We start from the raw sequence: 268,169 nt of genomic DNA, 5'->3' as shown, positions 1-268,169 counted from the left end.
ATACAAGTGGTTATTTTCCATATAAAATGGCTGCTGCTGCTAAGTTGCTTCAGTCGTGTCCGACTCTGTGCAACCCCATAGATGGCAGCCCACCAGGCTACCCCGTCCCTGGGATTCTCCAGGCAAGAACAGTGGAATGGGTTGCCATTTCCTTCTTCAATGCGTGAAAGTGAAGTCACTCAGTCGTGTCCGACCCTCAGCGACCCCATGGACTGCAGCCTTCCAGGCCTCTCCATCCATGGGATTTTCCAGGCAAGAGTACTGGAGTGGGGTGCCATTGCCTTCTCCGATAGAAAGTGGCTGCTGCTGCTGCTGCTACTGCTACTTCTAAGTCACTTCAGTCGTGTCTGACTCTCTGACCCCATAGACAGCAACCCACCAGGCTCCCCTGTCCCTGGGATTCTCCAGGCAAGAACACAAGTGGGTATAAAGTGGCTACAGTAGGTCAAAAACCGGTTCAGACTTCGAGCCAGTAAAAGGAAAGCAACATCACTCTTCGGCTTCAGTCCTGCCGTTTCTCTTCCAGACAAGTGTAGTGATGGTGTGTTATAACTTAGACAGTTTTACAAAGCACATTTCAAATGTATTATTGTCACAACTACTCTTTAAGCAATAGCAATGGAGCAGATCAAAAAATGTTTGAAATAGAAGAAAGTATATCTCGGGTAAGTTCTCTGTTAAAGATTAAGTGGTAAGTATAATGGAACGTGAAGGAAGAAACCATTGGGGGAATTGGGTAGGCTTCACTGAAGAGGTGACATTTTAGCTCAGCCTTGAAGATGGAAGGGTGTGGGGAAGGTGTGAAGGAAAGGAAAGGCTTTTGAGGGCAATAGTGTTGGAGAGTTGAAAGTGATAAGAGGCTGAAGAAAATCCGTTTAATTCAAGTTGCAAATGGCTTTGTATGCCAAGGTAAGGAATTCAGGTCTTGGGACTTCCCTGGTGGTCCAGTGGCTAAAACTGTAAGCCTAGTGCAGGGAACTCTGGTTCCATCCTTGATCAGGGAACTTGATTCCACATGCTGCAACTAAGAGTTCCCAGGCCACACCTAAAGATCCTGCATACCACACACACAAAAAGTCCCGAATGTTTCAACAAAGACCGAGTGCAGTCAAGTAAATAAGGATTTTTTTTAGTAAGAGCTATTTTTTTTCTAATTTTTATTTTTACTTTATTTTACTTTACAATACTGTATTGGTTTTGCCGTACATTGACATGTATCCACCACGGGTGTACCTGCGTTCCCAAACATGAACCCCCCTCCCACCTCCGTCCCCATAACATCTCTCTGGGTCAGTCTATGTCCGATGCAGGATACAGCATGCTTGGGGCTGGTGCACGGGGAAGAGCTATTGTTTAAAATTCAGACCTTAACCATTAGGTGTGGGTGAATCTTGGAGAAAATTTTAAGCATAAATTGTTTTTGTGAGGGAATTACAGTTGGTTGGCTTGTAGATAAAAAGTCCAGCCAATTAGAAATGCCAAAACCTTCATAAGACTTTGGAACAATCCAGACTGGAAAACTAGGTCCAAATTAAGTGGAATTCTGATAAGTAGGAAGATACGAGATGAAGTCTTACAAGGAATGAAGGACTTAACAGGAGATTTCACCAAAGGTAGCTCTCAGTTTCAAGTCCAGCTAACATCTGATATACTTGATCCTTGGAGTCCTTTCAAATTGAACTTTGGCAGCTGTTCAGGCCTACCATGTCCCCACCTTCCCATTGTGGAAAATGATAGCAGCTACTCGTAACTGAGAGCCGTGATAAACCAGCACTGTGCCAAGCACCTTTAGAAAAGGCTTTGATGTCAAGTAATTTACTCCAGTAAGTGGCAAGGCTTACCCTAGACTGCTAAACTCCAGTAGCCACTTAGGTAGGATACTGGTGAAATTGAAAGCTTTTATTCCCCAGCCCAGGCTTTTCTTGCCCAGTTTTTCCTTTACCCTGTAAGTCATTCCTGCCTCCAGTTTTCCACTGTGTGCTACTTTTAAGGCAAATCACATTATGGGATTAGTCTGCTTAGCAGGGCCCATTAGCCTGGAAGGCTACAGAATGTCATAGCATAGGGAAAGCATGCCGTGCCCCAGAAGAATGAGTTTCTCCTGGAAAAAAGCATAAAAATCAATAGTCTAGTTTACTTTGGACTTAAGCTACAAAATGAGTAGGATACCTTGTGTTGCCTGCTTCAATCTGAAAAAACAAGATTGCTTAAACATCCATAACAGAAAGGTAACCCACTCATCCAGGCTGAGGGTTTAATCCAGAAAGTGATTTCCTATTGGTGCATATGTCATCTGGAGCCACAGTGGCCCTTGGATGGAAAGCTGCCCGTTTTAAACTTAGGTTTGCTGTTTCCAGTGTCAGAACTTGCATGGGATTCCTCAGTGCATTACCTCTGCCCTTTCCCAGTTTAGCTTCTTCAAGACTCAGCTGTTCTCCCAGTTCCTGAGGCCAGGGGAGTCTTAGTTATTTTCAGCTCTTTAATTATCCAGAGCTGGAGCAGTTCCTAGAACTTGGTTCAGAGATGATCAGACTTGGTTTGTAGGCCATATCCTCGATTGGGTATGTATTTAAGTCACAGAGAAGACTTTGGAAACTAACCGCAGAGTCCGGTTTTCATAAGTCTTTCCCAGAACCCCTAATATGACAAACATGGAATTAATTATACCTCTTGAGGTGGAGCCAGAGGTCCGGGTGTTCCCATTTCCCCTAACAATACAGCTTGAAAAACCTATACCCTCTCTGGCCACCTAGTAACCTGCTGTGTTTTTTGGGATGGATAACAGAAGTAGGCTGAAGGGAATTCCCTGGCGGCCTAGTGGTTAAATCTTGGCACTCACTGCTGTGGGCCCAGTTGTGATCGCTGGTCAGGGAACTGAGATCCCATAAGCCCTATGTGTGACCAAAAAATAAAAATTATCTTTAAAAGTAGACTGAAGCATGAGGTAAAACTGGCTTAATCTTTAAATTTTACTCATCTGTAGTCATAGAAATAAATAGCAAGATGGTATTTAGCAAGACTCAAACCCACCCTCTTGTTCAGTCGCTAATGTTGTCTGACTCTGTGACCCCATGGATGGTAGCCCGCCCGGATCCTCTGTCCATGGAATTCTCCAGGCAAGAATACTGGAGTGGGTTGCCATTCCCTTCTGCAGTGGATCTTCCCTACCGAGGGATAGAACCCAGGTCTCCTGAATTGCAGGCAGATTTTTACCATCTGAGCCACCTGAAAAGCCCAGCACGCACCTTAGCAATTAAAACAGACTGAACACTCTAAAAGATAAAGACTGTCAGATTGGATTGAAAAACAAGACTCAACTATACACTAGTTGCAATTACAGAAATGTCTATACCTCACTGGATTTGCCCTTCCCTCATGTCAAATACTGGAGAAGGCAATGGCAACCCACTCCAGTACTCTTGCCTGGAAAATCTCCATAGACTGAGGAGTCTGCTAGGCTGCAGTCCATGGGGTCACAAAGAGTCAGACACGACTGAGCAACTTCACTTTCACTTTTCACTTTCATGGATTGGAGAAGGAAATGGCAATCCACTCCAGTGTGCTTGCCTGGAGAATCCCAGGGACGGGGGAGCCTGGTGGGGTGCTGTCTATAGGGTCACACAGAGTTGGACACAACTGAAGCAACTTAGCAGCAGCAGCAGCACCAGCATGTCAAATTCAGTTTCACTAGGTGTTAGAATTCACAGACCTCCATTACGCAAATGTATAGCTTTCTGGTTCAAGTATCTGAGTGGTGAACTGAATAGTGAAAAGGAAATGACAAGATCACTGACCATTAATGTCCATTTTTTGATTACAAAAGTATTATTTTTTAAGGTTTAAGGTTTGAATAGTACTGATATAAATAAAATAGAAAATGTTTCTGTATCCTTACCCCAAGTCTCATTCTCTTGAGGTAGTGCTTAGTGCATTTTCTCCAAGATATTTTTTCCATGCACTTAAAATTATTTTTCTAGCCTACAGAGATTTTTCTAGCAAAGAAACACCTGTGAACACATTTATACCCTTTAAGATAAACCCTGACCGGGGGGCTTATCTCCTTAGACAATCCACTCATGGTCCCCTTCATGTAAGCAAAATTTTGTGAATTTTGGTCTTCCTCATTAGTGTGCTACTTCTGGTACCCAGTTATCCATAAGAACAGGCTATGTCTGGCCTGAATACCAAAATTCCTTGGAATTTTACTTGTACAATCAGATTGTCACCCAAGACCTGCAGATGTAAGAAGCAGGAAAAAAAAGGAGTGCTCTATCAGGCCCTTCCAGGATGGACTGCCGCCTCAGCAGTGGCAGACACATGGCATAGCAGCCATTGCAGCCCAGGCTTTGAACCTACGCTGCTGGACTCAAGTCCCAGCTGCGAAGCTCACTAGCTATGTGACTTGATCTGTGCGCCAGTTTCTTCTTCATCTGTTGAGTGAGTGTTATAGCAGCACTTTCTGCCATAAGGATGGTATCATCTGCATATCTGAGGTTATTGATATTTCTCCCAGCAATCTTGATTCCAGCTTGTGTTTCTTCCAGCCCAGCATTTCTCATGATGTACTCTGCATAGAAGTTAAATAAGCAGGGTAACAATATACAGCCTTGACGTACCTCTTTTCCTATTTAGAACCAGTCTGTTGTTCCATGTCCAGTTCTAACTGTTGCTTCCTGACCTGCATATAGGTTTCTCAAGAGGCAGGTCAGGTGGTCTGGTATTCCCATCTCTCTCAGAATTTTCCACAGTTTATTGTGATCCACGCAGTCAAAGGCTTTGGCATAGTCAATAAAGCAGAAATAGATGTTTCTCTGGAACTTTCTTGCTTTTCTGATAATCCAGTGGATGTTGGCAATTTGATCTCTGGTTCCTCTGCCTTTTCTAAAACCAGCTTGACCATCTGGAAGTTCACGGTTCACATATTGCTGAAGCCTGGTTTGAAGAATTTTGAACATTACTTTACTAGCATGTGAGATGAATGTAATTGTGCAATAGTTTGAGCATTCTTTTGCATTGCCTTTCTTTGGAATTGGAATGAAAACTGACGTTTTCCAGTCCTGTGGCCCCTGCTGAGTTTTCCAAATTTGCTGGCATATTGAGTGCAGCACTTTCACAGCATCATCTTTCAGGATTTGAAACAGCTCAACTGGAATTCCATCACCTCCACTAGCTTTGTTCATAGTGATGCTTTTTTTTAATATAAATTTATTTATTTTAACTGGAGGTTAATTACTTTACAATATTGTATTGGTTTTGCCATACATCAACATGAATCCGCCACAGGTATGCACGTGTTCCCCATCCTGAACCCTCCTCCTTCCTCCCTACTCGTACCACATAGTGATGCTTTCTAAGGCCCACTTGATTTCACATTCCAGGATATCTGATCATCTGGGTCGTGAAGATCTTTTTTGTACAGCTCTTCTGTATATTCTTGCCACCTCTTCTTAATATCTTCTGCTTCTGTTAGGTCCATACCATTTCTGTCCTTTATCAAGCCCATCTTGGCATGAAATGTTCCCTTGGTATCTCTCATTTTCTTGCAGAGATCTCTAGTCTTTCCCATTCTGTTCTTTTCCTCTATTTCTTTGCACTGATCGCTGAAGAAGGCTTTCTTATCTCTTCTTGCTATTCTTTGGAACTCTGCATTCAAATGGGAATATCTTTCCTTTTCTCCTTTGCTTTTTGCTTCTCTTCTTTTTACAGCTATTTGTAAGGCCTCCTTAAACAGCCATTTTGCTTTTTTGCATTTCTTTTCCATGGAAACGATCTTGATCCCTGTCTCCTGCACAATGTCACGAACCTCCCTCCATAGTTCATCAAGTTCATCATATTTCATCATAGTTCATCAGAAAGTAAAGAGGAACTAAGAAGCCTGTACAATGCATTTTTGCATTTCTTTTCCTTGGAAATAATCTTGATCCCTGTCTCCTGTACAATGGCACGAACCTCCATCCATAGTTCATCAGGTTCATCATATTTCATCATAGTTCTTCAGAAAGTGAAGAAGAACTAAAAAGCCTCTTGATGAAAGTGAAAGAGGAGAGTGAAAAAGGTGGCTTAAAGCTCAACATTCAGAAAACTAAGATCATGGCATCTGGTCCCATCACTTCATGGGAAATAGATGGGGAAACAGTGGAAACAGTGTCAGACTTTATTTTGGGGGGCTCCAAAATCACTGCAGATGGTGATTGCAGCCTTGAAATTAAAACATGCTTACTCCTTGGAAGGAAAGTTATGACCAACCTAGATAGCATATTCAAAAGCAGAGACATTCCTTTGCCGACTGAGGTCCATCTAATCAAGGCTATGGTTTTCCCAGTAGTCATGTATGGATGTGAGAGTTGGACTGTGAAGAAAGCTGAGCGCTGAAGAATTGATGCTTTTGAACTGTGGTATTGGAGAAGACTCTTGAGAGTCCCTTGGACTGTAAGGAGATCCAACCAGTCCATCCTAAAGGAGATCAGTCCTGGGTGTTCGTTGGAAGGACTGATGCTGAGGTTGAAACTCCAATACTTTGGCCACGTCATGTGAAGAGTTGACTCATTGGAAAAGACCCTGATGCTGGGAGGGATTGGGGGCAGGAGGAGAAGGGGACGACAGAGGATAAGATGGCTGGATGGCATCACCGACTCGATGCACATGAGTTTGGGTGGACTCTGGGAGTTGGTGATGGACAGGGAGGCCTGGCATACTGCGATTTATGGGATCACAAGGAGTCGGACACGACTGGGCAGCTGATCTAAACTGATAGTAGCACTTAGCTGGTAGGGTTACCGCAAGGATAACAGAGTATACAGGGCACTTGGGACAGAGTCCAACACTTGATATGTGTCAGGTGAGTGTCTGCTGACACAGGTTTTCACTGAGCCATACAGTAAAAGGCAACATCTTCCTAAGTTCCTTGTTGAGAAACCCGAATGGAAGAAAATTCCCTCAATGAACAGTAAAGGTGCCTAGTTTTGTACTCTTACCCCACCCAAAACTGCCCCCCAAAGCTAATTTTCATGGCTTATCTTTAATAGACTTATTAATAGTCACTTCTTAGTGGTGCCCTGCATTCTCCAAATTACCTATATGAAATTACCTATATGAAATTACCTATATGAAATTGCTTATAACTAATTGCACACTTCAGTTGCAGTATTTATGAAATAAACTCTTTCCACTCTTTTGAGAACCTGAAGAGAATGTTTCTATATTCTTCCCTGGGATGTAAAATGTAAAATATAGATTAAAGGACAACTGTAAGTTAAAAGAAACTATAAATTAGTATCCAAAATTTGTTTGAAATGAATGTTCATTTCATAACTTGTGTTTCATATTTAGGGAAGAATACTTTCCCTTTTTTATTAGTGGGAATGGGAAAAGAAGCACATCTTATTATATTTTAACTACTTGCTAAGATTTTTTCTTAAAGACAGAAGTTGGAATCTACGTAGAAAACAAACTTATGGTTACCAGGGGGTAAGCAGGAGGAGGGATTAATGGGTGGTTGGTGTTGACATATACACACTACTATATATAAGATAGATAACTAATAAGGACCTACTGTATAGCATAGGGGACTCTGCTCGATACTCCAGAATGACCAATGTGATAAAAGAATCTGAAAGAGTGGGTATATGTACATGTATAACTGATCCACTTTGCTATACACGTGAAACTAACACAACATTGTAAATCAGCTATATTTCACTGAAAAAATTTTTGAAAAAGGAGGTTGGGGGCTTCCCTGGTGGCTCAGTGGTAAAGAACTGGCCTACCAATGCAGGAAACACAGGTTCGATCCCTGAGGGGAAAGATCCCGTATGCCACAGAACAACTAAGCCCCACGCATCACAATTACTGAGCCAGCACTCTAGAGCTGCGCTCTGCAAAAAGAGAAGCCACTGCAAGGAGAAGCCCTCAAACCGCAACCAGAGAGTAGCCTCCGCCCTCCACAACTAGACCCAGCACAGCCAAAAATAAATAAGTAAATGAAATTATTTTTTTTAAAAGACGTTGGGATCAAAGAATAAGAAGATATGCCGAGTAGCAAGAGAGCAACCCCGAAGCTTGATAAAATAGGTGAATGGGTTTCTCTTCAAAACAAGGTCACTAACAGGCTTCAGTGAACATATCCCCAGACCCAAAAGTGGTGACTTTGTTGTCTGGACAGTAGCATATCACAAGTATTGCTTTGGCAAGAAGGAATTTCCTGAAAAACCTGATAGTGATCCATTTTCTGGGTTACATGAATAGGTTGTTAACAATCTAGTAAATGAGTAAGTGCTTAAGCTCTAAAGCTGAGCTGCCTGTGTTCAAATCCTAGTCCACCACTTACTAGCTATGCCATTCAGTTCAGTTCAGATGCTCGGTCATGTCTGACCCTTTGCGACCCCATGAACTGCAGCACGCCAGGCTTCCCTGTCCTTCACCAACTCCCAGAGCTTGCTCAAACTCATGTGCGTTGAGTCGGTGATGCCATCCAACCATCTCACCCTATGTTGTCCCCTTCTCCTCCTGCCTTCAATGTTTCCCAGCATCAGGGGCTTTTCAAATGAGTCAGCTCTTTGCATCAGGTGGCCAAAGTATTGGAGTTTCAGCTTCAGCATCAGTTCTTCCATAGAATATTCAGGATGGATCTCCTTTAGGACATCTCCTGGTTTGATCTCCTTGCAGTCCAAGGGACTCTCACGAGTCTTCTCCAACACCACCGTTCAAAAGCATTGATTCTTCCACACTCAGCCTTCACTGCTTATGCCTCAGCATCCTCACTTGTAAAGTGGGCATAATAAGAGTTCTTAGGGAGTGAAAATTGAATAAGCTAATATAAGCTTGCAAGGCACAAATTAAGGACTCAATAATTGTTCTTTGTACCATTTATTATTATTTACCTCTATCAGACTTCAGCTCAAAGCTGATTGATATCAACATTGATAGGGAACTGAGGCAGAAAGTAAGAGAGGAAAAAAAAATTAATGTTTATTTGATCTATTTACCAAACATTTGCCGTGCTATATGTACATTCTTACTTAATCCTTATGATTCACTCAGTTATTCTTTTTCCAGTTTTCCAATTAGAGGATTATTACTTGACAATATTCTGGTGGTTTTTGCCACACATCAACATGAATCAGCATTAGGAGTACACGTCCTGTCCCTCTTGAGCCCCCACTTCCACCTGCCTCCCCATCCCACCCCTCTAGGTTGTCACAGAGCACTGGCTTTGGGTTCGCTGAGTCATATATCAAACTCACCAGCTATCGACTTTACATGTGGTAATAAATACATTTCAATGTGTTCTCTCACATCTTCCCACCCTCTTCTTCCAGCACTGTGTCCAAAATGTCTGTGTCTCCTTCACCACCCTGCAAGTAGGATCATCAGTACTATCTTTCTAGATTCCATATGTATGCATTAATATACGATATGTCTTTCTCTTTCTGACTTACCTCATTCTGTCTAACGGACTCTAGGTTCATCCACCTCATTAGAACTGACTCAAATGTGTTCCTCTTTATAGTTAAGGATTCACTCAATTATTTGTCAAGCTCCTACTATGCATCAGTCTACAGCCCCCACTATATAAAGTCTCCGGTCAGGAAAAGACGATGGTTATAATAGACTGTGCCCTCATGGAACTTAATAAACTGAGGATTGGAGGGGTGAAATAACTTACCTAAAGACCCTGATTCCTATTTGAGAGGGGAGAGCTAAGATTCAGGCTCTGCTCCTTAAAGCAAATTATGCAGCTGCGAACTATTGACCTCTCTCCCTAATCGCCTTATTTTCTCCCCACCCTGCTATCAGGCCACACACACTGTCAAGCACAGATGGCTTCATTTTCCTGAAGGGCAGTGACAGATTCTTGGGGACCTGAAGCTCTAAGGGAGAGCCACGTAGGGTTCAACTCTGCTGTTGGTACCTAAGCAACCATTATGCACTAGGTCCTCCGAAGAATTCAAAGAGTTTTCACTGTCCTGTTTTCTCCTGACATTTTACTTTTTTTAAATTAAATTTTTTGCAAATTTATACGTGCTCATAATTTAAAAAATCAAAAGCATAAAGGGTACATAGCACAACATCATGTCCATCAACTTCCCTCTTCACAGAATTCATCACTTTCAACTCCTTTAGCTTATATTATACCATTCCCAGTTTATCAATTTTGTTATTCACTACTATCACGGCAGTTAAGGATTTGGCGTTCTTATACCATTATTCCCATTTCCCTTTCTCCAGCTTCCCACTATAGTTATTTCACAGGTTTTCTGGTACTCAGCAGTCAGTTTTCACATTTTGATGATGTAAATATTGTTTGGTGCTTCAAGCCAGAGTCGTGGCAGGAAATGAATGGCACCCTCAAACTGGGTAATCTGAAGAGATCAATAAAGGAACGGTTTCCCAAGGTGCAGGCAGAGTACAGAGAAACCATTAGTTGCAGTGTGGTATCCTAGTTACCAGTCCTAGGCCTGATGGGGCAACAGAAAGAAGTGGTCACCAGGAAAGACAGGAGTTCACAGACACAGACAGCTCAGTCCCACATAGAGGGCTCCATCTCACTCGCCCTCTCCCCCAGTCTCCAGGGATGGCAGAGGGATGGGGGTACCGCTACTGTGTGTTTCCTTCAGGTCAGCCCCTCAGAGCCCAAAGCATGATGGAGAAGAGGACAGTGAACCTGCAGGCCAAATAGATGTCAAAAAAAAAAAAAAGATGTCCTGCACCACAGCCAACCAGGGTACCTTTCTTGACCAACTGTTTGTCCTTCACCACAGGTTTCATTGGGCTTTCCAGGTGACGCTAGTGGTTAAAAAAAAAAAAAAGAAAACAACCACCCCGCCTGCCAATGAAGGAGACATGAGAGAAGCAGGTTTGGTCCCTGGGTCAGGAAGATCCCCTGGAGGAGGGCACGGCAACCCACTCCAGTTCCAGTATTCTTGCCTGGGGAATCCCCATGGACAGAAGAGCCTGGCGGGCTACAGTCCACAGGGCCACAAGCGTCGGATACGACTGAAGTGGTGTAGCGTGCATGCAGTTTTCAGCTGGCTCCGTCTTCTAACATTCCTATGGCTACTTTACTCCAAACTGTGGACAGACTGTGAAACTCCAGCTGGCACTTATATTTGAGCAAGTTGCTTTAAAGCGGGTTAGAAGCTCGATGTGCACAGGCAGGTCTGTCAAAGGGCTTCCATGAGGGTAACAGGGGAGGCAGCTTTGCCACCCTAGTCTCTCAAAAGTCGGTGTTTGGGGAACTTTTCGAGGCCGTTCATCTCTCCAGAGAAGGAGCTCCATGTCTCTACCTGGGGGTATAAGCTTCATGCTAACTCTCTGGGAACTGCCTCAAGAAGGGGCTTCTCTGTATGTAAACATGCTCTTATGCCCCTGTCTTTAACCAGTACCTCTCACCACTGTACTTCATCCTGATTGCATTTCCCCAGAAAATAGACCCCCTATTTTCAGTGAGGGTGGAGGCAGGAGGCAGTCATTTTGTTGCACATATAGGGATAGGAATCTGGGTGCCTAGTCTCATAACCATTGTTTCAGCCCCACACTGCACTCCTTCCAGTTCCCAAGCCCATCTAAGTGCTTTGCAGGGCAAATCAGCTTCCATCTCTTCCCCACGCCCTGCTGTGAGCACCTGAGTTTCATCTGGTGCTGGTCACGCTAATTTCGACCTTCTAAACAATTGTCAGCAGACCTTGTCTGCGGTTGTCTCCTCTTCCGGTCTCTGGGTCTTTGTATGATTACACTTTTGTATGTTCTTTTCCCCTTACTTTAGTGGGATCTAGGGAAGGACCTAAGATAAACATGTGAGTTCAACCCACCATGTTTAACCAGAGTCATTACTGAATTTTGGTGGTTTGGTTTTAGAATCAAGATGAATGTTCACCATTTCACGACTAGAGGTCCCATAAGATGATTGCTTTAAACTGGAGAAAAAAGCACAACCAAAAAGCTTGAGAATTACATTTTATTCAGCAGACATACTAAGGACTTAAGCCCAAGAGACAGACTCTCAGCTCTGAAGGATTGTCCTGAAGAGGCCAGGGAAGAGGCAGGATATATAGCAGTGTTGTGAAAAACAAACCACGTAGTTGAATAGGAAAAGATTTCTGCTAATTAAAGAAAAAAACAAATATCTAAAAGTTAATGAATTTAGCACTTTGTATGGGAAGATTCGTTTTGTCTGGGCTTAATGAAATTATTCCTTTGGCATGCACCTCAGCTGTCTGGTGTCAGCATCCTATTCTTTTCCATCTGCTCAGGGTGCACTGTTGGAAGTGGCTACAGTGGCTGATGACTTGATGGCCACGCCATCAAGTTCACCGATTTGGCCACTGGAATTCTTTGTCCACAAACCAAACCCCTAGTAGCTATCTTCAGGCCCTTGTGATAGAGCAGCAAAGTTACTGAACTCCTGCTTTTAGCCCTGATGTGTGTGTGAGCTTGTCACATGATCCCACTGCTAGGTTGTTCACTAGCCCAGTGTTTTCTACGGTGTGGTTAGCACCCCTCCAGGGGGTTGAGTAAGGATCAAAGAACTGAGCATTTCAAAATTCTGACTGTATAGTGATATCAGTTTAGTTCAGTTGAGTCACTCAGTCATGTCCAACTCTTTGTGACCCCATGAACCACAGCACACCAGGCCTCCCTGTCCATCACCAACTCCCAGAGTTCACCCAAACCCATGTCCATTGAGTCAGTGATGCCACCCAACCCTCTCATCCTCTGTCCTCCCCTTCTCCTCCCAGCTTCAATCTTTCCCAGCATCAGGGACTTTTCAAATGAGTCAGTTCTTTGCATCAGGTGGCCAAAGTATTGGAGTTTCAGCTTCAACATCAGTCCTCCCAATGAACACCCAGGGCTGATCTCCTTTAGGATGGACTGGTTGGATCTCCTGGCAGTCCAAGGGACTCTCAAGAGTCTTCTCCAACACCACACTTCAAGAACATCAATTCTTCAGCACTCAGCTTTCTTTATAGTCTAACTCTCACATCCATACATGACTACTGGAAAAACCATAGCCTTGACTAGACAGACTTTTGTTGACAAAGTAATGGCTCTGCTTTGTAATATGCTGTCTAGGTTGGTCATAACTTTCCTTCCAAGGAGTAAGCATGTTTTAATTTCATGGCTGCAGTCACCATCTGTAGTGATTTTGGAGCCCAGAAAAATAGTCAGCCACCATTTCCACTGTTTCCCCATCTATTTCCCATGAAGTGATGGGACCAGACGCCATGATCTTCGTTTTCTGAATGTTGAGCTTTAAGCCAACTTTTTCACTCTCCTCTTTCACTTTCATCAAGAGGCTTTTTAGTTCCTCTTCACTTTCTGCCATAAGGTTGGTGTCATCTGCATATCTGAGGTTCTTGATATTTCTCCTGGCAATCTTGATTCCAGCTTGTGCTTCCTCCAGCCCAGTGTTTCTCATGATGTACTCTGCATATAAGTTAAATAAGCAGGGTGACAATATACAGCCTTGACCTACTCCTTTTCCTATTTGGAACCAGTCTGTTGTTCCATGTCCAGCTCTAACTATTGCTTCCTGACCTGCATACAGATTTCTCAAAAGACAGGTCAGATGGTCTGGTATTCCCATCTGTTTCAGAAGTTTCCATAGTTTACTGTGATCCATACAGTCAAAGGCTTTGGCATAGTCAATAAAGCAGAAATAGATGTTTTTCTGGAACTCTCTTGCTTTCTTTGATGATCTAGCGGATGTTGTCAATTTGATCTCTGGTTCCTCTGCCTTTTCTAAAACCAGTGATATACTTTTTTATAAATTAAATGAAACTGGTTTATCAGGCACATATTTGTTAAGGATGAGACTGTAAAATACAGTGGGTTTAGAGAAGTGCATTGAGTAGAGTAGTATAAGTGCTATTTGCGAATGGCAAACATTGTGACAATGATATTTGCTGAACCCTAGTGCTGCTCAGTTGCAGCTGGCTAGTGCTACATGATTCAGAAAGAAGACTTAAGAAACACAATTCTTTCCCAAAAAAGCCCTAGGGCCTGTGCTCTTCCTTCAGCTGGAATGGAAACTAAGGATTGTCCGGTGTGGGCATCTCTCTCTTGTAGAATGGGTGCAGAAATCCTTCCAGCCTGACTGGAGTTGGTCAGTTGTGCGTTGCAAGAGGGTGTCTGCAGACTGTGGGAACTAGAATAGCAGAGCAGGCCTGTGGAGCTGGCCTTCCTCTTAGCTGTGTTTCTGTCCCCAGAGACCTCCCCTCCTCGGCACCTTTGCTTCCGTAGCTCTGCGACATAGGCTGAGCACATGGAGGGGCTGGTACCTGACAGTTGGCTGGAGTGTCTGGTTCTTAGCCTCAGGGAGGCTGCTCACTTGTCTCAGAACGGCCCTGGCCTAGCTCCTGCTCAGAGGAGGCAGCGCAGGCAGGGAGGCAGGTGGTATCAGCGGTCTCCCCTGGCTCCTGGCGGCCTTCCTCTTCTTAGCCGGGGCTTTCGAGAGCTTCCTAGTGTTAGTCCCTCAGTGATGTCTGACTCTTTGCCACCCCATGGACTGTAGCCCGCCAGGCTCCTCTGTCCCTGGGACTTCCCAGGGAAGAAACCTGGAGTGAGTTGCCTTTTCCTTTCTCTGGGGGATCTTCCCAACCCAGGGATCGAACCCGGGTCTCCTGCACTGCAGGCAGAGTCATTGCCATCTGATCTGCCAGGGAAACCCCTAGAAAGTGTCTTCAGTTCAACATTCCTGATTGCCCCACAGGAACTGAAAAGGGAGCTAATATTTATTGGAGACCTACTGGGTGCTGGGAGCTTTACATTTAAACCTCACAACCTATGAAAACAAGGTTTTTACATTTTACAGAGGCTCCATAAGAGGAGGTAATTTGCTCAAGTTCTCACAGTGAGTGGCAGAGCCAGGAATCAAACCCAGGGCAATGTGAGGACAAAGCAAAGAGCCTCCCTGAGGGAGAGACACCAACAGGACTGTCCCTTGGAGACAAGGGCCTTACACTGCTGCTCTGTCTGGACATTGCATGGCTGCGTGCCTTACCAAACTGTGAGAAAAGCACCAGTGAGGGAGGCCAGGGTCTCATGGGCAGGGGCTGCCTTTCTGGATCCATGCAAAGGGCAGAAACCAGCCGGTGTGTGGCAATGACAAGGCAGCATGGCCAGGGGTGGCCAGAAACAGCCACATGCTTTGCATCATGAGCTAAGGATTATGCACAGAAAAATTAGGAAAACTGTAGCCCCTCCCTGACCAGCCCAGACTTGTATATGCAACCAACTGTAGTACTAGGTAATAAGGCATATTAAAAAAAAAAGGAAAAGAAAAAGGTTGGTAAGGCAGATATGCACAGGTTCTGGAAGAGCTTCACTGAGAAAAGGGTCAAGCTGTGCCTGGGTGCAGGGCCAAGAAGAATGCTCAGAACCAATTAGAGTCCAAAGCAGATATAACACACTGTCAGACCAGTGACCACAAACTCGACTCTCTCCTCAGCTCCTTTCCTGAGATCAGAATATGGCCTATTGAGCAACTTCCTTGTGCCAAGTCATTTTGTTGGCCTTAAACCTACTATGTGGGTACTACTGTTTTTCCTATTTCACCCAGGCATGAAGTTTAGAAAGTGACTTGTCCAAATGTCAGAGCTTCCAGTGGGAAGGGTGGTTCGAACCCACTGATTCCCAAACCTGAGGTTCCCACAGAGACCCCCTTCCTGAGGGACAGTAAGTCTGGCGCCACAGAGGAAGGCAGTACAGAGGCTCAGCCATCTGCCCCTCCCTGTCCTGCAGGACCCTCCAAGTGCTGGGAGCTCTCGGGGGGACGTTTGCGTTCTGAAACGCCTCGGCAGAAAGGTCGACAGGGCGCTCCTCAGCGGGGGTTAATCTGGGCCGTGTGTCCCCCCACACATCAGTCCCAGGACTCACAAGATGGCAGGGGAACAAACAGGCTGACAGGAGGTGTCCTAGATGATCACCTCAGCTCCTGGCACATTCCTGACGCTCAGAGCTGAGGAGGGGCAGCCTCCACGGAGCCGGGCCTCGTATCAGCTTGATTTTCTGCTCTGCTGGGTCAGTGAGAGGCTGCGGCTTCCACAGAGAACCCTCTTCAGCGCGGCCTAGCAATTTCCAGAAAGGAGCTCCCCATCGTGCTTGCTGCACTTGGCCTCCCTGCAGAAAACTTGCCTGGACACCACCTGGATTTCTTGCCTTCCAGGCCAGGTGACAGCACATCTGACTTTGGGCAAGTGTCGTTACCTCCTGTGACTCAGTTCTGTTTCTGGAAAATAGGAATAATGATGTTCCCTTCTCCACAGGGCAGTTGGGAAGATTAAATCAAACGATGCCTTCAAAGGTTTTAGTAGGAGTGCTGGGAGGCTTCCCTAAGTGGCACAGACGGTAAAGGAGACGCAGGTTCGATCCCTGGGTCCAGAAGATCCCCTGGAGGAGGGCATGGCAACCCACTCCAGTATTCTTGCCTGGAGAATCCCCACGGACAGAAGAGCCTGGAGGGCTACAGTCCATGGGGTCGCAGAAAAGTCAGGCACGACTGAGCGGCTGACCAACAGCAAGAAAAAGGACTGCTGGCTACATACATATTAAGTATTCCGTAAACATGAGAGTGATTATTGTTACAAGTCTCACAAAGTCTGGATCCACAAGGTTTGGTGTCCGAGCACTGACTAGGAAGTGCCCTTCAGCAGTCACAAGTAACTTCCAAATAGCTCAAGCCTGAGACTTGCCCTTTGGCAAAGTGAGAGGGGAGATGATGGTGATGTCCACAGCAGCACTGGGCATGAATTCTTGGTCCTGTCAAATCTCCTCTCATCAGTCAGCAGAAGTTAGGGCAACTCTCTTCCAATCTCCCACCTCCACTGCCTCCAAAATTTCCTTTAGATATTTTCTATTTCTCTTTATTATATAGACTAATATCCTGTAGACCCAAATCCTTCTTTCCATTGCCAGTCCAACCACAGAATCTTCACGAACTGGGTATTGATTCTACATAATGAAAGCCCAACAAACAAGATGAGCAAAACCAAACTCCCCTCCCCTGAGACTGGGGAAAGAAGTTGATGAGAAGGAATCCCCCAGGGAGCAGAGAAGGCTGTGAACCACCGTGCCTGTACAGTATCCACACAACTGAATTTCAGGTTCCCTCCTGGAGATTCGCAGAGGGCAGAGAGGAGAACCAGGTCGAACTAGGTACAGTTCTACTTTGCATTCTGATTTGGTTTTCTCCTGGAGATGGAATCTCTAGGAAGAGGCCTCCCCAGTTCTTGACATTGTGGTGGTGAGTTTCAGCTCCATCTATGCTCCCAGGGTGCCCACCCTGCCATCCCTTTCACTCTGGAGTCTTTGACTCCACATGGATAAACACCCACCTGGTTAAGATCCTGCCGGGTCCTCAAATGTCTCAGAGGTCATTTATCGGGTGGGGGTAGCAAGGATCTGGGATTATTGCCTAATCCATTGCAAACTGTCTCCAGTCCCACCACCACCACCCCCTCTGCCAGGGAGAACAAAGTCTAAAGCCAGCTAGCACACTGTAAAATTGTCAGCTTTCACCCATTACCCTAAAGAAGGTTTCCCACCAGAAGCCCCACACTCTGCCCTGAGAAATCAATGGGAGGGGGAGGATGGATTCCAGTGAACAGCCTTCCCAGCCTGCCCCGTTCCAGGACTTTTCTCAGAAAACTCCCAATGGGTCTGAAGTCTTCCAGGGAAACTCAGCTGGGGTTCCTCCCTAGGCTGTTTCTAAGTTCCAGGAATGACAGCAGGGTGTGACGGGCCCGCAGCAACAGTCAGCCCCACCGGGGTCTGCAAGGGAGCCCTCCATGGGTGTTGGCTCTGGATCATCGCCCAAGGCAGGAAACAGGGGCCTCTGGTTGCCATGGAGATCTTGGCACAGCCTGTGCCCATCTGTGGCTGACAGGCAGCCTCCCTTAAGAAATGAGGAGGAGAAATTTGGTTGCTTGAGAACCAGCTCAGCTGAGGCTGCCGCTGAGGGAGCTGCAGAGGAGGCTGAGGCTGGGAGCGCTAAGAGAACCGTGCTCCACTGAGATGGCCTCCTGCCAATCCTCTGACTTTAATGGCCGGGGTGTGGCCTCCCGCAGAGTGAGGTCTCTCTGTCAAGCTGCCAATCCCAAGCCAGGGCTGTTGGAAGAGGCTCTGGTACAGTGGAAAAACCCCAGAAGTCGAGCTGGGAGTGGAGCCACACCCACAGTGCTGGGAAAGAGCCCAGGCTGGTGGAGAAGGCTGTGGTGTCTGGTGCAGTGGAGAGAGCGCTAGACTGGTTGGGAGGTTCCTGTTTCTTAGTCAACACCCTGAAACACTAAGGTAGGGTCAAGAGCATGTCACTGCCCTCCCCTTCTCCCAGCCCTACTTCCCCAACACGTAATGATGGCTTGCCTGTAAGCCGATCCTATTGAGAGTGTAAGCAAAGAGTGTGTGCGTGTGAGGGGCTGGCCTCCCTCTGATTCAGGGGGTAAAGGAGGGCCAAGGCTGTGAGGGCCTCTCCTAAGCTTTCATCCCTTCTGTGGCTAAAACTGGTAGATGAGCTCAGTTAACATGTCCTTTAAGATACCTGACGCTGCAAGTGTGTTTGTGTAAAGGGCACGGCTTGACCCTACACACACGTGGACTGTGCAAGGCTAATGGAGCCCCAGGAAGAGGGAGGCTTTATTAGAAAGGGCCCTGAAGCAGCCCTGGGGGCAGGTGAGCCATCTGGACCTTCTGGCAGCCCTGGATGAGGATTTATCACAGTCACCCCTTGATATTCAGGGAACAAAGGGTCAACTGCTCTCCAGTCCATGAGCCACTCCAGGAAAGACTGAGGCACAGAGTAGTGGAGGAGAAGGAAGATTAGGGCAGGAGTTTGAAATCCACCTGCCTGCCTTCCATCTATGAGGCCTGAAGTGGTTACACTTTTGAGGCTGGGCAGTGTCACCAGTAAGAGAGAGGTAAAAATTCTTGTTCTGCTTTCCTCTCTTGGTTGAGGTGAAAACCTTGAGAGAATGGATACGAAAGCCTGCTCCCTTCCCACAAGCTACACAGAAAAGAAGGACCCAACGAGCTTTATCCAGCTGCAGGGAGGCCTTCTCCACATCTGGACTCATTGTGGCCTCTGGTCCCTCCTGGGTTTCAAAGGAGCTCTCTTCTGTTCTTCTTAACACAAGTATGTGTGTTAGTCACTCAATTATGTCCGACTCTTTGCAACCCCACGGACTGGAGCCTGCCAGGCTCCTCTGTCCATGGGATTCTCCAGGCAAGAACACTGGGGTGGGTAGCTATTTCCTTCTTCAGGGGAATCTTCCTGACCCAGGGATCAAACCTGGGTCTCCTGCATTGCAGGTGGATTCTTTACCATCTGAGCCTTCAACACAAACCCAGGCTCCCTTCTTGTACCCTTGAAAAATGAGGTGGGTCTACCTTTTCAGCTCAGGGTCCTCTGAGCAGGCTCAAATGACAGGGCAGAGGGGCTCCTTCTCCAGCAGACCCTGCTTTGTGAGGTGTAGCTAGATGAGTGCCTAAGCAAAATCCTAGGACCGAAATTTCAGTGAAGGTGCTCTGCAGTCAGCAGCTGCACAGACAAGAAGACCTCCATGCATTTCCCACACCCTGCCCCAGGAAATTACCAATAAACTTCCCTGGCTGTATTCCGATTTACAATTGGCTTGATCCTCTTGGAATTTTAGAGGAAATTGTTCTTCTTCTTTGAGGTAGGCTTTGGAATGTAATTCTCCATTTGGTAAGGTTTAAAGGTTTGAAACATCTATTCAGGAATCAAAGAGAGATGGGCTCCTGTTATCAGTGATTCACTTTCGAAGCCCCGTGAGACTGTTTTTATTAACAAATCCAGTACCCACCAGAGCCTTAGGAATGTTGGACCCTATTTTGGAACTATTATGGGGACAAGAGAGTGCCAGGCATGGATTTCCTGTTACCACAAGTGGAGCCAGGAGCCTTGAATGTCTGCCTCTAGTCCCAGAGCAGCCCCAATCACTTTCCAAAATAGGAGGTGGCCTTGTTATTGAGTCCTGAACAAAACTGGAAAAATGAAGGTGTGTGTGGAGGCTCAATTCCCTAGCTCTGAGCCTCCCTGGATGTTTGAACTGAAGGAGACAGACCCTCTTCTGCTTACAGTCAGGGATGCTGGGACTACGGAGAGAATCTGATTGCCACGATATCTTCGTGAAAAGCTGGAGTGAGAACCCCAGGTCATTGTTGCCTTTCTATCAGGCTACTCACTCATCTTTGCTAAGCCATGATTGTCACTGTCCTTGCCACCCAACCTGTCAGAGGGAAAGGCTATCAAAGGTCCCCACAGTTCTCATCTGCTGTGATTAGATAAGGGGCACATTCCGTTACAATGAGAATTGTCTGGCTTGGAGAGGTCCTGGGACTCCCTCTGCAGCACCGAGTTCTGAAGGTCTCAGTTTGGAAGCCACTTACATTCTGGTGACAGTCTTTGCCTTGGAATCTGTCAATGGGATGGAAGACTTGAGGCCTAACTCCCTGCCTCTTCCTACTGTCCATGGGGTTCACCAGGCAAGAGGATGCAAAGGTTAAATAGCACCATCAACTCAACTGACATGAATTTGAACAAACTCTAGGAGATAGTGGAGAACAGAGGAACCTGGTGTGCTACAGTCCGTGGGGTTGAACAACAACAACAAATCCCTGCCAGGGGAGTATGAAGATGAAAGGGCGCAGGTCTAATCTCTTTCCTGGGGTAGAAAGTGGCTAGAAGGGTAATGCTTTAGTCTGTTCAGGCTGCTATAACAAAAGACCATAGACTGAATGGCTTATAAACAACAAACATTTCTCACGGTTCTGGAGGCTTGGAAGTTTAAGAGCAAGGTACTGGAAAGTTTCTAGGGAGGGTCTGTTTTCTAGTTTATAGTGGCAATCTTTTCGCTGTGTCTTCACATGGCAGAAGGGACAAGGAATCTCTCTAAGGTCTCCTTTATAAGGGCACTAACTCCATTCATGAAGTCTCTACCTGCATGACCTAATCAACTCCTAACAGCCCCACTTCTAAATACTAGTATCTTGGGAATTAGCTTTCAACATATGGCTTTTGGGGAGACACAGACGTTTTGTATACAGCAAAGGGAATTGGGAGTTTCTGAGGGGCTTCTGTTAGGGGGTCAAATGAGGAATGAACTCTGGAGGGAATGACAGTCTAATTCAAAAAGAGAAACAGAGGCAGCATCCAGTGCCTGAGGGTGAGGCCAGCTTGAAGGAGGGGAGAAGGAGTTGGGGGTAGGGAGCCATCAGTGTTCCAGAAGAGATGGCACCCAGGAGAACTTGAGGACTCAGGGCAGAGTCTTCAGCTGCCACTCCCATCATGAGAGAAGTAGACGGGGTTGGGAGGATGACATAAAGTGGTCTCCCACTTCATGAGCAGGGAGGCACCTGCTCTCTTCCCAGAGAGAGGAGCTTCCGCTGTGGCCCATATACAGCAGGCCCTGGCCTGTCAGGGATGGAGACCGATAAGGCAATCTGCATCTTGGATCCTGCAACTCTGGAAACTCAGCTTTGTAGCCATGGAAAAGGTGGGGAAAAAAAAAAGTCAGGCCGTCAGTGAGTCTTCAGAGGGGCTGTGGGGGCACGCATGGTGTGTCAGAGAAGCGGACATTTCGTCTAGAGCTGGTTGGAGCTGCGTATGTCCTATACTTTCTGTTGGGTACATGCCACATGGTCCTTACTCAGCCCTCAACCATCACCTCTCAACCATCTTGCTTTCACCCCATCTCTCCCATTCCCCCCAAACTTCAGTGACTTCCAGTGACCCCCAAAAACCAAAAAAGCAAACTGCCAAATCTTTTAGCCTGACGTTAAAAGCTAAAGATTCACCAGATGTACCTTGAATTTCCTGACTCCAGGCATTTGTTTTCCGCTTTCTCAACACCTGATCTTCATCGATTCAAGTCTCTATCTCTTTCTCTCTCTTTTTTTAAGGCTGAGTTCAGATCCTACCTCTTCCAGAAAGCCCTCACAGGTATCCCTGGCCAAAGGACCCATCTCTCATCTGAATGCTAGAGCATTACTTTCTACCTCTTTTGTGTCAATGCTACATTTTATCTTGCACTTTAATTACTGAGAGGGATGCTGTTGGTTTTCTCCATTAAATTTGTGGAGAAGCCTTCTAAATTTGTCTTATTCATTTTTGTATCCCCAGCACCTATAATGATACTCTTTACATAGCAGGCATGTAATTTGAAATATATTTATTAAACAAAATGTTGGTGATATGGAGATAGATGAGTGAGAAAGTTTCTGCCCATTAGGAGCTTACAGTCTAATCCGAGAAAGAGATGCACAGCAATAAGAATTTAATATAAAGCCAAAGGAACAGCACTTGACCTGTGGAGGTATGGGGTTAGGGTGGGCAGGGATGGTGGCAAGAGGAATCATGCAGGTTGAAGGAAATGCCTAGGTGGAAGTGAGTGGCATATTTGGTGAATGTGGTAAGTACTCTTGGGAATGGCATGCAGGAAAATAGGAGATAAGGCCAGAGTGGGGATGTGGGCTTTGGATCATAGAAAGTCTACTGAGCCTTTTCAAAGAATTTGGATTTTATTCGGGAGGCCATTGACTGAGGGGCCACTGAATGTTCTTGAGGAGGAAGATAATATATACTTACTGGATGAAGGAATGATATGTTTTGGGTAGACACCATTCTCTGGCCAAGGTCACTGTAGGAAAATCTTAGGCTGGATGCGGAACAGCACCCATTCTCTACTCAACAGCCAGCCTGTCCCCTGATCACATCACCTCTTTGTGAGATTTTCCCTTTTAAAGAACCTGCCCCCGCCTTCCCCAAAAAACCACTTTGTCAGGGTGAAAAGTCTTTTCTGCCTTCTGAAGCAGTTTCCTGCCCCACCCTCAGCTTTGACTTTAGTACAGAAGTTCTTGTGTTTGGATTGCATTAGTCAGGATTCTGTATTACTCAAGGTTCTCCAAAGAAAGAGAACATTTATATACAAAATGAGATGCATTATGAAGAATTGGCTTATGCGATTATGGAGGCTGCGAAGTCCCACGATCTGCTGTCGACAAGCTGGAGGTCCAGGAAAGCAGGTGGTGTGCATTCCAGCCCCAGCCAAAGGCCTGAGAAACCGGAGTGTCAGCGGTGTAAGTTCCATGAGGATCAGAGACCCATGTCTCGGCTCAAGCAGATGGGCAGAGACACCCACTGACGCCCACTGCCTCTCATTGGAAACTGAACTTTCTGAACCTGGGACTGGCTTGGGACCCCTACATAATTTCTGGGCCTTTGTGGAATTGGTCGGGGGTGAGGGGTAGGAACTCCAATACTTTGGCCACCTCATGCCAACAGTTGACTCATTGGAAAGGACTCTGATGCTGGGAGGGATTGGGGGCAGGAGAAGGGGACGACCGAGGATGAGATGGCTGGATGGCATCACTGACTCGATGGACGTGAGTCTGAGTGAACTCCGGGAGTTGGTGATGGACAGGGAGGCCTGGCGTGCTGCGATTCATGGGGTCACAAAGAGTCGGACACGACTGAGCGACTGAACTGAACTGAACTGAGAGGTAGGAGGGGGACAACATTCTATAGAGGAAAAACTCCTAGTTTGGAGTCCTCAGCCTGGATTAAAAAGTACCAGCTGAAATCAATGATTAGCTGTAGAACTTCAGCAAAACCAGTAATCTCTTTGTGCCTCAGTTTTCTCAACTGAAAAATGGGGATAATTATGCCTATTCCAAAGAATTAAAGTGAAGATGAGGATGGGGAATGTCTAGCTTGCTGCCTGACACACAGGAGGTGCTGAGTAAACAGTACTTGTTTGATTCATATTTGTAGAGTAAAATAGAAGCTCCAGTTCTACATAAACAGAGGGAAGCTGTGCTTGGAATGAACTGTTGTTAGGTGCCTTAGAGAACTGCAAACTCTCTGCCTAGATTATCTTCAGAGGTGGTCCCAAAGCCCAGCTGTTGAAGGTTCCTACCTGTCTCCCCAGCCTAACCTCTGCTCTCCCGGCTCTGCCCTCCTCCTACTGACAGCTGTGGTTGCACTGATAGGAAGGCAGGGGCCCAGCCCTGGCTGAATGAGGCCGCTGTTGCAAAGGTTGATGAACCACAGACACTGCTGCAATTCACCCTGCTCTGAGGAACCCTGGAGAACCTGCGGCTGGCCCTCAGTCCCTCCCAGCTATGTGTTTGGGGAGACAGACTAGATTTCTGAGCCTCCTGGAGTGGTGGGAAAACTGTTTTTTGTTGTTTAGGTGCTAAGTCAACTCTGACTCTTACAACCCCATATATTGTAGCTGGCCAGGCTCCTCTGTCCATGGGATTTCCCAGGCAAGACTACTGGAGTGGGTTGCCATTACCTTCTCCAGGGAATCTTCCTGACCGAAGGATCAAATTTGCATCTCCTGCACTGGCAGGTGTATTCTTTACCACTAAGCCACCTAGGAAGCCCGGGAAAACTGCTAGGATGTGCTAGAAAGCTGCCCTGTTTTCTGGAGCTGAGGTTAGAGTTTTCCCTTCAAAACCAAGGAACTCACCAGTAGGGATATTTTTCACAGCTGGCGGCTATTAATCGGTGCACCAGGTGCATGGAGGAAGTGGATTCACCTATACCCTTAAAACATTCATGGGCAGGTAGGACAGCTGAGTCGCACGCACACTTCTACTGCAAAGTGGTTGGCAGGATGTACAGACTGGTGTGGTGCAAGCATACAGGAGGAGGATACCAACTCTGCGGGTGTGTGGGGTTGGGGGGAGAGGGGAGGGTGAGAAGATGCGTACAGTTGAAAGAGACAGCGGAGGAAGGCCGGGCAGGAACCAGGGTGAGCCAAGGCTGGAGGTAAAAGATCATATGTTAAAAACATAAAACCTAGGCTGCTCTGGGGCGTGGCTGGGACACAGGAGCTTGACCGGTAGGGCAGCAGGGAGTGCAATCAAGAGGCTGAGGTTTTACTTTGAGTTGTGAGACTTGCAAGTTCCAGCCGTAGGGGGACAGGCAGGGTCACGTTTTGGAAATCACACGACTTGGGTTAAGTAGACTGACGCTGTGCTAAGAATTTTCTTTTTTTCAACAAATATTCTGTCGAGTGTCGGTTACGTGCTAGAAGTTGGGCAGTGGGGAACAGCGGCAAAAATTCAGGTTGAGCCTTCCTTGAAAGTAACTTCCAGATTTTACCGAAGAGGAAATGGAGGGTCGGCTTGATCCCGGCTTACGGCTCCGTGTTTTGTGCCAGAGATAGCATGCCTCTGCACAGTCCTTCTGAAGTCTAGGCGCACGTGGGTCGGCCCGCCTGCGGGTCCTCCGCCTGCGCGCGCCGCCGGGGCATCTTCACCGCCCCGCCCGGCGCACACGTGGGTTTTCGCACGTCCGCCCGGTTCCCCCTTGACGTCAGCCTCGCGGTTCCATTTAAGGCCCCTCCCGCGCCCCACTCCGAGTACCGGAGCCGCTGCAGCCAAGTCCGGGTCCCACGCCGCGCGCCTCCGACGCCCGCCGCCCGACGGCCACTCCCGGTACGTTCCGGCCCGGTGCTGTCTGCCCGAGGGCAAGGGCGATCGCTTTAGGCTTCACTGGCCCAGGCGCTGCCCATGGGGGTGGGGTCCCCGCTCTTGGGAGGTGTAGGCGCTGCTTCCAAAGGGCATAGTCCTAAGACCTGGGCGGTGGCCCCACCCTACCAAATGGTCTCGGGGGGCGGCCGAACGTTGCTGCTGCTCTAAGCGGGCACAATGGCCTCCGGACGGGCTGGGAAACCAAGGAGGTGGTCGCACCTAACCTGGGGTCGAAGGTCCGGGTAGATGCAGACGGAATAGGAGACGACTGGTTGGGGAGGGGGGATGGGGGGTGCAGTACACCTCCGGGCTTGAAATGAGCAAGCCGCACGGAGCTCGAAGTCAGGTTGCCAGAGTCCACGGAACCGAAAAAGCTTCAGCAGTCTGGGGCAGGTTCCCGGAAGCTGGAAAGCCGCTGGGTGCGCTCGGATCGCATTTTAATCCTGGCACTCTCGAGAGGTGGGCTCCTTGGGGCAGCCGCTGCCTGCAGATGAGAGGGAGCTCTTGGCGCAAGTTACTTTTGTTAAGCAGCTGCCGCTGTGTCCGTCGCTGAACTAGACGTGGTGCATGCAAATACGAAGGAGAAAGGGTACCAGCTCTCCCGGCTCTCGGTAGAATCAAAGGAGGATCATCTGGTACTTTCATCTCCTTTTAACAAACGGGGAACCCAAGGCCAATTAGGGCATCTCTAAGGTCACAGTGAGTGCCTGCCAGAGTTGGGGGGAGGTAGACAGACCCTCTTTCTCCAGGTCTCCGCTCCCATCCGTATCCCCACACTGAAGGGAGCGCTGGAGCCCAGAGCTTCGGTTTTGGTGAAACGAGGAGATGTCTGCAGAAAGCACTCCCTTCCCCCTGCCAGGCTGAAGAAACCTTTCAGGGCTGTCTAGAAATAGCAGTGATTTGTCAGGAGAGACTCGATTCCAGCTTGGTGACTCTGGGCTGCCTGCCTGTAAGTCCTCTCAGATATTTTTGCCCTTTGGAGCAGTGTCAAGATTAGACGTAGTGCTTTCGGGATGCAATCTATGAAAATCTCTCCAGTGAACGCAGAACCACCCCTACCCCACCCTACCCCCCACCATCCACCCCCACCTCCCCGGCTCTGGAAATCGAGGCTTCCACCAAGAGGAACTTTATTGATGAACTTTAGGGGTCTCTGCAGCTACTGCTACATTCCCTGTAGTAACAAAATTTCCTCATACCAGGCCTCACGCCTTTGCAACAAAGATCACGGCAGAAGCCACGCGAGGTGCCTCCACGTGAGTTGGCTAACACCCCCTGGTGCCTGGTATCAAGATTAAAACTCTGGTTCTGGCAGCGCGCCAGGCCGGGGAGGCAGCCAGCCGGGCTTCATGAACAAGTGTGCTTCAGAGCACGAGTTCAGTCTGAAAAAGTCTTGATTCCGAGCTCATTCAGACCCACAGAGCAGTAGACTTCCTCCTCATCAGGTCCGCTTACGGGTGGGGCTCCGCAAGCCAGCGCCGGGCTGTCGGGGATAGAGCTCACCTCTCAATAGCCAGCGGCGCCGAGGCACACGACTCTTGCCTCCCCCCAGCGCTGTGAACTGCGCTTGCGCACAAGATGAGCAGCGCGGTGTGTGGGCGGGGGAAGGGCGGCCGCTAATCTTCCGGGTCTGGGCGGGGCGTAAACTCCGCGGGCCCCTGGCCACTGGCTGGCCACTGCTGCTTCGGGGGCGGGGGTTGGGGACTGGGAGGCGAAAACTAGAGCTGCGCATGAGCACAGCTCCCACGGGTTCTGGCTAGTGCTGTGAAGACGGTTAGAGCCGCTTTACGCACGTATCTGTGGTCCTTGCAGGGCTTGGCAAGAGTCCTGGGGATTGGAGTAGAGCTGTACCTGTGGTCCTTAAGGGCTTGGCAGGAGCCCTGGTGACTGCCGAAGTGTTGGGCCGGCAGCTTATAGTTATCTTGTTTGAAGAAAGGCTAGCTCCGCTTGGAGTTAATAAGTCAAGATGAGTGAGCCTTCAGGAGGCTATACTTATACCCAAACTTCAATATTATTTTTCCACGCCAAGGTGAGGAACTTTACACCAAGACCCTAGTCAGACCAGAGCCCAGCATTAGGCCTTTCAGTTCTTGTTTGCCTGTTGGTAGGTTTCTTCCCTTCTCCCCTCTTTTAGTCATTTCTTGTGATTTTTAGGGGCAGGTATCCCAAAAGAAAGCAAAAGAATCTTCTTCAGAACAGTTTTCGGAAGGATCCAAGTGACAGTGCATGTTTTTTCCCCTATAGGTTCCTTTAGGTTCTAAGTCCAAGATGGCAACTCTCAAGGATCAACTGATTCAGAATCTTCTTAAGGAAGAACATGTCCCCCAGAATAAGATTACAGTTGTTGGGGTTGGTGCTGTTGGCATGGCCTGTGCCATCAGTATCTTAATGAAGGTAAGTGAGAGCCTTTCACTTTGCAAGTCCCTAAAGATACCTTGACTCAACCCATCTACCATTTGCTCTCTAAGAATTGCATTATCACATTGTATATACAAATATATAAGCTCATGCACTCATTGAAAGAACTTTATGTGAAACAAACTTTTTAAAACCTGATGCTATACCAAACGGGTTATCTAAACTACAAAAAGTTTCTAAGTTGGAGACCCAGTTCCTTAAATTCGCTGTGCTTTATTAACCTCGTTAGTTGCCTACAAAGAAAAAGTAGAGTCTATGCCTTTAAGCAAGCTAAAATTATTTAAAAGTAATTTTTGAATTGAAATTGACACATATACATGGTAAAATTAAACTGAATGTGGGAACTCTTTTGCCCATAGTAATCCCCTCTGCCCCGCTCCTTGGATAGCAGTTTTGGTATCAATAGTGGAGTTAACATTTAATTAGAAAAAATTTGTGAATGAATAAAAAACACTTTTTATAGCATTCAAGCCTGGTTTGTATTAAAAAGAAATTGAGAGAGCTTACAATATTAAAATATTTTTAAGTTCAGATTTGGAGTTACTAATAGGAAAGTGAAGTGATGAATTCTGGATTCCGCACAAAAAGGACTGAAATGAGAAGGGACTGAAGGTGAAAATGAGCTCTGCAAAGGTCTTGTAACCACACAGGTTGCTCTGTGTGTTCTTAAAAGAGGCCACATGTTATTCAAAGTCTTTATTCCTTCCCCACTGGATCAGACATTGATGCCATTTATTTCTCCCAAACCAGTGAACCACCTGTGGTCATTTTCTGTGATGCCCCCTAACTCAGGTATGGCTAAGAGTAACTGGCAGACCACTTATTACACTGTAAATGATTAGGGGTAGATGTGCACCTCAGCTCTTATAATCTCTTTGGTTATGATAGTCCACATTCCATTTGTATTAAAGCTATTATTGGTACTCCTGAGATGCACCTATGAACTTCTATAGGTTCACCTGAAAGGATATTTTTCACTAACATTTGTAATGCACAAATCTGTCTATAAGTAAAACTTTATGTTGGTTAACATATGGAAAACATGTAACCAGGGAATGATCTAGAATACCACTTTTTAGGCTTAATACTAGTTGGTATCATCTATTTAATGACTAACAACCTAAAATCAATGTGTAAAACTGAATTTGAGAGACTAAATCGAGCAGTTGTACATAACTGGGTGGTACTCCCTGCAAATTCAGTGTTCTGCTTCTGTGCAATGGTGGTGGAGCTCTTGCCGAGGGTGCTCCAATGAGAGAGGAGGTCAGTTCTTTTTCCTATGTATATGTCATCTGTGAGTGAGCTTTTAATGAGAGCCTACCTCTACTTTGAGGTACGTACTGATAATAAAGTAGCAGAATTCTCCTATACCAAAAAAATGGAAATTTTGCATGCTTGTCTAAAAATTTGGAAATGGCTATTTTCCATTGAACTAAAATTTTATGTCTTTCAGGACTTGGCAGATGAAATTGCTCTTGTTGATGTCATGGAAGATAAACTGAAGGGAGAGATGATGGATCTCCAACATGGCAGCCTTTTCCTTAGAACACCAAAAATTGTCTCTGGCAAAGGTTGATTTTGGCAAATTTATATTAGATTCTGTGTTAGGCTTAATTCTTAATCAGGCTTGAAAATCCTATCAGTTCTTCAAAGATTTCTTCTTTATACAGGATAAGAGAACCTTTTGAACAATTTTGCATTGTTATCTATAGATATCAATGTTTGAATTTCCAAAAGTGTTTTAAAATGAAAATCCAGTTTGTCCATGATGTGGAAAACATCTGAATTATAATATAAAACTAGCAAAGCTTCTTAGGTTCATAGTGTACTGCATTGCTTCAAATATTTAAATACACTTACTTCCATTACTTCCTTTCATACACTAACATAAGGTAGAGACTAGGGTAAATGAGCCTGGTCAGCAGATACTCTCGGCTTGACCCTGTCACACTTTACAAGCACCAGCCAGGAAACAGACTTGGGCCAAAATAGTCTGTTTTAACACTTGAAAATCATTGACCATTTATCTGATAGATTATTCGTTTCGTTGTCTTCAACCCAGGATTAACCATACTGTGCCACAGGATATATAGAAGTTAGACGTGCTTGATAAGTGTGAAATTGCCTCTGCTTAAAAAAAAAAAAAACCCATCCCTGAGCCGATATGACCAAATTAAGTAGAAACAGGAGTGTGGAAAAGTGTGAACATTAAGCTCAGGTGGCAAAAAATTTGGGTGTGTCTCATTTGATATGAGTGTAAAATAAATGTGATTCAGCTCCCCCCAGTCATAGTTATATAAAGCCACAACATAATTACATAATACAAGGGAGGTGTCGATGTAGTCTTCTTCCATGTAAGTGGCCACAGTGATAAAACTCCAAAAGTAAAGGAGGAGTCTGGGCATATATATGCCGCATACACAAAACACTGATAAAACTGTCCATTTAAAAAGTTAATGGAACAAATTTTTGCTGGAGTTTTCTTAAAAGCCTTAATCTAGTCATTGTTTCTCTTTTGTCTAGACTATAATGTAACAGCAAACTCCAGGCTGGTTATCATCACAGCTGGGGCACGTCAGCAAGAGGGAGAGAGCCGTCTGAATTTGGTCCAGCGTAACGTGAACATCTTTAAATTCATCATTCCTAATATTGTAAAATACAGCCCAAATTGCAAGTTGCTTGTTGTTTCCAATCCAGGTGAGACTTTTAATGGCATAAAAATAGATGAGCTAGAGTAAAACCTGATAGTATGTATCATAATCTATATATATTTCTCATATTTTTCATTTTCCTCCTGAGAGTGAATTTGTGCTTTTGTAAAATAGTTAAATTTAAAACATCAAGGGGAAACAAAGTCTTTAATGTAGTTGGCACTTCAAAATTTGTAACTTGCCTAGGAAGATTTTGGATAAGGAATAATTATGAATAATGTGTTATTGATGCACAAGTTATTTTCATTAAACTATACTTCTTGAATTCCTAATATATTTGTTATACACAATATAGAGGCTTAAAAAATTAACAGAAATATTGATTGGTCATGATAAATACCAAGATCTATACAGAGCCATGAATCTTGAGTAGTCAGCCATTAGCTCATGATTCACATAGTGAAAATGTTAGTCTCTCAATGGTGTCCACCTCTTTGTGACCCCATGGACTAGGGCCTGCCAGGTTCCTCTGTCCATGGAATTCTGCAGGTGAAAATACTGGAGCGGGTAGCCATTCTATTTTCCAGGGGATCTTCCCAACCCAGGGATCAAACCCGGGTCTCCTGCATTGCGGGCAGATTCTTTACCTTCTGAGCCACCAGGTAAGCCCAATTCACATAATACCTCTGTCTAAATATTTTCTCCACAGTCGATATTTTGACCTATGTGGCTTGGAAGATAAGCGGCTTTCCCAAAAACCGTGTTATTGGAAGTGGTTGCAATCTGGATTCAGCTCGGTTCCGTTATCTCATGGGGGAGAGGCTGGGAGTTCACCCATTAAGCTGCCATGGGTGGATCCTTGGAGAGCATGGTGACTCTAGTGGTAAGTGTGACTTCTTTTATTGTTTGCAAAAAGATTGTGTAAAAAAATTAACCAGAATATCGTTACTGAATCAGAGTCTAAATCAGATATCCATTAGGGTAGATGGTTTCCAGAAATCTTATTTCTTGGTGTAATTATATGCTAGAATTGTTAAGATTTTAGCCATTTTTGTGTGACATATTTTGGTATAAGGGATGAGGAATGAAATTTATTACAATGAACATATTAATATCACAGCTGTTTATAGGCAAACTGCTGATCCAAATGGAGTGTATGAGAAAAAATCCATTATCACAGTTGAAAGATGTTATAATTTGTGCAGAGTTCTTGGTTCCTTATGGCAAGAAAATTCCTCTTATCTCATAATATCCCGTCTCAATATTTCCCATTAGGAAAAAGCAGATTAGTATACAGTGAAAAATCTTAGCTTTACATAAATTAATCAGTAAAAACGAAGAGTATTGGTAGTCTTGACCACCTACCAAAAGGGGATAATCTTCCTCAAATAAGAAAGCAGTTTTTGGAGAATGGGTCAGAATTACTGGTCAGCTAGGTAGTGCTGGGGAGTAAATATATTCTGTACTATTTTGTTTAGTGCCTGTATGGAGTGGAGTGAATGTTGCTGGTGTCTCCCTGAAGAATTTACACCCTGAATTAGGCACTGATGCAGATAAGGAACAGTGGAAAGCAGTTCACAAACAAGTGGTTGACAGGTAATAGATCTCATAGTTTATAACACAGAAGGTTAAAATTTATTATTTTTATTTAAGAAATTAAAAGTTTTGGAAATCCCCTGGTTGTCTAGTGGTTAGGACTTGAGGTTTCACTGCTGAGCTTGTGAGTTCATCCCTGGTTGAGGAACTGAGATCTGGCAAGCCCCACACGTGGCCAGAAACATAAAAGATTAAAATTTAATAACTTTTGCATTTGGTAACTGTCAGAAAACTTGTTTTCTAAAGCTTGTTAAAACTCGTACTATAAAACAGGTAAAGGTATTAGATATTGCAGGCATGTATTAATGTTACAGTCTACTTTTATTTGCCATAATTCTCAATTTATAGTATGATAACTCTTCTGTGTTTGTAAACGAAGATATAAAACAAGTCTACCTGATTTAAGATTCAGTCTTTACTTCAAAAGCATGTATCATTGATTTAGTTAGGAATAAGAATTTTTTAATCTAAGATCTTATAATCATGAATAGAAACACAACTAGCTGCTGGTTTACTCATATGATTATAAAGTTTTAAGCAAGATACAAATTCATCATGGTACAAAAAATAATTAACTGTTACAAATTGTTCAAATAGGGAAACTTGCAGCTTACTAGCATTATTTACTTTAAATAAGGTAGCCATGTGTAGACCTCAGGTCTATGGAATTGAAGAATGAATCATGATTGGTCTCAGCAAGGCCCTCTGATTTGTATTTGTTAAAACCTGTGAACCCATCATCCAACCCAAGAAATGTTGACAGTTGCTGTTAACTAACTGTAGTGTTTGTTGAATTGGAATTATTAGTCTGCTGGTGCTTGGAAATGAGTGGATTCTGTGCTCTTCCCACTTACCCCTCTACCCCTAACCCCCCACCCCCACATACACACTCTTGAGATAATCCCACGTCAAGCATGCAATATGTAATCTTCTTGAGTCTGCTTTAAAATTTAGTATTGCATGTACAAGAATCATCTATTTTGTTGCCTGAGCCATAGTTGTTTGTTTTGACAGCTATGTATAATTTATCCATCCTCCTGTTGAAGAGCACTGGGGTTGTTGCCAGGTTCTTGCTATTACCAACAGTACTATTGCGAACATCCCCATACATAATATCCTGGCATACATGTGCAAGGGTTACACTTAGGTACATAATGCAAGTTTATTATTTATATAGTATTACTTATTATATCAGTGATTTCTTATAAAGCATGTGTTGAGTGAAAGCTTCTTCTTTGTTCCTCCTGCCCTACTTTTTCCTGTCCTTCGCTATCCTACAGTGCTTATGAGGTGATCAAACTGAAAGGCTACACATCCTGGGCCATTGGACTGTCAGTGGCCGATTTGGCAGAAAGTATAATGAAGAATCTTAGGCGGGTGCATCCGATTTCCACCATGATTAAGGTAGGTCTATGTAGTAAAATGTACTTGAATGCCATTATTTCCTGTTTTGTTTTGTTTTTTAAACTCATTTCAGAAAGCAGTTAGATTAAGGTAAGTCCTCAATCATTGATTTGAGTGAAATAAATTAGTGCACCTGCAGCTTTCTTTTTTGAAAAGACCTGGTTGAGCTTTAGGATTAATGTCTACTAGTATTCTGGTTATTAGCACATAGCTACTTCCTGTTGACTGAAAAACTTGATTCAATTTTGTTGAGATGAGCGGAAGACTATAAAACACAAATTTTTCTCCTTTGGGAAAAAATAGAAATCACACTCAAAGTTACTAAAGTGTCTGACAATAAAAATTGGAAAGTATGAGGGATAATAGCAGTAATGTAGATTTTCTTTTAGAATGGAAGTCTTGCTGCTATTTTAATGACTTCCTTTTACACTGTTCATTACATCCTAAGTGAAAATCTAGGAAGAGATTTTACTTGCCAAGTTGTATTAAGTAAGCTTCATGATTGTAGAGAATAGAAAGTCTTGGGAGATCCCAGAATGCATAGAAAAAACATAAAATATTTTTCATTTTATCCTCAGGGTCTCTATGGAATAAAAGAGGATGTCTTCCTTAGTGTTCCTTGCATCTTGGGACAGAATGGAATCTCAGACGTTGTGAAAGTGACTCTGACTCATGAGGAAGAGGCCTGTTTGAAGAAGAGTGCAGATACACTTTGGGGGATCCAGAAAGAACTGCAGTTTTAAAGTCTTCTAATGTTGTCACTTCACTGTCGAGGCTACACAGGATTTTAGTTGGAGGTTGTAACTCATATTGTCCTTTATATCTGATCTGTGATTAAAACAGTAATGTTAAGACAGCCTAGGAAAAAATCAATTTCCTAATGTTAGAAATAGGAATGGTTCATAAAACCCTGCTGGATGGCAAGGAATGCTTCATGAAACCTTGCAGCTGTATCCTGATGCTGCATGGCACTTACCTTGTGTGGTCCTAAATTGATTTATCAAATAATTCAACTTCCTCAAGAGGTTCCACTGCCCATGTTGCAGATGCTGCAGTTGCCCTTCAAACCAGATGTGTGTTTACTGTGTAACATAACCTCTGGTTCCTTTAGCCAAGGTGCCTAGTCCAACTTTTTTCCCTCCAGTTGATCACATCCTGGGATCCAATGTACAAATCCAGTATTGCATGCCATGTGCATAACTGTTCTAAAGAATCTTATGTACTGTATGTATCAGAATAGTGTACATTGCCTTGTAATGTAAAAAGGAAAAATTACATAAATAAGGCAGCCAACTAAGTTACACCAACTAAAACAATAAATAAAGCTTGAACAGTGACTACTCTGTTAAGATACAAAGTCATAAAGCTGTTATTTGTTCATTACATAAATGGGAGCCACTGGGTTATTGGCCTGCACAACAATGATTTTTTTTAAGGGGTACTGTTTACTAATGACCAGACTTAATTAATTAACATATTAAGGGTGTGATTAGATTGGCTAGACTTGTTACCATTTCCATTGTAATCATACTATACTAAGCCCTTAAATATTATGAGATAATTTGATTATGGTGCTAATCATAACTGATACTCTACAATTCACATACGTTCAGTTCACTTCAGTTGCCCAGTCGTGTCTGACTCTTTGCGACCCCATGAATCACAGCACCCCAGGCCTCCCTGTCCATCACCAACTCCCGAAGTTCACTCAGAGTCATGTCCATCGAGTCGGTGATGCCATCCAGCCATCTCATCCTATAGTCCCCTTCTCCTCCTGCCCCCAATCCCTCCCAGCATCAGGGTCTTTTCCAATGAGTCAACTCTTCGCATGAGGTGGCCAAAGTATTGGAGTATCAGCTTCAGCATCAGTCCTTCCAATGAACACCCAGGACAGATCTCTTCTAGGATGGACTGGTTGCATCTCCTTGCAGTCCAAGGGACTCTCAAGAGTCTTCTCCAACACCACACTTCAAAAGCATCAATTCTTCAGCACTCAGCCTTCTTCACAGTCCAATTCTCATATCCATACATGACTACTGGAAAAACCATAGCCTTGACTAGACGGACCTTTGTCGGCAAAGGAATATCTCTGCTTTTCAATATGCTATCTAGGTTGGTCATAACTTTCCTTCCAAGGAGTAAGTGTCTTTTAATTTCATGGCTGCAGTCACCATCTGTAGCGATTTTGGAGCCCCCCCCCAAAAAAAATAAAGTCTGATACTGTTTCCAGTTTCCCCATCTATTTCTCATGAAATGATGGGGCCAGATGCCATGATCTTCGAGCTTTAAGCCAACTTTTTCACTCTCCTTCACTTTCTTCAAGAGGCTTTTTAGTTCCTCTTCACTTTCTGCCATAAAGGTGGTATCATCTGCATATCTGAGGTTATTGATATTTCTCCCAGCAATCTTGATTCCAGCTTGTGCTTCTTCCAGCCCAGCATTTCTCATGATGTACTCTGCATAGAAGTTAAATAAGCAGGGTGACAATATACAGCCTTGACTCCTTTTCCTATTTGGAACCAGTCTGTTATTCCATGTCCAGTTCTAACTGTTGCTTCCTAACCTGCATATAGGTTTCTCAAGAGGCAGGTCAGGTGGTCTGGTATTCCCATCTCTTTCAGAATTTTCCAGTTTATTGTGATCTACACAGTCAAAGGCTTTGGCATAGTCAATAAAGCAGAAATAGATGTTTTTCTGGAACTCTTGCTCTTTTGATGATCCAGCGGATGTTGGCAATTTGATTTCTGGTTCCTCTGCCTTTTCTAAAACCAGCTTGAACATCTGGAAGTTCACAGTTCACATACTGCTAAAGCCTGGCTTGGAGAATTTTGAGCATTACTTTACTAGCTTGTGAGATGAGTGCAATTGTGCGGTAGTTTGACATTGTACAGGAGACAGGGATCAAGACCATCCCCATGGAAAAGAAATGCAAAAAAGCAAAATGGCTGTCTGAGGAGGCCTTATAAATAGCTGTGAAAAGAAGAGAGATGAAAAGCAAAGGAGAAAAGGAAAGATATAAGCATCTGAATGCAGAGTTCCCAAGAATAGCAAGGAGAGATAAGAAAGCCTTCTTCAGTGATCAATGCAAAGAAATAGAGGAAAACAACAGAATGGGAAAGACTAGAGATCTCTTCAAGAAAATTAGAGATACCAAGGGAACATTTCATGCAAAGATGGGCTCGATAAAGGACAGAAATGTTATGGACCTAACAAGCAGAAGATATTAAGAAGAGGTGGCAAGAATACACAGAATTGTACAAAAAAGATCTTCACGACCCACAATACTATGATGGTGTGATCACTCACCTAGAGCCAGCCAGACAATCTGGAATGCAAAGTCAAGTGAGCCTTAGAAAGCACCGCTACGAACAAAGCCAGTGGAGGTGATGGAATTCCAGTTGAGCTATTTCAAATCCTGAAAGATGATGCTGTGAAAGAGCTGCACTCAATATGCCAGCAAATTTGGAAAACTCAGCAGTGGCCACAGGACTGGTAAAGGTCAGTTTTCATTTTAATCTCAAAAAAAGGTAACAGCCTATACATAGATGTAAAAAACATTATTTGCCAACTGAACATAAGCAGTGGTTCTGTGCCACTACAGGGGGAGATTTTTAAGAACCTCTCTGGAGGCCAGTAACAATTGTTTTTCAGTCGCTATGTTGTGTCCAACTCTGTGACACCATGGTCTGCAACATACCAAACTTGCCTGTCCTTCACTATCTCTTGAGAGTTTGCTCAAACTCATGTTCCACTGAGTCAGTGATGCCATCCAACCATCTCATGGTACTTAATTTTAAACCAAATAGTCCTGGTGGTTATCTATTCAAAAATTTTCTTTAGATCTCCCTCAAAATATTTCTATAATTATGACCTTCTTGAGGCCTAAAAATCATACTTTCAGAGGTTAACTAGAACAACCTTATGGTCATCACTTCCAAACTTTCCTATTTGAGAGACAGTTAAGAGAACTATGTTTTTTAATGGGTCTCAAATGTAGAAGGATAAGACTAGCCTACATAGGCCTGATAATTAGCTGTTATAATAGGATTTGCCTTCCTATAGACTTCAATAGCCTTAAGATATGTTACATAGCGCAGAATTCACCCTTTTCAAGTGGATAGTTCTATGGATTCACATAGTTATGCAACTATTACCATTAAGAACTGTTAATTATCCCCCCAAAGAAATATGAAGTTATACCTATATCCTTTTGTAGATTCTGATGCAGTCTTTTAAAAAACATATTTACCCTTATTTCGTGTTTACACAATAAATTAGCTAATATCAACATGACAAAATGCTTAACTGATTAAATATTTCATGAAATTTCAGATTTAATCTCGTAAAGCTTCCTTACTTTCTGGCACATTATATGTTCCATGTTCACCATGTATCTTCCTGCCCTAGGCAAGGGTAGGCCAACTCTGCAAGGAGCCCTGATTGTTTTTAATGGAATATGCTCTCATTTTAATAACCCTGGGAAGTGGACAAAGCAGGCCTTCAGTTCAATTCAGTTCAGTCACTCAGTCGTGTCCGACTCTGCGACCCCATGAATCGCGGCACACCAGGCCTCCCTGTCCATCACCAACTCCCGGAGTTCACTCAGACTCACGTCCATCGAGTCAGTGATGCCATCCAGCCATCTCATCCTGTTGTCCCCTTCTCCTCCTGCCCCCAATCCCTCCCAGCATCAGAGTCTCTTCCAATGAGTCAACTCTTCGCATGAGGTAGCCAAAGTGCTGAGTTTCAGCTTCAGCATCATTCCCTCCAAAGAAATCCCAGGGCTGATCTCCTTCAGAATGGACTGGTTGGATCTCCTTGCAGTCCAAGGGACTCTCAAGAGTCTTCTCCAACACCACAGTTCAAAAGCATCAATTCGGCGGTCAGCCTTAGCCCCATCTTAAAACAAGTTGCCAGTTGGTGGGAGAAGCAAAGGGGATGTTCAGAATATGTGCCTTGGGCAGGTATGAAGAGCCTCTTTCTTCACCTACAGTAGGAGTTCGATCAGTATGAAAATGACATTTCTTTTGGCATGCAGGTGTAAAGCTTGGATCTGGGGGTCATCTAAGTCAGCACTAGCTCACACTCAGTCTCTAGTAAATGAGGTACAAGGGCCAGAAGATGTTGTGGAAGGAAGTAAACAAGCCAAGTGGTAGTACAGATTCAGTAGCCACTGCCACACCTGAGAAGCCCTTGCCTGGGGCTAGTAATAGGTTGTGAAAAGTGCCATAAGAGAAACAGGAGAGATGTTGGGAGGGGATGGTAGTTGATATATTTGTCAAGGAAAGTTAGAGGAACTGCCATTTTTGTTCAAAACTGAAAATGAGGAATCAACTTTTGACAAGGGCTGGTGATGGACAGGGAGGCCTGGCGTGCTGCGATTCATGGGGTCGCAAAGAGTCGGACACGACTGAGCAACTGAACTGAACTGGGAAAGAACTTTGCAGACATACGTAACAGGACAAAGTCCTGAAATGGGAAAAAGCTGTCCAAAAGCTGGAAGGAAGTGTGGTGTCTTGAGAAGAAGTTGGAGGGATGAAAGGAGGCCACGTACTGACCACTTCTTAGATTGTAGTAAAAATTAGTTAAGTGCATCGGAAAGCCATTGAAGGATTTTAAGCAGATTTATTGCATGATCTAAACTACATTAAAAAAAAAAACAACTACTGGCTTTTATACAGAAAATGGATTACGCTTTATATTTTGAAAAGGATTCAGATGCCAATGATGACAAAAGATGACAGGTGAGGTTGTGTCCCAACCTGTGAGTTATAAATTCCTCGCGTAAATTAAAATCACCTTAGAAAACTAACCATGCCCTTTTTTTTCATTACCACCTTGTTCTCTCAATTCAGCATTTCGAAGCATCGTCCTCAGGATGCTAGTTTTAGCTGGCCCACTGGTTAACAGGAGGTGAGAGTTCTTTCCCACGAAGGCTCCAAGCTTACCCCCTGGCCCACCAGGTGGGTCTGGTCTCCTAAGTTTCGACTTTAAATCAGTCTGAGGCCTAGACCAGCCAAAAGAAATGAAACGACACACCAATATCCCTCTCTTGCACACTCTTCGAGACCAACTAAAATTCCTTACACGGAGATTACGACAACACAACAGCAGGTCCCCACGAAGCCACTCACACCAGACGACAAGCCCCGGCCACTGCGCCTGCGCCCGAGGCGGCCGTGGGGCGGAGCTTGTGTGCAGACGGAGGAGAGGCGTGCGTGCGTAGGAGCGTGCTTGCCTAACGGTTTGGAGAGTAACGGTCGCTGGGCTTCACATGTCTACTGACGTTGCTGTGTAGTTTTTGGTGGTGTAGCTTAAAAAGCAACTTAAAGGTCGTGCGTTGTGCATTCCGGCCTTGGGCCACACGATAAGCGTTTGTGAGTGACTGGGACTGGAGCGAAAGTGGTGGCTTGGGGCAGGGAGAAGTTTTAAAGACCTTTTGGTGCCCCAGTCTCTAATACTGATAGATACACTCGTCGGTTTTCTACCCCTCCACACCTGGCGAGCAGGCATTTTTTTCCTTAGGCTTCCCCCTTCTGACATTCTGCAAACTCGAGAGGTACTTCCATAGGTGTGAGAGTGATTAGTTCAGGGAGATTGCTTCCTCTGAAATTACATTATCTCTATCAGGTTCTCAAAATGTCATCTGTCAAGGAGCAGCTTATTGAGAATCTAATTGAGGAAGATAAAGTCTCCCAGAATAAGGTCACCATTGTTGGAACAGGTGCTGTAGGCATGGCGTGTGCGATCTGTATCTTGCTGAAGGTAAGTGATAAGTTTATACTGTGGCTGAAAATAAGTGAGCACTGATAGGTCTTGTAGATGTTGAGCGCGGGGTTGCAGGGTTAACCCCTTGACAGCAAAGAAGTATCACCTGATTTTTTACTTAAGAAACATTTATTTAGAGTTTACCATGTGTGAAGCATTGCCAGGCTGTTTAAATTTATTCATAGGAGACACATTGATTACATTATTTTGTTAAGATTAAAATGTAACCTTAGCAAAATAATTTTGCTAATATTATGGGCTTCCCCGATGGCTCAGCTGGTAAAGAATCCATCAGCAGGAGACACAGGAGACTGGGGTTTAATCCATGGATCAAAAAGATCCCCTGGAGGAGGAAATGGCAACCCATTCCACTATGCTTGCCTGGAAAAAGTCCATGAACAGAGAGGATCCTGGCAGGCTGCAGTCCAAACGGTGGCAAAGAATTGGACATAACTGAGTGACTAAGCACACATATGTGTTTAGTCAGACTATTTAAATTTATTCATAGAAACATTGATTACCTTATTTTGTTAATATTATATAACGTTTTCTCTTAAAGTGATTCATCGCTTTGCCTTTCTTGAAGAGTAAATGCGTGAAAATCATATTTCCCAATGGCTTAGACTTACATTTTTTAATTATATAAGCATTACCTGCTCATTATAAAACAAAAGCACCAAATTTGATAACAATGGAAGTCCTTTGATTTTCCTTACTATTTCCAGAATATCTTTCCATGTGCCTGTTGGCTATTTGTATAGCTTTGAAGAAGTGTCTGTTTCAAATCTTTTGCCCATTTTTAAATTGAGTTTGTTGTTGTAGGAGTACTTTTTATATTCTAAATATTAACTGCTTATTGTGAAGTCGCTCAGTCGTGTCCAACTCTTTGCAATCCCATGGACTGTAGTCTACCAGGCTCCTCTGTTCATGGGATTTTCCAGGCAAGAGTACTGGAGTGGGTTGCCATTTCCTTCTCCAGGGGATCTTCCTGACCCTGATCTTGATCGAACCCAGGTCTCCTGCTTTGCAGGCAGACGCTTTACCCTCTGAGCCACCAGGGAAGCCCGCTTATTAGGTAAACGATTTTCAATTATTGGGTTTCCCTTGTGGCTCAGCTGGCAAAGAATCCACCTGCAATGCTGGTGACCTGGGTTTGATCCCTGGGTTGGGGAGATTCCCTGGAGAAGGCAAAGGCTGCCCACTCCAGTATTCTGGCCTAGAGAATTCCATGGACTGTATAGTCCATGGGATTGCAAAGAGTCAGACATGACTGAGTGATTTTCATTTCACTTTGAAAAATTTTCACCCATTCCTTGGATTTCCTTTTTGTTCTGTTGGTTGTGTCCTTTGATACACACAAGTTTGAAATTAAAAAAATTATTGGAATATAGTTGCTTTACAATGTTGTGTTTCTGCTGTACAGTGGAGTGAATCAGCTACATGTATACATTTTGGTTGTTCAGTTGCTCAGTCGTGTCTGACTCTTTGCCACCCCTTGGATTACAGTACACCAGGCTTCCCTGTCCTTCACCATCTCCCAGAGCTTGCTCAGGCTCATGTCCATTGAATCAGTGATACCATCTAACCATCTCATCGTATGTTGTCCCCTTCTCCTCCTGCCTTCAATCTTTCACAGCATCAGGGTCTCTTTTAATGAGTCTGCTCTTCACATCAGGTGGCCAAAGTATTGGAGCTTCAGCTTCCAATGAATATTCAGGGCTGATTTCCTTTAGGATTGACTGGTTTGATCTCCTTGCAGTAAAAGGGACTCTCGAGAGTCTTCTCCAACATCACGGTTCTAAAGCATCAGTTCTTTGGTGATCAGCTCTTTTGGTCCAACTCTCACATCCATACATGACTGGATGTGAGAAAAACCATCCAGACCTTTGACTACTTTGTGGGCAAAGTAATGTCTTTGTTTTTTAATATGCTGTCTAGGTTTGTCATAACTTTTCTTCCAAGGAGCAAGTGTCTTTTAATTTCATGCCTGCAGTCACCATCTGCAGTGATTTTGGAGCCCAAGAAAATAGTCTGTCACTGTCTCCATTGTTTCCCCAACTATTTGCTATGAAGTGATGGGACTGGATGCCATGGCCATGATCTTAGTTTTTTGAATGTTGAGATTTAAGCCAGCTTTTTCACTCTCTTCTTTCACCTTCATCAAGAGGTTCTTTAGTTCCTCTTTGCTTTCCACCATAAGGATGGTGTCATGTGCATATCTAAGTTATTGCTATTTCTCCTGGCAGTCTTGATTCCAGCTTGAGCTTCTAGCCCAGCATTTCCCATGATGTATTCTGTATATAAGTTAAGCAGGGTGACAACATACAGCCTTGACGTATTCCTTTTCCAGTTTTGAATCAGTTCATATTGTTCCATGTCCCATTCTAACTGTTGCATCTTGACCTGCATACAGATTTCTCAGGAGGCAGGTAAGGTGGTCTGATATTCCCATTTCTTTTAAGAATTTTCCAGTTTGTTGTGATTCATACAGACAAAGGCTTTAGCATAGTCAATGAAGCAGAAGATGTTTTTCTAGAATTCTCTTGCTCTTTTCTATGATCCAGTGGATGTTGGCAATTTGATCTCTGGTTCCTATGCCTTTTCTAAATCCAGCTTGAACATCTGGAAGTTCTCAGTTCACGTACTGTTGAAGCCTAGCTTGGAGAATTTTGAGCATTACTTTGCTAGCTTGTGAAATGAGTGCAATTGTGTGGTGGTTTGAACAGTCTTTGGCATTGCCTTTCTTTGGGATTGGAGTGAAAACTGACCTTTTCCAGTCCTGTGGCCCCTGCTGAGTTTTTCCAAATTTGCTGGCATAGTGAGTGCAGCACTTTTAACAGCATCATCTTTTAGGATTTGAAATAGCTCAACTGAAATTCCATCACCTCCACTAGCTTTGTTTGCAGTACTTCTTCCTAAGGCCCGTTTGACTTCTTGGGCAGAACCCATTTGAAGAAAGGCAGATTCCAAAGCAAATACATGGTTTCATTAACATAGCTTAAGAAAAACATTTCCATAAGAAAAACGCATTGGTTTGCTGAGCCATTTGCAGCTCAAAGTTAAGTTCAGTTATAACCAAGTGTCCCGACAACACAGGATTAGAAGAGAGAGAGAGAGAGAAACGTCTGCCACTTGCAGTTTATTTCCTCCTGCCCCTTAGGGATTCCTAGCCTTCCTACCTGACTGTCATTCCTGCTGCTGCTGCTAAGTCACTTCAGTCGTGTTCAACTCTGTGCGACCCCATAGATGGCAGCCCACCAGGCTCCCCCATCCCAGGGATTCTCCAGGCAAGAACACTGGAGTGGTTTGCCATTTCCTTCTATGCATGAAAGTGACAAGTGAAAGTGAAGTCGCTCAGTCCTGTCTGACTCCTGGCGACCCCATGGACTGCAGCCCACCAGGCTCCTCTGTCCATGGGATTTTCCAGGCAAGAGTACTGGAGTGGGGTGCCATTGCCTTCCCTACTGTCATTCCTAGCCCCTCATTTTTGGACTTCCTTCCATTTAGGTCACCACAGAGCACTGAGTATAGAGTTCCCTGTGCTATATAGTAGGTTCTCATCAGTTATCTATTTTATGCATAGTATCAATAGTGTATATACATCAATCTCAGTTTCCCAATTCATCCCACCTCCTTCTCCCCCTTGGTGTCCGTATGTTGTCTACATCTGTGTCTCTTATTCCTGCTTTGCAAATAAGTGTTCATATGTACCATTTTTCTAGATTCCATGTATATGCATTACCATGCCATATTTGTTTTTCTTTTTCTGACTTTGCAGTTCAATTTATCTTTTTACTTTTGTTATTGTGCTTTTGGTATTATATCCAAAAATCACTGCCAAACCTAATGTCATGAAGTTTTCCCTCTATCTTTTCTTCTAAGGGTTTTATAGTTTTGGGGCTTACATTTAGCTCTTTGATCCATTTTTGGTTAATTTTATCTGTGGTATGATGTGGGCTTCCCTGGTGGCTTAGAGGTTAAAGCATCTGCCTGGAATGTGGGAGACCCAGGTTCGATCCCTGGGTCAGGAAGATCCCTGGGGAAGGAAATGGCAACCCACTCTAGTACTCTTGCCTGGAGAATCCCATGGAGGGAGGAGCCTGGTAGGCTACAGTCCATGGGGTCGCAGAGAGTCAGACACGACTGAGTGACTTCACACACACACACACATATGGTATAATGTAAACAGTCCAACCTTATTCTTTTGCATGTAAGTGTCCAGTTATCCCAATACCATTTGTTGAAAATGCTATCCTTTGCCTACTGAATAATCCTGGCACTCTTGTCAAAAAATATCTGACAACATATGTGGGAATTTTCCCCCCTGGACTCTCTTCTGTTCCATTGATCTACATGTCTCTTTACGTCAGTACCACACTGTTTTGATTACTGTAGCTTTGTCATAAATATTGAAATCAGGAAGCTTAAGATCACCTTCTTTATTCCTTTTGAAGATTGTTTTGGTTATACAAAGTCTCTTGAGATTCCATAAGAATTGTAGAATGGAATTTTCTAATTCTTGAAACAAATGCCATTGGGATTTTTGTAGTGGTTGCATTATATCTGAAGATTGCTTGGAGTAGTATTGCCATCTTAATAAAACTTTATCTTCCAGTCGATGAACATAGGATGTCTGTTTACTTGTTTCTTCTTTAATTTGTTTCAGCAGTTTTGTAGTTTTCATTGTTAAGTTTTTCACCTCTCTAAATGTTTTAAAGGTATTTTTAATCTTTATAGCAACCTTAGGAGGCAGGTACTGTTATCATCTCCATTTATAGATGAAAATACTGAAGCATATATGTTAAAGAGCTTGCTCATGGTCAAATGTCTAAGAGGTAAAAGGGCCAGAATTCATTTCCATTTTCTAAGCTCACAGACACTGTGCTCATTTGTTATGCCTGGGCCATATGCCCATTTGTGAAGAAACTGCTGAGTCTAGAAGGAAGGATGAAACAGTTGGTTGGGTCTGGATGTATGGTTACTTACCCCTAAGTTGGAGGGCCAGCGTTAATTGTAATATACCAAGCCACATGAAGAGGTTTCCCAGAGGTGCCTACCTTTCATTTTTGGCCATAAGGATTCATACTAAAAACAGCTTCAACCAGTTCAGAAATTAGGCAAAAGGGTTAAATATAATAAAGTCCTTTGAAAGGATTTCATAAGTTTTCATTTGTTTTAAAGCTGTTATCTGAAGTGGGAAAAAAAACAATTCTGAAAAACTTAACAATTACTTGAAGGCAAAACAATTAATACTTTTTGCTACATTCTGTTGTTTACCTTAACTTCTGGTGTCTTTAGGTACATTCAGTTCAAATGCTCAGTCGTGTCCGACTCTTTGCGACCCCATGAACCGCAGCACGCCAGGCCTCCCTGTCCATCACCAACTCCCGAAGTTTACTCAAACTCATGTCCATTGATCGGTGGTGCCATCCAACCATCTCATCCTGTGTCGTCCCCTTCTCCTCCCGCCTTCAATCTTTCCCAGCATCAGGGTCTTTTCAAATGAGTCAGCTCTTCGCATCAGGTGGCCAAAGTATAGGCACATTAAAAGACTTATTTTCTTTCTGGCCAAGCCTTGCAGCTTGCAGGATCTCAGTTCCCTGACCAGGGATTGAGAGATTGAACCCAAGCCATGGCAGTGAAAGTCCAAAATCGTAACCACTAGGCCACCAAAGAACTCCTGTAAAGAATTATTATTTTTATACCACTTTTTCTACTAAAAATGTAGCACTTCTTTGCACATTCTTTACCATCTGAGCTATAGGGAAGTCCGATTATAAAATAACCACATAAAATTTTTTCTTTTTCTCTTAAAATTGAAATGGCAATATTTTATTCAGTCCTTTCATGTATTTTAGGATTTGGCTGATGAGCTTGCCCTTATTGATGTTGTAGCAGACAAACTGAAGGGAGAAACAATGGATCTTCAACATGGTAGTCTTTTCTTTAATACTCCAAAGATCATCTCTGGAAAAGGTTAGTTTTATAAAATTATTTTCAAAACTTAAAAAAAAATAGTGAAGTCTATCAAACTGTTGTCAATAAGTATAAGATTTAAAATAGCCCCTGTGTAATTAGGACATATAATTTAGAAGGTTAGTATTTTTTAAAAAGAACATTCCATTCTGATTGGAGAATATTTGATTAATACAAAAACAGTATTAAACTTTTAAAATCTCTCTTGTTAATGGTTTTGTGTATTTCTTTACTTTCTCTATTCGTTTTTTACACAACTGACGTATTATATAAATGCTTTTTAAGCTTGTCATTCAGTTGTATATATTTTCCCAAAGATATGCAGTCTCAAATAGTTTTTGTAATATTATTGATATATTTATCTATATTCTTGGTTTTTTTTGATGTGTGTATCTATATTTTTAACCTGTTTTTAGACAACCAGGTTTCAGGGTATAGTTTGAAGCTATAGAAGAGGAAATGGAGAGCTTAGCCCCATTAGCATTAACATTATGTTTTGGGCAACTAAGAATGCTTAGAGAATTAGGAAAAATAATTATTTAATCATAAAGCATTATATTTAGTGTGCTTTTTGGTAATGTGATTCAACAGATCTACTTGCTACTAGAAGCCCTCTTGTCTAACATGATTGGAACTGAAAGTGGTTACCTACTTTTAAAGTGCCTGTTAGAACCATAAAATTTTATATTGACCTGAAACATGTAAATGTACAAGAACTTCATTTGCTAATTTTCTGATTGGAGGGTAAGACCTTTGAGCATGGCTCAGCTGATTGGAGTTTTTGCAGTATTTTTTTTTTTAAATAGCCTACCAGTAATAATCATTTCTATTTCTTTAAAGTACTATAATTAGTTTAAAGCTACTCATGAAGCAGTCTAATCACAAAATGCTAATAAATTTTTATGGTTTTTCTTCATTTTTATTTCTCTTATAACTAAAAGGAAGATTTTTAAACAGCTTTTTTTAACATGCCTTTCTAAAACATTCAACTTAATTTTCATAGTAACAGTCATTAAAAAATTAACTATGAAATACTTGAGATGTAAAAAAGAGCTAGAGCTTAAATATAACAAACATCTCTTGACACATTCTGTGTGTTAAATCTATTCACATCTCAATCCTGAATGTCGTGTTTACTATGTATTTCTTTCACCCTCATATTTTAGTGGTTTACGTCATTATTATGTAATTAATATATCTGGCATAAATGTTTGGGTAGAAACATGACAAATTCTTGATATGCAGCAACTCATAAGCACAGAAGTATACAGACATATTAGAAGTCTACTATTAATAGGTGAGAGTGTTCAGTGTACCTTGGGTACCTTGTTTTATATCAGTTAATCTATTGAATTTGTTGAGCAGAGTCAAGTTAAAAAGCTACTCCTGTATTAAAATACTTTTAAAAATCATTCAGCTTTTAATTTCTAGTAATATGGCAGGATAAGTACCTGAATCAATCCTTTTGCTATAAATAACAAAGCTTCTGCAAAAAATATGAAAGAATAAATATCAATACTTAAAGAATTGATAAGCTCTTAATAAAGTTAAGAGATTTTCAGAACAGGCACTGAATGAAGGCAGGAAATGATAGAATTAAACAGCACTGTTGCTAGTTTTCAATAGCTAGCGTTAGCCAAACCTAATGAACTTGAATTTTGGTTTTCCCTGCCTCAGAGGACTTAGCAGACTGGAGACAGCCTAATTTGAGGAGGTGCGTAGGAAATAACCCCATAAAGCAAAGCCCCAGTGGACTACACCAGGGATCAGTAAACTTTTTTCTGTAAAGGGTCATATAGTAAGTATTTCAGGCTTTGTGAGCAACATAGTCTCTGTCAAAACTTGCAGCCCTCCTGTTACATTAAAGCATCCATTTACAATACATAAGCATGTGGGTATGGCTATGTTCTAATGAGACTTTATTTACAAAAACAGGTAGTAGAACAGATTTGGCTTGCTGGCCTTAATTTGCCAATTTCTTAATGTAAGAATGACCTGGAAATGATTCCCTTCTCTGTATCTCTGGGAACTGCAAGTAAAATTGACTGTCTCAGAAATGCTTTAGTAAAAGAAGGAAATGGCTGCTAAGGATTTGGAGCCACAAGTTGGCCCTTAATTAAATTCCAATAAAAGCTTAGCAATCTTAAGATAGTCTCTGGAGGAAATACATTTTATTTAAGGCTTCAAAGAACTTCCCCAAATAAAGTTTCATGGAAGGTAAACATCTCACAGTATGAATAATTATATCTACAACACAAATAAGCAGAAACCGACAGAGGCCACAGTAGATTTCTGATAAAGAAATTATAAAACAAATTATAATTTAACTGTGATTATTTAAAGAATAAAGTACAAGCTTGAAAATATCAGTATAAGATAGGAAACTATAAGAAAAAGAACAGATTTTTATAAATAACCAAATATTAATATAACTTCTGACTATGAAATGGAATGAAATAAAAAATTAATAGATTTCATAATAGATTTCAAATAGACATATTTGAAGAAACAAGTGGTGAATCTAAAGCAGTTACCCAGAAGATGGCAAGTAGAAAATATGACAGGTTAAGAATCATGGAGGATAGAGTGAGACAGTGTAAAATACTTCTACTTAGAAGAGTCGGTGAGGCAGAGGAAGTACTTGAAAAGATTTTGACTCAGCATTTTGGAGAACTGATGAAAAACAACCCATGGATTCAAGACAAATAATCTCAAGACGGATAAATAAAAATCCCCATTTAGACACAGTCTTGTGAAATTCAGTCAGTTCAGTTCAGTCGCTCAGTCGTGTCCGACTCTTTGCGACCCCATGAATCACAGCACCCCAGGCCTCCCTGTCCATCACCATCTCCTGGAGTTCACTCAGACTCACGTCCATCGAGTCCATGATGCCATCTAGCCATCTCATCCTCGGTCATCCCGTTCTCCTCCTGCCCCCAGTCTCTCCCAGCATCAGAATCTTTTCCAATGAGTCAACTCTTCGCATGAGGTAGCCAAAGTACTTGAGCTTCAGCTTTAGCATCATTCCTTCCAAAGAAATCCCAGGGCTGATCTCCTTCAGAATGGACTGGTTGGATCTCCTTGCAGTCCAAGGGACTCTCAAGAGTCTTCTCCAACACCACAGTTCAAAAGCATCAATTCTTCAGCGCTCAGCCTTCTTCACAGTCCAACTCTCACATCCATACATGACTACTGGAAAAACCATAGCCTTGACTAGACGGACCTTAGTCAGCAAAGTAATGTCTCTGCTTTTGAATATACTATCTAGGTTGGTCATAGCTTTTCTTCCAAGGAGCAAGTGTCTTTTAATTTCATGGCTGCAGTCACCATCTGCAGTGATTTTGGAGCCCCAAAAAATAAAGTCTGACACTGTTTCCACTGTTTCCCCATCTATTTCCCATGAAGTGATGGGACTGGATGTCATGATCTTCGTTTTCTGAATGTTGAGCTTTAAGCCAACTTTTTCACTCTCCTCTTTCACTTCCATCAAGCGGCTTTTTAGTTCCTCTTCACTTTCTTCCATAAGGGTGGTGTCATCTGCATATCTGAGGTTATTGATATTTCTCCTGGCAATCTTGATTCCAGCTTGTGTTTCTTCCAGTCCAGCATTTCTCATGATGTACTCTGCATATAAGTTAATAAGCAGGGTGACAATACACAGCCTTGACGTACTCCTTTTCCTATTTGGAAACAGTCTGTTGTTCCACGTCCAGCTCTAACTGCTGCTTCCTGGCCTGCATACAGATTTCTCAAGAGGCAGGTCAGGTGGTCTGGTATTCTCATCTCTTTCAGAATTTTCCACAGTTTATTGTGATCCACACAATCAAAGGCTTTGGCATAGTCAATAAAGCAGAAATAGGTGTTTTTCTGGAACTCTCTTGCTTCTTCGATGATCCAGCAGATGTTGGCAATTTGATCTCTGGTTCCTCTGCCTTTTCTAAAACCAGCTCGAACATCTGGAAGTTCACGGTTCACGTATTGCTGAAGCCTGGCTTGGAGAATTTTGAGCATTACTTTACTAGCATGTGAGATGAGTGCAATTGTGTGGTAGTTTGAGCATTCTTTGGCATTGGCTTTCTTTGGAATTGGAATGAAAACTGACGTTTTCCAATCCTGTGGCCCCTGCTGAGTTTTCCAAATTTGCTGGCATATTGAGTGCAGCACTTTCACAGCATCATCTTTCAGGATTTGAAACAGCTCAACTGGAATTCCATCACCTCCACTAGCTTTGTTCGTAGCGATGCTTTCCAAGGCCCACTTGACTTCACATTCCAGGATGTCTGGCTCTAGATGAGTGATCACACCATCATGATTATCTGGGTCATGAAGATCTTTTTTGTACAGTTCTTCTGTGTATTCTTGCCACCTCTTAATATCTTCTGCTTCTGTTAGGTCCATACCATTTCTGTCCTTTATCAAGCCCATCTTGGCATGAAATGTTCCCTTGGTATCTCTAATTTTCTTGAAGAGATCTCTAGTCTTTCCCATTCTGTTGTTTTCCTCTATTTCTTTGCATTGATCACTGAAGAAGGCTTTCTTATCTCTTCTTGCTATTCTTTGGAACTCTGCATTCAGATGCTTATATCTTTCCTTTTCTCCTTTGCTTTTTGCCTCTCTTCTTTTCACAGCTATTTGTAAGGCCTCCCCAGCCAGCCATTTTGCTTTTTTGCATTTCTTTTCCATGGGGATGGTCTTGATCCCTGTCTCCTGTACAGTGTCACAAACCTCATTCCATAGTTCATCAGGCACTCTATCTATCAGATCTAGGCCCTTAAATCTATTTCTCACTTCCACTGTATAATCATAAGGGATTTGATTTAGGTCATACCTGAATGGTCTAGCAGTATTCCCTGCTTTTTTCAATTTGAGTCTGAATATGGTAATAACGAGTTCATGATCTGAGCCACAGTCAGCTCCTGGTCTTGTTTTTGTTGACTGTATAGAGCTTCTCCATCTTTGGCTACAAAGAATATAATCAATCTGATTTTGGTGTTGACCATCTGGTGATGTCCATGTGTAGAGTCTTCTCTTGTGTTGTTGGAAGAGGGTGTTTGCTATGACCAGTGCACTTTCTTGGCAAAACTCCATTAGTCTTTGCCCTGCTTCATTCCACATTCCAAGGCCAAATTTGCCTGTTACTCCAGGTGTTTCTTGACTTCCTACTTTTGCATTCCAGTCCCCTATAATGAAAAGGACATCTTTTTTGGGTGTTAGTTCTAAAAAGTCTTGTAGGTCTTCAGAGAACCGTTCGAGTTCATCTTCTTCAGCATTGCTGGTTGGGGCATAGACTTGGATAACTGTGATATTGAATGGTTTGCCTTGGATACGAACAGAGATCATTCTGTCATTTTTGAGATTGCATCCAAGTACTGCATTTTGGACTCTTTTGTTGACCATGATGGCTACTCCATTTCTTCTGAGGGATTCCTGCCTGCAGTAGTAGATATAATGGTCATCTGAGTTAAATTCATCCATTCCAGTCCATTTTAGTTCACTGATTCCTAGAATGTCAACATTCACTCTTGCCGTCTCTTGTTTGACCACTTCCAATTTGCCTTGATTCATGGACCTGACATTTCAGGTTCCTATGCAATATTGCTCTTTACAGCATCAGACCTTGCTTCTATCACCAGTCACATCCACAGCTGGGTATTGTTTTTGCTTGGCTTCATCCCTTCATTCCAAGATAAGAGAAACCCAAGTAAGATGGTAGGTGTTGCAAGAGGGCATCAGAGGGCAGACACACTGAAACCATACTCACAGAAAACTAGTCAATATAATCACACTAGGACCACAGCCTTGTCTAACTCAATGAAACCAAGCCTCACCTGCAGGGCAACCCAAGACAGGCAGGTCATGGTGGAGAGGTCTGACAGAATGTGGTCCACTGGAGAAGGGAATGGCAAACCACTTCAGTATTCTTGCCTTTAGAACCCCATGAACAGTTTGAAAAGGCAAAATGATAGGATACTGAAAGAGGAACTCCCCAGGTCAGTAGGTGCCCAATATGCTACTGGAGGTCAGTGAAGATAACGTTACTGTGTGGAAAATCTGTTCATTCGGAAGTGCAAGCCATGGCAGTAGTAGAGTACTTTAATACCATCACCGTACAGTAGACTTTTAAAGAATTAAGGCACAGAGATCCTGGCAGTCTTGATCCAGATATTTTCTGTTTCCTTCTTTAGATTACAGTGTATCTGCAAATTCCAGATTAGTCATTATTACAGCAGGTGCACGGCAGCAAGAGGGAGAAAGTCGCCTTAACCTGGTCCAGCGTAATGTGGATATCATGAAGTCAGCCATTCCTGCCATAGTCCAAAATAGTCCTGACTGTAAGATGCTTATTGTTTCAAATCCAGGTGAGTCTTTTCTATTCCCTTTAACTGCATAAGGATGATATTTCCTTTCAGATCAGTTACTCAGTCATGTCCGACTCTTTGCGACCCCACCGACTGTAGCACGCCATGCCTCCCTGTCTGTCAGCAACTCCCAGAGCTTACTCAAACTCATGACCATCGCATTAGTGATAGTATCCAACCAAATCATCTTCTGTCATCCCCTTCTCCTCCTGCCTTCAATCTTTCCCAGCATCAAGGGTCTTTTCCAATGAGTCGGCTCTTCGCATCAGGTGGCCAAAGTATTGGAGGTTCAGCTTCAGCATCAGTCCTTCCAGTGAATATTCAGGACTGATTTCCTTTAGGATGGACTGGTTGGATCTCCTTGCATTCCAGAGGACTCTCAAGAGTTTTCTCCAACACCACAGTTCAAAAGCATCTGTTCTTTAGCACTCAGCTTTCTTTATAGTCCAACTTTCACATCCATACATAACTACATAGCTTTGACTAGACAGACCTTTGTTGGTAAAGTAATGTCCCTGCTTTTGATTATGCTATCTAGGTTGCTCATAACTTTTGTTCTAAGAAGCAAGTGTCTTTTAATTTCATGGGTGCAATCACCATCTGCAGTGATTTTGGAGCCCCCCAAAATAAAGTCTGACACTGTTTCCACTGTTTCCCCATCTATTTGCCATGAAGTGATGGGACCGGATGTCATGATCTTAGTTTTCCTAATGTTGAGTTTTAAGCCAACCTTTTTACTCTCCTCTTTCATTTTCATCAAGAGGCTCTTTAGTTCTTCACTTTCTGCCTTAAGGGTGATGTCATCTGTGTCACTGAGGTTATTGATATTTCTCCGGGCAATCTTGATTCCAGCTTGTGCTTCATCTAACCCAGCATTTCACATGATATACTCTGCATGTAAGTTAAATAAGCAGGGTGACAATATACAGCCTTGACGTACTCCTTTCCCATTTTGGAACCAGTCTTATTGTTCCATGTCCAGTTCTAATTGTTGCTTCTTGACCTGCATGCAGATTTCTCAGGAGGCAGGTCAGGTGGTCTGATAGTCCCATCTCTTTAAGAATTTTCCACAGTTTGTTGTGATCCACACAGTCAAAGGCTTTGGCGTAGTCAATAAATCAAAAGTAGATGTTTTTCTGGAACTCTCGATTTTTCAATGATCCAGTGGATTTTGGCAATTTGATCCCTGGTTCCTCTGCCTTTTCTGAATCCAACTTGAACATCTGGAAGTTTATGGCGCACATACTGTTGAAGCCTGGCTTGGAGAATTTTGAGTATTATTTTGCTAGCGTGTGAGATGAGTGCAATTGTGCAGTAGTATGAACATTCTTTGCCATTGCCTTTCTTTGAGATTGGAACGAAAACTGACCTTTCCATAGCATTTCCTTTTTTTTTTTCTTTTTACAACAATGTCATTTAGCAAATTTATGACGATAAACCACACCCATCCAAAGTACACAATACTTTTGTTTTTCCCAGCATTATTGATATATAATTGACATGTAAGTTTTATGTATTGTTGTTTAGTCACTAAGTTGTGTCCAACTCTTGTGTGACCTCTTGGACTGTCACCTGCCAGGCTTCTCTGTCCGTGGGATTTCCCAGGTAAGAATAAAGGAGTGGGTTGCTATTTCCTTCTCTAGGGGATCTTCCCAACCTAGGGATCAAACCCGTATCTCCTGCATTAGCAGCTGGATTCTTTACCACTGAGCCACCAGGGAAGCCTGTCCTATGCTGTTTATCATATTTATGTGTGGAATCAAAAAAAAAGGTACAGATGAACTTATTTACAAAACAAGTAGAGTCCCGGATGTAGAAAACAAACTTACGGTTCACCAGGGGAGGGGGAGGGAAGGATAAACTGGGAGATTGGAATTTACATATACACACTACTACACATAAAATAGACAACAATAGGCACTAGTGTATAGCACAGAGAGCTCTAATCAATACTCCATAATGGCCTACATAGGAAAAGAATCTAAAAAAGAGTGGATATATGTACATATATATATTGTTTTGTGACTTTTATGAGTTAATTTTGTCAAGTCTGTATTCTTTATTATACATGGACGCATAAGTCTGTTTCATCTGTTTAGTGATCTACCAAGAGTGGGTATATGTATAGCTGATTCACTTTGCTGTATACCGGAAACTGACACAACATTGTAAAGCAGCTATACTCCGAAAAGGGGCTTCCCAGGTAGTGGAGTGGTAAAGAATCTGCCTGCCAATGTAGGAGACACAAGAGACACAGATTCAATCCCTGGGTCAGAAAAATCCCCTAGAGAAGGGAATCGCAACCCACTCCAGTGTTATTGCCTGGGAAATTCCATGGACAAAAGGAGCCTGGTGTAGGCTATAGTCCATGGGCTTGCAAAGAGTTGGACAGGACTGAGCACACACACAGAATACTCTAATAAAAATTGAAAAAAATATTTTATTCAAAAGAGAATAAAAAGACACAGTAAAGTGAAAATAAAAAGATGGAAAAAGATATCGCATACAGATAGAAGCTAAAAGAAAGCTGGAGTTGCTATACTGATATCACGGAAATTAGACTTTAACACAAAAATTATTTTTGTAGACCAGAATATTATATAATGATAAAAGGCTAATAGATGCAGATAAGGCAGTAAACAATATTCCACACTGAATTACGATTTTAAAAAATAATTTACCAACCCATGAATGAAAGGAATTTTCTTCAACTTCATAAAAAAATATTTATTAAAAAACCCCAGCAAGCCTTATAGATGATATGGGGTGGGAGGGGGGAGGGGGATTCAGGATTGGAAGCTCGTATACACCCGTGGCTGATTCATGTCAATGTATGGCAAAACTAATACAGTATTGTAAAGTAAAATAAAGTAAAAATAAAATTAAAACAAAACAAAACCCCAGCTAGCCTTATACTTGATGGTACTAGACTGAATGATTTTACTTCTAAGACCAGGAATGAGGCAGTGAGACTTGCTTTTGCCACTTGTGTTTAGCATCATGCTAGAAATTCTAGGCAGAGTAACTGAATAGAGATTTATCAGATATTTTAAATGAACTATTTTAACTATGGTTAAAGAACTAAAATAAAGCATGTCTAAAGAACTAAAGGAAATAATGAGGCTGATCTCTCACCAAATGGTGATTATTACTAAATAGATAAATATTTTTTAGAAAAGAATAGAAATTCTGAAGTTAAAAAGTTAAATGAACATTAACTAGAGGGACTCAATAGCAGAGTGAGAAGGCAGAAAAAAGAATCAGTGGACTTGAAGACAGGGTAGTTGTTTAATGCCTGGGCTTTCTCAGGGAGTTTCTGTTGATGTTTTTCTCTCTTTGTAGGATATGTATTTGCTTATTTTGTTTCATGCCTCATAATTTGTTGAAACTTGAACATTAAAAAACTACAATAGGAAAACTCTGTAAATGAAATTCTTTCTTCTCAGTGTTTGCTCTACATCAGCTTGTTGTAGATTGTTTTGTGACTTTTATGAGTTAATTCTGTCAAGTCTGTATTTTTTATTATATGTAGACCCAGAAGTCTATGTTTCATCTGTTTAGTGATCTGCCATTGGTTGGACAAAACTTTCCTTAAATGCTTGGAACCAAAAGATACGGGGCTTTGTGTACAGTCTTTGGTGCAGGGCTCTGTGTACAAGTTGGGGCATGCCTTCAGTACTTAGCCAGGCAGTTAATAACTGTGCCTTAGCCTTTACTTCCTGCTTTCATAGAACCTCATGGTTCAGTTCAGTTCAGTTCAGTCGCTCAGTCGGGTCCGATTCTTTGCGACCCCATGAATCACAGCACCCCAGGCCTCCCTGTCCATCACCAACTCCCGGAGTTCACTCAGACTCGTGTCCATCGAGTCAGTGATGCCATCCAGCCATCTCATCCTCTGTCGTCCCCTTCTTCTCCTGCCCCCAATCCCTCCCAGCATCTAAGTCTTTTCCAATGAGTCAACTCTTCGCATGAGGTGGCCAAAGTACTGGAGTTTCAGCTTTAGCATCCTTCCATCCAAATAAATCCCAGGTTTGATCTCCTTCAGAATGGACTGGTTGGATCTCCTTGTAGTCCAAGGGACTCTCAAGAGTCTTCTCCAACACCACAGATCAAAAGCATCAATTCTTCGGCGCTCAGCCTTCTTCACAGTCCAACTCTCACATCCGTACATGACCACTGGAAAAACCATAGCCTTGACTAGACGGACCTTAGTCGGCAAAGTAATGTCTCTGCTTTTGAATATACTATCTAGGTTGGTCATAACTTTCCTTCCAAGGAGTAAGCGTCTTTTAATTTCATGGCTGCAGTCACCATCTGCAGTGATTTTGGAGCCCCCAAAAATAAAGTCTGACACTGTTTCCACTGTTTCCCCATCTATTTCCCATGAAGTGATGGGACCGGATGCCATGATCTTCGTTTTCTGAATATTGAGCTTTAAGCCAACTTTTTCACTCTCCTCTTTCACTTCCATCAAGAGGCTTTTTAGTTCCTCTTCACTTTCTTCCATAAGGGTGGTGTCATCTGCATATCTGAGGTTCTTGATATTTCTCCCGGCAATCTTGATTCCAGCTTGTGTTTCTTCCAGTCCAGTGTTTCTCATGATGTACTCTGCATAGAAGTTAAATAAGCAGGGTGACAATATACAGCCTTGACGTACTCCTTTTCCTATTTGGAAACAGTCTGTTGTTCCACGTGCAGTTCTAACTGCTGCTTCCTGGCCTGCATACAGATTTCTCAAGAGGCAGGTCAGGTGGTCTGGTATTCCCATCTCTTTCAGAATTTTCCACAGTTTACTGTGATCCACACAGTCAAAGGCTTTGGCATAGTCAATAAAGCAGAAATAGATGTTTTTCTGGAACTCTCTTGCTTCTTCGATGATCCAGCAGATGTTGGCAATTTGATCTCTGGTTCCTCTGCCTTTTCTAAAACCAGCTCGAACATCTGAAAGTTCACGGTTCACGTATTGCTGAAGCCTGGCTTGGAGAATTTTGAGCATTACTTTACTAGCATGTGAGATGAGTGCAATTGTGCGGTAGTTTGAGCATTCTTTGGCATTGGCTTTCTTTGGAATTGGAATGAAAACTGACGTTTTCCAGTCCTGTGGCCACTGCTGAGTTTTCCAAATTTGCTGGCATATTGAGTGCAGCACTTTCACAGCATCATCTTTTAGGATTTGAAATAGCTCAACTGGAATTCCATCACCTCCACTAGCTTTATTCGTAGCGATGCTTTCCAAGGCCCACTTGACTTCACATTCCAGGATGTCTGGCTCTAGATGAGTGATCACACCATCATGATTATTTGGGTCGTGAAGATCTTTTTTGTACAGTTCTTCTGTGTATTCTTGCCACCTCTTCTTAATATCTTCTGCTTCTGTTAGGTCCATACCATTTCTGTCCTTTATCAAGCCCATCTTGGCATGAAATGTTCCCTTGGTATCTCTAATTTTCTTGAAGAGATCTCTAGTCTTTCCCATTCTGTTGTTTTCCTCTATTTCTTTGCATTGATCACTGAAGAAGGCTTTCTTATCTCTTCTTGTTATTCTCTGGAACTCTGCTTTCAGATGCTTATATCTTTCCTTTTCTCCTTTGCTTTTTGCCTCTCTTTTCACAGCTTTTTGTAAGGCCTCCTCAGACAGCCATTTTGCTTTTTTGCATTTCTTTTCCATGGGGATAGTCTTGATCCCTGTCTCCTGTACAATGTCACAAACCTCATTCCATAGTTCATCAGGCACTCTATCTATCACATCTAGGCCCTTAAATCTATTTCTCAACAGAGCTAAAGTTTACAATCTTCTCATGTTTTTCCTGAGCATGCACGTGGCTTTATTCTAGGTAGGAGACTCTGATAGTTTACATGAGACCATGGTGATGGAGAGGAAAAATCTAAGTGATCTTAAAGAGGAAAAATCTAGATGATCTTAAAGAGGTATAATTCACCAATCGTTAAATATACAGAGGCACATATTTTATTTCAAAAAAGAATCTTTCATTTTAAAATTCTGATGGTGAATCATTTAATCTTTTAAAACCCATCTGAGAGATTATCTTTTTTTCTTTGTTGACTTGATTCATTTTGAACTCTAGTGAATCTATATTTGACTCCAAGTCAGTTCATCTGTCTATTCAGAAAATCAAATTGTAAGAAGAAGTTACTATGAATCTTTCTCTAACAAGAAATTTTTCTTCTTAGTGGATATTTTGACATACGTTGTCTGGAAGTTAAGTGGGTTACCTGCAACTCGTGTAATTGGAAGTGGTTGTAATCTAGACTCTGCCCGTTTCCGTTACCTAATTGGACAGAAGTTAGGTGTACATCCCTCCAGCTGCCATGGTTGGATTATTGGTGAACATGGTGATTCTAGTGGTAAGTGTAAACTCATTACCATTATATAATCACACTTCTTATCTTTAATAATGCTTATTTTCCTTAAAGTGTTGGCATTTTACTGTTGTTTTCCTTAACTTTCAGTCTTTTGTGTCATTGATTTAGCTACCTCACACAAAATAGTGCATAGAGAATATAGCTACTTTAAAATTCATTGAGTGTGTTTTTTTTTTGTTTTTTGTTTTGGTCTGGAGCACTTTCATTGTGGTTTTAAGGACAGAATTATTAAGATATAATACACATCCCATAAATTTTACCCATTTAAAGTGTGTAATTCACTGGACTTTTATTCACAAAGTTGTGCAACCATCACCACAGTCTAATAGTAGAAAATTTGCATCATCCCCAAGAACTCTCATTCCTGCACTGGTGCCCTAACCACAGGCAACCATTAATCTACTTCGTGACTCTTGAGATTTGTTTTCCCCTGACTTTTCACAGAAATAAAATTTTTTAATGTGTGATTTAAACTATTACTTAAGTCATATGTCTTGGCTCTTTTCCTAACTTAAACATTTAATCTCTGCTACACAATTAGAACTTCATGCTTATGATGCTCTCTAATTCTGTGATGTGCATCAGTCTTCTTTCCATAATGCCAGTAGATCCATTGAGAATAGGCACCATTTATTCCTTTATTCGATCACATTTGTTCAAAACATTTAATAAGTACTTCTCTTTTCTTCATACTTCAATGGTCATAGTATAATAAGTATTTTTATTTGATTCAAACAAATTTTTTTGACCAGTGCCTTAATTTGACCCTGTTGGCTGGTGTTATTGTCTTAGCTTAAAAGACAATAATCATTAAAAATAATTTTCCCAGATATGTTTTAATTTCTCCCATTTAATATTCCATGATTTTATTAAAAAAACTCTGTATGGTTTAATAGTGTGATATTAATTTATTGCTCTTTGCCCTCTTATTTTGTTATTTCTTATAGATTATTTTCTTTGTGGATTCTATATTTGTATCTTGCTTTAACATGCCTCCTTACCACAAATTACCAATAAATTCTACTGCATATTTTATATTTTATGATACTTTATAATTTTACATTTCTCACTTTTGTCTATTTGAAACTTATTTTTATATATGGTGTAAGGTAGTAACCTAACTTTATTCTTAAAAACCACACTAAACTTACCATATATGTATAAATTAATAAAATATGATAAAGCCAACACCTGGGTAAAAAAAATCCACTGCACTTAAACAACTGAAGTATTGGGCAGAAGGGTTCATTATGAGATTTATTTCTTTTAGTGCCTTTATGGAGTGGAGTAAATGTTGCTGGTGTTTCTCTGAAGAGTCTAGACCCTAAGTTAGGAACTGATTCAGACAAGGACTCCTGGAAAAATATCCATAAGGAAGTTGTTGGAAGGTAACATTAGTTATTCACTTTCTTAGTACCTTAATAATCAGTTGTAACAACATATTTTACAGAGAAAAAGTATAAAAGTTGATTTTTGCTTTTTGTGAGGTAAATAACATTCTGAAAATTCCCATTGGACTCACATAATGCATAGCTTTTTTGGGGGGGACATTTTTCAAACAGAAAAGAAGACAGTAAGGACTTTGTTTCTATGATTTTGACTAAGTATATCATACAGGTGGAATCATTCAGTATTTGTCTCTTTGTGACTATTTTGCTTAGCATAATGTCCTTAAGGTTCATCCATATTATAGTATATGTCCGAGTTTCCTTACATTTTAAGACTGAATAATATTCTGTTGTATATAAACATACCACATATTGCTTATTCATTCATCTCTAGATGGATTCTTGGTTCGCTTCCATGCTTTAGCTACTGTGAATAATGCTGCTATGAATATGCGTGTACAGATCTCTCTGAGACTCTGTTTTCAGTTCTTTGGGGTATATACCCGTAAGTGAAATTGCTGCTGTTGTTCAGTCGCCCAGTCGTGTCCAACTCTTTGCAACCCCATGAACTGCAGCACACCAGGCCTCCCTGTCCCTCACCATTTCCTGGAGTTTGCCCAAGTTCATGTCCATTGCATCAGGGATACCATCCAGCTGTCTCATCCTCTGATGCCCTCTTGTCCCTCTGCCCTTTGTTTTGAGGAAGCACACCATACTGTTTTCCACAGTGGCTATACCATTTCACATTCCCACCAGTACTGTAGAGAAGTTCCAATTTCTCCACATCCTCACCAACACTTGTTATTTTCTCTTTAACAGTGGCCATCCTAATGGATGTGAGGTGATATCTTATTGTAGTTTTGATTTGCATTTCCTTAATTAGTGATGCTGAACATTTTGTCCTGTGCTATTAGGCCATCTGTATATCTTATTTGGAGAAATGTCTATTCAAGTCTTTTGCCCAGATTTGAATTGGATTTTTTGTTGGTGGTTGAGTTTTAAGAGTCCTTACTATATTCTGTATATTAATCTCTCATCAGATAATTTACAAATATTTTCTTCCACTCCATGTGGAATTCCATTCCACATTTTCATAGTCTTTTGATGTACAAAACTTAGACATTTTCATAAAGTGCTTTTGTCTGTTTTTTATTTTGTTGCCTTTTGTGGTCTATTCCAAGAAATTATTGCCAGGTGCAATGTTGTGAAGTTTTGCCCTGTGTTTTCATGTAAGAGTATCATAGTTTTAGGTCTTACATTCAGATCTTTAATTCATCTTGAATTCGTTTTTATAAATGGTTTTAGGAAAGGGTCCAATTTTAATCTTTTGAATGTGGATATCCAGTTTCCCCAGAATCGTTGGTTGAAATGACTGCCCTTTTCCCATTTAGTGATGTTGGCACAATTTTTGAAAATCAGTTGAACAGATTTTCAGATATGGAGGTTTACTTCTGAGCTTTCTATTCTATCTCACTGGTCTATATGTTTATCTTGATGCCAGTACCATGCAATTTTGATTACTGTAGCTTTACAGTTAGTAAATTTTGAGGTCAGAAAGTATGAGTCCTTCAGCTTTCAAGATTGTTTTAGCTATTCTGAATCGCTTGAGATTCCATATGAATTTTAGGGTGAGTTTTTCAACTTCTGCAAAATCTATCCTTGGGAATTTTATGGAAATTTCATTAAATCTGTAGATGGTCTAGGGTAGTATTAGCCTCTTAATAATATTAAGTCTCCAATTCATAAACATAGGTTGTGTTTCTGTTTGTTTATGTCTTCTTTAATTTCTTTCATCAGTGTTGTGTGGTTTTCATTGTGCAAGTCTTTTACCTGCTTGGTTAATTCTGAAGTACTTTTTTTTTTTTTTGGTGCTATTGTAAATGGGATTCTTTTACTAATTTCCTTTTCAGATCGTTCATTGTCATTAAATAGGAATGCAGTATTTTAATGCTAACTTTCTACCTGCTAGTTTCCTGAATTCATTAATTAGTTAAACATTTTGTTGTTGTTGTTGTGTGTATGGAGTCTTCATGGTTTTCTGCATATAAGATCATGTCATCTATAAGTAGAGATACTTTTATTGCTTCCTTTCCAATTTGGATGCCTTTTATTTGTCTTTCTTATCTAATTGCTCTGGATAGAACTTTCAATGTTGTGATGAATGGAACTGGCAAAAGTGAGCATCTTTGCCTTATTCTTGATCTTAAAGGAAAAGCTTTTAGTTTGTAACCATTGGGTATGACCTTCACTATGGGCTTTTCATGTATGGCTTTTATTATGTTGAGGTAATTTTTTTCTACTCCTAGCTTCTAAGGTGTTTTTATCATGAAAAAGTGTTATAAATTTTATCAAATAATTTCTCTGGGTCAGTTGTAATGACAATGTGGTTTTCCTCTTTTATTCTCTTACTGTGATACATTACATTGGTGGATTTTGGTATGTTGAACTATCTTTGTTTCCTGGGACTGAATCATGGTGTATAATCCATTAAATACTGTTGAATTCAGTTTGCTAGTATTTTGTTTAGGATTTTTGCCTCAATGTTTGTAAGGGATAATGGTCTGTAGTTTTTCCTTTTCTCTCTTCCTTCCCCTCCCCTTTTATAATTATTTTAATTAAAAAAATAGTGACTTTGTCTTTCTTTGGTATCTGTGTAATGCTTAGAATTAATAATAATGTCTTCACTTTCATTTCTGATTTTAGTAATTTGAGTCTTCTCTCTTTCTTCTTAATTCATCTAGCTAAAAGTTGTCAATTTTGTTGACCTTTTCAAAAAACTGTTGATTTTTTTCCATTGTTTTTCCATTCTCTATTTTGTTATTTCCACTCTAATCTGTATTACTTACTTCCATCTGCTAGATTTGGATTTAATGTGTTCTTCTTTTCCTAGTTCCTTAAGTTGAATGTTAGATTGTTGATTTGACATCTTTCTTGCTTTTTAATGTAAGCATATATAGCTGGCTGGCTATAAGTTTCCCTTTAATACTGCTTTCTTTGTCTAATAAGTTTTATGTTTTCATTTCTATTCATCTCCTAAGTATTTCCTAATTTCTATTGTGATTTCTTTTTATCCATTGGGTTGTTATAGAGTGTGCTTTTTAATTTCCGCAGATTTGTGAATTGTTCAGTTTTACTTGTATTATTGATTTCTAAATTCCCCTTGTTGTGTCAGAGAATATGATGTATTCTCTGTATGATGCCTGTCTTATTAAATCTGTTGAGACTAGCGATTTCCCTAGTGGTCCAGTGTCTAAGACTCCATGCTCCCAGTGCAGGGCGCTCAGGTTTGGTCCCTGGTCAGGGAACTAGATCTCACATGCTGCAACTAAGAGTTCACATGCTGTAACTAAAGGGTCCTGCATGCCACAATGAAGATTGAAGATCCGCGTACCACAACTAAGACCCAGTACAGCCAAATAAATAAATATTTTTTAAAACTGAAAAGAACTAAATCTATTGAGACTTAATTTGTGGCGTAGCATTTAGTCTACTCTAGAAAATATCCCATGTATACGTGAGGAGAACATAGACACTGCTGTTGAGTAAAGTGTTCTGCTAGATCTAGTTGGTCTATTGTGTTGAATTCTCAGTTTCTTTCCTTACTTTCTGATTGAGAGTGGGGTATTGAAGTCTTCAGTTATTATTGTAGAACTGTCTACCTTTTCCTTCAATATTTCCAGTATTTGCTTCATGTGTTTTGATGGCCTGCTATTAGATGCACACATGTTTATATAATTATTGTTTTATTTTCTTGAACCTCTGGTTAGTATATAATGTCATTTGTCTATTGTCAACTCTGATTTAAAGTCTGTTTTGTCTGACATTAGTATAGCCACCCCTGCTCTCTTTTGGTTACTATTTGTATAAAATATCTTTTAATCTATTTGTGTCTTTGGCTTTACTTACTTTTAAGTAAGTTTCATGTGATAGCTTATACTTGGTTCATGTGTTTTTATCCATTCTGTCAATCTCTTTTGCTTGGAGAGTCTAATTCATTTGCATTTAAAGTCGTTACTGATAAGGAGTGGCTTCTTCATTGTGCTCTTTGTTTTCTATATGCTCTAGAGCTTTTTGTTCCTCATTTCCTATATTACTGTTTCATGTTTATTTTTCATAGTGGAATATTTAAATTTCTTTCTTATTTTCTTTTGTATATATCCTACAGCTATTTAGGACTTCCCTGGTGGCTCAGACAGTAAAGCGTCTGTCTACAATGCAGGAGACCCAGGTTTGATCCCTGGGTCGGGAAGATCCCCTGGAGAAGGAAATGGCAATCCACTCCAGCACTATTGCCTGGAAAATCCCAAGAACAGAGGAGCCTGGTGGACTACAGTCCATGGGCTCCCAAAGAGTCGGACACAACTGAGCGACTTCACTTACAGCTATTTATTATAGCTGTTTTTATTCTGGTTGCCATGGGGGATTACCTTTAGCACCCTAAAGTTATAATACTTTTAATTGAATTTCTACCAGCTTAACTTTAGTAATGTACAAAACCTCTGCTTCTTCATAGTTCTATCCTCACCCCTTTTGATTGTTGATGTCATAAAATTGCATCTTTATGCACTGTTTGCCCAAAAATATAAATTAATAATTCTTTTAAATGTAGTTGTTTCTTAAATTTTAAAATGAGAGTTACATACCCAAGTCACAGTGATACTACCTTTTTGACCAATTGTTCTTTTAAATGTATTAGTCTCTAAAATTATGCAGAAAACAAAAAGTGGAAGTAGAAACTATTGTTACCATATTACTAGCTTTTATAAATATCCATGCATTTACCTTTATTGAGATCTTTATTTTTTCACATGGCTTAAAATTACTGTTTATTTCACCCTGCAGGACTGCCTTGACTAATTCTTGCAGGGCAAGTTTAGTGGCGATGAACTCCCTTAGCTTTTGTTTCTTTCACAATGTCTTAATTTTTCCCTCACTTTAAAAAGATAGTTTTGCCAGATATAAGATTCTTGGTTGACATTTGTTTTATTTTTTATCAGTTTAAATATATCTGCCCACTACTTTCTGGCTTCCAAAGTTTCTGGTGATGATCATATTTTTAACTTCTTCAATCTTTTTTCTTTCTGTTTCTTAGGCTCAGTTATTTGCATTGTCCTATCTTTTAAGTTTAATGATTCTGTCTTCTGCCTGCTCAAATCTGTTGTTTAATCCATCTAGTGATTTTTCTTTTTCATTTCACTTATTGTTTTTTTCAGCTCTAGGAATTGGGGTCTGGGGTTTATTTTTAGGTTTTATGTTTCTTTATTGGTATTTCCATGTTGTTCACTCATCATTTTCTTGACTTTCACTATAGCTTCCTTTAGATTTTTGAGCATCTTTAAGACAGTTATTTTAAAGTCTTTGTCCAGTATATCTGCCATCAGTTTTTTTCCTCCAAGGACAGTTTCTGTTGGTTCATTTTTTCCTTTGAATGGGCTTTACTTTCATGTATTTTTGTATACCTTGTGATTTTTTTGTTGTTGTTGAAAACCAGATGTTTTAATCTAATAATGTGGCAACTTTAGAAATCAGAATCTATCCAGTCCCCAGGGTTTGCTGAGTTTTTGTTCTTGTTGGTATTGCTTTTGTGTTTTGATTGTTGAAAGCTCTTTCTGTGCCAAGACCAGCCTGAGTTGTAATCTTATGGTCTTTGATGTTGTTTCTAAGCCTGTGCACATAGGTGGTTACTTTCTAATTTCCTCAAAATATGCAGTTGCTTTTGTATATTCTGGTCTTCAGTGTCTGGCTCCCAAGAGGAAAAAAGAAATATTAAGGGAAGAGGAAAAGGGTACTTGGTCTTTACATTCCCTAGAGGCCACCTTAATAAAAAGGGGAGAAGCTTGCAATAGTTGTGGGGAGCTGAAACAATAATGGCTTTGCCCTCTTTGTCTCCACCTCTGTTATCAGAAGCAGTAATCATTCATTAGAAAACAGATCTCTGATATTTGAAGAAAAGAGTCCTTTTCACAGGCTGTGCACAAGCTGCTTTGGGTACATGTGAACAGCTGCTACTGTGCTAAGAGCTTAAATTAACCACAATTTAATATACAAGCCTTCCCTTGGAAGTTTTGAGCTTTCAGAAGACTCCAGAGTTTCCCCAAAAGTTATATCAAACAGAGTCTGGCATTGCATTTATTGTCTAGGTGGAGAGATAAATTCCTGGTGCTTCCTACTCTCCATCTTCCTAGAACCCTCCAGTACTTGAAGGTGAAAGTTGCTCAGCTGTGTCCAACTCGTTGTGACCCCATGGACTATAGCCCTCCAGGCTCCTCTGTCCATGGAATTCTCCAGGCAAGAATACTGGAGTGGGTAGCCATTCCCTTCTCCAGGGGATCTTCCCAACCCAGGGATCAAACCCAGGTCTCCCACACCGCAGGCAGATTCTTTACTGTCTGAGCCACCTAGGTTTTTAAACCTAGACAACTGTTTTGTGAAAAAGCATACTCAAAGTCATCTTTCCAAATATGCCTAGCTTTTTGGAAAAGATTCATACCTACAGTTAACCCTTTACCTTGATATCTCATCATGACCTGGGTGGTTATCTTTGTGTTATATATTGCTCATAATTCTTACGACAAACATGTCCTAATATTTTATACATAGAAAAAAACAAGCTTTGTATACCTATAATCACCAGAATATATAAAATTAAATAGGTAACCAAAATCCCTCACCAGATGTTTTGATAATTCTTAATTAATTATACTATCTTAGTTTTCCTTTTATTTACCATCATTTGTACCTTATTAAAGTTATTTGATAGCTGTATTTAATTAGGTGTTCAGTTTCTCTGAACCAAACATTTCCTCTTCTGGTCAAACTGTTCCCACATCAGTTGGAAATTTCAGGTTAATATCCAAAAATATCTTTTCTTTGATGGTTGTTAGTGGTATGTTTCATTTTCTTAAATCTTCTTAAGAGGACCTACAAATGTTTGTTATGCCATATAGCTTTGGATAAGAGATTAAATTAATGCCTACCAAATGAAACATGTTAATATTAAAGAATCACTTCATATCATTCTCAAAAAAATGTCCCTTTCCCCCATCTATTATATATTTCCCATTATAGGGGCTATTGGGAGCTGTTTCCCAGTAAATGCAGGAATCTATCTGATCTGGCAGGACAACTCTAACCTAGACACTAAGGAACATGTTTTAGCCAAGACTGCTTTGCAGACGTCATGGAGTAACCCATCTTTATAGGGATGTCACATTGTTGGACTTTTGTCTGCCCAGTCCCTGATAATTGTACTACAGGGACTGTTAGTTTCTTTTTCATTTGAAACACTGTTGCTATAAGGGAATAGTGATTAAGATCACATTTTCCACTGAAGTCCTGTGTGATTTGAATACCAAAAACTGCAACACATTACAGATGAGTACTCATTCCAGTTAGTCCTTAACAATGAAGTGTCCAAAATTAAAGTATTTACCCCTTTTTCATTTAGTAGAGGGTCTATAGTTATAAAGACTCCTCAGGATACTGCTAGTACTTTCCTTAAAACAACTCAACTCATATTATTCAACTCTAATTTTTCAGTGCCTAACTAACAATTGCAGGGGAGTGACAACATGATTCAATAGGATGTTGTTCCAGTTTCTGAATGAGCATTTACTTTACAATATGGGTCAGTTTTTGTCTTAAAATACCTGCCTTAAAACTGCTTTTCCTTGATTCTCCCTTTTATACCAGAAGTTTTAATTTCATAAGATTGGTTAACAACAACTAAAGGATTATGTTCTTAGCCATTTTCTTCTCAACCCTCTTCTCCAGATTCCACTATTAAGATTTGTTCTCAGTTACCTAATGCATAGCTTTATTCAGCTCTAAAGACCACCAGTCCGTCAGTCATTAGGCTAAACTTCCTTTCCTTTTTTAAATTAATAACCGCACAGTCTTAGTTATATTGAGAGTCTGAAAGTGAATCTTAATTTTGATACCAATCTTCATGGCCTCTAATAGTGCCCTGGTTTTGGATTGATAGTCAAATCACAGGACACCACAATAAATATAGTCCATGTTGAGCTGATCCATTTGCTACTGAGTGTGTTGTATGCAGCCCTGGAGCCTTGAAGCTGTGCCTAGGTGGTTGCAAGAACCCCTGATACAAATAGTGATGCTGTACATTCTGTGTTTCTTGTCCTGGATCCTTTTCTCAAAAATATATAAAATCTGAGCTAAGTTAAAACCCTCTTTGTCCTTTAAGTTTTAACTGTCAATCCAAACTCACATTGCTGTTGGTGGTAATGCAAAAATAAAATACATATTTATTACAGAAAATAAGAACATTCATAAGCATAAAGAAGAGGTCGCCTGTAAGCCTGTTACTCAAAAATAATCATGTAATAATTTGGTGGATTGATATAATTCTAAAGTTCCTATAAAAGTACATTATGTTTTTTACAAGCCTGAGATAAGAAATTACATAATATTTAGGATTATGCTATTTTCCTTTGAAAAAATATCAAAACATTTCCCCATGCTTTAATATATTATTAATAATATATCCTTAGGGAAAAGATATAACTTATCTTATAATTATACAAAGTTACATTGACACCTTAAAAATTTTATGTGGTCAGCAAGATATATATGCTTTCAATGTGATCAGATTCTATGTTTGGATATTTAAGCAAAAATACAAAAATTTGAAGCTAAGTTTCATTTCAAGTGGCACAAATGACCTAGTACTGTGCCTTTATGGTAAACAAAGGGTAAATTACTACTTACAGTGAATAATGACGTTTACGAGAATAATATAGAAATTTTTATTGCCTATTCAGAGATAATTTCAAGAAGAGATCTCTAAGAAAATTTTAAGAGTGTTATTGAAATGTAGGTTGCTTTAGAATAGATGCTTGAAAAATATGTTCTCTCTGAATCAATTCTCATGAATTCGATTTTCTTACTTTCCACAACTGTAGTGCCTATGAGATTATCAAGCTGAAGGGGTATACCTCTTGGGGTATTGGACTGTCTGTGACAGATCTGGTAAAATCAATTTTGAAAAATCTTAGGAGAGTGCATCCAGTATCCACTATGGTGAAGGTAGGCTTAAATAGAATCTTCACTTATCATTCTTTGAATAATGCTGAGTCCTTACTATGTGCCAGGCATTACACAAAATGTTGAGAATATATTGGTGAACAAAACAGTCAGAGACTCTGACCTTATAGAGTTTAATGAAAGATAGCAACTTAATAAAACAGTTACAAAAGCCAATAATAACACATTTTGTTAAGTGCCATGATGACAAACGATGAAGTTCTTAGAGTATACAAGAAAAGACTTTAACTGCTCTGGGGAGGGGCCATTCTTGGTACAGGCAGGCAGGATTTTCTAAGGAAGTAAAATGTGGCCTAATCTGAATAATGAGTAGGAGTTAATTTGGAAGGCTGGACTAATATTCCAAGCAGAGGGAGGAACACATGTGAAGGGGACCTGAGGTAGATATAAAAAGAGGGCACTTGAGAATCTGGAAGGAAAAAAAGGTCAGTTATTGAAATGCACAGAGCAAAGGGAGCATAGGGAGGTGCATGATAAGGCTGGGGGAAGTAGGCAGGTTGGGCCACTGAAAGTGGTATAAGTCTTAAAAGGTGTCTGGGTTCTTACCGTAAGAGCTATGGGAATCTACCGAAGAACTTAAGAAAAGGACTGGTCTCACAGTCTTTGCTTTTGTTGTTAAAAAGATTCCTGGGGTTGTGATGGACAGAACAGATTTGAAGGGGACAAGAGTATAGGTAGACAAACTTGGGAAGAGGCTGTGTATTACAGAAAAAAGTAGTAGTAGAGATGAAGAGATGGGGACAAATTTGAGATACATTGTATTTTAGAGGTAAAATTCATAGGTCTTGGTAATGGAGTGAGGTGGAAAATGAGGGAGACAAAGGTCATTCTTAGATTTCTGTTTTGCACAGTTAAATGGTAGTATAATCCACTGAGGGAAGGCATATTCAAAGAGAATCAGATTTGAAGATCATGTTTGCAATTAGCGAGAAATTGAATTTGAGGTGCCTTTGTAATGTCTGAGAGAAAATAGGCAGTTGGGTACAAGCTTCTGGAATTCATAAAAGAGTTTTGGGTTGCAGTTATAAATGTGAGCATCATCACCACGAAAGCAGTAAGCCACAGAAGCCAACTCAAACTAGCTTAGGCTAAAGAGCATATGCTGATTCATGTAACTGAAATGCCAAGGAGGCCTGAACCACATGCTCAAATTGTATCGTTAGAGCTATTTTTTCTCTCCACAATCTTTGCTCATCTTTTCTCTCTTGTTGGCATTAATATCCTGTGGACATTTTTCGTGGAGCAACAAAGATGGTTCCCATCAGCTGCATGCTTAGAGCCGACAGTATCAGTTCCCTGCCTCTCCATTACCCATACTAATTTCTTGATAATTGGCCTTTTGGGGATTACCTGTCCATTCCCATGATACTTGTCAGTTGGGGAGAGGAAGTTACTGAAAGGAAAGGAGAGGTTCTGTCAAAAAAAAAAAAAAAACACAGAGATACTTGACAGGCAAAGACAATAGCTATCCCTTACACATGATAACTGAAATCATGAATTTCAATGAGCTTGCCTAAGGAGAGAGTACAAAGTGACAAGACAGGTTGAGTCTTGAGGAATTTCAGTTTTGAAAGCTGAGTTTATAGTGTGAGTCCACGGAGGTGACTAAGTGGTGGCCGGAGCTAAAAGAGAAGCCAAGAGAACACAAAACCATGGTAACCAAGTGAGAGGAGGATGCCTTAAAGATGAAAGGATTGGCTTTCTGTTGTTGACTGATGTGAAGTCATGTAAAATGAAGGCTTGAAAATGCCAGGAAGATAAAGTGAAATATGTCATTGAGAGCCTTAGCAGGAGATGTTTAATAAAATAATAAGAATGAAAAAGTCTGATTGGAGAACACCAGGGTCTTCTTAACTTTGGCAGTGTTGACTTTCGGACCAGGTAATTCTTCATTGTTGGGAATGACTTTTGTGTTGTGGGATGTTAGCAGCATCCCTGGCCTCTACTCATTAGATGCCAGTACATACCAATTTTGACAATCAAAAATGTCTCCAGACATTACCTAATGTCCCTTGGGAGGCAAAATCATTTCCACCTGACATAACCTCTTAAGTAACTGGGGAAATTAAAGCCAGTGTGGAAGTCGCTCAGTCGTGTCCAACTCTTTGCGACCCTATGGACTGTAGCCCGCCAGGCTCCTCTGTCCATGAAATTCTCTAGGCAAGAATACTGGAGTGGGTAGCCATTCCTTTCTTCAGGGGATCTTCCTGACCCAGGGATTGAACCCAGACCTCCTGCATTGCAGGCAGATTCTTTACCATCTGAGCTACTAGGGAAGCCCAAAAGCCAGTGTAAACAGCTCTTTTGAGGTAAGTGACTGTGAAAATAGAGCAGTAATTGGGGAGGAAAATCAGGGCAGGGCAAGTTTTTTTTCTTTTAACAGATAAGATGTAAAGAAGATATTGGAGATAGAAATAATAAGCAGAGCATTCGGACTTCCCTGGTTGCACAGTGGTTAAGAATCTGCCTGCCAACACAGGGGACATGGGTTCGATCCCTGCTCCAGGAAGATTCCACATGCTGCAGACCAGCTAAGCCTGAGCACCGCAAGAACCGAGCCCATGCCCTAGAGCCCATGCTCAGCAATAAGAGAAGCCCATACATAGCAACAAAGACCCACCACATCTAACATAAATTAAAAATAAAAAATAAAATAAGCAGAGCATTCGTGAGGATATTAGCCCTAGGAAGGAGGAGGGACAGATATCTGTTTTAATAGGGGGTAACAAAGAATCACTGCAGATAGTGATTGCAGCCATGAAATTAAAAGACACTTACTCCTTGGAAGAAAAGTTATGACCAACCTAGATAGCATATTCAAAAGCAGAGATATTACTTTGCCAACTAAGGTCCGTCTAGTCAAGGCTATGGTTTTTCCAGTAGTCATGTATGGATGTGAGAGTTGGACTGTGAAGACGGCTGAGCGCTGAAGAATTGATGCTTTTGAAGTGTGGTGTTGGAGAAGGCTCTTGAGAGTCCCTTGGACTGCAAGGAGATCCAACCAGTCCATTCTGAAGGAGATCAACCCTGGGATTTCTTTGGAAGGAATGATGCTAAAGCTGAAACTCCAGTACTTTGGCCACCTCATGCGAAGAGTTGACTCATTGGAAAAGACTCTGATGCTGGGAGGGATTGGGGGCAGGAGGAAAAGGGGACAACAGAGGATGAAATGGCTGGATGGCATCACTGACTTGATGGATGTGAGTTTGAGTAAACTCCGGGAGATGGTGATGGACAGGGAGGCCTGGGGTGCTGCGATTCATGGGGTCGCAAAGAGTCGGACATGACTGAGCAACTGAACTGAACAAAGAAAACAGTGAATCATAGATTTGTAAGTTTGGCATTGGAAGCATCTGATGATGTCTATCTTTTTGGTGAAAGGAGACAAAATCATCTGCTGAAAGTCAAGGGAGATGGAGAAAAGTCGGATGTTTGAGAAGATTTGAAATCACCGTTGTAGATAATAAGAAATAGAATTTAACAGAATCAAGGCAGAATTTCTATCAAGTGGACTCATTTGAAATTGATAAGCATTAATTTTAACATATTAATGACTTTGTTGTCTCATTTTCTCTAGGGATCTGTGTGTAGGAATGGAGAAATAGATAGCTGAATTCATTGGGGTTTGGGTTTTATTTCGGGAGTGTTAAAAGGAGGAGAGAGAGGAAGACAGAGATAGATAGACAGGTGATTTTGGTTTCTACACATGTTAAAAATATGTTTGACCTTCTACTAAAGGGTCACAGTCAAATTCAAGACCTTTGCCCTTAAATGTTATATACATACAAATGAATAAATTACAAAAGAAAATGATTAGTAAAGATTTAAGAAATATTTATAAAAGCTAAAAATTAAAATACGCAAAGGGTCTTAGAATGGCAAAAGGGTTACAGAATGGACCCAAGAAATAAATCTTAAGTTGGAGGAATCTCATAACAAAGTTCAGAGTGGGATACTTGGGGTGGGAAGAGAAGGTCTCATGAACTAAAGAAAGAAGACAAGAAACTGGAAAGAAAGGGAATTGGTTGATTTATCCACATGGAGAATGACATCACCAAGGATAAGGGCAGAAACTGAGAGGGAAGATTATTAGGTGTTAGAGTCTTTTATGAATAACATGGAATACTCAATAGGTTTGGAGACGGTGATTAGAAAGAGAAGAGCTAAATAAGATGAGCCTCAAAAAATAGGGGGAATTTTTTTAAGAGAGCAAGGGATTAATAATTTGGACAAGACAGGAGTATACAGCGGATTCCACACACTGTTCCTCTTTTGAGGACGAGAGGGGCTCTGGGAGAATAAGCAATTACCTCCAGAGGGCTCCTGAAGAAGAGTTAGGTATCAAATGAAGGCTCCTCAAAAGAGATTGAGTAATATGGGAATTTCTTATCATTACTGAACAAATCAATAGATGAGCTGTATTTTATAGGAAATACTTAAACATTTGACATTAAGAGCAGAATCATTGTATGCTGTTATTCTTTTCTCCCAGTTCATTTTTATTCACATTTTCAGCAAATAAAGTTGGCAATAGTTTATTTAATATTACTATATTAACTTGATTTTTTTTTTTTTTGGTCAATAAATAGAGAATTCTCTTTAAATAACCATTTCCTCACTTCATGGCCAGTCTAGGAGAAAAGGAAGCAAATTTCAGTACATTCAGGGGTCATATTGCCAGCCAGGCATGATGCTTAAAGGGAAAGAGGGTAGGCTGAGGGGCTGGCAGCAGGTCGTGGTCAGCACATAGGGGTAGGGCCCTTATTTCCAGTCCACCCAGCAGCCCCTAAGTGGGATGGACATGCATTTCCAGTTTTAAGAAGCCCCTGCTAGTAGGAAGAGACACATTGAAAGTAGAGGGAACAAATTCCTGAATCACTAGCAGGGAAGGAGAATGGCTTCTGCTCCAGCCACACTAGCCTTTTTCCTGATGCCACCCAACCAACGCCTGCAGCTCATGTTCAAGCTCCAAAAGGCATTGTGCTACACAGAGGTAGCACCAGGACCACGGACAGGAAAGGGAAGTGGGAGGAGGTAAGTGTAACTGGAGCTGGAGTGTGACTGGGAAGGGAATGTGCGTTGGCAGTCTGGTGGGCCAGCGGCCTTCCATGGCTAGGCATAGACCAGAGTGAAGTGAATGTGAGTAGAGCCTGGTGGGGAACCCTGCCAGGAGAAGACATGTAACTAGTCTGAGGAAATCATGAGGTTGAGTATCAAGTGGCTACCAAAATGAGGGAGTTGGACCGCAGTGGAGGAGATGGATAGGGAGCCCTTCTGTGGGCCACTAGAATAAAACAGGAACACTGAGCTCCTGAGTGAGCTCATTGTTCACTGAGGAGAGCCCCAGAGATGGTGAGAGGGAGGCTTGGCTGAGTAGTGCCAGTGGACTCTGAGCTATCAGGGGAAGCTGGGGGGCACCACTCCAGAGTTAAGGAGCCTCTCCCTTGGCCTGTGCTAGTTCCTGGCAACTTTACAGTCAGATTTGGAGGAAGAACAAGACCTTCCTATTGCTGCCTCCAACCCTATGTTCAACCCCAAGGGGTGAGGTAGGAAAATGCAATGGGTAGTGGGAGGCAGAGAGGTGTGAGAGATCTACTGAGTTTTCTTATCTTCCAGGGAGGAGGTGGAGGCTAGTGTGTGGTCATGTAGGCATTGTGTGAGTTACCCAGGTTGTAATAGGCTCTGGTAGCTGCCTCTACAGCCTTGGCTTCAGCTCCAGGGTTAAAGGGAACATCAGGGCTGCTGATGGAAGGTTCCATGGCCCCAGTATAGGGTGGTGGCCATGGCTGCACCTATTCCATGGCGCTGTCCATCATGAAGGACCCAGATAGAAGTCAGGTGCCAGCCAAGAGGGCAGGGGTGCATTCCATTAGTGACTGGCAGGGAGATTACATAAACCCTGCTGGGCATGAGAGGACCTTGTAACCTTAGGCTCTCCCTCTGGAAACTTGAGAAGCCACCTGTTAGCACCTGTTGTCCAAACTTAATGGCATCCCCTGGTGTAGAGATTATGCAGAGCAGAGCTTTTCTAGCTACTTCCTACTTGTGCCTTCGCTGTTCTCTTATTTTACACCAAAAAACAAACACAGGCTGCTTGATCTCACAGGCTGCATAGTCCTTCATCAGACTGCATGACATCCTTTCCCTTAGACAGAAATATGACAAAGGTTAAGGCTAAAGTAGACAATGTCTTTTTTGGTTCCTTTGAAGTCCTCTGGAATGTTCTTTGTGTCATTAAACACAAGTTCTTACATGGTCATAAGACATTACAATGCTTTTGGTGGTGTTCTCTCCACTGCCCTCAGTGATTCTTGAGTTCCATATTCTCTCTGTATATTCTAATTCTGAAGCTCTCTTGCATAGCAGCTTTTCCATATCACATTACTGAATAATAACCTAATTTTGCCTTTTAGGGCTCATATGGAATAAAAGAAGAAATCTTCCTCAGTATCCCTTGTGTCTTGGGACGAAATGGTGTCTCAGATGTTGTGAAAGTTAACTTGAATTCTGAGGAGGAGGCCCTTTTTAAGAAGAGTGCAAGCACACTTTGGAACATCCAAAAAGACCTGAAATTTTAAAACTTTTTAATGTTCCGTGTTTTAGAGAACAGAAGATAGTAGGCTGTATATTTTGAAAGTATTCTCACCTGATCTGTAAAAAATAAAAAGAACATTGGACCTATGACATAACTCCAGTCTCTCAAGACTAGAAAAAGGAAATGGTAAAGAATTTCTCCCCTTTAGGAATCTTTTATAGCTCTATTCTAATGGGCTCAACCTGTACAAATGTATGTCATAAATGTAAAAGTTGGCTTCAGGTTTATTAGAATATGTATAATAATCCATTTATACAGAGCTTATGATTCTTCTCATAAAACAATGGGATTTCTAGAATTGAAATTTCATCTTGTGCTTTCTTCCATTAGGACATCAGCATATTCACTTTATATTGCTTCAGTAACTTCATGCATCTACATATAATCATTACAATTAATATCAATGTATATCAGAAGGAAAATAGAAATAAAACTTTATGGCCTAAAAAAATTAAATGAGGTATCTTCACCCTGCAAGTATTATACCAATTAATATAAACTCAAATAGTTGATTTGGTCCCACTGTTGAAATACCACACAGGGAGTTTAGACCAGGTTATTAATTTAGCATACGACTACTCTGCTTACTGTATTATGGTTATGAGGTCAGGATGACATGATTTCTGCCTTCAAGTATCTCACAGGAAGATTTAGGGTACCTCGACAGTCAGTTGGTAGCTCCCTCTTGGTGTCCAATGTTAGGAGTACACGTGCTTCATACAAAAATATATATTTCCTTGATTCCACAAAGAATTTAAGGCAGCTATAGGAAATAGACAATGAAACAAAAACTGAAAAATCAGGACCAAGGTAATTTATCAATTAGACTAGGACAGGACCGGTGGGAGAATTAGAAGGCTTGTATACAGGCCCTGAGGACTTACATGGCTCTAGTGGAGGCAACCCCATTTGGTCAGAGAGTTATGGTTCACTCTCTTGCTAGTCTTGCTGTTTAATAGCTTTCAGTCATCTACTACTGAATATGGTTAGTTTCCCATTATTTTGTTCTCTCCTTTCTTTCCACCTCTTCCCTTGAATGTACAAAATATGGTCGTGAGTGAGAGTTTCATTAGGATGGGGAGGAGGGGAGTCTAATGTGGGTTTGTCTTTTTATTTTTTAAAGTTCCTCTTATATACCAAATTAAAACTTCATTTTAGGAAAACCTTGCAGAGATCAAAAAAGCTGCAAAATATACTTTCTACAGGGAATATTCTAGGGAATAAAATTGCTCTACACTGTATGTTCTCAACTGGACCATTACTGTCCCAAGGGGTGAAAATTGGTTCTTGGGTGGGAGGTTGGTGAAAAAAATCTTTGATATTACAAAGGTTTGACTCGCCAAAGCTCAGGCCTACCAGACACAAGTCTCATTCTATAATATTTAATTTCACAATGTGGGGACAGGTGAGGGAGCTGAACACTTAGGGATAATGTCTGAAAAAGCTTTTGAGTAGACAATGAAAAAAAAGTTGAGGAACACTGCTCTACATTTTGTAAAAGAATTTGTCAGATGTGTATTATGTTTTATGATTCACAAGTGAGTTAGAAAACAGTCAAGTAGAATGTGGTGGGACATGTAAGGAATGAGGGGGGATTTTATTAGATGCTACATTTAACAGACTTCATATATAATGAGCTGTAGAAATGGCTATCAGTTGTGTCTATGGTTATCAGTTAGCACTGCCTTGATCAAAGTCTTAGTTTTGCATCTCATTTAAAAAATCTCTTGCATAGAGTGTTCAAAATTTTTTTCTACTTCAGCTCATATTTGTGGGTGGTAAAAAGCAGCCCTGCGATTCCTTTCTCCACAGCCCTGGTGAAAAATTCCCAGTGAAAAAGTGAAAGTGACAGTTAGTCTCTCAGTCATCGCTTCGTGACCCCCAGGACTGCAGCCTGCCAGGCTCTTCTGTCCATGGGATTCTCTAGGCAAGAATACTGGAGTGAGTAGCCATTCCATTCTCCAGGGGAACTTTCTGAATCAGGAAGCAAAAGTCCTTACTTATCCTATACATTTAGGCAAGGTTTTTAAAAATAAATTTACTTGGGCTCCCCTGTAGCTGGATTCTGGGCAAGGAATGCTCTGTGTGATGGCCGAGGCCTTTCAGTTGAGTGTGCCTGCTTCACCCTGTGCTCTTGGAGCCCAGTGAGCCTCTGAAGCCCGCCGGCCAGAAGCATCAGCCTGCAGGGTGCGCAGGTGGCAGGCAGCGGGCGCGCCGCCTCATCGCTGAGTGTCCAGCACCCGCTCCAGGTGGCCTTGGCCCGCGAGGTGTGCGCGGGCTGGCCTCCGCCTCGCGCAGCCTCAGTAGCCAGCGGCTTTCCTTCTCTGAGCTTCCGCCAGCTTTCTCCATCGTCCTCTTCCTCTTGCGTGGGCAGCCTGAGTCGTCCGCACCTGTGGGAGAATGGGGGGCTGTGGGAGTGAATTTCTGTTTCCTGGCGTTGACTCTTTGCTCCCTGCGGGCTGGTGGTGTGCCTGCCGCTCAGGGGAGGCTGGCTCTGCATCCATCTGAAGGCGGGCTGAGGTACTGCGCGCCTGAACCTTCTGGCCTGGGGCCTGTGGACTCGCCACGAATGCTGGGCTCCAGCCTGGAGCTAAGAGCTGGGGAGGGCAAATGGGAGGAAGAGCTTTCCCAGTGCTAAGTCTCATTTTTGGTGGAGCAGCCCCTTTTCCTTCCTTCATTCCCTCTTAACGCCTCTTTACTGCACCTTTTTCCTCCCCCTCCACTTGGTTTGTGTTCTGGATCATTCCCTAAGTGTCTGCAGCACCTCCTTCCCCACTGGCGCCCAGGAGTACTGTATATGACCCCTCTCACTACAGACCAATTCCAAATCGGAAGAGGCTTTGCAGTTTTTCCTCAGGATGGCCACCATCAAGTGTGAACTTCAGAAGAGGAAGAGCTTCACTATAGGAAGTGGATTGGCTGCCACTTGGCCTGTGCAGTCAGCATCTTACTAAAAGTTAAGTTGTACACCGTTGTCAACAAGTCAGTGCAGTCAGCCTATTAAGAAAAAAATTAAGCTTAGGGGATCATATATAAGCTAATACGTGATAATAGAAATTAGCTATGCCAGAGAGCCATTTGAGTATGTTGCCTTTAAAGAGAAAGTTTTTTCATCTGCCTGTGCTGCCTTGCTCCATGGCTGCTTCCTAGCACAGTCAGCTGTAGCCCCAGAAGAGCAGCTCTTATTCAAGAGCAGTCAGTTGCTTGTTGCTTCAGCTCTGAACAAGTCTGTCAGGTGCTTGGACAAATTTAAGAAGCAGGTAGGTATATGGCATTTTCAGAAGTGGCGAGGTCCTCAAGTGAGTTACCACATCAGCAAAATAACTCAATTTTTAACAGATTATGAACAAACCAGAAAACTCTTCATGTACTTTATTATTCTAGAATAAAATAAATACATGCTGCTCTAATAAAATTTCCTTTAATCACTTAACAAGCCTAACATTGACTCAACCAGTGAAGCCTGTAAACATAATAAATAAAAAATAAAAGTGTCATTTATAGCCTGTCAATCTCTTACTGTCTTCAGCAAAAATAAACAGCCTGGTGGAGAACTGTTATCTTCACACCTGCAAATGATGGAGGCTGTTTTTGTTAAGGCTGTCAGAACACAATTATGACATATAGTCCAAAGAATGAAGTCACCTCCTTATCATGTTAATTAATTGTTCTCTTTTGAAGATCTATTGTGTTGACTAATTGAACAATAATTCAAGTAGAGTGTCCCAGAAAAACCACTTGAGCTCCCTCTTTGGAATCTGGCTGGTGGCTCTGAGATTACCAAAGGCCCTGACTCACCCTGACTTGTGTCCTCTTTTAGAAGCCTCATGTTCTGCGCATGGCTTCTTTCCCAATGGGCTGGAGACAACCAGGGGTTGTATTTTTTTGGCCAAGGCCTATAGAACAGTAGTTTTCCAGTGAAGTACCAGATACTTATTTATGTAAGAATGAAAAAAAAACAAAAAACAGTAATATCCTTTCAGAAATTTCTAACTACTTTGTAACTATGTGACTTAACCTGGTGATAAAAGCAGTTATTAAAAGTCTGCCTCCTCTCCCCCTTCTCCAGAGAATTTATGTGCTCTGAGCCCTGGCGGGTCAGACAGTAAAGAATCTGCCTGCAATGCAGGAGACCTGGGTTCGATCCCTGGGTTGGGAAGATCCCCTTGAGAAGGGAAAAGCTACCCACCCCAGTAATCTGGCCTGGAGAATTCCATGGACAGAGGAGCCTGCCAGGCTACAGTCCATGGGGTCGCAGAGTTGGACACGACTAAGCGGCTTTCATTCATTCATTCATTCTGTGCCACTGGGTTAAGCAAACTTTCCTCGGGTGCAGGCACGTCCACTGCATACGGTTGTGCAGGTTGCGTCTAGTTCAAGAGGTGAGTGGGGGGCCTATCCAGCCCGTTGGCTTACCCCAGAGGAACAGGTGCTGTTTTCTATTGTTGCATCCAGAGGGAGCTGCTTTTTATAGTTCTTATTGGTATCCTCTGTGTTAGAAACATCTCTATGCGAAAGCATGTGGATATTTCACTTTCACTCATGTAGTAACAGTATGAGGTACCCCTTTGCTTGACTAGGAAACTCAGCTCACTAGAACAACTGGAGAAATAGGTAGCAGAAAAAGAGTGTGCAACCTGTCAGTTGACAACTGTGTCCTTTTGAGATACCGCCAATCAATATAGAATTTTTGTTTTGAGCACTTCCTTAGTTTCTGGCATGTAAGATGTCTCAGCTTCTTCATCTCATATATTTCCTGCCTCAATCATAAATCAGCCTTTTTTTTAGGAAGCCTGATTCCTTAAGAGTATGATATTATAATCTGAGTGCTAGGTGTGCTCATTTCTACACACAGCATTTTAAAAACTATATTTCAAAGGTAGTTTTGTCAATTCTGCTCCATGCTACTAAATCTCTGTACTAATTCAGAGTATCTAGAAAGCATTGGCGTCTCAAGCAACAACCTTTTCCTTGTGATAGTTTCGACTTCTAGGCTAGTAAATTATAGTCTAGTTTAAATTGCTTGACTGTGAAGTTCCACCAACTAGAATACAGGAAAAAGATCCAACAGTATAAGTTGGACATGTACTTTAATTATGGATACTTGATCATTTATTTCTAAGTACTAGCTCAAATCATTAGTTTTTTTTTTAGTGCAAATTTTAATGATATATACTAAAGATAATATGTACTTATCTACATTATTTTTCAAAGGTAATACATTCACAAGGTTAAAAAATAAAAGTAATATAAAAAGATATGCATATGTCATATTTTCATTCTGTTTCCATCTAACCTTTCCCCTAAATTCCGCTTTAGGGAACCGTTTGTCTGTTTCCTGTATATCTTCTAGAGTTTCTTTTGCAAATACAAATATATAATTTCCCACCTTTATTACAACAATGTAGCATGCTAGAAATATAGTGATTCCTTTTTGCAAGTAACATTGCCTGATTAAAGAACTATAAAGTTTCAAAGTTGGAAAGGGTCCTATATTTTAATCTATTTATTCAGAAAACTTACTGAGCTTCTGTATGCCAGGTAAATGCTAAGCACCAGATGAGTGAAAGTGAATGACTTCCTCTTCTCTAGGAAGATGTCATTAATTTTCTCTATTGACTTTCTATTTTTTACTTCCATTCTAGCCTTTACTATTTCCTGTTTTCTTTGCATTTAGGCTAATCTTTTTTTCTTGTTTCTTAAGATAGTTATTTATTTAAGATCTTTCCTGTTTTCTGTTAAGCATTTGCAGGCATTTCTAAAATTAATTTATTTGGCTGTGCCACTTTTAGTTGTGGCATGCAGAATCTTCAGTCTTTGTTATGGCAAGCAAACTCAGCTGCAGCACATGGGATCTAGTTTTCCAACCAGGGATCAAACCTGGGCTCCTTCCAAACAGGCATTGATTTTTTTCCCTTTAAGCACTGTATAAGTTGCACCCCATAAATTTTGGTATGTTGTGATTTTCATTTGTTTTGGATATTTCTAAATTTCTCTTGCAATTTTTCTTTTTTGAGGAACAGGATTAAGTTTTTTGTCATGTCTTAAATTTGAAATACACCTTGATGGCATCCTTGGCCTGAGATTCTTTGCCACAGTTCTTAACTATCACAACTTCAACGAAGTTCTTTACAGACTTTTTTCTTCTCTATTCATTTTATAGAGGCTATCCATTACCCTAGTTTCTTGTTTTCATCAAATGTTTGCTTTGGTGTTCAACTTAGAGGTCCTCCACCAATTTGACATATATAGACTCATAACTGGATGCAAACAAGCAAAGATGGGTTTAGTGCTTTTCAAAGGCTTTGGAAAATAGTACTCAAAAAAAAGGTGCCTCTTCTAGAAAGCAATATAGATCTCATTGTATACACTGTGAAAATCTCTGCATTTTGAATGGCTTGTTTATTCACATTTAATGTTATTGTAATGTTTGGATTTATGCCTGCCATTTTACTATTTTTCTATGTCTTGTGTCTTCTGTTTCTTGTTTGTCCTTTACTTTTTTTTTTTTTTTTGCCTTAAGGGGATAGTTTCTAAAGTTCCATTTTAATTATTTTTTGTTGTTTAGATGCTAAGTTTTGTCTGACTCTTTGTGACTCCATGGACTGCAGTGCGTCAGGCTTTCCTGCTCTTCCCTACCTCCCAAAGTTTGCTCAAGCTCTTGTCCCTTGCCATTCAGCCATCTCATGCTCTGTTGCCCCCTTCTCCTCTTGCCCTCTCTTTCCTAGCATCAGGATCTTTTCCAATGAGTCATCAGGATCTTTTCCAATGAGTCGTCTGTTCTCATCAGGTGGCCAAAGTATTGGAGTTTTAGCTTCAGCATCAGTCCTTCCAGTGAATATTCAGGACTGATTTCTTTGAGGGTTGATTGGTTGGATCTCCTTGCAGTCCAAAGGCCTCTCAAGAGTCTTCTCCAACAGCACAGTTCAAAAGCGTCAGTTCTTCAGTGCTCAGACCCTCACATCCGTACATGAGTACTGGAAAAACCATAGCTTTGACTAGACGGACCTTTGTTGGCAAAGTAGTGTCTCTGCTTTTTAATATGCTGTCCAGGCTTGTCATAGCTTTCCTTCCAAGGAGCAAGCATCTTTTAATTTCATGGCTGCAGTTACCATCCACAGTGATTTTGGAGCCCAAGGAAATAAAATCTGTTACTGTTTCTACTTTTCCCCTTCTATATGCCATGAAGTGATGGGACTGGTTGCCATGATCTCTTAATTTTTTGAACGTTGAGTTTTAAGCCAGCTTTTTCACTCTCCTCTTTCACCTTCATAAAAAGCTTTTTAGTTCCTCATTGCTTTCTATTAGAGTGGTATCATTTGCGTATCTGAGGTTGTTGCTATTTCTCCTCGCAATCTTGATTCCAGCTTGTGATTCATCCAACCCAGCATTTCACATGATGTACTCTGCATATATACAAAGTTAAATAAGCAGAGTGACAATATATTTAATACATTTCAAATTATGTTTTTTGAGGATCTTTTTTTAGGGTTTTCTCTTGTGGTTACAGTATCAGCTTTAAGTTCCAGGACATACTTTATAATTTTGCACATTTAATTCTAAAATATAGAAACTTTGCTCCATTATAGCTTCATTATCTCATCACTTTTGTGTTATTTTATATGTCTATATGTATTAAAAATGTAATGTTATAATTGCTTTATATAATCTTAAGTCTTTTGTAGAAGCTAATAGAAAAAATAGTTTTTTAATATTAACTTTCTTATTTTTCATTTTTTGGTATTTTTTCTTTGTCTAGATATGAGTTACTGTCTGGTGTCACTTCTGTGCTCTACTAGTGTCTTTCCCTTCCTCCTTTGGATTGCTGTTGTCAAATACCTTCTATATCTTGTAGGCCCAAAAATAAATTTTATAGTTTTATGCAGCTGTGTTTTAAATAAAAGAGGTGTGTGTATACATTTTCTGCTAAACACATCTACCACCTCCAAATAAGGCCTTTTTTCTATAAGACCTTTATCCTTTTCCTGTACTATCGCACTGGCTGTAGGAACTCCAGTAAAATGTTGAACACAAACAGTGATAGTGGGTATCTTTGTCTTGTTCTTGGTTGCAATGGAAATCCTTCTAGTTTTTCTTCATTATTTGTGATGCTTGTTTTGGATTTTTGATGCCTTTTCAGGTTGTTTCCTTTTCTTCCTAGATTGTTGAAATTTACCTTTATTAAACTCTTAATTCATTTGGGATTTCATCAGGTTTTTCTACAACTCAAATGATCTTTTTCTTTAAATCTGACATGGTGTGATATATTAATAGACTTTCTGATATTGAACCATCTTTGCATTTCTGGGTAAAACTTTCTTGGTCATGAACTATTTTTCAAAAACCCCACTTATTTGTAATATTTTATTTAGTATGTATCTGTAAATAAGATTTATTATTTTTCATGTGCTCTTTGCTCAGTTTTGGTATCAAGGTTTTACTATGTCCCCACTAAAAACTTTTTCCTATTATCTAATCAAACAGGTTGCCTGAGATAATGAACTGTTCTTGAAATTTTGATAAAACAATTTGAAGGGTGAGGGGCTAGATTTTTTATAAAACTTCATCAGTGTAATTTGTCCAGATTTTCCATTCTTAATTGAGTTGTCCCTTTCATCCAAGGTTTAAAATATATTGGCATGTGTTTTATGAGTTTTTAAACCTCTACTGTATATGTGCTTAACTCTTGTTTCCTATTTATTGGGGATGTTGTACCCTAGTATTGCTAGTTATTTTTCTAATTTATTAGTCCTCCTCTCCCCAAGAGTTAGCTATTTTATTGATACTGGTGTTTTTAATCTTACCACTTTCTGCTTATTTATAAAAACTTCCTTTTACTTTATGATTAATACTCTTATCCTTGATCTTTCTTGTTTAAAAAATGCATTTAAGAATATAAACTTTAACAGTACCACATTTTGTTTTGTGGTACTTTTACTGTCAGTTATAAATATTTTGTAATTCCTAGTTTTCTCTTTAATTCAGCGAGTCATTTAAGAGTATGCTTTTAGCCTTGAAACATTTTAAAATGTGTTATATTGTGGTTGATTCTAACTTAGCTGAATTGAGATCACAGAAATGTGGGTTAACATTCACCCTCTGAAATCTGTTAAGGCTTACACTGTGACCCAGGTAATAGACAATCTTTATAAATGTTCCTTATGTATTTGGGGGAAGGGGATGGACTTAATTGTATCATCTTTCTGTATCCATTCACACTTACTGACTTTACTATTTAGTTTCACTAAATTACTAATTTTTAATGATCTGTCAACCTCTGATAAAAGTAGTTAATCAAATCCACTTAGCATTTCCTAGTTTTTTTTCCCAATGTATTTTGAGGGCGTTTCATGAGTTGTGCCTTGGTTCATTATCATTATATACTGTTAGACTGTTTCATATATTGTTACATAGTATTCATCCTTATTAATACTTTTTTATTATTGAAAATTCTCTTTTGTTTTCCATTACTATAACTCCACTAAACTTCTGGCTAATAATTACCACTTTTTAAACTCAAGAAGAAAAAAATTCTGATAAAATAATGTTTAAAACATCAGACTATGTCACTTTTCCTTGTCTAGTGGGACTAAGGCCTGATTTTTGTTTTGCCTGACAGTTATATTCCATGTTTAGTTGTTTCTCTGTTTCCCTTTTAGCTAAGCTTTTGATCTAAATGGATTATTCTCTGACAAAAATTATTTCAAAAACTTGATAAGGGAATATTATTTCTTAAATGTTTTATGGAATGAATGGAAATGTTTTTGCACAACAGGCTAAGCAGAGTAGCAACAAAAGTTTTTCATAATTTATTCTTACTGGGTAAATATTGTTGAAACTATGGTACACAGCTGGAGCTGGATAGAGAACTATGTTTTTTTCCTCCACAAAACATCAGACTTACCAGTTTAAATTTAGGTAAGTGTAAAAAAGTTTATCATTTAAGATGAGAACTTTTTCTGACTTGATTTTTTTTCTGTCAGTGGCTATCTTAACTTTGTATCATGGAAGTTAAGAGCATTTCCCCCAAAACTGTTGTTACTGGGACAGCTTGTTGCTGAGCAGTGATCTGGCCACTGCTCCTGCTCCTTTCTGTTTCTTGACTTGGCTTGGTGTCCAGTCTGAAAGCTATTGTGGTTTTTGACCTTTCAGAGCACAGAGACTGGAGTGGTAAGCCTAAAAATGCCACTGAGCCATGCACACACTCTGAAATATATTTAGACTATATTGATCATATATTTAATCACAAAATACCTCTTGTGGGGAAAAAGGACTTTTATTCTACTTTAGGCCCTTTAGTAGTATTTAAAATTTTAGCAAATTATTTTTATAATAAAATAACTTACCAGAAATACAGGTTTGAAAAAAAATGAGAATGTTACTATAATCCTGCATATGTATGATTAAGAGTATAAGGCTTTCTTATTAACACAGCATGAAGTAACAAAATGTAGTTTATATTTAACTTGGGATACTTTAGTTCAGGAAGGTCAGAGTTATAATTCAGTTAACATGAATTCTATTTACTGGAGAAAATTAAAGGGGAGAGGAGGAAGGGGTGCTAATATGATAGCAGTCCTTATTACCATCTTAGTTTCTTCTGGCTAAGAACCCTTGAAATCTAATACAAACCCTGGCTATGGAAAAGGACTTGAAGTGATAAAAGTTAAAACTTATACTTGGCAATTTCAAACTGTCCCTTTCTTGTTTGGCGTATCTCTGCCAAGAGGATCAAACTGTAGGCTCCATCCCTGAAGATTTACATTTAGCTGATTGGGGGTAGGGCTTAGACACCTGAATTTGTTGAGTTTTGCTAAAAATTCCTAGTTGTAAACCTCTCAGGGCAATTATAACCGTTTTGCTAAGGTTTTCTTTAAAAAAGCAAAACACTTGTTATATAACACTATGTAATAAATGGATTGGGGATATCTTTTCCTTAGTTTCTGTGTGGATTGGGGTGAACATTGCTGGGGTCTCTCTGAAGGATCTAAACTCAGATAAAGGAATGGATAAAGATCTAAGTAGTAGGGCAATGTCCACAAAGAAGTGGTTGCCAGGGCAATATGTTAGTTTTGCATCTTCAGTACCTTGGAAGTTAGCTATAAGGCTGAATTGTGCCAGAGGGATGAGATTTGGGTCCCTTAAGTACATGTTGTGTCTCCGATACTTTTCTTTCATTAACACTTTTTATTTTTGTGTGATCATATTCACCAGATAATAAACTCTTAAGCAGTCAGGGACTAAGTCTTTCTTGCTCCTTGGTGAGCCTAACCCAGTATCTAACATACTGTAGGCACTTATTTGTTAAATTCTTGTTTAAAAGAATATATTTTTAAATTGTTGCTATAAATTCTTTACTGTTAAAATAGTAAAGTTGATTTCACATTAATTTCTAGGTCTCATAACTCTCACTTATCCTAGTAACTCTTTTCTACCTTAACCAAGTCCTGTAAGAAATTCCTAGGAAAAATTACTGATGGAAACAACTCAGATTTGTGGCATCGTCAGGCTACCACACATGGATGTTCAAAGACACACACAGTGTACAGAAAGGGAGCCCTCTCTTGGGTCCCAGCTAATCATGTAGCTTATGTTCATCATTTCTTCCAAATCCACAGTGACTGTGAGACGATTAAAAAGAAATGGGGTGCTGCCCTATCTGTGCTGATGTAACAGCAAGTATTTTGAACAATCTTAGGGAGTGCATCCAGTTGCCAACATAGTAAGGTAGAATGTTTATGTTTGAAAAAATGTTTATCACCAACATAAAATGAGATAAAAGAGCATTTATGGGGGATAATTTCTGAAGTTGATTCTACGGAAGCACCTCTTCCTATAATATATTCTTTACTGCTGTTGAAGAGAGACAAAGGGTGGGTGGTAGAGGAGGAAGAGACCTACCTTTGTAGACCTTTCTCCTGGCCTCCTGTGATATGTCTTACTGTATTTGATTAGATGAAAGTCTTATTGCATCTTTGTTATTTAACTAAGTGAACTAGCTCTATAAATATCTAGTAACATTGGGAACCACTGTGTGGGCAGGTCTTGTACCATTTTGAGTTGTTCTCTAACTGTTTTCAATTGGTCCAAGAAAAGACCTAAGAAATCAGCGCTGGTCACAAAGATATCAGCAGTTAAGTCTCCTGGGGCGAGGGAAGTTGGAGCCCAGGTATGAAGCCTCTGATAGTTTGAATGGGAGAGGGTAAAGTAAAATAGAATTAAATCACTGGGAATAAAGTAACAGAAGTTTTAAAGTAGTTCCTTATAGGAAGTGGACTGTGGGCAAGGAGATAGGAAAAGAAGGGTAGGTCCCAGCAAACATGGGAAGAGGTTGGGGCCTGTGTGGAAAGATGGCAGATGAATCTGAACAATAAATGTCTAGTCATCTGTTTTAAACTGTTCTGTCCTGGTGGTCTTTTTTTCTGCCACAATTCATACTACAAATCTGTTAAATACTCATTCACCCAGCAACTGCTGCTTCTCATACTGCAGACCTTTGTTAGAAAAAGAAAAAGGAATAATTTTCAAGTCTTTACTTTCAGGGCCACTACTGAATAAATGAAGACTATACCTTAGTGTTCCATGTGTCCTGGGAGAGAATGGTATTACAGACCTCGTAAAGGTAAAGCTGACCCCTGAAGATGAGGCCCATTTGAAAAAGTGCAGAAACTCTTTGGGAAATTCAGAAGGAGCTCAAGCTTTAAAGTTACTTAAAACTACTATTCTGAGGTTATTGAAAAAGAGATGGTAGTTACAAGATTACATATGTCAAACTTCTGAATAAACCTGAATTCCTAAAAGTTGGAAAAATGGGGGAAGGGGGGCAGAGTGAGTCCTCTATTTAGCCCTTCAGCTCTGTTAGTTACCATCCCACATTTGGATGCAAATTCCCAAATGACTGTATCAAAGAAGGTGGTTTGGTGCCTCTGATGTACCAGTACTTGCCTTGTATATTACTTATGTAGCAGCCATTTGGTCCAAAAGGATGTTATAATGTATGTTTACTGTGTTTAGAAATTGATGCTTTTCATCAAGTTTATGCTAATTCTTTTGTTTTGTCTGGCTGATATATCCATGTTGATTTATATGCTGTAATAAAGCTGTAACTTCCTCTACCATGTAAAAATAAAAGTATATATACACAAAAATAACTCATATAAATGTCAGCTTCAATCCTAACACTGAATTAAACCTTGTTACTTTTAATTCTGGTAACTTTTACAAGTAGATTTTAATTTTTTAAGATTTAAACTGTATAAACTCTTCAGTGATGAGACCAAATTGGTCTGTCTTCTCTTGGGAAAGATTGCTTCACACCCTACATACCTTAAAGTATCTTAAATTAGAACATTCGTTTCTTTAGAACCTTCCAGCTCTCATCTGACAGAGAACACTCTGTTCTGCTGGGTTAGCTCTATGGGACATATCGGTCACAGGTGGGTGACCACAGTCTTACCCAGAGTCACTCACCAGGGAGACTGGCTGTAAACGACAGTAAGTGCAGACAGGCAGTGTACACTGTACCTTCCTCCTCAATCGTGGCCAGGTCATCCTGCTGAGTTACCATAAACCCTCAGATGTGTAGCTTGGCACTGGCCACTCTGCTACTCTCATGATGAAAACAGTTATGGTTCTGTCAGGTCTGGAAAGGGAAAAAACTACACAGAATTGGCAGGAGGATATGAGGACCTTTCACAGAAAAAGTCATTCAAATCCAAACATTTGAACATTTGGATTTCTATGTATTATATCCCATATTGAGTAGAATCCACATTATATGCTAGAGAATAATACTAGATTTCAACTCATGATGGATATTATACTTCGCTAAATTAGAAGCTGAGCTTTACTAAGGTTTCACATGTTTTGTTTCATATATTCTGTTGAGTAAAGAAGAGAAAAATTATGCAACAAATTTTATTTAGCATAGTCAGTCCCAACATTCAGCACAAAAAGAGTTTACAGAGGATAGAAAGTGCATTAATAAAAGCCAGTCTTTACCAAAAGAAAACAGAAAATATATTATTGATTCAAAATATTTTACACTTGAATGATAAACTGCAATAACTTATTTTGGGCACCTACTGATATAAGAGAAAGGAAGAGAAGAAAAGAATACTTTAGAAGAGTTCAGTCTCCCATCTGGTATCAGAGAAGTCAGTAGAGGTCACTGAGACCGGCAGTCTTTCTTGCTTTCTGCATTAGTGCCCTCAGCTGGAACTGTTTACGGGACAGAAGACGTACATGCTGTGAGGGGGAAGAAGTTAAACAGTTTAGACTAGCCCTTATCCAGGTCCAGGCATAAACTAGCAGACAGTTTGTAACCTAGATGGGAGTTAGGAACCCTGAACTCCTTAATGGTCCTCTGGAGCCCAATACTACATTTTATGTGGCTGTTAACTCACTGGATTGATGCTGGCAGGCTATGTTAAGGAACCTGCGGAGGCTTTCCTGGCGACTCAGATGGTAAAGAATCTGCCTGCAATGCAGGAGAAACGCGTTCAATCCCTGGGACAGGAAGATCTCCTGGAGAAGAGAATGGCTACCCACTCTCTTGCCTGGAGAATTCCATGGACAGAAGAGCCTGATGGGCTACAGCCAATGAGGTCACAAAGAGTTGGACACAACTGAGCAACTAACACACTTGTATTCAGGAAAGTAGTCTTCTGAGACCATACAATGTGTCACAGGGAAAGCACCCCCATGCAGGATCTGGCTCAGTTCAAGCTACATCTTGAGACAACCAAGATGCCTGGGAAACTTGTACTGTGATCCTAACAAAAGTTAAAAAACTTTTAGAACTGTTTGTCACTACTTAGCTAAAAAAGGGGAAGGGCAGGGATGAGCAGCACAAGGCCACCTTTGGTCCAGCGCCTAGCAAACAGCATCCTTTTCTCACCTCTCCATGTTTATCTTGGCCTAAGTTATGCCACCCAAGCAGAGGACAGTGTGCAGAAAGGGAGCCCTCTCTTGGGTCCCAGCTATTTATATGCTTCTACCAGGTCCAAGAGTGGTTTGGCCATACACTCACAGTGAGACAGGCAGGGTCAGCAAGCAACCTGACCAGCCTTGCAGGCACCCTGAAGCATCAGAAGCAGCTGTACTGAATATCCAAAGGGTGGCTGTTATCCCTAAAGCCATGCTCCTCATGACCTAACAGAGAACAGTAGCCAAACTTGGCTTACAGCTCTTCCACGTCTGTACAGTAGCATTAAGCCTGGAATAATCATTTAGAAGGCCCTATTGCTAGCAGGGCAAACCCAATACTCTACAAGGGGAAACAGGTATAAAAGTATGCAAGTCTAAGAAAATTAACAGAGGGAAAAAAAAAGCAACAAGGATGGGGCAGTCGATGATCTTAATTTAGATGGTGTGACCTGAAAGAATGGAAATCTGACTGTGCCTGCTGATCCACCCGGGTGCAGCAGTAAGAAGAATTACATTCAGCTTGATGCCACCTTGGGCTAGGAACTGCAGCCACTAAGCCCACTTTTCTTCCCATACTCAGATTATCCTCAGTCCTCTCTGTAGGTGGGAAGACACTGCTCACAGCCATTTACCCCACCTGCTCACTTTTGGAAAGAAAAAGAATTTTAACTCATCCCCTACAGACAAACCCTCTTGATTTGTGGTTTCCAGCAACAGTGGTTCTAAAACGTTCCAAAACTCTGGAAAGCAGAGTGAAGAAGACATACCTTCAGGAAGACATCTAGGTCTATTACTCCCCGCCTCAAGGCTTCTCCCAGGTAAAAAATAGTGTCTTCAATAGCATTTTCCTCTGCATACAGATTTAGGATCTGTTTGTATAGAGGGGCTGTGGGAATGATAACTTCATCAATATCATTGTTTTCAGATTGATTTTCCATTTTCTCCAGGGCAGAACTGAGTTCTTCATCCTTCTTTCTCAAAAGTTCTATGTTTTTATCAACCTCAGCCTGAAAACAGAATAGTCCAAGCATGATGATTTTACACTAATTGTAATTATCCGTCTGTCAGACATCTACAACCCAACTGCACAGAAGCAGAATTGCTAATAAAACAATGCTTAAACAACTCATGGATGAGATTCACGTTTCAAATATAACACATTTCAAAGCTAGAGGAAAAGGTGTGCTCTAATAAGCTAAGTGCAAACAGGAGATGCTAAGCTGAGCACTTTTGGCGGCAGTGATAAGCCTGTCACTTACCAGTGATAAACACTGCAAACTAAACCTTCACACAAGACACGTTCCAGCAGGAGGTTTCTTATATTAAAATCATAAAAGAGGCCCTTCTTTCAAAACAAGGGGACATCTGCCTCAGAGGAACAACTTTCCCCAGTCTGCACAGACAATTCAATGCACAGAACTCCACAAACACTTGAATTTTAGTCCCAAGATATAGCAGGTGGTGGTTGCGGGCTCTGAACTGTACTGGTGCCACTTTCCTCAATGTTTGAAAATAGCTGACCATCGAGCAGCTCATTTTACACACTAGAACCATTTATTAGGCTAACATGTACATACAAATCACTTTCTCCAAAGCCCTCAAACACTCAATAAACTCTCTATCCTTTCATCAAAAACGCACACTTACTGGAACAGATTCTCCCTCACAAGAATGAAAGTGAAAAGTGAAGCTGGTACTCAAATTATACATCTTTAAACAAAAGAAGTCACAGGACTGACTTATACTGACTCTTCAGGGCACAGCAGTCTGATAAAAACGTGAGAAAGCTGAAGAGCTAAAGGTTGCATACCAAAGACACTTTACATATAGTTCAAACAATGTTTGCAAACAAAAAAGAACTGATCCTTAAGTCTGCACCCTGAGTCTGCAGATCTTTATCATGGCTTAGAACTCTCAAATTCTTATTTCTGGTTAACTGTCTGGTAACATCAACACTCCAACAGTCCTCCTATGGGTCAAAACATTATCCCGCAGTGTGAAGGTGCAAGCGAAAAATCCTCCAAATACATCCACTTCCCAGTCAAAGACTATATTTCAATCATAGGCTCCGTTTTTTAACAAGCTGTATAGGAGCTATGTTCAAGTGCTTAAAGAGTTGTGTACAATCGTCTGAACTCTAATACCCACAGTACTCAGGGTAGCCATAGTACATACAGAAAACTTTGCCATAGCTACAATTAAAATAGTGCAGTTATGCAATGAGTTACTTACTACTTCTTGATCTAAACGGTTAACCATCTCTTCGAGTTTCTGGTGACCTTTTTTCAGGTCTTCCTCTGTTCGTTTCAAGGCATTGAGTTCTGCCTGGGCACGATCCATTTCCTCCTTCATCCGCCATCTCAGTTTGTCGCTGACCGCTGAGATGAGAGAGGCTCGGATAGTGTCCTCGCTGATTGTGCCATCCCTACTGGGACCTGCAAGAGGAAAAGGCAAAATGCTTGCTTACTTCCCAGTCTCTCTCTATTCCTTTCACGGGAATCATCACAAAACAGGACAAAATACGAGTCTACACTTTCAAAGTGTGAGGGAAGAAAATGCTGTATGCCATATCATTAAACATAACATTAAAACAGGAGCTGATTCAGAAATACTCTCCCCATGAGAGGTTACTTCTTGTTCAGTCACTAAGTCATGTCCAGCTCTTTGCAATCCCATGGGACTGCAGCATGCAGGCTCCTCTGTCCTCCACTATCTCCCGGCGTTTGCTCAACTCATGTCCACTGAGATGGTGATGCTAACCGTCTTATCCACCACTGCCCACTTCTCCTTTTGCCTCAATCTTTCCCAGCATCAGGGTCTTTGCCAATGAGTTGGTTCTTCACAAAAGGTGGCTAAAGTATTGGAGATTCAACATCAGTCCTTCCAATGACTATTCAGGGTTGATTTCCTGTAGGACTGACTGGTTTGATCTCCCTGCAGTCCAAGGGACTCCCAAGAGTCTTCTCCAGTACTGCAATTTGAGATTACTGTTTATCCATATTTACCCACTTTCTTCACTTACAGCCCAAACAATTAGCTATTTTCTCAATGAGGCGGAGGCTCATTGAGAGCCTCTACAGGTATCTCTATAGATTACAAAGATCCCTAAATCTCCAACAAATGGAACAACAAATTTATACCAAGGAAAAACATCTGATTCAGGTCAAGTCCATTCTCAGGCTTTACTGCTAAGCTGAAGGAAAAAGGCACCACCCACTCTAGAGGCCATTAAGATTGAGAATGGGCAGTTTCCTTAAACCAATGTAGAGGTTAATACGGCTACCCTTCTGTAAGATGTTTATTCCATTACCAAAAGAACAGGAAAGAAGAGATGTGCAAAAGAGAACACCATCCAAAAAATTCAGCTGATAAACTTCTATTCTCAGATTCTTTACTCTTTACCTTCCTAATCAGTGTCTTATATAAGACTTACCCCTCAGATATTTTTTTGAAAAGGTTCCTCCCTTTAATATAAGCATAGATACTTTTTATGACTACCAGTGTTCTTCAGCTAGGGTCATAAATCAGCAAATGAGACACGGTATTTTGATTTTCAGTTATGTTTGATGACAGAACACCATGTGGGGAATTATAATTACCTTTATTGCTTACAATGAATAAAGAATGATTACAGACTAACAGTATCACTTCCACTCTGAGCTGAAAATTTTTATCACCTTGATGCTGAGTTCTACTTACTGGGGAGTGGGGTGGGGGTGGGACCTTTAAGTCGGTTTGTAAAAATGTACCCAGATTCTCAGCACTCGTGTTCTCATCCATCACAGGCCCATTCCTGGTCCCATGCAAAGTGCGAGGTTTCTAAAAGGAAACTGCACTGTTCAAACTACAGTGTAGCCAGCACCACCTGCGCTCCCTACTGCCATCTAATCACAGCTCTTGCTATTCCATATGCTGATCTGGTCACTCCACTTTTTAGTTTTTGATTAGTAACGCTGTCTTCTCCCAGAAGCCGGCCCGTAACCAGGATACCCTGAATGCTTTTCCAAGCTTTTGTAAATGACACTGGGAGACCTTGGCGTCCTCAGATGTCACTGGTTTCAAAAACAGAGTCTAAGTCTACGGTTCTGTTTCCCCCCCTTTTTTTGTTTCTACCACCGAAGAACTGTTTTTTGTCACTTGGATTCTATTCTTCTTGCAAGTGAAAATGAGCACAGACAGCACCTCCCATGGCCAGGTTTCCCTGAGGAGTGTCCTCTGTCCATCTGTGCTAAGGACGCTGCATGTATGCGGTAAAAAGAAGAGCCCACCGTCAGACTCTCCTGCTAAGTCTCCCTCTTTCCTCTTAGGAACGTCCCGCTAAGAAGCGCCCAAACAGCACCCATACTCCAGCATTTACAAAGAGGCAATTAATACTTTTGATTATTACCATATAAATCCATATATGCTTTTCAGAATTTACTTCCAATTTTACAAAAGTATGTCAGCTTATTATTTCACATTTTTGAGAAGCAAAACTATTAACTTTCAGATGTGTGCTTCGGAATTCAGAGTTGTAAAGCCAGAGGGTAACTTGAGGTCTTATTTTTCACATCCCTGACCTCTTAATACCTGACTTTTCCAAAGCGTTCTCATCAATTTACCAGTTACTGTATCATCTCTGGGCTCCTTCCCCTCAAGTTTTCCCAAAATCTTCCTCAGTGACCACCTCTCTATTCTCATCGTCTTGTACAGACACCGGATGACTCTTAGCGACCTCCCCGAATTCACCAATTCGTATCTCCACTCATTCCTCCTCGTAGCTTTAGCCTCTCGATTCTCCCACTCCTGTCCCCATGAGCATCTCCCCCAGCCCTAACCCCTGCCCATCTCTTGGTCCTGAGCACAGGCTGCCTGCCACGACGGCCTCTCTCTCGTTGTGTCAGATCGCCGGCATATTCCAAAGGCCTTGTCTGCCGGAACCTAAACCAAACCTGATCCTCTGGATTCTTTCCTGAAGCCCTAAGCCCTCTTTAACCATCTTCTCATAAAAGAAAAAACAAAAACAAAAGTCCTCAGAACATGTTCAAAGACTGAAACTACCAGATGGGAGTCTTCCACTCTCTTCTCCCATTCTGCTTTGGAACAAGAATCCTAATCCTTTAATTATGTGCCTGACTCCTCACTATTCAAAAGCACTCACTTCCCTCAGGAAGACAACCTGCTTTCCTCTCAGTATGACTTAAAGATTTAGCTGTTTTAGACAAAACATTTTTGACATAAATTGATGTCAATCTCCCAAGACAATAGAAATAAAAATGAAAATAAGCAAATGGGACCTAATCAAACTTACAAGCTTTTGCACAGCAAAGGAAATCATAAACCAAACGGAAAGACAACCCACAGAATGAGAGAAAATATTTGCAAATGATGCATGCGACACGGGCTTAAATTTCCAAAATATACAAACAGCGCATCTACCTTGACAACAAAAACACAATCCACTGAAAGATGGGCAGAAGACCTAAGTAGACATTTCTCCAAAGAAGAATACAGATGGTCAATAGGCACACAAAAAGATGCTCAACATCACTAATTATTATAGAGAAATGAAAAAACTACAATGAGGTATCACCCCACACCAGTCACATTAAAAAGTCTACTAATTACAAATGCTAGAGAGGGTATGCAGAAAATGGAAACCTCCTACACGGTTGGTGGGAGTGTAAGTTGGTGTAGCCACTGTGGAAAACAGCTTGGAGGTTCCTCAGAAAACTAAAACTAGAATTACCATATGATCCAGCAATTCCACTCCTGGGCGTATGCCTGGAAAAAATTGTAGTTAAAAAAAGACACGTACCCCAATGCTCACAGCAGCACACTCACAACAGTCAAGGCATGGAGACAATCTAAATGCCCATCAAGATGAGTGGATAAAGAGGATACAATATATATATACAACAATACCACTCAGCTACAAAAGAACTAAATAATGCCATCTGCAGCAACATGGATGCAATGAGAGTCACACGAAGGGAAGTCACAAAGAGAAAGACAAACACCACATGGTAGCACTTATATCTAACACGTGGCACAGATGAACCTATCCATGAGTCACAAGCAGTGACACAGAGAGCAGGCTGGGGGCTGCCAAGGAGGCGGTGGGAGAGAGACGGCGAGAGTGTGGGGTCAGCAGACAAGCCGGGGAGGTCCTACTGTACAGCACAGGGGAGTATATTCAATGTCCTGAGACAGAGCACAGTGGAAAAGAAAACGAAAAGCAACGTGTGTATACACTTGTATAACAGTCATTCAGCTGTACAGTAGCAACTAACCTTATAAACCAACCATACTTCAATTTTTAAGAAAGACTTAAAAAAAAAAAACACTTCATTTGGACAGAATTTATGCCAAATCAAAATCTCTAGTTTTGCACTAATCTATTTAAGTCCTAAGTGACAGCAAAAAAGGGTACAACAGCTTAGAATTTTGTGCTCACAAGGTGATTTACAAAATAATGACTAGAGATGGTATTTCACTAAGCCCTCATTTTATGATAGATGCTTTAAAAATAGGAATTTTAAAACTTTTTTCTGAAAGAACTTTCTTATTACGCCCATCTGAAATGTTACTATGATTCCTGTGAGATACAACAAAACTATTCCCAGTGACTAGGAACCCAAATGATATGAATATGGTCAGGCATTCAAACGTGTGGTCAATCACATGCCATCAAAGTGTCCCATTCATCTGTGCAGAGATGATCTGAACTAGTACAAACTTGAGGGTCTTCTTATAACTAGTCTGGATGTTTTACGTACAAACACATCAACAAACTTTGCTAAAATTATTACATTAAAATGGATCAAGTTATACTGATGCTAAATTTTCAAATCCCAATTAAAAAAATTTATGTCCTGGAATTTATATTGTTTCTCTTATAAAATATATTAGGGCAAATGAAATGCTACCATACAGGACCAAATAAGTCCTTCCAAATAAGTTTCCAGCTAAAGCCACTATCATTCAAAATGGGAAGGAAGCTGAGGCAGCAGTCACTTGGCTTTCAACAAAGGTCACAGTTCACCCGAGGAGCCTAGAAACGCCAAGTCTAGACCTAGTCCTCTGCCTTACCACACACAGACATGTTCAGTATATCTGAACATTTTAACATCTATCTACTTTCTAAATAGAAGAAATGAATTGTAATTAAGTTATGAAATGTGAATGCCAAGAGAAAAGCCCAGATTAAAGTTCAAAATTAAATGAGCCATGACACTTAAAGAGATTGTTTATGGGGGGCGGGAGGGAGGCTTTAGAGGGAGGGGATATATATATATACACAGTGATGACTGATACATGAGGTATAGCAGAAATCAGCACAATGTAGAGCGATTATCCTATTAAAAATGAAAAATAATAAAATACATTAAAAAAGAGATTGTTTATATAAACAAGAAAAAAGTTGGTAGAAAATTCTTTTCTTCTTCCTGATCACTTTTCAAAAAATCTTTTTTTCTTCTCAAATGTCTTAAGAGAAATTTTAATTTCTGTTATAATGAGCCTTGGATTAATAAGAGTTTGTGGCAAACTGCCAAACCTCAAGTCCCTACACACTGACCTTTTACTCATGCAGAATCAGATTTCAGGAGTGCCCTTCTACAACTCCAGATTAGCAGCAATTGAAAAGGTAACAGAGATTTTAAGAAACAATCCTAAACAAAACTTCATTTAAATGTCAGACAGGATTCAATCACTAACCTTAATCCTTAAGAAGTGAGATAATTTTTCTAGTATTAGGAAACCAGTACTCTACTCAGTGAATCTGATAATTCAATCAATAATTTGGGCCAGTAAAGTGCACTTTCTGATTTAGAACCATTTTTTAAACATTTAAAGATAATCAGTTTTATTTATCTCCTAACAATACTTACTGATGATCACTACTTCCTACAACTCAAAAAGAAATTCATTAGAGAAAGAATCCATAGTAACCCCAAAGAAAAATACAAAATAACTAGTAACTTTTCTGACCTCACATCTAACCAGCAAAAGTGAGTCATTTGCCCCCCCAGCATTTTTACTTCTGATGTTACCTGCTCAAGACTCACATAATCAACTTCAGTAATAATGACATTCATGCTACAGAGCAAATTACAGAGCCTAAGCAATCTGAAACAGAAGCTTAATGACCAACTACTCAGAAACTAGGTCAAGCGGACCCTGGGGATCACCGGATCAAGCTCATATTAGTTCCTTTTATAATAAAAACAAAAAAACAGGTCGCTCTAAAACAGAAACATTTCAAACGACTATATGAGCAAAGTCATTCTGATTTATGCTACTAAACACAAATCAAGCAAATTCATTAAGCTGTGTACAAAGGGCTTTTTATTTATAGTCTATGAACAAGTAAGCTTCTGATACTACTGGCCAGGCTCTGGGCAGGTCACGGAACTTTCTCCCAAAAAGATCAGGGGACCTTAATTTTTTAAAAATCTTTTAAATACTAGTAGAGCAATACTCTGAAGTTTCCATAACCACAACCAATGAGAAAAAAGGAAAACATAAGCAGGTTAACACTTCTTGAAAATAAACACACAGCAGAAAAAAAGATTTAAATTAATTTACATAACAGTTCAACAGACCTTATTAAAATAGGATACCAAAGTAGTAACTATTTTTAAAAAAATGCTGCTACTATCATAATAATGAAAGATGCTACCAGCAAGGTTTAAGCACAAAGGCCAATTAATCTGAGGGACAGATTCCATCCTTAAAAAAATGGGTCAGAATCAGTCATTCCTTAAGATTATTTTGTGAAAGAGCACAATTAAAAAATTCTATAATAAGAACAAAACCAGAGGTATCGTGCTCCATGATTTCAAACTATACTACAAAGCTTTTCAGTAATCTAAACACTATGGTGCTGGGATAAAAACAGACAGATTAATGGGACACAACAGACAGCCCAGAAATAAACCCACACTCACATGGTCAATTGATCTCTGACAAAGGAGGCAAGAATACAGAACGGGAAAAAGACAGCCTCTTCAGTTAGTGGTTTCGGAAACACTGGACAGCTTTGTGTAAAAGAATCAAACTGAACTACTTTCTCACACTATATACAAAAATAAACTCAAAATGAATTAAACTTAAATGTTTGTAAGTCCTGAAACAAGACTCCTAGAGGAAAACACAGGCAATACTAGGAGTGAAACACACAGCATGATCAATGTAATTAACACTGCCATATGGGAAACCTGTTAAGAGTAAATCCTAAAGAGTTCTTATTTTTTTAGTATTTTTTTCCTTAAAGTATTTTTTTCCTTTTGTATCTATAGGAGATGACAGATGTTCATTAAACTTACTGTGGTAATCACTTCATGATGTACGTAAGTCAAATCATTATGCTGTACATTTTAAACTTATACAGTACTATATGTCAATTATATCTAAATACAACTAACTGTAAGAAAGAAACTTAAAAAAAAAAAAAGAAAACATAGGCAGTATACTCTGTTTGACACTGGTCTTCACATTTTTTTGGATATGCTTCCTCAGGTAAGGGAACCTAAAGAAGAAAAAAAAGCACCACCACCCCCCCCACGCAAAAAAACCCAAGCAATAAAAAAACAACAAATGGGACTACATCAAACTGAAAAAAGCTTTTGATTAGCAAGAACTATCAACAAAATGAAAAGGTACCCTACTGAATGGAAGAAGATGCCTGCAAATGATATATCTGATAAGGGGTTAAGATCCAAAATATACAAAGAACTCATGCAACTGAGGATCAAAAAAGACGACCTGGTAAAAAACGGGCCGAGGACACCCAGATGCCGTGACAAGCTCAACACCACTGACCATCAGAGCGCTGCAATCAAAGCCAGAGTCAGAATGGCTGCTACCAAAAGGAGAACGGGTGCTGGTGAGGATGCGGAGGAAAGAGGACCTGCATAATCGCAAACTGGTGCATCCACCTCAGAAAACAGTATGGAGGTTCCTCAAAGAAATTAAAACCAAAACCACCACGTGACACAGCAATTCCACTGCTGGGTATTTTTCCAAAGAAAACAAAAACAATGATTCAAAAAGATATATGCACCCCTATGTATTGTAGCATCATTTACAATAGTCAAGATATGGAAGCAACCTCAGCATCCATCAACAGACGAATGGATACCCCTCTTCAGCACATGCGACCACCTCCTCTGTCCTCACACAGGTCTAGGCCACCATCTCAGATCTGGATTCCTTTAATGGCCTTTTCAAGGAGGCCACCATTCCCTCCCAGGGTCTCACACAGAGGTATCTGTTGGAACATCAATCAGATCAGATCACTCCTCTGCTCAAAGCCTGCCCATGGCTCCCCAGCTCACACAGAGGAAAAGCCACAGGCCTCGCCCTGACCCACAAGGACTTAGCTGAGCCAGGTCTGTTTCCTCTCCGACCCCATCTCCCCACACACCCTTAACTCACACCACTGGCCTCGCTACTGTTGCTTGAACCAGAAACATACTCCCCCCTCAAAGTATAAGGTGTAGAAGCCTTTTTCCAGGCTTGGATAGAACTCTTCAAGCAAAGGTAACAGCAGTGAATAGATCTCCAGATCACCATACAAGCAAGCAGAGCACAGATGGGGCTGAAACAGCAGACCAGTGTGTTTGCTGCTCAGGGGGCTGCAGGAGGCCAGTGGTGTAAGCAAGGTGGATGCAAAGGAGGTGAGAAGAGGAGGCAGTCCTCCCCCTCCACGTCTTCCTGTGCCCCTCTTCAATTTGAATGTTTCTAGATAGCATGTGTCTCCACCTGGCACACTGCCTATTTGCTGTAAGTTTGTTTCCTATCTTCCCTCACTGGAATGCAAACTCCATGAAGGCAGTAAGTTACTTTGTGTTGTTCCCAGTGGGGTTCTTACTCCTGGTACGTAGCAAGCACTCAGTAATTTTACACTAAATGACCACATTAATAAACAAATAACTAAAAAAAAACAAAAAACAAAAAAAAAACACAAGGGCTTCCCTTGTGGCTCAGCTGGTAAAGAATCCGCCTGCAGTGCAGGAGACCTGGGTTCGATCCCTGGGTTGGGAAGATCCCCTGGAAAAGGGAAAGGCTACCCACTGCAGTATTCTGGTCTGGAGAATTCCATGGACTGTACAGTCCACAGGGTCGCAAACAGCTGGACACAACTGAGCAACTTTCATTTCACTTCAACTGAAAAAACAGATGAATAGATAAAGAAAAGGTGTTATGTGTATGTATGCGTGTGTTTGATGTACTGACAGTACATCCTCTAATGACCTTCATAAAGGAGCCAGTATGTCGACGGACTTTCTTCATATGTATATTCAAAACATGCGGAGGTGTCACTGAGTGGCACCACACTTTTCTGGGTACCACACGGGACCACACTTCAGTAACATTCTTGAACATTCGCTTGATACATCTTAAATCTTTCTTAACTTGGACTATAATATCCAACAACTTCATCACTCCTAGACTGCCACCTGGGTGCACCACCAGCACACTGGAGTCTGACAGAGAGAGCGCTACATGTGAATCAAGATGGAAGTGACTGGTCCCACATCACGCCACTCTTTGCTACCCAACAGTTTGGCCTTCTCCATGGGAATGCCCTGGTGGGGACCAAAGCTTTTCAAGGTGCCTGTTTTTCAGCCCTGAAAACATACAAATGACCACATATTCATACCTGTTTCTGCATTTTTCTGGGATCTGCTATTAGAACAAACAAATACTAATGCTGTCTCCTAAACTTATTCTTTATAATTTGGTGATGGTCAAGTAGTTTTAAGCCTTTAAGATCAGAGTTCAAGTTCTCTTATAGTCTTGGCAATGCCAACTTGGTAAAAGTTATATGCCCAGTCCTAACAAAAATGTTTCAGTCTTAAGAAATATATACTTGAATCTGAAAAAACAGAAATTAAAAATTTTCAGTTTTTTTAGATATCAAGGAAAGTTCACCTTCCTTCTGATGCTTTGTTAATAAATACTGGGCAGAAAATCTCAGGAAAACCATCCAAATTCCTCATCTTTTCCCACTGATCTTCCAGTAGAAAATGTTTTTGATAGTCAAGTGCAAAGATGACATCCAAAAAATAAACCTGATCTTACAAGAACTTCAAGGAAGAATTTAAGTTACAGATCATAAATTTTCCCTCATTAAGTAATATAAATATTAAAATATCAGACCTGATAGAAAAGCACCATCAAAAGGCTTTTCATTATTCAACAGCTGCTGTCACTGCTTAGTCAACGCCCTCTGCTGCTGCTGCTAAGTTGCTTCAGTCGTGTCCGACTCTATGAGACCCCATAGATGGTAGCCCACCTCGAGAAGGAAATGGCAACCCACTCCAGTGTTCTTGCCTGGAGAATCCCAGGGACGGGGGAGCCTGGTGGGCTGCCGTCTATGGGGTCACATAGAGTCGGACACGACTGAAGCGACTTAGCAGCAGCAGCAGCCCACCAGGCTCCCCTGTCCCTGGGATTCTCCAGGCAAGAACATTGGACTGGGTTGCCATTTCCTTCTCCAATGCATGAAAGTGAAAAGTTAAAGTGAAGTCACTTAGTCGTGTCTGACCCTCAGCGACCCCATGGACTGCAGCCTACCAGGCTCCTCCATCCATGGGAGTGAGGCAAGAGTACTAGAGTGGGGTGCCACTTCCTTCTCCGAGCCAATGCCCTCAGTGACCATCAATCTCATGGATGCAGTTTTAAAGGTCAGGTTAGGCCAGAAGCTGTCTGAGAGGTAACAAAAATATAAAATGAGATGACAGAACAAATTCTCTTATTTTCTTTTAAGTGGTGTTCAAAATCTACATGGAATGGAGTCAGAAAGAGCTGTCTTAAGTCCCAAGATCTGCATCAATCCTCAGTCTTCTGCATTATTTCAAGAGATTGCTATACAGAATGTCATCTCGCTCTTCCAGTAAGCAGCCTAACTAAGGTGATGTGCTATTCACTAAAAATGATGTGCTGTTCACTTGACCCAGAAACCCCCACAAAATCCAGCAAACGAAGAAGTTCAAATCTTCATGTTCACTTTAAGAACACTTGTGAAACTGCCCAGGCCATTAAGGGTACGCGTATCCAAAAAGCCACCAAGTATCTGAAGGGTGTCACTCTACAGAAGCGACGTGTGCCATTCTGTCATCCCAACAGTGGAGTTGGTAGGTGCGCACAGGCCAAACACTGGGGCTGGATGCAGGATTGACGGCCCAGAAAGAGTGCTGGATTTTTACTGCACATGCTCAAAAATGCAAAGAGTAAAAAGCTGAACTGAAGGGCTTAGATGTAGATTCTCTGCTCACTGAGCACATCCAGGTGAACAAAGCCCCTAAAACGTGGGGCAGGACTTACAGAGCTCGCAGTGGGATCAAGCGGTACCTGAGCTCTCCCTGCCACACTGAAATGATCCTAAGTGAAAAAGAACAGACTGTTCCAAAACCAGAAAAGGAGGTTGCATGGAAGAAAAAGATATCCCAGAAGAAATGGAAGAAACAAAAACTTAGTCTGGGAATAAATGTCACCAAAAACAAAAAAAGCAGATAAAAGTGTTGGTTGCATTAAAAAAAAAAGTAATCTCTATCAATTCATTTTAAGTGGTTCTTTTACTTCAATATTGTTCAATATTGTACAAGCATCCACACTAATAATAAGGTACGAGTTAATTAATGATGCCTTGAAACAAGTCTTTGTTTTATATCATAAGAGCAAATCTTTAAACCGTCAAGTTCCACAAAGGATAAATAAACACATTAATTCTTTCTCATGCCTAAATAGTACAAAAATAATAGCACAAATCCTGATGACCACTGGCAGACTGAGAAAATATTGACTACTTGTGAACTCTAATATTTAAATGACACATTTATGTTTCTGCTTTCCTTTATGACAATTTTGAAGTTCAAGAGTGTTTTTCACAATGTACTACTAAAATATGATGAAAAAAAATCAAGCAGACAAGCAACAAAGGGTAGAAAAGCAACATACATTAAAGGATATTCTAGATAATCATATAATGATAATTTGTTTCTAGACTTTCTAAGAAAGTACTCTTAGAAATACAATAAAACATTGTTTTGATAATTTGTTTTAAAAACAAACATTAGATTTGATCCAAAATATACCATTTTCCCCATATTCCTATTTCTTGTTATATGGATGTCATTTATTCTAAGCTATAAAATGCTTCATACCTATTGCACTGAAATAGGTTAACATAAAAGATCTTTGGAAACTTAGGTTCTCTACAAATCAGATACCATCATCTCAATGAGAAATACAGGGTTATCAAACAGCACTATCAATTTACTGATCATGCCTGAGCCAAAATGGAGAACTTAACAGGAATTAGCATGTTTTGCTTATTGGAGTAAAGACCTCCCATCATCAGGTTTCTGACCCAAGCACTTAAATTACACTGTAGGACTTCCCTGGTGCTAAAGGGATCTGCCTGCCAATGCAGAGGATACAGGTTTGATCCCTGGTGCAGGAAGAGTCCACATGCTGCAGAGCAACTAAGCCAGTGCCTCACAACTACTGCACCTGTGCTCTAGAGCCTGCGAGCTCAGCTCCTGAGCCCACGTGCCACGACCACTGCAGCCTGTGCGCTCAAGCCTGTATTCCACAAGAAGCCACTGCAGTGAGAAGCCAGTGGCCACAACGAAGAGCAGCCCCCGCTCACAACTAGTCAAAGCCTGCACACAGTAATGAAGACCCAGCACAGTCAAAAATAGAGAAATAAAATTACACTGTTAAAAAAAAAAAAAAGACCTGATTACAGAAGGATGAGACGGATGAGAATATTTTTAAAAAACAAAACCAATGCCACTAGAATCTCAATAATTAGAATGTATCAATGACAAAAACAACTGAAGAGAATACTTTTGCTGGGAGGGAGGGATATTTACAACAGATATCAGGATGGTTACAATCTATCAGAAAATGTAATAGAAAAGTAAACTTCACAAGAGTCTATTGGGTTGGCCAAAAAGGTCATTCGGATTTTCCCATTTTACAGAAAAACCTGTATGAACTTTCTAGATGTTCCACATGTTTGTATATGTGTGCAGGGTTGTGGTGAGAATAGATTGGTCAGGGTAGGCCTGACTACTCCTTGCAAAGGAAATAGGCAGTGGACAAATCCTAAAATGAAAGAGTAGGAGATGAAGTCAGAAGTAATGGGGAGGAAAGCAGGATCATAAAGGGCCTTCCAAGCCTTCGAAATGTGGAATGAATTCTGAGTGAAACAGCAAAACCTTGGAAAGTTTTAAGTAGAGAAGTGATATAATTTATTTATCTTTTAATAGGCTCATTCTAGCTGTTATGCTAAAAACAGATGTAGGGGCTAAGGAAGGACAGAAGAAGGTTTCTGAAGTAAATCAGATGAGAGAATGGTGCCTTGGATCAGCACTGGATATGATCAGATTCTCGATATATTTTGAAAATAACAGGTTCCTGATGAAAAATCAAGGATGATGCCAAAGTCAGAGTATTAAGTAGGCATCATGGAGGTGATACCTTCAAGGATCACAGCCTTGTCATGGCAAAGGGGCCTGTATAACTCATTGAAGCTATGGGCTGTGCTGTGCAGGGCCACCTAAGACAGATGCGTCATAGTAAAGAGTTCTCTGACAAATCGTGGTCCAATGGAGGAAGCATTCTCGACACGAAAACCCCATACACAGTATGAAAAGACAAAACAGATATGACACCAGAAGATGAGCCCCCCAGGCTGGAAGGTGTCCAATATATCTGGGATAGAGAAGAGGGCAATTATTAGCTCCATGGAAGAACGAAGCAAATGGGCCAAAGCGGAAACAACGCTCAGTTGTGGATGTGTCTGGTGATGAAAGTAAAGTCCAAAGCTGTAAAGAACAATACTGCATAGGAACCTGGAATGTTAGGTCCACGAATCAAAGTAAATAGGAGGTGGTCAAGCAGGAGATGGCAAGAGTTAACATCAACATCTTGGCAATCAGTGAACTAAAATGGATGAGAACCGGCAAATTTAATTCAGATGACCATTATACCTACTACCACAGGAAAGAATCCCTTAGAAGAAATGGAGTAGCCCTCATGATCAATAGAAGAGTCCAAAATGCAGTACTTAGGTGCAATCTCAAAAACAACAAAATTATCTTGGTTTGTTTCCAAGGCAACCATTTAACATTAATGGTTTAATGTTGGACAGTAATCCAAGTCTATGCCCCAACCACTGATGCCAAAGAGAGCTGGCAGAGAGTGTGCCTAAAAAACAATGGAAGGAGATTCATAACATTGTTGTACAGGAGACAGTGACCAAAATCATCCCAAAGAAAAAGAAAAGCAAGAAGGCAAAGTGATTGTCTGAGGACGCTTTACAAATAGCTGAGGAAAGAAGAGAAGTGAAAGGCAAGGGAGAAAGGGAAAAATATTTACAACTGAATGCAGAGTTCTCAAGAATAGCAAGAAGAGATGCAAAGACCTTCTTAAATGAACAATGCAAAGAAAGAGGAAAACAATAGAATGGGAAAAGACCCATTCTCTTTAAGAGTAGGGAAAAAGCAAATACAGCGGTACAGGTGGTGGCAGATAGTCAGGAAGGGTGGTGGGAGTCTGCAGAAGTTCCTGTATCACTTTCATTTTCCCAGTTGAAGAAAATTACATTTCAGGTAACTCTACTAATAAGCAACATAAAAAAGCAAGAAATACTGGTCAGAAATAATAGGTCTTACCTGACCCACTCATATTTCCCAATGGTGCTTTCTTCTCCTAAAAATGCACATCTACCTTTACATATAACCAGGCTGGAAAACCTAAGAATCTGTTGATAGTTCAACACATACAAGGTTCACCAATAAAAACACAGGAAAAAGTGATTAAGAATCAATCAAATTTATTTCTATGCTCTGGTAGAAGGCTCATTTAGAGCCTTAGAAGTGATAAATCACTTCAAGATTTAGAGTATAGGACACTGATAAAACTCTTTCTAGAGTTTTAGCTCTAAAAAGAAAGAGTACCCTAACAATTCACATGTAAAAGTGAATGGGAGGAGGGTGATAAAACTGATGACATTTAAGGGTACAAATCTGTAACAAGTAATAAACCACAGGGTTTCCCTGGTGACTCAGTGGTAAAGAATCCACCTGACAATGCAGGAGATGTGGATTCAATCCCTGGGTTGGGAAGATGCCCTAGGGAAATGGTAACCCACTCCAGTATTCCTGTCTGGGAAACCCCGTGGACAGAGGAGCCTGGTGGGCTTCAGTCCAAGGGGTCACAAAAGAGTCAGACATGACTTAGTGACTAACCAGCAAAAGCATCAACAGTAAACCACAGTGATCTAATGCACAGTATAATGGACTTCCCTGGTGGCTCAGATGGTAAAGTGTCTGTCTACAGTGCGAGAGACCCGGGTTCAATCCCTGGGTTGGGAAGATCCCCTGGAGAAGGAAATGGCAATCCACTCCAGTATACTGCCTAGAAAATCCCATGGACAGAGGATCCTGGAAGGCTACAGTCCATGGGGTCGCAAAGAGTCGGACATGACTGAGCGACTTCACTTTACTTCACTTCACTTTATAATGAATATAGAATATAACAGTGTACAACAATTATGCGATTAATATTGCTATAATGCAATCACATTATAATATATAAATCTACCAAAATAACACACTGTACTCCTTAAACTTACACAACGTTACATGTCACTTACTCAATAAAAAAGAAAAGTGAAATGCACTTTTCACAACAGGAGACTGAATTTCCTTCTGAGCAGAAACACAGTTTTGAAGGGTACTTACCAACAGTGGTCACAGGAGGCTGGGAAGGGTACTGGGAACTTGTTGTGGCAGGATACTGACCACCAGGTGGGTAAGGACAGCCTGTGTAACCACTAAAGAAAAGAACAGAAAACATTAAATACTGTGATGACCCAAAGAACCCCAGGAAGCTAAGCTGGATATTCTGTTGTTTTACCAGTTGGTGACTTTCCAGTTTTAGAGCTACAGTCATCTATTCAAGCGAAGTTCTACAGAAATTCCATTAATGACATTGGATTTAATGAAATACTCTTGCATGGCCGTGGTTTTTGTTTGCTTTCTCTTTGCCCACAGCATGCAGGATCTTAGTTCCCCAATCAACTATGCCCCTTACAGTAGAAGCACAGAGTCTTAACCACTGAACTGCCAGGGAAGTCCCTTGGCCCTGGTTATTTGAGGGCCACCTTCACAGTAGCAGAAAGCAACTTGAGTTTTTCTAAAGGCAATCCAACAATATCAGAACTGAAAGCAACAGATATTTTGTGAGAACTTTTCCATTCTGATTTCCTAGCATATAGTACTCATAGCCCATGAAAGTTGCACCTTTATTCTTTTCAATTCTCCTACTCATAATCCTGTATTTTCCTGACATATTAGAGTATTTCCTTATTCTTTGCTGGGTTTTTTTTTTTTTTTTGGTTTTCATATCATACCTGTGACTACATAAATGAGTTGCTGAACTTGATGACTAATATGTTTCCTCAGCTGTAAAATGCTATTACTGTTTGCTGCTCCCTCCATCCCTAAATGCTTTCTTTTCTTAAGGTCATCCTCATAAATCAGTTCCTTCATTTATGAAGCCACCTCTGAGCTCCCACCTCCAAATCAGATGTGACCTCTCCTTTAAAGCTCAGTTTATCACAGTATTTATCATTTTCTGCCTTTTCTGATATCAGGAACTCTTTCTAATAATACATGCTTGCTAGTATATATACCAAAACTGAAACAACTATGCTTGACATACTTTTTAATTTCCTTGTATACATGCTGCAGGTGCTAAATAAAACTACCAAAAGATCTTAAAATTTGAAAGAGACCTTAGAGGTTATCTAGTCCAACTTTCTATAACAAGAATAAATAGTCTCATATTCACTGTTTTAAAAATACAAATTCTTGAGTCACTGACTTTTATTAGCTCTCCTTTAGGATAAAGGGAGAAGGGAAAGAGGTTCTCAAGCTCTTTTGCCAAGACCTTTCATATGCCAAAATATAGATAGCAATTTGAATAAAGTTACCCTTAACTCATCAGCATGTCATGAGATTAAAAGTTACATCACACACACACACAACCCCATTAAATCTTTGAAAAATAGCTGCCTCAAAAAGCAACTTCTTACAAATAACCTTACAAAAGACACTTTGAAGGTTATGTAAGATTAAGTGAATATGATTCACATTTCTGTCAATATTTTCAGCCTTCATTTTTATCTACGAGTCTTTTTTGAAGTGGCTTTATTGTTCAGAAGTCCATTTCCTTATTGTGTTTTTAATAATCATTCCCTATATACGTGAAGTTCATTCTAGCTTACTACCAACTGTTCATTATAAAGGCTTCAGATAGAATTCCAGCCTTAAGTCCAAAACTGATAACCGGTTACTGTATATAACAGCCATAGGAATCTGTCTCTCTTGTCTCTGATGGTTGTTCATCTAGTCTCTGCTTACTCATCTAAAGGTAAAAGAGTATTTACTACCTTATTAAGCTAGTCCCTGAAACTAAGAAAGGCCCCCAAGTAAATATGCTTGCTAAATTTAACTTATAAGAGCCGGCATATTATATATGTACATACATATGTTTATTTATGGCAGGTGTTGAGGAAATTTGGCTGCATTTATTTGTGTGGGTTTTTTGAAGCTGAGAAGAATTGAGGGTTAACATTTTGATAATTCTTATTAATTTCTAGTAGCTGTAAATTTCTTCTAGGCACCAAGTACAGGCCTTTCTTGCATTCTAAGCTAGTCCCAAGACTACCTTGGATTCTAAGTTAACCCCAAGGAGTGGAACCTACTCCTAGATTGCCACTGAAACAGGGACACATTTAAAACATGAGTTAATAATTATTTTACTGATTTTTCTCACATGTATTATTCATAGACTGATTTTACTATTAGTTTACTTCTATAATATTATCATCATATGGATAATAAAGGTTGGCAATAAACTGAATAAACAGTAGTCTGAACTGAATAAGTAAATATCATGGAGACAAGAGTGACCCCATCATATGAATTATTAATTCATTCCCTATAGTTTACAGAAAAGGTCAGTTTTTTAAAAAGGATATTAAAATATTTTTCTCCATGGCTGAAGTCATCATTAGTATTCCATTAATCTTTCAGCTATTTACAACAGATATACAGCGTTCTCAAAAGGAAAGAAGCAAGGATTTCAAGGTCCAAAATTAATCAAGATCATCGTCATTTCCCACCCCTTTCCCGTCTGTAAATAGAATAGAGCTGCATTTCCTTAGAATGGAAAAAAAACTCCTGTTCAACTATGTACATACCATAAAATTTCACCAATAAACTGAGTTTTACCTTCCATTAAACTGCAACCAAATTTACTTTAATGCCCTAGTTAGCACCCATTATTTTATTCTAGATCTAACAGAATTTCTAAAACAATTATTCAAAAGATATTTTTTCATTACCTGGGATTGGGAGGGTACCCGGATGGGTATGCAGAAATCCCACTTGGCATGCCTGGCATGTAGGAAGCTAAAAATAATTTTTAACATTTTAAAATAATATGCACAGTCCTGGATACACAGGTTATTAAATAAGACTTACATCACCATCAAGCACGGCAAAATTTCATACAGGTAAAGAATTCAAGTCTTGCCAAAAAACAAACACTCCATCCATATTAGTTCTTTACTACAGCTAATAAATATCTTCAAATCACCTAATTTTAAAAGCATTAAACATGAGTTACGGCAACACACATGACAATCCCAACAAGGAATAACTGGCCAACAGGTCAACTCGGTTAGCTCTTTAAGCCTAAAGCAATCTACAATCTGAGAGACAGGAGTCAATTCAGTTTGGAATTTGGAGGAAGGGGTCCAAGGTCAGTTTCTTACAAAGTGACCTCTTTATTATATCTAAGGTATCTTTTGATATTTCTTACAAGATTATGTTGACCGATTAGCACAGTTGGTTTTGTTGGCTTGAGTGATGATTTTAAAAGACTTCAGATTACTATTAAGAAGTCCTACACAAAACTTATATTCACCTAGATTAGTTAAAACAAAACAAACAAAAGCTTGGAAATACTAAGGGGGAATACTAAGGGGTTCAAAGCTAGTATGCTTAAAGAATGTTTTATATATATTTTAAAGAGAACACTAATGATGTAGAAGCTAGTCAGTGGTGCCAAGAAGCTAACCAACACTGAGGAAGAAAAAGAGAATTTCAGCCTTAACTGGAATTGACTTGTCTGAGAATCAAATTATCCTCAGTGAAATTTTTCACACTGAAATAATGATGAATTAGCTATTAATTCAATCAATCAATTTTTTAGTGCCTTCCTATGAAAGGTATCAGATTGAAAAAAAAAACAAAAAACAAAAAAAAAGACTTCCTGGCCTCAAGCTGCTTATAGTTGTATGAGATAAACAAAGGAATATCAATACAGAGACAAGCTGTTATGACAGGGTGAGTACAGAGTGTTATATACGGGATCATGTAGGAGGTAGCTAATTTCAACACAGGCTGTGGTGGTAAACAAGAGTGATCGAGTAGATGAATAGTATACAAAGGCTTGAAGAGAGGCGGAACCTTCGGGAAATAAATTTTTGGAGTACATAATGCAAGTAGATGGGAAAAGCTTGCTGGGATCTGACTATAGGCCTTAAAAGTCTTTTTTTTTCCTTCTTAAAAGTCTTTACCAGAGTTGCTGAGCTTACATCTCCAAGCATCAGTGTTCATAGTTTTCTTGTTAAGATGAATCTATAGGTGTCATAAGTAAATTTTTTCTTAAGAAAAATGAAGCTAAGGATGATGTTTAATGCTATTTCAGAAAGGGAAAACACCTTCCAAAATGTTACAACTGCTAAATCTCATAAAACATTTCTTCTTCCCAGGTCAAAACACGGTTGATCTTTATGAACATCAAAAGATGAGGCTGGCCACTATTAGGTGTCAGCAACATGTACAGTCACTTACTAGTTTCTCTCCCCATGTTAGTTTCTCTCGCACACGTATAAACGACATTTCACCATTATAAGCAATTTCCTCATAATTATAAGTAATTTTCCTTTTCTAAGGTTCTGCAAAGCTATTAATTTGACCAAACTCTTCAAGTTTTGATTTTGGGAAACAACAAAAGTTATCTGAGTCCAAGACTAATAAGGAAGCCGATAATGAGGTGAAATAATTTCAGGGCTAGAATAAAATGGAATACAGAGAAGCATAACATATATAAGGATTAAATAAGAACTAATATGAAGTGTTTAGCTGTGTCTCACAGTTACCACTGATTAAGTGCTGACTATTACTATTAAAATGAGGTTTGGCCATAGCACACTTTTTTGGTGTGACTTCTACCTAACTCAAAAGTCATCCTAACACCAAAGATCAAAAATGTTTAAAAGATAATGATGATAATAATAATAGAAGTACATAATTTTTCAACTAGAAGATTGTATTTGTTTAAGTAAGGATCCAAATTTGTGGGCTATTCCTTGATGTGTATGTGTAGGACAGAATTCAGACCTTCATTTCTTTGCAGTCACACCTAATAACAAAGAATATTGTTTAAATGTATAAAAAATATTGAAACTGTAATGGGTAGACAGTAAGTTGGTCTCTGAGTAATTCACATATATTAGCTCTAGACTGTTTAGTGATTTACAATGAGTGAGCACAGAATGGAACTGTAGCAGTAATCTATTTAGAGAGATCTCTTTCTAGAATGCTGCACTTCCAATGTTAATATTGAACTAGGAGAAATTTAGGAAAAACGTGTTGCTTAGGAGACTAACTTTCTTACCTTTATCATAAGTGGTCACTGGCTGTGTTATTTGAGCAAATAAATATGAATGACAAGCTAGGAAATATTTGGCATTTCAAACTTAGATGGGCAAGATTAATCTTGTGTATTAAAATCAACAAAATTTATTAAGATGAAAACAAATTTCTGGACCAAAAGAATCCCTAGAATCTACTTAATTAAAAGAGCTACAAAATGCTACAACCAAACTTTTTCTGGGAAAGTAGGGAAGGAAAAGGATTCACGAAATTCTGTTAGACTCCCATTCAGCTTGTGAGTCAAGATGCTACTCAAGATAGAATGAATTGAAGAGGAAGAGGATAATTTTCAGCAGAAGGAAAATGAAAGTTCATGTAATCTAACTTATAAGATAAATAATTTGGTTAATTACAATATTAAACAAAATCTGTTAAAAAAAACAAACCACAGCTCAAAACACAGTAAACAGGTTTAGTAAAGTCAAAACAAGTACAACCAACTCTCAATTATCTACGGTGATTTTAAAGTATCAGTAATAATTATTAAGAAAAAAACCAACCAGAAATAATAGAGATAATGTACACCAACTAGGGGAGAATTGATACTGACTCCATGCCCCACCCCCTGGACTCAAAGTAAAATGAATTGGCTGTACTCAAGAGAAGAAAGCTGAGAGCTAGAAGGTCATTGTGTATACCCAGAATAGCTGAACATGAATGATATAGTGGATTTTAAAATTGATTATTATCTACAACACTGATCCTGGAGTTGCAAAGAAAAGGAGGTCAGATTGCCTTTCGAGTTGCATCTGCCTCTAAATTGATCAAATAAAGCTATTCCATGGCATGCATAATTAAAAAAAAAAAATTCCAGTTCTATTCCAGCATTCTTTCTCCTCCATTTTGGAATCCAGCACACCCATACTTAGATTTCTACCCACAAACGAAAGCCCAAATGCCAGTCTTTGTTGGGAATCTGTACATGCAGATGTGGGGCTTCAGAACACCTCCAAAAAATCCACTAACTTGATAAGCTAAAAAAGCAAAGGGAAGTCATTACAAAAGGCTCTTTTACAAGATTTTCTGTTTTCTTATGTTTATGTGAGTTTAAAAATCAAATCTCAATTCTACTTACTATTTGGTGGCCCTGTTGCCTGGTATGGAGGATAGGATGCTGAAACAGTAGGACGAGAGAAGACAGGAGGCTCATCTCCAAACACCACAATCATGACTTGAATAAGCCCCAACAAGTCTGACTGTGGCTAAAAATGGAAAACAAATTTAACGCAGTTTACAGATTTAATTTTTGGTAAACAGGAAATGTCTGGCTAGTTATCTGTTTTCAACTTAGCTCCACAATTTTCTTTGTAGGACTCCAAACGTGAAAATTACATTTAACTAACAGAGAGCTATGTGATTTCTTACTATTTATGTGTAGCAAGGCTGCTGTTTCATGTATAGAAAACCAGCACTAGCAAAAGCACTATACTGCAAAATTCAGATAGTATTGTTCTTCATGTGACACCATACAGCTAACCAAAATTTATTATATTTCCAAAGGACAAATTAAGGATTCTGGTACAAATTTAGGAAAAGAAATAAGCACTAGTCACAAATATTATTTAAGGCCTTTGAAAACACATGTTCAACTAATTTTTATTAAAGATAGTATTGGAATTTCTTAAATTATAGGTAGACTCCATTTTAAAAATTACTAGATTGTTCTACAAAAGATACAAATTGTTAAAGGATCTTTCCTTCTAATACCATAGTCCAGTATTCTTGCCTGGAGAATCCCATGGACGGAGGAGCCTGGTGGGCTACAGTCCACGGGGTCGCAAAGAGTCGACACGAGTGAGCAACTTCATTTTCACCATGCTAGGCAAAGTTGTTCAAACTGGCTTATCTGATGATCCCGTTTCCACCCCTTACTATTATTTTGTGTGTAGCTCATCTCATATACTTTATTCATGAGTTCATCAAGTTCTGAAGGATTACTCAACGATCTTGATCAGCTAACCATCTTCATAACTTTCCCTTCTTCTAACAGAAGAATTTACTAGCTGTTTTCAACTTTCCTAAGCATCAATTTTGTTTACTTCTGTCCCAAATATGGTCAATGACAACAGATAACATTTCAGAAAGCTTCTTATGCAAACTTACTGATTCTCACTATTCCATTATCTTTCTTATGTATGTTTGTGAACTTACACACTGAGGCCGGGAGCAAGCATGTAAAGTATCTGTGTAGCACTGAAGAGAGTGGGCTAGAGATCATGGCTGGTGTGTGTGTGGGGTTGCTATTGAGAACCACAAAATTTAATCTCTTACTTTTAGTCCAAGAAAACTCCCAACTAACTCATAAAATGATTTTAAAATCATGCAACTTAAAAACTGAGATATAGCATAAAATTTACCATCTAAAGGTATACAGTTCAGTGGGTTTTTTTCCCCCATCATCACTATCTAATTCAGAACACTGCCATCATCCTTAAAAGAAATCTGTACCTATTAGTGATCCCTTCCAATTTCCCCCTCCCTCCAGCCCCTGGTAACCACTAATCTATTTTGTCAATGGATTGCCTACTCATGGAATATGTGTCTGATTTTGTTAATGTAGCATATTAATTTCAAAGGCTCACTCATGTTGTAGTATGAGTAACGACTTCGTTTATACAGTCTCATAACCATCATTTTGTCAAGACAAGTTTTATTTTAATTCTTTATCATACCATTCCTTTCATGTTAGTTTTTGAAGGAAGGAAAAGGAATTGTTTTACATCTACTTCCAGGCCTATTATAAAGCAACAGGTCATTAATATTTCAGAATGACAAATGACTAATTCAAAATAATAAGGATACTAAAAAAATGGCAAGAATATTAGTTTATTTTAGCTCAAATGCCTAAAGGTCAACTGAAACATATCTTTATAAAATTGCTTGCCTATTGAAAACCTGCAAAGAACAAAACTGCTTCCTTCCCTATCCCTGTTTGTTTGCTTTTCCAGAAAGCAATAAAGAGGTTAATTTTACATTCCAAGCAGTATATATGTTCAGAATTAAGATTAATAAGCAATTGGTAAGAGCAAGATAAATGACAGCAGCCCTCATTCATCCTCTGCATCATGCTGCTGCTAAGTCGCTTCAGTCGAGTCCGATTCTGTGCGACCCCATAGACAGCAGCCCATCAGGCTCCCCCATCCCTGGGATTCTCCAGGCAAGAACACTGGAGTGGGTTGCCATTTCCTTCTCCAATGCATGAAAGTGAAAAATGAAAATGAAGTCGCTCAGTCGTGTCCGACCCCCAGCGACCCCATGGACTGTAGCCTACCAGGCTCCTCCGCCCATGGGATTTTCCAGGCTAGAGTATTGGAGTGGGGTGCCATCGCCTTCTCCCTTGCATCATGCTAGATTACTGCAATAGCCTTCTGTGTGGCTTCCAGTTTTACTTATTTGCTATGATTGAGAGGACTGTCTACAGAAGTTCATGCTCCTCGCCCCTAATATAGAGTTGTTGCTGAGAATCAGTTGTTTATGCAGTAACTGCATTTTCTAGTCTCTCTTGCAACTAGATTTTACTAACAGACCATAAGCAGAAGAGATTTAACTTCTAAGCCAAGGTGCATAAGGAAGGCAGTCCTTCACTAGTCCCTCTTTGCTTGTCTTCCTTGATGCAGAGGACTCTGAAGCCCTGGCAGATGGTGGCACAATAAACTTGAAAGAGCCTGGTGCCTGAAGCTCTAGTGAAGGAAAGCTGCCTGCTAGCAAGGAAGACTCCTAGTGGACTATTATGTGGGCAAAAAATTTCTAGTGTTAAGTCTCTAGAATGTTTTAGAGCAGCTAGTGATTTTTCAGTCAGAAAGCTAATTAATGTATTCATCTAGTACACTTCAGATATTATACCTGATAATCACTGTATTTAATACCCTACTCTTGTTCAAACATTTAAAATGACTCCCAACTGCTTTTTAAAGGACAAAATCTGTAGCTAAAAATCAGGATCTTCCATGATATAACCTTGAATACCATGCCAAAGTTAGCTATCATTATGTCTTGTTAGATCTGCAGAATATATCATACATAGATAAATGTATAAAACAAATGTAACTTTAAAGAGGAACCATAAAGGAAATATTTTTGTAGCCATCATCCAAGTTAAGAAGCAGAAGACTGCCAGTAACTTGTAAGTTCTGGACTGTATTCCCATCTATCTATAGTTACCCACTTCTCTGACTTAGTGGATAATCATTCCTTTCTTTAAACATACTACATCTTATAAACAATTCTCTAAACAGTATGTTTAATTTTTCCAATTTCTGAAGTTCATATGAATTAAATCAAACTGTGTATTCTATTCAGACTTATTTCAGCAATGTTTGTAAGATACATTCTTGTTCAAGAATATAATTATAAATTCATTTTGATCACTGTATGGTATTCTACTGAGTGAATATACAACTTCTTTATTCATGCTTCTACACTGCTAACAGTCACGTGGATTATTTATGTTGTCATGAACATTCTTGCTATGTTTCCTAAAGTATATATGTGCAAGGTTTACTCTTGTGCAGTGGTTTTCAACTGGGGGTGCTATTTTAGCCTCCTAATGAATACTAGAAACGTCTAGAGACATTTATAGTTGTCACAACTGTGTCATGATACTGGCATCTTGTGGATAACGGGCAGGGATTCTATATCCTGTAATAAACAGGACAGCCTTTCTACAGTAAAGAATTATCCAACCCCCAGCCCACAATACCAACAGCACTGAGGCTGAGAAACGCTGCTCTAGTGTAAAAGTAGAACCAAGGCGTGGAACTGCTGGGACACAGGGCACGGGCGCTTACAGGTAAGGCCAAACTGATCTCGAGCAGCCGTGTAAACCTCCATCAGCGTGCCTAAGGCTTCTCTTTGTTCCACATCCTAACTCTTGGTATGGTCAACTGGGAGTGAAAATTTAATGGACATGTAATGGTATCTCATGATTTAAAATTATTATAGATTTCCCTCTCTACTAGCAGGATTAAAATCTTTCCATATATTTATTGGCCATTAGGATTTTTTGTGAAATACTTATCCAATAGTTTCATCTATTTTTCTATTGGGCTTCCTTCTTTTTATGATTCCCAAAAGTTATTTTTATGTTCTGGATATTATACTGTAGGTGATGAGTATACTCTTTCAGTTTATGGTTAGTCTTTTCACACTTTTTACTTTGTGTTTAATGAACAGAAGTTCTTAATTTGCATAAACTCAAGGTAAAATTTAGTCTTTTCTTTTATAGTAAAAGTTTTGCATCTTCTTTAAAAAAAAACCCCACCTATTATGAGATCATGAAAGCAGTCTCCTATATTAAGTTTTACTTTTCTGCTTTTCACAATCTATCTGAAATTAATTTTTGTGTACAATACAAATAGGAATCTGTCCCAACTCCACTACTGAAGTTCTTAATCTTATTCCCACTGGTCTTCTGTACCATCACTGTTATACATTAGGTGTTTATACTTAGGCCTAACTTTCTTCTTTTTTTTTTTTTCACTGTGCTTAGCTTTACTGTGTTTTCCAGATATTGCAATTTTTACAAATTGAAGGTTTGTGGCAACCCTGTGTTGTCAGATAATAGTTAACATTTTTTTTTAATAATAAAATATTTTTAAAAAACTTTCTTGAAGTATACTTGATTTACATTGTTCTGTTAAGTTCTGCTGTACAGCAATGTGATTCAATTATACATATTCTTTTTCATATTCCATTATGGTTTGTTACAGTATACAATAATTTTTTTTAAAAATTAAGGTATAAACATTGTTTTTTTAGACCTAACACTACTGCACATTTAACAAACTACAGTACAGGGTAAACGTAACTTTTATATGCATTGGGAAACCATGCAATTCATGTGACTCATTTTATTACAATATTTGCCTTATTGCTATGGTCTGGAATCAAGTCTACAATGTCTCCAATATATGCCTGCACAGTGGATCTTTTTTCTTGGTTATTTATTATGCTCCATCTATCCATTTGAATACTTCTCTGACAATTCCAAGCCATCTTAATTACTATTTTTTTATAAAACATTTTGATACCTATAGGGCAAGTCCTTTCCATCTCATTCTTCTTGGCTATTCTCAATCTTTTGAACTTCCATATAAATTTTAGATTCAGCTTATCAAGTTCACAAAATTAAGAAACAAATACACAAAGAAACAAAAGCTTCTCTTAGGAAACAGTTCAGTTTGTAAATATACTACAAACTGAAGAGTCTATGTAATACTGAGTCTTCCAATCCATGAATAAGGTTCTCTTTCTTTTGACTTAAGTCTTCTTTAGTGTCTTTCAATAAAATTGAAAATTTTCTCTGTAATAGATGTGTACATCTTTTGTAAGGTTTGTTTCTAGGTCTCTAGCATTAAAAATACAAAGTATTCATATGCCAGTTCATTCTCTATTCCACTGAGTCCAATCTGCTACTGACCCATCTATTGAGTTTTTAAATTTCTATCATTCTATTTTTCAGTTCTAAGATTTCTATTCGGTTCATTCTTTTAATATCTAATATAGTTCTCCACCTTGCACACATCAGTCATAATCATTTTCAAGTCTCTGTCTGATAACTGGGTTACCTGAGGGCAGTGCCTGTTTCTAGCGTCTTTTCCCCCCACTCTATCTATGTCCTATCTCTTGATGTACTTGGTAATTTTAAATTGTATGCTTGACACTGTTCATGAATAATTACACAGGTTCTATATACTATCTTCCTCCAGCCAAAGTTCACTCTATCTTATCCTTGGCAGATAAATGTGGAAAATCACCTTAATATAATCAGGGGCTGGGCTGATTCAAGGCTGGAGTTTTACAGAGCTCATTCTGAGTTCTCACTCACAGGGTGTGCTCCTCCAGCATGCCAACTTAAGAATCTAGGGTATTTACTTCTACCCATCCCTTATGGCTCAGACGGTAAAGTGTCTGCCTACAACGCTGGAGACCCGGGTTTGATCCCTGGGTCGGGAAGTTCCCCTGGAGAAGGAAATGGCAACCCACTCCAGTATCTTGCCTGGAAAATCCCATGGATGGAGGAGCCTGGTAGGCTACAGTCCATGGAGTCATAAAGAGTCGGACACGACTGAGCGACTTCACTCATCCTCCTTGATAAGGTTTCAAGCTCCTACTGCTTCCACAACCTAAGACTGCTGAGAACTTGGCTGTTTTTCAGAGGCTCTCTGCTTAGCTTTTTTAACATCGTGTCTTTGAAATTTAGGAATTCAGCATATGTCTTGAGTGGGAAATGCAGATTATATCTGGCTCACTTCTTTGTAGCTTCCTTTTCTCCTTAATTCTTGGCTCCTAAAATACTGGGTGCCTAGCAGACAGACCAACAACTGTTGTCTTTTGAGCTCTAGGAGACTGTCAGAAACTCTGCAGTCTTCTTTGCCTCTAGCTAAAGCCTTCTGCCCAGATTCTCAGCCTCTCACCTTGCACCAAGAATCAGTAAATACTCCTAGGGAAAACTGGCAGAAAGTTGATTCATCTTTTTGCAGTTTCCTTCTTCACAGGATCTTGGCCCTTCAAGTCCTAATTGTCTCACAGTTCTGTAAAGCATTTCACAGATGTTGGTTCTACTTTGTTTGGCTTTTCTAGCAATATTTTGGATAGAAATTGTCAGAGCTAAACCATCAAAAGTTTCTTCCTAGTACTTCTTGACTGGAACACTTTGAGTAATGAGATTTGAGCAGTTTCACAAATACATGCCAAAGAATACTACTTTTTAAAATGTATTCCCCATATGTGAATTCTATCTACTCTTAAAGGTTCAACTCAAGCAAACAAAATAGTGACTACACGTATTCTGTAAAGTACCAAGCTCTATAAAAATACAAGACATGTTTCTTTCAAAGAGCCTTTTTCAATTACCCAGCTCAGTGATTAGTGATCTTACATGAATTTATCCTCCTTTAATCCTACTTGAGTGTTAACATAAAGTAAATGCTAGTAAACAAAATATATAATACAACAAATTCACAGAACACCATTAATACTTACGTGCTTCCACTCATGTAGATAAGGAAGATATATCTTCCCATTAGCATCCACATGCTTTCCTGTTTTAATAGTCATTGAGCTAGTAGGCTTAACGAAACAAATAGGGGGATTATACGGATATGTGTCCAGCAGCCACAGGCAGATTGGAATATTGTATGTATTACCTGACAGAGAAAGAGAAACTTCAGTTACTCTAATGGTTTAGTAGGTAAGCAAGAGCTACAACTAAGCAACACTTAAAAAAAAAAATCACAACAAATATTTTATGCTTCAAAGTCTGTTTAAGATCAGTTTCTCAAATTTTCAGTTTGTAAAATACAAGAGCAGGATTAAGGAGTTAACTGATCACTACTTTACCAGTGTGAGCTTACTGCTGTAAACATTATTCACAAATTATCTTTTGGTTCAAGCCATTATTATTTGACTTCAGTTACTAAAATTTCCTGGGAAGATCGGAGGCAATGGCATTCTATCAGAAAGGGATATACACTGGACTTGAAACTCCCGTGCCAAAAGTCGGACTGTGTAAGACCTAACCCAAATGTCAAACAGATGCTGACTACTGGTCACAGCCTGACCATTGAATGGCTCTTCAGAGGTAGTTTCAGAATCAATGATGTCATCTCCTTCTCTTTGCTTTATGAAACAGAATCTCTCTCAGTTGAGAAATCTGCCTACATATAGTCAAAATGAACTGTGTTTCAAAGGATCCAATAGAGTTAATATACTGAACATAAATCAAAGACTTTTCCTACTAAGCTCAAAGCCCAATGTCCCAAGCAATCATCTGAATCACCTAACAATTTAGATATATGTCCCCTTCTTAGGAAGAGTGTTACTTCATAAAAGTATATATACATACATTTCACTTGAAAAAAATCAGTGATGGGACTTTGGATTTATTTTTTTATTCAAAAGTACTTCTACAATGAACCGCCCCCCACCTCCCAAAGGATACATCTTAATACATAAAACATAACTTTATTTCCACCACCTAGAATTCTTTGCTTTGTGAAAATGATGCTTTCTCCAGAATTAGGCTTAAGAACTGTGCCATATAAAAAACTGGTGAGGGAACAGAGGTTTACTTTAGATAAAATGCACATAAAAAAGGGAACCTTTGTGCACTGTTGGTGGGAATATAAACTGGTGCAGCCACTGTGGAAAACAGTATGGAGATTCCTTAAAAATGAAAAACAGAAAAACAGAAAAAAATACGATTTGGCAATTCTACTTCAGAGTATTTATCTGAAGAAAATTAAAATACTAATTTGGAAAGCTGCAACATTAGTTACAATAGCCAAGATATGGAAGCACCCTAAGTACCTACTAATAGATGAATGGATAAAGATGCGGTATACAGATACACAATGAAGTAATACTGAGCCATAAAAAAGAATGAAATCTTGCCACTTGTGACAACATAGATGGACCCAGAGGGTATTATGTTAACCGAAATAAGTCAAACAGAGAAAGACAAATAAAGTATGACTTCACTTACAAGTGGAATTGAAAAAACAAGACAAATGAACAAACAACACTAAACAGAAACAGATTCATAGATCCAAAGAACAAACAGGCAGTTGCCAGAGGGGAGAAAGGAGATCAAGAGGTACAAACTTCCAGCTGCAGAATAAATGAATCATGGGTATGAAATGTATAGGGAGGGGAAAGTCAATAATTATGTAATGATTTGTACGGTGACAGATGGTAACTAGACTTATCATGATGATCACTTTGAAATGCACAGAAATATCAAATCACTGTGTTGTGTAACAAAAACTAACGCAGTGTTATCGGTGAATTATCCTTCATACATGCACAAATAAGCAAATATAGAAAAAGAGATCAGATTTGTGGTTATCAGAGGTGAGGGCTGGGGGGAAGGGTGAATTATAGGAAGGTATCAAAAGGTACAAACTTCCAGATTATAAGATAAATACTAGGAACGTAATGTACCACATGATAAATACCATGAACACTGCTTTATGTTATATATGAAAGTTAAGAGAGTACACATCACAAGAGAAAAATATTTTTTTTCTATTTCTCTAATTGTATCTGTAAGAGATGATGGATGTTTACTAAACTTAATGTGGTAATCATTTCTTGACATATGAAATAAAATCATTTCACTGTATACCTTAAACTTATCAATGCAATTATCAATTATATCTCAATAAAATTGGAAGAAAAAATAATGCTTTTAGTTATGTCAACCAGAGTTTTCTGCCTCCTACTTTTACTCATACCTATTTCCTCACCAGAGCTTACTTCCTGGGGTAAAGGCAAAGTCAGCTATCCTGCATTTTACTCATCCTTGCTCTATGAAATGCTGATGCTCAAGTGTTTTTTCCTTCTGAATGGCTGACTCATCCCTTAATATTAGGTTTGAACATCATTTCTTGGATGACCTTCCTATATGTTCCTGTTCTCCTCTATAATCTCACAGCACATATTTTATTATTCTATAGCAGTTATAGAATAGTATAAATATCTATCTATTCCCCATTTCCTCTATTTGTGTATTTCTTCCAGAGACAGCACATCTTTTATCCACCTTTGCATCCCTAGCCCTTAACCCCTACAACACAGCAGGTACTATATAAGACCAGTGGGTAGGTTACAGAGACACCCGCCTTATCTAGTCACAAGAAACAATTAACCAACAAAAACAGAACAGCTGCTTATGAAGCTGAATGCTCCATTATCGCTTTAAGTATTTTAGCAAAGGGTGGCTGACTGGCTAAGAGATGTAATTATCCTTCATCAGCATTACAACCATAGATAATAGCTAATTTTGGTACCTGTTTATTATATACCAGTCTCTGAGCTAAGTCCTTTGCAGTATATATTATTATAAATTAATTATTCTTTGAGTTAGGACCATTATACAAATGCCACAGATGACCACTACCACAAAGCTTGGAGAAGGCAATGGCACCCCACTCCAGTACTTTTGCCTGGAGAATCCCATGGATAGAGGAGCCTGGGAGGCTACCATTCATGGGGTCACAAAGAATTGGACACGACCAAGCGACTTCACTCACTTTGTACTTTATCACTGGAGAAGGAAATGGCAACCCACTCTAGTATTCTTGCCTGGAGAATCCCATGGACAGAGAAGCCTGGCAGGCCATGGTCCATGGGGTCGCAGAGTCAGATATGACTGAAGTGACTAAGCATGCATTACAAAGCAAGAACTAAAACCCTACTCTGCCCTGCCTGTAAAGCCTCTATATTAGTCACTACATTACACAGCTTCCCACTGTCAGGTAAGTTTGAACAGGAGGGGAGGCTGAACTAGGAGGCAGCCAAGATCCCTTTCTAGTTCTAAGATTCTCTGAAACAAAAATCTCCAGTGCCCCTAGGCACATACTTGTTGATAAATCTTTGTAAGGAAGGTGGTGGCGAAGGAAGCTTTGTAAGGAAGCTGAAAATATTAGATGCTGCTGCCAAATGAACTTCAACTAGAAGTTAAAGCTTCTATATCATCATGAAAGTCATGAGAAAGCAAGCTTAATTTACTTACAATTCTTTGGCAACTAAGTATGAATTAAAATGCATCTATGCTAGAAACATAAATCACAGACGACATTTACCTCTATAAGGCACAGGAATTGTTCCAGTAAGGTTCATTAGTTCCCTGGAACTGCCATCATTAAAAACTGAAAGGTAAGAATATTGAGTTAATCAATAAGCATTTTGACAGATACTCTTACATAAGTTATTCTTTCTGAAACAATGGCTACAATGCATTATTACTCTTGAAAGGGACAAACCTGCTAATGTTCAAACATTTTGTCCAATAACAAATTATCCTTTGTTGATTCACTTAATGGGATCAACTTTTGAATGAGTAAAGATACTATGAATTACTTGGGAAAATATATGTGAATGCTATAGTATCAACAAATAAGGGCTCTGGGTCTTCAACCAACATGATTATAAGATTACTTAAAAATCACTATGAATTTTTGCCCTGGGGGCTCAGATGATAAAGAATCCACCTGCAATACAGGAGACCTGGGTTCGATCCCTGGGTCAGGAAGTTAACTGGAAAAGAGAATGGCTACCCATTTCAGTATTCTTGCCTGAAGACTTCCATGGACAGAGGAGACTGGTGGACTACAGTCCATGGGGTTGCAGAGTGGGACACGACTGAGCGACTAATGCTTTCACTTCCACAAATATTAACCTAATAGCATTAAATTTTAGATTTCTCAGATGTTCACTCCCACTCACTGTCATTTTCAATCCCAATGTAGTATCCCACAATAATAAAAAGGAAAAAAGATTTTCACAAATATGGACATCTTTTAATACAAGCATTTCTCACACAAGTTTTCCTATCTATAATTGACTGAATAACTAGGGTACATAATCTGTATTCCATGGACAGCTATTATTTGCAACAATTTGGAATTAACCCTGTACTATATGGGAAAGGGCTATAATGTACAGTACAAGAACACAGAACTATACTGTTGACCTCAGTTCTTTTATCTACTATTGACACTTACACCCTGTGAGGTAATTTACTCTGATCTTGTGCTTTAAAAAGACTACTTCATTAAATTCTAGGATGATATTTACTCTAAAAGCATGTTGATGATAATGGTTTAGACTTGGTCCAGTCACACAAAGCTATATAAGATTTGTTCAATGAGGCTGCAGTCTTTGTCAATTTTGATCATTTATTCTTTCAGTATTCATTAAAAACTACACACTTACCATAACTTTCTAGCCTTAGTCACTTTATTCCCCAAGAGAAGCCATGTTAAAAGTAACTCTAACTTTGGAAAGATGAGTTTTTTGCAGCTCTAAATACACAGTGCAGCAGGTGGACAGGAGGGAGAGCTGGGCCCTCGTGTGGGAGAGGACTTCTGGTTCACGACTGTTCAGGAAATTCAGGACCGATTCCCCCTCTGCTGCCTCCCACCTCTCCACCAGGCTCCTGTTTACAAAGCCCTTGGGGTGAGTGGAGTTTAGAGTGAGTCTCAGCTACAAATTTCAGCTCCTTGCACTCACTGCCAGGGGCCTCACTACAGGCACAAGGCAGCACAGTTTCCCTCAGCCCTGGCACACTGTCTACACGGAGACGGGGTTGGAGAGATTACGTTAGGATTGGTGGGGCCAAAAGGACTATTAACAACACCTCTAAATATTGTCATTTCTTACTTAAGTCACAACTTCATTTCATCTCAATAGAGTGGACACAAACCATCACCTACACACTCTACAGAATTAAGGACAACAGTTTTTAAGTGTTTTCTTCATCTATAAAATGAATAGTCTAGAATATAATTTCACAAAATGTATTCCTAAGAATACAAAGAGATGCTCTAGAGAGAAAAAAACGGTTCACTAATTAACTCTAGAATATACTGAACAATGTATTAGCTTCTCTCCCCTCTTGGTGAGACAAAATACATAAACATATTAAAGGTTCTGAGAAATCTTGCTCCAAAGAAATCCATTTAATTTTGTTTAACCTGCAAGTATTCAAACTTATCCACAGAATCCCCTCCGTCTCCCCACCCCCCAAAACAACATTCTTCACAACTATGGATACTATTTCTGGAAATGATGGACTATACTATCTATAACATCACTTCTAGGTCTAAATTTGCACCACTTTTGTTAGAGTAGTATTTTAAAGCTTAAAATAACTAAACAAATATAAGATGTTATTATTACATCTTGTAATTTCCTCTCCCCCGAACACATTTTTAGGTAAAGGCTCAGTCCTACAATGAAAAAAAACAATAGACTTAAAAGGAAAATGGAAAACCTATGATTATTAACAAAAACAGTAAACTCCAACTTGGTACTTTTATACATAAACTCACCATATGAATCCAATACAGGTTTGAGATCTTTGTATAAACTAATAACGTTAACAGTTTCACGTACAGTTAGGTCTCTGTATTTGTACTGAAAAGGAAAGTAAAAAATGTATTTAGTTTAGAACAAATACACAAATTATACTGCTAGTTCAATTTTTTTAAAACTATTTTCTTAATAGCACTTTTCTTTAAAGTATAATGATTCTGACTAATCAATAACAATTAAATAAAGACTGAAAGAACCTCAGTAGCTTTCTCTGTCACCTCTTCAAAACTTTACCTTCATTTTAGCTTTTTCCAACTTAAAATATGCTCTCCACCAAATCAAATCTCATTCTCAAAGACCTAGCTCACATCTTTCCCTATCAATCAATTCTGTTCCAGACTTCCCTTTAGCCCATACCAATCTCGCCCCGCAATGTATCACGTGCTGTATTGTATTCTCATACCCATGCATTGTGCCACTCAAGTCCAGGAAACCTAGGAACCTTGCTTACAGCTCTGAGCAGACTAGGAAACCAGGAGATGGGAATCTCCATGTGCTCACAACACCCTGAAGCTCCAGTTGACAAGCTCCACTCACGCACACAAAGCTTTCAATCAGCTTTTAGTGCTTCTCTCTTAAAAAGGAAGAGTCAGCGATTCCAAAAAGAAAGTCTCCAAGAAGCATGTCACAGACCTAAACAAACAGAAAAGAAGGAACTAAAAATAAAAATGGGTGTTCCCTGATAGCTCAGTTGGTAAAGTATCCGCCTGCAATGCAGGACACCCTGGTTTGATTCCTGGGTCGAGAAGATCCACTGGAGAAGGGATAGGCTACCCACTCCAGTATTCTTGGCCTTCCCTTGTGGCTTCGCTGGTAAAGAATCTCCCTGCAATGCGGGAGACCTGGGTTCTTTCCCTGGGTTGGGAACATCCCCTGGAGAAGGGAAAGGCTACCCACTCCAGTATCCTGGCCTGGAGAATTCCATGGGATGTATAGTCCATGGGGTCACGAAAAGTCGGACAGGACTGAGCGACTTTCACTTTTAAGAATAAAAATAATGCAAGGAACAGAAGAAAACGTCAAAAACAATCAGCATTAAAAATTTCAAAGAAAGAAGAAATGATATTGTAGTGATAAGAACTCTCAGAAAAGGACGGACTCTTGGACATTTAAACAAAAATAAAAGAAGAAACAAGACATTCTTTTTCCTCTCCTGTATTTGCCCCTTCTCAGTGTTTTGGCTGGTTCTTTCTCTTCTTCTAACCTTTGATCGATTGAGTCCCAGAGCTCAGTCCTTGATCTTCTTCGTCTAAACTTACTCAGGTGTGGACCTCCATGCATTGCTTAAAATACCATTTATACACTGATAACTTCCAAATTTAAAAATTCCACTTTCCTGAACTCCAGACATGTATATCCAATTTGATATCTCCACTTAGATATCTAATGAAAGTCAAATGATGTAACATGATCAAATTGAACCCTTTGTCTTCCCCCCAATTCTATACCTCTTGCTGCTGCTGCTAAGTTGCTTCAGTCATGTCCAACTCTGTGCGACCCCATAGACGGCAGCCCACCAGGCTCCCCCGTCCCTGGGATTCTCCAGGCAAGAACACTGGAGTGGGTTGCTATTTCCTTCTCCAATGCATGAAAGTGAAAAGTGAAAGTCACTCAGTCATGTCTGACTCTCAGCAACTCCATGGACTGCAGCCCACCAGGCTCTTCCGTCCATGGGATTTTCCAGGCAAGAGTACTGGAGTGGGTGCCATAGCCTTCTCCCTCTACCTCTCTTACATTCTTCCATATCCATATCCTTCTAGATGCTCAGCACAAAAACTTCGATATTATCCTGGATGCCTTGGTTTCCTACACATCCACAGTGAGTCTGTCAGAAAATCTTGTTAGTTCTACCTTCAAAATCTCCAGCATCTGATCCCTTCTCACTACCTTCAGAGCCACACTGAGGTTATTATTATACAACAGCCTTTTTAGGGGTGGCTATCCCTCTACTCTACTGAACTCGCTATGGTCCAGCCTCAGTACAGCAGCTTGAGCTATACTGTTAATACAGCCCCACCACACGGCAAGGAGATGCCAAAATGCTGACAGTGGCCTGCAAGCCCCTCCAAAATCTACCACTCCTTTATTTAGCAGCACTGTTTCCCTTTTCTCACTCCAGTCCAGCCCCTTTATGCCCCTTTGCTGTTTCTCTATCATGCATGACAAGAGGGCCCTTGAGCTTGTTTTTCCTTCTTCCTGGAACGTTCTTACTCTAGACTGTTCCAGTTTGCTTCCTCACCGCTTTCAGGGTCTCTGATTAAACAGACCTCAGGAAGGCCTTCCTTTACTATTCTATAAAACTGCAACCTATCCTATCCTCACATTTGAGAAGTCTATCACCCTTTCTTGCTTTACTTTTCTCCAAAGCACTTAACACCCTTCAACACGCTACTTAATGAACTTACTGAGTTGTTTATTCCTTCTATGCAAATTTAAATTCCACAGGTACAGAGTTTTCTATCTGTTCACTACTGTATCCCTAGAATCTAATAAAACAGTGTGAAGTGCATTACAATGTAATGCTAATGTATCAGCTCTCTCCTAACTAGTTGGCAGTGACTCCACTCTGGAAAATCCCATGGACGGAGGAGCCTGACAGGCTGCTGTTCATGGGGTCACAAAGAGTCTGACAGGACTGGGCGACTTCACTTTCACTTTTCACTTTCACACACTGGAGAAGGAAATGGCAATCCACTCCAGTGTTCTTGCCTGGAGAATCCCAGGGACAGTGGAGCCTGGTGGGCTGCCGTCTATGGAGTCGCAGAGTCGGACACAACTGAAGTGACTTAGCAGCAGCAGCCACCAATAGGAATGCTGTTACATACAGCCATGAAAGAATACAGATAGCTGTCTGTATGAAAAATCTAAATAATTTGTGTAAAGCAAGATGGACCAACAATAGATATACCTCTCTTAATTACAAAGATGATGACAGAAAAGGATGTTCAGCTAAAAGCTATATTTAAGTTGGAAGCTAAAAGTTGCTCTAAGGAAAAAAATAACTGTAGTAATATATAAAAAGATAATATAATGTTGTATGTCAATTATACTTCAAAAAACATATGTCAAAGCAGGTAGCCCAAAGTAATATAATATGATGGGAGATGGAAGTTCCACAATCAGATAAGAGTAAAGGACCATCACCCTAGCAATGTGTCCCAGGTCCTGGCTACCAGTTCTTTCACTGGGCCACATCTACCTGAAAGGATAACAACTGAAGCTAATCCTCCACCGGAAGGAAAAAACTCCACAAATAGCTTCTATTATCCTACTTACTACTCCTACATATCTATCTATTAACAAGCTGGATAGAAAAGATGCCAGTAATCAGAAGTGACACCACCACTTGTAAGAGACTCAATTTTTCAGGCATTGGGTCAAGAACCAGATGAAAGACAAATGTTCTCTCCCACCTCTGCTCTATGTCCATTTTTATTAAAAAAATATTTATTTTTAATTGAAGGATAATTGCTTTACAGTATTGTGCTGGTTTCCACCAAACTATGTCCTTCTCTGCTCTTAGGATATAAAGAGGATGGAGGGAGGAGATGGCAGGTGTAGGTATAAAATATCTTTTAAAGATGTCCTGCCTCTGTCTTCGAAGGCAGGTTCCTCAACAGAAAGTTTAGGAAACTTGATTATGGTTTCTACAATTCCAAACCAATATTTGAATATTCTTGTCCTTATATATAGGTACTTTCATACACATACATGAAGGAATAAAACTTTAAGGACAATGTAATCAATTAAAAGATTTTTATAAATGCTATGGAACAGACACCCTTCAGTTACATAGTATATAAAATAATGTACTTTGAAAAACTAAATGCTACAACATTCAGGCCACAGTTTTCTAAGGCTCCCTAAAACTTCTTCTGCAATTAAAGATAAGTTTACTCTATCAAAAGAAAATCAACTATATTTTAATTAGAAAAAAAGAAAGAAAATCAGAAGCCTCTAAGATATGATTAGAAAAATCAAAGAGTAGCTTTATTTCAAAAATCATTAATTTCTCCTTAGAGATTATTTGCTCTTCAATCAAAGACTATAGGGATGATTTTACTGGGCAAAAAAGTCTATTTTTCTAAGAAATAAGTTTACATATAATAATGTGTTTTAATAATACGGAAAACTGTTTTAAACTACTTCACTTTCTACCATTCTTATTTTAACAAAAGTATCTAAAGGTAAACCTGTTTAACTGGAGAATATTCAACTCTCAACCATTTCACATACATCTTATTCCCATTAATTAGCTTTGATAAATTGAAAAAAAAACACAAACCAACAAACCAACCAAAAAGCACCCAATTCACTCCGGTATCAGGTGCCATATTTTAAGTAGTTGTTAAAATAATTCACGGCTTTAAATACAACTGAAAAATACAACTTTTTTAAAAAAGGAGAAAAACCAGAAAGCAAACCCACACCGGTCCTGAACTGTTTAGATTAAAAATTTCAAAGTAAATCAACTGGCTTTATAAGCAGCATACAATTAAAAGGGAGTCACTCTGAGCAAATCAAAGACCCTGGAATGATAATGGAATTCTATTTCACCCGACGTAATGAGCTTCTCAGGACGTTTCTATTCATAATTGAGCCAATTCAACCAACAGTTACGATTTCCCGCGGGGTGGGCTATTGAGCTGGGTGAAGAATACAAACTGAAAAGGACACCACCTCAGGAAGCCGGGAGGGAAGGGCGAATAAAGAATGAGGAGCCCTGCACTGGGACAGGAGGGGCGGGGGTGCCCAAGACCGAGTTTTAAGTACAACCCCCTCCTTGTGTTGATGAAAACTATGCTGCCCCACAGACCGCTCCAAACTCTCTCTCCCCGAAAAGAGGGCGGGCGGCAGGTGGCAGGCGGCCTCGGCTCCGCTCCATTGTTGACCGTCGCCGCCCCCCGCCGGTTCCGGCCCAGGGACTCCGGCCCCGGGAGACAGGCATCCTGGTGCGGGCGGCGGCAGAGGCGGCCGGGGGAAGCCCGGGGCTTCGGGCCCGCCTGGGGGGCTCGTTGGGCTGGTCCCGCAGGCCCTGGCGGCGCGGGGGGGAGTGGTGGGTGTGCGCCGAGAGGGCGCGCCGCAGCCTCACCTTGGACACCATTTTCTTGAGCTGGCTCTCCGACCCCGCCATGGCGGCCGCCTCGCGACTCCGGTCCCCGCAGGCAGAGGGTCAGCCGCTCCGGGGCCGCCCCAGGCCGCCCCACACAACCGCACACAGACGAGCCAGCCCCCCACCCCCCCGCCTCTAGCAACAGGAAATCGGCCTCCACGCCAGCACTTCCGCTTCCCTTGCGTCACTTCCGAGGTCGGCGGTGGGTAGGGGTTGACGGCCTAGGTCAGCTCCAGGGAAACCCGTTCCGAGGGTGGAATTGCCGAGCCGGGATAATAAGATCGGCAGCTCTTTCACAGTTGCCCTCACACTAAAAGAGCAGGTGCAGGGAGGGTAAAAAGTAGGAGTACCTTTCCAGTGAGCTTTAATGACTGATGCGTCAAGTGGGAAGACTGGACTGGAGTCAGAAAAGTGTTCTGCCACTGACTTACCCTTCTGATAATTGCAGGCAAGTGCAAGGCTTGCTCGAGGCTTTTTTCCAACTCAGAGGAAAGGCTTGGATTAGGCGATGCCCAGGGTGTCTCTGGTTGTCAGGTTGTTTTTCATTAAGCTTCATATTACATTCACAAGGGCAAAGTGCAGAGCTCTCATTTCACAGGAAGCCAGGCAGTAATTTCTTTACAAGAGACCATTCACTTAGATCAGAACTCCACTGTGCCCGACATGAATGATAATACAGGCTAACTTCTTCCTTGGACTTGGTGTGTGTACTAGCCTGTCCACTATAAAAATCCAAGTCTTTGAAATCAGGCTCAGCTTCAGATCCTCATGGTTTTGTACAGTGCAAGAGTAGGTACTCTTTTTTTTGGTTGTTGTTTGAAATCTGACAGAATTTTTATTTCACAGCACCCTAATATTGAAAAAGTGAACAAGCAGTTGAAAATGGTGCTCTGAAGTTCTGACATGATACTTAACAGCTGTAAGTTGCTAGGTTACAAGCAAGGTGTACACAGATGGAAATGAACACGTAATATAAAAAGTTTAGGTAGATAAGAGATTCATATTTTATTTCTCCACTGACATATTTACAGTTGAATATAAATTAAAGGCCTGCTTGCACACCAAACCCAGGTCCTTTTGGTGGTTCAGTCAAAGAGGTAAGACCTCGAGCTGGCTCACAGAAGTGTCCACTCCTTGGCCCAGGTTTTGGGATTTTGCCAGCCTTGAGTTCATCAATAATTTCTTTAATATCCTTAGGTGTCAGATCCTCACAGTAGTTGCCATTTATTTGAACCATTGGTACATTTACACAGGCCCCTAAACACTCCACTTCTATAAGAGGGAAAAGTTTGTCAGGTGTAGTCTCCAACCTTTATTCCAAGTCTTTTTCTGAATGGCCTCCAGTATGCCCTCGGAGTTCAGCACAGACTTGAATGTGTTACAACTGGCTTTTGATTATACATTGTATAAAAAGTTGATACTTCAGACACTCTCACTGGAGGTACTTGTAAAATTTCTTCAGCATTGTTCATAGCAGAGATGGGCAGCCATTCATCCTGTCTCTGGGATAAATCCAGAACTGGAAGCACAGCTGCTGCCTTATGCCCTTCTGGGTAGTTTTTCACAACGGCCTCTATCCTCTGGTGTGAAATCAAATGGAGTTTCTGGGTTATTCTCAGGAGTATCTCTGTGCACAAATAAGCCTCCTCCAGCTCCATTCTGAACAGCTGTCTTATGCAAATTTCTTATATGTCTTCCCCAGTGGGCGCCGCAGAGAGGAATATGGCTGGCCAAACTGCAGGCCTTCGGGCCTCACCGGGCACGGTCCCAAGCAGTTGGTACACATGGCGTGCGCGCCCAAGAATAGGTACTCTTAACTGAATTTCTACTACCCATAAAAGCTCCTCATGGTCATTTATATTAGTCATTATACATAAGTGTATATATATATATATATACATACACATATATAAAAGTCATTATACATTAGTCAAACACCTCACTACCGGTTTTGTAAGTACCATGCCATTCAGGGCACTTGGATTTGAGGGGGTGTGAAGTATGATTATTTGGATAATTTTAGCATCGTGGTACTGAGGAACAGGCTGTAGTATTAATTCTCTTCTAAATTGGCATCTAAATGAAGGTCACATAAAGAAGGCCTAAGTGAAGATATGTGGAAGCATCATTACATATTGTTGCCAACACACACACATAAAATATTCTATTCTAATAGGTATCTTTCTTTGGACACTATATACTAGTTAAGCATACAGCTTCAGTCAAACCAAACTATAGGACAGTCTGTCCTTCCCTGTACCTCTTCTTTGTCACTTAAAAATATATGGTTTTCAAGCTATTCTTAAAGACACAGCTTATTAGCCAGAAGCACCTTCAATTAGAGCAACTCTGCTTTTATCAATTGGAAGAATGTAGGTTATATATTTTTCAAAAGGTTTTGTTAAAAATAATTTTTAAAATTTTGAAAATAACAAAATACATTCTCTTCATTTTGCAGTTAAGCCACTTAAAATGGAGTAACTAAATATCCTGAGGACTTATGAATCATATGAAAGAATCTTTCTCTTCGATCCGAATAAATTTCCTTCCACTCAATAAATTAGGAATCTCCTGGTAATTTTCAAGTCAAAATTTATTTGATTCATTATTCTTGATATTTAAGAATAATTATTTGATACAATGTAAGTTGGAAAATATTTATCTCTGTTATAATATCAAAGAAGCATTTTAATCCAAGCCCCATTAAAAACCATAACAAGTAGAGGGAATGCATGATTTTGGAAAGATAAAAAAAAAATGAAGGTTAATAGAAACCATCATGAATGTCAAATTATCACCAATTCACACTGAGATGGTGGTGGTACTACTTCTTAACTTATATGTGATTTATAATACTCAACACTCAAGAAAATATGTGATAGAATTATTTCTATATTGTGGGTTTCCGTAGGGCAAGGACTATAACTATTCATCCTTTTTTTTTTTTTTTGCTTTATTCCCTCCCCCATCCCATCCCCCCAATTTGTTGTTATTCACCTTTGACTACTCATTCTAACACAGTTCTTGGAATAACAGTACAGTCAGTAAATATTGTACTGACATGTTCTTTTTATAATGCAGTTAATTCTTAGCAATTCCTCTATTTATACAGTATCTTGTAATTAGGTTATTGTTCAAGAGCATAATTAGGTATCTGATATTAGAAAAGGCTAGGATAAAAACACAAGCAACGGTGCTTTTAGTTTTACTTTCCTAGTTCATACGGAAGGACAGTGAGGATACACCGTTACAGTTAACACCAAAATAACCTATTCATGTAGTGAAATTACACAGAACTAATGTTCATTTCTTCAAATGTCCAAAGTTTTTACACCTTTCCAAGCATATTAAATACTTTTCTTTTTTCTTAAACATGGAACATTGAATAAATTCACCTTTCCTTTATGATTTAAGCTCATCATTATAAGCATCCATTATTATGCTAAATCAGCATGAGTTTAACTACTTCCTCTCTGCCTAAAATGTGTCTGCTCTTATAATCCATTGGCTCCCATCTCACTGACCAGGTTTAGGTTCACCTATAATATGCTTTCAAAGCACCTGGGACTTCTTCATATGACAGTACCACACTTGGAATTGTACATTTATTTGTGAGGTTTGTCCCTGCACTAGATTATAAGCACCATGGGAGCCTGTACCTAGTCCAGGGTTTGTTCACCATTGTATCTGCGGTGCCTAATATGGCACCTGGTGCATAGCAGGCTCCAAGTCTAGACTATCTCAATGACTAAATAACTAAATACCTACTTCAGTGCATACAGTTCGCCCCCCACCCTCCACCCCCCACCAAGCTATTTACTAAGGAATTTACTAAGTCAAAGAATCAGTGTTTCTAAAAAAATATGTTGAAGAAAAAAAAGCCCCTACATGAGAGTATCAGAGTACAGACCCCAGCTTTATGGTCTTGTGGTAACTATTTTGACTCTTAGGCCTTTTTCCTCTTCTAGAGTTTAGAAAAAGTAGAGGTGGTATGGATAAGTGTCCCTTAGTCATGAGATTTTGGGCATTAAACCTCAATTTCCTCCTCTACAAAATGATGATAATAGTCTCTACCTCAGTGGGTTACTGTGAGGATTAATAAATGGCCCTGAGGAATAAAACAATAAAGTGCTTATGACACTGCCTGAAATATTGGAAGTGTTGATGCTAGGCGCTGCTATTAGTTATGTGTCACATTCCTAATAATATGCTGTCTTTCACATATGAAGATGTTATTGACCCATCACCCATTCAGGGTGCATAATGGTGCACCCTGCATCATTTCTTCAGGAGTAGTTAAAGGATGTACCATGAATCATTTCTTCAGTAGTTAAAGAATATGCTCAGAACAATCAGCCCATTCGATCAGTCTCTCCCCATTAAGACCAATGCCTTTACGAAACCCTCATATATTAAAGTAAATGCCTGGCTTTCATTCATAACCTATTTCCACTAAAAATATGCATGTCTCTATGGTTCTACTTATGGCATGGTGTGTTCTTTAAGATGCTTGAAATCTTATATAGCCCAGAAGAGATGACAGAAAATTGCAGAAAGGACAGTCCTGCTGGATATTAAACTACACTTCTTGTTCATATATTTAAAAACTGCGTTTTCCTTTTTACTATATTAAAGTATGTGTACAAAGAAAAGTATGTGCACACTTCTTTTCCATTTTTTTGGTAGCTAATTAATTTGAAGAGGGAAAACAAACCCCTTTATTATTATTATGTTTTTTACCAACATTATTTTAAAGAAAAACTGAAAATAGCATAAACTGGATCCTTTGAATGTAGAACTAGCACAGATTTTAAATACAGACATACTGGGCCTTCAGCTTATGACGTTTAACAGTTAAAGGGTAATTTTCTTTTAAAAAGTTATGATTTTTAAAATATTCCCAAAGTGCTGAATGTGCTAACTGAGGATACATAACTTTTAAATAATGCATATTGCAGATGAATGTTTATCTCTGCTTAGGTTTAAAGAACAGTATAGATAATGTCAAGAACAGAGAAAATTAGATTTTTTTTCCTTCTTATCTAACTACCTAAGGATATAAATTACAAAGCCAACCAAGAACCACCGACCTTAATCAAGCAGTTTGTAAGGATAAATAAGATAGAGAAGTTCTCCACTCCATATATATGTGTTGGTAAAATTAACCTTTCCTTTCAGGTAACTCTGAACTTTAGAATCAGAGTTTTAACTGTTGCTGGAGACCATGGATGGAGGACGCACTGCTCTGGAGTTTCTCAGTCACTGTTTCTTCTTTCACTGTGGTCTTGATGACTTCAGACACTCCACTCGTTCCAAGGATGCAAGGCAAACTTAAAAACACTTCACTATTTATATCATAATATCCCTGAAAGGAAAAAAAATTAGGATTAGAGCTACATCACTGCAAAAAGTTAATATCATAAATATGGATATTTTCCTCCTTTTCTGGTCCTAGAACTACAAAGTGATACAAGCTGAATTTTTAAAAAACTTTGTTCATTTAGTTTCTAAATGAACTCCAGTTCATTTTTGTGAGAAGGGAAGAATTTGGTCAAAGATACTCCCTTTATGGGGAGGTAAGCTAGCACCCTGCAATATGGGTAACAGGATAGAGGTAAAGAAAAAAGACTGTCATTGGTTTCATATCTGGAGCAGAAAGGGGAAAGCCCAGGGATGTAGTGAAAGGAGGTGACCTGTTGCATCCCAGGGACTAACTTTCTGAGCTCTGTATCCAAAGCTGGCTTTATTCCATTAATGCTGGTGCTCTTGCATCTCACAGGTATATCCTGTTTGTCTGTCCTCTCCTCTCTATTTCATTGTCCCCATTCCCCCTCCTGGACATGGGGAAGGTCAGCACTGAAAGCGTTAAGCATCAGGCTTTGGTTCATGGTTTTAATTCCTTGGTAAAGTAAATTGGGCAACGCCAAAGGTTGTGGATTTGATCCTTGGAGGAAATGTGGGCCTTACAAAATGGGAGAGTAAATTTTGAAGGGTTTTATTGAAGAAATAAAAGATATTTTTTATATCTTTCTTCCCTGGAGACCCTCGTTTTCATAACTTGGTTCCTGTTGGTTTAGTTAAACATGGAAAGTTAAGATGTTGTGTCCACCTGCCTTGGAGCAGACCCAGGTCTGAACTTTTTCAAATCCTTGATGCATTTGACTTGAAGGATATGAAACATGCAAGCACAGGTTACATAGTTCAGACTTATGTTCTACTGGATCAAGTTTTTCTTTAATGTCTGAAAGCATAGTTTTATGGTAGTCCTTTTGGGGAAGAACACAGTATTATCTAAAATTATTGGCAAAGTTAAATGTATTTTATATAACAAAGTTCTTAGAATGTTGAGAAGTAACTGAAAAAAAAAGTGATGACTAAATGTTTAGGCTGAGACAATTTATTTCAATAAATCTTTCAAAAGCCCTTTTTAAAATGCTGTTAATAAATTTCTGTGATTTTTCTTTTTAAATTCATTTTCCTGAGAGCATAGCTATTTGTTTTTTATTGTAAAACAATAATAATAATAATAATAATAAAGCAAACTCTCAAAAAAAAAAAAAGAAAGAAAGAAAAAAGATTGTTAGAGTGGATTCCCAGGGGAGAGGCTTAACATGGGCTCTGAGGGCAGTCAAATTTGGTAACCTGTTTTCAGTTTTCCCTTCCATGTTTTATTTCCCTTCCAGTATTCCTAAGTTTTTGCGAATATCTGGTTAAGCATTTGTGCCTCATCTTAGCTGTGCTTTAGGGACTTTATACTTGGAATAAAGCAGTAAAGGACAACCTGAACTGGAGAAACAGCCTGATGACCAGCTGAGGCCAGTTGGCATGTCAGCCTGGGGTGACCTGGCTAGCTAAGGAGATACATGACAACCAGACGTTTATGGAATATATAAATGCTTCTTGGGAATTCCAAAAATTAATGGGAGTGAAAGGCAACCTTGTAGAAGTCCAGACTTCCCATAGCCAAGCAAGATAGGGGTTAGACCAAACTATCTTCTCCCATGTGTTACTCTGAAAGCTGGTGATACTCAAGACATCAGGTTACATTGTGAACAGCACTTTTTTTGTTATATTAATAATGTAAATATTTAAAACTACGATGAGACAATGAGAACAGCAATTACCTTTGCTAAAACTGATACAGAATGTACTTTCTTTTTATCATTCACAATACTGTCAAGCAGGTCAGCTACTGATAGTCCAACAGACCATGATCTTTGACCTTTTACCCTTAGTAGTTCCATGGCCCTAGATTATAAAAAACAGAACAGACAAATCATGATTTCAGAAAATGTACAAAATATGTATGTTTAGTTTTAGCTTATGTATAAAGTATTAATATTTTTATGACACAGAAGAGTTATATGACAATTGTAAGGAAAACCAACAGATAGCCCAGTAATTAAGCTTTTCTTAAAATATTAGGCAGTCCACAGGGAATCAATACAGATGGCCTAATAATATAAAAAGATGCTTACCACCATTAATACTTACTAAATATGAGCTAAAACAATAAATACATCAATTTTGCCCATCAAAATTGGCAAAGAATGAAAAGACTAATGGGCTCCCTGGTGGCTCAGCTGGTGACTCTGCCTGTAATGTGGGAGACCTGGGTTCTATACCCCTGGGTTGGGAAGATCCCCTGGAGGAGGGAAAGACTACCCACTCCAGTATTCTGGCCTGGAGAATTCCATGGACTGTATAGTCCATGGGGTCGCAAAGAGTAGGACATGACTGAGCGACTTTCAGAAAGAGACTGATAACTACTTTTGCAGAAGCTACAGAGAAACTGGCATTCCCATAAGTGCTGTTCAGAGTGCAAAATTATTCAAGTTTTTAAGAGGAAGATTTGGCAACACCTGATCTAGAAATTACTCTTCTAGGAATTTGTCCTATGGCAATATGCTCAACTATGCAAAGATATACATATAAGTATGTTTGCTTTGTTGGAGACAGAAAAAATTTTGGAAACAATTCATCCAAAGAGGACTTGTTAAATAGATCACAACCAAATGTAGGACCATATACAGTTCTTGAGAACATAAAATACATTTATGTATACAATATGGGAAAATATCCAACATTTATTATTAAGGAAATAAAGCAAGTTGCAAGATAATACGAATAGCATAAATGTATTATAAAAACAACAATAATGACGATAATCCTTGCAGAAGCATGAGAAAACAACGTTTGGACACATGGACGCTAAATTGTTAATAGCGGTTGTTTCTGGAGAATGAAATTACCCCTGCTTTTCACTTTATAGACATCTGCAGTATTTAAAGCTTTATCTTTGCTGTACACCAGAAACTAACACAACACTGTAAATCAACTATACTTCGATTAAACATAAAGTTTTATGAGTGCATACATTCTTTTTGTAACTAATTAAAAATTATACAAATTAAACAAACATGTTTGAATTCACTCCTCTTGAAAGCTATAAATGCAGGATTATATAGAGAAGCAGATTAGGATGGATTCTACAACATATTACTATTCTCAATATGAGGCTATTCTTTCCAGTTGTTACAGTCTAAAAACCATAAACTGAAGGTTTAAAAAGCTAAAATCACCTGAATCAGAATTCAGGAAAGGATGTTATATTATGAGACAGTAAAACAACAAATGGCATGAAAATATATAGTATGTAGAGTCCAACCTATGGGGTCCAGACCCCTAGAAGGCCTCTGAATAAACACAAAAGATTCAAGGATCTGTGCATTATACTTGGTTTCTGCTTGAAATTTTAATGGGGGTTATCCATTCACATGAGACTAATTTCCAAATGTATTCAACTAGGATTAATAAATACATATTGATTTTTAAGTGGTATGGGCCAATTCTCCTCTACTTTTAAGAAAATAGCCAATATCCTTAGATACAGGATCCTGTATCCTAAATATAGAAGTGGTAAATCACTGCCTACAAATAAGGAGTCTATTCCACCCTTTAAAAAGTCAACTGCATATCTAAATATCAGGCTTGCAAAATACTCTTAGATCTACTTTGAGATAAGAAATCAAAGAAGAGAAAATACTGCTTCCATGCACTCTGGATTTGTCCATACTTGTTAGTTTTATTTGCAGAAGCCTGGTAAGTACATGCCACGCAAACAGCCATTATGTTAGCTATGAAGTGTATGGCTTTCAGTTGGATACATGCAAATCTACACTCAGCGTTACCTGTTGGACAGCTGCATCTGAGAGTCCTGATTTGTTACTTCCTCTTGGCCACTCCATATGGGCACTAAAAATTAAATGAAAAATTGATTATTATCTTGTCAATAAATCTCTTAGGAGGAAGATGTGATAGGATCATCTGCAGTCAAGGGTACCTGCATCTAACTTCATAAACACTTCCCCCCTTCTGGATAGAGTTACATACTTCCACTGGTGGCATCAAATGTGCTGTACTGACTGCCTGAGGTGAGAAGGCATAGAGCTGTAGTTCCCTCAAAACATGATCCCAGAGTCTACTTGCAGCCCGTTACCTGTTCTCTCTCAACACTGGGCCATTTTACTGACTGAGTAGAAAGATTTTCTCAGCAAGCAGTGTATAATAGGCTCCCGTGTGCTGTAAGCCCTTGGCATTTGCTCCACTGGGAACCACACAGGCTAACTCTAACACCAGATGACGAATAATTTGGTCACCTATGGCTTCCCTGGTAGCTCAGCTGGTAAAGAATCTGCCTGCAGTGCAGGAGATCCGTGTTTGATTCCTGGGTCTGGAAGATCCCCTGGAGAAGGGATAGGCTACATACTCCAGTATTCTTGTGCTTCCCTTGTGGTTTAGGTGGTAAAGAATCTGCCTGCAATATGCAAGACCTAGGTTCGATCCCTGGGTTGGGAAGATCCCCTGGAGGAGGGCATGGCAACCCACTCTAGTATTCTTGCCTGGAGAATCCCATGGACAGAGAAGCCTATCAGGCTACAGTCCGTGGGTTCACAGAGAGCCAGATACGATTAAGCAACTAAGCACATACACTCTGGATGAGACTTCCACAGGTGTCAGAGAGCAGGGTCTTATTTTCTAAGAGCATATTTGGGTTTTCCATTTCCTTTCACTACACCATTTATAAAAACAATTTAAAAACTCAAAGCCATACATGTGAAATAGATATTTATACCATACTTCAATACAAAAAGTAACATTCTGAAACCTTTTTAACAGTCATTGATTTCTCATCACTGTGAAGGCATTCTTTGATACAAATCTTTGGGTAGGCAAAATAGAAATACATTCAGATATGTAATACATATTTTACGCTCAAGATACAAGTCTTCTTTTCCTTGTTTTATTTTTCTGCTGTGCCGTGCAGCTTATAGGATCTTAGTTCCCTGACCAGGGACTGAAACCAGGCCCCAGCTGTAAAAGTGTCAAGCCCTAACCACTGGACTGCCAGAGAATTCCCACAGCTCTTCTAAACTGCATTAAAAGTGAGGCCAATTAGTGATTTCTCAGCATCAGCAACAAAGGACACCTTCCTTCCTCAAACTGATTGTTAAGATTCCAGGGGGCAGGGATCATGTGTCCTTCTGTGTCCTCTGGCACAGATTCTCTACCAAAGGAAAGAATGTACAGGAGGCAATACAGAACCGACCTCACACACAATCCATAATTATACTCAACAAAGGAAAACATGCTTGGAACGGTTAAGCTGGAAAACATGGAAAAGTTTTAGAAGTTTTTTTTTTTGCTTTTATATATGTATACATTGTAGATATTAAAAGTCAGTTTTCATCTTTCTCTATGGTTTCCTTATTATTTAATGTTAATGGGGTCACCAGAGATTGCAGTTTAGATCTTTAAGTTTCAAGATACCCAAGAGAGAGAATGATTGAGCTAGAAAAGAAATGAACACTATTGAGATGAATAGAATGGTATATGGGATTTTTTATCTCCCCTTTTGGGAGATGATTATGGCTTTGACTTTACAAAGATTTTCCTATGAGAATAATTCAGGACATTTGGAAGGCTGAAGTGAAGGGGAAGTCATTATTCCCTGATAGAAATGAAGTTCACAGTAGTACCACAGCAAGCTCTTGAGGACTACCCCTTTCACTGTAACAGACTGGATTATTTGTGGGAGATCCTCAAAAGTCCTCAAAGAATGTAGCAGCTTCCAGGCAGACACTTGAGCATATCTGGTTCGGTTAATTCAGATTAAAAAAAAAAAAAACCCTCAGCATCAGTGTCTATCTCAATGATAGCCACTGAAGGTCATAGAAGTTTTTATATTAAGTAAAAAAAACAAAACAAAAAATTGTTACATGAACAATATAAATGCATGTGGACAAATTAATAAGGGTCTTTTTTTTTTAACGTTTCACTTGAATAGGACTATACATGAATTATTTTCTAAAAAAAAGTTTGGTACATTAGTATATTCACAATAGACAGAAAATTGCAGAGAACAGTCTGCTAGATGAATGAGGATTTACAGACCTTGGGAAAATAAATAAAAAGGGAAAAGTAGGTATGGGAAAAGAACAGATACCAAGAAGTCTGGAACTTAATTATGAGTATTACTGCTATTATTACAAACATAATCACATGTTTCATCTTTCCTCTCTGAGTTTAGACCTTTTTATTTGAGTTTAGACTTTTAAGAGCCATGAGAAAACAATGTTCAGAGATGGAGAAAGCTTCACTATGCTCAAATTTGCTTCTGACACAGTCATTAGGATTTTCAGTTAAGTTTAGATAGACTTAATTATTTCATTTTTTGTTCACTTATTGCCCAACCGTTCACACTTCCTAAATGCATATTTATCCTAGATTAAGGATCCCTTTCAAATATTGCATCTAATCAATCCTTATGTTTCTGGTTCTATTCCTTAAGAATAGTAATCCTCTGGTCCCAAAAATTTTAATAAAAAATGACCATGGGATATTTCTTTTCCATTACACATAACACCTACCCCTTAGGTAAGACTGATACACACAGCAGATGAGCTAAACTGTTTTGATGTCCAGTCCTTGGATTTCTAAAACATCACTTGAAGGCGTTACCTGCACTTTACATGATTTCACTATCACAGCTAAAAACAGCAGCTCCAAATCACATGTTGTAACTAATTTGGTGGAGCACAGCAATGACCTATGATTACAAAAAGATGGTATCAGGATCATTCAAAATATTTCAAAACACATTTACTGAGGCCATTCCAAGTTCAAGGAGTTTACAGTCTGGTGAGGTAAAGACAGGTAAACATGCAATTGTAACACTGTGATAAGGAGTATAATAGAGGCGTGAGCTTACTTAACCTGGAGAATTAAGGAAGGCTTCCTGGGAGAGGTGGCACTCAAGCCCAGTCTTGAAGGATAAGCAGGACTTAGCCAAATGAATGAATGTTCAGGGAAAGGAAGTATCAGGGGCAAAGGCAAGGAAGCATGAGAATGTAATGAGCCCTTCAGGAAGCTGCAAGTTGATGTGACTAGCATAAAATGCTTGTCAGAATGGCAGACGATGAGGCTCGGGAAGGAAGCAGGAAAACAGATCCTAAAGGGTCTTACATGTCATGGAATTCTTCCCCATGTCATGTTGCAATTGTCATTTATAGAGGAAATAACTAAAGAAAATAACACCTCCTTTTGGGGGTGTTTTTAAATTTTAAATGAGATTACAAAGCATTTAATACACACACTAAACACTCAATAAAAAAATTATTCTAATTTTACTATGGTGTCACCAATACGAAGACATAACCAACTGGTGTCTATACATGAAACCAGCAGAAAGTGAGTCACTCAGTCATGTCTGACTCTCCGTGACCCCATGGACTGTAGCCTGCCAGACTCCTCTGTCCATGGAATTCTCCAGACAAAAACACTGGAGTGGGTAGCCATTCCCTTCTCCAGCAGATTTTCCCAGCCCAGGAGTTGAACCCAGGTTCTCCCACATTGCAGGTGGATTCCCTGGTGTCTGAGCCACCAGGGAAGCCCAGCTGAGGAAAACCAGCAGAGGGAGCCTCTAATCCGAGGGAAGACTACCTGTCAGGGCAGGCGTGCCTGCTAAGTCACTTCAGTCATGTCCGACTCTTTGCAACCGTATGGACTGTAGCCCACCAGCCTCCTCCGTCCATTGGATTCTCCAGGCAAGAATACTGGAGTGGGTAAGCCATGCCCTTCCCAGGGGATCTGCCCCACCCAAGGATGGAACCAGCATCTCGTGTGTCTCCTGCATTGGCAGATGGGTTCTTTACTGCTAGCACCACCTGGGAAACCCAAGAATACTAGAGGGTGTAGCCATTCCCTCCTCCAGAGAGGATCTTCCCAGCGCAGGGATGGAACCGGGATCTCCTGCATCACAGGCAGATTCTGTACTGTCTGAGCCACCAGGGAAACCCACCAATCAGTGGATGTAATTATTTCTCAAACAAAGTAGAAGACATGATAAAAAAGTGATCTGACAGCAGTCCAAGGCTCAGTGGTAAAGAATCCGCCTGTAATGCAGGAGATGCAGGTTCGATCCCTGGATTGGGCAGGTCCCCTGAAGGAGAAAATGGCAACCCATTCCAGCCTTTCCTGGAAAATTCCATGGACAGAGGAGCCTGGTGGGCTACAGTCCATGGGCTCACAAAGACTCAGACACGACTGGGCATGAACATGAGACAAGACTAGGCATAGGGAGATGGGCTGGGGAGTACATAAGTAGCTTCATTGGCATTCATAGTGTTTTTAATTGAGTATGGATTTATGAATGTTTGGTCAACTGTGTTTTAAAACAAATATATACATTATATATATATTCCATATATCAAATATTACATAAATCATATTTAAGTAATCTCAGTTCACATCCATCTACATCTATTTCTAGTTCCTACTTGAGAGTTCCATTCCTTGTACATAAAAATATATATGTATTTATTTGGGGGGGGGGCTTTGATGGTCTTCATTGCTGCATGTAGGCTTTCTCTAGTCGCAGGGAATGGGGGCTACTCTTCCTTGTGGGGCATGGGCTCTAGGCATAAGGGCTTCAGTAGTTGCAGCTCTCAGGCTTAGTTGCTCCAAGGAATGTGGAATCTTCCTGGACCAGGGATGGAACTGGTGTGCCTTGCATTGCAAGGCAGATTCTTAACCACTAGACCACCAGGGAAGCCCAGTTCCTTGTGCTTTTACCCTACGTCTCTTGGACCTCTCTGGGCTCATCAATACTGCCTATTATAGTCACTTTCTGTATCAGTCTCTAACCTACCTAAAGACAGGGTCTTTATTCATTTATGTAGCTCCAACAGCAGTCAGCAAAGTGTCTTAGGTTTACTTATCAAGTCACACCATCCTTTATTTTCTCTTTACAATTTGAGATATTCCTATAACCATAATATAAAATGTTCTTATTAATTCAAAAATTGTAACTTAGGGGATTGGTTACATTTTGGTATTCTGGTACTTAAAAAGAATGAATGATGTCTATATGTTACTATGCAGTCATTTCCCAGTCATGACAATTAGAAAGAAGGCAAGATGCAGAATGATGTATGATGCGTATTTCATATGCTCGTCCTTACACAGAACATTTCTAAAAGGTGGCATTGCTTCTACAGAGAGGGACTAGGTGTCTGGCATAGAAGGGAGACATTTAATACTATATTATCTTTTTATACTATTTAATTGTTTTGCAATGTGAATGTACGACTTTTTCAACTAAAACAACAGCTTAATAATTTACTTTCAATAAGAAGAAGGTACACAGACAAAATTCAAATTGGATCAGAATAAACAGCAACTTTACAAAAGAATAAACATCTTGAGACAATATATGATTAATTACATTTAACTAGCAGAAGCTTTTAATTCAAAGGAATGAGGGAATTTGTGATGATGTGATCAGGAAAAACTTCAAAGCTAAGTAAGAGGGACTTGACTGAGACCTCGAAGAATAAGATTTGAAAATGCTAAGTGAGAAGGAGAGGGATTATGAAAAAAGTAAACACAATGGGCAAAGATCCCTGTGGCTGAAGCAAAGGTGTAGGCCAGTGCCGAGATGCATAAGACCTTTAGTCCTTCTTTGACCTGAATGTAAGGCAATGCCAAAGAATGCTAAACTACTGCACAATTGCACTCATCTCACACACTAGTAAAGTAATGCTCAAAATTCTCCAAGCCAGGCTTAAGCAATACGTGAAGCGTGAACTTCAAGATGTTCATGCTGGTTTTAGAAAAGGCAGAGGAACCAGAAATCAAATTGCCAACATCCGCTGGATCATGGAAAAAGCAAATGAGTTCCAGAAAAACATCCATTTCTGCCTTATTGACTATGCCAAAGCTTTTGACTGTGTGGATCACAATCAACTGTGGAAAATTCTGAAGGAGATGGGAATACCAGACCACCTGACCTGCCTCTTAAGAAACCTATATGCAGGTCAGGAAGCAACAGTTAGAACTGGACATGGAACAACAGACTGGTTCCAAATAGGAAAAGGAGTAAGTCAAGGCTGTATTTTGTCACCCTGCGTATTTAACTTCTATGCAGAGTACATCATGAGAAACGCTGGGCTGGAAGCAGCACAAGTTGGAATCAAGATCTCTGGGAGAAATATCAATCACCTCAGATATGCAGATGACACCACCCTTATGGCAGAAAGTGAAGAGGAACTAAAAAGCCTCTTGATGAAAGTGAAAGAGGAGAGTGAAAAAGTTGGCTTAAAGCTCAACATTCAGAAAACGAAGATCATGGCATCCGGTCCCATCACTTCATGTCAAACAGATGGGGAAACAGTGGAGAAACAGTGTCAGCCTTTACTTTTTTGAGCTCCAAAATCACTGCAGATGGTGACTGCAGCCATGAAATTAAAAGACGCTTACTCCTTGGAAGAAAAGTTATGACCAACCTAGATAGCATATTCAAAAGCAGAAACATTACTTTGCCGACTAAGGTCCGTCTAGTTAAGGCTATGGTTTTTCCAGTGGTCATGTATGGATGTGAGAGTTGGACTGTGAAGAAAGCTGAGCGCCGAAGAATTGACACTTTTGATCTGTGTTGTTGGAAAAGACTTTAGAGTCCCTTGGACTGCAAGGAGATCCAACCAGTCCATTCTGAAGGAGATCATCCCTGGGATTTCTTTGGAAGGAATGATGCTAAAGCTGAAACTCCAGTACTTTGGCCACCTCATGCGAAGAGCTGACTCTTTGGAAAAGACTGTGATGCTGGGAGGGATTGGGGGCAAGAGGAGAAGGGGATGACAGAGGATGAGATGGCTGGATGGCAGCACTGACTAGAAGGACGTGAGTCTGAGTGAATTCCGGGAGTTGATGATGGACAGGGAGGCCTGGCGTGCTGTGATTCATGGGGTCGCAAAGAGTCGGACACGACTGAGCGAGTGAACTGAACTGACCTGAAAAGGCTCTTGGAGTGGTCACTCCTACTAGCCCCACATTCATTGCTGACTCCCTACAACAAACTGTAATCGATGACCCTTTGAGTGGCTTCCAGCTCTCTAACAACATGACTGCCTCCATAACTATAACTGGGAAGAAAGATTAGGGCTGTATTTTGGGACTACTTGAATGGCAAGGAAAAGAATTTAATGATTTGGTCAGAGGAAGCCTGTGAATGTTTTTGAAAAGAGGAATGTGATTTAGGAAGACTGAATTAATATGTGAAACATACTGCAAACACTGTAAGTTTTAGCTAATATCATAATTAATTTGGCATCATTTATAGGGTACACTAGAGGGAAAAGGGCAAATTAACTGGGAGATTTACAATAATCAGACAAGCAAGAGATCAACATGGACCAGAACTCAAATGGCAATAATAACATTTGGGGTCTTGGGTTTATTTGAATCCCTAGACATGTTACTCAAATACATCTGCTCCAAGTTCTTATCTGCTCCCCATTTTCTCATTCTATTGATTAGTCTTTAGTGTCAGTAAGCATTTTGAGCCTGAAAAGCTATGTCTGCTTGAATCACATAGTCAGGATTTATAAAGATTTATTCTATTGCATGGAGAAGGCAATGGCACCCCACTCCAGTACTCCTGCCTGGAAACTCCCATGAACGGAGGAGCCTGGTAGGCTGCAGTCCATGGGGTAGTGAAGAGTCAGACAGGACTGAGTGACTTCACTTTCACTTTTCACTTTCATGCATTGGAGAAGAAAATGGCAACCCACTCCAGTGTTCCTGCCTGGAGAATCCCAGGGATGGGGGAGTCTGGTGGGCTGCCGTCTATGGGGTCGCACAGAGTCAGGCACAACTGAAGCGACTTAGCAGCAGCAGCAGTCTATTGCCTGAGTCTTTCTAGCATTGAACTTTCTAGGTAGCCAGTGCAGATTTATACAGATTTTAAATCTTCCTCCAGTTCTTGAGTTAAATGATCACTTCCTCACAGGCAGAGAAGTTCTTTTGTACAATGTGCTCCACCTCTCAGCAACTATAGCATGAATAAAGCAGTAATAATACACTTTAAGAGTCAGACACGACTTAGCAACTGGAACAACAGTAACAATACACTTTAAATGAGGAAGCAATGATAAATTTCCTCCAGATTACCTTTTCAACATATCACTCGCACGCTCAAACACCTTTAATAATTCCCCTCTGCCTGATAATCTTTCCAACCCTTTATCAGGTATTCAAGAAAAAAACCCTCCAAAATGAGTTATCAACAAGTTATCAACCAAGCTTATCTGGGTGAAACTCTGTAACAACCAGTCTAGATTTTTCTATCCCATGAACATGCCATAAGTGTGTGCCTTTGCCTGTTTTCCCGTTCCTGGAATGCCTCTTCCACTGTTTGCTATTTATTTGAATCCTATTCATTCTTCCAAACTGCAGTTTAATGATGGCCTGCATAGAGTTTTCTCCAGTCATTTCAACCCATGTTAAATGCTCACTCAGAAGTGTCTAAGCACTGTAAGTCTAAAATATATTCATTCTGGCCCTTAATCAAAGAGTACCCTATACTTTTAATGTCAGCCAAAATAGCTTTATTAAAAATTTTGTCTTATCGCTCTAAAATAATTTTTTAAAAGATTTTTTGATGTGGACCATTTAAAAAATCTTTAATTTTTTTTACAAGATTGCTTCTATTTTATGTCTTGGTTTTCTGGCCCTAGGCATGTGGGATCTCAGCTCCCTGACCAGGGACTGAACCCACCCCTCTGCACTGGAAGGCAAAGTCTTTACCATTGGATCACCAGGGAAGCCCCCAGAATGATTTTTAAGAGTGGCGAAGGAAGAGGCTATGCTCTGTGCCTCTTCTGGATCACACTGGCATGTTACAGTAGTGAGTAGATATACTTGCTTAAAATGAATGAAGATTAGCAAACTTAGGATAACGCACTTTTATCACCAGACCAACCTGACTTTACAGCATGAGAGAAATAATAAAGAAAAAAAGAAGAGATTACTGAATTAAATAGGGAAAGCAATCTTATGGGATAGGAAAAACGGCTTTTAAATCCAAGGGGACTAGATTTTATAAATGGTTTCTATGGTAGGGACAGAGCACAGAGCAAGTAGCTGGTTAAAAGAAAAAAAAGAGGGGGCATAAGGGTAAATAAAGAGTAAATATTTTGTTTAAAAGGTGAGAGACAGGAGGTATGCACCTAGAGAGATAGTCTGGACTTAGGAAAGGTAAGCAAGACTGCAGGATGGGAAAGTAAAGGAAAGAGTTCTGTACACGCTTTATGCGTGTGTAAAAGTTGCTCAGTCAAGTCTGACTCTTTGCGACACCATGGACTGTAGCCTGCGAGGCTCCTCTGTCCATGGGATTTTCCAGGAAAGAATGCTAGAGTGGGTTGCCATGCCCTCCTCCAGGGGATCTTCCAGACCCAGCAACTGAACCTGGGTCACCTGCACTGCAGACAGATTCTTTTTTTTTTTTTTTTTCAGTTCAAACTCATTTCCCTTTTATTAAAGTCCAAGTTACAATACATGGTTTGGTACTCAACAAAGGAAACCTTGTTTGAATAAGGTATTATGTTATCATCAGTATTTCCAGGTGACTGTTTATAATCAAGTAGCATTATCAATAAGTCCTTGGGAAGCCCATCCATGAGGTTTACACTTTGTCAAGGCCCAGCTCCTCTGGAGTGGAGATTCCCAGTTCATTCAAAGTTGGTCTAAGTTCCTGGATGACATAGGGATAGATTTCCTTATGAGGTCCTGCTTTGTCCTTAACAACCTCTAGGATGCGAACTGCACTAGCAAAATCATATAAATGTCTGCATGCCCGCAAAGCAGCATCAATGATTTTGGGCTCTGGAACCAGGTCATAGCCAACAAGTGTGTTCATCCCTTTACGCAACTCCCAAGCATCAATATCTGGCTTATTGAAGTATGTCACCCCGCGAGCATCAAATTCCTCGTCTGTCTCATGTGACCCATGGGAGTAGCAGCGAAGTGACTGGACAGCGGCAGCTTGGCCAGGGGCCTGAGTGGGGTGCAGGAGGCTTCGAGGGCTGGCCCAGGCGACTGCGGCTGCAGCTACAGAGCAGCGGCGGACAGCAGCGCCTAGCATGGCGGCGACGGCGGCGCACAGATTAAGGCTGAAGAGAAGCCGGGTGTGAGCCCACGACCGCTCTGCAGACAGATTCTTTACCATCTGAGCCACCAAGGAAGACCTGTGTATGCTTTAGGGTTTATTTAAATGCTGCTCTCCAGAAAATTAAACTTTTTTTTTAAGTCTTTATTGAATTTATTACAGTATTGCTTCTGTTTTATGTTTCCACTTTTGACTGCAGGGCATGTAGGATCTTAGGTCCCTGACCAGGGATTGAACCCACACCCCCTGCCTTGGAAGCTGAAGTGTTAACCACTGGACTGCCAGGGAAGTCCCCAGAAAATTAAACTTTTAAATTCATCCTGGATGCTGAAATTCAAATACAAAGTATAAAAATATATAACCTAAGGAGTCTTGCCTTTTATTTACAGAAGAGTAAATACAATTAGAATGACACGCTTGTAGAGTTTATTTACAATACAGGGCCCCACATACAAAAGGCACTCAAATATGGAAGGAAAACCAGCTAGGCTCCACAACTGGAATCCCCAGAACTATGCATATATGCATACCATGCCTCTGGTGATATAGATTATCAATATACGTAACTAATAAACATGTATTTCTTACCTTTGTCTTCTCCCTGCTCACCGATAACCCATACTTCTTTTCCTGAAGTCTGTGCCTTCAAGACATGTGTAATAATATATTGTAATCTCTGTGAATCCAGATTGCATCCAATTCCAATCACTCGGTTTGCAGGAAATGCACTCAGTTTCCAAGTCACATATGTCATGATTTCCACTAAATATTACATGCAAAGTGAAAATATAAATTATTTTTTAAAATATACTTCTAGCCTAGTTCCTAAACAAGATATTTTAATAAAGTATATCAAAACCTATATATATTCTTCTTAGGTCTTAAATGCACTATGAGGCATTATTTATTTTTATTATATATTATATACATTTAATTAACAATTAACAACAGCTAACCAGTATTTGGCATCATTTTACATAGCTTTGTATTAAATATAAATTTTTAACAGTGGAAAACAGATCATGTCTTAGAGCAGTAAAGGATGAAAGAGGAAAACTGGGTATAGAAAACCAGAAGATAATTTTTTTCATTGATCAAGTTCTCTTTTACATCTAGCTTAAGGTGAATTTCTACCTTGAAATTAAAATACTGGTTCATACACCACCACCATGTAGTACAGCATTATCAACAAAAACACAACCATTTTTTTATTCTGTGCCAAAAAGATGTCAGGAATTTAAAACCAACGTCTTTCAATCAATTACTGTAAGAAAACAAGTGAAATGCCTATCATACTCCTCTAATGGGAACATAAAAAAAAAAAAATCTGTTCACCCATTTGAGTCCAGTACCATCTAATCCTTTGAAAAAATTTCTCAAGTAATTTGAGAAACAATTAAAAATAACAAATGTTAAAAATTCACTCTGGCGTGCTCACTAGCATCTTATGACACTTCAGAGTTAACAAAAGATCCTTCCTATAAGATATTGCATCTTTCTTTTGGGCGTTTTAAACTGTTTTCTCACTGAGAAAGGCATGGCTAACAGCCTGGAACATATTAAAAAGTAGTACTGTATAAAAAATTCTAAGTTGCAACCTTCTAGTTAATGCCAGTCAACAGTAGTAACTAGCTGACAGGATGTGGAAAGTATTGCCTTGTTCATCAAAAGAGCAAGTTAACTGAATACTCTAGCTGTCCCTTTATAACCCTGTTTTATGACTTTTATTAGAAATGGCAATTCTACTGAGGCACTGGTCCATCAAATTCATTTAGAATAAAACCTTATACCTGGTTGAGATGCAACGAGCAGGATGCCATGCTGACTATAATGTCCCAGAGCTGGGACAAGAGCTCTGAACATGTCCACATTGCTCTGCACCACATCGAGGTAGGACTGAGAACTACCCAGAGAGTTGACTGTGAAGATCACCACCTTGGAATGAGCAGAGGCAGACAAATCTAATGAATAAAAAGAAACAGTCTAAGCTCAAGATAAAGGTTTTAACCAAGTTCTTGTTCATGATGATCAGGTTTTTCTTTTCTGCAATTACACAGCTTTTAGCAGTTGCCTCCAGATCAACCCTGGCTCCGTAGGAAGGATTCAAAATGCTGAGGTCTACTCCAAACAGAGAATTAGAAGCAACAGTGTATCCCACGGGAGGAAAGAGCAGAAAAGATAAAATAAATTACAGGATCCAGACTTTTACAAGCAGGGAGGGATTTGGGTTTTTATTTAATTCACAAAAATATATGCTATAGGCAGAATGCACCTATAATCACTTACATCACTGATTTTTAAACTCTAAGTTTAGGAGTCCTACAGTTCCCTGAAAGTGACTCAGAGACCATGTAGGATAGTAAAAAGTAGAAAGATGGCTGGCAGGCACAGCTTCATGCTATTTACTTTGACCTCTGCAAGTGGTGCAGTGCTGCTTGCATCTGCTTTATTTATTAAGGATTCTACTCCAAAGAGGAAAAAAATGATTCGAAAATCTTTAAATAGTGTTGGCTCTTTTTCTACTTTTCCTTATGCTGAAGCCCAGTATCTTGGTTTTAGGTTCAAGTGAAAGAGGAGAGTGAAAAAGTTGGCTTAAAGCTCAACATTCAGAAAACGAAGATCATGGCATCTGGTCCCATCATTTCATGGGAAATAGATGGGCAAACAGTGGAAACAGTGTCAGACTTCATTTTTGGGGCTCCAAAATCACCGCAGATGGTAATTGCAGCCATGAAATTAAAAGACGCTTACTCCTTGGAAGGAAAGTTATGACCAACCTAAATAGCATATTGAAAAGCAGAGACATTACTTTGCCAACAAAGGTCTGTCTAGTCAAGGCTATGGTTTTTCCAGTGGTCATGTATGGATGTGAGAGTTGGACGGTTTAGAATGCTGAGTGCTGAAAATTAATGATTTTGAACTGTGGTGTTGGAGGAGACTTGAGAGTCCCTTGGGCTGCAAGGAGATCCAACCAGTCCATTCCAAAGGAGATCAGTCCTGGGTGTTCACTGGAAGGATTGATGTTGAAGCTGAAATTCCAATACTTTGGCCAACTTATGCGAAGTGTTGACTCATTGGAAAAGACCCTGATGCTGGGAAGGATTGTAGGCAGGTGGCGAAGGGGACGACAAAAGATGAGATGGTTGGATGACATCACTGACTCAATGGACATGGGTTGAGGTAGACTCCGGGAGTAGGTGATGGACAGGGAGGCCTGGGGTGCTGCAATTCATGGGGTCGCAAAGAGTCGGACACGACTGAGCGACTGAACTGAACTGAACTGAATGGGACTTACATATAAGCAACTGTTATGACGTAGGAAAAGCTGTTCAGAATTCATGCCTCTGATCCTTACGAACACTTAAGCTATTTCACAACTGCATTTCTCTCTATTACACAGTATGTCTTGCAGTAAACTGAGACTGAAGTCGCTCAGTCGTGTCCAACTCTTTGCAACCCCATGGACTGTAGCCTACCAGGCTCCTCTGTCCATGGGTTTTCCCAGCCAAGTGTACTGGAGTGGGTTGCCATTTCCTTCTCCAGGGGATCTTCTCGACCCAGGGATCACACCCAGGTCTCCCGCATTGCAGGCAGCACTTTACTATCTGAGCCACCACGGAAGCATTGTCTTGCAGTAAGTACATGCCAAAACACTGGCCAGAATTATCAGCATCAGTAACAGCAGAAAAATAATAAAGTAATAGATATACCAGTTCAGTCAACACGTATAAATCTTTATTAGCATCCTAGAGGGACAATGAGTAGATTCCAGGGTTTACAGTCTTAATTAAGCCTCTTAGGGCCATTTTTCTAACAAGTTGCAGAAGGGAACCTGTGTGCAATGTGTCTGTGAGATGCATTATCCAATTTTGGTTCATGTTCTGACACAATTGTGGGGGTAGAGATCCAAAAAACTGAAGTCCTAGATTTTAATTATGTTTCTTCATGAGTACTCTTAATTCCTATGTTCTAATGCTCAGACGAAAAACCTGGTGATGAGTCTACTATAAACACTTCCATACCACTTCTACGTGCCAGGTACTGTTCTAAGACCTTGACATGTACGTACTCGTTTAATGTAGTCCACAACACACTGTGGGGTCCATATCATCCCCATTTTACAGATGAGTCTGAGGCGTAGAGAAGTTTAGTAACTTGCTCAAAGTTATAGAGCTAGTAAATAGCAGAGTCAGAATTCAAGCCCAGGCAATCTGGCTTCAGAGTGCTGATAAACATTATGCTATATTTAGAAACTCAGTCCTATACTCTCATAAAATGGAAGGAAATTGATATCTGGAAGGACGAGGGAGCTTGTCCGTATTATTAAATATCAGCGAATGGTTGAACTATGACCCTACTACCAAGACAGGCCCCAACCTATCTTGCAAGATTTTTCTTTTCTTTTCTCTTCCTCCTGTAGCTTCCTCTACTTCAAATGATGGAAATGGCCTCACCCTCAAGGATGACTTAGAAGTAAACAGAGCAGTACCAAGTGCAAGAAAGGCTTCCTGCTTCAAAGTCTTTTACTCTCTCCATAGGCCTGGGGTGGACACCAGGCTTCTTTAAGTTTAAAAAGCACACAGGTGATTCTCACACAATTGATCAACCTATAACCCACTGACTATTGAGCAAATTTTACTTTGTTCTGTATGTCAGCAACAACTTATAATATTCAACTACTGAACATTTTCTTCTCCAGGCACAGACATAACCATACACACATTTTGCTCATGCATGCAGAGACTATTTATTTCTGGAGTGAATCATAAGAAATTGGTAACAAACTTATTTGAAATGCCAGCTCAGCTGCTTACTGTGTAACTAAAGCCACAATCTCTCTGAGCAAACTATAAAATAAACTAAGAGCAGTAATGGGATATGAATACATGTAAATTAGCTAGAATATATTGCTGATTCCCTGAAAAAACATGGCATCTATAATTATTATTAAGGGATAAGAGACCAACATAATAGTGTCTTCAGCCAGGAAATGACATAATCAAAACAATATCATAGGATAATTATTCTATTAGCTCTGTTTAATATAAAATAAATCAGCAAGAAGGAAATAGGAACCTTCTTATACTGCTGATGAGAGTATAAATTAGTACAACTCAAAAATATGTATTTTGAAAAACACCTTTTGTGAATTCCCTAGCAGACCAGTGATTAGGACTCTGTGCTTCCACTGCAGAGGGTAAGCACTGAATCCCTGGTCTGGGAACTAATTTCCTGCATGCCTCAAGGCACAGCCAAAATTAAAGAAACATTTTACTTAACATAAACAGAAACAACTTTTGACCCAGTAATTCTAGTTTATCCTACTGGGTAGAGAAATACATAGAGATTTTTACATTACAATGTTCTCTGTAGCATTATCTGTAATCACCAAAAAACAAACAAACAAACAAAAAAATTAAATATCTATACCAATAGGAGATACTCATCTGATGGAGTATTATTAAGAAACTGTTCAAGAAATATAGGTATTTAGATCTTTATGTGCTGTTAATAATGATCTTCAGAATGATAATATAAATTTATCAATAACCTAAACACAGAATTGCCATATGATCTGGCAATTCCACTTCTGGGGACATCCCTAAAGGAACTGAAAAGAGGTGTTCAAACAAATACTTGTACATACATGTTCATAGCAGGACTACTCACAAGAGCAAAAAGATGCAACCCAAATGTATAGCAACTGATAAACAGATAAATAAAATGAGGCATAGCCACACCACAGAATATTATTCAGCCATAAACAGGAGGGGTGCACTGATACACACTACAATATGGATGAACCCTGAAAACACTACACTGAGTGAAGAAAGCCAGGCACAAAGGCCACATGCTATGCAATTCCATTCATATGAAACATCCAGAAAAGGCAGATCCACAGAACAGGCCAGTGACTGCCAGGGCCTTGGGGAGAGTGGAAAATAGGGGAGTGACTGCTTAAGGTACGGAGGGTCTCCTTCGGGGCTAGGAAAAATGTTCTGGAACTAGATAGTGGTGATGGTTGCACAACACTGTGTAAGTGCTGACTCACTAATGTAAATTTACGCATATGTATTTTAGCACAATAGAAAACAAAAAAAAGGGATAAAAGTGCAAAAAACAAGTGCAGAACCAGTTTCCCCAATATGACTCCTAAAGCAATTACTCTTTTAACAGTTCCCTCAGTATTTCTCCAGATTTAGTCTACGCACACAGTTTGTCTATGTATACATAGTATGGCCATTTGCAGGGTCATATACACACATGTATATCCTTCTCCAAAGTATTTTAGCAGCTATTTAAAAACTCCAAACAGAGCAAAGTACAACTCTAGGATGATCATCAATGCCTGTCGTGATGGGGCATTAGTAAAATGTCACAATGAGCTTCAGTTCAGTTCAGTCGCTCAGTCGTGTCCGACTTTTTGAGACCCCATGAACTGCAGCACGCGAGGCCTCCCTCTCCATCACCAACTCCCGGAGTTCACTCAAACTTACGTCCATTGAGTCCGTGATGCCATCCAGCCATCTCATCCTCTGTCGTCCCCTTCTCCTCCTGCCTTCAATCCCTCCCAGCATCAGAGTCTTTTCCAATGAGTCAACTCTTCGCATGAGGTAGCCAAAGTACTGGAGTTTCAGCTTTAGCATCAGTCCTTCCAAAGAATGATCCTTCCCAGGACTGATCTCCTTTAGAATGGACTGGTTGGATCTCCTTGCAGTCCAAGGGATTCTCAAGTCTTCTCCAACACCACAGTTCAAAAGCATCAATTCTTCGGCGCTCACCTTTCTTCACCGTCCAACTCCCACATCCATACATGACCACTGGAAAAACCATAGCCTTGACTAGACGGACCTTTGTTGGCAAAGTAATGTCTCTGCTTTTCAATATGCTATCTAGGTTGGTCATAACTTTCTTTCCAAGGAGTAAGCGTCTTCTAATTTCATGGCTGCAATCACCATCTGCAGCTTACTTTACAATAATTATTAATGTGCTTTTCCATATCATAGAACATATCTGAGATGTTACTAACATTAAATCACTTCATATAATAGTAATTAAATTGTTATCAGGACTATGCAATCAAAATTAACAGGGGGAACATGAAAGTTACCCCAAAATAGTACTCATTCATTCAAAACTCCTTACCTAGTGGCAGGCAAACCCTATATATCTACCCCAAGGATTGTAGTCTTTCAATTATCTGAAACAATTGTTACTGATGGTTAATGAGACACACAGGAAGAAACAATTTCCTCAGGTCCTAAATGGCCTCACAACCTCTAGGGTCCATGTACTAAGCAGTCTCTCCTGGAGAGATTTGGAAGGGTTACGAGGTCCATTAAGAACTTCAATACCTGGAAACTGGCAGGCACAAGAGAATACTCAGCTCCCCAAAGGATCCTACAAAAGGATCATAAGGCAACTATTGTACTCTTTCCAGAGAAAGAAAATAAATCCATTGTATCTTACAGGGATCAAGAGACGCCACAACTACTATATCCAATGTTTATAACCTATAGGTACAATTTCAACTTTTCTGATCCACTGTGGTTCTTAGTACATTCAAGCTTGTGAAATCATATGTCTCATTATTTCACTTAGAAAATATGGTTAAGAATACTGGAGACCTACGTAAGGAAAGGCAAAGGAAAGCTAAGCAACTATAACATATTACAACCTGACTGACTCTAGCTATAACCTGGTTTCTGAGACTAAACATTCTCTAGTTCAATGGTCTTCCAATTTTTTTGATCATGTATCCCTGGTAATAAAGTAATTTTAATCCCCAATCATATTTATATTCATCGACATATATATGTGTCTATACTAATATATTACATACATTGTTAAATAGATGCAAATCTTTTGGACTAAAAAGAGGAAATTAAAATTACTTTTTAACATTTTAAATTTCATTTGTTAATGATATAAATTCTCTTTTTGTTCCTGTTAAAATTCACTTTAACAATTATTTTTAGTGAAATAATGTGAATTCAATTTTTAAAAAGTTTTTTTAATTCAAAAGATTTGCATCTATTTAACAATGTATATAATAAATATAGGGTCTGGTGCTTGCCACCAAGTAAGGAGTTGCTATATATAGCACTTTGCTATATACCAAGAGGTATATATTAATTCCCATTTTACAGATAATAAGATTGAACTTTGAGAGATTATATCATCTGGCAAATGGCAAAACTAGTATACAAACCCCAATCTGTCTAACTCTAAAAACAGTGTTGTTAACCAATATATTATGAAAAAAGAAGAGTTTAGAGGAAATAATGTATACTAAGGTGTGAGTCAGATACCAAGAACAAATCCTTCCAACCAATATGAATGTTATCTGCTTATCTCTTATTAACATCATTAGTTGTGATCTCTCTACTTCATTTATATGAATCTTAGTTTCCCAATATGTAAACTGAGGGACTTGGACTAGGTGATCTTTAAGATGCTTTCAGTATTAAAATTCTAGGCCTCCAGGCAGAACACAGAGAATTTTTAGGGCAGTGAAGTACTGTTCGATACTATAAAGGTAAAAACATGTTTGATTTGTCCACATTCATAGAATACTCGGACAAGAGTGAATCCTAATGTAAATAAACTATGGACTTTAGATGATAATGATGTGTCCAGGGAGGTCTGTCAACTGTACTACTCAAGGAGGGGATGTTGACAATCCAGAGCCTATGCATGTACAGGGCAGGAGGTATACAGAAAACCTCGATACCTTCTGCCCAACAGTGCCCTGAACCTCAAACTGCCCTAAAAAATACAATCTACAGAAAAACTGACTCAAATACAGAAGCAAACAAGGCACAAATCTTTGAAGCAGAATAGCCAGACCTTTGCTGATTTCCACATTAGGCAGGTTGAAGATGTCAAGGTCCATCATCCCTCCTTTAGTCCCTTCTGAGAAGTCTAAAAGGACCACTTTGTCTGCAATGCCCTGGACAGTGCAAAAAGAAGAAGAACAGTATTACACTGAACATTCGCATTTACTCAGCTGAAATTTATTCAGAGATGACAGCTGAAGAACATGTTTGTGTGTGTGTGTGTCTGCTCAGGTCCTCAGTTGTGTCCAGCTCTTTGTGACGCCATGACTGTAGCCCACCAGGCTTCTCTGTCCGTGGAATTTTTCAGGTAAGAATACTGGAGCAAGTTGCCGTATCCTACTCTAGGGGATCTTCCCGACCTACATCTGTTGCATCTCCTGCACTGGCAGGTGGATTCTTTACCACTGCGCCACCTGGGAAGCCCAAAGAAGAACACACATAGGCCTTATACTCTCTTATGAAGGAAGTAACACAACAGCAATAAAAGGGATATGCAAGCAAGAAAACAGTATCATGCACTTGAACGATGTGATCCTTTGGCTTAACTAAAAACTGTGTTCTAACAGGGTTTAAACAGAAAGCCTCAAATTGCAGCTATCTTTTGATGGGATAATGAGTAATAAGGACAACATGGTGCACTCAATATGTTTGCTGTTGTTTTTGAGTTTGTTTCTGTTTTGTCATAACTCCCAATCTAAAGAATCTAGAGTGATTTTTTGATCTATTTTAGCACAATTGGTCATTTAGCCTTTGGTTATTTTAGCACCATTTGGTCATTTCAAGCATGAAAGTCAACATTAACGCCAAGTTTCTCTAAAGAAAACAAAACAGTTAATAGACATAGAGCTAAAACAGAACCAATTATCATGCAGTTCTCTCTCCCAGAGATCTCATGGGAAATACTCCACACGCCAGACAGCTCCCTGGGTGCCACGATGGGTTGACTGTTCACGACAGCATAGAAACTCCTGAGAGTCAATTTACCTTTGTGAGAGTCCTTTTTCCAAAAAGTAAAGGATCTGAGCATCTCCTAACTTAGAGCTTCTCAGTGCCTTTATGGTCCCTTTATGAGGGCACCATTTAAAACATCAGTGAAGCACACTGATCATGAGGGATACTTTTAAACTGCAGATCTGGAATAGGGCCTGAGATTAGGCATTTCTAATAAGATCTAAGATGATGCCAATGCCACACATTGGGTAGTAAGGATCTAGGATACAGGATCCATAAACAGAATGCCCAGCCTCAAACCCTGGCTCCTTTTATTAACAGTATGATTTGGGGCAAATTGGGTAACCTCCCTATGCCCTGGTTTCTCCATTTGTCAAACAATAGTAATGATAGTACCTGAGCAAATTTGGAAAACTCAGCAGTGGCCACAGGACTGGAAAACGTCAGTTTTCATTCCAATCCCAAAGAAAGGCAATGCCAAAGAATGCTCAAACTACCGCCCAACTGCACTCATCTCACATGCTAGTAAAGTAATGCTCAAAATCCTCCAAGCCAGGCTTCAGCAATACGTGAACCGTGAACTTCCAGATGTTCAAGCTGGTTTTAGAAAAGGCACAGGAACCAGAGATCAAATTGCCAACATCCACTGGATCATGGAAAAAGCAAGAGAGTTCCAGAAAAACATCCATTTCTGCTTTATTGACTATGCCAAAGCCTTTGACTGTGTGGATCACAATCAACTGTGGAAACTTCTGAAAGAGATGGGAATACCAGACCACCTGACCTGCCTCTTGAGAAACCTATATGCTGGTCAGGAAGCAACAGTTAGAACTGGACATGGAACAACAGACTGGTTCCAAATAGGAAAAGGAGTACATCAAGGCTGTATATTGTCACCCTGCTTATTTAACTTATATGCAGACTATATCATGAGAAATGCTGGGCTGGAAGAAGCACAGCTGGAATCAAGATTGCCGGGAGAAATATCAAGAACCTCAGATATGCAGATGACACCAACCTTATGGCAGAAAGTGAAGAGGAAAAAAAAGCCTCTTGATGAAAGTGAAAGAGGAGAGTGAAAAAGTTGGCTAAAAGCTCAACATTCAGAAAAAGAAGATCATGGCATCTGGTCCCATCACTTCATGGGAAATAGATGGGGAAATAGTGGAAACAGTGTCAGACTTTATTTTTGGGGGCTCCAAAATCACTGCAGATGGTGACTGCAGCCATGAAATTAAAAGACGCTTACTCCTTGGAAGAAAAGTTATGACCAACCTAGATAGCATATTCAAAAGCAGAGACATTACTTTGCCAACAAAGGTCTGTCTAGTCAAGGCTATGGTTTTTCCAATGGTCATGTATGGATGTGAGAGTTGGACTGTGAAGAAGGCTGAGTGCCGAAGAATTGATGCTTTTGAAGTGTGGTGTTGGAGAAGACTCTTGAGAGTCCCTTGGACTGCAAGGAGATCCAACCAGTCCATTCTGAAGGAGATTAGCCCTGGGATTTCTTTGGAAGGAATGGTGCTAAAGCTGAAACTCCAGTACTTTGGCCACCTCATGCAAAGAGTTGACTCATTGGAAAAGACTCTGATGCTGGGAGGGATTGGGGGCAAGAGGAGAAGGGGACGACAGAAGATGAGATGGCTGGATGGCATCACCGACTCGATGGATGTGAGTTTGAGCGAACTCCGGGAGTTGGTGATGGACAGGGAGGCCTGGCGTCCTGTGATTCATGGGGTCGCAAAGAGTCGGACACGACTGAGCGACTGAACTGAACTGAACTGAAGCCATAAGGTTGTTGTAAAAATGAATCAAGTGTTTAGATGAGTGCCTGGTACCTAGCAAACATTTAGTAAAGGTTAGTTATTGCTGTAACCATCATTATAATTACTGCCATTATTATGACTACTACTGTACTAGTTGAATATTGTTGTACTATTTGAATACTGTACCTCATATCAAAATATTAGTAACTTTTTTTCCTTTTGTTTTGCTTTTTTGGGGTCGCATGGGCATGTGGGTCTTTGTTCCCCAACCAAGGATCAAACTCATACCTCTGCATTGGAAGTGCAGAGTCTTAACCACTGGAGTGCCAGGGAATTCCTCAGAATACTAATGTTTAAAAGGAAAAACAGAAAAAAACTTTCTATCTAGACAGTTCACAGACAAATACTGATAGTGAGACTTCTAACTATTAAGGGGCCTTCTTGTGCTGTGCTGTGCTGTGCTGAGTAGCTCAGTCATGTCCAATTCTTTGCAATCCCATGGATTGCAGGCCACCAGGCTCCTCAGTCCATGGGGATTCTCCAGGGAAGAATACTGGAGTGGGTTGCCATGCCCTCCTCCAGGGGATCTTCCCAACCCAGGGATCGGACCCAGGTCTCTCGCATTGCAGATGGATTCTTTACCATCTGAGCCACCAGGTAAGCCCAGGAATAGGGTAGCCTATTCCTTCTCCAGGGGATCTTCCTGACCCAGGGTCTCCTGCACTGCAGGAGGATTCTTTATCAGCTGAGGTACGAGAGAAGCCCACTTACTGCACTTACCAAAAGCAAGTAAAATCGATAAAACTCAGTACTCTTGGGGATGCCAAAATGAGGTTAACGTGTACATTATTAGCAGCATAAATTACTTCTGCCTGTCTGAAGAGCAATCTAGCAATATATAGTAAGTGCCACAGAAACTACTCATGCCCTCTGACTCATAGTACTACTTCTGAGATTCTGTACATCTAAAAGAAAATTCAGACAAGAAAATAAGCAACTTCTAAGGCAATGTTTATAGAAATACTCTATTTAGTAACAAAAGATCTGCAAACATTTCAAATTCCAATTAAGAAGAAGAGTGCATTCAGACAAGAGGATGGAGGAAATGAAACTACAACGTGCCACAAGTTAATATATATTATCCTGAACAGTCAGCTTTTAAAATCTTCTAGCTCCCTGGATACAATTTCACTCTTTGCTTAAGTAGAACCTACCTCCAAGACTTAAGTGAATCTTAAATAGAAAGAGACGAATTTACATGTCAACCAATCAAATTTTAATAGAACAGAAACTCAAATACCAGCTACCAAACAAACATATCAAGGGAGAGCCAGTCTATCTGGGGCTACATTGCTCAAATGACACAGACACGCTACTACGACGACACTGGGGACACTGGGCTGGGGAGGGTCTTTTCAACTTCCGTGAAGGGAGATTTAAGCCTTTCTAAAAGTAATTTATATAGAAAAGATCCAGTAAAAAAGGACTGATGAAAAAATAGACAAATCTCAGACCACTGTAAAATATCAAATCAGGAACTATGATCCTAAAAGAAAGTGGAGTAATTACACAAGAAAAGGCAATTTAAAAAAATGTTAACTTAAAAAAAAAAAAAAGTTAACTTTAGAAAGAGCTAAATTAAGTATTATATTAAATGAGAGTTTAATTAAAGCAGCATGACTCAGAAAACACAAAAGAATTTGTGACTCAGTCAGATGAGTGTCAACCTGAGGTTCCCTTGGATTAGGATGATGAGCCCATTGTTCAAACCAGGTTTTCCAAGCCTAGTTCATGTCTAACTACTAATTATGAAACAACATTACTAATGAGAGCTTTCAGCCATTTTTTTGTCAACTTACTAAATATATTTTAAGGCAAAATGAGGTTTTCCCACATGACAAAATGAAGTCATTATTTCTTGTGTGTTAAAACAGAAACTGCCTAAAAGTGTAGCAATATGACGTGTATTTATAACCACTATGCTTACGTACTTTGGCTGAAATTGCTAACGTGCAGGCAATTCCCAGTTCTCCACCTCCAACCACGGTAATTTTATTGACTGTTTTATTCTCACGATTTGCCCAGTTCTTTGAATTTATGTCTGAGACACCTAAAAAGAAAAGCAGATTATCATAATTTAAAAATAATATCAGAAGTCTTTTTAGCATTACAAAAAAACCCCCAAACTTTAATAACTTGAAAAGTTATTTAATAACAGAAAAGATGGCACTAGGCACTCCATACAGGCATTCAAAAATACTTTTGAACAAATGAAATGCAAGGAAGACAGAAATCTCATATTAAATATTTTATTAGAGGCTCCCCTGGTGGGCTGCCGTCTATGGGGTTGCACAGAGTCAGACACGACTGAAGTGACTTAGCAGTAGAGGCTACCACTTTAAAAAGAAAATGTCTTTCTAAGCTTTAAAAAAATAGGATTTCCATAATTTTGAAAAACTGTGACTCTTACTGCTCTAGTCTACAATGAAAAAAATGTTTAAAACTTACTAAATTGTTGCAAGAATGGTTATTTTCCTTTGTCCTCAATGAAAAACAATGAGAATCACAGATTCTCTGGTCCAATAGAGGCAAAAAGCTACATATACATATAATGAAAGAGGTTTGGGATCATTAATACATATCAAATGGTATTCAACAAAACAAATTATCTTATCTGTCAGGATAAAAGTAATCTTTTACATTTTAAGAAACCATATTCATTGGAACTATATGGTAATACCCTATGATAAATATATAGGAATTTTTGATCCAACACAATTATGTATATACACAAGCATGTATTTATTTATAGAAATCAAGTAGCAGAGAATAAAGGATATTCGTGAGAAACTAAACTCATAAGCTATTATTAACAAAAATACAAACCTTCAGTGATTTTTGCAATATAGGCTAGCAAGTCTACCTGCCGTGCCTCATCAGATGATGACAGAGAATACAGGGGAAGTTCCTCTTGAAATTTGGCAACCATTTCTTTAATTAATCCAACAATGATAGATTTAGGCTACAGAATACACAAAGGGAAAAGTTATGCAGAAATTTTGCTAAGGAATACTACCTTATTAATCTATACATTGTTAGAGTTAGCCAAAAGAATACTGCATAATGCTCTCATTTTTTGAAAACCCATACAAACCCATACAAAAATTACATAGTATTTTTAACTGAAAAACTTAATTCTTTTAATTAAAAAATACAGGGAGAAGTACTAAAACTACATCTCCAAAAAGTGCAACAACAGCAGAAATGTGTTTACTAGCAGAGTATCTTTATGTGGGAATAGTCTTGTCTAACTGCCTTTAAAAGTTTTTTTTTTATTTTTAAATAACTGCATATTTACAGAAAAGCTGGCAAAAAAATAGTACAAACAATTTTCATATGTTCTTCACTCAGATTGCTCAAATTTTAACATTTTATCACATGTGCTTTCTCAGTGCCTTTTCCTCTATTTCTGAACCAACTGAGAATAAACTGAAGATATGATACCCTTTCACCCCAAATACTTTAGCATATATTTCCTAAAAGAAAAAACAAAACACTGTCCTATACAGCCACTATCAAATAAAAAAATTAATGCTCATAAAATATTTATCTAATCCATTACTGCTTATTTGAACTGGTAAAACAACCTTAATGAAATGCACTTAACCTCTCTGAGCTTCAGTATTATTAGCAATATAATGTGAATAATAAATTCCAACAAATATGAGAAACAAATGAGCTAATGTATGCAAATTATGTTGTGAGTGTAAAATATATGTTTATTATTATTATAAGGAATACTTAAAGTAGTTTGCTCATTTTAAAAACTGCTTAATTCTCCAATCTGAGTTTCACTATATAATATGTGAAGTTGTCAAGTGTAAGAAAATTTGGGGAGATGGTCACTGTGGCAAATTGGAAAGAGTACATGTACAGTCACTCAAATTTATATTAAGAACATAACAAAACAAAGCAAAACAAAACCTCTTTGTTGTTCAAACAAAATTCTGTAGGCCTAATGCTGCACACTGACTCTCTTGGGGAAAATGTCTGCAATCCTTAGCCTAAGTGACCTCCAGAGTCCTTCTAGCTCCAAAACACTATATAATCATAGTAATGCTATACAATTTCAACTGCATGTGGGACTTACTGTAGTACTTTTTTAATCATAACTCATACTTTTTGAAGTGAAATATAGCTGATTTACAGTGTGGTGTTGGTTTCAGGTATACAGCAGAGTGAATCAAATATAGATATATAGACACACAGATTATAGACATAAGTATATCTATCTATCTAGTCTCTTCCAGATTCCTTTCATTATAGCTTACTACAAGATAGTGAAATATAGGGCCCTCCTGGTGGCTCAGTGGTAAAGAATCTGCCTGCCAATGCAGGAGACACAGGTTCCATCCCTGATCCGTTAAGACCCCGCATGCCATGGAGCAACTGAGCACATGTGTCACAACTACTGAGCCTGCGCTCTAGAGCCTGGGGGCTGTAACTGCTGACCACACGACACAACTCCTGAAGTCCGTGCACTCTCGAGCTTGTGCTGCGCACCAGGAGAAGATGCCACAAGGACAAGCTCCTGGCCTGCAGCTAGACAGCAGCCACTGTATTAACGAAGACCCAGCACAGCCAAAAATGAATAAATAAATAAACATTTTAAAAAGGATATTGAATAGAGTTCTCTGTGCTATCCTGTAGATCTTTTTAATCTATTTTATTCATGTATTTTTATTTTTTGGCCACACGGTACTACATGTGGGATCTTAATTCGCTGACCCACATACCCTGCTTTGGAAGTGCAGAGTCTTAACCACTGGACCACTTGGGAAGTCTCTACCTATTTCATACATAGTAGTGTGTATCTGTTCATCCCAAACCCCTAATTTATCCCTCCACTCCCCCTAAATGTAATTCTAAGTAGGGCCATTTAAATAACGTATCTTCTTTAAGACTAGTTTTGGCTTATAAAAAAGAGGTTCAGAAAGTGAAGTCAACACTGTCTGCAAGCAAGCACAACCCTGACTAGATCTGGGGACTACCTCTGAGTATTTATTAAACAAACTATGAAAAGAGATGCCAAAGTAAACCACAAAGAGGAAATAGGGAAGATAAGTTCACGTAACAGGACACAGCACAGATGTAAAAAAAAAAAAAATAGTTTTTTGTTTAACAGAGAGTAAAAATGGATGAAGGAGACAGACAATTCAAAAATGAAGAAATATACATGATAAATAAATACATGATAAGATTTCTATTTCTCAAGTAACCAAAAAACTAAGCATTAAGGTTAAAGACATCAATTTTGTCCTTCCAACTAACAAATTTTTATCATGCCCTAGGGAAAACCACTAGACCATTCAGATATGACCTAAATCAAATCCCTTATGATTATACAGTGGAAGTGACAAATAAGAGTCACGGGATTAGATCTGATAGACAGAGTGCCTGAAGAACTATGGATGGAGGTTCATAACACTGCACAGGAGGCAGTCATCAAGACCATCCCCAAGAAAAAGAAATGCAAAAAGGCAAAATGGTTCTCTGAGGAGGCCTTACAAATAGCTGAGAAAAGAAGAGACGTGAAAGGCAAAGGAGAAAAGAAAAGATATAAGCATCTGAATGCAGAGTTCCAAAGAATAGCAAGGAGAGATAAGAAAGCTTTCCTCAGCAATCAATGCAAAGAAATAAAGGAAAACAATAGAATGGGAAAGACTAGAGATAAAAAAGACTATCTCTTCAAGAAAATCAAAGATAATGAGAATATTTCATGCAAAGATGGGTACAATGAAGGATAGAAATAGTACAGACCTAACAGAAGCAGAAGATATTAAGAAGAGGTGGCAAGAATACACAGAAGAACTGTACAAAAAAGATCTTCATGACCCACAATACCACGATGGTGTGATCACTCACCTGGAGACAGCCAGACAACCTGGAATGCAAAGTCAAGTGGGCCTTAGGAAGCATCACTATGAACAAAGCTAGTGGAGGTGATGCAATGCCAGTTGAGCTATTTCAAATCCTAAAAAATGATGCTGTGAAAGTGCTGCTCTCAATATGCCAGCAAATTTGGAAAACTCAGCAGTGGCCACAGGACTGGAAAAGGTCAGTTTTCATTCCAATTCCAAAGAAAGGCAATGCCAGAGAATGATCAAACTACCACAAAACTGCACTCATCTCACACGCTAGCAAAGTAATGTTCAAAATTCTCCAAGCCAGGCTTCAACAGTACATAAAATGAGAACTTCCAGACATTCAGGCTAGATTTAGAAAAGGCAGAGGAACCAGGGATCAGGTTGCCAACATCCACTGGATCACTGAAAAAACAAGAGAGTTCTGGGAAAACATCTACTTCTGCTTTATTGACTATGTCAAAGCCTTTGATTGTGTGGATCAAAACAAACTGAAAAATTCTGAAAGTTATGGGAATACCAGACCACCTTACCTACCTCCAGAGAAGTCCGAATACAGGTCAAGAAGCAAGTTAGAACTGGACATGGAAAAACAGACTGGTTCCAAATTAAGGCGGTATATTGTCACCCTGCTTATTTAACTTATATGCAGAGTACATCATGAGATATGCCAGGCTGGATGAAGCACAATCTGGAACCAAGATTACTGGGAGAAATATCAATAACCTCAGATATGCAGATGACACCACCCTTATGGCAGACAGTGAAGAACTAAAGAGCCTCTTGATGAATGTAAAAGAGGAGAGTGAAAATGCTGGCCTACAACTCAACATTCAGAAAACCAAGATCACGCCATCCAGTCCCATAACTTCATGGCAAACAGATGAGGAAACAATGGAAACAGTGAGAGACTTTATTTTGGGGGGCTCCAAAATCACTCTAGATGGTAACTGAAGCCAAGAAATTAAAAGATGCTTGCTGCTTGGAAGAAAAGCTATGACCAACCTAGACAGCATATTAAAAACCAGAGACATTACTTTGCCAACAAAGGTCCATCTAGTCAAGGCTATGGTTTTTCCAGGAGTCATGTATGGATGTGAGAGTTGGACCATAAAGGAAGCTGAGTGCCAAGAATTTATGTTTTTGAACTGTGGTATTGGAGAAGACTCATGAGAGTCCCTTGGACTGCAAGGAGATCCAAGTCCATCCTAAAGGAAATCAGCCCTGAATATTCATTGGAAGGACTGATGTTGAAGCTGAAACTCCAATACCTTGGCTATCTGATGTAAAGAACTGACTCATTGGAAAAAACCCTGATGCTGGGAAAGACTGAAGGCAGGAGGAGAAGGGGTCGATAGAGGATAAGATGATTTGGATGGCATCACCAACTCGATGGACATGAGTTTGAGCAAGCTCCAGGAGTTGGTGATAGGGAAGCCTGGCAGGCTGCAGTCCATGGGGTCGCAAAGAGGCAGACACAACTGAGCGACTGAACTGAACTGAACTCATCACATTTAACTGGTAATTTTATTATTTAAATCACCAAGCAATGCAAATAATCTACAAGTTCATCAAGTAAACTCCCCATCTAAACTCCACTACTGACAATTTGGTGTGCGTCTTTTCCTTTCTTTTTTTCTTTTCTCTTTAGAGGTTTTCTTTATATGAAAAATATAGAAAACCATAAAACAAAGTGAAATGCATCCACAGTTGCATATCCTTTTACAGTACCTATATAAAATAAGAAATGATCATTCTAACACCACCCCTATACTTTAACCTCACTCCTCTCGGACATCCCTGTCCTACAACTTTCTCAGTATATACAAATATATTATAAATTCTTTTCATAAAAGTTTTACTTATAAAAATGAGAGCATATTCTATATCCATAATAAATAATAAAAATAATAAATGAACCATAGGGATAAGCCAAAGCTTGTTTTGTCTTAAAGATAATACCTTCTTTTATAGCACCCTTTACAGCAAGGGTGCTATAAACCAGATACCCTCCTTCACTGATTTCTATTAATGGCAGAATCACAAGACTCTGTCTACTTCTTGGAAGCCAATTTGGGAAAATATAAGAATAGCCTTCAAAACATTTTAAAACTTTGATCCAATAATTCCATTCCTAGAGATTTATCATTAGAAAATTCTTAAAGATCTATAAGATGTACAAACATTTTATATTTACAAATATTTATATTTAAGGATGTTCACCATTAAATTTCTAACAAAGCAATTTACAAATATATCATGCAATATCCTAATGCTGGATCATCAGGCAACCATTTAAAAACCATGTGTTTTGAAAATACTGTCTAATATGGAAAAATGCACAATATAATGATAGAGTAAATATACAGAATGCATAATCTGAGGGTTTCTTTCTGTTTTGTGTTTTAAACCTGGGCCATATTTTTTTATTTTTTACTTTTATTTATCAATTTATTTGGCTGTGTCCCATGGCACGCAGGATTAGTGTCCTGAAACTGTGCTCCCTGCAGTGGAAGCTTGGAGTCTTATCCACTGGACTACCAGCGAAGTCCTTGTGAGGGCTTATAAAATATATAAACTAGTTTCATGCATCATCGGGGTGAATTTTTAAAACTTAACACTCAGTTAAAACAAGGCATGTAATAGAAGATCATGTACAATATGACTAAATTTACATAAAGGTTAAAAACAGGCAAAGCTACAAATAAATACACCTATTACCCAAGAATCTTTACTGGGGAGGAACTAGGAAATAATGCCTCAATATTTCACTAGTAGCTCTCATTTGCTGTATCAAAACCGCAAACAACTGTAAAAAGACAGAGAGTAAACAATGGTTGGCTCCCAGGCCTGGAGAGAGCAGATTCAAGCAGGCTGCTGTCACCAGGGTTCTGGGACTTGGGTGCAGGAAGTTCAATTTCAAACTATGTTTAAAGACCATAAGAAGAATATCATTGAAAGAAAATTCAGTAACTTTTTATACCATCAGTATCAAAGGTAAACATTCAGAAAAATAAAAATTTTCAAAAGAAAATCCAAACTGATCTTACATGGCTCCAGTTTTGGAGATAGGGCAGGTATATTCTGCCTTGAGCATCCACATGCTTTCCAACTAAGATTCCCATATTTGCAGTTGGTTTTAAGAAGCAAATGGGGGGAGCAAAAGGGTGAGAATCCAAAATCCACAAACGAATAGGTATGTTATATGTATTACCTATTTGAGACAAAACAAACACATCTTCAAACAATAATGAAAAGCACACATGTTATATTTATGGTATAGCTAAGTGGCATTTTAAGATACAAGTCTAGTCAAATGTATAGGTAAAGGGTTTATGTAAACTGAGGCCTATTTCCCTATATTCATCCACATTCACACTGGAAATATGTTTCCATTAAAGCACCAGCATAACATTTGAGGAAAATTAATCAAGACAATGGCCAGCTTATTCAATTCAATTCAGTAAATATTTATAGGACCTACTGTACTAGAAGTATGGGATACAACTTTTTCTCTATGTAACATTCTATGCTCCACCCAAGTTATTTGTCTACAAGTCTATTTCCCCTTTAACACTATAAACGTCTAGAGGCTATTATATATTATTCATTTCCATGTTCCCTACTACAGTGCCTAACATATCGGATGCTCAGTAGAAGTTTCTTATATAAATAATGACTGAATGAATGAAAGATGAATTTGAGACTAGCCCTCAAGGTGCTCATTAATTAAAGATACCGTAATATACAAGCTGGGTTAGATACACAGAACTCAGAGCTGAAAATAACCTTAACAGTCACCTCATTCAGTGGATCTTAAATTTTAGTACACTGAGATAGGGACCCAAGTGAAAGCTCTTCCGTGTACATGTACCATGTAACGTGCTATATAACCATGTATATCATGCCTCATTTCAGTTCAGTTCAGTAGCTCAGTCATGTCCAACTCTTTGCAACCCCATGGACTGCAGGACACCAGGCCTCCCTGTCCATCCCCAACTCCCGGAGCTTACTCAAACTCATGTCCATCGAGTCAGTGATGCCATCCAACCATCTCATCCTCTGTCGTCCCCTTTTGCTCCTGTCTTCAATCTCTGCCAGTATCAGCGTCTTTTCTAGTGAGTCAGTTCTTCACGTCAGGTGTAAGGGCCAAAATCTAATTGCTTTGGTTTAGAGGAAGCCCAAAGCTAAAGCCAGGTGCAAAACCTAACCTTAAACCAGAAATCTGATCAATCACCTTAACCCTTCCATTGGGTCTCCCGATATTCGCTCCTGCTTTCATGGTCTTACTGCATATGTTTTACAGTGTATTTCAAACATGGCTGCTCAGGAGCAAGAATGCACAGGTTCAAATCCTAGTTCCACAAGTTACTAGCTATAGGATTTTAGGCAAGTTACTTAACTTCTCTGTGTCTCAATTCCTTCCTCTACAAAAAAGAGTAATAAAAGCTCCCACTTCATAGGACTGTTGTAAGGATAAAATCAGTTAAGGTACATAAAATGCTTAGAATAGTACATGACATGGTAAGTACCATGTTGTGCTCAGTTGCTAAGTCATGCCTGACTCTGCAACCACATGGACTACAGTCCACCAGGCTTTTCTGTCCATGGGATCCCAGGTAAGGATACTGAAGTGGGTTACCATTTCCTTCTCCAGGAGATCCTCCCAACCCAGAGATTAAACCTGCAATTCCTGCATTGGCAGGAGGATTCTTTACCACCAAGCCACCTGGGAAGCACAGTAAGTACCATGATGGTTTGGCAATTTTAAAAATTATCTTCAAACCCATTTTGGAAATAAGCAAGGTATAAATAAAAAGTTTTCTCCTCTACTGAAGAAATCTTTTCTCACTAAGGAAATCCTATATTTTTTTCATCTTGCTTCCTTCTCCCCTAAGCACAATGATACTTAGCTCTGCCTGTGTATTAGAAACTCTTTAAGAACTCTGAAATATACCAATACCCAGTCCTTGCCCCTCAAGTTTATGATTCAATGGGACCAGGTCTGGACAACATTTTCTAAAAGCTTCCCATGTAATTCTAAAGGACTGAAAGGCAGTACATAATAGAAATGTCCTGGGATGATTTTTATTATTTTATATCAGCAGTTCTCAGAACCATATTCCTCTTCTAACTTTATTGAAGTATTTAAAATTTTTGTTTTCATTTGGGTATACAACATAATGATTCAATATTTCTATATACTGCAAAATAATCCCCACAATAAGTCTGGTTACACCAGACACCATACACAGTATCTCAGTACTTACAGTATGGGAACAGACATAGCTGTTGGTCCAAACTTAACTTTATGATTATAAAGTCATGTGATCACAGCACCAAAAAATGACTAACAAATACTGAGACACATCGTCACATTCCTCCAGAATTCACTCTAACATTATATACTCTAGGCCAGTATATAATGACCAGCATTTGAAAAATTTGAAAAATGCTGGTCACAATCAATAGCTCATGAAATTAATTTAGTGGACTACAAACAATAAAATTTTTAAATGGAATCAAACAGAAAAATACAATGGCAAGTAGTATGGAATTTCAGTTATACACATATATAACTCTGCATATGCAAGTATTTCTTATTGTGGGTCACAATCAAACACTTAAAAGCCACTCTTTAGGCCATGCAATTTTTTTGTTTTGGAGTGGTAGTCCCAATCTCAATGGAGCCATTTTCTAATGTTAATCACTACCCTTTAAAGAAAAGGAAACTAATGTCTACTGAAGTTATCTTCCTGGTTGATCAAGGTTCTGCTGTCTCCATCAATGCCCCTCCCCAGCTGCATTTATGCATTTTAATATCACACTCATGACAAAGCACGTGTGAGCCTGATTCCCATGGCATCTGGTCCCGTCACTTCATGGCAAATAGATGGGGAAACAGTGTAAACAGTGACAGACTTTATTATTTGGGGTTCCAAAATCACTGCAGATGGTGACTGCAGCCACGAAATTAAAAGACACTTGCTCCTTGGAAGAAAAGTTATGACCAACCTAGACAGCATATTAAAAAGCAAAGACATTACTTTGCCAACAAAGGACCGTCTAGTCAAAGTTATGGTTTTTCCAGTAGTCATGTATGGATGTGACAGTTGTACTATAAAGAAAGCTGAGCACTGAAGAATTGATGCTTTTGAACTGTGGTGTTGGATAAAATTCTTGAGAGTCCCTTGGTCTCCAAGGAGATCCAATCAGTCCATCCTAAAAGAAATCAGTCCTGAATATTCACTGGAAGGACTGATGCTGAAGCTGAACCTCCAATACTTTGGCCACCTGATGCAAAGAGCTGACTCATTTGAAAAGATCCTGATGCTGGGAAAGATTGAAGGCAGGAGGAGAAGGCGACGACAGGGGATGAGATGGCTGGATGGCATCACCGACTCAATGAACATGAGTTTGAGTAAACTCTGGGAGTTGGTGATGGACAGGGAGGCCTGGCGTGCTACAGTCCATGGGGTCGCAGAGCCGGACATGTCTTAGTGACTGAAATGAACTTGTAAGATTTCACTACTGGTATTCTCTCTGCCCTTCTTCCTTCTTTTTCATTCTTTTTTGTCAGCAAATGCCCTGCCTCCTAGCCTGCCCATTTACTTTCAGTAATTCATTACCCAAGATTCAGAACTCCTGGTAAAGTCCTTGGATTTAAAGTAATTATATCATAAGAAAATAATTTGAGCTAGCTGTATAAAAAGTTCAGATGGGTTTGATACACATCTCTAAATAATGGGTGAATGAAGAAAAAGTGTATCACCACCTTGACACAATCTGGAGGGATAAGAAATAATCCAAAAAATTTCTGCAGGTATATATGAGGAAATATCAAGAGAAGATTCACCTGCAGATTAGGACTGGGTAATGGGAGGTTAGATATAAGCTTAACCTCATCTTTTCTCAACTGTTTGAATTTTTTTAGCATGAACGTGTATTTTTTAAAACTATATTTTATTTTGATAAGACTTGGCCTCTGTTTTTAAATTTTTTATTTATTTACTTTTGGCTTGCTGCACAGCTTTTCTCCAATTGCTGTGAGCGGTTGCAGTGCACGGGCTTCTCACTGAGGTGGCTTCTCCTAGAGCACGGGCTCTAAGGCGCTTGGTCTTCAACAGTTGTGGCACATGGGCTCAGTAGTTCCCAGGCTCTACGGCACAGGCTCAACAGTTGTAGGGCATGGGCTTAGCTGTCCTCAGCATGTGGGATCTTCCCTGATGAGCCATCAAACCCGTGTCTCCTGCACTGGCAGGTGGATTCTTGACCACTGAGCTACCAGGGAAGCCCAGTATGTACTATTACATTAACAAAACTAGTAACCAGAACAGAGCAACAAAGGCAAAGAAATAAACGGGCAACATTTAACTGGGCACTTACTACGTGCCAGCAACTGTAAAAGCCAAGAGCTTTACTTAAGGGCAGCACATTTAATCCTCAAAATTCTAGAGTTAAGCTCTACCATTGGCCCACCTTACAGACAAGAAAGATAATAGACTCTGACCTCCTCCTATCAGCTTAGAAATAACTAGTGTGCATCACAAGGAGTTGATATAACTCTAGTCAAAAGCAAAAGGGAAAAAAAGGGTGTACTACAAAATGAAAACGTATTGCATTACTACCTTGGAATTACTACTAGCATCAGAATCAATGACTCTACAGCTCCAGGAAGATGCAGAGGGCCAACAAGTGACATTTTAAGATAACTTTTATGGCCTCTTGTTACCTCCCTACATGATTTAACAAGCAATGATTCATTTAAATCCATAAGTTCCTCTGTCGATATGCAACTACCCTTGAAATCACAGGGGTTGCTAAGAACTATGAATTAATAGTGATTTAGTTAGTGTTTAGTTAGTGATTTTTTGTTTCTTTTTGGGGCAATACTTAACTATTTTAACCTGTCTGGTCATCTGAAAATATGTTGCTTTTTTTGAGTTTTAATGGGCTCTGTGTTTTAGAAATTTCCTATTGGAGTTCTAAGTTCCAGTCTGATAACCAGCTCTGTGGGCTCAGATAAACCACGGGACCAGGATTCAGTTTCACCTATAGCATAGGGATAATGCTACATCATACAGAGGGAAAGGAAGGGGAGCAAAACATGCAGTGGGAAAAAAAGGTGGAACCCCTGCAGTTTGCTTTGGAAAGCAGAGTAAACTCCACAAGCACAGGCTTATGTCTGTCCGGATCACTTGTGTACCTCAAAACCTAGCAGGGTAGTGGGCAGACAGCTGACATTCAATAAACAAATATCCACTGAACTGAACTGAATTTGTTGATATTAACACCTAGGCCTTCCTTCTCTGGGACAGCACTCTGCTATACCCAGTAAGATTCAGTATAGATCATTTACATTTTAAGTGAGGGAATTCCCTGCCAATCCAGTGGTTAGGACGCCAAGCTTCCATTGCTGGGGGCCAGGATTTGATTCCTGGTCAACCCACTCCAGTGTTCTTGCCTGGAGAATCCCATGGACGGGGGAGCCTGGTGGGCTGCCGTCTATGGGGTCGCACAGAGTCGGACACGACTGAAGCGACCTAGCAGCAGCAGCAGCAGCAGCAGGTGAATGAAGATCCCACAAGCCACGTGGTGTGGCCAAAAAAATTAATTAATTAAAAATAAACAATTACTTAATTAAAAATCAACCAGCTTTTTAAAATGTTCTTTAACAGGTACTTTGAGAATGTTATGGAACTAAACGAATACAAGTTCTAATTAAACTGCTCTTTTACAAAATTCCCACATTTTCTCAATTTCCATACTTACCCTGATATATCACAGGAATAGTACCAGTGAAATTCAGTAGGTCTTTCTGGGTACTATCTTTGAAAACTAGAAGAAAAAAAAAGTCCCCAAAAGTGCAATCAGAAGTAGGAAGAACTGTATTATTAATGGGCATGCATGTACATACACACAAACAGAAACACACAATTTGTAAATACCATAATCTACAAATCAGTAAATACATTGACATGGGCAAAGTACTAAATGATATTCTCTTGGAAAGCAGAGCAGGTAGCTGAAAGAACACAGAACTTTGATATTAAATCCCAAGTTCTTGGCCTGCTTTCCTACTTAGAAGTGATAGAAGAAACTTTTACATATTGAGATATGAGGAAGTCATCCTGGCTCATACATTATTTAACTTAAGCTTTATGCTAACTAGAATAGCCAGTTTTGTGGCCCCTTAAACATACATCATGTTAAATTTGTTTTAACAATGAAAGAAAAGGATACACTGTCCAGAAGCAAAGAATGTTTGTTTTGAAGACAAAGCCTCTCTGCCCTAAAACATCAATGCTGGTACTCCTTCAATGATCAAGTTCCCTTCACAGGTGTCAAGGCCATGTTGACTCACTGTGTATGCTCATGAATGTTTTATTTGAAACCCTGAAGGAATGAACCCCTGTCACATTTGATGCTCTTTGTTCTGACATATAAAACTGTGCTGAAAACCATGCTTCTTCAGACTAGCCCTTCAGAATTTTATGAGAGGCTGTCTCCTAAGCTATGATCCTCAGCTTGGCTTGAATAAAATTCCTTTCTGAACTTCCCTGGTGGCTCAGTAACTAAGAATCCACCTGCCAATGCAGAGGACACGGGTTCGATCCCTGGTCCAGGAAGATACCATGTGGCGCACTGCAACTAAGCTTGTGTACCACAACTACAGAGCGTGTGCGCTAGAACCCTCGAGCCACAACTACCAAGTTCGAGTGCTGCAAGTGCTGAAGCCTGCCTGTGCTCTGCAACAAGAGAAGCCACCACAGTGAGCAGCCCGCATTTATTAACATCAGTTAATAATCACTTTCAGATATCAGATTATAAATTTTATAATCAGAAAAAAAGGTTTTATTTTTGAAAGTGACCTTCCAGAAAGATTACTAATAATCTTTGACTTCTCAAACTCCATTATTCTCAACCTTTTTTCAGTCTTCACATTCCTGAAGTTTCAACTTATCCATCAATAATTGGAACACACTGACAGACAGCTAATGCCCTATTTTCTGACCTGGATACAGAAAACACTACATGTGGTTTCAAACTGTCAAACTGCCTTAGAACAAGGTCCTTTTAAGACCTCAGTAGCTAACTATGCTACTTGGGCAGTGTAAGAAAAAAGTCTAAATAGATTTGAAGACTTATCAGAAAGGGAGAAGAGGAAAAGCTAGGCTAACAGAAAACTCAAGGCCAAGAGTGTACATAAGTACACACATTTACCTTGAACTATATGGGTGAAAAATAACAACGGGTGAAGGGGTCACTCTCAGGGAAAAACTAAAGTGGACAGAGGAGTAGAACAGAGATTGTTTCTCAGGGACACAGAACAATCTGGAAATGTGGTACAGAAACTACAGCCATTGTCCAAGCAAATTATTCAAAAACCCAAAAGAGAAATGATTATAACACATGACCAACACTGTCTTCAGTAACAAAATGTACAGTGGCAATATTAATCCTATAGCTTGAGGGTTTAATGGCACCATAGCTCACTTCTCTAGATGAGAGAAAAGAGATAAAGAATTAACTGGTACAACAAAGCTTTAAATCTGTAAGATGAAGGAAGACACTGTAAAAGAACATGTATTATTTAAGCAGAGGGCAAGAGGAACATGAGCACAAGCCCTAACTCCATGCTTAACTAGCTGTGTAATCTTAAGCAAGTTATTTAAACTCTCTGAAAACTGAAGATGATAATACTCACCTCACAGTTCTGGTTGTAAAATAATACGGATAAAACATTTGGAAACATATTTGGTGTTCAACAAATAGTAGCTGTTAAATCCCTCATCCCTGGCATTTATGTACCAGATGCCAGGGTGTTATTCAAGAAAGGCAAGAAAAAGATGGGCCAGAATCTAATCATTTCTTCCACACATAAAATTAGCTCTTCTTTGGCCACTGTGAAAAAAATTTACAAACAATAAATGCTGGAGAGGGTGTGGATAAAAGGGAACCCTCTGGCACTGTTGGTGGGAATGCAAATTGATACAGCCACTATAGGAGGTGGTATGGAGATTCCTTAAAAAACTAGGAATAAAGCCACCATATGACTCAGCAATCCCACTACTAGGCATATACCTGAGGAAAAAAAATTTAAACAACACATGCACCCTAACGTTCACTGCAGCTCTACTTACAATAGCTAGGACACGGGAGCAACTTAGATGTCCATCGACAGATGAATGGACAAAGAAGCTATGGTACATATACAATGGTACATATACAATGGGATATTTACTCAGCCATAAAAAGAAACACATCTGAGTCAATTCTAATGAGGTAGATGAACCTAGAATCTATTATACAGGTAAAGTAAGTCAGAAAAACAATTCTCCTATACTCATACACATATATGGAATCTAGAAAGATAGTACTGATGAACTTATCTGCAGAGCAGCAATGGAAAGCTAGTGGAGGTGATGGAATTCCAGTTGAGCTGTTTCAAATCCTAAAAGATGATGCTGTGAAAGCGCTGCACTCAATATGCCAGCAAATTTGGAAAACTCAGCAGTGGCCATAGGACCGGAAAAGGTCAGTTTTCATTCCAATCCCAAAGAAAGGCAATGCCAAAGAATGCTCAAACTACCGCCCAATTACACTCATTTCATGCACTAGTAAAGTAATGCTCAAAATTCTCCAAGCCAGGCTTCAGCAATACGTGAACCATGAACTTCCAGATGGTCAAGGTGGTTTTAGAAAAGGCAGAGGAATCAGAGATCAAATTGCCAACATCTGCTGGAGCATGGAAAAAGCAAATGAGTTCCAGAAAAACATCTATTTCTGCTTTACTGACTATGCCAAAGCCTTTGACTGTGTGGATCACAATCAACTGTGGACAATTCTGAAAGAGATGGGAATACCAGACTACCTGATCTGCCTCTTGAGAAACCTGTATGCAGGTCAGGAAGCAACAGTTAGAACTGGACATGGAACAACAGACTGGTTCCAAATAGGAAAAGGAGTACATCAAGGCTGTATATTGTCACCCTGCTTATTTAACTTCTATGCAGAGTACATCATGAGAAACGCTGGGCTGGAAGAAGCACAAGCTGGAATCAAAATTGCCGGGAGAAATATCAAGAACCTCAGATATGCAGATGACACCACCCTTATGGCAGAAAGTGAAAAAGAACTAAAGAGCTTCTTGATGAAAGTGAAAGAGGAGAGTGAAAAAGTTGGCTTAAAGCTCAACATTCAGAAAACTAAGATTATGGCATCCAGTCCCATCACTTCATGGCAAATAGATAGGGAAACAGTGGAAACAGTGTCAGACTTTATTTTTGGGACTCCAAAATCACTGCAGATGGTGACCACCGCCATGAAATTAAATTACTCCTTGGAAGGAAAGCTATGACCAACCTAGACAGCATATTAAAAAGCAAAGACATCACTTTGCCAACAAAGGTCTGTCGGGTCAAGGCTATGGTTTTTCCAGTAGTCAAGTATGGATGTGAGAGTTATAAAGAAAGCTGAGTGCCAAAGAATTGATGCTTTTGAACTGTGGTGTTGGAGAAGACTCTTGAGAGTCCCTTGGAGTGCAAAGAGATCCAACTAGTCCATCCTAAAGGAGATCAGTCCTGGGTGTTCATTGGAAGAACTGACGAAGCTGAGAATCCAATACTTTGGCCACCTGATGCGAAGAACTGACTCATTTGAAAAGACCCTTAAGTTGGGAAAGATTGAAGGCAGGAGAAGAAGGGGACGACAAAGAATGAGATGGTTAGATGACATCACTGACTCAATGGACATAAGTCTGAGTAAATTCCAGGAGTTGGTGATGGACAGGGAGGCCTGACGTGCTGCAGTCCATGGGGTCGCAAAGAGTTGGATGGGACTAAGCGACTGAACTGAATTGATATGTAAAATAGTAGCCAAAGGGAATTTGCTGTATGACTCTGGAAACTCAAACTGGGCTGGCAACAACCTAGAGGGGTGGGATGGGAAGGGAGGTTGGAGGGATGTTCAAGTGGGAGGGGGCATGAGTAAACCTATGGTTGATTCATGTTGACGTTTGGTAGAAACCAACACCAGGGACTTCCTTGGTGGCCCATTGGCTTAAGACTCCATGCTCCCAATGCAGGGTTCCTGGGTTCAATCTCTGGTCAGGGAATTAAGAACCCATGCTGCTGCTGCTGCTGCTGCTAAGTCCTCATACACCACAACTAAGACATGGTACAGCCAAATATATTCATTAAATAAATAAAAATTAAAAAAAAGAAAGAAACCAACACCATACTGTAAAGCAATTTTCCTTCAATTAAAAATAAATAAATTAAAAACAAAACAAAAATTAGTTATTCCTAAGAAATAGTTCAATTAACACCCCAAATTTTCTAATATATGAGCTGAATTAGATGTATTTTCTTAACTCAAGCTAATTCAAATACAAAATATATAGAATAAAGTTTTCAAAACTCTGTGCTTTGACTAATTCATAAGTCCTGAAATCAATTTAGTCAGTCTTAATCATCATTTGTTTTTAAAAGGGAGGGAATAGAAAATGCCAGTGTACATCATATTTTAGTTATGTATACATGGGATCATGATATAAAATGTATTTCCAAGTGTGAGCTGGGGTCAGAAATTTTGAAAGATGAAGAAGTAAAATCTTTCTCAGGTAACCAAACTCTCTATATTAAGCTAAAAAGATAACTAAAATGTCATTAATTTATTATCAACTATATATGTGATAGGCAAAATAATGGCCTCTGAAGATGTCCAAAACTCTAATCCTTGGAACACATATATTTATATTACCTTGCTTGGCAAAGAAACTTTTTTTAGATGCAATTAAGTTAAGGACCCTGACAATTTCCCTGAGGAAATTATCCTGTAAGATTAGAGTGGGCCTAAGCTAATCACCGGAGAAGGCAATGGCAACCCACTCCAGTGCTCTTGCCTGGAAAATCCCATGGACAGTGGAGCCTGGTGGGCTGCAGTCCATGGGGTCATGAAGAGTTGGACACAACTGAGCAACTTCACTTTCACTTTTCACTTTCATGCATTGGAGAAGGAAATGGCAACCCACTCCAGTGTTATTGCCTGGAGAATCCCAGGGACGGGGGAGCCTGGTGGGTTGCCGTCTATGAGGTCGCACAGAGTCGGACACGACTGAAGCGACTTAGCAGCAGCAGCAAGCTAATCACATTTAGTTCTTTCTTTTTTATTATTTACTTATTTTTCACTGTGCTGGATCTTCACTGCTGCACAGGGTTTTCTCCAGTTGTGGCCAGGGGGGGCTGCTCTCTAGGGGCAGTGCGGGGGCTTCTCATTGCAGTGGTTTCTCTTCTTGCGGAGCACGGGCTCTAAGGCCTGTGGGCTTCAGTAGCTGCAGCACATGGGCCAAGTAGTTGCGGCTCCCAGGCTCCAGAGCACAGGCTCAATAGTTTGGTGCATGAAACCATGCTCCCTGCATTGGCAGGCAGATTCTTTACCAATGAGCCACCAGGGAAGCCCCACAATTGGTTCTTAAAAGCAGAGAACCTGGGTTTCCCTGCAAGTCCAGAGGGTAAGAATCTGCCTTGCAACACAGGGGACACCAGCTCAGTCCCTGGTCTGGGAAGACCCCACATGACGCAGGGCAGCTAAGCCCACATGCCACAGCTACCGAAGCCTGACAACTCCAGAGCCCGCGCTCCCAGCAAGAGAAGCCGCCACGCAGAAAAGCCCAAGCACCGCAACCAGAAAGTAGCCCCTGCTGGCCGCAAGTAGAGGAGACCGGGGCGCAGCAATGAAGACCCACACAGCCAAATATAACAGATTTAAAAAAATTTTTTAAGCAGAAAACCCTTTCTGTGGAGATTTGTGAAGGATGGCCAGAGAGATGCAAATTGCTAGCTTTAAAGATGGAGGAAGGTGACTCTGAGCCAAAGAATATGGGTGGCCATTAGAAACTAAAAAAGGTAGTCTTTTTTGCCTTTTTTTTTTTTTTTAAATCTCCCAGAGCCTCCAGAAAGGAACTAAGACCTACCAACATTTCCAACCTACAGAGACTTATGCTGGGCTTCTAACTTACAGAACCGTAAGATAGTAAATTTGTTTCAAGACACTTACTGTGTGCTAATTTGTTACAGCAGCAATAGGAAACTAATACAATACAAATTTTATTAACTTCAAGTTTCCTTAAAAACCACAGGTCATAAAGTGTAGTTCAGAATCAGGGGATAAAAGAGAGAAATGAGAAATTATAACACAGTTATAGCTCTCTAAGAACAAATAATTAATAGTTTAATAATGCAGCAAAATCTAGAGTAAATGATTCTTACCATAGGTATCCATGGAATATCTGAAATGTGGGAAAAACATGTTTACGTGCTTCAGTTCTTCCACAGTTAAATCCCTGAATTTGTACTGAAAAGAGAAAAATGAACACAGAATAAGAATAAAACTATAGGCAATGGAACAATTACAAATTAACATTTAACTGAACACTTACTATGGGCTAGGCCCTGGGCTCTGAATTTTACAATCATGAATGGTATTTGATTTAATCTCATTAATAACAACCCTGTGAAGTAGGTAGGGCTTATAACTGCTCGACTTTATAGAAAATGAAAGCTAGAGAATCAAAATAACTTGCTGAGTTAGATAGCAAGTGAAACCACAGCTCAAACCCAGTGTCTGGGCCTTTAATATCTATATGAAATTACACTCCTGACATCATGGTTAAAGATCCACCTCTTATACCTGAATACCTCATTCACTTGAGATACCTTGAATTTCCCTTCCTGGCACTACAACTAGGTTTCAAAGAAAGAACAGAAAGCATGCAAGGGTTTGCAGTCAGGCTGAGAGAACTGCCTCCTCATTCATCCAGATGTAGTCTCAGAAACACCACCTTGGTTGCCCTGTGGGTAAAATCATTTAACTTCCTTGATCTTTTCTCATTGGCAAAGAGAAGGAGACTCCTACACTCCACCTCTTAGATTTGTGGTGGGGATTAAATGAAAAAAAAAAAAGAAAAGTATGTTAACAGTCTATTACCATTCTGAAAATGAAATTGAGAAAACAATCAAAAAGAATAAAATATTTACGAACACATTTAACAAGATGCAAAACAGACTCTAAAAACTACAAAACATTGTTGAAAGAAATTAAAGTGGGTCTAAGTAAATAGAAAGACATCCCTTGTTGCTACATTAGAAAACTTCATATTGTTAAGATGGCAATAGTCCCCAACAGATTCAATGATCAGCAATCCACATTAAAATCCCAGCTGACTTTTTTTTTGCTCATTTGCAAAAATTCACATAGCGATCTTAAAAGTCATATGGAAATTCAAAGAACACAGCCAAAACAATCTTAAAAAAGAACAAAAAAATCAAGAGAGTCATACTATAATCAAAAGACAGGCTACAATAAGACAGACAATAACAAATGTGGGAGAGGATGAGGAGAAATCAGAACCGTCTACACACACCACCGCTGGTGGTAAAATGGTGCAGCTGCTGTGGAAGAGTCTGGCAGTTCTTCAGAAGATTAAAGAGTTACCACTGTTGTTGCTTAGTTGCTAAGTCGTGTCTGACTCTTTGCCACCCTATGGACTGTAGCCCACCAGGCTCCTTTGTCCGTGGGATGTCCCAGGCCAGCATACTGGAGTGGGCTGCCATTTCCTTCTCTCGGGGATCTTTCCAACACAGGGACCGAACCCACATCTGCTGCAATGGCAGGTGGATTCATTACCCCTGAGCCACTAGCGAAGCCTGTTAGAGTTACCGTATGACCTAGCAATTCCACTCTGAGGCATACACCCCAGAAAAATGAAAACATGTCCACACAAAAACTTGCACACAATTGTTCACAGCAGCATTATTTATAACAGTCAATAAGGAAAACAATCCAAATGTCCAGTATGATATATCCATAAAGTGGAATTCACCCATAAAAATGAATAAAGAACTGATATATACATGGATAAATCATGAAAACATTATACTAAGTGAAAGAAAACAGACAAAAAGCCACATATTAAATGACTTGCATATAAAGTACAAAAATAGGAAAATCCATAGAAACAAAAAGTAGATGAGTGAGTGCCTAGGGCTGGAGGTGACTAGGAGAAAATCAAGAATAACTTCTAACAGATCCTGTTTCCTCTCTCTGAATCTTTTTTTTTCATGTACAAGATCAATTTCTCATGTGCAAGAGATATAGCTCTACCACCTGGCAACTTCAGCAGGAAAGTATGAAAATCTCATGATTAACATTTGTAAAAGTGAGGTATTAAATGAAATGTGTGTACAACAGTAAGTGCAGACAGGAAATGATGAATCAACAGCATATCTAAATTACAGAGAGGCCTCTGAAAAGAGCTATCTACAATTCATGTTAGAGCCTAGAAAGGTACAGGAACATAGAGGGAAGGAGGAAGGTCATTTTAGGAGAAGGTCATTTTGTTTGGGGGAAAAATTTTGGCAGAAGAAAAAGCATATCATTTATTAACAACTTGAAAACAGAAAACTCTTACTCATCTTTGTATTTCCCCACAGCAATCTGCACAGGGCATGCCTTCAATAAACGTAGGCTAACTGGATGGCAGCCAGCAAAGAGACAAGAGTCATACAAGTAGAGTGGACACAGAAAGCAATTATGATCCACAGGAGCAGCAATCACTAAGATCACTAAAATAACGGGTCGACCAGTATTCCCTACAGCAGGGTAAACATGAATCCCAGATTCAGTGTTCCTGACTCAGTGAAATCAAAAGTGAATGAAATCATCCCAACTCTAAACACTATACAAATGTACAAAAAACTGCACTTGGATTACACATTTATTATGCATCATATCATTTCTCTTTTGTTTTCTAGTTGATATTCTATGCTGTTTTCTACATTCTTATCCTCTGAGAATATAATAATTAATGGCTGCATAGGGATATATACTAGAATTGATCTAATTGCAAAGTAATATGAAAGTCTGTTGAAAAAGGGCAAAAGCACTCTTTGTTAGGGCTTGAAAACCCAAATATCACTACTAGTCAAATAGGTGATTTTCATTCTTGATGAAAAAGATCTATTTTATCTGTTTAAAAATATATATATTATGGAAAAATCCCTAGAGGTCCAGTGGTTAGGACTCCATATTCTCACTGCCATGGGCCCAGGTTCAGTCCCCTGTTGGAAAACTAAGATCCTGCATGCCTTGCAGCATGGCCAAAAAGAAAAAGTCATGTCACTTTTAGTCTATATGAAATAGAGTATCTTCTTAGTGTAATAGTAAATATAATCCACGACTATTAACATATAATCCATTACTATTCCTATACCACCTAAGAGAAGTCTGTGTAACATTCTCTGAAGATACACCTCAGACAATGCTATTTGCTTAAAGGGTGCAAGCAGCAAACTAAAGAGGAAAACTGGCCCATGAAATCCTAAAACCATTATACTGTCATACAAATCATTACGACTGGGGTTTCCCTGGTGGCTCAGTGGTAAAGAATCTGCCTGCCAATGCAGGAGACATGGGTCCGATCCCTGATCCGGGAGGTTTCCACATGCCACAAACGGCTAAGCCCACGTGCCACACTGTTGAGCCTACACTCCAGAGCCTGGGAGCCACTACTGAACCCACGTGCTGCAACTGCCAAAGCCCATGCGCCCTCGAGCCATGCTCCACAGCAAGAGAAGCCACCTCAATAAGAGGCCCGTGCACTGAAACTAGAGAACAGCCCTGCTCACCGCAACTAGAGAAAAGCCTGTGCGGTAGCGAAGACCCAGCACAGCCAGAAATAAACAGGTAAATAAAACTGTACATTAAAAAAATGGATACGACTGCAAAATTGAGAAGTTACTAAAATTCAATCTTAATCTGCTCCACTGCAGTGTGCGTATTTAGTAGACTGATATTTATGAACATCAGAGTACTCCTGTATGACACTGCTCAAATGTTGGGCACTGAGGAGCATTTTATGGCATCACTTCATTTTTTTTTTTTAACAAATTAACCATTAAGGAATCTTACAAATTAAGTCCAATCCTATTATTTTATGAGTGAGCAAATCTAGGTTAAGTTACCTGTTCAAGGTAACTCAGCCAGGGAAGGTAGAAATAGAAATTAGGGAACCAGAAAATCTTTCCAAACCTAGTATTTAATATATACTAAAGAATATATATATATATATATATATATATACACACACACACACACAAAACATATATGTACATATATACACATTTTGAAAAATAAACACTTATAAACCAACCTACCCTCCAGTGCTGTCCAGCAAAACTTTCTGCCATAATGGAAAAGATCATTGTGTGTGCTGTTGAATACAGTAGCCACATGTGGCTACCGACACTTGTGGCTGGTGTGACTTGAGAAACTCAATTTTTATCTAATTTTGATGAATGTAAGATGCCGGGAGCCAGCGTGAGGAACTCTGCCCATGGCAAAGGTCATGAGGAAGGAGGCTTCGGCATACGCAAAGGCGGGATCGAGCCTCAGGAAACCCCCTGTTCCCGAGTATCTATCCCCAAAACCAGAGTCTACCTACTTCACTGTTTTATGCCCTCACCTATACCTCTGACTTTAAGGGGGCCTGTTCCCCCACCACCTCTCTCGGAGAAGGAGTTAACTTGCAGCTCCAGTTAATAAAAATTCCTGGGCGTGACAAGAGTGTTTCAACTTACAAACTCCTCTGAAGGTTCTCTAGCCTGCCTGAGCAGGTTCATCCAGCCACATGTGATTGTTTACAGCCTCCCAACGTGAGAGGCACGAGATGCTTTAAACTTTCTATATACAGATTCTTTTGAGAAGTTACAAAATTATTAGTATAGTATTAGTGGGTTGATTAGAAATTATATTGGTGAAGGGTTTTTCATTTGTTGAGCCAATATTTGCTGCTAAATCTCCATATTCCCTGCCCTTATAATGAATATAACTAGCATATAGGAGAAATAAGTATTAACCTTTAAGATTAATCATGTTAAACCTTAGGCTAAGTAAATTCCCTTTCTTGATTGTAACTCACTACACCCTCACCCTACAGGAATGCAACTTTATTTGGAGGGTGGCGCCTGGTTTAAGAAAAAATCACCCCTAGAAAAAATAAGTTTTCTGGTTGACTGACCATTATCAGAAAGGGCCATAAAACATCAGCAGGCCTCATGGCCAGAAGATGATGTAAAACCCCTAAGACCTTTGTATAATTTTACATGAAGCACCTGATTTTGACAAAGGTCAGGTCTGCTGACTCCACGTGACTCTGTATTCATCCCTATGTATAACAAAAAGTATATAAGCAAACCTGAAAATAAATCAGATCAGTTTCTGGAAAGACTGATTCCCCCATGTCGTTCTTTCTTTCCCCTTCTGGCTGAATTCCCATCTGGAGTGTGGATGCTATTCCACGTAAACCAAGTTATTCAGCCTCTTTTTCTCCACTAATTTTCCTACTACACTATTCTTTCCTAATCTCTCTTGATATCTGTAATTAAGTAAGTTTTTTCCTAGGACACCTACTCTGTCTCCCCTTCGAATTACCCTGGATCCACCGGGGCTGGACCCCGGCAGTAAAAAGCCACATGTGGTGAGTGGCTACCATACTACTGGACAGCACAGACCTTTCCAATCCCATTACATCTGTCTGGGTTTTTCTTCTCTCAACCATTCAACTGCCTACCTTAAATTGTAGTCATATTCCTTTGCCTTTCCTCCTCCATAGTTTTTATCATTTGTGTGCATCCTTAAATACCACTCTCTATTGCTTAGCTGCTTTTTGGTTTAATTAAAATATAATTTTGTATATAATCTCCAATTTTTTTCCTGAACATAGTGTTTCTAAGATTCACTCCTATTGCTGCATGTTGTAATATTTCATTCATTTTCACTGCTGCAGAGTAGTGTTTTCCATTGTGTGAATGAATATAGAACAAACTATCTTTTCCATCAATGAACATCTGGGTTGTTTCTAATTTTGAATTATGAATAATTCTGCAAATGTCTCTTGCTTCATATATTATGAATCATCTACAGTATCTACTCAGATGTAGAAGGACATAAAATAGACATAATCAAATTAATTTTTAAAAGCCCAAATTATTAAATAACCATTTAACCACCAACAGTGGGGATTCCCAGGTGACACAGTGGTAAAGAATTAGCCTGACAGTGCAAGCCTGACAGGAATATCCCCTGGAAGAGAAAATGGCAACCCACTCTAGTATTCTCGCTGGGAAAATTCCACGGACAGAGGAATCTGGTAGGCTACAGTCCATGGGTTTGCAAAGAGTCAGACATGACTGAGCAACTAAGTCACCCACGTAGTGAGAGAAAATGGTGTTTTACCATGTCTCAATTTGTTTTTCCATGGTTACTAATGGATTGGAAAAACACTCATTTCTCTGTCGTCTTCTTTTATTTTTCAAAAAATGATTATTTATGCCTCTTGTCCAATTTTGTATTGGTTTTAATACTGGTATGTAGGCTAATTTATATAATCTGGATACCAATACTTTCGCAATTATGCATTACAATATTATTCACCAAGTTTGTATTTTGCCTCTTCACACTCTTTTTACACATAAAAGTTCTTAGTTTGAATGCAGTCAAATTTATCAGTCTCTTCTTTGAGTATTTTACATCTTGTTTAAAAAATGTTTGCATACTCTGAGTTCATGAAGATTCTTCCCTCCATTTACCTCTGTATGTTTTTAAAGCTCATCTCTTACATTTAAATCTTTAATCCATGGGGAATTTCTAGTTAGTTAGTAAGGTCCAATTTCATTTTCTCCAACATGGATAATCATTTGTCCCTGTATTCTCCTTTCTGTAGTTTTCTGCAATGCCTCTTCTGTTTTATATAGCATTTTCAAAACATATGTGAACATGATTCTAAGCCCTCTAGTCTGTTCCCCTGGTTAATCATTCTATCCTATACCAATACCACACTAAGTCTCAATTACTAGTCTTGATATTTGGTAGAGCAAGCCCCACACCTATTCTTCTGTATGAATGTCAAGATTATTCTTGGCCTTTTGTCCTTCCAAATGAATTTTAGAATCAATTTGAAAAATTCCCCAAATACCCTGTTAGAATTTTGATTGGAACTGCATTGACTCTATAGGTCAATCTGGAGAAAGCAGATATCTTCATAGCCATGAAGTTGGAATATTTATCTAGGCGGGAATATTTTTAAGGTTTCCTTTGTTTTCAAGATTTTTCACATTCTCCATACAGTTGCTTGCTTTTAATGTACTCTTCACAAAATTTGCAGCACTAAAATTATTTCTAAATATTAAGTTGTTATATTATTTGCCTACTTCAAGGACTAAGGAACTTTGGAAATATCTGCTAGACTGACTTGTTTCTAACTGGTTTCCTTAATTTACATATCCAACAGACATTTATTAAGCACCAGTGTGCCAGACTCTATCCTATGCACTGATAAAAATCTTCCTCAACTATTCTGCTTCAACCCCTGAGAAAATCACTGTCTCTCTTTTATCTTTTTCCTGCATTCCAGTCCCCTCAAAATTATTAAGTGTTTTTTTCTCGTCTCAACTTCAGCAATTCTTCCCCCTGGACACATCATGTTCCCCTCATTGAAAAACTTGATAGAGCGGTTCTTTTAATTTAATATTCTCTGAAGAGGAGCCAGAAAGCCTGTAACCCTAGGTACGATGATATTTCTTTTCCTACAAGACCTACACATCTGTCACAATAGATAAAATCATCCAAATTAGGCATATAAACAATTTCAATCAAAAAGACACGAACCCAACAAAAACGTCACAAATGTATGCTTTCCGCACAGATAAGTCTTACAAAGCGTTATGAATCACTGAACTAAGAAACTGGTGGAAAAGTATGCCTCAAGACTGTGCACTGGTGGGGAATCAGACAGCCTGGACTAACAGCCTGGTGTAACATGGAAACTGACCTTAGCCACGCCCTAGAATTGCAGGTCAGACTTCTGGGTCAGCCCTCCCAGTCAACCTTTCAACCTTAAGAGGACCTCTTCTGGGCGTTCCAACCCTGTTTTCATCCCCAAATCTACACCAGTCTTTCATTTACCGCAGTTACTTAGCACCCCCGTCGTTGTCAGACACAGGGCTAGATGAGGGAATAAATACAGCGCTGTCTGTGCCGCCATGAAGTTCACCTTCAAAGAGTAAGGTCTGTATAGAAATAATTACTTCACGGTGTGAACATCGATACATCCGAAAGCAAGGAGAGAGGAGGGAGTGATTCTATCTCCTAGGGAGTAACATCTGAATCCCAAAGAATGAACACTGCAAGTCAAAAACAGAGAGGTGTGGGTGGGGGTAGGCCATTTCTGCAGAGAGAAAGGCGTGGTTAAAGGGATAGGTGAGTGCTGGAAGCTGAGACAGAGAGAGAAGCTGGTGGCGTGAGAAGGTGTAAGAACGGGTGCAGGTTGGGGGGATCTCGGAACTGCGGGGGGAGCCGGAGCCGCGGCCGCACGGCACCCATTCCCCGCAGCCGGCTTCAGGCCAGCCCACCCTGGCTCCGAGCCCCGAGAAAAGCCGGTAAACGCCCCGAGGAAGTAGGCTGGCCACGGGCGGGGGACCCCGGCGCCCCAGACCCTGCCCGGCCGGCTGCCCGCACCTTGCCAAGGAGTCGCCTGAGAGCCTCGCTGTCGAACTCCATCTCCAGCCAGGACCGCGAGGCCGGTACCGCGACCCCAGCCCCAGGATCTCCTTCCGCACTTTCCCTGGACGGAGGCTGCCGCGGACCAAACTTCCCGAGCGGTCCTAGACCCCGCCCCTTCCCGGGCTCGAAAGTCCGCCCGCGTCCCACGCCCGGGGCTCAGCCAGGCTCCGCCCGCGGTCTGATGACCGATCCGCTGAGAACCGTGAGCGCCCACGGAACCATGACCCGGCTTGCTGGAAGGAAACTCGGGGACATCTGTGAAGAAAGGAATAGGAAGGACCCTAGGAGAGCCAGTAAAGGAGGTAGAAGATATTGGCGCTGTTCTGGGGAGAGAGTTTCGAGAAGGATGTGTTAAATTCGGCTGAGTATCGAGAAAGATCAAGACCCCCGAGTTGTAGTTGCATTTGGAAAGGAAGAGGTAATGGAAGTTCAAAAGCAAATCCTCGGTGTGGGGGAGGGGGGGCTAGACAGGAAAACCGAACAGGTTTCTAGAACCTTGTTAAAACTGGGAGGTAAGACAGCTGAGTGAGGGTTGTGCAACGTGGGGGGAAGGGGTTGGCTTTGCGGGACGGGGCAGGGCAGAGCATAACCACGCTGGCGGCAGAAAGAGGAAAAAGTCAAGTGACAAAAAGATTTTGAAGACAAAAGTAGGAGATTCGCGGATAAGGTCATCTGGAGCAGTAAGACGAAGAGATGCAATTTGCTGGCCTTGTTTGGTCTGCTTGAATGAGTTACTTACTTACCAGCTTTGCAGCCCTGGTTTGAGCAGGTCTCCAGAGCTTGCTATTGTAACTCTAAAGAGGTTGTGTGGGCAGGAGGGTGATTGTATTTATGAGAAGAGCCAAAGGTAGGAATACTGTGACTCTATTAGTAGATGATGATGAAAGGTTGGAAGGAGCACTTATTTATTCAACAAACTTTTGTTGAACATGGGCTATTTGCTAGATATTGTTGGGGAGGAAGAAATTTTCCTCTATTTTTGTAACTTCTTCTCGCTGGTCTAAAAAGTAAACTGACACCAGACAGAAAAACAGGAGAAAATCAGACTGAAATTAATAACACGTATACCTGGGAGAGACCCAGGAGAACTGTGAGTAACCACGATGGGGGTTGTGGTTTGAAACCTCAAAGGGGAGATAGTTTACATGGAGATGAAAAGTAAATGTTGGATAAACAAATATTTGCTGAGCCTTGTAGAGCCTAGGAGACTCTGAGTTCTAGGCTCTGCTGAGTTACTCCCACGCCTAGCTCATATTCCTTGCGGGTGATAGCTTACCTGGGGAACAGACCCTCTATCTAAAACCTTTGAGGCAGGTAAAAGTAAAAGTGAAGTCGTGTCCGACTCTTTGTGACCCCATGAACTGTAGCCTATCAGGCTCTTCCGTCCATGGGATTTTCCAGGCAAGAGTGCTGGAGTGGGTTGCCATTTCTTTCTCCAGGGGATCTTCCCAACCCAGGAATCGAACCCGGTCTCTCGCATTGCATGCAGACGCTTTACCGTCTGAGCCACCAGGGAGTAGGGGAAGGTCAAAGATTCTTCCTGAGTCTCTTGGGCTTTAAAAGTAATCATCGTCAATTAATCCTCCTACCAAAGGGACACGTTTTAGGGTGGCAAATTTTGCTCCCCTACAGTATTTTTCTAGATCTGACGATAGAGAAGTAAACAAAGTAGACAAAAGTATTGGCAGTCCTCAGGATGTCATTCTTTTATTAGTAAGAGCAAAACAATAAATATACTAAGTAAATGAGACCATATGTTAGAAGTGATTACATGTCGTGAGGAATAAATTTTTTAAAGGCAGGGTAAGAAGGTAAGGGTAGGTCTCCCTGACAGACTAAGCATTCTGTGTTAGAGGACATCCAGGGCCTTTAGACAGGTGTGTGCTTGGGGAAACTGCAGGGAGGCCAGTGTGGCTGGAGCCAAATGAAGAGGTGAGGAAGCAGAAGTAGGCAATTCAAAGAAACACGGGGGAGCCACAGATGGTTTAGGGGCAATGATTCTTCCAGTATGGTCCCCAGATTTCCTCGGTATCACTTGGATCTTTACAGAAATGTGCATTCTAAGGCCCCACCCCAGACTTAAATAGGAAACCCTGGGGATTGGGTCAAGCGGTCTTTTGTTGCTTTTTGTTTTTGATTGGAGTTAGTTTCTGCTGTAAAGCAGTCTTTACAAGCCTGCGTGATTCTAATGCATGATAAAGTCTGAGACCCACTAAAGGGATTTTGTGGACAATTGTGACTCTGGCTTGTTAGTGCCCTCCCGCGAGAGACCATCAGGAACACACCCACACTCAAGTAGGGTTGATCCCTCCTTGTGGTAAGGGAGCACGTACTGTGGAAAACTGCCAGGACGACTGAGTAAGAGCGTGGAAAGAACCTATTTCAGGATTTGGGCTCTGGGTAATTTGGGAGAGGACTTACGGAATCAAAGCTATACTTTGGATTGGGTGTTTTCAGAAGCCAGGGACAATTCTGAGATTGGATATCTCAATAAATATTATCTCTCAGATGGCCAAATGGGAGCAGGGTTAAGGCTGTAATTGGTAAAGCAGCAGTAGTCACATCAGCAGAGAGAAGAGGATGTTTGCTATTTCCTGGGTTGCACAGTAACCTTGTTTTTGTCTCTGCTTAGATGAAATATGATAAGGACTTGTTTTGTCTCATCTTATCATGGTCTGTGCTGTCTGATGCCAGTGTTCGGAGAGATTGTTTATATCCAACAAGAGATAACAGAAGCTTGGCTGTGAGTCCAGGTCATCTTCTAGCAACACTGAGGCCTATCTGGGTCAGTCCAGTTCTCAGATGTCAGGGGCTGCTTTTTTCTTCCTTAAACTTTTGCTCTGAGAAAAAGAGGATGCCACTGCAGGGTTTTGAACAGAGGAGTGACATGACCTGAGTTGTAAAAGAAGTCTGACTGCTTCACTGTGAAGAGAGGAGGCGGGGAGTGGAAGCCAGGAGACAGGTAGGAGGTGAGAAGGTTGAAGGATGAGGCCTCTTAAGAGCACATCACCCAGACCTATCACACCTCAGGAACTGTGAAATTTCCAGGGATTCTGAGGTCTTACAGATCCCGTCACAAATCCATTAATCAAGGAAAAGCGATCTAGTTAGAAGAAAGGCCTAAGCAAGTTTCTTCAGTCTTTTATGAAAACCTTTTATGAAAGAGGCCTTCCATTCAAACCAGAAATTCTCTTCCGGTTTAATCACTGTGGATTGATCACAGGCACTAGGACACTATGCCTGTTTGTGCGTGCACGCATGCTATCATTTCCCACATGGAGGATACATTGCTCAGAGTTTTATGTGCTCTGTTGCATGAATTCACCTAGATGGGATTTGTATCAATTATTATTGATAATAATATTATTGTTGTTGATAATATTATTGGAATAATTATTATCAATTATTATCTCTTTTACTGATGAGCAAACTGGGGTTTAGTGAACTATTTATTATCTATGTCCTTGTTTCTGAGATCCTGTTGAATAAGAGACATATCACTGACAGTGTTTGGAGGGAGAAAAGATTACGAAATTAAATATGTACTAGTTTTAACCTCACTTTGGGGAATTTGTCTTACAGAAATAAAAGTACCCAGGATGTTTGTACAAAGATGTTCATTATATTAAAAGGGGAAAAAAAGCCCCCAGGCTAAGAAATGGGTAATGTGTATATTCTGCACCTTTGTTTATAGCTTGAAAAAAATCACAAGAATGACCTGTTTAAAATTATAATATTTTTTATTGGTACTCTGCTTCTGATCTCTGTTTATATTCTGCTTTCACAATTATGGGTCCTACCAGACACATTGTTTAGGGATAAAACCTTGGTATTCTGACTATCAGACAAATGTATCCTTATCATTTACTTCTTAAAAAACTTTTTTTTAATTGTAAAATACACGTAATGTACAATTTACTATCTTAACCATTTTAAGTATGCAGTTCAGTGGTAATAAATACATCCATAATGTTTTATAGCCATCACTACCATCTGTCCCCATAAATCTTATGAAACAAAGGCCATACCCATTAAATAATAACTTCCCATTCTTCCCTCCCTCCAACCCCTGATAACCACCATTCTGCTTTCTGCCTTTATAATTTTTACTGAAGTATGCCACCAGTGGAGTAGAGAGTCCAGAAACAGACCCTCACATTTATAGTCAATTATTTTTGACAAAAGTGTCAAGACCATTCAATGGGAAAAGAATAGTCATTTCAGCAAATGGCATTGGGAAATCTGACTATCCATATGCAAAAATGAAGTTAGATCCTTATGCAATACCATATACAAATATTAACTTAAAATGGATCAAAGACCTAAATGTTAAGACTTAAAACAATATAACTCCTAGGAGAAAATATAGGAAAAAAACTTCCTAAGATTAGATTTGGCAGTGATTTCTTGGATATGACATGAAGGACATAGGCAACAAAAGAAAAAAATAGACAAATTGGACCTCATAAAAATTTAGAAATTTTGTTCACCAGAGGACAGTATCATTTACTTCTTAGATGTGTGAAGATTGTGGTGTTGATCGCTGACCAACAGCATATGCTGCATCTCAGGCAGTCCTGCCACAAATGTCCTTTGACCTCGTGAAATGAAACTGTAATCTTTCTTTTTTAAACTGGTTCTTTTTTTATAAAGATTTTATATAACCTCTCATGCTCTATCTGAACCAGCATAACTCTTTGAGGATCACTTTGCCTTCTCCGGTGAAGTAAAAAAACATAATACTCAAGAGAAATTTGTCTAAGAAATTTTGTTTTTCGCAATCACAATAATGTTTATGGTGGTAAAAAGTTGGGGGAAAAAAGAAGTCTAAATGCATATTTTGCCTATTGCTTGCTTATTACCTTTCAGTTCCAAGCCCACCATTCATTGCTTGCTCTGCTGTACTGGAACTGAACCTTTTAAGCATTTTCCCCTGCTGGTGGGCTTGATATTAAGTTCTGTCGATAGAGGGCCTAGGGTGATACTAAGGAGGAAGAGACTTCCTCCCTCCAGTGTGCTATTTTGGTCCTACTGTGTGGCTGCCAGGGGTACGAGTGGGGTGGTGGTGCTCACTGTGTGCAGCTTCAGTGGTCCTCTGTAAACTCCTCACTGAGTTTCAGTGGTACCTGTGATAGTCAATCAGTTCTATGCGCCGCCCCCGCCCCCACAGTGAGATGGCTTTCTAGTCCATTCTACTTGCATATCCCCAGAAGGTAGATTCTCAGTGAAGATCAGTAACCTGACAAACCATCCCCCCACCGCCTCCCGCCACCAGAGACTTCCAGCAAACTCCGCCAGCATCTCAATGAGTGGTTCCCTATGTACCAGCTCCAGCCTGCAGCAGCTCATTGGATTTTCCCTACCATCCAGCTGGCCCTGACCATCACTTCTCCAACAAGTTTTAGATCTCTGCCCTAGAGGGGAAGGCACTCTTTCCAGTTTATTCCTACCTTGGATTCTTTGCCTCAGTTCTAGTGGTGATGACTGCTGTCTATATATGCTAGTCCTATGATATGTACAGCTTTCAACCTCTTCCATTAATCTCCTGTTCCTAGTTACTAATTCTTTTTGTTGAATTTTCTCTGTCCAAATTATTGTGGTTTCTATCTCCTGACTCAATCTTGCCTGATATATCTATTACTGAGATAAAGATGAGGGAACTCCGTGGCAGTGGTTAGGAGTGGCACTTGCACTGCTGGGGCTCATGTTTCATCCCTGGTTAGGGAAGCTGCACAGCACAGACAAAGAAAAAAGAAAGAGTAAGAGAAAGGGAGAAGGAGGACATACACGTGGAATACTATACAGGAACAAAAAAATAAGTTAGACTTCTGCTTCTATGAATGATCAGCCTCTACAGGAGTTGCCTTCTTTCCATAAACAAATAGAAAATTGTACAAAATATATGAAATAATTATCTTCAGGTCTTGCACAAGGGCCAGCACCAGTCCGTGAACTTTGAAAGACAGGAAACAAGAGAGTTGAGCCTTCCAGTTGCCCCAGCCTACTGCATCGAGGCAGCTTTCAGCCTGCAGCACAGACATGGGTTACCCGAACGAAGCCAAGTCAAAAAGAAGGATAGTGGTGTGCCAAGGAAACCAGAGTGCCAGGAACTTGCAGGGTGGAGTCCTGAAAAGAGGCGATTCCACAGAGGAAGCACTCTGCAGATCTCCACAGGGACCCCTGTGAGTCTTTGGCTGAGTTCTGTCTATGCATATGTGGGGTAAAGACTCCGTGAGGCTGGGAACAAGAACCACCCAGAAACAGTAGGCCAAACACTTCTGGGAGCTCCCAAAGAGGCTGGGGATGTGGAAAATTCCACAGAATGGGAGACCTAACACCATAGGCATCAGGAAGAGTGTTCAGAAGGGTCATAGTTCAGCAATAGGGGTGATTACTCTTAGAGTAAAGGCTGCTCTTGATCCGCCGCTGCAGAGCTTAAAACACACCTCAGAGAACCAGACTGACTCAGAGAACGTAACTGAATCCCAGAAGGAAACCCAACACTGCTGAATAGAATGTAAAAAATTCCTGCACTCAAGTGTAAAATTCCCAATGTTGAACATCTAACCAAAGTTGCCAGGCATTCAAAGAAGCAGGAAAATATCATCCATGACAAAGAGAAAAAACAACCACCGAAACAGCCCCAGAAGTAACAGCAATGGGCCCTTAAAATGTTTATTATCGACGGGGACGCGACGTAGCATCCTGCTTCTCTATGAAATGCAGTTAACACATCAGCTGAACCTATTTCCTGAATACAGGGTGACCCTTCTGTTATTTAAAGATGTAAAAAATGCTTTGGGCTTGAGAAAAAAGGCCATGGAAGGTGCCATTGATGGCTCATTAATAAATCCTACAGTGATTGTCGATCCATTTCAGATAATTGTGGCCGCAAACAAAGCAGTTCACCTCTACAAACTGGGGAAAATGAAGACAAGAACTCTATCTACTGAAGTTATTTTCAATCTTTCCCCAAATAACAATATTTCAGAGGCCTTGAAAAAATTTGGTATCTCAGCAAATGACACTTCAATTCTGATTGCTTACATTGAAGAGGGTGAAAAACAAATAAATCAAGAACACCTAATATCTCAGGTAGAAGGTCACCAGGTTCCCCTGGAAAATCTCCCTGAAATAACAAATATTACAGAAGTCAAAAAGGTATATAAACTATCTTCACAAGAAGAAAGTATTGGAACATTATTGGATGGTATCATTTGTAGAATGTCAACAAAAGATGTTTTGTGAAATGATAGAAATATTAAAAATTTTTCAGCTTTTATAAAAAACATTCATTGTTTTTCCTAGATCATAAAATCTGTTATGTTGTGTTGTATAAAGTTTTAAAACACAGAATAGTAACAAAGGGAATAAAAACCACTCCTGGTCCTACCTTTTCATATTTTAAAAGATAATCACGGTTATTGTTATTATTGTCTTCTGTTTCTGTCCAAATATATTTTATTTTTATATAATTGGAATAATTGCAAACATTTATTGAATGTCTACAATATACGAGGTTCTTATCTAAATGACTTTATATCCATCAGCTTATACTCTTGCACTTAATTCTGGCTACTCCAGCATCACCCGTTCCAAGCTTCCTGGTTCCAAGTTTTTGTATGCAAGAATTCATTTAATTGTCACAACATCATATGAAGTAGATTACTCCCGTTAAAAGGTTGTACAAATAATAATGTGCGCAAGGTCGTACAGCTAAAAATCATGTTTTATAAATGTTTTTTTTTCATATTTTATCTTAAAATATGGTTGTGTCAGTCAAGATAGAGTAGGTTACAGGCCGTATGTTAATGTTTTGCTAACTTTGCTTGTTCTTAGTCTTGTCTATGCATGGGCAAACACTTCTTTTCTGAAATACTTGAAAGTAAATTGCAGACCTTGGGGCACTTCACCCTCTGTTGTAAAAAAAAAAAAAAATGCTTATTATCAATCTCACAAATACGCTCAATGATGTAAAGGAAAACATGAACATGATATGGAGAAAACTGAAAGATAGCATTTGAAAAAAAAAAAGAAATTGAACTTCTAAGAGATGAGAGATACAACATCAAATTTAAAATATACTGTATGGGATTAACAGAAGCTTAGAGGATTAGCAGGAAAGATGATTGAAGTTGAAAAAGACTGCGATAGAAAATATCCAAAGTGGAACACAAAGAGAAGAATAATGAGCAGAGTTCCAGCAGGCGGTGGGACAAACTCCACATGTAATGGGGGTCACAGAAGAGGAACTGGGGGACAGAAGAAATGTTTGAAGAAACAGTAGCCAAACATTTCTCCAGTTTTATGAAAAGCATAAACACGCTGATTCAAGAAGTTCACCAAACCCCAGGTAGAAAAAGCATGCAGAAATTTACACAAAGCAACCACAAAATCAAATTGCTGAAAATTAGTGATAGAGAAATTTTTAAACAGGCACTTTCCTTATGATCCACTAATCCTCCTCCTGGGATTTACCCTAGAAAAATTAAAACTTATGTTCCCTCTAAAAATTATATGCAAGTATTTATAACATCTCTGTTCAACATAGCGCAAAACTGGAAACAACCCTAACGCTATTTGACAGGGAAATTGACAAACTGATACAACCGTACAATGCAATAATATTCATTGAGAAAGAACTGACTATTGTACAACATGAATGAATCTCAAAAGCGTTAATGCTAAGTGAGAGAAGCCAGTGGAGAAGCCAGTGGAAGAAGGTTATGATTCCATTTACATGAAGTTCAGTGGTTGTCAGGGACCAAGGGATTTAGGGAGAAGGGATTGACTTCAGAGGGGTATGGGGAGTTTTTTGAGATGATCACAATTTTGTCTGTCCTAATTGTGGTGGTAGTTACAAGACTGATACATTTTTTAAATTGTATCAATCATACACTGAAAATGAATGTGTTTTATCCTATGTAATTTATACCTCAATAAAACTCCTTATTAGAAATGGAAGAAAGAATGTGTTTAGATTTTTTTCTCAATTGACCTAGGATGTATTGTTATAGGAGAAAAGCCAGTAATGAGTTAGCAAAAAGTTCGTTCAGGTTTTCCAGTAACAATTTAGAGAAAAAATCTGAACAAACTTTTTGGACAACCCAATATGTAGTAGAATATGTGGTATGATCACCTTTAATGAAACAACACTAAAAACCCCTCTGTGTGTATCTCTGTGTGTTCCTGTGTACCTCTATATGTATAGCCCTCTGTGTGTCTAATGATATTCACAAGCTCCTGGGTAAGTCTTTGGCAGAGGAATACACACTAGACTGTAACACTTGTTACATCATGGGGCTAAGAAGAGGAAGAATATTACAGTTTTCTTTATACATCTTTGGATGATTTCATGTTTTACAATGAACACCGATTAGAAAATCATGAAAATAAGGGAAAGGATATCACACTAATGGGATGTGTATGTAGGAAGAACTCTGATGGGGGGAGGAACCCACCATGTCAGTGCAGGGGTGGTCATTAAACTTGACAAAAAAGGAGATTTTGGTAACCTCTGAGAGAGCATCCTGTTAGTGGGGTTGGGGCAGAAGTCAAGGTGTGAAGTGTGGAAGCAAAGCATGGACTGGAAAGAAAGCCTTTATGAACCACTTGTTCAGGAAGTGTGGTCATAATAAGCAATTTAATAGACAGGACAGTTAAGAAGGGAGCCGTGGTATTAACGAGTTTTTTGTGAGAATAGGTAAAGAATGCTTGTGGCTTCTTGAAGGCCAAGAAAAGAGAACCAGTGGACAGGAACTGAACAAAAGTGTTAAAGAATGCTATAAAATGATGAGGAGGAGAGGTGGGAGGGGAAGGGTTGCCGGGACAGAAATAAAGACTTCTCATTTCCCTAGAATTCAGTTGTGTTTCATTCACAGTTGTCATTGACCTAGGAATGCACCTTTCCCAACCGCAGTCTTAGTCTAAAGAGCTCAACTTCCTAACAGACAACTGGGCCCTGATCTGGAGCATCACCTGTGTGACCTAATGCAGATCACTTGGGACCATACAGAAAGCTGAGCTCTGAAGAATTGATGCTTTTGAACTGTGATGTTGGAGAAGACTCTTGAGAGTCCCTTGGATGCAAGGAGATCAAACCAGTCCATCCTAAAGGAGATCAGTCCTGAATATTTATTGGAAATACTGATACTGAAGCTGAAGCTGCAATACTTGGGCCACCTGATGCGGAGAGCCAACTCATTGGAAAAGAGCCTGATGCTGGGAAAAAATTGAAGGCAGGAGGAGAAGGGATGACAGAGGGTGAGATGGTCGGATGGCGTCACCGACTTGATGGACATGAGTCTGAGCAGGCTTCAGGAGTTGGTGATGGACAGGGAAGCCTGGAGTGCTGCAGTCCATGGGGTCACAAAGAGTCGGACACGACTGAGTGACTGAACTGACTAGGCTTTGTAGGCCTCAGTTTTCTCATTGGTAAAATGGGGTAAATAATAGTACCTACCTCATATTATTGCCGTGAGATAACGCATTCAGAGAGCTTACATTGCCGCTCACTGCTCATCTGGGGGCAGTCTCTCTGACCTTCTGTGGTCCAGTCCATGTCATCATGATGTCACAATGCCCTATTAGACTCCAACTTCTCCACTAGAGAGTTGTGGATGCTTTGGAGCTAAGGACCTCTACCAACTGAGGGTTTCATGAGCATATTCCTTTGTCAAGATCTTGGTGAATAGTCCTTCACTGTGCAATCGTGTCTTAGAAATTGTTTTACTTGTTATCATGATCGTGCTTGGCTGGATGCTTTTTGTTGGATTTGCATGTTACTTGGGCACATTTCCAGAGTTCGTGGTAAGTAATGACCTTGCCTGTTAATTCTTGGTAGTCAGTCTTGGCTCTGGCTCACCCTCCCAGCTGGGATTTCTGACCAAACAGGAAAGATGGTTGCGGTCTCACCACTAATAAGAGGTCAGAGTGTGGTGGGAACAAAGTTAGTTTCCCAGGCTACTTCCCATCCCATTGGGACATCTTTAAGCCTTTACCCCTCCCCTTGGTTACTTGATATCACATATTTCAAAGCATGATGGAATCTGTAAGGGCTCTGCTAGAGACATTGCCTGACTTCTGGATTTCAGGCCAAGTGGATCAGTGGTTGCTGGGAGGAAAGGGAATGTGGGTATTGGTGGACGTTTGAGCAGCCCTTCCAGTCACATACAGGGGCAGTTACCTACTGGGACAATGAATTAGGGCCAGCTCTGCCTTAAAGCTTCTTTTTGCCTCAGCCTCCAACTCTGAAGTGGAAAGAGAGGTGGGTTGTTCAGGAGAGCAAGACACACCTGAGGAGCCAGCCTTTGGATGAAGATCTGCAACTCTGAGCGATTGTGATGGTCTGTTGAGCTGGATTCCTCCCTTTCAAGACAACTTGATAGCACCCGGAAATGTCAATGGAAAGTTTACTTTCCTCTGGAAAATAAAATGAACTGTGAAACGGGAGAGAATTTGAGGAGCACTGCTGAGGACAGCAAGCCCTGGTTCAAAGATTTGTTAATAACTACACACCTTCTGGGTATTCTTTTCAATGACTGTTCCACCTATTATTTTTTCCATGCAGACTCTATAATAAATTACACCAGCATTTTTAATGCCCCTTTTGGCAGATTCTGAAACTTGAGTTAATGTAAATTTGAGTTCAGGTCCTAACTTTGCAACTTCCTGGCCATATGACCTTAGGAAAGTTTAATCTCTCTGAACCTCAGTTTCTTCATCCATATGATGGAGATACTCCAGTATCTTTCTGTTTTTGTGAGAATTACACTTGGAAATTCATCTGAAGCATTTAATGCAAAACTTGACAAGTTAGTAAATGCTAACTTTAAGTAGTAAATGCTAACTTAACAACTAGGCCAAATAATGAACTAGTCAACAGACTTACTGGTGACTATGACCTTACTTGCTTACCTAGGGCCACACCAACCCATTTGTGCAGGTGAAGCATAGATCTCTGGACTTAAGACCTCTCTCATTCATTCCACTTGGCCAGCCTGTCTATAGGAAACATTAGTATCAGTGTCTTTTTAGCAAACTATCTCCTGAGTTTCTTGAATCCCACCCCATTTCATTCAGACTGGTTTTTTCAAAGATGTTCCCATTGTTAAAGAAACTTAACTCTTAAGAGTCTTAATATTATATAATATGCAATTACAGGAGCAGGTTTTCTGGGAATCTTCTCCAGAAGGCATGGGTATCAAGCAAGTCCCAGCCCTAGATATCCTAGGAGCAGGGCATAACAGGGTTCTTTTTTTTTCGCCATGTGCTCCAGAATTTCTATGAAAGTATCAGCCCGACAGTCAGACCTGTGCAGGGTGGGGTTGCACGTGGAGTCACTGGGCACCTATTTAACTTGAACCACTGCCACGGAGAAGGCAATGGCACCCCACTCCAGTACTCTTGCCTGGAAAATCCCATGGATGGAGGAGCCTGGCGGGCTCCAGTCCATGGGGTCGCTAAGAGTCGGACAAGACTGAGCGACTTCACTTTCACTCTTCACTTTCCTGCATTGGAGAAGGAAATGGCAACCCACTCCAGTGTTCTTGCCTGGAGAATCCCAGGAACAGGGGAACCTGGTGGGCTGCCGTCCATGGGGTTGCAGAGTCGGACACGACTGAAGTGACTTAGCAGCAGCAGCAGCTGCCACGGTGTGATCCTGACCAAACCATTAAAATTGTGTGTGCCTCAGTTTCTCCAGCTATGAAATAAGCAGAATAGCCCATCTTCCTCTTCCCTTCTCAGGAAAGTCAAGAGGAGGCTTTCCCTGCATGATGAGGGTTTAGCTGTATCATTTCTCAAAATGCAAGACTTTTCTTCTTTGAGTAGCCTAACAACAGTTATTCAAGTTATTTAAGTAATTGCTTATAGTGTGCATAGCCAGTGACTCCTCCCCATTAATCCATAGTGTGTTGTTTTGTTCACAGCAATGCCTTGTGCATCTGATTGCATAAAACAGGTAGTCAAACTTTTGGCAGGTGATGAGTTAATAAAGATAAGATCCCAGCTAGACCCTAAACACACAGTCACCAAAGAACAGGGCCCTCCTACTCAGAGTTCTTTAGCCCTAAAACACCTGACACCCTGGTCAACTGTCCCATACTTTCTGACTCTGACTGGTTGGTCCTCAAGGTCACAAGAGTTGATGTCACAATTGGTGTCTGAGCTCTGCCCCCCAGATAGCCATGACGAGCCACTTCAGGTCAAACTAGACCACGAAGCTCCCCAGCCAGGAGCTACCATGCTGGACCATCCACCATCTGGTCTTGAATGAAGACAGCCCAGTTTCCAGGGCTCGGAAGAGAACACCACACCTTCCAGAACCACCTGTTTCGCTCTGCACACACCACCAGCTAAGAAGCCCTGCAATGATTGTTGTCTTATGGATGCTTCTCATTGCAGGAACAATGTGGAAGGGATACAAATATCCCCCAGGAGGGGTAAGTGTGCCTTCAGCTTTGTTCTCTCTTCCTACTTTGAAAATGTATTCCCTGGGATACATGAACCAAGCACCAAAATCCAACTTTAAAAACACTTGCTTTATTTTAAAAAGTTACTCTAGCATACCTACTGCTATTGTTATTCAGTATCTATCTGTTTAGAGTTGAGAGAGTTCCCTGTGCCTCTCATGTGATCTTTTATACATCTTTCCCTGAATCTTTACTCATAAGTTCTTTAGTGTCTTTCCAAAAACAAAAACAAAAAACTGGAGATACTGAGGGTGAAGATATTTCAGGCCCAGAGTCAAAGCTGTCTGACAGGCATGACCTGTTCTCATACTTACGGAACACTTCATATGCTCTGCCTTCAATTTCCCTTCTTAAATTAGCCCACATCAGCAACCCAGGCTTAACTGTCCCTCGTCACATAAACACTGAGTTGTAAAACTGTCCTGTTGGCAGATGTCTTTCCTCTCTTCTGTTAGACCCTGGGTGTTTGTCTTTTCTCTACCACTTGTGTGCTCCCACACTGCTAAGTCCCAGTGGCAGCTGGGCTTGGAGGCATTAGGTGAGGCAGAATGGGACACGACTACCCCTGCCTGCCCTTGGGAAGGAGGGCAGTTCCCGCAGCCCCACACCCTAGCCAACACTAGTCAAGACCCACCTGACCTCCTTTTCTCCCCCTAGACCCCAGTGGAAATAAGCAAAGATGATCCTGGTGAAGTGATGCAGCTCTGAAGCTTTCCCACCCAGCTGTACAGCTCCTGATGGTGTCACATATAAAGTAATTGCACACTATTTTGTCACATTTTATGTAACAAGTTACCACACTTTTAAAGATTAGTGAAGACTTGGTATTCTGTTAGCTCAAAACAGGGAGATGGGACAGCAGGGAGGTAGCTGGGGGAATGGGAGGGATTGGGTCCCCTGTTTAATAATCCATAAGACTGGCATTAAGACTAAGATCCTTAGTTCAATTTGTCCCCTATTCAGTACCCTTTAGGAAATTCTGTAGAGCTCTTTAGACCTGTTTCCCACATAATACCTTTCTCCTGGGTCCAAGGACCAGGGTCCAGGCAGGGGTGGAAAAAAGACTGCAGCAACTTTAAGCCTGTCCTCTGGGTGGGGCTATTTCTCTGTGGCCTTTTCACAGCTGTCATTAAGAACCCAAAGTTTACACCATATGGGGAAAGGGGATTTTAACATTGGGTGCTAGATACTATTCGGTATTTTAATCCTTGTAGTAACCTTCTTAGTGACTTTCTACAGTGGCAAAAATGAAGTTGGGAGGCTTAAATATATTACCAACCCATACAGTTCTGTGTAGCAGAGATTAAGATCCAGGCCCATGAAAAGAGCATGCCAAGGAAAAGAGCTAAGCAAGAGAGACTGGGTTTTCCAAGATCTTGACCACCTTGGTTCAAATGTCTTCCTCACCTGAAGAGCCCAGCAGTTGCCTTTTCTTTTAGCAGTGATCACTGCTGAGCCCGGCAGCATGGGTAGAAACAAAAGCTAACTGCCCAGCCCTCAACAGGATGCAGTTTTGAGTTCATGAGACCCAGAAAAGGTTCCCACTCTTGTGTATAAGACTCATGCTATTAATCTGGGTGTCTGAGCCCTAGGATATTCCTAATAAGCCCTCTAAAAGTGGTTTGAGCTTTCTGACCCTAAAAGAGAAGTACATCTTTTGGTTATATAGACAGCATTTTGTTAATGACTATAGTATATGTTTGCTAAAGTATTTTTAAGTGCCTCTATGCACTGAATGGCTTACCCTTTTTAATAGAACAAGTGAATTCAAAATTTATATGCAGGACTGGATACTCATATCTTTTATACTTGTATGACCTAGAGTCAACACATTACACCGAGTGCATACAGTATCTGGCTGCATGGCTGCACCCACTTGCCTCATATATTCCTAAGGACTCATCTTCCCATTTAGCTCAGGCTTTTTATCACCGGGGATCGGAACTGCTCAATTTCTTGAAAAGAGCTGCTATATACCCAGTTCTTCTTCCCTTGTTCCCTGAGTGTATCTCCAAACTGTTCTAACTTGTATGTCTGATACCAGAAAAGTTCTCTAAGCTGGTGGGGCGAGAGGGACGAGGTGTCAGTGGCAGGGGACTGAGCGGACAAGAATGGGTAAGGGAGAAGGAACAGAGGTGTGGAGGGGGGTGTGGGTGTAAGGAGGTAAATCCATCTCTAAGTCTGATGAGTCTGCTGGGGTTTCTAGCTGGAATAATATTCAGGGTGATGAAATAAGGAATATGAGTTTTGTTAAATAAATGCAAACCAGTGAAAATATCAATAAAATATTTTTAATGCCTACAATTTCTTTTATACATAATTGCAAAACTTTTATCTGTATATGCAAAAGTAGATTCTCTTGCAGGTCAACAGCACCAGAAAACAAGCTATGCTATGTAAATGTTTCTTTAAACTTGATTTGTCCATTATGTAAAAGACATGGATTTAATAACTTCAAAGAAATCTATATCCCACTCTTAACCATACACTAACACCTGAATATTTCATCACATCCACTCACAAAATAAATAGTAGTCTAATATATTCAGCACATTGAAAATAAAACAACCAGTCTCTATATATTTATTCTCTTTCCAAACATGTTTTGGTCTCCTGTTATATCTCAGAAGTGTATTAATAGCTGCTTTTAAATTATAAAATACAAAACAGTAATTTATTTCTTGGAGAAGATCTTAGGGATTACATTAAAAAATGAAATTTCGAGTTCCCATAGACTTTCTTGATAACAGTCTTTGAACCTTCTCACGGCACACATGTAAGGCTGCCCGTGACATGTGGTACCCTGGCCTCCAAATGGACATAATTGCATTTGTAGTTTAGAGAAAATACAAAGACAAGTTCTGAAAGTAGCTTTTAAAGAAAAAGTGCCCCCTGCTTTAACATAGCAATATCTAAAGCAAGTGGGACTGTGCAATCAGAGCTCTATTGAGTTTTATGAAAACTACTTTCCCTTCACATCGTGTTTGAGAATGCTGCATCCATGATCATGTAACATTATTACAATAGTGAAATAACATTACTACATTCATGACTTAACATTACCCAATAAAAGGCACATCTTCAAATATTAATAAAATCTGAAAATCAAAAGAGGATACATTAAAAATCAAGCACTTAATTTGTAAACCTTGATAAAATAACAGCCTATTCCAGTTTCTTTAAAGATTTGTGAGCTGTTTAAGAGTGGTCAGGAGTTACAGAACAAAATGGAAGACAGGATTTGGAACAAGGCCAAGATTAAAAGATTCAGAACCTTTTTTTTTCATGAGCTACATACAGAAGTGCTCTTTTATAATGTTGATGTTGAAGAAAACTGAAATCAACGTGTCTCATAGCAGAATGCAACCCGAGTGATCACACGTAAGGATCTTTCCTACCAAGTTCTGTAAACTTTAGCTAGCATAATGGTGCCTTTCTGTACAAGTAACTGCACAATATCATTGAGTAAAGTGCTAGTAAGCTTTAAGCCACCAGAAATCTTTCAGCTATGACAAGCACTTGATTGTGATTACATATTTCAGAGTCTGAATATTAAAATGTATATATATTCAAGCAAACTTGTGAAGCGGAAAAAAAAATCACATAAGGGACAGCAAAGAAAATAATGTTCCAAACCTGTTTATTACATGGAATATCACACTACTCTTGAATCATTAAAAGTATTTGAGATAGGTGAGAGGCAGTCTACAGGCTTTTCTGCCACCAGTGTTTTTAACAGTTATATGTGATCATTAATAGTGGTTATCTATAACACCCCATTGTAGAGAAAAAGCAAGCTCTATAGATAAAAAAGAATACACAAAAACAACCTTCAGATCTTTTGAAGAGTCAATCTTCTTGTAGGATAACCTCTCCTACTTCCTGATCCCCACTGACGGATGGCTTAGGACAGCCACAAGGTTTATTATAGAATTTTCTACAAGCTTACGTCCCATTGTCCCCAGTCCTCTACCCAAGAGTCAGGGACACATGCTCTCTGGCATCATCACACCTCACTTTCTATAGCTGACCTTCCTTGAGACTTGGCTTTGCTCCAGCCAGAACCTAGGTCAGCCTGATTGGAATTGCTTAGACTTGAGGCTTAAGAGATATAACAAGTCTACAGATACGACTTGAAGAAAGGTAAGAATGAAAACGTTCCACAGCCTAGTAAGCACAGTAACAGGGAACATCCTCTTCTACCTGGGATAAAATCTCTTCACAGTGCATAGTTTGAAATAAAAGTGCAACATGGGCAAAAAGAGAAAGTGGTGGCCTTGATACACATGAATTTAGTTTTTGGTTTTATACCATTAATCACCAAAGAATTTAAGATAAAAATAGAGTCATTAACACAAAAAGGTAAAGGGCACCTTGAATTCCAAAATATCCTTACAATGGGCAGTGGAATGAGGCGGAGGGGAGCCTCACATGTCACTTCCTTACGTCTGAAACTATTACTCTTCCAAATCTAATGTTTGAATAAAATAAGTATTTTTTCAATATAAAAATGAAATTTTTAGATAAAAATCAAACAGCACAGTGACCTTGTCTATTTTACACCAACAAAACAGTAAATCTGAAAGTAAAATTTGGAAGAGAATATTCTTAAACAAAAATGGCATAACTTGTATTTTAACTTGGAAAATTCTGTTAATTGCCTAATCACCTAAGTTAGTGAATAAGAATGCTCAGCATCCAATCCATGAATAATGCAGAATACAATTTATTCTACTTTATACTTTCAAAGTCACAGAAATGACATCCATATAATTATAACACCTACTCTACATTTTCAAGTTCTCAATCCAAACATAGAGATTAGGACTGGTCACTTTATTGCTGGCAGCATTCCTGGAAGGGCCAGGTTCCTCATCAAAAGACAAATTTGGGAGCCAGGCAGCGCTGTACTCACGCATCAGCAGAATTATGGAAGTAAAGGAACAATCCTTTATTTTCCTTTTTAGAGTAGCAAAGGAATAATACAAGATTGGCTGAATTGTGAGCGGCCCCACATGAGAGTGCATAGCTCTTGAGGATCAAGGCTGGCTCCTGTGAATAGTTAGCTTCGTAAGAGCACTCACTGGGCATTATGTCATCTGCATTACGATTTCACCCTGCAAAGTATGTGAAAATACTTTATGCTCTAACGACAGCCTGCAGATAGATGACAGTATGCATTCCTTCTCCTTGAGTACCCAACTAGAATTCTAAAATGATAAGGGGCTTCTTCAGTCTGAAGGCAGGACTTCCTTGCAGCAGTCTTCAGAAGTTCACAAAAATAAAAGCAGCAGCTAACGCTTCTTCAGCTTTTTGGCCTTTCGACGTCTCATTTCTTCTTCTTCACGTCTCATTTCCTCTAAATCTTCTTGCATACCTAATCTTAAGCTGTCAGGGAAAAAAGCAGGTATTTGTCAATATACATGAAATTATCACGTTCTTTAAAAAGCAAGACTGAAATTTCAACTGGGAGCTTACATGGAATGCGCTGATGCACTAAAAAGGCCTCAAGGCTTTACCAGTGAAAACAAGACTAAGCAGGAATTTTTTTTTTACCAGGAGCCACTGCCTCAAGTTATAGTGGAAAAAAGACCTTACATACAACTCAACAGAAAACACCTGAATACTCCCATTACACTAATAAATATGAATCATCTCATCAGCTTTAAAAAATAAAGAACAAGAAACATTTATGCAATAAGTAAGATTGTATTCTTGTCTCTTCCCAACACTCTAGTTTGCTATTTTATCTAGTTAGAGGACAGAGGGCAAGAGGGAGAGAGAGGTTTAATATTTGAGTTGAGAATGAGGTGAATATTTCACCAACTTAACACTATAAATGAAGTAATCACTTGTTACCCCTACACAAGAAATGACTATTTGTTTGATAGCCAAACAGGAATCCAACATCAGGAATATAATATCCCTCATCAGGTCCTTGAGGTCAGTGGCAGTACAGGTCAGCAAGACTGAGATGTATCTCATGTAGACAGGGAATTAAGGATGGGAAAAGGAAAATAACAACATGCAACAGCGGGATCTGGGGAGCTCTAGCATTTACTGTGTGCCTACATGGGTGAGGTGCTGCACTGTCCAACATGCACGCGTGATCTGGATCCTCACAAAACCGCAGTGAGGAAAAACAGTACATTCCCAGCTTACAAATGGGAAAACAGATTTTAAAGGCTAATTTGTCTGAAGCCCACAGCAAGTAAGCAGGATTGGAATTTAAACTGAGTGGCCCAAAGCCCCAGCTCCCGAGGATGCATCTGAAGCAGGGAACAGGAATTTTTTAGGAATTTCCACGCATGTATAGCTTGTGCTTACTTACCTCTTCGCTTCTTCTTTCTGCTGCTCCTTCCAACTACTCTCCATGTAACGTAAGGCATAATCGCTTTCATCTTTGTATCTGGTAAGAAAAAAATCGAAGTTGTTAGGAAAAAATAACCCAACTTCCTAAAAGAATTACATCTTCTTGTTTTTAAAACCAACATCTTTATAACTAAATCAAACATACATTTAGGATTACTCTTCCTTGTTTGCAGGGAGTAGGGTGGTCAGAGGTTGGGTAAAGGGGAGTTTCTGAAGTAAATTATATGAGCCCTTCTAATTTCTCATATCTGTGACATCAGAGGAGAAAACAAGTGCTGACTAATTTACACACACAGTTGGCCCTCGAACAACATGGGGGTGAACTACAGGGGTCCTCTTAAACAAAGATTTCTTTTTCATGCTACAGTAGGGCACCATAATTGGTTGCATCTATACACATGGAACCGCAGAGAGGGAGGAATGTGTATACAGAGGAATCATACATACAGAGGGCTGACTCTAAATTACACGTGGATTTTCCCCAACCCTCACACTGTTGCAGGTCAACTGTATGTCACCTCATTTAATCCTCCCAAATGTCATCAGAAAAATAACTGACTCAAGTTTATCCAGCTAGTAAGCTATGAACTTTAAACCCTGATTTTTCCTCTCCATCAGTGCTTCTCAATCTTTAAGGCTGCTGCAAACCACTGGGGAACCTTATAAAGCTAGTCTGGATTTAGATCTAAGCTGGGGCCTTGCAAGCCTGCATTTCTAACAAGTTCCCAAGTGATGTCAGTGCTGTTGGTTCCATGGTGCTCCTCAGGCACCACACTTCTGCAGAGCTTTTACACCAAAGAAAAGCAGGTGTCAGATCAGACTTTCAACATAGCTCTGTGGATGGTTTTCTGATTTCAAAGCCAATCTATTTCTACTATACCAAGCTGCTTCACTCTTATCAAATATACATCTTATAAGGACAACAGTTAAATAGGCCCTTATACAAGTAACTACATAATTTTGCAATAATTCTTAAATACCAAGTGCCAAAAAAGTAAATCTAAACAATCATTGAAGGATTCCTAATTAAGAATTGTATTCAATGCCTCTACTATTAATGTTTATTTTTCTCCCATAGAATGGATTATTCAAAATAAAAGTCTATATATACACACACATATATATTTATATATAAATATATATAAAAATATATATATAAATCTTCTTTATCCTTACTTTTTTCGGTCATAGCCAAAGATTTCTCGAATGTGCTTGGATATTTCTTCCTGAGGTTCTCCTTCATCTTCAATAAAGTCTTCCATTTCAGAGTCATATTCTTCTTCTTCATCATCTTCCTCCTCTTCATATTCTCGCTGCCTTTTGTAACCACTAGGAAAGGGAAGCCTTTGAGGACCTAAGAATAAAAAGGCCATTATTTATAAGAGTAGTAAAATTTAATAGTCCCAACAAAGTCCTATGCAAGCTGAGATACTAAGAACTTATTAAGATGGCAGCCTCAAAAACCAGAGCCAGCAGGCTGGCCCCCAGCCAGCTGAATTCACTACTCCAGTCCTCTCTGTTGCTTCATGGTACTCAACAAGGAATACAACTTCTGTCTGTCCCAAGGCTTACCAGAACTGTTACATTTTTCTAGCTTAGTAGTTTCTGTTCTTTTGGATTTAAAAGACTAGAAAAATTTCTTAAAAAGAAAAAAAAAGTTACAAATCACTGAAGGAACACAAATTTTAATCTTGCCAAAAAAAGACACCAAAGGTAACAGTCTATTTATGATCATAATTCCATTACAGTTTTTAAAAGTCCAGTGAAGTATGAAAGATTCTCAGAAATGGATCATTGTTCGAACTGAGCAAGTCTGACTAAAAGGAAAAACTTGCCACACCAACCTTATTTTTGTCATTTTGCAAAAGCCAGGCACTGATCAACAGACTAGTATCTGGGAACAGCTGCTTCCTAGCCCTTGACTACAGGCACTCTCTTTGCTGTTCTGCAGCTGTTTTTAATATGCGTGGCTCATCTCCTTAGCTCAGAACTCCTTAACTTCAGCGCTTTGACGTTTTGGGTCAGCTGTTTGTTGGTTATGAGGAAGCTGTCCTGTACAATGAAGGGTGACAGCATCCATGGCCTCCATCAACTAGATGGCAGTAGCATCCCATCCCCACTTGTGTCAATCAAAAATGTCTCCAGATGTTGTCAAATGTTCACCGGGGATCAAAACTGTCCTTGGTTGAGAACCAATGTTTTGACAAAAGTAGGAAGTTTAACACATGGAATACCATCTTTTGTTTCTTTTTATATTCTCCATGGTGTCTAACAACTGCTTCAACAAATCCTTACTACCGTGTAGAAATGACGATCTAGCAGTTAATAGGTGCCAACAATGATCCCATACCTTGGGACAGTAGATCCCTAAAGGACTGGTAGCTAGGGCCACAATGAGGAACAGAAACACAGGGACAGTCTGGAATCATTCCTGGCATATCATGGGTGCTCAACAATATTTGATGGAATCAGTTATGCATCAAAAGGCTTCAAGCTTATAAATGCACTCCAGTCCCTGAAGAGAGGCACTTACAGTCTTCATGAAGAGGTAAAGATGAATTCATTCATTGAACCACAAAAGGCATATACAATATATGCTTATCCTATCAAACCACAAAAGGCATATACAATATACACTTATCCTATCATATAAATTCCATAGCTAAGCTTATTGCACTTGGAGACATTACAGAGGTGAACAAACAGGGCCCCAGATAAGTCTCTTTCTAAAGACTTTTCCAAGCCATAGTTATTAAAGGAACTCTCTGGCATAGGGCAGACAAAACATCAGGATTCTATCAACACAAGAATACACTGAAAAGCACATAGAAGAGCTCACAGCATCTTTGGTTCTATAAAACAAAGCATTCTTCCCAATTTCCTAGTGACAAATAAATACTTTTAGGATAAGGGGAAATCTTACCATGGGCAGATCTGTAGCCAGATAAGGATGGCTTCATTCCATTCATCTGTCCATTGCTGGGCCGGCTGATTATATTCTTGGAAGAAATTGTTTCTGAGACAACAGTGCATTTGGGCTTCAGAGGGGGACCTGAGGTATTAACTGTTCGCCCAGGTCCCAAGCTGCTCACTGGTCTACCGGGGCCTGAGCTGCTGACAGGTCGTCCAGCTGGAGCTGGGCCACTGACTGACCGGCCAGGGCCACTGATTGACCGCCCAGGGGGGCCTGAGCCACTCACTGGTCGTCGGAGGTCATGTGGACTGCTTACAGGCCGCCCAGGGCCCCCAGAGCTGCCCACGGGTCGCCCAGAACCACTGGAGCCACTGACAGGTCGCCCAGGGCCGCCTGAGCCGCTTGCAGGTCGACCAAGGCCACTTGTACCACTGACTGTCCGTCCTGAGGGACTGAAGTCACTGGCTGGCTTCCTGTTCCCACTGACTGATCGCTCGGGTCCTGAGTTGGAGCTGCCATTCTGGCGCTTGGGCACGGGGCCAGAACTAACCGTGGGCCGGGCAGTCCCTATGCTAGGCCGCCCAGGGGCTGAGCTGGAGCTGCTGCCTGGCGGCCTGACACCTGGACTCTTGGCCTTATTGTGTGGGGTGGCCATGGGTCCAGGCCTGGAATGGCTAGGATGGGGAGGAGATTTTTTGGCTTTGTGCTCGGTAGCTGATTTCTGAGGCCCTTTAGCAGAAGTCTTTGGGACACTTGGTGAATAGGTGCTGGGGTGGGGCTTTCCAGCCCCATTAAAAACAGGTCTATCACGGCCCTCATGAAGCGAGGGTTGGGAGCAACTGCCAGGGGCTAATTTGGTCCTCTCCCCCGGCACGGATTTGGACGAAGACAAATGCAAGCGTTTCTCATCAGCTGGGCTGGGTCTGGGTTTCTTCTCAGGATGAGGAAGGACAGTACCCTTGCAAGGAGGATGCGTGTCTCCAGAGCCTCTGCTAAGCTTTGTGCCCACACCTTCTTTCTGAGAGGGTGCTCTTCTGGTTGGCGGCAGTCTTGCATCTGTCTCAGGTGTCCTTTTCCTCCGCTTTCGTTCAAGGAATTCTCGCTCCCTAAGTTCTTCTGCAGTCATAGGCCGCTCTTCTGTCTTCTTCACGACCTTTATCTCCACTGGCTCGTACTGCTTCTTCTCAGCCAGCCTGAGTAGATCACTGAAGTTCATGACTGGTGGGGCACTTTTAAGGGGGACCTTTGGTTTGCTTTCAACTTTGGGAGGTTCTTGTTCTTCCTCGTACTCCTGCTCTGACTCTGCTTGATTGTATTCTAAGAATTCATCCTCTTCTTCCATCTCGTACTCTTGGTCTGCTCCCTGGCTAGTGTGACTTTGCATTGCCTGCCTCTTCTTTGACTTTTCCTCAACAGGAATCCCATTGTAACCGTGGAAATTATCCTTTGTCCTTTTGGCCATAGCTCTTGCTTTCTTGTCATGTTTTAGCTCAATTCGCTTTTTCACTAGTTCTTCTTTTCTCCTCTTCTCTTCTAAGGCTGAAAAAGACAAAACAACACATTATTCCAAGGTCTTGATAAAACTGTACGTTTATCTGAAATCAGTAGGTGGCCGAAACCAAGCAACATTCAAGCTACAGTTTGAAGAAATCTGAAAACTTCTAAGAATCAAATGAGGAAGTCATTCAAACAAGTATCAATGAGTCATCTTTACACAATGAGTGGATCACATATGGGTTTTTCTATATGACTAAGCAAGAGACAGTCTTGGCTTTTAGCTTCAAATACAGAAAATAGTTCATATTAAATAAATATACCAAGTTAAGAGAATACTAGTACCCACGTAATAGTTATTATGAATCAATGGATACTCAGACTTACTGAATCAGTTTCCTTGTCATTTGCATGAAGTAAAACTACTGCTTGAGTTTACTGGTTTTCAAAAACTATCCCTATCTTAACCTTTTAGATAGTACTCTCTATATTTAAAAAAATTAAAATACAAAGTAGGTAGAAACAGATTCAAAACTAAGGTTAAGAGGGAGTTTCCTGTGGTCTGGTGGTTAGGGCTCAGCACTTTCACTGCTGTGGTCCCAGGTTTAATTCCCGGTTGGGAAACTAAGATCCCACAGGCTGTACAGTACAGGCAAAAAAAAAAAAAAAAAAAAGGAAAAAACCCACAAAAATAAACAAACAAAAAACAACAATAGTGGAAAGGAATATTTTTTAAATGTCTATATGTGTATAATATAACTGAGTCACTTTGCTGTACAGCAGAGATTGATACAACATTGTAAATCAACGACACATCAATTAAAAGTACAAAGGAAAAAAAAGAACCAAGGTAAAAGAATGGAATTCTTACTGGAGTTGCTAATATGATCAATTAGAAGATATGGTCACGATTCTCAACAGGCTTTTAATTTAAGAGGAAATAAAAGATAATATCTATACAAATGACCAACATAAGAACATATGTAATACTACAAGTACAGCTGACTCAGATACATACACAACAAATCCATTAGCCGCTTACGATATTACAAGCATCCCATGGTTAGTTACAAGCCAGTTGTGAAGACAGAAGACTTTAGAACTGAGAATAAGGCTATAGATTCATACCTTTTCGTCTGAGCTCCTCTTCTTTCCTTCTGAGAAAAGCCTGGACAGCTGCTGACTGGACACCCTTAACTTTTGGGTCTTTTTTGGGAGGTCCCACTGCCAAACTGTATCTTTTCTGAAAATAAAAACAGAGTAAAAGTTACACACAATTAATTCTGAAACAATAGAGAGGTCTAAATGTTGACTAAAAAACCTATTCTGAGTAATTAAAAGACCACATAACCCTCATGAAAGCTCAGCTATAAAATTTCAGACTAAAAATGATTATATATGCCTGTTTCCAGGTGTAGAGTCTCTTCAAACATCTTCAACAATATATAAATTAACAACTCACAGAAACATCATTTTCAAGCTGTTTTCCCAAAAAGGTACCTGGACTGGGGGAATTGAAAAAAATCACCACTAAAACAGACTGTTCTAGAATTCTGATTTAAAAGAGTATCCTTTTTCAGAACTTTCCAAGTCTACGGTAGAAAAACCTATCACAACTGTTTTCCTCCTGAGTACCCAACTCATGGTTTTCAGCTGCTACACTGGTTATCTTGCCTACAATATTAAATATTGAGATCCTACTGTGATCTCGGGCAAAGGAGATGGCAAACCATAGCTAAAAGGCATTTCAAAGAAACTGAAGCTTCAAGAAGGGTCCAAGTCTCTGTAACCTTTAAGTGCAGCTCTATGTTCATTAAATATTAATTCTCCACACAAATCCTTTCAGACAAGTTTCCAGATCACCCAAAAGGTACTAACATCATCTTGGAACAGATGGTATTTCTCTGATCTTTGATTTTTATGCAATTGCACTGGGAAATGACTAAAACTAGAATAACGCTAATTTAAACCATAAAAGGAAAAATATTTTCATTTTATAATTATCATTAGAGAAGTATAATTAAACAGAGCTAATAACTCAGACCAGGATGATTAATCTCTAGGACCATTTCACATTAAACTTACAGGCTAGGAAATAAGAATTTTTTAATGCCCTTCTTTCATCTTAGGCAGATGACATTCTTATCCACTCAACCTTGCTGCTGTGCTGGTTTAAAAAGAAACGTTAACCTATAAGAATAAATTGAGCTACTAAGGAACCAAAAAAGTGACTCCCAAAATGTGTATCAAATTCCTGGAGGAAAGCCAAAGGACTCCTGCTTACTATACAGCTGCCAAACAGAAGGCATCTTGAAACAGGCTGGAAGTTCCAGCTAAGTTAGTCTACCCATGAAGCAGCTGGCCAAGAAAGCAGGCCCTAATCCAACCTGAAAATCCTGCATGATGGCAATGCTTGAGACCTGACACGTCCCTCACACAGAGAAATCCCAAGAGAGCATCCAGATTCCTTTCCCAGTCGCCTTGGCTGCCACAGTGAAATTCTTTAACAAGTCCCTATCTTTGTAAATTCAGTTGCAGGCCCTTTCCATAGTGGATTGGGGCCCAAGGTTTAAAGGAGAAAAGGAGAGGGAAAGGAAGATAGGAGAAAGAGAATACTGCTTACCTAATTATATAGACATAAAATCTGTCGTGGTTACAAGAACCTCAAACATCGGCCTTATTCATAGGAAATGCACATTTTCTTAACAGAAGGGCTACTGTGAAGATGATTCAAGTTGCATAAGACACAAACTCATAAGCAGAGGCACGCACTCACATCAGGTAGATATATGAGAAGGGTGCATTTGTGCTGCCAAGCTCCAAATATTTCCCTCCCTGCCAACTATACAGCCCAGATTCACCTGCCAAATCGAAGCTTAATATAGGGGTCCCCTACCCCAAAATACCAATCTTAATGTTAGTTACTTAAAATAGGATTAGTTTGTTATCTAGGTATTGCAACAGCAAATGAGCACTTCCTAATTTGATTTCAGGGTCGATATCTTTCCCCTAACCTGGCACTTAAATAGGTAGGTAGTGGGTTATGTATTTTTGATTAGAGACACCAAAAGAGAAAAATAGTGCCAATGGGATATAGTTTAATACTGTGTTTAGTAAGCTTCAGCCACTCCCATATCACTGTCATGATTTTGCCCTTTTAGTATGCCAACTGTATTATTATTTACTAATTTTAAGAAAATATGTAGATTGAACACCATGACTTATTATTGCACCTTTACCTCAAGCAATAATACTCATGAAATGACAGGTCTGAAAGGCTAGTTCTATTTTCCCAAATTCTATCAAAATATAATTTAAAAATATGCATCTATGAGAATAAAAAGTACTTATGAGTCACCTAAAATCATGGTGACAGCCAGAGCTATGTGTACCGCACTTTGGGAAACACCGAGGAACATAAACCCCAGAAAGGTGGAACGCAAGAAAGCAGCAAGGGAGGGGGTTCAGGAACTTGGATTCACTCAGAAGAGAATCCCAAAGAGTCACTTAGCTTTCTTCCAAGTATACACCTATTTTCATCAATTCACATGCCAATTTCAAATTCAGCTTTGTTTAAAAAAAGACCTCCAATCCTTAAGGACACTTACTAAGCTGGGCTCACATTGAATTCAACAATTTTGCTGTCCTTGTCCTGTCCCTACGATGGAGAAGGAATTCAATAAATCTATAAAATGTCTTATTTTGTGGGTCTGCTGGGAAACAATTTAAGTAGGACAAGGTCCTACTTGATGAGGCTTGATCTTATTTACTGACTTGAGCTGAGTCATAATTAATAGTTTCTTACATCCTCTGTAGCTCGATGCACTCAAAGGCAGATACCAGGAGAATATTAAAATATTCTCTTAGGCAAAATTTAGATCAAAACGTAGACATTTGGGGCAGGAAAAAAAAGGGGGGCTAAGCCTCCAGAGACAGTGATCTTTTTTAAAACATTTTCAATGAGATACAATTCACAAACCATAAAATCCACCCATTTAGTGTGTACTAGTATATTCCCAGAGTTGTACAACCATCACCACTATTTCCAGAGCATTTTCACCTTCCCCAAAAGAAATCCCTTACCCTTCAGCAGTCGTTCCCCATTCCCCTCACTATGGCCCTGGCAGCCATTAATCTTTCTGCTTCTGTGGATTTGCCAGTTCTGGACACTTCATATAAATGAAATCATGCATCCAGTGTACACACATAGTGATTGATAATGCATCATAAAATAAAGTCTAGAAGCCACAGATACTATATCAGTTCAGTTCAGGTGCTCAGTCGTGTCCAACTCTTCGCAACCCCATGAATCGAAGCATGCCAGGCCTCCCTGTTCATATAGGTTAGTGAATATTCAAAGTATCTAAGATTTTCCAATTGAAAAAACTTTTTTTTCTCTATCTGCTCCAGAACTTCTATGAGAAACTCTAACCCATCAGACTTTACTGGACACTGAGAAGTGTCATCACAAAATATGTTACTACCCAAGGCTTTATTAGGCTGGAGTAGAGAGTCGGACGGAGAAGGCAATGGCACCCCACTCCAGTACTCCTGCCTGGAAAATCCCATGGATAGAGGAGCCTGGTAGGCTGCAGTCCATGGGGTCGCGAAGAGTCAGACACAACTGAGCAACTTCACTTTCACTTCTCACTTTCATGCATTGGAGAAGGAAATGGCAACCCACTCCAATGTTCTTGCCTGGAGAATCCCAGGGATGGGGGAGCCTGGTGGGCTGCCGTCTATGGGGTCGCACAGAGTCGGACACGACTGAAGCAACTTAGCAGCAGCAGCAGCAGCAGCAGCAGCAGCAGCAGCAGCAGCAGCAGCAGCAGCAGCAGCAGCAGCAGCAGCAGCAGCAGCAGCAGCGAGACAGATTCAGGTTTTATAGATGGCAAACCTTATTCACATCCCATTCCTGATGGACTACAGTATTAACTCCAGCCTGAGTTTCCAGCCTGTCCTACAAATTTCAGACTTGCCAGTCCCCACAATTATGTGACCCAATTTCCTAAAACATATCCTACTGGTTCTGTCTTTGTGGAGAACCCTAACTGCTGCAGTGGTCTTTTGTATTAATATCTTACCACTTTCATTTAATGTTTTAAAGGTTCGTGTTGTAACATATGTCAGTACTTCACACCTTTTCTGGATGAATATTTCATTTTATGGCTTATACCACATTTATCTAATCATCAGTTAATGGATATGTAGATTGTTTCTGCTTTTTGGCTATTATGAATAAGGCTCTGTGAACATATGTATACAAAGTTTTCTGTGAACGAATGCTTTCCTTTCTCTTGGGTCTATCACTATAGACCTTCTTAACATTGAGCTGGCTAGACTTTTGAAACAGGGGTTGCAGTCAGACCCTGGTATTAGCAGATTTGCTGTAATAGAACATTTTACTGGACAGTTTTCTTCCTCCTCATGGGGCGCCCAGCAGAGAACCATGTTTTTAAAAGAAAGCTTCAGGCTGGGATTACACTGTATGCCATTTAATTCGGCAGGAGAACTATTTGGCACTTTCTCCCACATCAGATGGTCACATTTAGCTCTAGCGGCAACACATCAAGATGTACCCATCAATTCTGAATCTGATTCAAGGCACCAGGCTGTTTCATTGTTTGAGCTTCATGAAAAGCAGCTGGACAAGAGTTTCTTTTATCCTAAGTGTATCCATTATATTACACTGCAGGCCAACTCAGTCATTCTGCTGGGCCCCAGTGAATGATCCACAACAGTGAAACTTATGCCCTCTAAATGCAGTATCAGAGATTTTGCCAAGATTTGTAATTCTGAAGCCAAGAGACCTAGAAAACATTAAGTCACTTTAAACATATGTGTTCCTTGCACTGAAACCATACTGTCACAGTCTGATTAAGAAAATCAAGAGTTTTCAGTGTGGAAATACATGTTCACCAAATATGTTATTAATATATAGGAATCAACAGCAATTCCTTCTTGAAAGTTCTTCTTTACTCGAGAGATAATATATTGTTGTAAATGTAGAAAATAAATATTCTGATGATTTTATATAGAGATTTATCATTGGTTAGAAATCAGAGTTAGAAATATTCAAAGGATATATCCTTAACTTTAATGACTATACAACTTCTACAATCCTCTCAATACATCGTAGTCAAGGAATGAATGCAAGCCTGGAAAACCAGTGATATGCATTAGGCTTGCTTACCTGGGTGGCTAAGAGGGTGAAAATAAAAGCACCAAAAAGCATGCTATTCAAGACTGCTAAGAGGTCAAATACAAATTTTAGTATTACTGTTTATAAAACTATACTTGATTATAAAGTATAGTATCAGATAGATACCTCAGAGTCTCTAGTTCAACTTCATGTTAGAAATGGCCCCAAAAGGACAACTGTATATTTACTGGCTATCACTCATACCATTTGTAGCAAAGACTGAATTAGAATCTAGATCTCCTGACTCTGGGGCAAAAGTTTTCCTATTACAATGTGCCTCACTTCTAACTTAATCCCAACACTTTCATCTCTAGCTCTAACTTCATTCTACATGCCCCTCCTTAACTTCCATCTGCTTCCTAGACAATGCCATTACTCCAAACAAGTCCATCACAGAACCTTCCCCCAATCTCAGACCCCATTTCTGTTAACCATGCTGGCACTCTCCCAAACAGCCTGTAAATCTCTATTCACCAGTTTTCAAACGCTGTTAGTTTAGCCTTTAAATTTCTCTCCCATCAGATTTTACTGTACTGAGAGAAGTGTCATCAAAAAACCAACGGGGTTACTGCCTAAGGCTCTATTAGGTTGGAGTTGGGGGTAGGGAACTAGATGGATTCAGGCTTCATAGATGACAACCTTCCTCATCACCCCATTTCCAATAGACTCTCCTCATTCAACACAGGGTCATGATTAAGGAAACTCTGGAGCCACTTTGCCTGGACTAGATTCTCTGCTCTGCCATTACTAGCCCTGCCACTCATTAGCTGTGTGACTTTGGAAACGTTTCTTCGTCTCCCTGAACCTCAGTTTCCTTATCTGTAAAACAACCTTCCTTATATGGTTACTATGATAATTAAACTAATTAATATATAGAAAGTGCTTAGAACAGTGCCTGGCACAAAGTAAGCATTATAAATGCTAATTGCTGTTGTTATTATCCTTACTATTCATAAAGAGATTGCCTAGGTAGGGATGGGAAAGAGAACAGAATCTCCGTGAGATTCCAGAATATTACAGATGGACAAAAAGCACATGAAAAGATGCTCAACAGCACTAATTATTAGAGAAATGCAAATCAAAACTACAATCAGGTATCACCTCATAGCAGGCAGAATGGCCATAATCAAAAAATCTATAAACAATAAATAGTGGAGAGGGTATGGAGAAAGGGGAACCCTGTTACACTGCTGATAAGAAAGTAAATTGGTACAAGCATTATGGAGAACAGTACGGAGGTTCCTTAAAAACCTAAATATAGAACTACCTACCATATGATCCAGCAATCCCACTCTTGGGCATACATCCACAGAAAACCATTATTCAAAAGATAACATGCAAAAAAAAGATACATGCACCCAGTGTTCACTGCAGGACTATTTACAACAGCCAAGATATATGGAAGCAACCTAAGTATCCACTGACAGAGAAGTGGATAAAGGAGGATTGGATACAATGGAATATTACTTAGCCATAGAAAGAATGAAATAATGCCATTTGCAGTAACATGGATGGACCTAGAGATTAGCATACTGAGTGAAGTCAAGACAGAGAAAGACAAATATATGATAAATGTGGAAAATCCACCTGCAATGCAGGAGACCCAGGTTCAATCTATAGGTCAGGAATATCCCCCTGGAGAAGGGAATAACAACCCACTCCAATATTTTTGTCTGGAGAACCTCATGAAAAGAGGAGCCTGGAAGGCTACAGTCCATGGGGTCACAAAAAGTCGAGCATGAAAGTGACTAAGCATGCATACATAGCAGAGGGAACTCTACTCAGTACTCTGTAATGACCTATATGGGAAAATAATCTAAAAAAGAGTGTATATATGTATATGGAAAACTGACTCATTTTACTGTTCACCTCAAGGGTCCACAGACCCCCAAATCCTTATATGTCTAATACCATATGAAGGCTTCCTCTTTACTTTTTGATTTCAGGGTCACACCACAGTTACAGTATCTTGCCCGGGATAGTTTTCAGTCTGACTGTGAGAAAAACCATGTATCTTGCTTTGTGCACCACAAGGCATCAATTATAGTTACTTGAAACTTGCTTTTGCTAGAGGAACTCAGTGAGAAAAATATTAAGGGTAAAGTTACCAAAAATATCTTTTCCCCTTTATATATAAACAAAGCTAATAACAGTGACTGGTTACATCACCTTGATCAGCTGTGGGGTTTTTTTGTATTCAGTTTTCCACTGGGAAAAGGCATGATGCAATCCTCCTTTGGTTTTAACCAAAATCTTTTACAGATAACTATTTCTCTTAAAAAGAAACAATATGAACGAAAGCCGTCCCAAATGGGAACCGTTCACTGCTTTTCAAGTCAGATATAGTAGACATTTCTTTAAATAAAGGGTTCAAAGTGGCTGTACAGGTGTTTCAGATTTTAGCCTCCTTTGGATTTTAGTCTAATAAACGCCAGTTTATTTCCTTTCTGTAACAAAGTTGTGACAAAGGAACTTGATGACTGAAATTGAAAGTCAACTATGGTACGATCCAAATGGAAGGTGGGGACAAAGATGGCTAAAAGAGAAATACAAACCAAGCCCTTAGAGAAGGATGGATAACTCAGTATTTGTGAAGCAGGGTGTGTCTGCGTGGTGTGTGTGTGGTGTGTGTATACTGTAATGCTGTTTGACTTGGATGTTGGTTTATAAGGATACTTGCTTTGTAGTACTCTCCCACTGTGCAAAATGTTAGATTTCAGAACTCATAGTGTGAGCTAAAAGGTTTCACTTGGAGCTGATAAAGAAAATAACTTAAAATAATCAGATGACTTAAGATCATGGATGAAATTTAATACAATCTTGCTCTATTCCTCAATAATTTCTTTTGTGTTTTACTCTCATCTGAAGTAAAAAGATAAGGATTATAGTGCTGATAAATACATGAAACCTCCAGGCTTACTAGCTTTTGGGATGAGTGGGAGGGAAAAACATACTTTCATGAAGTATATGCCTATAATCATCTATTAAATTTTAAATGACCTCACCAATTTACCCATTTTCCTTTTGCTTCCAATCTTTGTTATTCCAATCATAGATCAATAATGTATATATTCCAAAATACAGACATAATTTGAAATTTCCCACTCTAGAAATATGTACTTCTCTGTCAGCAATTTGGTTTTTAGAATAAGAAACAACTAACTTGGTACTGGTTCTTTCACAAGATAGTCCTGGGCCTCAGGGTAAGTATTATTTTTCTTTGATCTCCACTGAAATTGAGGAGGATGTAGAAAGAAATATGGACCCAATTATGCAAAGATAAATGTTACTAGATCCAATATTGACTTGCCTAAGAAATTTACAGAGGCAGAAAATAATTCTGTCTTTCAAGGTTTCATAACTTCAAGATCATTCAGAGTATTTGAGATGGGATGTGAATACATATAATAAACTGATCAATGTCGGTTTTATTTACCAGTTATTTTTACATCAGTATCTTCAAATGAGTAAAAGAATGAGCACAGGAGAGGAAAAAAAATACTGCAAATATACAAAAATCTAAGAAATGCAGAACACATCATGAGAGCTTAATAAGATCTAGTTGAACTGACTTAAAAAGAGCGCCGTTTGAGCTCCACACCTCGTCGCTCAAACCGCAGGTATCACAATGCAATTCATCGGTTTACAGCTGGGGCTGTGGTACCATCTGAGGATCCTGAAATGATTAGTTTATGCAAAACAGCTACACCTTCGCAAACCAGGCCCTCACCACCACCACCCATTACTAAAGTCTTACACCGCTCAGCGAATTAGCAAACCTCATAGGGTAAATGGGACCTAGATTTCAAACAACATATCTGGAAGACCACAGGTAAACGGAAGCTCAAACTATTTCTCTCTTTCTGTTGGCCAAAATTTCGTGGAATCCACTCACACTCCCTTCCTAGGGAGGTGATAATTCAATCACCTGGTTGGCTGAGTGGGTGGGGAACACAAGTCAAAAAACTTGTTCGGGAAATCACAAAACGTTTAACCCAAAGATCAGCGGAAAATCAGCTCAAAAACTATCAGGCCAAGCCCCTAATATTCCTGAACTCCCCAATCTCTGGGTTGAAGTTTATGCCGAAGCTAGAAACTACGAGCATTAGATTCCACTACGTGCCAGGCACGGCTCTACTCACCAACTTTCACGCAACTCTAAAATACCCTAAACGCAAAGTTCAAGTTGTAGGGGTAACTAAGCCGAAACAAACCAAATCTGCTCGTCAGCACTCTCCCGCTTGCTTATCTCAAGCCCCCAGTAACTTCACCCCCCTGTACCCAGAAGTACATGTCCAAAAGTTTTAAAAAAAAAAAACGGCGTCCAGATCTTTCTTCTCCTGGAGCGGATGTGCTGATTCCTGAAGTTCCAAGGACCACACACTCGGAACTTGAAGACCAGGATCTCCTACAGTCGCGCCCCGGCTGGTACTTACCGGCACGTTGTTGACACCCTGCGCTTTGGAAGCTATCAGGAGAATTTCCCTGAAGTCCATTCTGGTCGAGGAGGAGGACTGGGCCAGCCTCTCGCAGAGGAGGGAGAGGGCGCCTTACCGAGGCGACCAGCAACAGCCTAATGATCTATCTGGCCAGCCTCTCTCCCACCCCTCCTCTGCACGACTACTTCCGGCGCTTTCCAATTTCGTCTGCCCGCCCACTTTACTCCAGAGGCCAGTATCCTTTCAGGCCCGCCGCTTCCCTCGCGAGTCTTTGGTGTAACTTCCGCTTTCAGGCTCGAGACACGTAGAAACGTGGTACGTGGCTGCTGGCGTCGGCTCGAAGGGGCGGGACTAAGTCCTACCCGGACCAAGGAGACTCGACCTGTAAACTGGGGGGCGTGGCCGACGGAAAGCCGCTTCCCTGGAGGCGCTGGCGCAAGGCCTGTTTTCGTGCTCCGTGTTCGCTCCCGTGCGCTAGAGCGAGGGGGGTGAGGCGTTACTGTCTGAGTGTCACGGTTGGACGCTCAGGTCCGAGACGGCGGTAGCTCAACAGCAGAACCGACAGGTCTCGAGCAGGGGGTTACAGTTAGGAGTTTGTAGGCACTCGCCAGGCTGCGCAGATGCGAACGACACCGACTGGTCCCCTGTCCTGGGAACGCTTGATTCTTCGCATCCTGGCATAGGGTGTGTGCTCACCTCCTACACAGATGCAGGCGTGTGATGTACAGAGGCGCCCGCTTACTGCTTTTGCTTCATTTTCGATTATAAGCCCCACGTAGGGCAGCCAACTGTGCTTTGTGTAGTGGCTGAATGGAGAAATTTCTCACAGACCCAGCCTGGATATATTTGGTGCACTGATCAAAATGTACATATATGCCCCAATTTCACATTTGTTGGGAGTCCAGTCCTGGCTTCCTATTAAGGGTTATTTGGGGTCTCTAACGTCATTTCTAATTAGTGTAAAGTACACTAATTAGGCAGATAGGCTGTGGCTAAGAATAGGCGGGAATCCACCGCAGCCAAGCAGTAGGGATCTTCCAGTGTGATGAAATTGGTCCAAGACTGGTTATACTGATGGCTGGGCTACATTTTTACTAATCATCGTACTCATAAGTCAGTTTTACAATGTGTAAATTATCTCAATAGGGTAAATTATCTCTGCTGCTGCTAAGTCACTTCAGTCGTGACCGACCCTGTGCCACCCCATAGACGGCAGCCCACCAGGCTCTGCAGTCCCTGGGATTCTCCAGGCAAGAACACTGGAGTGGGTTGCCATTGCCTTCTCCAATGCATGAAAGTGAAAAGTGAAAGTGAAGTCGCTCAGTCCTGTCCAACTCTTAGCGACCCCATGGACTGCAGCCCACCAGGCTCCTCCGTCCATGGGATTTTCCAGGCAAGAGTACTGGAGTGGGGTGCCATTGCCTTCTCCAAAATTATCTCTGGTGGTTGTATAGTCGTTAAAAATCTGACTGCCAATGCAGGGGACGGGTTGGAGCCCTGGTCTAGGAAGATCCCACAGGCCACTGAGCAACTGAGCCTGTGCTCTATAAACTGTGTTCCACAGCAAGCAATGAGAAACCTGCACACCTGCAAGGAAGACTAACCCCTGATCACTGCAACTATTGAAAGCCTGGTGGGCAGCAATGAAGACTCAGAATAGCCATCAATCTTTAAAAAAATCATCTCAATAAGGCTGCTTAAAAGTATTAGGCAAAGCCCCTCAGTCTTCCTCTTCCAATCTAAGTTTTAAGGCTGAGGTGTGGCCCTGACTACATTTCCCTGTTTATGTTTGCCCAAACAACAGACCGAGATTAAATCTTTGTCCAATGGCAGAACTGTAGTTCGAAACGTTTTTACTCCATCTGGGAAGTCCAGCATAGCCCACGGTAGCCTATGCCATCTTGTTCAGTCGCTCAGTCATGTCCAACTCTTTGCAACCCCATGGACTGCAGCATGCCAGGCCTCCCTGGCCACCACCAACTCCTGGAGCTTGTTCAAACTCATATCCATCAAGTTGCTGATGCCATCCAACCATCTCATCCTCTGTCCTTCCCCCGCCCATTTTTCCTCATGCTCTCAATCTTTGCCAGCATCAAGGTCTTTTCCAATGAGTCGACTCTTCACATCAGGTCGCCAAAGTATTGGAACTTCACCATCAGTCCTTCCAGTGACTATTCATGGTTGATTTCCTTTTGGATTGACTGGTTTGATCTTGCAGTCCAAGGGACTCTTGAGTTGTCTCCATAACCACTAATCAATTCTTCAGTGCTCAGCCTTCTTTATGGTCCAGCTGTCACGTCTGTACATGACTATTGGAAAAACCATACCTTTGACTATACTGACCTTTGTCATATTTCCTTTCAAATACATATCAACCTGTTTTAAATAGTTCACTTGCAGAAGACCAACTCTACAAGTATTTCACCCTCATGGGATTGTGGGTTATAGGGAAGCTTGAGTGTAATATCAATATATTGAAAAAACTAACATGTCAGATTCCTCATCCATTAAAAGTTAAAACATAGATTTTAAAATTTTCTCCTAGTGGTTCTTTATCCAGTAGGCAGAGCCATCTTTCAATGGTTTCCCATTGTTTTTAGGATAAAGAACAAAATCTTAATCCTACCATGGCTTGAAAGGACTGCTATGATTTACCTGCACCCTCATCTTTAAGGTCATCAGATAGATTCTTTCATTTTGTTAGAAGAACCAAGCTCTCTTCTATTGCAGGCCCCTGGTATTCTAATCCCATCTGCCTGGTATGTGACCTCTAACATTTGCTGGGCCAGCGCTCCAACTCGTTCAGCACTCCATAAGCTGATGGTGATGGATATCAGGGTTCAAGGGCCAGTTTTGTTGATTCCTAGGTATTATATGAGACAAGTGCTTAACCTCTCTCTGTACCTCAGTTTAATCTATGATAGTAAAGTAATAATGATAGGATTGTTGTAAAATAATTCTTATAAGGACTGTAGATTAGTACCTGGCTGTTATGGGATGTATTGTGTGCCCCCCCCCCAAAATTTCATTGTTGTTGACAGAAATAAGCAACACTCTATAATGGGAATAAGAAGACTCTTGAGAGGCCCTTGGACAGCAAAGAAATCCAACTAGTCCATCCTAAAGGAAATCAGTCCTGAATATTCATTGGAAGGACTGATCCTGAGGTTGAAAATCCAATACTTTGGCCACCTGATGGGAAGAATTGACTCATTGGAAAAGACCCTGATGCTAGGAAAGATTGAAGGCAGGAGGAGAAGGGGACGACAGAGGATGAGATGGTTGGATGGCATCACCAACTCGATGGACATGAGTTTGAGCAAGCTCCGGGAGTTGGTGGTAGCCAGGGAGGCCTGGCATGCTGCAGTCCGTTCACAGGGTTGCAAAGAGTTGGACACAACTGAGCAACTGAACTAAACAACTGAATAATGGGACTAGAAAAGAATTTTATTGGAAGAATTGATGCTTTTGAAGTGTGGTGTTGGAGAAGACTCTTGAGAGTCCCTTGGACTGCAAGGAGATCCAACCAGTCCATTCTAAAGGAGATCAGTCCTGGGTATTCTTTGGAAGCAATGATACTAAAGCTGAAACTCCAGTACTTTGGCCACCTCATTCTAAGAGTTGACTCATTGGAAAATACTCTGATGCTGGGAGGGATTGGGGGCAGGAGGAGAAGGGGACGACAGAGGATGAGATGGCTGGATGGCATCACCAACTCGATGGACGTGAGTCTGAGTGAACTCTGGGAATTGGTGATGGACAGGGAGGCCTGGCGTGCTGCGATTCATGGGGTTGCAAAGAGTCAGACATGACTGAGTGACTGAACTGAGCTGAACTGAACTGAGGATGAGAGCCAAGGAGACAGTTTCTCAGGTAGCTCTGAGGAACTGTTCCAAAGAAACATGGTTTTTAGCACCATGGTTTTTATATCATGTCAGAACAATGAACCTGAACCATCACAAGGTATATTCCTTCAAAGTTTCAAAGAAGGTAGATGAGCATGTATACAGCAAGTCAGCCTGGCTCTGACACCTGGGAAGGGAGCCTTATCATTAAAGGAGCACCAGCACTGATGTCAGAGAAGGCAATGGCACCCCACTCCAGTACTCTTGCCTGGAAAATCCCATGGACAGAGGAGCCTGGTGGGCTGCAGTCCATGGGGTTGCGAAGAGTCAGACACGACTCAGTGACTTCACTTTCACTTTCATGCATTGGAGAAGGCAGTGGCAACCCACTCCAGTGTTCTTGCCTGGAGAATCCCAGGGACCGGGGAGCCTGGTGGGCTGCCATCTATGGGGTCGCACAGGGTCAGACATGACTGAAGCGACTTAGCAACAGCACTGATGTGCCAGGAAAGGAGGCATTTATCTCTATCTTCAAAACAGACATTCTTTGCTTCTGGAAAATGTACCCTTTTCTTGAATGGTTACAGCAGATGTATAGTGTATGTTTAATAGGCTACAAAACAGGCTATTCTAGTTGGCATAAAGTTTAAGTTGACTTGAGTGTGCTAAGCCGCCTCAGTTGTGACCTACTCTTTGCTCACCTGTCGGGCTTAGTCGCTCTGTGACATGTGGGATCTTCCTGGATCAGGGATCGAACCCATGTCTCCTGCTTTGGCAGGCAGGTTCTTCACCACTGAGCAAAAGGGAAGCCCTTAGATAGGGTCCTTAAAAACATTTTTTTTTTCTTTAGCCACTCCACATATCTTGTAGGATCTTAGTTCTCTGATGAGGGATCCAATTTGTATCCTCTGCAGTGAAAGTGTGCGATCCTAACCACTGAACAAAGGAAATCCCTGCAGATAAGGTCTTTAAAGACATAGCTAAGTTAAAATGAGGTCATTAGAGTGGACCCTAATCCAGTATGATGGTGGTCCTTATAAGAGGAAATATGGACACAAGTTCAGAGACAAGACACAAGGAGAGACGATTATCTATAAGCCAAGGGGAAAGGCCTCAGAAGAAATCAGCCCTGCTGATACCTTGATCTCAGACTTCTAGCTTCAAAAATTGTGAGAAAATAAATTTCTGCTATTCATGCCATGCAGCCTACAGTTCTTCGTTACGGTAGCTCTAGCAAATACACTGGCATATGGTGAGTATTCAATAAATGTCAGGTATTATTTCTCAAGAAAGCTCTCTGTGAACTAGCTCAGGGCCAGTTTCGTAAATTCTTACAGGTCCTGGCGTTTTCCTGTGTAGAACCTTTCACAGTTTGTAATTACATATTTGTGTTTTTTCTTTCTAGTTGCTGACTGTCTCTCACGTTAGATTGTAAGATCCATGAGAACAGGGACCAAGCCTATTTTATCCATTATATTTGTGTCACCAGCACAGTTCCCTGCACATAAAAGCTGCGATAAACACTTTGGTATACAGTTTTAAGTTGCTAAGAGAGTATATTTTAAAAGTTCGCATCACAAGAAAAAAAATTCTTATAAGAAGGTATGGCAATGCATGCCAATTAGACTTAAGTGCTGATCATTTCACAATCTATACAACTACTGAATTGTTATGTTGTACACCTGAAATTTATATAATGTTTCATGTCAATTTACCACAATTTGAAAATAGATCTACCATTTAAAAAAAAAATCACATTTGGGGCAAATTAATGAAAGCCCTCAATATTCAATATGATAATATTTGATTTAATCATAAGTGCCTGTGGTAAGGTACTTGATCCTATTTTAGAGATGAAAAAACTGAGGTTCGAAGAGATACCAGTCATACAGTCATATGACTGGTCAATAGGAGAGCCAAGATTTAAATCTGTGAGAGACTGGCCACCATACTAGACTGCCTCTTTATTTTTTAAATTATTTAATTAATTAATTAGGCTGTGCCAGGTCTTCATTGCAGCACGCAGAATCCAGTTTCCTGATCTGGGCCCCCTGCTTTGGGAGTGCAAAGTCTTAGCCACTGGATCACCAGGGAAGTCACTACACTTGTTTATATTTCAGTAAATCCATGAACATTTTATGTAAAAACCCAAATGAACTTTTTAGCCAATCCAATACATGTGAAATTAAAGATAATTTCGTAAGAGAGCTTGGATTAGATAATTAACATATGGTTACTCAAAAGCACCAAAAATAACTACTGGATGTGGGAATGAGGTAAGGAATAAGAGGAAAGGAAATTTTCTTGTACCCAAAGAAAATTTATATCACTGAATTCAGCAAGTATCTCCCGAGAAACTATTGTGTGCTCAACCTTATGTACAGTGCAGAGAGGAAAGGCCCAGCGCTTGCCTGGCCGGGGCTCTCGTTCTTGTGTGAACACTAGATACAATGATCTAGCCAGACAAAGTATTACTGCCTTAGGGGCACAAGGTACTGGGCGTAGAGTTGCCAGATTTAACAAGTAAAACGTTTATCTGAAACACCAAAAGCAATTTGTTGTTTATCTGAAATTCAAATTTCACTGGATGTCCTGTATTTTATTTGGCAACTCTAGAGGCGATTTAGTTCCGGCTAGAACATGAGCAAAGGCAGAGAGGCAGGAAAGCGTATGAAAGCATTTAGAGAACAAGTAGGGGAGGTGTATTTAGAAGAACATAAGGTGACCCTCGTTGGATCTGAGGGGTAGGAAGACCCGCTGGAGTAGGAAATGGCAACCCACTCCAGTATTCTTGCCGGAGAATTCCATGAACAGAGGAGCCTGGTGGGCTACAGCCATGGGGTGGCAAAGAGTTGGACACAACTGATCAACCAATACACACAAAGTCAGATAAGTAGGTGAACCCATGTTGCGAAGGTCTTGAGAGCCAAGCCAGGAGAGAAAGAGGAAGAGGAGCCAGTAAAAGGTCAATCACAAGACTTCCCTGGTGGTTCAGTGGCTAAGACTCCAAACTCCCAATGCAGGGGTCCCGGGTTAGATTCCTGATCAGGGAACTAGATCCTGCATGCTGCAACTAAGACCAGGTGAAGCCGAGTAATAATTAATCAATTTAGAAAAAAGACCAATCAGAGAGGCAGGCGGAGGACCGCAGGAGTAGAGTGCAGTATTCCAGGAGGCCCTAGAGAAACTTTCCTAGGAAGAGAGGACAATCTAATAGGTCTAGGCTTCAAATGTCAAATGCTGTGAGGAAGCTCTGCATGAATAAGACTCAGAAGGTCACTGAATTCATAATTGAATTTTTATATGAAAATTTAAATCAATGTGATATCATTTATATTATTGTTTAGTCCCTAGGTCATGTCTGAGTTTTTCTGTGACCTCATGGACTGTAGCTTACCAGGTTCCTCAGTCCATGGGATTTCACAGGCAAGAATACTGGAATAGATGGCCATTTCCTTCTTTAGAGGATCTTCCTGACCCAGGGATTGAATCTGCATCTCCTGCATTGCAGGCAGATTCTTTACAACTGATCTAGGGAAGCCATCACTTAATTATGGAGTCTTAAAAAAAAAGAGAGAAATGGATACTAATGAACTTACAGAAGTAGACTCATAGACATAGAAAACAAAGAAGATGTGGGGGATAAATTAGGAATCTGGGATTAACATACACACACCACTATGTATAAAATAGGTAAACATCAAAGAACAACTATGTAGCGCAAGGAACTATCATCAGTATCTTGTAATAACCTATTTTTATGGGAAAATGTGTTATATTAATAATTTTGCTGTACACGTGAATACAACATACTATACTTCAGTTTTTTACATGGACCAAAAATAAAAGAAAAATTAAAATCACAGCGAGATCCCCTTTTCACCCATCTGATTGAACAAATTCAGAAGTTTAAAAAGGAGCAGTGTTGGTGAGTGAAAGTCGCTCAGTCGTGTCCGACTCTTTGGATTTATAGTCCATGAAATTCTCCAAGCCAGAATACTGGAGTGGGTAGCCTTTCCTTTCTCCAGGGGACCTTCCCAACTCAGGGATCGAACCTGTCTCCCACATTGCAGGTGGATTCTTTACCAGCTGAGCCATAAGGGAAGCCCAAGAATACTGGAGTGGGTAGCCTATCCCTTCTCCAGTGGATCTTCCCAACCCAGGAATCGAACCGGGGTCTCCTGCATTGCAGGCAGACAGTATGGTGGGAACATGTTACTTTAATCTCTTTGAAGGCAATATGACAAAGAATTATAATGAAGGCTAGTGCTATTTTTTATGTGCCAGGTGCTCTTCTAAGCAGTTATTTTTCGTATATTAACTCATTGAATTTTCACAGCAACCCTGTGGGGGAGGTCCTATATAGAGCTGGAGAAACTGTGGTTTTAGAGATGGGGTGGTGAAGGGCATTGTCCAGGTTCATCCAACTAGTAAGAGGATAAGCCAGCACTTGGCTCCAGTTTGTGCTCTACTACAATATCCTAGTCCCATCAGTCAAAAATCTCAAATGCAACTACTCTGACACAAAAATTACCTTTCTAGGAAAATATTCTACCAGAATATTCACATGTGTGTGCAAAGACACTTGAATGACATCACTCATTGTATCATGGTCTGAAAAGCAATCTGAATGTCCAACAGTAGGAGACTAATTAAACACATTTTGGTATAGCCTTCAAGTGGAAAACTATGCGACCCTTACAAACAGTAAGGCAGATATATATGTACACAGAGGGAATGAACTCTGAGCTAAGTGTTAGGTGAAAAGAGCAAGACTTAGAACAACGTGTGCCCCTGCTGGGGTTAAAAAAAAATAGTGAATATAGATACTATACACACATATGCTTGTATATGGAGAAGGAAATGGCAACCCCCTCCAGTATTCTTGCCTAGAGAATCCTGTGGACAGAGGAGCCTGGAGGGCTGCTGTCTATGGGGTCACACAGAGTCGGACATGCCTGAAGTGACTTAGCAGCAGCAGCAGCAGCATGCTTGTATATATAAATATTATCTCTGAAGGGATGGGGATCAAGAAGATGAGTTAGAAAATGATTCCTTTGCAGCTCCCCTGGTGGTCCAGTGGCTAAGACTCCATGCTTCCAGAGCAGGGAGCCCAGGTTCAATCCCTGGTCAGGGAACTAGATCCCACTGGCCACATGGTGCAAGTAAGACTCGGCGCAGTCAAAACAAATAAATAAATATTTCTCAAAAAAAAAAAGAGAGAGAAGATGATTGTGTCTCTGGTAAAGTCAGTCACTGGTGGGAGGATGGAAGAAAGATTTTCTTTCTAGCTCAGTCTGTTTGGTAGCATTTGACTGTTTTCCCTTACACATGTACTACTTTTTCAAAAATAACACCATTTTTTTTTCCAGATTTTTACAAAACATTAACATAGCCAATAGTTTTGTAGCGTTCTCCACTTTATAATGTGCACTCAAACACAGGAATGTCTTTGATGCTCAGATAACCTTTGAGGAAAGCCTTATGAACCCCTTTCCAGAGAGTCATGTCACAAGCAGGAGGTAACTCTTTCAGGAGCCTTTGTCTGGAGTGGCCTCTCTGGAGCGCTGCACTATTGCAGCTGTGCTTGTATTGCCTTTTATGAGAGGCAGAGGCCTGAGCAGGGCAGGCCTGTGTGTTTAGCTGTCTCAGCACTCAGAGTTCCTCTAGGAATTAAAGAAACCCAACCTGACGGCACGGCTTCAATATGCAGTTTCAGCAATGTGAGCTGGGGAGAACAGTGACTAGGGGTTAATGAGGTGGGAGGAAGAACGGATGACTTTGGGATTTGAAGACATTGGGTGATGAAGGTGAGGCACATGCAAGAAGGAGGGTGGCGGCTACTGGGTGAAGGAGACTCAGATTGTGTGAACAGGGAATAATGGAATGAACTGCCTTCGCCAGTTGCAGGTCTAGGCTGTCGTCTTAGCCCTGCCTTGGAAGGGCTACATGTCCTTAGGCCAGTTACTGTCTTACTATTTTTTTTTTTTTAAGGCATGTATTGCACGGTATTGGGGTTTAAAACATTTTTAAGTTTATTTTCATTTTTACCTTTTTTTTTTGTATTGGGGTATAGCCAATGAACAATGTTGTGATAGTTTCAGATGTACAGAGAAGGGACTCAGCCATACATATACATGTATCCATTCACCCCAAACTCCCCCGCCCCCATCTAGGCTACCACATAACATTGAACAGAGTTCCATAAGCTATGTAGTAGGTCCTTATTGATTATCCATTTCAAATATAGCAGCGTGTACAGGTCCATTCCAAACTCCCTAGCTATCCCTTCCAACATTCTTTCCCCATCCACCTCCTGTTTGCATAGTGTTTGAATCCAATGCTTGATGTGAAAAAATTTCAAATAATATAAAAGCCCCCATCTGCCCTACTCAATTTTCCCTCCCCCTTACCTGAGGAGTCATGTTGCTGGAGATGTTTTTATATGTTTTTATATGCACAATTATATCCAAGGTAAAATATATGGGTAATGCGCATATTTAGGGTACAAAATAGATACCTACATAGGATATATAATATTTTCATATCAATACAGATCTAGAACAGGTATATTTGGAAACATGATTTAATATATTCACAGAAATAAGATCAGCCTTTGTGTGAATGTATGTATATAAATTTTCTTTCAGTTTAAAATACATTATAGAGCTCTTTTCATACCAGTACTGTTAAAAAAATTTAACCAAGTAAGTTTGAAGATCTAGTTAGCTTTAATCAATAATTCATCCATCAGGCAGAATCCTATCTTATGAATAGATGGGCGCTCTAAGCGGGGTCATCACAAGCTGCAAGGGAGCTATGTTGTCGTTCAGTCACCCAGTCGACTTCAAGAATCTTCTCCAATACCACAGTTGAAAAGCATCAATTCTTCAGCCCTCAGCTTTCTCTATAGTCCAACTCTCACATCCATACGTGACTACTGGAAAAACCACAGCTTTGACTAGATAGACCTTTGTTGGCAAAGTAACATCTCTGGTTTTTAGCATGCCATCTAGGTTGGTCATAGCTTTTCTTCCAAGGAGCAAGTGTCTTTTAATTTCATGGTTGCAGTCACCATCTGCAGTGGTTTTGGAGCCCCCCAGAATAGACAGGTAAGATGGTTTGGTATTCCCTTCTCTCTAAGAGCTTTCCACAGTTTGTTATGATCCACACAAAAGCTTTAGCGTAGTCGATGAAACAGAAACAAATGTTTTCCTGAAATTCCCTTGCTTTCTTTATAACCCAGTGAAGGTTGGCAATTTTATCTCTAGTTCCTTTTCCTTTTCTAAGCCCAGCTTGGACATCTGGAAGTTCGTGGTTCGCATAATGCTGAAGCCTAGCATGCAAGATTTTAAGCACAACCTTACTCGCATGGGAGATGAGTGTGACTGTCCAGTGGCTAGCACATTCTTTGGTACTACCCTTCTTGGGAACTGGGATGAGAATTGACCTTTCCAGTCCTGTGACCACTGCTGTATCTTCCAGATTTGCTGACATAATGAAAGCAAAATCTTGATGGCATCCTCCTTTAGGGATTTAAATAGTTCTGCTGGAATTTCATCCCACCCACTAGCTTTATTAAAAGCAGTGCTTAGCAAAAGAAAAAAAATTTAAGGCCAGGATGTCAACTTTTGGGAGGTGGGGAATGGGCAAGGTCTTTATCATGCAAACTACCTCTTCTTCCAGGAGGAGGATGGGAATGAAGAGGGAAAGGTGACAGGTCACCTTTGTGTGCTGACCAGAAAATTCCAAAGACTAGTTAAGATTTCATTTCTGGTAAAAGTCAAAGCTACAGTTAGTTTAGGTATCAAATCTAGATTTGGTGTCCTGGGCACAAATGACGCCATTTGGAGCTTTTCTCCGTAACAGTACATATTGATCTTTTAATTGTTTATAGGAAAAAATCATATTTCATAGTATGTATTTTGTAGAGTTTATTTAACCAAACTTAATGAACTATAGGGGCTTCCCTGGTGGCTCAGCCTGCAATGCAGGAGACCCAGGTTTCTCCTGGATTCTTCCAGATCCCTGCGTCTGGAAGATCCCTTGGAGGAGGCCAAGGCAACCCACTTTGGTACTGTTGCCTAGAGAATCCCATGGACAGAGGAGCCTGGCGGGCTGCAGTCCTTAAGGTCACGCAGAGTTGGACATGACTGAAGCGACTAAGCAGCAGCAGCAGCAATGAACTGTAAGGCTTTAACAGGTTTTTACTATCACAAAAAGTGCTGCAGTGAGTATCCTCATACGTGCTTTAACATGTAAATAAATATTCCTCATGTTTTCCCGTGTTAGATATTTAGATACCTAGGAATTGGATTGCTGGGATGAAGTGTATGCGCAATAAAAAGTTTGATAGCTACTATTTGATTGTCCTCTCTACTATTTAACTTTACCTATCAAGTTAGATGGGCTCCCTCGGTGGCTCAGCGGTAAAGAATCTGCCTGCAATGCAGGAGACACAGGAGATGCAGCTTCAATCCCTGGGTAGGGAAGATCCCTTGGAGGAGAGCATGGCAAGGCTAGTATCCCTGCTTGGAGAATCCCAGGGAAAAAGGAGCCGGGTAGGCTACAGCCCATAGGGTTACAAAGAATTGGATGACTGAAGAAGGGACTTATCACGCACGTACCAATTTAGATTCCTATCAATAATACATTGAAGCACTGTTTTCTCTATACATCAGATCTGAATAGTAGTCAACTTAAATTTTTGCCATTTTGATGGGTTAAAAATATTTCATTGTTGTCTTATTTTTCCTATGCTCCCTGTTACTAGCTGGGGTCTTTTCATATGCTAATCAATCATTCGTTTTTCTTTTTCTTCTGTAAATTGTTCACATCTGCAATGGATATTTCTGATTATTTTGCTGGCATCCATTCCACTCACTCTCCTATAGTATTAACAGAGATTCCATCTGGGTGTGACCCTACTATCAGCTTTACTGAGTGCCACAACCCAATCAGCACAATCTCACCTTTGTTTTCCAAGTGATTTAATTAAAAGGCCTAAACCAATCAAGCCGGAGTCTGTATTCCTTAGACTGAGTACAATGCCTAGGGCCCATAGTCTTTTCATGAGCGCAGAAAAACATCTTGCTGCTGCTAAGTCGCTTCAGTCGTGTCTGACTTTGTGCCACCCCATAGACGGAAGCCCACCAGGCTCCCCCATCCCTGGGATTCTCCAGGCAAGAACACTGGAGTGGGTTGCCATTTCCTTCTCCAATGCATGAAAGTGAAAAGCGAAAGTGAAGTCACTCAGTCGTGTCCTACTCCTAGCGACCCCATGGACTGCAGCCCACCAGGCTCCTCCGTCCATGGGATTTTCCACGCAAGAGTACTGGAGTGGGTTGCCATTGCTTTCTCCAAAAACATCTTAATTTCTTCTAAAATCAAAATTTTTTAAAAAAATTAGGTTAAAGAAGGTGCTTTAATAAATGTTATGGGAACTTCCCTGGTAGTCCAGTGGCTAAGACTTCAAGCTCCTAATGCAGGGGGCACAGGTTTGATTCCTGGTCAGGCTTCCTAGGTGGCTCAGTGATAAAGTATATGCCTGCAATGCAGGAGACAAAGGAGACACGGGAGACCTGGGTTTGATCCCTGGGTCAGGCAGATCCCCTGGAGGAAGACATGGCAACCCACTCCAATATTCTTGCCTGGAAAATTCCATGGACAGAGGAGCCTGGTGGGTTACAGTCCATGGGGACACAAAGAGTCACACACGACTGAGCAGCATGCATGCAGGGAAGTAGATTCCACATGCTGCAACTAAAAGATTCTGAGTGCAGCAACTAAAATCGTGTGCAGCCAAATAAATACACATTTTAAAAAATAAATGTTCTGAACTGAATTGTGTCCCCCTCAAACTCATCCCAAATCTCCAATATGATTGTATTTGGTGATAGGGCCTTTAAGGAGGTAATTAAGGTTAAATGAAGTCATGAGAGTGCAATCCTAATCCCATAGGACTGGTGTCCTTAAAAGTAGAGATTGAGATACCAGAGGGTTCTCTTTCCACGCCTAGTTGGAAGAAAGGCCATGTATTTTGCCATGGCCACTGAACAGAAGAATACAATATATAATATTTGTGTATCCATCTTAGCTTGCCAAGAGTCAGACATAACTGAAGCCATTTAGCATGCATCCATCTTTGCTATCAGTGAAGTCGTAAAATATAATTAAAAAACATTTTTAGTGCAGGAAGGGAACCATGAAGGCAAAGGTGCCTAGAGCCCATGAAAGCCATAATATTGCCCTGAAATTAGGCCCTAACATCTCTTGGTGCAGGCCTTTAGAATAAGAGTAGGGAAAGAGGGTTTCCTAGGCAGTTCAGTGGTAAAGAATCCACTTGCCAATGCAGGAGATGCAAGTTCAATCCCTGGGTCAGAAGATCCCCTGGAAAAGGAAATGGCAAACCACTCCAGTATTCATGCCTGGGAAATCCCATAGACAGAAGATCCCATGGTGGGCTATAGTCCATGGCGTCACGAAGAATTGGATGCAACTGAGTACAATCCCAAAGAAAGGCAATGCCAAAGAATGCTCAAGCTACTGCACAATTGCACTCATCTCACACACTAGTACAGTAATGCTCAAAGTTCTCCAAGCCAGGCTTCAGCAATACGTGAAGCGTGAACTTCCTGATGTTCAAGCTGGTTTTAGAAAAGGCAGAGGAACCAGAGATCAAATTGCCAACATCCGCTGGATCATGGAAAAAGCAAGAGAGTTCCAGAGAAACATCTATTTCTGCTTTATTGACTATGCCAAAGCCTTTGACTGTGTGGATCACAATAAATTGTGGAAAATTTTGAAAGAGGTGGGAATATGAAACCACCTGACCTGCCTCTTGAGAAACCTGTATGCAGGTCAGGAAGCAATAGTTAGAACTGGACATGGAACAACAGACTGGTTCCAAATAGGAAAAGGAGTACGTCAAGGCTGTATATTGTCACCCTGCTTATTTAACTTCTATGCAGAATACATCATGAGAAACGCTGGGCTGGAAGAAGCACAAGCTGGAATCAAGATCTCTGGGAGAAATATCAATCACCTCAGATATGCAGATGACACCACCCTTATGGCAGAAAGGGAAGAGGAACTTAAAAGCCTCTTGATGAAAGTGAAAGAGGAGAGTGAAAAAGGTGGCTTAAAGCTCAGCATTCAGAAAACTAAGATCATGGCATCCGGTCCCATCACTTCATGGGAAATAGTTGGGGAAACAGTGGAAACAGTGTCAGACTTTATTTTTCGGGGCTCCAAAAATCACTGCAGATGGTGATTGCAGCCATGAAATTAAAAGACGCTTACTCCTTGGAAGGAAAGTAATGACCAACATAGATAGCATATTCAAAAGCAGAGACATTCCTTTGCCAACAAAGGTCCATCTAGTCAAGGCTATGGTTTTTCCAGTGGTCATGTATGGATGTGAGAGTTGGACTGTGAAGAAAGCTGAGCACCGAAGAATTGATGCTTTTGAACTGTGGTGTTGGAGAAGACTGTTGAGAGTCCCTTGGACTGCAAGGAGATCCAATCAGTCCATTCTAAAGGAGATCAGTCCTGGGATTTCTTTGGAAGGAATGATGCTAAAGCTGAAACTCCAATACTTTGGCTACCTCATGCAAAGAGTTGACTCAATGGAAAAGACTCTGATGCTGGGGGAGATTGGGGGCAGGAGGAAAAGGGGACGACAGAGGATGAGATGGCTGGATGGCATCACCGTCTCATTGCACGTGAGTCTGAGTGAACTCCGGGAGTTGGTGATGGACAAGGAGGCCTGGTGTGCTGCAATTCATGGAGGCTCAAAGAGTCAGACATGACTGAGCAACTGAACTGAACTGAACTGAGTACAATGCATGCATGCATTTGGTTTTAAATTTTATCATAAAATTATTAAATTAAATATTAATTAATATTAAACACTAAGATTATTTTTAGTAAGAATAGTTTTTTATCCACTCCTCTCCATACTCTTCAGAGTGCACCCTCCCCACCGCAAGCAACCATACTCTATCCTTCTGGATGCTTCCCTATTATTTAACTTTTAAATGTCTAAATAGTATATAATCTCTGTCTTTTTAAAAGTATTTGTGAAAAGAAGTGAAAGGAAAAGGAGAAAAGGAACGGTATACCCATCTGAATTCAGAGTTCCAAAGAATAGCAAGGAGAGATAAGAAAGCCTTCCTCAGTGAACAATGCAAGAAATAGAGGAAAGCAATAGAATGGGAATGACTAGAGATCTCTTCAAGAAAATCAGAGATACCAAGGGAACATTTCATGCAAAGATGGGCACATTAAAGGACAGAAATGGTATGGACCTAACAGAAGCAGAAGATATTAAGAAGAGGTGGCAAGAATACACAGAAGAACTATACAAAAAAGATCTTAATGACTAGGATAACCATGATGGCATGATCACTCACCTAGAGCCAGACATCCTGGAGTTTGAAGTCAAGTGGGCCTTAGGAAGCATCACTATGAACAAAGCTAGTGGAGGTGATGGGATTCCAGCTGAGCTATTTCAAGTCCTAAAAGATGATGCTGTTAAAGTGCTGCACTCAATATGCCAGCAAATTTGGAAAACCCAGCAGTGGCCACAGGACTGAAAAAAGGTCAGTTTTCATTCCAAACCCAAAGAAAGGCAATGCCAAAGAATGTTCAAATTACCCTAAAACTGCACTCATTTCACACGCTAGCAAAGTAATACTCAAAATTCTCCAAGCTAGGCTTCAACAGTACGTGAACCGAGAACTTCCAGATATTCAAGCTGGATTTAGAAAAGGCAGAGAAACCAGATATCAAATTGCCAACATTCATCAGATCATTGATAAAGCAAGAGAATTCCAGAAAAACATCTGCTTCATTGACTATGCTAAAGCCTTTGACTGTGTGGAGCATAACAAACTGGAAAATTCTTAAAGAGCTAGGAATACCAGACCACCTTACCTGCCTCTTGAGAAACTAGTATGCAGGTCAAGAAGCAATAGTTTGAACTAGACACGGAACAACAGGCTGGTTCAAAATTAGGAAAGGAGTATGTTAAGGCTGTGTATTGTCACCCTGCTTATTTAACTTATATGCAGAGTACATCATGAGAAATGCTGGGCTGGATGAAGCACAAGTTGGAATCAAGATTGCTAGGAGAAATATCAAACCTCAGATATACAGATGACACCACCCTTATGGCAGAAAGTGAAGAGGAACTAAAGAGCCTCTTGAAGATTAAAGAGGAGAGTGAACAAAGCTGGCTTAAAACTCAACATTAAAAAAACTAAGATCATGGCACCTATTCCCATCACTTCATGGCAAATAGATGGGAAAACAAAGGAAACAGTGACAAACTTTATTTTCTTGGGCTCCAAAATCACTGCAGACGGTGACTGCAGCCATGAAATTAAAAGACACTTACTGCTTGGAAAGAAAGCTACAACAAACCTAGACAGCATATTTAAAAGCAGAGACGTTACTTTATAGTCAAAGCTTTTTTTTTTTCAGTAGTCATGTATAGATGCAAGAATTGGACCATAAAGAAGGTTGAGCACTGAAGAACTGATGCTTTTCCACTGTGATGGTGAAGAAGACTCTTGCAAGTCCCTTGGAGATCAAACCAGTCCATCCTAAAGGAAATCAGTCCTGAATATTCATCGGAAGGACTGATGGTGAAGCTGAAACTCCAATACCTTGGCCACCTGATGCGAAGAGTCAACTCATTGGAAAAGACCCTGATGCTGGGAAAGATAGAAGGTAGGAGAAGGGGACTACAGAGGATGAGATGGTTGGATGTCATCACTGACTCAATGGACATGAGTTTGATCTAGCTCTGGGAGATGATGAAGAACAGGGAAGCCTGGTGTGCTGCAGTCCATGGGATCTCAAAGAGTCACGGACACGACTGAGAGACTGAACAGAAACAAAAGGTATTTGTTTATTTGGCTGCACCACGTCTTAATTTCACCATAGTGGAGCTTTAATTGTCGTTGCAGCACATGGAAAGCTGCAGCATGTGACCTCTTAGCTTCCCCTCGTGAGATCTAGTTCCCCGACCAGGGATCCAACCCAGAGCCTGTGCTTTGGGAGCTGGAAACCTTAGCAACTGGACCACCAGAAAAGTCCCCTGATTTCTGTCTTTTTTACTCTAATAATGATCATAGGGGGCTTCTGTAGTGGCTCAGATGGTAAAGATTCTGCCTGCAATGCATCAGAATCCCTGTGTCAGGAAGATCCCCTGGAGAAGGGAATGGCTACCCACCCCAGTGTTCTTGCCTGGAAAATAGAAATCAACACAGGTAAAGTGTTTAGTGCTCAACAAATTGTAGCTTTAATGTTATTAGTCATCAAAACAACACAATGAGGAAAACATTCTTCTGATGAGGAAACAGAGGCACCAGAGCGGATGTTACTTTCGTGAGATTTCACCTCTTGTAAGGGGCTGGAGCTAGGATTCTAAATCCAGAGCCACGGTAATTCACGTATCACCTGCAACCACCATCTTGAAAACCCCTGGGGAGGAATGTGATACGGTAGAAGTGTCTGAGAATAAGGGAGGTAAGGCGTGGTGAGGCTGGAAACTCAAATTTTTCAAAGTTCTGGAATAGGATTGCAGGATAAATTATGCAACACCTAGTTATATTTGAATTTCAGATAAACCAGGAGTAATTTTTTAGTACAAGTATGAACCAGCTAAAAAGTTCTTTGTCATTTATATGATATTCATTAACTGGAGATCTTGCATTTTAATTTACTTAAAGAGGTACCTAGGAACCAAGGCTTTTGTTCCAGCACCGGAAGCTGGCACAGGAGTAGGCAATTAGAGCCCGGGGGATGGGTGGTAAATCCATCCCCTGCCACTAGGAGGCAGTAGAGGACTGAGTAGGAGGGGCCGGGGGAGCTGAGGGTGTCTGCAGAGCAGGCCTGGGAAAAGGCTTTGGGGCTGCTGTCCATCAAGACTAGAATTTTAAATCAAATCACAAAAGAAAGAGCACGCAGCTCACAGAAAAAGAACAGCTTATTCATAACTAATAAACATGAACCGAAGCTCACTGCCATTCATAATTAAATGAATAACCCTGAAATAAAATGAGGTATTTTCCAACTCTCAAATTGGCAAAAATAAAAATATCAAAAGGATTAAAAACTCAGTTTCATGAAAGTATGAGGAAATACTATGTGAGTGGAGTCTAGCATATCGTCTTTGGATTAATATAAAATTTAAAAATGCATGTAGCCTTTACATGCCTTTAAAATTTCATAGGTTTCCCTGGTGGCTCAGTCAGTAAAAAATCCACCTGTAATGCTGGAGACCTGGGTTCAGTCCCTGGGCTGGGAAGATCCCCTGGAGGTGGGCATGTAACCCACTCCAGTATTTTTGCCTGGTGAATCCGTGGACCAAAGAGCCTGGTGGGCTGCAGTCCATGGGGTCGCAAAGAGTAGGACACAACTACTCTTTGAGTGACTAAGGACATGTAGCCTTTAACCAATGGTTTAACTTTTAGGGATCTATCAGACAGATCTGCTTTCACATATAGGTGGAAACATATGAAGATGTTCATTTTTGTATTAGCTAAAACCAAGGCAAACAAACTGCCTAAACATTCATGCAAAGGAACATGATTAATAAATGATAACAGATAATGTAATACCATGGAATCATTTAAAGAATGCTATAGATCTATATGTTGATAAGTTTTAAAAATCCAGGGTATTTTTCCAAGTGAACAAAGCAGTGTGCACACCATTTTACAGATTTTTTCCAATTTGTATGTAACAGAGAGGGAATGAGATGTGTTTATAAATTCATAAGACATTTCTGAAAGGATACCCAAGAAACCATCCACAGTAGTTCTGTGGCAGAGGGATCTGGGATGGGCAGGGGGTCTGGGATGAGCAGAAAATTTACTACCTACTGCATCAGTTTTACTTGTTCGCTTTTTTAAACCTTATGTTGGTATAGCCTTTACCAATTTAAAATAAAGTAGAAATTTGGGAAGATACCCTGGAGAAGGAAATGCCAACCCACTCCATTATTCTTGCCTGGGAAATCCCATGGACAGAGAAACCTGGTAACTCCATGGGAGTTGCAAAAACAGTCAGACAGGGCTTAGTGATTAATCAATAACACAAGAAATCTGAAGGGACAAAGAACGTCAAAGTCGGGCTAAGAGATAGAAGGCAATGTGTCCAAAAACGAGATAGGAAAAGAAAAATGGTCTAGTCCCTGGGGAACGCGTGAGTCAAGAGGCAGCAGCAAGCTGGGAAGGTCTGTCCAGAACCCATGGAAAACCTCTGCCTCCTAGGATGCCTGGCCTACCTTGGGGTGAGCTAGAGAAGTGCCCACAATCTCTGTAGTCAAGAGGCTACTGTGCAGGGACTCTGCCCATTGGTCGCTTCTTGGGCAGCCAGAAGATAAGATGACTAATACAAACTGGGGTGAGGGAGGGCAGCCCAGGGCAGGGCCTGCAGCCTCTTCTCACCTGGGTACTTTATTTTAATTAAGACAGTCTGAGTCATCACTTTTCTGGTTTCACAAAGAGCTTGTGATCATGTTAACCCACTGGGTTATTTCTTGTTTTTAAATAATTTTGTTTATTTGTTTGTTTTTGGCTGTCCTGGGTCTTCATTGCTGTGCCGGCCTTTCTCTAGTTGTGGAGAGCCAGGCTACTCACTAGCTGTGGTGCACACGCTTCTTATTGCCATGGCTTTTCTTGTTTTGGAGCACAGGCTCTTGGGCGAACCAGTTTCAGTAGCTGTGGCATGTTGGCTTGGTAATTTCGGCTCCCAGGTTCCAGAATGCTCTCAATAGTTGATTGCACACTGGTTTAGTTGATTTGCGGCATGTGGAATTTTCCTGGATCAGTGCTCGAACCCATGTCTCCTGCATTGGCAGGCAGATTCTTTATCATTGAGCCACCAGGGAAGCCCAGCCACTGGGTTTTTGATGCTACTGACAGGAGGAACCTAGAATATTATGGATGTGAGAAATGGACCATAAAGAAGGCTGAGCACCAAAAAACTGATGCTTTTGAACTATGGTGCTGAAGAAGACTCTTCAAAGTCCCTTGGACTGCAAGGAGATCAAATCAGTCAATCCTAAAGGAAATCAGTCCTAAACATTCATTGGAAAGACTGATGCTGAAGCTGAGGCTCCAATACTTTGGCCACCTGATGTGAAGAACTGACTCATTGGAAAAGACCCTGATGACGGGAAAGATTGAAGGCAGGAGAAGAAGGGGACAACAGAGGATGAGATGGCATCACTGATTCAGTGGACATGAGTTTGAGCAAACTCTGAGAGATAGTGAAGGACAGAGAACCCTAGTGTGCTGCAGTTCATAGGGTCACAAAGAGTTGGACACAACTTAGTGACTGAACAACAACAAGAACAGAATATTAACAAAAGCAAGAAGAGAGAGACAGAGAGGCCAGAAGTAGCGGGAGGGGCTAAATGGGAAAACATGAAGATGTTTAGTCCAGGAGACAGAATTTAGAACGAGAACAGTGGTTCTCAAAGTGTGTACTGCAGACATGGCCCTAAACATTGAAAAACACTGACTCCACCTCCGATCACATTTGTAATTAAACAATAAAAAGGTATGGAAGTCCAATAAAGTTCTGAATTTTCTCCTTGTGACATTTTCTCCATTGTTTTGATCTTTTAAATATCAAACAGAATCCTTTCCTCATCTTTCTGCCTCCCTTATTTGCTAATTCATGGAACTTGTGATTTAATCTCAGTACTGGATAATTACTACTAGCATCGAACATATTGGGTTGGCCAAAAAGTTTGTTAGGGTTTTTCCATACCGTCTTACAGAAAAACCCCAACAAACTTTTTGGACAACCCAATACCTGGCTTTTTGATGGCTACCTCAGCACTACTGCATTGGAAGGTCTAGAGGCAGGGCCAGGAAATTGAATTTTAACCAGATGAGGAAATAATAATAAATCCTACAGTAACCAGCACTCAAGATGGCCTCACTGACGCCTGCACTGTGATGGTCCCAGCCTTGTGTGGTTTTCTCCTGCATGGCACTGGGGTTAGCATCTGGTGGCTGCAAAGTGATTTCATGCCCAAGATTAGGCTATAAATGTTTTTGGCTTCCACCTTGGGTGCCCACTTTCCATCTCTTTTCGGAATCTGTCACTCTGGAAAAGCAAGCTTCTATGTTGTGAAGCTTACCTTTTTAGGAGAGGCCTACAAGGCAAGCACTGGGGCTTCCCATGTGGCGCTAGTGGTGAAGAACCTGTCTGCCAATGGAGGAGACATAAGAATCATGGGTTTTATACCTGGATCAGGAAGATCCCCTGGAGGAGGGAATAGCAACCAACTCCAGTATTTTTTGCCTGGAGAATCCCATGGAGAGAGGAGCCTGGCAGGCTATAGGCCATAGGGTCACACAGAGATGGACACAACTGAAGCGACTTAGCATGCACTCACGCACACACACACACACATAGGCAAGGACTAGAAGCCTCTGAGTAGCTAAGAACTGAAGCTTGTGAGAGTGAGAGTGAAAAAGCTGGCTTAAAACTCAACATTCAGAAAACTAAGATCGTGGCATCCCATCCCATCACTTCATGCAAATAGTTGGGGAAACAATGGAAATGGTGACTGACTATTTTCTTGAGCTCCAAAATCACTGCAAATGGTGAGTGCAGCCATGAAATTAAGAGATACTTGCTCCTTGGAAGAAAAGCTGTGACCAACCTAGATAGCATATTACAAAGCAGAGACATTACTTTGCCAAAAAAGGTCTGTCTAGTCAAAGCTATGGTTTTTCCAGTAGTCATGTATGGATGTGAGAGTTGGACCATAAAGAAAGCTGAGTGCCGAAGAACTGATACTTTTGAATTGTGGTGTTGGAAGAAGACTCTTGGACTGCAAGGAGATCAAACCAGTCCATCCTAAAGGAAATTAGTCCTGAATATTTATTGAAAGGACTGATGCTGAAACTGAAGCTCCAATACTTTGGCCACCTGATGTGAAGAACTGATTCATTGGAAAAGACCCTGATGCTGGGAAAGATTGAAGGCAGGAGAAGGGGACTACAGAGGATGAGCTAGTTGGATGGCATCACCAACTCGATGCATATGAGTTTGAGCAAGCTCTGAGAGTTGGTGAAGGACAGGGAAGCCTGGTGTGCTGCAGTCCATGGGGTTAGAAAGAGTCAGACACGACTGAGTGACTGATCTGAACTGAACTGAAGCTTGTGAACAACCATGTGAATGACATTGGTAGGGGATTCTTCAGCCCCGTTTGAGCCCTGAGATAACTGCAGCCCCAGGCTTGACTGCAGCCTCATGCAAGACTGATTCCAATCATCTCTGCTAGCTACTTCTGCATTCCTGACCCTCGGAATCCATGAGATAAGAAATGCCTGTTGTTTAAGTTTAGAAGTAAAGTGTTCTGCAGCAATAGAAAACTAGTACAAGTACTTTTGGGGGGAAGCTTACTATGTATTACACTTTCTTCCAAGTGTTCAACACACATTATGCCATGTGAATTTCTCTGCATATTTGTGGGGTAGGGATTATTGTCCCCTTTTTACAAGGGAAAAACTAAAGTTCAATGAGAGTGCTAAAATACCATCGTTTTGCTTACAAAGGTTGTACTAGAATATACAAAACGTTGAGTGAAGATATCACAAGCCAGTTACTTTAACAACAAATTTAAAAATTCTTTAACTAAAACTGAGCTTTGGTTTAATTATCAGACAAAATCATTTATATTTCTTCCCCAAAATATACTCCCAAATGTACCCAGAGTAGCTAAATTAGTTGGCCATTCAACATAATATTTTTCACTTAACATTTTGGAGAATTCCTGCCAAGTTTCAGTATATTAAAATTGAGGCGTAATTAATGCTAAGGACAGAGAAGGCAATGGCAACCCACTCCAGTACTCTTGCCTGGAGAATCCCATGGACGGAGGAGCCCACCTGTCTATGGGGTCGCACAGAGTCGGACCCGACTGAAGCGACTTAGCATGCAATGCTAAGGCAGCCTTCTTACAATTAATTGGTAGTAAAATAGTAATCCCTTTTTAGTGAGCTTATCAACTTGTGTCAATAAAATCATGCCATTAGCAGAAATGATAACAAAGAAAAAGAAAGATTAAGAGAGTTTAAGAGGCATGTTCTCAGGAATTCCCCGATTTCAGCCATTAAGACTCACTTAACTGAGTGAGCATTCACTGCACAGGGCATTGGTTTGATCCCTGGTCGGGGAAATAAAATCCAGGAAGCTGCATGGTGTGGCCAAATAAATAAACAAATAAATTTTTAAAATGGCAGAGATTCTATGACAGAATATCACAATAAATCTCATTTTCAGAGACAGTGGACTAGAACAATAGTAAACCTGTCATTGATAAACAAGATAAGTAACAGTCACTCATCTTAGCCAAGACAGAAGGATGAGTGGTAAAGATCCTGCAAGCCTCGACATGGGCCAAAAAATAAAAAGCATGTTCTCACGCTGGGTGGTTGCTAAATTGGAATTTAGCCTAGGCCTCTGCACTCCTGAGCTGGGCCCATTCCTATAGCTTGAGGCTTTCCCTCTGTGAAATCCCGCACAGGCCTCTTACAGAGGCAAGGTAGAACTGGGTCACAGGTCCTGACAGCCGCTGGATGTGAACATGGACTTTACTGGCCATGAAGTGTGACTGGACCTGAGGGAAGAGATAGGGGAAGCTCGGATTTAGCGAGCTGAATGTTAGCTAACTCCCTCCTCCCAACTTCTCCCTCCGACAGTGCTCATCTCTGCTGCAGCAAAGACAGAACAGATTTTTAGAACCAGCTGGACCTGATGTCTAACCCAGGCTCTGCCACTTACTTGCTGTGTGACTGTGGCCTAGCAATTTCACCTCTGTGCCTAAGCTGCTTATTTTCATTCATTCATTCATTTAATCAATCAATTGCATATTTATTAAAGAGTATTGATTGAGAACTTACTAGGTACTAGAATTTCGTGGTGAACAAGACGAAGTCCCTTATCTGCAAGAGCTTTCATTCTAGCAGGTATGAAAGGGTGTTTGGGAGACAGAAACAAACAAGAAAACTAACAGATGATGTCATGGGAAAGGTAGCAGACACTATAAAACACAAGAAAACAAGTAAAAGGATAGAGTGACCAGGAGTGCTTCTTATATGTAGGAGATGGTAATCCCTACTTCATAGGATTGTTATAAAAATTCTGTAAGATATAATATACAAAATACTTTGCACTGTACCTGGGACGGAGTAGTAATAATGGTAACAGTTACTGAGTGCTTATTATGTGCTAGATACCATTCCAGGTACTATAGATATATTAACTCATATAATCACTTTGTTCCATAGATGTGCAAATAGGCACAGGTAGGTTCAAGGTCAGGAGGTTAACAGCTGATAGAATTGGGACTTGAACCCTAACATTCTGGCCTCAGAGCCTATGATTTTAGTTGATTTGCTAAATGTTAGTGGCTCTCTCTGCCACCCATATCATGGCATCTGGTCCCATCACTTCATGGGAAATAGATGGGGAAACAGTGGAAACAGTGTCAGACTTTATTTTGGGGGGCTCCAAAATCACTGCAGATGGTGATTGCAGCCATGAAATTAAAAGACGCTTACTCCTTGGAAGAAAAGTTATGACCAACCTAGATAGCATATTAAAAAGCAAAGACATTACTAAGGTCCGTCTAGTCAAGGCTATGGTTTTTCCTGTGGTCATGCATGGATGTGAGAGTTGGACTGTGAAGAAGGCTGAGTGCCGAAGAATTGATGTGTTTGAACTGTGGTGTTGGAGAAGACTCTTGAGAGTTCCTTGGACTGCAAGGAGATCCAACCAGTCCATTCTGAAGGAGATCAGTCCTGGGATTTCTTTGGAAGGAATGATGCTAAAGCTGAAGCTCCAGTACTTTGGCCACCTCATGCGAAGAGTTGACTCATTGGAAAAGACTCTGATGCTGGGAGGGATTGGGGGCAGGAGGAGAAGGGGATGACAGAGGATGAAATGGCTGGATGGCATCACCGACTCAATGGACATGAATCTGAGTGAACTCTGGGAGTTGTTGATGGACAGGGAGGCCTGGCGTGCTGCGATTCATGGGGTCACAAAGAGTCGGACACAACTGAGCGACTGAACTGAACTGAGAACCGCAGAGGAGGGCATATTCAGTTTTGTTGGAGTTGGCAGGGATAGACACCAGGTGGGGCTTAGGGCAGCTTGTGGAGCAGAAGCAGGGCATCTGGAATTGAGTAACCAAGTAATCTGATGATGGGACTAGATAACAAGGGGAGAGTTTGAGATGATGAAGTTATGAAATAATGGAATAGGATGGTGTCTTCATCGGCATAGGCTACTGTAACCAAATGCCGTAGACTGTGTGGCTTACAGAGTAGACATTTATATTCTCATAGTTGTAGGGGTTGAAAGTCTGAGATCAGGATGCCAGTATGGTCAAGTTCTGATAAGGGCTCTCTACCTGGCCTGCTGATTGCTCTCTTCTAGCTGTGAAATCAGTGGTGGACAGAAAGATAGGGAGAGGCCGAGGGCAATGTCTCTTCTTATATGGGCACTAATCCCATCAAGAGCGTCTTACCCACATGACTTCATTTAACCCTAATTACCTCCCCAAAGTCCTATTTCCATGTACCATTGTACTGGGGATCAGGGCTTTAACATTTGAATTTGAGGAGAGACACAATTCAGTTACCAGCAAAGAGGATAGATAGAACCTATGGAACTTACTGCCAGAATCTGGATCCACAAGGCTGCCAATGGACAAGAATCAACAAGGATTAAACATAGTAGGAAAAATGCCAAGTCCTGAATTTAGATACAAAACAATTACAAAGTCAACTGATGGAAAAAAGTATTTCTAGGTAATTAGCTAGAAAATAACCCAAGCTGGTGGGACAAGATGGTCATCAAAAAAGCTGACTCTTCTTTGGTCAGATGTAGGCATTCCTGGGACAACATTCTATCTGGGCATCCCCCACAACACAGTTCTAAGGTGCTCTGAAGTTTTAATGTGGGGTCTCCCAGCCCCTGCCACCTAAAAACAAATCCTGCCATCCGCAACCCACTTTCCCAGATTTTTTTCAAAAAGGCTGTCATATTTGTATTCATGAACTTTATGGAGCACTGATGCATTAAATTTTTAGCGACTATATGTTACATAACATGCCACAGTATGCTAGGTCTTTGTATAGATAATGAATAGCGGTTATTAAAAAGTTAAAAAAAAAACCACATGAAAATAAAAATTTAAGTTGAGAAAATTAAAATTGAGAACAAGTCTAGGATTATTTTAAGTGGTACAAAACCATGTTCAGGGCAACTTACAGAACATTAAGAAACAGTCTGAGAGCGACTGCTTTACTGTGTAATTGCCTCCATTTTTTCAGCCCCTTAAGTGCCTTGTTACCAGTGGGCTTTTCATACTGTGGCCACAAAACCCAGTCCTTCTGTTTCTCCCTCTTCATCATTTTTAGCTCTCCTCCCTCAGTGGCTATATGGCATGTCTAATCAGACAGTCATTCATTCATTTGCCAAATATTTATTGAGCAGCTTCTGTGCCAGACTCTGTGTTAAACATTGATGATACAATATGACCAGAAATAGGCATGGTCTCATCTCATAGGAAACTTCTAATCTGGCAGGGGGAAAGTTAATCAAATAGCCTCATTTAATTGTGCCTATAATTATAAATTGAGATGACAACTATAAAAGAACAAATTGATGTAGGCACCATGGGAACAGATATCAAAGGCAGTTCAGTCACCTTTACCATTGAATTTACTTGATTAAGTTAAGGAAGTCATAGGGAGTTAATTATGACAGATCAATACAATGCCTTATGAAAAACACAGTTTATCATCTTGAGTAAACAACCCAGTTTCATACAAAAAGCATCTCAATAAAAGTAATTTCTTTAAAAAATATTTATGGGGTAAATGTTGTTAGTCAGCAACCCTTGAAACCATGAAAACCAACCTGTCATATTACAAGGAAGTTCTTTGCCTCTTAGTAAGCAAATATAGAAGCTCAACTTTATAATGACAGGCTATAAGTTAACATAGATTTAACATAAATTTTATGATAATGATATGTAAATATTCTCTAGTCTTTAAATTATCTACCCAAGATGTAAGGCCAGCTGAAAACTTTGTCTCCAAGCAGCTGTGTCAGCAGTCATCTTATTCTTTTCAAGACTCCTCATTAAATGGGAAATTAAAGTTTGTGGCCTCTGGCTTCAGATATAATTTCTGGGCAACGTTAATTAAAGAATTCTGGGAGATTTATAATTTCTGTTTCCTTGTACGTGACCTAAGTCAAGTCTCTTAGCCTCTCTGAGCCTCAAGTTACTCATGGAGACAATAATAGTGCCTATATAAAAAAGATTCTATAAGAATTAAAAACTATATAGGGAATTCTCTGGCAGTCCACTGGTTAGGCATTTACACTGCAGGGGTGATGGGTTCAATCCCTGGTCAGGGAACTGAGATCCCACAAGCTATGTGGGGCAGCCAAAAAAAACAAAACAACAATAAATAAACAAATAAACTGAATTATTATATAATATAACTATAAATAACTTAGTTCAGTTCAGTTCAGTCACTCAGTCCTGTCTGATTCTTTGTGACCCCATGGACTGCAGCATACCAGGCTTCCCTGTCCATCACTAACTCCCAGAGCTTGCTCAAACTCAAGTCCATTGAGTCACTGATGCCATCCAACCATGTCATCCCCTGTCATCCCCTTCTCCTCCTGTCTTCAGTCTTTCCCAGAATCAGGGTCTTTTCCAATGTGTCAGGTCTTCACATCAGGTGGCCAAAGTATTGGAGTTTCAGCTTCAAAATAAGTCCTTCCAATGAACACCCAGGACTAATCTCCTTTAGGATTGACTGGTTTGATCTCCTTGCAGTCCAAAGGACTCTCAAGAGTCTTCTCCCACAACACAGTTCAAAAGCACTTATATACAGATACAATAAATATAAAATATTGTATAATTCAGTTTATTTACTTATTTTTTTTCCCCTGTATATGTACAGTGAAAGTATCCAATAGAGTGTCTGGCATATAGCAAACACTAAAAACATTTGTTGTTATTGATTAAAAAAATTTTTTTTCATTTGTTGTTATTAATACAGGAAGTAGAGGTTCTCAGAAATTAATTAAACAGAAATGTGATCTTTATATCAGGCTTAAGTGAAGAATTTATATGCTTATTTCCCAGCTGAATTACTGTGCTTCATAGTCATCATAAAAGGAAAAAGGTTTGTTTGGGGAGTAAAGTGCCGGAGAGATGTTTATGAATCATAAATATAATACTTTGCTTTGGCTTAATCATCTTACTTCTATGAAATTTTCCTAAGAAAATAATCAAAGATGTGAGTAAAGATTTGTGTGGAGTACTGTGTGATTCATTATAGCATCATTTATATTAGGGAAAAATCTACATATTCAGCAATATGGGAAAATTAAATTATAGTGAATTTATAGTTTAAAACTTAAATATGCATGTCAAACAATTGGAAGGAAATATACCAAAACATTCAGCTGTGATTATCTCTGGACTGTGACATTATAGGTGATTCTTATTATTTATACTTTTTTATATTTTCCATATTTTTCATAATGAATATGTTACTTTCACAGTCAAAAGAGGTTCTTTTTAATAGCCTCATAGACAAATTTGCTCCATTTCCCAACCAGTCAGCAGGAAACTTTGGGAAGGTCCAGCCAGCCCTTGCTCAATTTTCTGGCCTTGGAGACCTAGGGAAGAGGTGTGGAGTGGATGTGGGAGGCTGAGGTTGTGGTTTCATTGCATCGGCTTGTCCTGCTGGATTGTGAGTGCCACAAGGACAGGAAAGGTCTGTTTGTTCATATCTGTGACACAGATCTAGCCTGGCCCGCTGTAAGTGGTTGATAAATACCAGATTCATGAATGGATGACTGTATCTCAGCGAAGTAACTAGACAGAGTCCAGTGAAAGGAGTTCATCTGTTTGGGAAGATGCAGTCTTTGAGAGGAAGAGATTGGAGGGTCTGCTCTGGACAGTTAGCCTAAGGGAGCCGAGGTTGAGGACAGAACTACGCATTCGGTGTCCTGAGGCTTGATGAGTGGGATCTTCTAGGTTTTTGTTTGTTTCTCAAAACCATCTTCCTGCTTAACCCCCAGCCACTTCACTTTTCTTGCTTCTGCTTCCTCATACTAACTTACTTTTTAATAGCTGAAGGAACCATCCAAATGCACAAGCCAGAAAGCTTAGGGTCTGGATGGAGGGAGCATTTTGGGTGGTGGGGGAGGGATTGAGGCTGTTGGTGAGACAGCTGAACTTGGATGACCTCAATACAAGGAGTGACTAAAACACTTGGACTTCACAAAGTTTGGGATGCTAGACTCTTGGGTGTTGGTGGTCTTCTAATCCCACACATCTCAGCAAAGTTAGGTATCCCTCCTAGACATCCCTGCACTGAACCCCATCAGGAGAGCCTTGATTTGGTAGTTTCACAGTTAGAGAAATCCACGTATGTTTAAGGTCAGTGATGTCCCTGTCGATAGACAAAGGAAAGGAAAGAAGAGTAAGAACCCAGGTTTGTCTGGCCCCAAGCCCAGAAGCCAAACAAAGAGCCCAGAATGTCCTTAGAGATACCGACCCACAAGTTATCTCAAGACAGCATTAAAATTTCGTCCTAATGGAGGGTCTGGAAAGGTGAGTTTTGCTAAAAATCTTTGTCCTTTTCCAAAAGGCTCCAGGAGCAGACCATGAATCATGGGCTATACCAGCTACTCCAGGGCTCATGGTTCAGGTGGGGTCAAGCATGAGAGAGGCATTCTGGAACCAACGTCTTCAGAGGATGGGTTACACTGGGATTTGGTCCACCTAGGCTGACTCCTGTAAGCAGACAGGGCAGGAGAGACCTTCAGGAATGCCCTGGGCTGGAGTCGAGAGAGTGGAACACACAGTGAGGAATGAAGATGTGCCATTGCTTTCCGTCTTCAGAGTTTCTGAACTACTCCAATAAGGAAGCAGAACCACCATGTGTCCCCTGTTCTGGAAGGAGGGAGCCAAACCACAAATACCATAGATCATCTATGTGAACATACGCTTCCCTGGGTGTGTCTGTCTCTTCCCCGATGAGTATACTGGAGGTGTCAGAAACAGCTTTGACCTGACTGTTGACCTGAGTGTTTGTCTCCTTCCCAGTTCTCCTCTTTTTTTTTCTTTACCCTGAAATATGACCTTCAGGGCTTGGTCTAGTCCCCCTTCTCTCCTTCTTCAAGATCTCCCTGGCTAATTGCTTCCATATAGTCTTCAGAATGGCTTTGGCTTCCAAGTCTCTATCTGTCTTTTCACCTTGTGTTCTGAGCTCCAGATTTGTAACTGATTCCTCCCAAACGCCTCCACTTGGCACACACATTCAGCTCACTTTCAACAACGCACCAAGACACTCCCCCTGCATTGCTATAGGAACATCTAAACTTATCACACCCTCCTTAATATTTACTCATCATTGTCTGATTTTCCTCCCCAGCTGTCCAAGTGGGATAGGGATTGGATGGGGCGGGGTGGCTTTGAGAGTTGGTTAGAGGTGTTCTGGGGATCTGAAACAGTCATGGAGAAATTAGCTGAGATCCAGCAGTAGGTGAGGAATCAGGTAAACAAGCAGATGGTGACTGCAGCCATGAAATTAAAAGATGCTTACTCCTTGGAAAGAAAGTTATGACCAACCTAGATAGCATATTGAAAAGCAGAGACATTACTTTGCCAACAAAGGTCAGTCTAGTTAATGCTATGGTTTTTCCAGTGGTCATGTATGGATGTGAGAGTTGGACTATAAAGAAAGCTGAGGGCCAAAGAATTGATGCTTTTGAACTGTGGTGTTGGAGAAGACTCTTGAGAGTCCCTTGGACTGCAAGGAGATTCAACCAGTCCATCCTAAAGGAGATTAGTCCTGGGTGTTCATTGGAAGGACTGATGTTGAAGCTGAAACTCCAATACTTTGGCCACCTGATGCGAAGAGCTGACTCATTTGAAAAGACCCTGATGCTGGGAAAGATTGAGGGCAGGAGGAGAAAGGGATGACAGAGGATGAGATGGTTGGATGGCAACACTGACTCAACGGACGTGGGTTTGGATGGACTCTGGGAGTTGATGATGAACAGGGAGGCCTGGCGTGCTCCAATTCATGGGGTCGCAAAGAGTTGGACATGACTGAGTGACTGATCTGAACTGAACTGAAACAGGTTAGAGCTGCATTACAATGCCAAGTGGGGCAAACCAAGAAAATATCCCAGGGCAAAACTATGGTGATCAGAGATGGAGAAGGCTACGGGTGAGAAAAAGCCCCCAAAGAGGAAAAAAGGCAAGCCCAGAGAATGCTCAGTCACCATTTCTGTGTATCCTCCATGTATCTGGTGTGTGAGAGCAGAAAACAATCACAGCAACTAAGGAACAAAAGACAACTGGCTTCTTGGTGCTTGTTAGGTCAAGTCCAAACTGGCTGGCAGAACATTCGGATCCTTTCTGATCTGGCTCCTTCTTACTTCTCCAGGTTCACCCTTCCCACCCCCCAGCACTCCCCAAGATGATAGGTATTTCCCTGAATTCAGTGTGTCTCTTGTGCTTCTGTGTACGCATGCAATTCCCTCTGTCCAATGTTGACCAAATAAAAAGCACAATATGAGAGTTGTGAGTTAAGTTTTATTTGGGGAAAATGAAGACTATAGCCTGGGAGACAGTGTTTGAGACCGACCTGAGGAACTGCTTCAAAGATGTGTGGCAGGGGACGGTATTACGTATGATTTTAGTGAAGGGGGATACGTGCATATATTGGGCAGAGGGTTGCTGCTGGTCATGAGAAATTTACTGCTAGTCACGAGGAGCAGATACCTCTGTTAATGAGTTTAGTGCTTTTCTAGATATGAGAAGAAATGACAAACTGGGGTCATAAAATCTCCTGAAAATATCTACCTGAAGGCCTGTTCTGCCAGTTTTTTCCAGAGCACAGAGGGCCTCATTCCTGGTCTCCTCCCTGATCTCCTTTTACAGTGTGTTAAAGGTCAGAGACTGCAGTGGCTAGTGGCCTTGTAGGGGTAGAAAGCAAGTGAAAATTTTTAGTTGGCACCTAGAACATCGGCGTCTACTCAGCGAAGACCAGCTCACCTCTATAGATTTAGCCGCAGCTTTCTTAGCTCCTCAAGGCAGGCTAAAAGATAATTTTAGATGTCTTTTTGATGTCAGGACTTCCCTGGTGGCTCAGACAGTAGAGCGTCTGTCTACAATGCGGGAGACCTGTGTTCGATCCCTGGGTCGGGAAGATCCCCTGGAGAAGGAAATGGCAATCCACTCCAGTACTATTGCCTGGAAAATCCCATGGACAGAGGAGCCTGGTTGGTTACAGTCCATGGGGTCACAGAGTCAGACACAACCTTCATACCTCAATTATTTAAACTGTGTAATTATTGTTTACTTGCCTGCCTGAACTGAACTCCATGACAGAACCTATATTTATTTTTCTTTTGGTTGCACTGCCCGGCATGTGGGATCTTATTTCCTGGAACAGGGATTGAACCTGGGCCCTCAGCAGTGAAAGTGCAGAGTCCAAACCACTAGACCACCAGGGAGTTCCTAGAACCTATATCTTAAAGAAGGTTTTAAACCCCATCATCTAACATAGTGGCTAAGACATACTTGGTGCACAATAAACATTTGTTGAATGAATGGATGAACATGCTCAAACTTTGGTAGGGGAAACAAGCAAACAAAATTACCAAGTTGTGTGAAATAGGTAGTTTTGGGTACAGAGAGGAAGGGATGTCTAATTTTAGGCAGCCCTATCCCATTTTCTGCCTGTTATACTACGTAATCAACATAAAAACACTACACAGTACATACAATTGCATTTTTGAAACAACTGAGAAATCTTATTCATAGGAATGAAATTAGATAAGCTCTTTCTGTAGGGGAAGGGGGCAGTGCCTCTGCCTCATTGATGACTCACTCTATCAATCAAGTTGCTGATTCAAGAATATAACTTATGAGACGGCAGAGATGTGGGCAGGGTTAAGGAAACTAGTCAGAGCTGAAGAGCAACAACTAGCCACAAATCAGTCAGGGTTGAAGACTAGCAATAGCGGGAAGCTGTTGCCAATCCTAGGCCTGGGGTCCAGGGTGGAAGCCTGGAGTTGTAGCCACGGAAGAGCACAGCCACTATTGGAAATTCAGTCTCACTCAGCAGACTAGTGGTGGGTGGAGGGGGACCTCAACCATATTCTCTTCCAACCACAGATCAGCCTCTGCCTCTTATTAGCTGAGTGCAGAAGCCAGAACACAAGTGAACCCTAGTGATACAGTTCCTAGAGGTCAACCTCCAGGAGCAAGGTGGAGAAGGACCAAGAAAGGATCTGGGTGGTAGAAGGGCAAAGAAAATAATCAGCACGGAGGGGAGATGCCTCTGCTTTGTGGACGACCTATATAATTGATTCTCGCCTATTCAGTAATCAGACATTGATACAGCCCTGTGGATTGCAATTCTAGGTCTCATGTTTTATCTATTTGCTGTGCTTAGTTGCTCAGTCATGTCTGACTTTTTCGACCCCATGGACTGTAGCCTGCCAGGCTCCCCTGTCCATGGGGATTCTCCAGGCAAGAATACTGGAATGGATTGCCATGCCCTCCTCCAGGGGATCTTCCCAACCTAGGGATCGAACCCAGGTGCACATTGCAGGTAGATTCTTTGCCATCTGAGCCACCAAGGGAAGTCAAAGGTGTTGATATACTCAAGTTTATTACAATCTGTGCCACCTAATTAGTAGGTCTGGGGTGGAACAAGGGTATCTATGTTTTTAAAAAGCTTCCCAAGTAATTTTGATAGGCCCTAGTTGTTGAGAACCACTGTGATAGTCCTCTCATTTTTATGGATAGGAAACTAACATCCAGAGAATTGAAAAATACCCTAACTTGGCCACTCTCTGAGAATTATCCCTTAGGTGACATTAAAGGGTTTAGGTCAAAAGCTGACACATTTGCACATATCTTCTGGCCCAATTTTACCGATAAGAAAACAAAAGTGGAGTGATGTGCCCAGCTATATAACTAGTAAGTCACAGAGGAGGAAGGGCTAGTACTGTGTTTGTAACTTTTAATCCAGTGTTCATTCCAGGCAGCAGGTAGGAGTGTGTGTGTGTGTGTGTGTGTGTGTGTGTGTGTGTGTGTGTGTGTGTGTGTGACAAAGCAGCTGGGGGCAGCAATTCTAGTCTCCTGTTCTGGTAAGGTGAGTTTCCCCACAGCTCCTGACTAGAAAGAAAGTAGAACAACGGGAGTTCATACCATTGGGACTCTGTAGCAAGAGCCTGGAGGGGATAGGGGAAGGGTGTGAGTGAGCCTCAGCCCCAGTCCTTGCTTCTCACCTTTATTTCCCTGGCTCTGAATCTCTGCCAATTCTTTCACTAGAAGAGGGCTGCTCCTGGCTTGGAGAGACTGTCATGTGGACCACACTGGCTTTAGGGAAAGTAGGCAGGGTCCAGAAAAAAAGAGGCCTATTGCGGGAGGGGCTTACAGGAGATCTCAGTCTGTGGGCTTCTCCCCAGCCAGCACAAGGAAGAATTAAGTACTATGGTGTCACTATTCCATGATGCTGAAAATTCCTTTATGGCTGCTAATTAGAGATAAGTAGGGCTGATTACTCCACCCTAGTTCCCAAAGGCTGACACACAGCTACTTCCCTCTTCGTTGCTGTAGTTCAGTCACTAAGTTGTGTCTGACTCTTTGCCATCCCTTGGACTGCAGCACACCAGGCTTCCCTGTCCTTCACTATCTCCCAGAGTTCGCAGCAGATCAAAGACCACCGGGACATCCTTTAAGATGTTTCTGAGATCTGAAATTAATGCTGATATTACACAGACTAAAGGTACATGGACACATTTGGAACCAAGCATGTTCAGAATCATGGGAATTACATGAGAGAAGTGAGAGGCAGTCAAATGAACTGGGACCTAGTCCCAGTTTTACCACTCCAGGAAGACCTCTAGACTTAAATTTCCTGACACCAGCAGCCCCTGCCCTTCCCTATCCTATACATGTTGGACTTGGGAGGAACATTGGAGATCATCCACTCATATATGAAGAAATCAAGATGAGATGGGGGAAATGATTCACCCAAACACACAGCATGGGAATGGCAAAACTGGGACTAGGTCCCAGTCCATTTGCTTGCCTCCCACTTCTCTCACCCAATTCCCATGATTCTGCATGTGCTTGGTTCCAAATGTGCTTGTGTACCTTTAGTTTGTGTTCTATCAGCATTAATCTGCTTAAGTTGCATTTTTGGCAGAGTTCATTCATACTCCTTCGGGTCCTTGAGTATGCTCAGGTCTGCCTGTCTATCATTCCCGGTGTGTTCTTGTGGGTGTTAAGGTGTCTCTTGAGTTGTGAGAGAGTGTGTCTAAGGGTGATTGAGTAACTGTGGTTGTTGTCGGTCTATAGGCATGCCTATATATGTGTCTCTCTTTTCACCTTGAAGGATATATGTGCATCTGGACCTGTCAGTTTTGTGGCTATGTATTGGTTTGGTGCTTAATTGTGATCCTGTATGTGTTTGTGCATGTGTATGGGTCTCTGCGGGGGCTTCCCCAGTGGCTCAGCGGATAAAGAATATGCCTGCAATGCAGGCGACACAGGAGCCGCTGGTTCCATTCCTGGGCTCGGAAGATCTCTTGGAGAAGGGCATAACAACCCACTCCAGTATTATTGCCTGGAGAATCCCATGGATAAAGGAGCCTGGTGGGCTACAGTCCAAAAGGTCACAGAGAGTCGGACGCGACTGTGCCACACACACACAATCATGGGTCTATGGATTGCTATATGTTTCTTTTTATGTTAAAAAGTTGTGTGTCAACGGACCATTGTGTGTCCATTTCGATGTGTATTTGTGTACAGTGAAGGTTGTGGGTCTAACCAAATGTGTCCATGTGGACTGCATGTTTAAAGGCTGAAGGGAATTTGTCTTTGCATTTTACCCCGGTTTATGAGAAAAATATGTGTAGCCCTGTGTCTGGGACAGGAAAGTGTTTGTCTCTCTGCCAACCTCTGTCGTCCCTCAAAGCCTGGGGTCACAGTTAGGTTCCAGGAGGCCTTGGCACAGACTCCTAGAGGGGCGCGACCTGAAGAGCCTCTCTCTCTGGGGCAGTAAAGATGGGGTACAGGAGGGTGGGGTGGGGGTGGGGTGGGGGAGGGGCGGGGCCTCTCGCGACTCCGGGGCCGCCCTCCAGCTCTGCGCCCCCGCCCCGGCCGACTCCAGCCCTCTCATTGGCTATGTCTGCCGTGACGTCGCGCGGATCGCAGACAGAAGCTCCGGCACCCGGCGCGCGGGAGGTATCCTGGGTCACCCGGGCTTCGTTACTTCGTCGCCTCCTCACCTGCGGCGCGTCCCGGGCCGCTGCCTCCCGGAACCGGGTGACAGCCGCCGCCGCCGCCGCCGCCATGGTGTCCCCGGTCACTGTGGTGAGTGTGTGAGCGAGCGAGCGAGCGGGCCAGTGTCCGGCGCGGCCGGAGCCCACCGGCCTGGGGACTGAGCTGCGGCAGGCCAAGCCGCGGGCGGCGGGGCGGGGGCGGTACGAGGAAAGGCAGGGATCCTGCGGCCGCCCGCGTCCCCCCGGCGGGAGGCGGCGCGGTCACGGCCCCCCGCATCCCAGACTCTGGCAGCCCTCCTCCGCGCGCCCCCCGCCGGCCCGCGGGAGGGAGGAAAACAGCGGGCACGTGACTCGGAAGCGTGACTTTGTTGATCTCCGTGTGTCTGGCGCGGGTCGGCCGGGTGGCCCGCCTGGGAGAGGAAAGGGACGGCAGCGGGCCGCCAGCTCTGCGTGGGCAGACCGCAGAGAAGAGGGGGAGAGTGGGACCTCCTGGGAGTCTTTTTCCCAATTTCTTCCCTCCCTTTCCTCATCTTTACAAGAAGTCTCGGGCAGTGTAGGTGACGCCTCTGAGTCTAGGCAGCCTGGATCACGCGCAGAAGGGAAAAAGGGTCGTTCTCTATTGACACCCCTTGTTCAGACTTTCTCACCTGAACTTTTGTCTCTTCTCTGCCTCTCTCCTACTCCTAGCGCTGGGTTCTCCAAGACTGTCAAAGCCTCCCCCGCTACTACTGCTGTTTCTTCTTCTAGGGAATAGGGGACCTGGGGGAGAACTGTGGCGTAGATGCTTCCAAGGGCTAGCAGGTGAGGCTGGGGAGATCTGGGGACTGTAAGTTAAGCTATCTCCTCCTCTGCCCGTGTCTCTGCCCTGACCAGCCTGCACTGGGGAAATCTCCATAGGAAGGAACTCTGTCATCTCTTCTCACTGCTCTCACCCCTGGCAGAGCAGCGGCAGGCTTAGCCCCTGGATCCGCATCTGCCTCTTCCCAGCCTCCTTCATCACAGTCTGTTCAGTGCTAGGTAACCACAGCCTGGAGATCTGAGAGTCTTGAGTGTGTACCCATGGCCCTGTGCTGGGCAGCTCACTGGCCCAGAGACCTGTCTCTTGGGCAGAGCATGAATATACTGGGAACCTCAGCTCCTTCACATCACTCTCTGAGCCCCAGTACCAAATGTCCAAGAAAAACAGCTTCAGGGTATCCGAAATTCAGAATATCCACAGCAGCTCCCTCCCTGAGCTTGCAGAGTGCCTGCATGGCCTGGGAAGCAACACTTCTTTAGCTCCCTTCCCTCCTAATCCGGCTGAGACCCAGTCAGCTGCTCTAACTTCCCCCTCTCAGTTCCTCATCTCCTCCCAGCCTGAACTGCTGGCTTCAGATCAAAAGCTGGTGAGAGAACCCTGCCTCCCCGTCCTGCCTCTTTTTCTGATGTGCCTGAAGTTGCTCTTGTTTTCTGGGAAATGAGAATGACTGACACCCTCTCCAACCCCCCAACCCCTGAGATTGCTGGTATTCCAGGGACAGTTTTCTTGCTCCCCACTCATGGGTGCATTTCTCTAGGCAGTATCCCTGTCTCTTCTCCGTGTCCCTGATGGTACCTTTAGGCTAGGGTAGCTAAAGTGGAGGCTGAGTTGTAGACTGGCTGAGAAGAGAGCCAGTGGGAGCTGAGATGGTTGACAGTGCTCATTCTCACACATTCCTGGCACTCACCTGGTGTTGCCGGGCCCGTGTCCTGGCCCCACTGCTGAGGATCACGAGTTGGCCAGCTGTGGCATCTCTGTGGTCTGCTGCTGACTCCGCTCTATTCCAGACAGCTGGGGACTGATGCTGCCAGAGAGAGGCTGAGGGGGCTTTGTAGGGGAAGAAGGAAGGGGCAGAAAGGGAGAAGCCTTGGCCTGCAGGATAGGACACTATCCCAAAGTCTGCTTTCTGCCCTGTGACTATTTTGGTCCTGCCCCAGGGCCAAGAATGGGACGTGAGTAGCAGGCTCAATGGAGCCCTTTGTCTTCCTAATCATTTAAGCCTCAAGTTAACGACAGGCTCTTTCACACTGGCTGCTTGGGGCAGGTCAAACTGGGTTTGTGTCAGTCCTCCCTGCTTTGGTGGTGGGCCTGTCTTTGGGGTGGATGCCTGGGCTGAGGGTCCTGCTCTGAGCCCCGCTCTGGGCTCCCATGCTCTGAATGCTGCCTTTGTCCCGTGTCTTACAGGTGAAGAGTGAGGGACCCAAGCTGGTGCCCTTCTTCAAGGCTACCTGTGTGTATTTCGTGCTCTGGCTGCCCTCGTCCAGCCCATCGTGGGTCAGCGCCCTCATCAAGTGCCTGCCAATCTTCTGCCTCTGGCTCTTCCTCCTGGCCCATGGCCTGGGATTCCTGCTGACCCACCCCAGTGCTACCCGCATCTTCGTGGGGCTTGTCTTCTCTGCTATAGGCGACGCCTTCCTCATCTGGCAGGACCAAGGTTACTTTGTCCACGGTCAGTCATCACAGTCACCACCTGGGAGGAATCTTGGGCTAGAGGACCCTGGGGAGGGGCCAAGGATTTAGGAAAGAGAATTTTTTTTAAAACAAGAACATGGGGAATTAAAGGGGTTCTGAGGCCAAAGACTGTTGGGGCCCCTGTTGCCG

At 40.7% G+C, this 268,169-nt stretch overlaps 7 protein-coding genes and 3 pseudogenes across 19 annotated transcripts in view; 5 read left to right on the top strand and 5 right to left on the bottom strand.

Moving 5' to 3' along the window:
• The first annotated feature begins 18,096 nt into the window (after nt 1-18,096).
• Nucleotides 18,097-34,923, top strand: LOC138426486 (L-lactate dehydrogenase A chain). Of its 8 annotated transcripts, none has more exons than XM_069565054.1 (10): nt 26,029-26,132; nt 26,247-26,446; nt 26,700-26,753; nt 27,742-27,891; nt 29,369-29,486; nt 30,439-30,612; nt 31,276-31,449; nt 32,045-32,162; nt 33,443-33,566; nt 34,145-34,923. In XM_069565054.1, the coding sequence occupies exons 4-10, from the start codon at nt 27,766-27,768 to the stop codon at nt 34,307-34,309; spliced, it is 999 nt and encodes a 332-aa protein (XP_069421155.1). In that variant the 5' UTR covers nt 26,029-26,132; nt 26,247-26,446; nt 26,700-26,753; nt 27,742-27,765; the 3' UTR covers nt 34,310-34,923. The 8 variants fall into 8 exon arrangements, with proteins under 8 accessions (XP_069421158.1, XP_069421159.1, XP_069421153.1 ...); XM_069565059.1 differs by having other exon boundaries at nt 26,034-26,132; nt 26,357-26,446; XM_069565052.1 differs by lacking the exons at nt 26,029-26,132; nt 26,247-26,446; nt 26,700-26,753 and adding exons at nt 24,707-24,790; nt 25,363-25,461.
• Nucleotides 34,924-39,763: 4,840 nt separating this feature from the next.
• LOC138426481 (L-lactate dehydrogenase C chain) lies at nt 39,764-76,193 on the top strand. The gene is made up of 7 exons (XM_069565048.1): nt 39,764-40,331; nt 46,193-46,310; nt 52,496-52,669; nt 58,862-59,035; nt 60,324-60,441; nt 69,366-69,489; nt 75,921-76,193. Exons 1-7 carry the CDS (start codon nt 40,206-40,208, stop codon nt 76,083-76,085), a joined length of 999 nt encoding a protein of 332 aa, XP_069421149.1. The 5' UTR covers nt 39,764-40,205; the 3' UTR covers nt 76,086-76,193.
• A 13,812-nt stretch (nt 76,194-90,005) lies between these two features.
• On the bottom strand, nt 90,006-133,012 carry TSG101 (tumor susceptibility 101). Its single transcript, XM_069565047.1, has 10 exons — nt 132,794-133,012; nt 127,659-127,743; nt 125,409-125,474; nt 121,807-121,970; nt 114,899-115,025; nt 111,444-111,510; nt 108,775-108,866; nt 93,263-93,465; nt 91,798-92,037; nt 90,006-90,349 (listed from the first exon to the last, which is right to left on the bottom strand). Exons 1-10 carry the CDS (start codon nt 132,833-132,835, stop codon nt 90,260-90,262), a joined length of 1,176 nt encoding a protein of 391 aa, XP_069421148.1. The 5' UTR covers nt 132,836-133,012; the 3' UTR covers nt 90,006-90,259.
• A 782-nt stretch (nt 133,013-133,794) lies between these two features.
• Nucleotides 133,795-134,566, bottom strand: LOC138426483 (NADH dehydrogenase [ubiquinone] flavoprotein 2, mitochondrial pseudogene; annotated as a pseudogene).
• Nucleotides 134,567-135,389: 823 nt separating this feature from the next.
• UEVLD (UEV and lactate/malate dehyrogenase domains) lies at nt 135,390-193,541 on the bottom strand. 6 transcript variants are annotated; one of them, XR_011251650.1, is made up of 13 exons: nt 193,377-193,541; nt 185,072-185,156; nt 178,572-178,637; nt 172,850-173,013; nt 166,762-166,897; nt 165,867-165,985; nt 161,169-161,271; nt 158,816-159,139; nt 154,109-154,253; nt 152,907-153,080; nt 142,006-142,069; nt 139,939-140,062; nt 136,170-138,179 (listed from the first exon to the last, which is right to left on the bottom strand). XR_011251650.1 is itself a non-coding variant. In XM_069565044.1 (12 exons), the coding sequence occupies exons 1-12, from the start codon at nt 193,416-193,418 to the stop codon at nt 138,012-138,014; spliced, it is 1,416 nt and encodes a 471-aa protein (XP_069421145.1). In that variant the 5' UTR covers nt 193,419-193,541; the 3' UTR covers nt 135,390-138,011. The 6 variants fall into 6 exon arrangements, 3 of the variants coding, with proteins under 3 accessions (XP_069421145.1, XP_069421147.1, XP_069421146.1); XR_011251651.1 differs by lacking the exon at nt 158,816-159,139 and having other exon boundaries at nt 135,390-138,179; XM_069565044.1 differs by lacking the exon at nt 158,816-159,139 and having other exon boundaries at nt 135,390-138,179; nt 154,109-154,279.
• Nucleotides 151,814-152,900, bottom strand: LOC138426484 (cytochrome c oxidase subunit 5A, mitochondrial pseudogene; annotated as a pseudogene).
• A 31-nt stretch (nt 193,542-193,572) lies between the features above and the next one.
• On the top strand, nt 193,573-209,197 carry LOC138426482 (EKC/KEOPS complex subunit TPRKB pseudogene; annotated as a pseudogene).
• Nucleotides 204,075-204,839, top strand: MISFA (mitochondrial sheath formation associated). Its single transcript, XM_069565051.1, has 2 exons — nt 204,075-204,230; nt 204,662-204,839. Exons 1-2 carry the CDS (start codon nt 204,162-204,164, stop codon nt 204,752-204,754), a joined length of 162 nt encoding a protein of 53 aa, XP_069421152.1. The 5' UTR covers nt 204,075-204,161; the 3' UTR covers nt 204,755-204,839.
• On the bottom strand, nt 209,163-228,611 carry SPTY2D1 (SPT2 chromatin protein domain containing 1). The gene is made up of 6 exons (XM_069565043.1): nt 228,312-228,611; nt 218,802-218,916; nt 216,189-217,718; nt 214,442-214,619; nt 213,225-213,302; nt 209,163-212,281 (listed from the first exon to the last, which is right to left on the bottom strand). The coding sequence occupies exons 1-6, from the start codon at nt 228,369-228,371 to the stop codon at nt 212,188-212,190; spliced, it is 2,055 nt and encodes a 684-aa protein (XP_069421144.1). The 5' UTR covers nt 228,372-228,611; the 3' UTR covers nt 209,163-212,187.
• Nucleotides 228,612-265,450: 36,839 nt separating this feature from the next.
• TMEM86A (transmembrane protein 86A) overlaps nt 265,451-268,169 on the top strand; it is a 4,423-nt gene continuing 1,704 nt past the window's right edge. The window contains exons 1-2 of the mRNA XM_069566531.1: nt 265,451-265,640; nt 267,753-268,017. Of these exons, the coding sequence (XP_069422632.1) occupies nt 265,452-265,640; nt 267,753-268,017 (454 nt within the window). The 5' untranslated portion in view covers nt 265,451. The remainder of the gene's footprint in view (nt 265,641-267,752; nt 268,018-268,169) is intronic.

The sequence above is a fragment of the Ovis canadensis genome, chromosome 21 (assembly GCF_042477335.2).
Source record: "Ovis canadensis isolate MfBH-ARS-UI-01 breed Bighorn chromosome 21, ARS-UI_OviCan_v2, whole genome shotgun sequence".
NCBI classification, from domain to species: Eukaryota; Metazoa; Chordata; class Mammalia; order Artiodactyla; family Bovidae; genus Ovis; species Ovis canadensis.
The sequence above is the reverse complement of the archived record's forward strand: the minus strand, read 5'-3'. Positions and strand labels throughout refer to the sequence as shown.

Bases quoted from the DNA above. Each gene is read 5' to 3' on its own strand.
- LOC138426486 (XM_069565052.1), top strand. From the start codon at position 24,725: ATGCGTACAGTTGAAAGAGACAGCGGAGGAAGGCCGGGCAGGAACCAG. The intron at 27,892-29,368 runs GTAAGTGAGAGC...TATGTCTTTCAG, and splicing joins CCATCAGTATCTTAATGAAG to GACTTGGCAGATGAAATTGC. The intron at 29,487-30,438 runs GTTGATTTTGGC...TCTTTTGTCTAG, and splicing joins AAAAATTGTCTCTGGCAAAG to ACTATAATGTAACAGCAAAC.
- LOC138426481 (XM_069565048.1), top strand. From the start codon at position 40,206: ATGTCATCTGTCAAGGAGCAGCTTATTGAGAATCTAATTGAGGAAGAT. The intron at 60,442-69,365 runs GTAACATTAGTT...CCACAACTGTAG, and splicing joins CATAAGGAAGTTGTTGGAAG to TGCCTATGAGATTATCAAGC. The intron at 69,490-75,920 runs GTAGGCTTAAAT...TTTGCCTTTTAG, and splicing joins CAGTATCCACTATGGTGAAG to GGCTCATATGGAATAAAAGA.
- TSG101 (XM_069565047.1), bottom strand. From the start codon at position 132,835: ATGGCGGGGTCGGAGAGCCAGCTCAAGAAAATGGTGTCCAAG. The intron at 121,971-125,408 runs GTAAATGTCGTC...TTTCTCTGTCAG, and splicing joins AATTCCTGTGCCTTATAGAG to GTAATACATACAATATTCCA. The intron at 111,511-114,898 runs GTAAGTAGAATT...AATTATTTTTAG, and splicing joins GGCAACAGGGCCACCAAATA to CTTCCTACATGCCAGGCATG.
- UEVLD (XM_069565044.1), bottom strand. From the start codon at position 193,418: ATGGAGTTCGACAGCGAGGCTCTCAGGCGACTCCTTGGCAAG. The intron at 178,638-185,071 runs GTAAGAATCATT...TTTTTCTTCTAG, and splicing joins ATATTCCATGGATACCTATG to TTTTCAAAGATAGTACCCAG. The intron at 153,081-154,108 runs GTATAAGGTTTT...TGTAATATTTAG, and splicing joins GCTCGTTGCATCTCAACCAG to TGGAAATCATGACATATGTG.
- MISFA (XM_069565051.1), top strand. From the start codon at position 204,162: ATGATCGTGCTTGGCTGGATGCTTTTTGTTGGATTTGCATGTTACTTG. The intron at 204,231-204,661 runs GTAAGTAATGAC...TTTTTGCCTCAG, and splicing joins GCACATTTCCAGAGTTCGTG to CCTCCAACTCTGAAGTGGAA.
- SPTY2D1 (XM_069565043.1), bottom strand. From the start codon at position 228,371: ATGGACTTCAGGGAAATTCTCCTGATAGCTTCCAAAGCGCAGGGTGTC. The intron at 217,719-218,801 runs GTATGAATCTAT...TGTCTTTTTCAG, and splicing joins AGAGGAGCTCAGACGAAAAG to CCTTAGAAGAGAAGAGGAGA. The intron at 213,303-214,441 runs GTAAGGATAAAG...TTTTCTTACCAG, and splicing joins TTTGGCTATGACCGAAAAAA to ATACAAAGATGAAAGCGATT.